Source organism: Apus apus, chromosome 17 (assembly GCF_020740795.1).
Source record: "Apus apus isolate bApuApu2 chromosome 17, bApuApu2.pri.cur, whole genome shotgun sequence".
NCBI lineage: Eukaryota > Metazoa > Chordata > Aves > Apodiformes > Apodidae > Apus > Apus apus.
Genome location: NC_067298.1, coordinates 1,219,021 through 1,505,253, shown reverse-complemented (window position 1 = coordinate 1,505,253; position 286,233 = coordinate 1,219,021). Strand labels below are relative to the sequence as shown.

Here is a 286,233-nt window from a genome sequence, read left to right as displayed (position 1 = left end):
TCATGTACCAGTACAGGTTGGGGGCTGAGCTGCTGGAGAGCAGTGTAGGTGAAAGGGACCTGGGGGTCCTGGTGGACAGGAGGATGACCATGAGCCAGCAATGTGCCCTTGTGGCCAAGAAGGCCAATGGCATCCTGGGGTGCATTAGAAAGGGTGTGGTTAGTAGGTCAAGAGAGGTTCTCCTGCCCCTCTATTCTGCCTTGGTGAGGCCACATCTGGAGTATTGTGTCCAGTTCTGGGCCCCTCAGTTCAGGAAGGACAGGGAACTGCTGGAAAGAGTCCAGCACAGAGCCACAGAGATGATGGAGGGAGTGGAACATCTCCCTTATGAGGAAAGGCTGAGGGAGCTGGGTCTCTTTAGTTTGGAGAAAAGGAGACTGAGGGGTGACCTCATCAGTGTTTACAAATACGTAAAGGGTGAGTGTCAGGGAGATGGAGTTAAGCTTTTTTCGGTGATGACCAGTGATAGGACAAGGAGTAATGGATACAAATTGGAGCATAGGAGGTTTAAGGTGAATATCAGAAAAAATTTTTTTACTGTGAGAGTGACAGAGCACTGGGACAGGCTGCCCAGGGAGGTTGTGGAGTCTCCTTCTCTGGAGACATTCCAACCCCCCTGGACACGTTCCTGTGTGATGTGCTCTGGGTGACCCTGCTCTGGCAGGGGGGTTGGACTAGATGATCTTTCGAGGTCCCTTCCAACCCCTAGGATTCTATGATTCTATGATTCCAAGGCTGCACAGGTCATTTGGAGCCTGTCTCTGCTCCATCTCCTGCTCCAGGGTGCCAGACTGAGCTGTGGACCTGCGTGCAGCCCTCAGCTGGGACAGCACGTCCCTGGATGCTGCAAAACCACCCTGGCAAGCTCATAGCTGAGAAGTTAATCTGTGCACACAGCCCAGGGCGAGAACGTGAAAGGCTCTGTAGGACTAGCTGGGCTTAATTAACCAAACACAGTGCCATCTAGGGAATCTCATTTTGTGTGTCAATCTGCAGTTGAGAACTGGCTGGACTGTTATTTACTTCTAACATCCAGCAGGGACATAGGGACCATGTCCTGCTTGCACATCCACATCCATCTCTACAGGAATGGCTGGAAGTTTTAACATGAGCCTTTTTGCAAAACTGCTCTGCCCATGGCCTTGCCTGCTGAAGGCAGCTGCAAGCAATGCACTGGTGGTGGAGCACCAGGATCAGTGGGCAGTGGACACGTGGCAGGGGTACAGGCTGGCCTTTGCCAGCCAGTGCCATGCCCTAAATATCACCCTTTATCCCTGGCACAGAGCTCACCAAGCCCACGAGAGCTGTGCCACCCCAAGCCAGTGTGTGCTGGAGCCCACCAGCTGTGGGGGCAGGACAAGGAAGTGTTTGTGCTTACCACTCCTGTGAGCTGAGATCCTCAAACACAGTTAATTCTGAGAGCAATTAAGCATTTAAATACCTCCTCTGTGCACACATGGGGTTTTTCTCCCAGGGGGCTTTGGCGGAGCAGAGGCTCTGCACAGAACTTCTCTCTCCACTGTCCTCTGGCTTGTCACAGGCAGGGCTTGAACATCCAAAACTGAGCATCAAAACAGCTGCTGGCTGAGCTAACAGGACTCCACCTCATGTAGCCCCAATCCTTTCACCAGCTACAAGGCTGCCTAGCAGGGTTGGTGGTAGTGGGCTTACCCCAGAGAAAGCACCTTCCTGCCTTCCCCAGGCCTGGTGCTGCCATATCCACAAACAACTGAGCCAGGTTTGGGTGCCCTGTGAGGTAAGATACTGAGTTTGGGAAATGGTTTGTGTTGTTCAGGAACACTTGGTGGGTGCTGATCCCAGCAGCCCTGAGCACTTGCTCAGTCCAAACAGACAAGTTGTGCTCCTGGTTTTAAGGAAACCCTTCAGGGCTGCTACACCAGGACTAGAATTCATAGAATGGTTTGAATTGGAAGGGACTTTAAAGATCATCCCGTTCCAACCCCCTGCATGGGCAGGGACACCTCCCACCAGCCCAGGCTGCTCCAAGCCCCATCCAACCTGCCCTTCAACACTGCCAGGGATGGGGCAGCCACAGCTTCCCTGGGCAGCCTGGGCCAGGGTCTCACCACCCTCACACTAAAGAATTTCTTCCTAATGTCCAACCTAAATCTTCCCTCTTCCAGTTTTAATCCATTACCCCTTGTTCTATTACTGTCACCTTGTTACTATTACTATCACCTTACCTGCAGCCCAAGGTAAGTTCTCCTCTACGTGTGGCGGAGCAGAGCAGAGGGGAAGAGCATCAGGTGCCTTTGCAGGCTCACAGTAATCAAGGATTTTAGCAGTGTCTACTTGACTCTGCTGAGAAGTAGGTGCTGACAGGGGACCCCTCTGCTGCCACCACTGGAATGGATCCCTTGCCCAGCAAATCTGTGCAGCAGAGGCAGTGCCGTGCTGAGCACCCCCCGCAGCCCCTCCTGAAGAGACATTGCCAAGAAGGGCTGCAGCCTCCACACCTCCAAGGAGAGCATGCCCTGGGGCTTGGCTGGCACAGCTGCTTTCAAGAGACACCAGCTCTTCTACCACAAAACCATTTCTGATGCCAAACCCTACCACAAAGAAACAAGCAGGAACTCATTCCGTGGCCTCTCTAGGGGTGTACACAGAGTTCAGGTGTGTTGGGCCATTCTGCTGCTACTTAGGTCTGGTCTGAGGGAAACTCCTGCTGTGTTTTCTGGAAAACCATCTCTCCCCTCTGCTCCACTCAGCACAGGGTACTGGTTGTACAAGGCAGGCCTGAGCAGCTGCTGCTCTAAGCACATCCAGCACACACACACACACTGTAAGGCACAGGGAACAAAGGGGATAAAACTCAAAGCCTTGTAATGCTGAACTTAAGCCCAGATAAATCAAACCACGTACACACCTACACTGTTTTCATCAATTAAGTATTGCCAGAAGTTTACAGTTCCAACATGACAGGAGGATATTGTTAATTGTTCCAAACCCAGGTATTAAATAAAACCAAAGCTTTAGACATAAGACAGCAGTTTAAACAGTCCAAAGAGAATAAAATGCAAAAAATATGTAATTAAATGTCCAGGCCACCTTAACTCTGGTCTCAAGTGATACCCCAAGCATGAGACAACAATGACTGAGGCATATTCCTCCCTATGGAGACCAACAGGTTGAATATTTAAACCATGGAGATTTTATTCTGAAAGAAGAAAACTTTGTCCTCCACTAGTACATCCAGTTTTCACATTGCCCTTTTTTTAAATGAATGATGGAGAAGTTTTATATTTTGCTTTTGGAAATAGCAAAACTTTGGAGATTCAAGTTTAAAGGATGAACACTTTCATTACATGCTTTGCTATATATATTTAAAAAAACATTTCCCAGATACACTCTTATCTACACATGATCTATGTCTATGTAGACAGACAGTGCTTCAAGCTGAAACCAGCTGCAGGATTTCCTGACCTGACAGTATTAGGGTTAAATGAAGTGGCCAAAAATATAAAGAATGTTTTTCTGTTATTGATCCAGATCTTTAACTATCAGAACGTTAATTAGCAACATCATCATGTAACTCAAAAAAGACCAAATAGGCCTGTGGAGCTGGTGTGAATTAGCTCAGAGAAGTCTTGAATGTCTCTTAAAGAAAACTCTCCAGGTTCAAGAAACAAGAGTGATGGTTTCCAGGTTCAAGGAACAGTAGTGGTTTCCACATCAACTGCTATGCTGTATCTGGGCTCCCAGCAGGATTCAGCTGCAGCTCCCAGCTCCTGAGAGGCAGAGAAGTCAAGGAGAAGGACAGCCATAAAAGAGAAAATAAGCAAGCATGTCCCATCAGGGAGGGCAGCCCAAACACCCAGGGCTGGGGATGTGTACATACCCAGGTGTGAGCATGCTGGAACTGCAAAGGCATTGAAGGCACTTGCATTCACTTGAAAATATTTTGGAAATAGCAAGTTTGGAAGATTTGCATAAGAAAAAAGTAGTTTTTGCAGACAGATCCTTGCAGTGTCCTGCCTCATGAGGAAAATACTGCAAAAACCACCGTGTATTTTCTAGGTTAAAGCCTCAGCACCACAATCTGAACTTTGTGAACTGCAGGCTCCCTCGGGGGCCCAGTCCCACACCCACCTTTCTGCCCCCCTTCCCTGCAGAGCAGCCCTTTGCAGAGCACCCAGCACATACCCCCAGCAAAAGCACCTTTTCCCTGGACAGTTTCACTGCGTGGCCAGGATCACCCACTGCACGTGGTGGGGATGGGGATGGGACTCAGCTTGGTCCCTCCACTGTGCCAGCTCTGGCCAGGCAGCCGCTGCACCTACACAGCCCAAACTGCTGCTTGTTTTTCCTCTCCTCAGAAGTAAAGGCAGCCCTGGGGGGTGGGGGGGGCTCATCTGGTGCAAAAACAAAGGACTGACCTTTCCTCTTTTCCCTTTTTTGTATGCACAAGTAGGAACCACAAATAGCCCTCTGAGAGCTCACAGCTACACAAGAGGGGTGCTGGTGTCATTAAACACTGGGACAAGCACTGCACTCCTGCTGCTGGGTTTGCTCGTGCCTGAAAAGGGCCAGGCCCCCCGAGTCCCCACCACAGCCAAGGGAGGAGCCCCTCCAAACCCCTGAACACAGGATCCCACCAGCGAGCTGTTCCCACAATTAACGTGTCATGCTCTTAATGAGTGAGTTATGTGGATAGGAAGGAAGACTGATGCCATAAATAATGCAGTCCTCCCAGTGGCACTGCTAAACACCACGGCACCACTCTCATTTGCAAGGAACATGCTAATTACCCTTCGCCAAGGAGACTCCCTCATCCCACCAGCCATGGTGCATCTTGATGGCATTAAGTACGTCTGTCTGCTGCTTTAATCAGCAGCAGCTCTGCTCTGTCACTAATGCTTCCAAGCCAAACAGTGAATAAATGTTGACAAAATACTCCCTGACACTGGCATTCAAAAGCTGTGAAGCTCCTCGTTTGTATCTTGGCTTGCAAGGGACAAGCCCTGGGAAGGCTGGCAGGGGTGACAGCAGCAGGACCCGGGCACCCACAGCAGGAGGGACAGGCTGTGGGGTTTGACAGCACAGTCTGGTGCAAAACCAGCAAATTTTTTCCTCCTCTTCCTCCCCAGGAGGAACAGAGCATCCAGCACATGGATTCGGGAGCCTGAGCTCACATCACCACTGTCACCAACCTTCCTCACGGTCCCAGCTGAGTCATTGTGCCTCGTGCACAAAAACTGCACCGTGCACAGGAGGGCTAAGGGGAGGCTTTGGAAGATGATTCCTGGTTTTGCCCAAGGAATGCTGCCACTTCAGGGAAAAGCTAAAATAATTGCCAGGCTCTGAATGATTCATCACTCCCAGGACCAAGCCCCATGTCCAGGATGAGGTGGCCTCTCCGGGAGGTCCCGTGCAGACATCTCTGCTCCTGTGATTACAGAGCCTAATTGCAGCCCACAGGCACGTCCAAGCCCACACTTTCAGGAGATGGGGGCCAATCTGTCCCCAGGGGAATGGCAGAGGAATTCCGTGTGGTTTTATTGGTGTGATGAGTAACCCAACATGCTGAGGAAGGAGCAGACGGGGTCAGACCGCGAGCCTGGCCGGGGGGTCAGGGTGAGCAGAGCTGACATGTCACCAACGGACCCGGCCCAAACCTCCTTCCCTCTGGCCACAGAGCTCCTCGTCAGGACAGGCAGTGGGATGTCCAAGGGGGTGTGCATCCCAGACCCTGAGCCCTCAGCATTTCTTTCACCAAACAGGACAGTTCCCCTGTTGCGGGACTGCTGCTGTCACCGCGCGGGGTGCTGCGCCTCAGGGAGAAAAGGACTGGACATTGGCCTGACTCTGCTTCCTTTCTGGTGAAAAACAGCTACCAGGTAAGCTGGAAGGTCACACTGAACATTGAAGATACTCTGCAGCAGTTGGGCCCAGACAGAGAGAAAAACAGAAAACTGATACAGAAAGAGACGCTGGTTTTGTGAGAGGAACCTGTTTTGCTAAGCGAGAAGGATCCCTGAGAAAGGAGTTTGGCTTAGTGCAAGTCAACCACTTGATTCTGTAAAATATTCTCTATTCTGGATCACAGGGGATTCTTAGTCACTTTCCCCATGAGGTGTGTTTGATATTTCCCCTCTGGAACAGGAATGACCCTTCAACAGTTTCAGAGGCTGAGAGAAGGGAGCTACCCTACTGTTGTCAGGTAGGGTAAGTAACATCACTCCCTATTTAATAATTAAGCTGGCTCTGAACTATTGCTTTAACATGTTGCTTTAAAATACAGAGCTAGCAAATGCCAATTAATAAATAAGCAGCTGCTATAGCATTAACATTGTCCACCGTGGTGCAGTAGATACTCTAACGTTCTGGTTTATTGCCCTTTAGGCCAATCATGTCATTATAATATCTCATAAAATGTTGCTTTGTGTGTACATACTCTTTGGTCTGCCCTCCTGCTCCTGTACAGGACACATACCCACCAGCATGCAGAAAAATCCCACCCATGCTCATTTTAAGAGGCAAAATCCCTAATCTCACCCTTACCTCTTGGGTGCCTTCACCTCCTTCAATACTGCAGGGAAGGACACTAATTAGTCAACACCAAAGCTACCTTAATTAGTGACTCATGAATTTTTTCAGTTCATTGGTTGAATGAGAAGGGAAAAAAAATATATAAGTTCATTTTGTAGGCATCACAACTTTGATTCACCTGAACTGCAGTGTTTCATTCTTAATTTGCACAGCTATTGTGAGATGACAGCTCCAACAGAAATGTCACTTCGAAACAAAATACTCTGCAAAAAGTTGAAATGAGGCTGACTTGTCTTAAATTTTTTCTCCCATGTGAAAGGGAATGGGCCAGGAGATGATTTGATGAATTTGACCTGAATGGAAGAACTAGCTCAGCTGAGCAAACATCAATGTTTTTGGGAAACGCATCCCAGTTGTTTACAATTTCTGCCATTGTTGCAAATGTACAATTAGTGCTCAAAGCTGTTGGGGAGAGACTGCAAATTGCTGTGAGGAATGAGCTGCTGTTCTCCATGCCAGTGTACACAGATTTGCTGGCACACACAGGCAGAGCTGGGGTGCACTACTGGCCCCATCTCACCTGCCGCCGTGGCAGCTGGAGCAGCTTTTGCCTCTGAAACAAGGGCCTGTGCTTTTCTGCAGCCAGAAAATTGCTCTGAGTGCTCCTGATGGCTGGGATTTGTTGAAATATTTACTCAAAGCTTAATCAGGCAGGTCTTTTTATGCTGCGACAAGCAGACAGGTTAAAAACCTGCTTCTTTTCTTTTTTTTTCCCCCCCAAAAAAAATGAATGCACAGGTCTGTGAAAGACTTCAGGCTGCTGCCTGACCCTGTCTGCAGACAGACCAAAACTGCAGGCAAATTCTAAGGAAAACCCCATTTTCCTGCTTCCCCCCCCACCAAGAAAAAAAACAAACAACCAAACAAAGAAATTTTAAAAAAAAGGTATCATTCAGAAAGCATTAATGACCAAACTGTCAAGCAGGGGAGGGGAAAACTGGAAGTTGAAGAGTGTCCTGCCCTTATTGCCAGGCCACATCTCTGAACTGGAGCGTGCTGGTGAGGTGCAGGCAGCCCAGTCTTTGCATTCACCTCCCACAACCCTCAGCTCAGGGGAATGCACAGTGCAAGAAAGGGATTATCACAACCTCCATTACTTTTAGTGGCCTGATTTCTCTTAAAAGCTCTTCCACCAGGCTTGTCTTCTCCTGTCACATCCTGCCACAAGCTCACACCATTTCTCCTGAGCAAGAAAAAGCCTCTTTGAGTTTAGTTCTGCCAGCAGGCTCCAGTGCAGGAGCAGATGTGCTGTATTCAGCCTAAAGTAGCCCTGCAAAAACTATCCCTCTGTAGCAAAAGTGTCAAGTGAAAGCCTGGGATCTGGTGGTTTAAGGCTTAGATTGGTTGGAAGTTTGCACTTAGAAGCACAGGGCATCTTCTGATGGTTGTAGTTGTTCCTACACACCAATTGAGGTGTCACTTGATCCATGATGGTCAAGAGCAAGTACATGGGGTTGTCTGAGACCACTCACAGGGGAGTCAAGGCTGATGGGTGACATTTCACTTATGTCACAACCACACTGAACAGTCATTCTTGGATATTTGGGTAAGACTAAGCCCTGGCTTGATTCTACAAGTCAACAAGTGCTTTTGGTGACCCTCTCCACACACTGTGAAATGAGCACAGTACAGCCAGTCCTGGATATTAATGACAATGTTTTGGTATTTGCTGCTTTTAAACCTCCAGATGCTGCATTCACCAAATTGCACAAGAGCATTATCTTACATAAAAGAGAATTATATGTTCCTGCCCCTCGTGGTTGAAAGGAAGAGCACCCACAGGAAACAAGCACATCATAAACACTCAGAAACCAAGTAGTAAATTAAAAGCCACAAACTTATTGTGTCTAAAAATACATTTTTTAATTTGAAAGCTGATCTCAGGAGTTTTCAGGCTGACTCAGGGCTCTCTTGCCTACCACCTTTCATGTTCCCAGGCTGGAGTACAGACAGTTATCTCCCTCTTTCTGAGAATTCCATTGAGGTTTTGCTGTTTCCAGTTACACTCTTAGTCCTGAAGAAGGGTGTGACAGAGCTGAGCTCTCCCCCCAACACACCCATGCAAAGCAGCCGTGCTCTGTGCACTTGCCATCATCAGTTCCCCTGTTCCCACAGCAGGGAGATCTACTGCCTTAGTTTCAGTCTCATTTCTTTTTACTCATTCTTCCTTATTTCACAGCCTGTATCAGCTTTCACCCTTGCAATAAATTTATCTCCAGTCCCATTTGTCAGTTCTATGGCAACGAGCTTCATCCCTTCCCAAGTCTGCTCCTTCGTGTCCCTTGTGATGCTCTCCTGAGCTTTTAGTCACTTGCACTCAAACCTTTAGTCCTAACTTTCTTTTTCTAAAGTGGTTTATGACTTCTTCAATTTCATAAGAAGTTACCAAATGGAGCTGGAGTTTGTCTTGTCAGCTTTGACAGCAAAGTTATAAATCTGCTTGTGAAATGTGAATCTGATGAGAGGTTTAAGGAGGAGCAGGCCTAGACTCCTAACAGGCTGCAGATGCCCATGCCTTTAGATCTCAAATGTGATCTATTTTAAATGTAATTTATTTTCTCTGGAATGTGTAACAGGTGGGGATGCTGTGGAGATTCTTCAAGGGCAAGGAGAGAGCTGTGACTGGAGGGGCAGTGCAGCCAGGACAGCCCCTGCTGAATTAGGTGGTACTCAAACCCATGCAACCTTAAATCCCATGATCTTATACACAGAAGGCACAGCCTCTGTCCAACAAAGGAACACAGTCCAGAGTGATCAAAGGGCATCCACGACTGGATTAATCCCATAAAACTGCACCATCCAACCTTCCACCCCTACCATGGAGGAAAGAAGGCAAAGCTTGCTGCAGAAGCCACAAGGACTGTCCCGTAGCAGGGAAGAGAAAATCAAGGTAGCTCTCCAACACATGGCAATGATCACCCAGGTTTTAGCCAGCATGTGCTGACAAGGTTACATTTCATCTACAGCTTCTTCATGGGCAGTTACATACTCCAGGTAGCAGCAGGATGAGGGGGCCCCAGACTGGAGTCTGCCCTTGCCACACACAAGATGCACCAGAAATCAGCCACAAATAGTTGCTCAGCACCCATTGTTCATGCTGGAAACCAGAGCTCTGCTACTGACCACATATATCCAGAGCTCAAGGTGAAAGCAGCAACATGCAACTGGTTTGTGGAGCTGAGCTGTGTTCTCAGTGCAGATTTATACCTGGAGCAAAAGGCAGTCTCCTCCACTTCCAGCACTGCTTCCCCAGCTGGATGCAGCCATATCCAGCAGTGGGGATTGCCATCACCCCCAGGGGACCTGCAGCATCACCCGCTGCCAGTGCCTTATCCAAACCCCAAATGACCCCCATCCCTGCACAGGGAGCCCAGCCTGCATCCCACACACCTCAGCACCTCTCACCAGAAAGTTAGGGGACTCAACACATTTTTTGTTCTCTCATACCTTTAAGACCCACAAATAAAGAACAGCCAAAGCCTGTACAGTGTACCCTTCCAGCAGCTATCAAACCTGGGATCTAATCACTATATTCTTCAGCCCCACCTACTGGCACCTTATCTATCAGCTCTTTGCATATGCAGCAGTAAAACATCTCCACCAGCACAGACACAGCCCTCCCAAAACCAGCACCCTGCACCCCAGCACTGCCCCAGAACACCACAGCTGGCCCAGGGCAACCTGCCAGGGGCTCTGAAAATCAACATTCACATCTCTCCCCATTAAAGAATGGGCAAAAGCCATGAGTTAGGCAGGCACATAAAGATAGCACAACCTTTGGACAAGCTTTTCCTGAAAATGCAGCATTTCCTCAGAACTGAGTCCAGTGGGGAGAGTTATTGTTGGAAGATTTACTTCCACTGGGACACCAGGCTCTTACTATTGTACCTTTAAATAATGCACATTTTAAAAGGTTATTTTACTGTGAGAAAAGATTAACTCTATTGCTAGTTCTCTCCTGCCTATCCTGGATCAAGTGCCTTATGACATCCACCAGCAGAAATAAATGTGGCCTTACCTGGCTCAGGCACAGCTGTGTCAGACAGTGGCAGTTCTCACAGGCCAGAAGGGCAACAACCACAATGTGCTGTCTTGCTGCAGAATTTTGTGGTGGGGAGGCCCTGGTTGATGAGGTCAGCTTGGCTGTTGGCTCTTCTGAATTGACCACGTCTCATCTTGCCTTGCACCCTACACCTGGGCAAGAGAAGTGCAAACTGCACATCAGCTGCTGCTGGTTAGGAGACATCAGTGGCCCCAGCCCACCTGCCTGCTGTCCCCTCCTCCTCTCCCAGCAGAGCTGCTGGGGGTTTGGACAGAGACCTGGAGAGGACACACCAGCTAAATGGCCTTGGATGTTCACACAGACCATGGTGCCTGTTGCTGCAGAATGCAAAATCTTTGATAAACTATTCTGTAAAGTCACAAGGGCTTCGTATTGACACCCAGCAAGTAACAGGTCATGAGCATGTGATGGGAAAGGTGCATGGCTCACTGCTTAGTGCCTGGACACAGCCTCAGGAGACTGCAGTGAACAGGTCACATCACATCCATTTCCTTGCCTTCCACTTTCCCAGCCACCTCACCCCATCACTTTGTTTTGTCACCCTCTGGTTTGAGTTTATTATCTGCTTGGTCACTAGTTCAGTTTGAGCTGCTGATAAGTCTGCATTAGCTCTGACTGTTATGTATTGAGGGCTATTAAAGCAGCTGGCAGGTGTATCCATCCATCAGCCATGTCCCTCCTCTCCCTCAAGCCCATTTGCCTGCTCCCTTGGCCCCAACACCAGGCAAAGGGAGGGAATGCAGTGGTGTGAGGCAGCCAGGGATGCCTCAGGGAAGGGAGTGCCATGGTCTGCAGGAACAAGAGCCTGACAGAGAGGAAATTACAGAATTTGGGTTCCCAGCCCTTCCTCTCCTGCTCTGAGCACTGAAGCAGGCAAAAGGCCCAGCAAGGGGAAAGACAAGCTGGCAGCATGGAGCTGGAACCACTATGCTCAAGAAATGCTGTGCTCTGATCCAGTCTCATTTTCCTGTACTGGTGCTTCTTTGAGCATCTCAGTTTAATTTTCCTCATTTTTCTTCTCTCTTCTAGAATGAATCAGGAAGCACTAAACCCTGTGTGCCCAGCTATCTGCTCACCTGGCAAACACAAGCTCAGGGAATGGGGTGAGCTTGCTGAGCAGGAGGGAGCAGAAGGGCAGGTCCCCCTCCCCAGCCAGGCACCCCCAGAGCCACTGCAACCAGCAGACACAGGGCATGAAGACTCACCTTGGAAGCTGCCAACCTTCAAGACAGCAAGTATGTGCTCAAGCAGCTCCTGAACATCCCACAGCATGAGATCAGCAGAGGAAGCCAGAGGGCAACCAGGCAAAGCTGCTGCAGCACCATGCACACCTGTAAGCAGTAACACCAGCAGAAGGACAACTATTAGGAGCCCAGCCTAGGAAGAGCTCTAAAGAAGTGTTACTTGTAACTTAACTACATTTCACCCAAGCACTAAAACACGATAGAGCCTAAAAAATAAAAATTAGAAGAGCTCAGAGCAGGTCTAAGGTAGCAACCCCAAAAATGAATTAAGGGCTCAAACTCAGCTTTAATAAACAAGGTGCCTCCCTGCCCCCAGCTGGGAGCCCTCAGCCCTAATGAGCCCTCTAGAAAAGTCCCCAGGGAGAGCCAAGGCTCTTTCTGCTCTAGAAACCTCAGGAGAAGCAGCAGTATGTTCTCCTACTCAGTAGTTGACTACATCTTGGCTCTAAGAAAATGTGTTTAGTTTCTATAGGTGTGTTTGTTATGTGTAATAGTTCCAATGCATGCACGGAGCTTGTGCTGAGGCAGTATCATCTGGTCAAGCTTTGTAGGAGATGTGACTAAGGTTGAAGGTATCCCTGTAAGGAACTACAAAGTGACCAGTCAGTCTCTGGGCCTTACTGCTGCTTGCACAGCACAGCTAGAGCTACAGGGCTGAAGGAGGATTTGAAACCTGGTTCTGGGATAACCAGCTCAGGAGGCTGCACTTGTGTTGGACAGTAGGAACTGAGATGGTGACTGGTGCTTGGAGAGAAGAAAGCTAAAACCAGAGGAGAAGCCTGGTAAACGTGCTGTTCCAAGAACCAGAGCAGGCAGGGAAACTGGATTTTGCTGCTCACTATAGGGTGAGGTGAGAAAAGGGACCTTTTGCCTTAGGAAAGCAAAACATTGGGTGAAAAAGGTGCTTTTCTGCCAGATGAAGTGTTGCTGGGTGAGCTAATCAAGACAAAATATTTTCTAACCTAGGTCTGTTGGTGGAAGGCACAGTGAGCTGCAGCATCATGAGGCCCAGGCAGGGCTGGGGCTAAAACCACCTCACCAGCTACCAAAGTCCATCCCTTGGTGCTCACAAATGCTGGACTCGGGGCTGGTGCCACCCCAATGGCTGTGTCACACAGGCAGCTGTGCAGCTGTGCATCCCTCTTTGTGCTGAGATGCTGTGATGTGCTGACTTGGCTCCACGGAAGACTCTGTTTGGCCAAGCCCTGCTGCATCTGCAGGTGGAGGACCATGGCTGTGCTCCAGGCTGGAGGACTGCAGGGAAGTCTGGAGGACTGTCTCGGGAGTGGGCTGCTGTAGTGTGAGCTATCTCAGCTCTTCTGCTAGTTAGCTAATGAGTCTCCTAACTAAATCATTAGCTCTGTCTGCTCCTTGTTAACCTTTTCTCCCAGTCTCATCAAAAGAGATGAGGAAACATGCATTATACAGAAGGGGAAGGTCTATCTTTTTATTCTTTGATTTACTGGTGTACTAACCTGCAACACTTCCTGGGATGAAGCTTTCCCCCCACTATAACCCTACTGTCTTTGGCAATATTACAGCTGGGAAAAATTTATCTCACTTAGTGGAGAAAGGTGGCCTAGGGAGGAAGGGAGGGAAGGACTTGCTGATTCTAGCCCTGGGATTAGGTCTCTCCAAGCAGGAGAAAGTGATAGATGGTGGATTTACAAGGGATCCACTGGGAGCTGTGTAGCCAGCTATGCAGTGTGGTTTGCAATCTGCAGTCCCAGCACATTCTGCAGCTCATGTGTGGTTTAACTCAATTTTAATTTACTTTAGTGGGAGCTTTTCTTTGCATTTGGGCTTGTATACGGTGGCATCAGCTATACCTGTAAGCACACAGCTGGTGAGCAGAGGGCAAGACTCTCTCTATTGAAAGGGGTGATTGGGAAGCATTACAGTAGCTGCTGCTTTGATTTTGTTTATCCAGGGACACAGGCCACTGTCCAGCCAGTGCTCTGTGTTGCTGTGGTGGTTTAGCTGATAAGGTCTGTTTGAAGTTGCAGTGACTTGGTTGTATTCCATGGCAAGTTTTCCCTCTGGGGTACCCGTGGGGAGGACAGAATTGCACCAAGCAGGGTCACACACAAGGCAGCAAAGCAGGGACCTGACTCCCCAAGGTGTCTGCTTGATAGTTCTGCAGCCTGATGGAGTGGGAAAGGACTCTCCTCTCTAGTAAATCTTTTAGGATTTTAGAGTTATTGTACAGACTCTGCTTGGATTTGCTTCAACTAACTTCCAAATGCTTTTCCTGCAGCGTATGTGCCCCACTCACACCATAGGGAGGAATATTTTTAAGATTGCCTGGTTCAGTAGTTAAGCTGTGGTCAGATACTCCAGGCAGGGTGAATCACTCACTGGCATAAAGCAGCACACCTTTCAAATAGAAACCTTGTTGAATTATATATTACTCTTATTTTGCCCTTTGCAAGCTGTGTGGCTCCAGCCTGGACCTGTGTTCATAACTCTAGTGTACAAAAAAAAAAAAAGATATATATTTTGCTGCATCTTTTACCTCACTTAAAAACACCTTGTAGCAATGGTCTGAGCAAATGTTTATGGAAAGGTATCCCTATACTTTCAGTTGTTGTCCAGGGTGTTGGTTCTTGCTTAGTTGAGCAGGTTCTGACCAGGTCTGGGGATGGTAAATTCTTTCTCTCCTTGCTCCATGGCAAGCAGCACTGGGGGGTGTGCATCCCTGAAACCAGCATTGCTCCATGTGGCTAGAACATCAGGGACTATTTGGTGGCACATGGGACCCTAAGCTGAGCCTTTAGGGGATGGCTCAGCCTAGCAAGTTCTGGTTGTCCAGGTATGCCCCAGTGCTGGGAACAGGGGTGAATGGCAGAGAGGAATTTGATCCAAGCTAACCCCACCAACAGAAGCACACAATCAGGCTGGAGGAAAGCCAAGCAGTGCAGGATCAGCTGCCCGTCACCTCAGCTTGCTGTGTGTACCTTATTCACATGAATGAGGTGTTCATGTTCCTCTCCCATAGTATGTGGCTTTTCTCCATCTGCTTGTCTGCCTGGGAGAGCACTGCCTTGCAGGGACAAGGTGGCAGGATGAGGCTGTAATGAGCAGAAGAGCGATGTAGTCAGGGCTGCCCAGTGATCCCAGGCTAATGGGATATATTGCCCCAGAGCAGCAGCAGGAGATGCTGTCCTTGCTCTGTGAATGCTTCCATGATTTTTAAAGTTTTCCTCAATTCTAGTGACACTAAACTGACAGCTTTTTCTAGAGAGCTAGAAAAATTCTGAATAACTTACCAGATAAGAGCTCCCAAGGGATTATCCAGGTTGTGCAATGAAGATGGATGGATAGATGTGTGCAGGTGCAGTGAGCCTGGGCTGCAGGGCCAGCATGACTGGCTGGGCTCAGCCTCAGAGCCAGCAGATTGTTAATACTGTGTTCAGTTGTCTGAAAATTAAACAGAGCATCTACTGAGAAGGGCTTGTATGACCTCAGCATCTTGTACAAAAGGATCCTGGTGGAACAGATGTGTAAGTCTTGTTACTCCTCCTGATAAAATTTTCCCACTGTTTAAATACAGAGAGAAACCCAACATTACCCAAGATGACTAATTTTGAGGACTAATTTCTAATTGATACTTCAGAAGGGAGAGCCACCCTCCAGGATGACCTAGACAGACTGGAGGAGTGGACTAGCTGGAACTTTCTGAAGTTCAGTGGGGAGAAGTGCAAGATCTTGCACCAGGGAACACAAGCCACGAGTACAGATCAGGCTGGGATCCACCTGGGTGGAGAGAAGCCCTGTGGAAAGGGACATGGGGGTCTTGGTGGATAACAGGCTCAGCATGAGTACATGGTGTGCTGCAGTGGCAAAGAAAGCCAGCAGGGTGCTGGGCTGCATCAACAAGGGCATCACCAACAGAGATAAAGAAGTCGTCATCCTGCTTTACTTGGTGCTTGTCAGACCACACCTGGAGTATTGTGTTCAGTTTTGGTCCCTGCTCTACAAAAAGGGTGGGGACAGGCTGGAGAGGGTCCAGAGAAGGGCCACAAGGATGACTAGAGGACCTGCCATATGAGGAGAGGCTGATAGAACTGTGTTTGTTCAGCCTTGAGAAGAGAAGGCTCAGGGGAGACCTTATTACCATGTTCCAGTACTTCAAGGGTGATCACCAAGAAGATGGAGACTCTCTATTTACAAGGAGTGCCATGGAAAAGACAAGGGGTCATGGGCACAAGTTGCTCCTGGGGAGATTCTGATTGGACACAAGAGGTAATATTTTCACCGTGAGGACAAGCAAACATTGGAATAGTCTCCCAAGGGTAGTGCTAGATTCACCCACATTGGACAGTTTAAAGTCTCAGCTTGACAGGGTGCTGAGCTATCTCATATAAACTTAGAAAGGTTGGACCAGATCATCCTTGAGGTCCCTTCCAACCTGGCATTCTATGATTCTATTCCAAGCCACTTTGGGGTCTGATAGTTGCAGAGAGCTATGCAGGCCTTTCTGGCCAGGGAGTCCTGCTCACCTCCTGCTAGTTGGCCTTCAGACATCTGTGTGATCCCAGATCACTCAAAGGAGGAAAAATCCAGACTTCTAACCATGTGAAGTTAAGACCTCTAAGAGCAGATGGAATACAATATACCTTCTGCAAGGAGATCTTCATTCAGTAGTCAAAAGGTTTTTCTGTCCCTGGTGAATAAGGTGCAATTTAGATTTCATAACATGGGTTTTTAGCAGCCTGAAGTTCTGAGTTCACTTTGTTTAAGGCCCTAGTTCCCTGGGGGCATGTAAGCATCTCTGCCTTTCCTAATTCTCCTAGCAGGAGAGGAAAGCTAAAAGGGATGCACAAGTGCACTGTTTGGAAGGAAATAACCTGCCCCCAAATTTGTGCTGACTTTGAAGTGTCAGTTTTTTCTTGGCCTGACTCTCAGGTCAGCAAAGTTGGGCAGAAGGTCTTCACCCACACTTACTGGAGTCAAGCTTTGGACTTGCACTTGAGGCAACCACCTGATTTATTGCTTGGTTAAAAAAATCTACCTACCACAGTGTCTGACAGGGCTGTGTGCTGAGGAGGTTAGCAAGTCAAATCAAGGATCTGGATTTGAAAGAAGTTGGTAAAGAATAAGATTCATAACTGTTGTAATTACAGAGACTAGCAATGGGATGATTAAGTTCTCCAGCGGGGAAACAGAGCTGACCTGTTAGTGTCCAGCCAGCCCTGAGAGAGCTGGGAGGCTGGTGATTTATTCTGTGGGCACTCACTTTTCTAATGGTTTTTGGAAAGCTGGTCCACCACCTGAAGTGGTTTGCAACTGTAGATCAGCCTGATGGGTTTGCTGTTTGTGGTGGCTTGTTATTCTTGTTCAGTTGCTCTGCTGAAAATGTGTTTGGGCTTTATCACCCTGACCTGGATGAGTGCAGAAGGAAAAGGGGGTATGAGAATACTCCAAGTGGCAGTATGGATGGAAACTGGGGCAAGTGTGAGGACAGCTCATGCAGCTCACAATGCAGACATGAGGACATGTCAACTGAGGGATGAATGGAATTCCAGCTAGCTGGGTAACTGCAACGACCAGCCATGCCTAGGGAAGCCTGGCATCTCCCTTTGCACTTTGCAAGATCTGCTGTCCCACGTGTAACCCTGTGTCTCTGCTGTCCCTTTGGCTGGGAATGGCTGGAGCCTTGCTGGCTGTAGTATTGCCTGACATAGTCTTGCAGCGTGGGCTGTAACGGTATTTGGAACAGCCACAACCTCCTGAAAAAGTGAACAAGGAAAGAAAATTAAGCTCATTTCTTAAATGCAGTTAGATTATCCACTGAAGACCAGAGCTTCGAGGCTGTATGTGCTTGGTGGAGGTGACTGGGGGTGCAGCGTAGGTGGATTTAGGGGAGCCAGGGAGGGAAGAGCCCCCTCCAAGGCTGCAGGACCCCTCTGGCTCTTTGTAGCCCTGCAAGGGCTGTAACCCAGTGAGATGGTGTCTGAAGCCCTCCCTCCATGTCTCTCATCCCACCAGCTCCTTCCAGCCCATGGAGCAGACCTGAGCATGGATGTTTCTTGTGCACACTCCTCACAAATGAGCTCAAGCTGGTGTAATCCTTTCTGTCCCCTGGAAGGAGAGGAGGAGAGCAGGGAGAGGGACAAGGGGCAGAAAGGTGGGAAAGAGGAGGTGATGCTTTTTTGAGGCCTTGCAGCAGCTCTCACAAGGGGTGAGCAACCAACTCCCATTGCCCCGCAGCACAGCGCTCTCAAGGGTAGAGCAGAAACCCTTCCAAAATTAGGCTTTGCTGAGGCCCAGAATCAAAGGCCACCCCTTCCAAGCTGCCCACCAGCAGGAGTGTAAGTGAGGACATCCCCAGGCTGTGTCCTCACACCCAGGGCAGTACCCAGGCAGCGTGGGGAGGCTTGTGCAGGGAGAGGAGCTGCTGCCAGCGCAGCCCAGCAGCTGCGGAGGTGTGAAATGCTGACACACCAGCTGCCAGCACCATTTACATCAGCAAGATTGGTCTCTTAGGACAATAATGGATGTAGGACAAATGATGATGGTGAGCTGAAAGTGCTATTACTCATTATTGAAACTTTGGATTACTCTCTGGCTGGTGCTAAAACTATAAAGCCAGCAGCCAGTGGACAAGCCCTTGGTAACCTCTGCCACTGAACTAAAAGCTTTTGGAGGGGGAACAGAAGTGCTATAAATCTTGTGGGTGACATTTAACATTTGTCAGAGAAACACTTTGGACTTATTTTAATCTCTTCGTTTTGGAGAGTTCATCATAACAAATAACCAGTGCCTCAAACCTGGGCAGTGAATCCCCCTCCCCGCGGGGCTGCAAATGGAAATCCAAAGTGGCCCCTTAATAGAAAGGGCAGCTCTGTGGATTGGTGCCTCTCATGCTCTGTGTGGTCTCCCAGCCCCTCCTAAATGGATACAGTCCTTGCAGTGTTTACACGTGCTGCCTGTTACTGCAGTGACACCAGGGCTGCAAATGTTTTAGCTTGATGCTTTTTTTTTTTTTAAAAAAAAAAAGTCCATTAATCTTCTTCAGGGCTTGGAAGGAAAGTAAATTATTTACGGTGCGGATGTTATAGGGGATTGTTCCTGTATTAACATTTCATTTGGGAGTGTTAAATCTGTCTCTCATGCTAAGTTAGGGATTGGGTTTGTCAGGTGACTTGTCCAGAGATGAATCCCATCCAAGCACTCATCCACCAGCACGTCTTCCCCTGTCCAGTTGCTTCCCTGCCATGGAAGGAGCGCCCTGTACTCCAAGTGAAACAAATGCAGGAGCCAAGGAGAATAACTTATGAAGTGTATTTTTAAGCTGTAAGTTTCTGTACTCACCTAAGTGAGAAGCAGTCTCAGCTAAAAACCAGGATTCTGTGCTATCTTCTCACATACGGTTCTGCCAATGCACTGTCATTAGCATTCCTGCTATTTTTGTCCTGGCTGCTTCAGACCATGCTGTTCTGCTTGATGAGAGACTGTTGCTGGTAGGTAAATCAGTCAGTAATGCATTGGATCAGGTTCTTTTAGAGTTGCTAAGCCTCATTTTAAATTAGTATGTCAGAAAAGAAGTCACCCTTTTATTGTCCCCACGGTATCCAAATGAAAGATGGATTTGGGTTCCCTGTGCTGGACTGTCCTTGTCACTGCTCCTCCCAGACCCCTTCCCTGGAGAGAAGGGAGCAGGCTGATGGGTGACCTGTTGGAAAGGGAACATTTTCCAGTTTTTAAAAGCTCAACTATGAGTTTTAGACACACAAGTAACCCCTATATTAAAAAAAAATATATTAAAAAAACACACATTGAAGTCCTACTGGAAGCAGCAGAGCTTTTAAACTGTTAGAGGGAAAACATACCCTGAGAAAAGGCACCTCCCTGAGCACAGTGTGTATCCCAGCAGCTGCTGCAGAGCTGCCATAGCTGGGAACACCCTGGCTCTTGGACAGCCCTGAACTTGTGTTGCCATATGCTGAGCATCAACATTTCCAGGCTGTCTTCTGGCCACCCTCAGCAACACTTGGGGCAATGACTTCCCCTCTCTCAGCCACCATGAACCTTCTGTCACTGTGATGACAGAGCAGGTTGAAAAGTGCTCTGAGAGCCTCTGCTGAAAAGGATTCGATAAACATACTGTAGAAACAGCATATCCTTAAACCTTGACTGCCACCCCTTCCCTGCTACATCTTAGTGTGTGTTTGGGGGAAGTGCCTTCACAAGGAAAAGCCAAACTGCAAGGCTGAGGTGCCTGCAGTGTGTTCTCTGGAGAAGAAATGTTTGAGGAGTGGCTTGGGAAGCAGAGGCTAGAAGCAGGTGGCTGGCAATGCCTGAGCTTGGGAGCCTGTAGTGGGTTTGACCAGGGAGGATGAGTCTGTTAATGGAAATATTGATTGTCTCGGAGGTTCAGTGCTGCCAACCAACCTGCACATATGGTACCAGTTTTATTGATATATGAATAAGATTAAACATGACACCTGTGTCAAGCGAATCCCTTGGCACCATTTAACTAACACTTAAAGCAGCTGCTTTTGAAAGATTACCTTCAGGCACAGGCCACCCAAGCAGAACAATATCATCACCTTAAGCACTTTCCCAGTTGCTGACAAATGGGAATTCTTGCCTTGAAGCAATATAATTAAACAATATTAGTGAAAGTCAAACAACAGGGCATTCAGAGCCTGAATGTGCTCTCTGGCTACGTGGTGGCTTCGCTGTCTTTGCCATTATCTCTGCACATGATCATGTCTCTGGGTGTTGGGCCTCCTCAAGCTGCTGGCTTGAGATTGGGTTGCTGGTTAGTAAGTAGGATTTACTGAGAATCCAAATGTTGGGCTACTCTGAAATCTAAATTATTGTTTAAAAAAAGTATTTTATTTCCATCCTTAATAGAATAGTCTTATTGGGACAGTAGGCTGGGAATTAATTTCAATTCTTACTCTCAGAGAGTGGATTAAGAGTGTGTCCCTGCTCAGTAATGAGCAAGTAATTGAGGGTTCTCATGTGTGCCTGCTAGAAACATCTTCCTGTATTGGAGATGATGTCAGTTTTCTTTTTTTTTTCAGATTTATCCTCAAACTTCATCCTAATTATTAGTCACATCAGAGGAAAGGCTGCCAGTCAGGAGAACCAGCAGAAAATGCAGGTTTCTGGATGCAAGGATACTTCTGTAACACATCTCTAGGAGAGGACAGTGTAGCTCCAGCCCTCACTGCTGGACATGGGTAAGGAAGGGTAGGGGACAGTGCTGTTTGGCCCACAGGTGACCAGCTGCATTGTCACACAGCTGTGTGGGGACAGTGGCTGGGAACTGCTCAGGTCACACCAAGAGATCTTGGTTTCCCCAGGTTAGAGCATCCCTGTTGCTGGAGCATGTGCAGGAGGAGGCAGGGGGGATTATCCAGCCACCTCTGTCCTCCAGAAGTGACATGCTAAATCAATAACAAGTTTTATCTCTCTACATCCACTGCCTATCCCTCCATCCAACCCCTCCACCTCTTTGCCAAGTAATCTTTCTGTTAGAACTGCAGTCTTCTTCCTAGAGAAAGGATACGGGGTGATGGGTGGTGAACTGAAAAGCAGAAAACAGATCACTTGGCTTTTAGTACTTTTGCCACTAATAGTCAAATATCCCTCTCCTGATATTACAGGCGTGATAGGAAATGTAAACTCCTTAAATTCCTTCTACATTAATCCCCTTCTCAATACCAATTTGGAGCTAATAGAAGACCGTTTATGTGATGTGAAGTCCTAGTGCCTTCTGAACCTCTGCATAACTTTTCAACATGGGTCTGACCAGCAGCTCAGGGCTTACCCTGCAGAAGATTACATGTGCCCAAGAGCTTTAGGAGCATAAGTCCTGCTGAGTGATAAGCACAAACTCCCCAAGGTGCCAATACCTCCAGCAGAACAGAGCAGCCTGCCTAGTGAATGCAGGCAGAGAGCTCATTTCGCAGGAGTGTGACCATAAATTCTCTGAATACTTTTAAAAATCTTTTCCAGAGTTGTTGAGCAGAAAAAACAGGTTTGTGGGCTGCAGAAAGCAGATGTATCCTGCACACACCTAAGATGTATGGGCTGCATCATGGCCTCATGAAATTGCTTGAGCTGGCAGCTTCCCCCACCTCCATTTCTGCCACGGCTGCAGCTTAATGATGCAATCTACCTTTGTTTAGATATTGGAGTAAAACACAGGATAAAGCCAAACATATATAACTTTGTAATTGCTTTGCCTGCCCCTTGGCTCCTCTGCAAACTCCTGTGTTTTATCCTCTGCCTGCTCCTGCCACACGCCAGGGCTGCTCCTGCCAGGTTTATGAAGCCATCACCTGCCAGTGGCAGAAGTGACACATCCCAACACAACCTAGAGCTTCCCAAGTCCTAAGCCTCTGCTGACTATATTTATAATCCAATCACACTGAAAAGCACAAACATAACTTCTGTCTGACCTTCTCTATTAAAACACGAGGACTTTTTTTCTCCAGGATTTCTAATACCTTGACAGAGGCAGCATTTTGGCTGGTGACATTTCCCCTGCTGCTTCTCATATTATTTACACGGCCAGACTATGTCTTGCAAAGCTGACAGCTTCAGGGAGGTGTATGAGCACCTTGCAAAGGTGTCTGCTGTAGTCCTTGTTGGGCCCAGTGTGGGAAGGGTAGGGGCAATGATTTGCAAGGAAAATGATGCCAGAGGCAGTCACTGCAGAGGTGTGAGTGACTGCTTTATGATAGGCTGTTTGGGCTGCAGGTAATGAGAAAAGCTCTCCCAGCTCCCACGCCTTTCACCCTCACAGTCTCTGGGCACCTCCAGAATATGACAGCAGTGTTATTACCCTGGTTTATAGGATACAGAGGTTAAAACATCTGCTCAAGGTCCTTCTGAGAGGTAATAAAAAGGCCAGGAATGGGACCCAGGTTTCATGATTACCCTTTAACCCCAGAAGACTAATTCCTACTCTTGTCTTTTGCTTTGTGAAATCGGGCACTTTGCACAGAACTCAGTTCTCTGTGGGGATGATGTTCAGTGCTGTCAGCAGAAACCTTTCAAAACTCCACTTGTACTGTCATGCAAAGGCCATGTCTTCTGACTGGGCCTGTCTGCACCCATGTAAATGACTGGATGTGGCACAGGGTGTTGGAGAGCCCACCCTGACTCTCCTCTTTCTTGCACTAAAGCAAAGGTACATTTGAAGACTCTGGCTGCTCTCTGTCACCTGTACCTGTATCATCTCTTGTGGACTTCTAGATAAAGACCCCTTAATGCTAGGCTTGTGTGTGTCAGACTAGATGATAGGCCCCTTCCAGGTACAGCTGCTGTCCACCCTCTAGGGTCCTGCATTGTGCCCACATGCAGTATTAATGAAAAAGCCCTTCACCTGATTTTCATTGAACTAGAAGAAATCTCAGCTTTAAAGTTTACCAGCTTTGTCCAGGCATCTAGGTCACATGAAGGCAGTGTCTCAGTCTCAGGGATTGCTTCTGGATTTGGGGATTCCCATCCTGCACTTGCCTGGCCAGTCTTGTATGAACCACGTTGTTTATTGTTTCTTGTAATTAGTCCCAGCTTTTGAAGTATTCAGCTTCCATTTGAATGTGTTCCCTCTCAGTTCAAACCAGACTGTTTTAGAACTATGCATAATTTATGGGCTGGTTATATCCACTTCCAAAGAATAAGTGAGTGAGTGGAATTCCTTTGTAAGCTGGGTCATAGTTGCACCTTTAGCAGAGTAGGAGGCATGAGACCTTCTAGTGATATAAACCACTGCATCAGAGTCAGGCTGAGAAGCTGTATTTGGTCCTACAGCTTCTGCTGCCTTATACTGGGCCTGCACAAGTTGGGTGGGTATTTGTGCCACCTTGTTTTCCTGTGTTTGAGTATATTCACCTACCACTCTACCTTACATATAAGCCTGGCCCAGATTGCTGATACTGTAGTGTCAGCCAAGAGCAGAGGAAAAAGCACATCCTACCCAGCATTGCTGTGCTGGCAGGGCTTCTAGTGCAGGAGAAAGGACATTAGCTCAGCTCTGGGCTGGTAACTCATGATTAGTGCATGCCTTGCCTGCTGCAGCAACAAGAAAATTGCATTTGCTCAAGCCCTTAATTCAACACTTAAATCCAGCTTTGGAGTTTTTGTTGCCTTGGCCTGTTTTGCTGAGGCTTGAGGTGGAGAGGGAGCATGTTCTTACAACTGGGGACTGCACTTGAGAGAAGTGACTTCTAAACCAGCCCAAACGGGTGGTTTCTGCCCCTCTGATGGTGCCATGTGCTAGTGCTGCTCCTCTGCCAGCAGACTGTGCTTTCCCACTGGAGAGCCATGGCTATACTGGGCAGGGCTTCCCCACAGCATCCCTTCCCTCACACTGCAGGCTGCTGGGGACAGGGATTGCCTTTTCATACAGAGCAACCTTCTGGAAAGCCCTTAGGAAAAAAGGGTCCTTCTCTGTGGTCCCACGGGTGGTGTCTACTGCCAAGAGGAAACAAAGCTATTTAGGAATTCACCCCCTCCAGGATCTCTACAGGCTCCTTTGACTTTAGAATAGCCACTGTCCTTGTTGGAGTCCATTCCAGGAGCCTTTCCCTGTGCTGGGCACCCGTGCCACAGCCTCTGCAGCTTCAGTGTCCCTCGTGCATTTAAAATGTCCTTTATGGCTGTTAGGAAAGAGAAAATTAAAGAGAATGGCACTTACAGGACATCAAGGATACAAAGGGCCTCTTCATCTAGGAGACATCTCTGCATTTGGGGCAGTATTTTACCTGTTCAAATGGCTTCTTCTAGAGCCCTTAAGTAGAGTGTTGTGCCAGCTAAGTATGGATTTTTAATTAAGCCCCCATTCCCCCTCCCTTCTTTTGCACATAACTGTAATTTTACAGGTTAAGAAATCCCCTTAATATCTAGCTAGAGGTTTAATGCTATGTGCTCTTTAAAGAGCCCCCCCCAACCACCATGCTGTATTAATAGCTCTGAGATGGTAATTTTTACAGTTTTGGAAGACTGATGTCTGCTGTTAACACTTTGCCATCGTGTCAAGGGTGTGGGGGGATGGGAGCTATACCTGTCAGCTGTTGTTATAACACGTGGCTTAAATCTTGTTGATTAACACAACTTTATGGTGCAAAAAAACCCCAAACAGGCAGTGTTCAATGTACAAGCCTTTCTACCAGGCAGGGAGGGGTGTGGATGCTTCTCATTTGCAGCAAAAGGAGCATCACTGGTCCCCACCAATACCCACTGCAGAGCCCTGGGTTTGACTGGGGCTGTGGAGGCCTGGAGATGCTGCTGTGGCAGACAAATGTGCAGAAGATGATGATTTAAAACCTTAGCTTTTTGCATAATTCATATTTCAAGTAAACATCTGAGTAAGGTTGCCATGGTATCGGGGATGTATATAATCTTTCCAACCCAAGCCCTTCTGTGCTTCTATGATCTTGGCCACGTGGGCATTTGGGAAAATAAAGGAAAACGTGCAAAGTGCCATGTTTTGACAAACATGACTGCAGATACAGTTCTGCTGTTGGGGTTGATGAGGCTTTGTGTTTAAGAGCACCACTGCTGGCTGTGGTTGGGTGGTAGTGGTTTCCTGCAGGGATTGGTGGTGGATGCTCAGGAAGAGGGCATGTGTGTGGTGCTGCTTCAGAAACAGTCTCCCACAAGGCTCACCTGCCCAAACCCAAGCCTGCTCTTGCATCTCTTCTCAGCCTTTTCTCTGGTACTCCAGAAGTCTGGTCTCTCTGCCTGCTGTGGCTCTGGAGTCAGTGAACAAGTCCTTGAATGGCTTGTGTGTGAGAAGTACTCCTGGACTGCCCCAGCCAGTGTAAAATCTCTGTCCCTTTCTACTGTCTCAGCCACCACTGTGGGGTTTGTGGCACCGTGCACTGGGTGGTGCTGGCAGAGCCCTGAGCACCCCCGTGTCCCGTGCTGGGTGCTGTGCAAACACACAGAGCTGGTTCCCTCCCCACGGTCCAGACGAAGACGGTGAACAAAACACATCTTAGTGCTGCAAGGCACCGGGGTGGGGGGGATGGATTTTACATCTTTCGTTTAACTGCTGGTGTACGAAGCCTTCGGGGACCGGGGATGCAGAGCCCTGTGCCTGCAGCAGCCCCTCTGGTTTTGCTGGTGCCCCCGGCAGCCCGAAGCGGGCTGGCTGCGCTGCCCCGGCCTGCAAACACCCCCAGGTCTGGCTTGTCCCAGCCCCGGGGTGCAGGACTGCCCTGCGGGCGGGCTGGCTGCAGCTGGGGCCCAGCCCAGCGTTGGGAAGCTCAGCTTGTGCTTCCCAAGCCCGGCTGGAAGAAGGGCCGGGCTGCTCAGCACCCCCAGCCCCGCTGCCCCCCGCCTGCAGGGAGCGTCCCAGCCTGTCGGGGCCGGGCGGGACGTGACTTCAGACCTCTCTGGTTTAGCAGATGCATTTGGTGGGCAAAGCTGCCTTTCGTTAAAACTGATACATGACACTTCTTTTTGTTTTTGAGATATTTACCGTTCAAAGCGCTCTGACCCAAGCGCTGGGAGTGAGGATGTTGCTGTGAGATAACGACTCCTTTCCTGGCACTGGCACCAGAGAGGAGCGTGCAATCCTCTCTCCCTTCCTATCCCCCGTGTCATTTGAAACATTTCTACACAGCTGATGCCTGTAGATGTATTTGCTGACTCTTAATGTCAGCAAACCCCACCATGTTTAGGCCTTGAGGTGACAAAACAAAACCTTGACTGTTACAAGCTTAGGTAACTCAGTGCTGAGATAAAACCTAAAAATAAACCCCAGTAGCCTTTTAATGGAACTGAGCACAGCACAAAATAAATTTTTATATGTTGTTATGTCCTCAAAGCAAAGGGGAGAACTATAAAATCCTGTTTGATGGGTTTTTTAATGGGAGTTGTTTCATTTAAAGGTTTTAGTGAAGCAGGTTACATGACAAAAGCAGAATAATAAACAGTGTGAAAATGCATTTACCCTGTGAAACAACCAAGATTAAACACTCAGCAGTAACTTGGTGCTATCAGCAGGACTGTACCAGGGGTGGGTTTTGCCTGCTCAGGTTTCCATCCCCAGCTTTCCAAAGAGGGCAGCTCTTATCCCTGGTCACCTAGTCCTGGTTCTGACTCACCCTTCCCCTTGGGTCACTATAAAATGCTTCCCTGCAAAATGCTTTTCCAAATCGAGCTGTCTCTGTGGGGTATTGCACTGTTCTGCTGCTGGCAGTCTTTCTTGTTTTGCTGACTCCAATGAGAGGGGCATGAGGTGCCTTCACCACCTTTGCCTTCCCAGTTCAGGCTTTGCTGTGGATTTGCTGGTGAAGTTCAAGTGTCTGCAAGAGCTAAGCTAGTAACACCTGTACAGTAGAGTTCCTCCCTCTGTGCATCCCTCACGTTCCCAAAGTTAGGGAGCCATGTGCCATGGAATGCATCCATGACTGATACACAAAGGTGAAACAGCCAAGGTAGAAACTTGCCTCTTGCAGCCCAAACCCACTCCAGCCAGAATTGAGGCTGGGGAAAGCACTGGACTTCGCTGAGCTCTCTGGCAAGCTGGTGACCAACAAGGAGTGCCTGGGACAGCTTGTGGGTGGGAGTCTCAGACACATGGTCTAGGCTTTTATTTTGCTCTCTGTTCAAGGAGTTGGTGTGGCAGGGACTGGCTTGCTCCTCTGGTACCATGTCAGGGAGAGGAGCACTTCTGCAGGTGGGGTTTGGAAATCAGTGTTCCTCTGCGTGTGAGCTGAAGCATCTTTTGTGTCTGGTTTGGGAGAGGAGATGATTCTGAGTGTGATCCTTGTCCCAGCAGAAGATTGCTATTGAACAGTTAATGAATAATGCTCTTTTACTGGGGCTTTGTTTAGAAGTGGGCTTAGCTTTGAAGCTAACAACACTGCAATACTGGCTATAAAAAGTGAGAAATGTCTGTGAATGTTTCCTTGAAATATTTGTAAGTCATACACTGGAAGTCCTACCCACCTTTCTAAACTGTCCCAGAGGTGCTGCAGGCAGGTTTGCCCTGGTGGTCACAGCCTGGCTGGTGTTGATGGACACCAGGGAAGGGTCTTGGTGCAAAAAACTTTCCTTATAATCATTAGGAACTTCCTTCAGCTTGATTATAAATGTTGGGTCTAAGCATTTTGACAGTATCCTTCTAATAGAAACCAACCGTCAGCTCCAGTCAAGTGACAATTTACTCTGGGTAGTTAATGCCATTGGAAATACTTTCTTCTTTTTCTTTGTCTGTTTTTGGGTGGTTTTTTTTTAAAGAAACAAACAAACAAAAAAGATAAGCTAATCCAGGCCTGCCTTTTCCATTGATCTCAGACCAGAGACACAAACAGCTGGGATTTTCCTGCCGCGTTTTACAGCGAGGTCATCAAACCAAACTTCTGAAATCAATATTTCTTCATAACTGACCTTTCCAGATTAATGATATATTGCTGCACTACTCCATAGGCAATCATTTCCAATAGAAAGACTAACCATTCAGATCACTTTAATTAATCTTCCTCCATTCCTTACTCACCCAATGAACTTTGAGTGAAGTTGGGCAACAGCCCAACTGTTGAAAGCCAACATGAAACTGGAGATCAGTGCTCAGTACAGGGGAGAAAATATCTCTCTAAACAATAGAGAATTGAAGTATATACACAAAAATATCTTCTGGAGTCTAGCATCTCCTTCTGTGCTGTCTCCCTCTTCTTCATCACCTGGCCACAGCCCCAGGATGTAATCATCTGCTGATGGTAAGCAAATAATTTCCATAGGAACAGACAATGATGGGACAAACAGCTTGGTGACCTCTTCAGCATTAGCATGGGGGCAAAACAGATGAGCTGTGCAAAAGAAATGGCATGTTTATGCAAGTTTATTTTTTAAAGCTGGCTATCCAGGGTGGTGAGCAGCTGGAAACATATTACCAGGATCATTACGATGTTTAAACACAATCCCTTAATATGGATAAACAGTAACATCACACTGAGATTTCAGCCAAGAAGCTCCATTAACTCTTTAGAAATTGCAGACAAACACAGTCCAGCCAAACAGCTCTTTGTCTTTTTTTGGGCTGGCAGTAAAGAAGTCACCAAACCTGGGGTGGGCCAGCTGGTCCTCAAAGGCAGCACTGATGCTTCACCCTGGTAATGCAGCTTTTGCATGACTATTGCATGTGTAATCTTTGGAAATGCATTTGAGCCCAGCAGTTTAGGTGCTGCTTGACTTTCCTCTGAGATCCCCAGTGCTGCTGTCAGAAGTGTCCTCTAGATAGTGCTTCTGTAGAAAAGTGAATTGAGACCACCACCCTGTTTTGACAAGCCACCCAATCACTGGGTTTCAGGGGGAGATCTAAAGACCACCACTGAAATTCTTCACTAGTCTTTCAGCTCATCGAGTACCTGTAGGTAAATATGTGCAAAGTTCCTGCAGTGCTGTGATTTCAGAGCAAAAGATCAAAGCTGACAGAAAAACCCCAGTGCAGACAGGGCTGGGGTAGAGGAATGTGCTGTGAAGAGCCCCAGGGGGTGTCTCTATTGATGGTTAGGGCTGACCTAGGATCACCCCTCCACTGATACCTGTCAGCTGTTTTATACAGTCAACCTCTCAGCTTGATGAAATTCAGAAGTCCATGAAATTACACCCTGAATTAATCTGGCCCATTGCCAGGAGGCTAAATAAGTCATAAGGCCCAAACTTTACGTCAGAAGCTTTTAATTTTTGGTATCATTTGGCGTCGTTCTCGGTGTCAGTCCAACCAAAGGGACCCAGACACAAACCTCTTTGACTGTAATTTCAAAAAAAGAAATATATCTGACAATAAATTAGTGTCATAACCAGCCAGGATGCCTCCCTAGGAGGGAAACTGAGGGCTTTGAACTGCTGCTTTTGTGTGGTGGTGTTGGTGTTCAGAGGGTCCTTCTTGACGCCGCAGCCTCTCATCTCCGAGTGAGGTGACAAGCAGCTTGTCACCTGCTGTGCCAGACGCTGCTGGGAGCAGTCACAGCACCATCCTCCACCTTTGGAAATGCCAATCATGGCTGTGTCCTGCCTGGGGACTTGTTTGTCACTCCCCTTCAAAGACACCCATCTCCCAGGCATTTATCCCTAGGGATAGCTCTTAGCACCCCTTGTTGTGGAGGATGGGAAGGTAGGAGCCCTTGAAGCTCCCAGGGAGAAGCATCCTGGCTGCTTCTCAGTGTTTTCTGGAGGCTTGGCCTTGTGCTTTGGCCCAGGTGAGGAAGCCTTGTGCAGCCACGGAAATGGCTCCTGGGGGAAGGCAGCAATACTAATGAGTTGTGGGATCATTGAGTTGGTTCTCAATGCATGGTCCTTCTCAGTTTTCTCTGAGAAGGTAAAGCAGGTCTCTGCTGAAATCAGTGACAACCCAGCACAGAACTGGAGCTGTTGGCTTTTCTGGAAAGGAAATGTCTTTTAAAGTGCCTAAAAAAAGCAGCCTGTTCCTTGCTTTTTCTCTAGCTGGGTTGTTCACATTTACACTCTTTGGGCATTGGTGCAGTTGTTCGTGCAGGGGTAATGCCTTGAGGTCCTGACTGGGATGATGGGTCCTGTTGTGCTCCATATCTGTGGGATTTTTGGCCCAAGCCAAAACCATTCTGGGGGGCTTGTGGTAAAAATTTCAGAGCACAGATGGCTGCATGCAGTGAGCAGATCCATGACCTTGTTCCTGGGTCCCTGGCCCTACTGGAGGGTGACCCCAACACACTTAGAGGGTACAAAAGCCATCACATACCAGCACCTCAAGAACACTGTGGTGTGAGCAGGAGGACAAAGCAGGGGAGGTGAAGTAGGAGATGTCCCACAGTGCAATACTGCTCAGGCAGCAGAGAGGTGACCAAAACTGGAGCATAACTTGGATCTCCTGTGACTCCATCCCATCGGCAACTATAAGTTCCCCTCTCTAGGCCAAGTACTGCCCTGCAAGTACAAGCAACCAAAGAAAGGTAGTTGTGGCTTAGCAAAATGTTTTGCATGGAGATGTCATTCCTTACTTTAAACATTTCACATGTAGGTCAAACAGGCATCCCAGTTAGTCAGAGTAAATAAGCTCTAAGCCAGTTTGCATCAGTGGAACTGAGTTGGGTTTATACCAGTGCAACTGAGATCAGGAGTAGCCTGTAACTTATGAGAGGTTTGAGAACTTAAACACAGGGGGTTTTAAGTTTTTCATTTCACCAGTAATGGGGTTTCTTTGCCCTTTGCAAAGTGACTAGAATGAGGTCACATTTTTGCAAGCTTCTGCCAACATTTAATAAGAATAATAATCTAATATTGTCCTTCTCAATCAAAACCCATTACCCATAGGTTCAGATGGAGAGCAAATCATGACCTGAGGGGGAATTAGCCATTTTGTGGTCCTGGCAGCCCTGATTTCATCATCAGGGATGATGAAGCTGGGGAGGCAGAGCCCTCCTGGGGTTTGCTCCACACCAACTCCTCACAAAGTGGTGTCAATGCATATGAGTTTTGTGAAACTTGGAGACATGATGTGCCACTTTCTCCAAACCTTTCCAGTGATGGGTTCATGGCTCTGACCATGGTCACACTGGTGGCAATCCAGAAGGACAGCCGTGAAGATGGTGCAGTTACCTATGGTTGAGGTTTGAGGAGCAGTTGAGCTCAAGTAACCTCGTCTGGCTGAGGTTTAACTCTTTTTCCACAGGGTTGTCCCCAGCCAAGGCAGATCCCCACCTCACTTGTCATGAAGAGGGAGATGGGCCCATGGCACCTCCTGAAAAGCAAGGATGTGTAACTGGGGGCTTTTTTTGTTCAAATGCTTTTCTCTCTGACAAATGGGTTGTGTTGTTTTAAATGCTTCACCAAACAGCCTCGGCTGTGTGTGCTGACAACTGGCCTAGGAAAACAAACTCCAAATTAGCAATTAGAGATTACCTGAACTCTGAGAAAAGATCCCTTGCTCTTGTGTGGTAGATAACTGCTCAGTGCAGAAAGCAGGGGATCCTGTGTCCCTTCCAAGCAGGCACATTGTGGTGTTCAAAGCTTGGTGCTCTGGATGCTCCTTGCAAAGGTGCAAGCTTTTATTAGAGCATGGTGAGGATGTGGCCTTGTTCTGGAGTCCTTAGGGCTCAGGTTTCCCATTCTGGCCTTTGAACACACTGGTGGTTGTGGAGGAGGAGGAGGCAGGGCAAATGGGGTGCAGGGCAGTGCTTTCAGGAGTGCTGGGGGACAAGGATGTCCCTGTCTGTTCAGACTAGGGATGAGGTGTGTGGGGGCTTGGGGAAGGGTGAGACAGAGGAGAAATTAGGGCATGGCAGAGCTGTGAGATGACTGCAGTCAACAGGTTTGAAGCACTGAGGCTCACACATACATTTGAAGAAGAAAGGCAAGACAAGTGGTGATTTGTGTGTAGGTCTGCTCTGGGTCCCAGCTTGGCTTGGAGCAAACAAAGCTGGAGGCTCAGGGAGGGCTGAGAGCTGCCACTTGGCATTTGCTGCCACTGGGTAATAACACCCTTTTCCTGGCAAAAAAAAATCCCTGTAGCAGGCAGAGAGCCTGGAGAAAACCAGACACAGCTTGTCTCCCAGGGCCAGGAGGTTACACACTGCTCCCAAAGGAAACAGTGGGTTCCTCTGGGGGCACCCACAGCACCCGGGTGGGTGCACAGTGAAGATGCTGCCAGGGCTAGTGCTGGAGCATGGAAATCACAGCAAATGTGAAGGAAAAGAAGAGAAACAGCCCGAGGCAACAAGACCAGAGCAGCATTGCAAAGCCCTTGCTGTGACACTGAGCTGGAAGATTCTATGGAAAGGCTAAAGGAATTGGAAATGTTTAAGAAGCTTGACTCAATGTCACTTTAGTAACTCATAATTTTGTAAAGCTGTGGTGTTTCAGTAGAAAAGAAATGAAAGACCATCAAAATATATTAATACATTGAGTACATACATTTTTTTCCAGCTATTTAGTCAAATCCCATCTCCTGGAGCCAAAGGCAGGTGTGAAGCTTTTGAGCCACGTTGCTGTTATTGCAGCAATAGTTACTGATGTGAAATCTTGGGTAGAGAGAAAAGCTTGGATTTTTTTTTTGGAGGGGGTAAGAAATCTCAAATTGAGGAAGAAATCTCAAATTTGGATTGGTTGGATCTAGATGATCTTTAAGGTCCCTTCTAATCCAAATCCATTCTATAATTCTATGAAATGTATTTTAGGTAAAAATGTCATGCTTTTTAAGGCAAACTTCATGTTTTGATTCTGGAGCACTGAGGATTAGCATAATTATGTTACTTTAACAAAATAATTGTACGTGCTGGAGTCAGTTGCAGAACAACACTTCCCTCCCTACCCTTGCATCAAATAAGTTCCCATTTTCCAGCTCAGTGGAAGTGCTTCGTGTAGACTAGATGAAATGATGGGCTTAGGCCTTGTAACGAACCTTAAAGGAGAGTAAAATATAATTTACTTGTGTTTAGCAGCAGCTGTTTTGACAGTGGGCATTAAAGTGATTGGCAAATATGGTAGCAATTTCCCCCAAGCAGTAACTGCAAGCTGCTATTTTAGGTTCATAAAAATGTAGTTACAAAATACCGTAACGTACCGAACGTAACTATTTTATGATCTCATAAAAATAGCAGGGCAGCCTTGTGTCCTGTGGAGTGTGGGCTCTGCCTGCTCGGCCAGGGCTGTCGTGTGGAGGCAGGAATCTGAGGGCAGCTCTGCCCTCAGTTGGAGCTCAGGACAAGCTGCCTCCCCCTAATTGCAGGACAGGTTACCTCTCATGTCCTGCCAGGGGACGATCTGCACATCCCGCGCTTGGGCTTCGTTACGTGCTGCACTTGGACAAGGGGGTTGGCTTCCCTAGGACCTGTGGAGACCTAAATTGGGACTGGGGATAGCTCTGGGCATGGAGCACAAAGGATGCATCTGGGCAAATTGCTGCCAAGGAACATTTTTCTCCTCTCTTTAAGTTAAAAATAAGTGGAGGGAAGTGTAACCCTTTGGGGATAGGTAGTGGCAGCAGCGGCAAGAGTCATGTTTGAAGGACTTGGGGCCCTCCTTAAAACTAACAAATACTTTGGCTTGAGCCTGACCTAGAATTTCAAAATATGCCCCCTTGGTGCTCCTGACTGGCCGTGTTTCCTCACAAGCAAAGGCAGAGTTTTTGTGCAGAGAAAGGGGAACTGTTAGAAAGGGAACTCAGCGCCAGCCCCAGTGTCACCAGCAGTCGCTGCTGCCCGGAGCCACCCCACCCTCTCATGGGCAGCAGGCTGAGCACCTCCTTGCTGAGACTCTGTCCAGTACACAAATGCCTTTTCTTCTTTTCCATACTCGATGTTTAATGTAGTCACAAAGCAAAGGCTCATTCTAGTCCTCCTAGGCTGGTGGCTTAATTGCATTTAGACCCAGATCTAAGCTGGGCAAACCTCATTAAAAATACTCCTGCCAGCCTGGGAACCTATAGCACTGAGAGGGCCTGTGTGCAGCTGGAATGGTAGGACACCTGGGCTGTTACCTTGCAGTTTTAGAAAGGGAGAAGGTTAAAACAAGCAGTTTTTTCACTGGAAGTGATGCAGATCAAGATAACTACTTTGAGGTGCAGTATTATTTTTTGCAGCTAAGCCTTCCCACACCTGCTCCCCACAGCCCCTGCTGTGTCCTGAAGATGCATATCTTGACCCAGAGAGGAGTGAGGTGGATGGAAGAGGTTTTGATTCAGCCACAGCAAGACCCTCTGGGGTTCTGGCCACATCAGAGATGCTCACACTTTTGGGCAGACCAGTATGGCCTTCTAGCATTGCATGCATGCACCCAACAGCTGCCATGCACGCATGGAGGAGCATCTCCTCCAGGAGAGGTTACACTTCTTGTTGTTAGGATGGCCCTTAGCATCTTTTTCTCTTACATGCTTCTCACTGAACAAGGGTGAAATCCACCAGGAAAAAGCAGCATTACCACCAGAGGTGTTTCATACAAGTTCCTATGGAATCTGGCCCAGCGTAAGATTAAACAGCACATTATTTCAGACAGTGCTAAGACTCAGCCTGGGGATTGCCTGAGTTTTAGGGGCTTCAAACAAGAAGATGAAGAGGTAAATATGTTGTTCAGAAACATTTCTGAGCCTTTGCTTTGTTGTTGTCTTGGTTCCTCAGAAAACCCACAAATCACCTCCTGTTTAAGGGGCATTACCCCCCACTGATGAGCCCTAAAGCATCAGGATTAATCTCAGCCTTAATTTTCAGTTGTCACTTGCAGGGAAGCATGGTCCCTGCATATTTCATAAATACAGGCTGTATTTTGAAAACCCTGAGAAATGAAAAGACTCTCAGCTTTTCAAAACAACCAGGAAAGGCTCAGGAGGAGCAGTAACTTCTCCAGCAGAAGGCAGGATGGCCTCCTTCACAGCTGCCCTGCAATCAGTTATCCAGGGAAAGCTGTCCCACAGGCAGGGAATAAATTGTGCAATCTGCTCTGTTTCTTGACATCCTAATTATAAAAATCTAATCAGTGTGAAAAGTGTAGATTATTGGGTCAACTGGTTCAACAAACCTCTTCCACCCTAATTGTACTGCAACACAGGCAAACTTTGGGGTTTGACTCAAGGAAGACTGAAGAGCTTTGGTATTTCCCTGTTTCTCTGCACGTTGTGGTTTGAGGCAAAATGAGGAGCAGGAGTGATGATGAGATTCTCTCTGCAGCATTTCCCACTGGACCAAGAAAACATACAGCCAGATCTGCTGCAGTGAGGCTGTTGCTTGTGAGATTGCCAGCTCATTTCTGCAAAGTATCTGAACAGCACCTGCCAATTACAGCTGTGGAGCCAGCTTTAAAATGTTCCAGGGTTCCAGGGTGTCAGGGACCAGGAATTTTAGGCCATGTCTATCTCCTGGTCCTGCAAAATCATCCCATGCCTTATGTTCCTCAAGGTTTGGATCCAACTTGGGAGTATAATGACTCCCAAGCTAGTAAGGAAGACAGACACTGTCCTTTTTAATGGGTGGTGGGGCTCAAATTAACATTCAGAGTATGAAAAGGAAGGACTCTTTCAAGAGCACCTCATTATTTCTGATGTCAAATGCTTTACAGGTAAATTCAAGATCAGAGCAGATTTGGGGGGAGTGGGTGTGAATTGTTTGGGAGTGAAATTTGGTCCTTCATCACACGGGGCTGTGCATGTGGATGTGATGAGCTGCACATGCACAGAGATCTATCTGGGCTTTGATTAATTTGTTAATGAGCTTATGACAGGCAACACTGTCTATCTAGCGTGTCAACCTGGTTATGTGCCATTTATCCCACAAGATTTAAAGTCGGGCACAGATGGATCTTAACGTTCCTTGGGACTTGGGAAAGCAGCTGTGGAAACAGTTAATGGCAGCTGATTTTTGCTTGGAAATTTTGGACGGATTCAAAGCTCAGAGCTGCTTCTTCCTTGACAGCCTGCCAAAAGGGACGTTGCTTGATCCCTTGTGTGAACCTCCCTGGTTTTCATTTGCAGCCACATCTTGAGTTTTGCTGCCCACGAGCGCAGCATCTAATTCCTATTTGCACCCAAAACAGAGACACGATACATTTGTGCCCTGATCCTGCAGACATTCATCATAGAATCATAGAATCATAGAATCCCAGGGGTTGGGAGGGACCTCGAAAGATCATCTAGTCCAACCCCCCTGCCAGAGCAGGGTCACCCAGAGCACATCACACAAGAACGCATCCAGGTGGGTTTTGAATGTCTCCAGTGAAGGAGACTCCCCAGCCTCCCTGGGCAGCCTGTCCCAGGGCTCTGTCACTCTCACAGTAAAAAAATTTTTTCGGATATTCACCTTGAACCTCCTGTGCTCCAATTTCCACCCATTACCCCTTGTCCTATCACTGGTCATCACTGAGAAAAGCCTAACTCCATCTCCCTGACACTCACTCCTTACGTATTTGTAACCATTGATGAGGTCTCCCCTCAGCCTCCTTTTCTCCAAGCTAAAGAGACCCAGCTCCCTCAGCCTTTCCTCATCAGGGAGATGTTCCACTCCCTTCATCATCTTTGTAGCTCTGTGCTGGACTCTTTCCAGCAGTTCCCTGTCCTTCCTGAACTGAGGGGCCCAGAACTGGACACAATACTCCAGATGCGGCCTCACCAGGGCAGAATAGAGGGGGAGGAGAACCTCTCTTGACCTACTAACCACCCCCTTTCTAATGCACCCATATCTCAACAACTTTGCTCGTGTGAATATTTCTGCCAATTTCAGCGAGACTAATAACCCAGTGTGGTGGCTGTGGTAGCATTTAAAGGATTGGGACCCTAAATTGCATCTCTAAAATACCTTATTTCCCCAGAGATTTCTGAAACTAAAGGATCAACTTTTCAAATGCTGCAAGCTTCGTCTAGATAGAGGCAGGAGCCCTCGTGTTCACAAAGGGATGTAATTTATGCAGACAAAAGCAATTTAAACTGAAATTGATCCAGCAGTACAAAAAGTGATTGGGTCAGTAGTTTGGCAAATAAGAAGGATGAGTTCACTCCACGGGCATTTACAGTGGATAATAAATTAGATCTGGATGAAATATTTTGACCAGACTTTTTTTTTCCCCCCCTATCACAACCAAAGCATTATGCAAAAATTCTGTATTTCAGAGCTTCAGAAGGACGAAACTCAGGTCCAGGTGATGTTTAGAAAAACTGTGTAGCTGGATAAGGAAAGAGGTTGTGCTGTGAGCTTATGGGTATAATTCTGGCTGAAGTTCAAAAACTTCTGGAAACTGCAGATTTTCTTTATATATACTCTACTGATCATGTAACACTCATAAACAACAGACGTAATTAGAAACATTTCAAGGCTTTGAAATTGCTTTGCTTCTGAAGGAAAATGAAACTGTTGTTGTGGTGTAATAGAGACTGAACCCCTGGGTCAGGACGTTGCCTGCATGACAAAGCAGGCAAAGAGGGGACTGGGACTTGAGGGGGGTTGTACTCTAAAAAAGAGCTCTGAAAGGCTCAGCCACGTGTTAGACACAACTTCTTGAGCCTTTTGGTTTCATTTTTGCATCTGAGTGAGAGCAGTTTGCAAAAGCTCCAATGGTTTCACAAGATGGAAAGGGGGGTTTCGGCTCAGCTGCAGATATTTTTACTGTCTGCGATATTAAGAAAAGCAGCAGATTGTGAAAATGTTGACAGGGAGAAAATATTTCTCATGGTTTAGCCTCTATCCATACTGGAAACTGCTTAAATACCTGTTACTTGTGGTTGAGGATTCCTGGGCCGTTAGCAGTGAATTGTAATACAAAACACAAAGCCAGGATTTCACAAGTAATGAATTTGTCTTGGTAGGAGCTATTCTAGGCTTGTTGCAAACAGTGCCTGAGAAATCAGATCTTATCATGAAATGGGGACTGGTTTTGTGAAGATATTTGAGGGAATAGAAAACAGAAAAAAAAAACCCCTTCTCTTTAGGGAACAATTTTATATCCTATCATAGAACGGTTTGGGTTGGAAGGGACCTTTAAGGTTATCTAGATCCAACCCCCCTGCACGGGGAGGGACATAGAATGTGTTCAGATTCCTACTGGAATCCTAAGAACTGTGGTGATGAGCCTCCAGCATTGGAATCATTTCAGCTGGACTCACCTTCATCACCTGTGTTGTGTTTTTGGTTTGGTTCTAGACGCTGCAGAGCAGCAAAGTGTAACTTGAAACGGTTGGTTAAAGATTCCCTTCAAAACTGGCACCTTCCAATTTTGTGAAAAGGTATTTTTCCTTTCACCTTTTTGTCCAATACCCCAAGAAATCATATCAGAATTCTGTCCATTTTAGTTTGAATCACAATTTGTCTTTTCCACCCCTTCGACTGCAGGCTCTGCTTTCAGAGAGAAGTTCAGAGAGTTCATGGAAAAAATCAGGGAAAAAAAGTGTTTTTCATGGAAGACAACTCCTGTTTTTCCACAGTCTCAGTAAAGATCTTGTGGCATCCTCCTCCAAATATGCAGGAGGACACATGTGCATTCAGAACGTGGATGTTTTCTGCTGTTGAGGCCCACATGTCATGAGTAATTCCCACTGCTCCTCTCTCTGAGCTGCAGCACTGAAAGCCTGACCATGCCAGCTCAGTGATATGGATCACTCTCTTAACCCTTTTACCCAAAGCTAGATTCAAACTGGAGGCTTTAAAGCCAACCAGGAATGTGATAACTAGTTAGACTGGGTGTATGTTTAAAGATGTATATCACAGCAACCAGCTTAAGGGCAAGTTTGGACTGTGTTGTCCACCTGCCTCATTATGCTGCACTGGGAGACCACTTTCCTGTGGTTTCTGCTGAGTTAGACTGGCTGCAATAATCAGCAGAGTTGGGTGGCTCCACTTCTAACCAGAGACAAGATGTAGACACCTGTGTGTCTCAAACTTTAGTGAAAGAAGAGATTTGAGTAATTTCTGTTTTCTTCTCTACTTCCTATATCCTGCTGCCCTGGCAGATGTAGAGACCACGATGCCACCTTCCATCACTCAGATCTTCAGCTGTTGAACTATTTATTAAGTTGCAAAGTCTTCACATAACACTTTCCTGCACTCCTCAGAACTTTGCTTTTGCTCTGATGCCTGGCAGGACTCCAATGAAAGGGCTGACTAAGAATAAGAGCAGCAGAATAAAGCTGGTTTTAGCTGCTGTGGTCCTTTGCAACGGGCAGATGTAGGGCCCCATCCTACTTCAGATCCTTGAACCTGAGCTATCATCAATTGCCAAGAGCAATAAACACCTGGTCATGCACAAAACTGAACACTAGATGTTCAGAGGTTGGCAGGCTTGAAAATTCAACGTAAGGAGTGGTGGTATCTCCAGAGTTAGGCAGCAGGTGAACAACAAGGCTTTTGGGGCTTTGCTAACCTAGGTCTGGCGTTTTCTCCACAGCTCCATCTCCACTTCTGGAGTCTCTGTGGTAGATTTGCAGTGGCACAGGATGAACAAACTGGTTGAAATTCTATGCAAACTATAACAGAACATGCTGGGTTTGAAGTAAAGGCCATGTTTTCAGGAGTGGATTAGCTCCTGCTGCAGAAGCTCCTCTCTACAGGAGGAAAAGGGGTCAGCAAGAGCCTTTTATCAATTACTCGACCTACATCAAGATTTTAGGTAATAATTTCAAGAAAAAGTGCCTTATAATCCTAAATCCCTGTTTGAAAAACAGGCTTGAGATCTTCTTGGACATCAGGCACCTAAGCAGTTAAAATTACTGCTTATCTTCTGAAAACCATCCTTGGTGTTACTGTTAAATTAATCTGATTTATTTCATCAGGAACCAGTTGGGTCAGAAACCATGTGTCAGCTAGCAAGGGTTTTGCTCTGATGGCTTCCTTGGATGATGGGCAGCAGTTAGGGTTGCAGCTGGGGTGTCAGCACAGGATCCCTTTCTCTCAGGCCCTGGCAAGGGAAAGGCAAAGGAAAAACAAAGGCTTCACTCAGAAGAGTTGTTCTGCCATGATGACTGCAGAGATTCACAGATGTTGGAGCCATGAGGTTATATGAGCTCCCAGCTCAAGGTCTTTTACATCATTTGTAGCATATAAACCCAGATGGTTTACACTGGCAGTCAGGCATGTCTGCAGCAGGCACTGACTCTCAGCATTTACTCTTAAAGACTAGAGAAAACCAGTCAATTAAATGCAGGGATAAGCTGAGTTTGAAGTCAAGAGATCCAAGGCTGACCATATGGGGTTTTGTGTGACCATCTCTCGTGTTCAGCAAACTGTTCAGCTTGAGTTCCCTTCCTTGCATCACTGCTTAACCTGTGAGTTCTAAGAACAAAATAGTTCAATAACAGAAAACCAGATAGCCTGGCAATAGGTAGCAAATGTGGATGGTTCCAGTCTGACACCCTCAGTAAGTGAATAAAACTTGGCAAATTTTTGTAACTGAAAACACTGCCCCAGAGGGTTTGCTTTGCAGAACTGGGTTATCTATAACCCATTGATTGGTTAGAGCTCCAGGAGTGGATATAACAGCTCCAGGGAGCATGCATTGCTGTCATCTCATAGAATGGTTTGGGTTTGGAAGGGGACTTAAAGATCATCCAGTTCCAACCCCCCTGCCACGGGCAGGGACACCTCCCACCAGACCAGGCTGCACAAGCCCCATCCAACCTGCCCTTCAACACCTCCAGGGAGGGGGCATCAACAACCTCCCTGGGCAACCTGTTGCAGCACCTTACTACCCTCATGGTGAAGAATTCCTTCCTGATGTCTAACATAAATCCCCTCTCTCAGTTTAAAACCATTACCCTGTGTCCTGTCACTGCCCTCTCTGGTGAAAAGTCCCTCCCCAGCTTTCCTGGAGCCCCTTCAGGCACTGGAAGGTGCTCTCAGGTCTCCCTGGAGCCTTCACTTCTCCAGGCTGAACACCCCAACTCTCCCAGCCTGTCTCCAGAGCAGAGCTGTTCTAGCCCTTGGATCATCTCTGTGGCCTCCTCTGGATTCTCTGCAAGAGCTAAATGTCCTTCCTGTGTTGAGGGCTCCAGAACTGGACACAGCACTCCAGGTGAGGCCTCAGGAGTGCAAAATCACCTCCCTCAACCTGCTGGCCATGCTTCTTTTGATGCAGCCCAGGACACAGTTGGCTTTCTGGGCTGCAAGTGCACATTGCCAGCTCATGTTGAGCTTTTCACTGACCAACACTCCATGGTCTTCTCCTCAAGGCAGTTGTCAATCCATTCTCTGCCCAACCTGTAATTGTGCTCGGGATTTCCCCAACTCAGGTGCAGGACCTTGCACTTGGCTTTGTTGAACTTCATGAGGTTGGCATGGGCCCTCTCAAGCCTGTTGTGCCATAATATGTGTGGATGCTCAGCTGGGTGAGGGGAGCAGCTTGAAAGGTCAGTGATATTGAAGGTGTGCTCTGCTCTCCCCTTTCTTACTCCCACCAGTTCTGGCCTGGAGAAGAGAAGGATCAAGCAGACCTCATAGCAGCCTTCCAGTACCTGAAGAGGCTGCAGGAATGCCTGGGAGGGACTTTTGTCAAGGGTTTGTAGTGAGAGGACAAGGGGGAATGGATCAAAACTGGAAGAGGGGAGATTTAGGTTGGACATTAGGAAGAAATTCATTAGTGTGAGGGTGGTGAGAGCCTGGCCCAGGTTGCCCAGGGAAGCTGTGGCTGCCCCATCCCTGGCAGTGCTGAAGGGCAGGTTGGATGGGGCTTGGAGCAACCTGGGCTGGTGGGAGGTGTCCCTGCCCATGCAGGGGGTTGGATCTAGATGATATTTAAGGTCCCTTCCAACCCAAACCATTTTATGATTCTATGTTGTTCCTCTGCAGGTCAATTCCCCTAACTCAGATCTGTGCTGTAGTGACAACAGGAGAACTACAAAACATCAGCATGGGGGGGAAGTCTCACCAGACACAGGTCTCTTTCATATGGTTGGATGTGTGTTGTGAAACATCTTTAGCTATAGTATGTGATCTGTAAACTTGGAACCTGACCTAGTGAAAATACTGAGATCAAAGGGAAGGCTGACTTTGATTTCAGCAGCCTTTGGAACAGACCATTAGCTGATACCAATCTATCTGGGAGTTTGTGTTTGGTTAGTGTCAAATCATTACTTCAGTAGTCAGGGTTTTATCCTTGGAGCTTTCTGTTTTCATTTTCTTAAATGTTTTTCACTGTCTTGGAGAGCTTGTGAGAAAGGCTGCCCTGGCAGCTCAGCCAGCAAGGGGATGATGTGAAGACTGTTTGTCTTGTTCAAAGAGTATCTTGTGTTAGGTGTGGATTCTTGATGCTCTGCTTGTTTCTGGGTGAGTTGCCATCTGGGCAAGGTGGACACCTGAAAGCTGAGCCCTTGGTGCTTCCATGCAGGTGACACATCCCAATGTAAAACCTTCTTGACCTGCCATTCTTGCAAAAATCTCTTCCTTTTTCCTGCACCATTAGTCTGTGCTTAGGATTAGCTAGAAAAATATTTGAATGGCCTTCCTGTTGGTTCTGGATGTCAAGTTCTGATGGAACTGGGCAGTTCAAGAGGGACATGTGTTTAAACCCAGAAGCCTGTAAAAGTAAATGTTGCTGGAAGTTTGCAAGCCTTGAAGAGTGAAGTCTGATTTGGAGAGAGTTTTGACAGAGATGTAGTTGAACTGGTTCTTGCCTGGACAAAAAACATTCCTGTGGTGCAGATTTTGTGTGGAAAGGGATGGATGTACCTGAGGGGCCTGGCCCCAGAGCAGCACTGGTTCCCACAGGGAGCTGAGTGTTACCTTGCTGCTCTTTGGCCAGGTCATATTCTAAAGTGGATATTTTTTTGCTTAAGAAGGATTTAAGCTCAAAATCACAGTCACAGATTGGTGGGGGTTGGAAGGGACCTCAGGAGATCATCCAGTCCAACCCCCCTGCCAGAGCAGGATCACCTGGGGCAGGTCACACAGGAACACATCCAGGTGGGGTTTGAATGTCTCCAGGGATGGAGACTCCCCAGCCCCCCTGGACAGCCTGTCCCAGGGCTCTGTCACCCTCACAGGAAAGAACTATTTTCTTGTATTTAGATAAAACCTCTTGTGTACCAGTTTGTGACCACTGCCCCTTGTTCTTGGCCCCATCCTCCTGACACCTCCTGTAGATATTTATAAGCCCAGATGAGATCTCCCCTTAGCCTCCTTTTCTCCAGCTGAACAGCCCCAGCTCTCTCAGCCTCTCCTGATAGGGTAGCTGCTCCAGTCCCTTCATCACCATAGTGCCCTGTGCTGGACTCTCCCCAGTAGCTCCTTGTCCTTCTTGAACTGGGCAGCCCAGACCTGCACCCAGTTCTTTATGTGAGGCCTCACCAGGGCAGAGTAGAGAGGCAGGAGAACCTCCCTGACCTGCTGCCCACACTCTTCTTAATGCCCCCCAGATGCCATTGGCTTCTTGGCTGTGAGGCCACCTTGCTGCCTCATGGTCAGCCTGTTGTCCACCAGGACTCCCAGGTCATTTTCTCCAGAGCTGCTTTCCAGCAGGTCAGCCCCCAACCTGTGCTGGTGTAGGGGTTGTTCTCCCCCAGGTGGAGTACCCTCCTTGCTGTTGTTGAACTTGGCTGAGAACTTGTGCCAGTTTTGGCAACAACTATCCCTGGCCAAGCCCAAAGAATTCAGAAAAGCCTCAATGTTCTGTTTGGAAGTGAAATATTCCAAATCCAAATGACAGAGACTTTAATTCATTCAATTTACTTCAGTTTGAAGTTCTTTTAAAAATAACATTTCAGGTTGGGCAAAATGACCCGTGTTGATTTTTCTTTCCAGATTTTTAATTTCAGAGAGGCTCAAATATAATTATCTGAGAAAGGATTTGTTTAATAGACTGAAACAGATCTCATATTCTCACAGCTGTCCTGTGTGTCCCAAGATGGGCCATAATAACCCTTCTTCCAGGTAAACATCTGCAATTCACATCAGCATTAACAAAGTCAGGATGTTCTTGCCATCTTTGACTAACCTGTCCATTTCTCAGTAATTTGTCCTGCCCCTAAAGGAGTTACCAGCCTCAAAGCTGCACTATTTTCTGTCTTCAGTTATTAGTAGGAACTTGATGGTTTTGGAGCAAAGAGCAGGCCTCAAGTATCTGAGGACAGTCTGAGATCTCCAGACATCTCCCTGAGGTCACAGGCATTTTGGTGGGATGCAGCAGTGAGCCCAAAGAATCACAGAATGATTTACATTGGAAGGGACCTTAAAGATCATCCAGTTCCAACCCCCTGCATGGGCAGGGACACCTCCCACCAGCCCAGGCTGCTCCAAGCCCCATCCAACCTGCCCTTCAACACTGCCAGGGATGGGGCAGCCACAGCTTCCCTGGGCAGCCTGGGCCAGGGTCTCCCCACCCTCACACACAAGAATTTCTTCCTAATATCCAACCTAAATCTCCCCTCTTCCAGTTTTAATCCATTCCCCCTTGTCCTCTCCCTCCCTGCCCTTGTCCCAAGCCCCTCCCCAGCTTTCCTGGAGCCCCTTCAGGCACTGGAAGGTGCTCTAAGGTCTCCCTGGAGCCTTCTCTTCTCCAGGCTGAACACCCCAACTCTCCCAGCCTGTCTCCAGAGCAGAGCTGCTCCAGTCCTCCCATCATCTCCGTGGCCTCCTCTGGACTCTCTCCAGGAGTTTGTGTCAAGTGAGTGGCATTTCAGTGGGCAGGTGGAGCTCAGGAATGCCTCTGAGTTTCCATTATTCATGGGTGCTACATTCACAAAAAGGACAGAAGAGTGTGTCAGGCTGTAAGACTCAACAGACCATTTCAACAATCTATTCTGACATTGTGAATGCAAACACCCTAGTCTTTCACCTGGGGAGCTGCCACCATGCTGAGCAACCTGCTGCTAACTCCAGTTTGGGGGGGTTTTTTAGCATCATCTTGGTCAAAATACTGCTTGTGCTCAGGGTTTCCCTGAGCTTTTTGGGTAATATTTCCTAGTTATCACTTAACTCTGAAAAATGTTACATTTTATTTCTCCTTTTGCAGTTTTCTGACAGCTGCTTCCCAGATGAGGGGGTGCAGTGATTTGTTGTCTCTCAGCCCTGCTGGTGTCTAACAGCATCTTTTGGCAGAGGTAACGAGGCTGCTGTTAGGAAGAACAAACAGCCCTGACATTTCAGCAGTTGTCATGGTTTGACTCAGGATCAGCATCTAAACCAGAGACAACAACGCCCTCGATCCCCTTCCCCTCCCACCCGGGTAGGGCAGGAGAGAGAGGATGAGAAGAGACTCTCTGGAGTGAAAGCTGAACTAGACAGCTTTAATTAAACAGTAATATTAAAAGAAAGTATGTACAATTGTACACAAATGTGTTCAGGAATGTGCAAAGCCCTCTTGCCTCCCCCCACCCCCAGCAGCTCCCCCAGCAGCTCCTGAGCTGTGAGAGCCCTGAAATGTCCCAGAGCTGCTGGAGAGAGGGCAGAGCAGCCAGGAGCTGAGGGGAGAGGGATGAGGGGCAGGGATGCACGGGCCTGGGGGTCAACGGGAAGGGAGGGATGGATAGATGGATGGATGGATGGATGGATGGATGGATGGATGGATGGATGGATGGATGGAGGGGTGGATGGATGGATGGAGGGGTGGATGGATGGATGGATGGAGGGATGGATGGATGGATGGAGGGATGGAGGGATGGATGGATGGGTGGGTGGATGGATGGGTGGATGGATGGATGGGTGGATGGATGGATGGGTGGATGGATGGATGGATGGATGGAGGGATGGATGGATGGATGGATGGATGGATGGATGGATGGATGGATGGAGGGGTGGATGGATGGATGGATGGATGGATGGATGGATGGATGGAGGGATGGATGGATGGATGGATGGATGGAGGGATGGATGGATGGATGGATGGATGGATGGATGGAGGGATGGATGGAGGGATGGATGGATGGAGTCCTCCCTGGGTGCTGGCTATGGACAGAAGGAAGAGGAAGAAGCAGGAAGGAAGTTGTCTTCTGTGATCTCTGACCTTCCTCTGAGCTTATATAGATCCATGGAATGGAACATCTCTGGCCAATTTTGCTGTCCATCTAGTTGGAGATACAATTCTTCTGCCTCAGTATCCTCTGTGGTGGCAGAGCAAAGAAGTGACCTTGGAGTCTCATCAGGAACATAAACATTCCAGTGTGGTCAGTTCTCTGGCTGGAACACTCACTGCTGGTTAAAAGAGAGATTACTGAAGGGGAAAAAAAAACAACAGTAAAAGGAAAATTGGCTTCATCCTGGCTCAAACCAGGACAGCAATCCATACTGCTCTCTCAGTATTGCATTAGGACACCTCTTGCCTTTGACTGGCAGCTCTCAAGGCACAAGCTCATCCCTTGCTGGATGCAGTTCCTTGGGGTCCCCTCCTGGAGCTGTGGTGGTGCACAGCAGGGCACTTCAGACTTTGGATTCACCAGTGGTCCTGCTAGTGGGAAAAATGGACTAATTTTGTTCCCAAAGCCACTCCCAAATGTCCAGCTGATGGATCCTAAACAGCATCACATGGGTCCCTGGGGCCTGAGGCTCTGGTTGGCCATGGAGCTGAACATGTCCTCCATGAGGACCTTCAGCACAGAGGGGCTGGAGCTTTTCTCTTGCAGTCATCAAAAAGACCAGAATCCCTGCTCTGTCCTGCCTTTGACAGGTCACTTAACTCCTGCCTCTATCAACAACATGAGGGCAAGGTTGCTTGTTCCTTGGTTAGCCAAGGCCATGGGTGGACACAGCCGAGATGCTCTCAGACACACTTCCACTGTCAGCTGGACCTGGCTTTGGGAGTCAGCCTAAAACAACTTTCCCATTGGCATTAGTAGCATTGGGTATCTATATTTTTATTAAAAACTGTTTGGTATGGAGGGGGAGGTGGGGAGCACTGGTTGCCTGGTCTTCTCCTTCCCTTCAGCGAGGGCAGAGGAGCTGCTCTCAGAGAGCCCTGGGCTCCCTGCAGAAATCCCCCATCGCTCCGTGGAATGACATGGTGCTTTGGGAAGTCACATCTGGAGTTTTGTTACATACTAAATCAAGGCAGTGGCAGGTGTGTAAAGCTGAGAATGCAGAGCTGTTAGGACAGCTAATGTATGTGGCAGTTGTTTATTCAATGGAGCAACCGCTGAAATGGGGTTTGGAATGATTTGGGTTGGATTTTAAATCCCTTTCTCTGAATTCCTGTGCTGTTTGTGCAGCTTCAGGGGAACAACTGAGCAGAATTTCCTGAGATGATTGTTGTTGTCCTGAGATGTGTTGCCCTGCTGCAGAAAAGCTGCTCTGCAAATTGCTCTCTGAAGGCAGGATCCAGAGGATAAACCCTCTGGGTTTCTCACCAAAGTCCTGTGCTGGGCCCCATCAGGGTGCTCCTCCATGCCCCCCCAGGCTGATTGTTCTGGTGTGGGTTGGTGGTTTTTTGGTAGTGGGGGAAGGGCCCCAGGAGGGCTCCAGTAAGAGGCTGAGAAGCTGCCCCTGCTCCAAAACCAGCCAAGGAGCCATTAGAGGGACAACAGATGAACCTCTGCCATGAACATAGGAAAGAATAAACATGAAGCACCTGAGCAGAGAAGCACTTAGGGGAGAAGAGCTGTGCTGGGGAAGGAGAGCAGTGCTGGGGCTGGTGAGGAAGGAGGGGAAGGAGGGGCCCAAGGAGAAGTTTCCCTGCCAACCATGGGGAGATGGCAGCTGTGCCCCTGCATCCATGGAGGAGCATGGTGGAACATTCCCTGAAGGGTCCCAGGAGGGGTGAGCTTGGTCACTGGACTTGGATTTTGTGGCCAGAGGATTTGCTGCCAGTGGACTCTGATTAAGCAGCTTTGGAAGCCCCCGGGCCAGGGGAGCTGTTCCCAAAGCCCCCGTCACTCTGTGGGAAGCCCAGGCTGGAGCAGCTCCAGACCTGGTGGGATGGACTCATGAAGGAGAGGTTCGTGGAGGACTCTTTCCCCTGGGGAAGCAGGGCAGGACTGTGAGGAATCCTTCTCCCTGAGGAGGAAGGGGCGGCAGGAACCACCAGCCTGTGCAGGGACTCAAACCCCATCCCCATCCCCCTGTGCCTGGGGGGAAGGAGGGAGAGAAATGGGGAACAAAGGGGTTTGGGGGTAAGAAGGGAGGGCTGGGGTAACACTGCTCTGTGTGTGTCTGTGTCCTGTGTGTGTGTGATTAGTGTGACATTAAATTACTTTTTTTTTCCCCAAGTCGAGTCTGTTTTGCCCGGGACCTTGATGGGTGAAGAACCCTCCTTGTCCTTTGTCTTGACCCAGGAGCTTTGTCCTCCCCATCCCAGAGTGTGTGAGAGGGGAGCTGAGTGAGCAGCCACGGGGATGTTCCTTTGTTGTCATGTTGGGCCCAAACCAGGACATTAATGGCAGGCCAGGCAGGAGAGGGACAAGGAATCACGACACTGACACAGGAAGGGGATGCAAAGGGACTGGGATATTTTGAGGAAGAATTCTGGTGATTAATTTCCTGCAGCAAAAGATGACACACTTGCTGTGTGAGCTAGCCACTTCTGGGCCAGACCTCAGCCACTCTCTGGTCTCCATTCCCTTATGCCATCCCAGTTATTCTGTGTGCTTCTGTAATGACAAGAGCACTTTTGTGGTTGCTTTAAAAACTGAGAATGCCAAGATAGAGTCCTAAAGGCCAAGCATCCTTTCTAAGAAGAGGCCTTCACTCATCTTGTTTGTGTTCAAGGAACATGAGTTGGCTCTGAGGGAGATTTTGGAGATTGTTCTAATGAGATTTCATATCTGAAGACTTGTCTGGCAGCTGCCTAAAGACATCTGCTTTTCTGGCAGACCATGGTGAATGGCATTTACTGTCCTCTCCTTTTAAGAAGAAATAACTGAGAGTGGCACAAACCAGCCACAATTCTGCTTTCCAGAGTCTGGCCCTGTGCTTGTGTCAACCACATTGCAGAAACCATGAGGAGCTTTTGGTTTCACCAGTATGGGCCTGAAAGGTCTGGTGAGTGACTGTCACTGCAAAGACAAGTGCAGCCTAGAAATCACAAGACAAGGTAGCAATAATGCAATGTAATGATCTTGGGTGCTCCTCTCCATCACCCCAACTTCTCTTTCCTTCCTTTTAACAGCAGCACCTGCTGCTCTAAGATTGCTTTGCTGTTTGTTCCCTCTGCTGCCTTAATGTGTAAAATCCACAGAATCCACAGACTGAAGAGGTCTGTGCTGCAAATGACCTGTGTGACCCCCCCTCACCAGTGATGTGTAGAAGAGAGGTGGGAGTGTGGGCATCTGGGTTAGGCTGCTCAGAGATGTCCTCTCTGTAAAAGCTTGTTTTCCTATGACATGCTTGGATCTCACTCTGTAGGTATTAACTAACAATGTTAATTGTTAGTTCCAGAGGATTTCAGCCATAAAAGTGAACTCATGTCCATATCTGCTAGTTCCAGATGGAGAAAGTCCCTGTCTTCGTGTTGGGGCTAGCCTCAGGAATACCATTCCCTGTGCAAACACGTGTGATTATTTCTGGGAAGAAAAGCTATTGAAGACTTGGTGCCAGGGTTGGCATCATTACAAATGCAGAAAGGAAACTGTCAAATAACTGCTTGTGTTTTCAGATGTACCACATGTGACTGGGGCCGCGTTAGAAAACATGATCCATCCCATGTAAATCATGAACTGCTGAACAAAAGACCTATTTCTAAATTTGAATATTGGCAGCCAGCTTTTGAAACTCTCCCTTTTGAAAATAGTTGTGTGGTGCCCTGAGCAAGCACAGAAACACAGGGGGACTCAGCCAGGCTCCTTGGGCCTTGCCAAGTTTCTCCTCAAGCCCTCTCAGCCTTCATAAACTAGGAGAAAAACCAGAGTGAGGACCCCCAAATATGGCTTGACACACAAATGAAGCAAAACTTGGCTCCAAAGAAATTAATTCCAAACTATAATTTGTCAGAGTGACCGTTTACTGGAATTCTACTGGTCACTTAATCACTTGGTTAATTATTCCTGTTGATGTGCCTGTCTTGAGAACAAGTTGCTTTCTCTCTCCACACTAGTGTTTGTGCAGGATGCACAGGACTCTTGAAAGGTGCTAATTTTAGATATATATATGCAAGACCACTTTATTCCTGCCTCCAAAAAGTCTAACTTTGGAGATTTTTATTGCCTGTAACATCTTAGATTTTTACTGAGAGGTATAAAATAAGTGGGCCTGTGTTTTTGGTTTAGAATGGTGGGGAACACAAAGAAAAGTGATAAAGGAAGAAGAAAAAAGAAAAAGGATGGAGCAGGAAGATTAAGCTGTTCACCCAGTACAATCAAAAGAAAACATGAATCCAGAAAGCAGCACAGCATGAACTTCAGCCATGAGTGGGTAGTTTCCAAAATGCTTCTAGTAGCACCCACAGGCTCCCAGTGACAGGGCTGGAAGAGACCAGTTTTCTCCAGTGTGTGTGCAGGACTAGGCTGAAACCCTGAGCAGCAGGGGATTTGACCTTCAGGCATTATTTATGTTGTTTCTCTGGGTTTGAGTTTATCTAGGACAGATTGGAGAGCTCTTTAGTAATTACAAATCAATCTTGACGTATCTTCAGTTGACTTGATGGGTTTTTTATTTACCTGCTTACACAGATCATCAAGTTCCCCACTATGAGTTTCTTACCCTTTGCTCTGGATTGTCTTGCTCTGGTCAAAGGCAGGGGGCAGGACTAGATGAACCCAGGATTTCTTCTTGCCTGGGTATGACTCCACCTCTCTACCTCCAGATAACAAAGTGTGTATTCATCTTATTTTAAAGCAATTCTTTTTATTGTCAGGCTTTGATTTTGCCAGGATAAATATTTCTTTCCTGATAAACCTGCCAAGACCTGGAGGCATGAGTGCTTTTATGGTTTTGTGCCTGTGCAATATGCAGTGAGGTGTGTTTGGATAATAAAGGTGGGTTATATTCTGCTACTGCAGTGAAAGTGGATATGATGGCACCAGCAAGCCAGCCAGAAGGCCACTTCTCACCCATTTCCAGTGCCAGCTCTCAGGTGGGTAAGGGTGAGCTAATACTATGAAGGCAGGGAGAAACCATCCCCAAGAACCCAACCTCATGAAGTTCAGCAAGGCCAAGTGCAGGGTCCTGCCCCTGGGTTGGTGCAACCCCAGGCACAAATCCAGGCTGAGGGGAGAATGGATTGTGAGCAGTCCTGAGGAGAAGGACCTGGGGGTGGGAGGAGATGAGAAGCTCAACATGAGCTGCCAGTGAGTGCTGGAGCCCAGAGGCCAATTGTGTCCTGGGCTGCACCAAGAGAAGTGTGGCCAGCAGGGCCAGGGAGGGGATTCTGCCCCTCTGCTCTGCTCTGGTGAGACCCCACCTGGAGTGCTGTGTCCAGCTCTGGAGCCCTCAGCACAGGAGAGACATGGAGCTGTTGGAGAGGGTCCAGAGAAGGACCATGGAGATGATCTGAGGGCTGGAGCAGCTCTGCTCTGGAGCCAGGCTGGGAGAGTTGGGGTGTTCAGCCTGGAGAAGAGAAGGCTCCAGGGAGACCTCAGAGCACCTTCCAGTGCCTGAAGGGGCTCCAGGAAAGCTGGGGAGGGGCTTTTCACCAGAGAGGGCAGTGACAGGACAAGGGGTAATGGTTTTAAACTGAGAGAGGGGAGATTTAGCTTAGATATTAGGAAGAAATTCTTCCCCATGAGGGCAGGAAGGCACTGGAACAGGTTACTTAGGGAAGCTGTGGCTGCCCCCTCCCTGGAGGTGTTCAGGACCAGGTTGGATGGGGCTTGTGCAGCCTGGTCTGGTGTGGGGTGTCCCTGCTCATGGCAGGGAGGTTGGGACCTGATGATCTCTTAGGTCATTTCCAACCTTCACCATTCCATGATTCAAAGAACACCCCACTACTCATTTTGAGATAAAGCCAAGTTGAGTAACTGAGCTTTTCATCTGGCATGGAAAGACCAGAAGCTACATTTGAGACAAAAGCAGAAGTTTAACAAGTTACATTGATCAAAGGGTTTTCAAAGGAACATTTAATTACATCTGCAACACTTAAATGGAAGGGTTGTTCTTTTATTTATTTTGTGATAAAGAGGGTTATTAGTTCTTGTTATCTCCCTTCCCTTTACTGCATTGGGCTGAAACCCTCAGCAAAAAAAAGCAGGCTTTGTGAACAACAAGTGACAAGGAAAAAAGGAAGATTAAAATTAGTTAGAAGATAAAAAAGAGTTTATACTTTACAGTCAAAATCTCCTGGGGTAAGCACCGAGGCATTCACATGAAGAGAACAGATCTTGATCACAACTCCACCCTGCTGCTCCCAGTGCCTGGCTGTGATCTTGCTGCAGAAAACTGAAGTGGCTTCAGAGCCCTGGATTTGGGAACAAAAAAGCAGGCCATGCAAAAAGAAATTACTGCTTCTGGATTCCTCACGTGCATCGGGTGAAAACCGAGAAGGCTGCACATGCTGGAACCAAATTGGCAGGGGAAAGTGGGAATTGCAGCCTTGGGAAGCTGGGATTTTGTTAGCAGGGGAAGATCCTGTCTCCAGATGCCAGGCTGTGGTTTAAGGTTACTGAGCAGTTGTGGGGAGAAGGCTTTCAAGTTTTACAGCCTTTGGTCATCATCCTTTTCCTGCCTCCAACCATATCTTTTTCCCTTGGACTCATCTTGTTAATCACTTTTTCTTACTCTTAGGGTCTGATGCAAAGCCCAGTGAAATCAATGGAAAAATTTCTGTTGACTTAGCTGATCTGTGGTTTGGGCCCCAATAAGCTTTTAGTCTTTGAGTTCCATGATGTTGGCATATTTTGCTGGCGAAACGTGGAAGAAACTTCTTCCTTAAATTGATGTATGAATTTTAAATTTCTGCTGAGATTTGTCTCCTTCCTTTGAAGCCTGAAGAGAAAAAGAGAAAAGAAATCCTCTTGCTCCAAAGCAGGAAGCTTATATTGTGCTTTGCAGACCCAAGTCTTTCATGCAACAGGGTTTATATCATTGTGACGTGATACGAGGGCTCGTAGCACCCCTGGCCTTTCTATCCCTCTTTTCTTTCCTGGAGGCTGAAATCCAGCCTGGAAATGACACCCCTGGGTGCTGCTCCTCTACCATTGCTGGAGTTGCAGAAGAATCCAAGATGTCAACAGAACCTCTCCTGCTGTATGGAACAAGGTGAGATGTCCCACAGGGTAAGAATTCTGGCTTGCTCTTATTTATGGTGCTTGAAGAGAAGAGCAGGTTCCTTGTGCTGAAGTGTTCCTCCAAAGTCTGACCACCTTCCATGGAGCACTCCCCATGCCACATGGTTGTCTCCCTGTGAGGAGGAGATTTATCCTCTGCAAGAGGATCAATAAGCTCTCGTGGCTTGGGCTGTCCTCTCATCTCCCTGGAGGCTGTGGCAGGTGGAACTATCACCCTTCAGATCGTGCATGTTAACAGCAAGGGGTCTGTTTTTGTCAGCAGGAGCCAGGGAGAAGCTGGCATTGAGGAAACAGGAATAATGGTTGTGTAACAGGGGAAAAGTGCTGCTCTCTGCAGTGATAGTTACACCTGATTTAGCTACAGAAAGAAGGAGAAGCCACGAAGACATTAAACCTCTTATCATCCTGACAGAGCGAAATTGGAAAAAAAAAACCCCAACCCATATTTATTTGGCAGCAAATGGGTTTATTAACTTCTAAAATGAGGTGTGTTTGAACGTGATAGGGAAAGCAGCGTTCGTCAGTGTTCCCTGCATCAAAAGACAAATTAATCCTTTGAAGAAACCTAGCTTTTCAACTTCTCCCCCACTAAACAACCTGTCAGGAGACAGGCTGGGCTGGGAGCTGGTCCCTGTTCTGCAGAAGGACCTGTGGGTGACACAAGTCCAGGTAGAGCTGCTCTCCTGGGTGAGGATGAGCTGCCTGAGCCTGACAGAACCACAGGAGGCCCTTTTGGGTTATTTGTTCCCTTCCAGCTCTGTCTTTATTCTTCCCTCCCCCCGTGGTACTCACAGGACTCATGGAGTAGAGTCTCGCTGAGGTGGCATGAGCAATTTCAGCAGCTTCCTCCTTCTAGCCCCACCACCCCCAGCATCATGCCATCATGGTCCCAGCAGGCTTCCCATGGCTCTGCTGCCCTCTCCCATCAGCAGCTGGTTGCCAATCACTGTTGGTGACTTTGTAAGTATTGTTGGAAAAACTTCAGGGAGCCACGTGTTGCAGAGAGAGCTCTCTTTACTGACAGGGCTCCATGAGAGGAATAGAATTGTTTGTCATGGAAACTGGTGCTCTGGTTTTCAGGTGTTTTTAGCTGGGATGCTCTGGTTTTGCAATCTGCTGCTTCCTGTGAGATGCCATCTCCCTTCTGGAGAGCTCCTCTGAAAGGCAGCCTGGGAGCTGCAGAGGCACTGCCCCACTTCCCACCACAGTGAAACACACCAGTGGTGTCTCTCCAGATGGGAAAGTAACATCATGGATTCTGGTAACAGGAACGATGCAGAAACAGGAGATTTTGGTATCTACTTTCTCTTGCCTCCTGGAGAGCACACAGATACTTCAGGCATCTTTCAGTGCACGTATTGAACTCCTCAGATGTCCCAACATCTGCATGTCATCTAATAGAGAGCACCAACAGGTAATGCTGAAATCTCAGCCTCAGGTTGAGCTCATGCAACAACTGCTTTGCTGGCAGGTTAACCAGGCACACATGTGAGGTACTGGGTGTCTCCAAAGCCTTTCAGATGTGCTGTGACTCCTGGTTGTTTCAGGTTCTTTCCCTTTTCTGTGCTGCTTTTCCCTTTTCTACACTTTGTTTAGACGGGTTTTAAGATGAGCTGAGCACTGACTCTGTTGTGCTGATTCATATCAACAGTGGGGGTGGTAAAAGTCGAGGCATGTAAATATTTGTTAGTTCTGTGCCAGTGTGTTCAGGCTTCTGGCTTTTCAGGGAAGCATTTGCTGCTTCTATGTGTTGGTACAACCTGTGGGACAGTGGGACCTGAGTGTGACAGGCACCTCTTGTGTCCCTCTAACAAGTAATATATCCAGGGGAAGCAAAGGAGCCCCAGGTGTGCTGCTTTTTACGAATATTTCACCCCTAGGAGTCAGATCATTGTAATTTAATAACCCCTTGGTGGAAGGGAAAGAAAAGTGGCATCCAGAGGAGCAGTGTTGGTCATGTTAAGATGTGTTGGTTGTGTGGCTGGGGACTGAGGGTGGGTCGAAAGGGGAAGAAGCAGTTGTGTCTCATCCAGACTGTCCCAAACACCTGCTGTGGCAGCAGGGGGGCTGTGCCACCTGGAGGCAGAAGGGAGGTGCTGAGGATGCTGCTGAGCCAGCTCAGCTCATGCATGAGTCCACATTTCCCAGACCCACCTCCACACTGACTCGTGTTCCTCTCCAGTCCAGAGCAAGCAGTTTGTTGGTCCAGGCAGGGATGTGCTCCAGCTCAGGTGCCACATGTGGAGCTCATGAAAATTGAAATAACCCCAAGGCTTGAAAGAGGAAACTTTTTCAGGTGATGGAGCAGAGGCAGCCAAAGGTATGGTGCAGCAGGATGGCACTGCTGGCTGCTGCTGCACAGCATGGCAGGTTGGGAGGGAATGCTCCAAAGCCTCTGGTGCTGCTGGGGTACCCCCTGAGACAATGCCTGTGCCCAAGGGGGTTGGGAGCAGCCTCCCTGCTGGGGACAGGGATGCTTGTCCTCTGCTCTTACAGCCTGGGGTGTCCTCACCCCTTATTCAGCTCTGCCTGGTATTTGTAATTAGCACTTGGGTTTCTGGTGAGGAATAAGCTGCTGCTTCTCCGAAGGGCCAGCAATGAGGACAAAGATACTTCTGGTTTGTTTTTCAATCCCAGCTCTAAAAGCTTGGCAGGGTGAAAATAAATATTCATAATTCAGCAGCCAGGCTTCCCCCTGGGCTGGGGGACAGGCAGTGCCTGCTATTCCCATTTTACAGATGTGTGGACAGGAGGCACAGGAGAGGGGAAGGGAGGAATTACATCCTGATCCTGTGAATTCCAGGCTTCAATTTCCAGACAGCTTTGCTGAGCATGGTTAACAGGATAAGACCACCCTTTTAGAAGAACTGCTGGGAGAAACAGATTTATCATTTTGTCTTAAGACTGCCAACGCATTAAATCAGTTTTCCTCCTTTTTTGGGGGGGAAGAGTTACAAAAAATGAGGACAAATCTGCAGCATGGCCCCTCACCTATCTCTCAATTACTGTGCATAAGGATCTCACAGGAATAAACCCCCAGAGTTAGCATCTCTAGCCTGAACAGCCTTGCAGGAAGCTCCAGCCCTGGCAGTGCCAGGTGAGATCAGGATGCCAAGTCCCTTCTGGACACACACACCCCTGCAGGCACTAGCAAAGTCTCTGGTTTCTGGGGTTTGAAAGATTTGTTTTCTCCTGCTGCCAAGGGAGGGAAGAAAACAGCCCTTTGAAGAGGCTCTGAAACCCAAGTCGAGAGAGCCAGGGAACGTTGACTTGGAAGTACAGTAATGTTTAGGTTACAGACCCTAATCCCCAAGCCCTGGCCCAGCAGGGTGTCCCAGGGAAAGGGGCTGTTGGAGCAGGGCTGGTTGCAAGTGTGACGCACATGAAGGGCTCCCAGGGAAATGCTCTCACATTTTTTCATACAAAGATATTTTAAAAAGCAAGAGAGAGATGGCCCGGGTGGGAAATACATCCTAGCAGATGTGTAATATCATTAAAGCTGACTCTAATATAATCTAAGCCGCAGTTTGGTGTATTAATGCTTTGTTTATCTTTAAGCACAGATGGATATTTTTATTAGCATTACTTTGTTGATGCAGCTCCTAGAAAGGTTAGTCCGGAGGGCAGATGTCTGTGTTATGAGAGAGTGTTCATGCTGGGGTGACTAATCAGAAAGGTGCAGCTTTTCCATGAATTTTCAATTAAAAAATTAAGCACAGGCAGTCAGGATCTGCTGCCTACTCCATGTGGCCAATTAGGATGAGTCACAGAAGTCCTTCCTTCCTGAACCCATCCCTCAGGTTGGGTGTCTTGGCCATCCTTGTGCCCTCCTGGCAATGTCTCTGTCTGTGCCAGTGGTGAGAGGGGGGCTGGTGAGCTGGGGAGGGCAGGGGATGCTGGCAGCAGGAGGGACGTCTGGTCTCTTGGCTGGTTTCCTTACTGGGAGTCATGATTTTAGGGATGAGCACAGCTCTGCCAGTAAAGTCAGCAGTGGCAGGGAGTGATGGGGCTGAGACTGCACAAGAACAAAGGGGCTTGGTTGAATGTTTGTGCTGAAAAGAGTTGAACTGCTCTTATATATAGGGCAAACTGGCCTTCTGCATCCAGTTGTCTCTCCCTGAAATAGACTTCAAACTAAAATGTGCTGAAGACACCTGCACTAGAGCCAGTCCCAGAATTCTGCTTGTGATAGAGACCAGTCCCATTATAGCCAATTGGAGGCTGGACATTCAATAACATCCTGAAGTGGGAGTCAGTACCAATTTCCTTAGAGTTTTTGTTGTCCCTTTGCCTGAAATGATAACACTTGCCCGGGCCAGGGCAGCTGTGAGATGCCCCCAGCTTGGGGATCCCATGTCTAATCCCCCAGGAAAGCTCCTTGTGCTGGTCCCACCCATTCCCCACATTGCCCCACAGAGCACTTGGGTGATGGAGGAGTTTGGGCCTGACTTCTGCTGCTCTTAGCTTGGCTTTCTCCTCTGCAGTGTCCCTGGGATCTGGGAAATGCTGCAATGCCAGGTCTGCCCATATAAACTGGGATGGGGGGGCAGCCACTCAATCCTAGGGGAGAGAAGTAGCCTGAGCTCTGGTTGTGCCATTCCACTGGCTGGAGGGAAGGGCAGAAATCTCCCATTCTCACAGGGTTTCTCATGTTTTCCATTTTCTTTTACTGAGCAGAGAGGAAATGCAGTGAGGTCTTGAGGCAGGACAGCTCCAAGGGGAACTCCTGCTTTCTTCAACCCGCTAAAGGGGATTGGAAATGTTCCCTACCTGAGGTGCTGCTTTAGCTCAGGAGGTGTCAGAGCAAGCCCACGTAGCTGAGGGGGAAGCCAGCTACAGCTTTTGGCCAGGTCCAAATCTCTCTGGCAGCCAAGGAGGGAAGGTGTCTCTGGGCTGAGCTAGAGAAGAAGACACAAACCCCATCAGCAAGCCAGCAGCTGAGCAAACCAGCAATGGTGTTTAACTTTCAAGAAGTTATTCCCCCCCCCCAAGCCCAGTGCAGCTGCATCCCAGCCTGCCCAGCTGACCAAGGCTCCCCAAATCAAGGTCAGGCACTTGCACCTCCTTGCTCCTGCCTTGAGTTGATGGCCCAATTTACCCTGCACCAGGGCCTGCTTTGGAAAAGCAACTTGAGACAAAATAATTGTAGGAGTGCAGCTGTGAGATCCATCATCCACAGATCTAAAAGGAGGAAGGGATAAAAGTGCCCTTTTTCTGGGGATTTTTCCCTTCTCCAGCTTTCCTCCAGGTCAGTGGTCAGTCATCCAACACTCCCACTGCGATTCCCAAGAAGCAAAATTTCAAATAAAGGGATGCTTGGCCACCCTCACTCCAGGGACAGTGACTTTCTGCTACAGCCCAGGGCACACCAGGGTGGGGGAACCAGGAATAGGTTGTGCCCTGGTCACTGCGCCCTGGGGAGCCTGGTTTACCCCCTCTTTGGCAGCAGAAATGGTGAGGAAAAGGGAAGAAAATGGTGAGGAAGAGGGAAGAAAATGCTGGGGTGTCTAGACAGGTGGAGGCCATAGAAGAAATCTCATATAAATTATTACAGAGGTACTGTTGGGACCTCATAGCTCAGTTAGTGTTTGACTTTGGGGATGAAATCATTTGATTGTTCATGGATGGGACTGTGCATCTCCATCAACTGCACAGCAGCCCTGGGGGGCTCAGAGCTGAGATTTGCAGTGAAGTCTGTTACTGAGTTAGTTAATGGAAAAGGCCTCTGAAAGACAAGGCTTGGCTGGCTCAGAATTCTAGATTTGCCTCCTGTCAGCAGGTTATTGCCCTGATCCAAAAACCACAGGAATACTGGAAAAAGTCAGCAGACAGTGGAGGTTTTGCAAAAGGAGAGAAAAACATGTGGAGGAGGAACCCATAGTCCTGTCCTGTCAGGACACCTTGTACAACTGGTTTGGCTGATTTGCAGACAACCTCATTTCAGAGGAGACAAGGAGTGAAGATCTAGATTTACCCCTCTCCCTTAAAATTTAATTCTAATCTGTTTTTTTACCTGGTCTATTAGGAGCATAGAGACTGTTTTTCAGGAATCACCCCATGAAAGGCAGAAGCAGGCTTGTTTTTTTTAATTCTCATTATTCTGAGCACATTTCCTCATAGCTTCTCCTATCTTTGTATGACTGGTAGAGGTGGAGTTTAGCACCTTTCCTTAGCAGGGTGGTGGGGTTTTTTCTTTCACTTTCACAGCTACCCCAAAGCAGGCTGGCTTGGTTTCTAAAGTCCCAGCTTCCTCCACTTCCCAAAATCCTCTGAAAAGTCTGGTGCTTTCATGGAGGTGGCTGTTGGGGTTATTTTCTTTCACCCCTGTGAATGTTCACAGCATCACAATCCCTTGCACAGAAAAACCAGAGCAATCCCAAGCACACACAGGAGCTGCAAACAACAGTACATTTCTACTTCCTTATGGTAACTTCCTCTTTCTTCACTGTTCATGCCCAAGTAAGACTGATTGTCAGTACGTGGTTCACAATCAGTGCCTGAAATCTCCAGTTGGACTAAAATAAAGAACGTGGCTCTCTAACCCTGGTGTTTCTGGCTAGGTATGAACCAGATAACAGTGGATGCAGAGCTGCTCACCCAGGCCTGGACCCACAGCTCAGAGGAAGTTAAATGCTTCATTCATTGCAATTCTGCAGCTGACAGAGCCATAGGATCACAGAACCACTCAGGTTGGAGAAGCCCCTTGGGATCACCCAGTCCAACCATCATCCCTGCTCTACAAAGTTCTCCCCTAAACCACATCCACCAACACCACATCCAAACCACCCTTCAACACCTCCAGGGATGGTGGCTCCACCACCTCCCTGGGCAGCCTGTGCCAGTGTCTGACCACTCTTGCTGTGAAAAAATTGTTCCTAATGTCCAGTCTAACCCTGTTCTGGTGCACCCTGAAGCCCTTCCCTCTTGTGCTGTCACTGATTACCTGGGAGAAGAGACCAGCACCAACCTCTCTACAATGGCCTTTCTGTTGTAGGTGATATTTTAAGGAATTTTACAGATGATCAGCATCAGTTTGATACGTTGCCAACTGAAAGTGCTTGTTGGTGGGTGCAGGGGAAGCTGCCATTGTGCTGAATGCACCAGAGGATCCTACCTTGACACATCAGCCCTGCAGCAAAGCTAATCCTCCTGTGTGTGCAGAGTATTGCTGTAACACGAGGGTGCACCCTTCCATTTGAAGGTAAAAGTGTTCATTTTGGGGTGCTTCCACCTCTCCCTCTGCTCATTTGCTACTGGGCAGCCTTTGCTGTGTCCCCAGAGCAGGCAGTTCCCAAGAGGGCACAGAACTGCCCCACCCCCCGTGTCTCCTGCCATTAACAGGTGGTGAAGGAAGCAGCTTAACTCCTATGTTTTGCATCACTTTGCATCATCTGCTACAAAGCTCTTACAAATGAATCTGTCGAGCTTAGCTGGCACCTTTCAGGATAAATTATGCAAATCAGGGGCTGTGTGAGGCTGCCTGTGCCCACAGCACCATCCGTGAGTGCCTGCAGCTCCAGGCACATCTCTGCAAACATCTGTTGTAGTTTGAGGAGAGATGGCAGGAGGAGGAGGGGGAAAAATCCCCAATAATGGATGGTCTTGAAGTTTTTGGAAGCTCAGTGGGAGAGAGGAAGTGAGGTGGGGAAAATCAGTGAAAGAGAGGGAGAATATTTTGCCTGGCAGCCACTCACCATTCAAGCCAGGTGATTATTAATTATCTCTAAGCATTGACACAATTTGCTAGTTTTCTGGGTAGGTGGGTCCTGCACTTAGTCATCTTGGCATCTTTAAAGACAAATGAAGGATTACCTGGGATGTAGAGCCAGGAGTGAGAAAGATAAATAACACCAAGGAGCTGATTGCTGCCCGTCTGTCATAAAATTTCATTAGTTCTGACAGCTTGTACAACATAAGCAGTGAATAAATGTTAACTGCACTTCCTCTCCATCTGCTTCCAGATGTCACTCCCATTGCTTAGCTCAGAGAAAGAGTTGGCCAGACAAGCCTTGAGGATGAAAGAAGGTGGTGGACCATTCACAGGATCAGGATGATACTTGGAACAGGAATCCTGAAGGGTTAAGTATAGCTGAGTTACTTTGCCAAGAGTGTTTTTCGCTGGACACAGCTGGAATGGACAGATGTTGACCTGTGCATGTGCCCAAGAGGATGGCTTTTCTCACAGTCCTGCAGGAGAGAGAAGGGGTCCAAGAAGACTGCTTGTCATCTCACAGCCACATCTTTTGCTGGGGTAACACTTCCTCCAGTTTGAAAACATTGGAACAATAAAGTCAGAGGGAAGGGGATCAGGACACCAACCATACCCAGGTTTCCTGCTGTTGTGTTTCTATCTCCTTGGTTGATACAAGAGCAGCTCTGAATCTCTGACCTGTATCCTCTGTGTTTCAGCTGGAAACTAACAACAGAGACCTCAAGACTTTATTGAAATATCCATCAGCCTCTGCCACAGGCTCCCTTAATTTTGGGGCAAGTAAGTAAATGAGACAAGAGATGGTTCTCGGCCCTGCAGCCATGCCCTGGAGCCCCTGCTGCCCCTTTAAACTTTAAGTCCTAGGTAATAAAAATAAATACCATGAGGTCTATAATAATGACATGGAATGGGATGTTTTGATAATATTAATTGCTCAGGCTGTTGCAATAGCAGATCACAAATCAATGTTTCCCCCATGGCTGGCTGAGTCTCCCTGTGCATGTTCAAACAGATGTGACCTTGATGAGCAGAGATACTGGGGGCTTGAGGCAAGAGAAATGAATGTGCCCCAGCAGATTTATGAGAAGTTGTTCCTCTTTGTAGAAAAGTCCATCTTCTTTCACCTAACTGCTCCTCCAAAGGTGAATTTTCCTGTGTACAAACCACGAGCCATCTGCAGAGCTAGTGACAATGTCAGGAGATCTTTAAGGAAAAACCCCTCCATGGGGCTGGAGCAAAGTGAAAACAGAGGTGTGAGTCGTTCAGAACAAGGTGTCCTCACTCATTTAGAGCAGTTTGCCCTGTATGTGAAAGATATCCTGCTTGGACAAGGTGGGCACTTTCATTTAAGTCCCTGCATCAGAAGAGATCTTGGAACTCTTCCTGCACAACTGAGACTTTAATTTAGTGTCACCTTCCATCATGCCAAGAAAACCCAGAGCAGCTGGTAGGGTTGAAAGGAGTGGCTGCAAACACATGGTTATTGAGTCATCACCTCCTGCAGCTGCCTGCTTCAGTCCTTCCTGGCCCCAGGCAGTAACATCAGGCTTTCACTAGTCCCTGATGGAATTAGGGACTACAAACCCAAATACTGTGTGTATGTGTGAGGGAGAGCAAGGTGGAGACAGGAGGTCCACTTGGAGTTAGGAAGAAGATGCTTTGCCTCTTCAACTTTCTGAGAAGAAAGAGCTGAAGTAAATCAGTAACCTGGTAATGACAGACAAAGCTAAGACTGCTAGGCTAGTTAGCATATCTCCAAACTCTAATTGGCATCACTGCTGCTGGCACGTGGGATGCCTGGAAACCCAGCTGGTCTCAAGGGTCTGTGGATACCCTCATCAGCTCATGAAGGCCCAAGTAATGAGGTGTTCTTGCTCTACATTTACCCTGAGTCCCTGCCTCTGGAAGCCTCCTGCAGCTGCATCTCACAGCTTCAGATTGCTACTTCTGGACTCAAACCTGGTATGACTTTGCACATCCTCCTCAAGGTCAGTGCTGATGTGGCCTCATAAACATTAAGAGATCATTATGATCATCTGCTCTCACATTCCTGGGCTATAGGACTTTTCTGGACTCATTCTCATTTGAGCCACCGCATGGAAAAGCATCCCATTCTGACCTTAAAACTTCCAGTGATGGAAAAATCTACTATAACTTTTGCAAATTCTTCCAATGTTTAATTATGGACACTGCTAGAAATCTTGGGTTTAGTCTACTTTCTTATTTTTTTTAGCTTCAGCTTTCAAACCACCTGAGGAGAGCACCTATAAATGGGTTATCTGTGGCTGAGTAGACCTTCTACTTGTACCAGGATGGAGAGGTTGAAACAAATACTAGTGGTCAGGTAAGCCCCACTTGAAAGGCCTAATTAATGTGATAGATGGGGTGATAATGTGATAGATGATAAAAGATGATAAAAGGTGAGGTCTCTGCAGGAGGAGGCAGCCCTCCTGGAGAGGGAAGTGCCTATTTCCTGGCTTGCAGGACTCTGACACACATCCTTGGCTGACTGAAGTGCAGCTCTCATGGAAGAAGGGGTGAGAAGCAGCCACCCTGGTGAAGGGACAGAGCGAGGACTTGTGCTCATGTGCTGCATGTTAGGGCAGAGAACAGGAGGAGACTGGGCTGGGATTCAGCAAATGGGGCTGCCTTCCCAAATGGCTGTGCTCCTCACACATAGTGAGTCCTGCCTGGCAGGGGCAGGAAGGTGTTTAGATCTCAGCAGGTATGTATGGCCAAGAAAAGCTGAAGGATCTGCTCTGCACCCCATCCCAGCTGGGGCCTCCCAGGGACACTGAGGGCTCCAAGCAGCACCAGAGAGGGATGCAAGGACAGAGGGAGGATCAGGCTGTGGTCAGGACTTTCAAATTCACCACACAGATGTGGAAAAGTCCCAAGGCTTATAGACTGGAAACAGGATTGGAACAAGAGCTGCACTGACCTTACAAGGCAGGGTGGGAGCTTCCCAGTGGACTCTCAGGACTCACAGTACCTGAGCACTTGCCTATGCTGGGCTGAGCCCAACCTCACTGTGTCAAGGTGCAGGGACACAGGCAAGAGCAGAAAGAGGCCTCTTTCACTCCATCTCTGCTGCAAAACAGCCCTGGTTCCTATGGAAATGCAAGCATGGCTTCTGTCTGAGATGGCTGCATCCAGGTGTTTCACAGCTGCAACTGGAGGGAAGATCTTCCTAATCACTTCTGGATTTTGTTGACATCTATGTTGCCACTGTAAGAAGCAATAACCCTTCTGAATCCTTCTTTTCCCTACTCTTTACTGTAGGTTCTCTGGATGATGCTTATTCACCCCACACTTGATTTGAATCCTGGGCATTTCATCCCCAGGATCTTGGGGAGCATGTGCTGATTCCTCCGTGCCACCCTCAGCCTGTGTAACAAAGAGCATCATTCTGACCACTGCACCAAGCAGCCCACTGAGGGTCAAAACAGGGTAGCACATTAGGTAGGGTTATTCAATGAATTCACTGTTTTTGTCTTTAAGCTGAAGATATTATAGTGAATAACCTTTGGGATTAACCTTTCTGCTCCTGCTGGATTCCCCAAGAGGCTGCAAAGTCATCAAATTAGGGGGGGTAGCACTTGCTCCTAGAGACAGAGCCCTTTCTTGCCATCCCTGTGCCTTGGATTTGTGAAAGTTTCATTATCAAAACAATCATTTGTCCAGTGCTGAAAAGCGGTGAGGAAAGAAAGAAAAGTCAATACATTTGGCCTCACTTCTGGGAGAGAAAACTCCTGGGAGTCTTTACAAGTCAACTGTGGAAAAATCAACACACTGATTTTAACAGATGAGTCTGAACCAAATTCTTTCCAAGAACCAACATTCTTCTGTCCTTCAACCTGCACCTGACTGAGCAGAGAAAAGAGGTCATGATCTTCAGCAGAAGTTCTCTGCTTCCCTGGGTATCTGAGAAGAGAGCAGGGGGAGAAGTGGAAACTAATTTATCAGAGATGAAGGGAAACGAAGTTGGTCGGGATTTCCTCGCCGTTTCAAAAGCAGCAGCAATACATTCAAATGTGTTTGGATGTGACACACTCATTTTTCTCACTTAGGCCGTGGTTCTGGAAAACATCTTGGAAAAGCACTTCAGTATGTGCTGACGCTTAAAGCTGGGTGTGAACCCCAGGCAGAGCAGCAGGACTCAAGCCCGTGCTTCCAGATAAGCGTGTAGACACTCAAGTGCCTGATCAGGGCATATGTTTAAGTGGCTCCTTAAGCTGCAGCCCCTGGCTTTGAACTCCTATTCTCTGTGTGTTATGCAGAAAGAACTAAATACTTGCTTGTTTTCTGTAGCACTGACCAGAACCACCTCAAGTGCCAGGGCAGCAGACATCAGCAGGAAAATTGACTCTGATCATCCCTGGGGTCATTTAGCTAAAACACACATTTCAGTCCAGCCAAGTGTTCACCAACGCTTTTCAACTCCCACGGTGTCAAAACAATTAGCAGATCCCAGCAGCACCAAGGCACTGGTGCTCCAGTAAAAGCATCTGGCCCACACATGGAAATGTAACAGGAGCACCGAGTCAGCTCCTCTGAGCACCATCCCCTCCTGGCAGGACAATTAGTTTGGATGGTTCTTTTACCCCTGGACAGGTTATGCAATTCAGCTTCACCTTCTGAAGAGAGAAGACTGCAAAATCCCACGGACGGGTTGATATAATTCCAACTGGAACCTGGCAGAGGCACACAAACACACTTTCACTGGATTACCTCTGTCAGAATTTATTAGCACCTCGTGGTTTTTTTTTCTAAATCCAAGACCTTCTGTCCATTTTAACCCTACCCCACCTTGGCAATTCCAGTAAGTGTAACTGGATGTTAAACCAATTAGCATGATGAAATCATGAAATCACAGCTGAGATTGGAAAGACACTTTGTGTACACAAGGTGATAACAAGCCTGATCATTTCAAAGGAGCAGTGAGTCTGGGTGGGTGAAAGTCAGTCACACATTTATGCATCCTACATTCTGATATGGAAACAGAAAAAAAAATGGAGGTGTGGAGGCTGCTTTTAGGCTCTTTTGTTAGGGAGGACTACACATTATTTGCTAACTTGAGTGGAGTGAGCCTCAACATGCAGGCTTTGCATCACCTGCTGGGTGACCTCACCTTCTTGTTCCCATCTCCAAAGGGGACAAAAGATTGCAAGTGGCCTCCAGCATCTTCTGCCAAGCAGGGCATGAAAAATGCCAATCAGATAGGCAGATTTTGTGGAAAATATCTTAAAAAGCTGAGCTGCAAATACTTGCCCAGCAAGAATAGGACACAGACGGATTGTCAGCTGATTATAAAAGTCCCATTCAGTCAGAAATGGATTTCATGAATCAAATGCATTTTTCACATCGTTTCAGACCTGGCTGAAAATGTTCCTTCTTATTTTATTATATGGCATTTATTAACAGAGCTATTAGCAATGTTAATGCAACCTCAGTGGTATTTTCATTGGCTCTGAACAGACACTTCTTGTGTACACCCCATAGCAAATGTGACCAGAAGGAATCTGACACAACCAGCCCTTCCTTTGCAATCAGTGCAAGATCCAAAACAAACCTCTGGCGCTTCCAGCGTCGCTGCCCAAGGAACCAGGCATCCTACAAATAAATACTGAATTGCAAATCTGTGGCAAGTTGAGAATAAATCTGCTTCACCTGAGAAAGAGGAGTTCAAGGCTGCTACTGAATCGGTGGCCAAATGCCAACAGCCTTTGCTTCAGGGCAGCATAAAATGATTTGTCTGAGGGGGTGACCCACTGGGCCAGGAAAATAAGGCCATACAGCTTTCTCCTCTAAGGCCCCCAGCAGCAGTCCCATGCCCTGCTGAATGGCATCCATCACCCTCCATGGGCTGTTCCCTCATGCTGAGCCAGTGCAGGACCTCAGCCACGCTCCCAAAGTGCTGTTCCTGCTGCATGTTGTTGGGAGGTTGTATTTCCACACCTCTTTCCAGCCTGCCTCCTGGGCCTAATTCATTTGCAGTCTGCAAACTTCCCCGCTGACCTTTCCCCATTTACATATTTTGCTTCACCCAAACTCTTTTCAGTCTGCTTGGGGTTTGTTTGGGGTTTTTTTGCTCTCTCCTCTTCCTGTGTGTGTGCAGCAGCACAGTGTGCCTGGCCCCAGCAGCAGCAGCTCATGAACAGCAAGTGAACTAGGTCATAAAATGTGGGTGGGAGGAAACTCATTACAAGATGACATGCCAAAACATTTCAGATCAGATACTATTTTTTTAAAAAAGCACACATGCAAGCACTGGAGTGCCCCATCTCTGCATGTCATTGTTTTTTCCCCCTTCCATTGTCTTTGTGGTAGAACATCTGATGTCTTACCCACTAAGTGTCCTTCCACAGCTTTGGTGTCTCTCAGCAGCCCCCTGCCCTGTGCTGATGGAGCAGTCTCTGGTGCTCTCTGTGATGCTTCAGTGCTCCCTGGGTTTGCCACTGATCACTGGGTTACCTCTTTCTGTCACATTTTGACATCTTTGACCCACTCATCATCAGTGCAGAGGTGATATCTTAGGGATGATTCATGGTCTTCTGGTAAAAACACTGACATTGCAATTGGGACACCTGCCTACATTTGTGTGCTGGCCCTGGCACCCACAGACCTGCAGACTGACAAATCATTTAATTTTTCCTTTCCCATAAATCTGTGAGCACAAGAACAAGTGTCCAGGAGCCAGCCCTGCTGTTTGGAGGAGCTGGTCCCCACAGGTGAGTGACAACTGAGCTGTGCCCTGGTGCTCCCACAGCTGCAGCTCCGTGGTGGCACCATCGTGGGTCCCTGCATGGGGGTGTCTGGGCACAGATCTCCCCCAGGCCTTCTGGGAGCTGCACTGGAACAAGGACCTTGCTGCCTTCCCTCTTCATGCCGTGGCTGATGCCCCATCACATTCCAGTGATGCTGGGAGAGCCTGTTCCTCTGCAGCTTCCAGGGCCTGCTGAGCTGATTGTGTCATTTTCCCTCTGAAATACCCTCCACATTTTGACCCTCTCACTCTACACCACAACTCCCTCGTGTTTCTGCCTTTACTGCAGAAGGTTTTGCTGTTTATTTTTTGTGGGCACCAGCTCAGATTTATCCCTAACAGAAGGTGACTGTTCCTGATCTGTCCTCAGGGCTCCTCTGTACCCTGCCTGGCTTCTGGGCTTTACTTTGCTGGTTTCCAAAAGTTCAGACGTCACTATGTTGGGTCAGACTGGGATCTGTCTTGCCCAGCATCCTGTCTGGCACTGGAGGCTGTGGAGTCACAAGAAACCCCAAATCTACATTCCTAGGCCAGCACCCCCTTCCCCAGCAATGAGGACACATTGGGTGCCTGTGTCCTGCTGCCTGGTTATTTTTGCTCTGCAGTTCACACTGCAACTAGTTAAATTTTCAATCCTAATCCTCGGATACTAAGGATGCAGTAGTTCTCTTTGAAAAGATTTACTACTAATCTCTCTGGTGTCTGTGACAAAAGACAGTATCTCAGCATTACCTCAAATGTTAAAATATTAATGAGGAGAGAGCTGGGTCTCTGGCACAGGCTGCCTTTGCTAGCACTGGAGATGGACTTAATGATCTCTGTGCCTTTGCTGCTGCAAAATGAACATCTTACACAGGAGGGATTAGACAGACCTGACACCTTTAATAAAATACAGCCTGTATTTCTATAGATGTATTTAAAGTCATTTAAACCCTTTAATGTTTTATGAAATAGCAAAGCTTTGTGTGAATCTATTTAGAAGAGTCTTTAAGTGCTGCAGTAGGTTTTATTTCGACCCAGCTCCCATTTGTAATGTGCTCACTCCTTATATCATGTTTATATATGTATAATTTTTTTTTTTCACCCAAATGACTTTTGAAATGAATAAAATGCTCATAAAAGGTGCATGGTTGATAGCACTGCAGACTGTAGCCAAGAGTTTCAAAACAAGCTGCCTAGGAAAATCTTAAATCTCCACTTACAGACTGAAATGAGCAGCCTGATTTTCCTCCACGCTGGGCACCAGTGATCCCACTGAGCCCCTTCTCTGCCAGGGTATCACCTTGAACCAGGGCACGGGCACAGAAGTCTTTGAAGAGAGACTGGCCACCACCAGGCAGCACTTGGTGGCCACTCTCAGCCTGAGTCAGTACCCAAAGTGGTACCCAGGAGAGCCTGGGGGTTTTGGCTGAGTCTTTTGGGACTTTGGGACTTTGGGAAGGGGACAAAGCTGCTGGTATTAAAAAGTCTGAACACTCTGTTTGGCCCCAGTGTTTACAGGGGAATGACAAGGCAAGGCAAACCCCTGGTTTCCTTCCAGCATCTCCCTGGCTTACCTGAAGTCTGGATGGCCCCTTCATGCTTTTGGTGGCACTGATTTCTGTGTCTGCTGCAGCACAGGAACCCAGTGAGGTGGCTCCCTGCCCCCTGGGGAACACCAGCCATTTTTGAACAAAATACCAACATTTCAGCTGCTTGAATAAAAAATTACAGCTCTAAATGTGTCCTGACATGCAAAGATGAGCCTGGAACAGAGAAACTGCAGAGAGCAGCAGGGGCAAGCTCGGCCACCTCTCCCTCCATGGGTCACCTCTCAACCCTGGGCTGCTGAGGTGGGAGAGCAGAGAGAGCCCCTGTGACAACGATGCTACCTGAGCTCTCTGAGCTTGCTGCACAGGGACAGCAGCTCTTCCATTCAAGGATTTTCTTCATTGCTGCAGGTGTTGGGGTCCTGGTACAATTTTCAGCCAGAGAAGTGGAAAGCCCTGTGCTTTGAGGCAGGGAACGGAAAAAACCCAACCCACCTACAAGAGCTGAGTGGCTTCAACTGTGTTCAAAGAACTCAAACAATTCTGCATTAGCAAAGGAATATCATGTGCCCTGAAAGCTGCAGGAAGGATGGGGAATCTCCCATTTCCCTCAGCAGATCAGGAACGTGGGAGGTCAAGTTCAGTTCCCATGACTGCCCAATTACAATTCAAACCCTTTTCTTCTGTAAAAGGGCTCCAACAAGATGACCATTAATGCATTCTCAGGCAAGCTCCATCCATCCTGCCAGTGGGACCAGTTCCACTTATTGCAAAGTATTTATCTAATTGCTGAGATGAGGGCCAAGAGGATGGAAGTGACCCCACAGCCTGTGCTAGGGACTGCCCTAGGAGGGGAGTTACAAGGTGCAGATCCCTCCAGCACATGGGAGACCTGAGGTTTAAGCCCTTGAGATGTTTCCCACACTCCTTTGTAGCTAGATTTGCATTTCATTGGCTTTTGTTGCACTGCCTAAAGTGAGCCTTTTTTTTTTTTTCCCCTCGAGGGAGCTGAACAAAGCAATGCCCAGCCACCCGTTTTTGGTGGGCTGGCTCTGAAGAGCAAGTTCTAGACTCAAGCTTTGGTTACCTCCAGCTAAGAGCTGGGTTTTGAGTGCTGAGAGCTGGAGCTGTGCCTGCCCAGAGCTGTACAGGCACGTGGAGCACCTGGTGCTAGAAAGAAGCCAGATTTCTTTTGGATGTGAATGGGTCAAACCTTCAATCTTTTCCCCAAAAAGGACAAGTGACATCTGACCTGCAACCACAAACAACTTGAATAAGAAACACAGCTCCTGCCAATAACACCACTCTTGTTCCTACATTTTGTTGCAACAGCTCAGGATAAAAATAAATACAGATATTTGCAGCTGAGCTTATAGAGACCTACTTTATGCAGGCCCAGCCTCTTCATTGGCCTCAGTCTTCCAGGCCAGTTATGGCACAGTCAGTGTGTTGTAAACACCAGTGGGGTGGGTTAGCAGCTCTCCCCATAAAACCAGCTCAAAGCCTTTCCCTGTTGCTGTGCATTAAATTTCCCCATTCAGAGGCTGGCGAGAGCAAAGCCGACCTGAGTATGGAAACTTTTAATTAAACTACTAATATAGAGTCGAGTCATTTCTGGTGGAGGTTTAAGTAGATGTGGGAGAAGTGCTGAGTTGTGGGAGAGGAAAGCAGCGTTTGTCTCCAGCCCTGGAATTTGTCCATTCATCAAACAGTCATCCCAGGAGTTGAAGCTGATCCAATTGCGTGTCAACAACATTGGCCATGCCTCATTAGAAATCAGTTGTAAAAAGTTTGTTAAAAGAGCATTAATTCATCTTGTTTCTTCCCCCCCCTCCACCCTTTGCTGTGGATTTTCATCACCCGTAGTGAGAATTTTAGGGGAAATTGTTTCTGAATGGCTATTTTCCAGGGCAGACGATTTCTTTCTTCTCTGCCTCTGGTAGAAATTCAGGCCAGTCTTTTTAAAAAATGAGTATCTGAAGTCAGGCTTCCAACCCCATAGCCTGATTTCCAAGTTGAGCAATGACAGGACATCAAAGCAGCTCAGCTAGGCTGAACATCACACGCTTCCCGAGGTGCACTGCCATGAACTCTGAAGGCCCCTGTTTTTATAGCTCCAGCCCAGTCTCCACGATGCAATAAACCATTGATAAATGGTCCCATCTAGATTTCCTGAATGTTCTGCACAACTCTGGCTACTGCAGAGAGAGAGTGTGGTGCTGTTTTGCTTGGGCAGGTATAGAAGGGTGCACCAACCCTAAGGCACTACAGGATGTCTGCAGGGCATTCCTTCATAACCCTTCTCACCTCTGTGCAAATGACAATGATGGGCTTCACACGAGTGTCTTTTCTCCACTGCAGCTTCACCGACCTCAGCAAAAGGGGCTTCTAATTTACACTATGGAGACCAGACCCAGCCCAAGGTCACTGGCATTTCACCCTCTCGTTAGTTGCTCCTGCTCACCCAGGGGGAAATGAGTGGTCAGAGAAGCACATCCTCCCCTTGCCATGTGAAGGGGCTGTGAGTGCCTGGAGGTGCCAGGGAGCTGCAGTTGTCTTTCTCAGCACTTTCTGAGGCTTCTGAATTTATGTTTCTTTCATACTGGGATGAATTGGAAGCTTTCCTAACACCCTGTATGGAAGTGGAATCCTCATCCCAGTCCACTCTAGAGTGGGGACAGCAGGGACCAGTCCCTCTCTGCCATGCAGCAGGCAGGTTTCCCAGCCAGCAGGCAGGAGGCCTTACCCATCTCCCTGTAGAAACCACACCAAGAAGAAATCTCTTCACAAAGACAGGAAAGAAATCAAATGTCACCAACAACAAACTGTCTCCCAGTCCTGGCTGTGGGCTGTCAGTGTTCACCCAGGGACATGAGCACTGCTGGGGCACTTCCCTACCCATGGGAGGTACTGATCCAGTCTTGACCATTCTTTGTTCCTGTTGAACTTCAAAAACCTAACTGCATTATTTATTTATTTATTTTTAAATGAATAGTTGCTGCTTCTTAAAGAAAATACTTAAGTTTCCATAGCAAGTGTGTGCTCCCAACACACCCAGCTCATCTGGTCACACCCCCACATGTTTGAACCCAGTTTTGCTCAGCTCAGAAACAAAGTCCTGTTCCTTCTGGAGCAGGTATTAATATTCTTCAGCCCCAGCTCACAGCTTATCTTCACAAAGCAAAGAGGAACTCGGTGACTATCAGTTCACGACTGGGATTTCTGAGCAAGCCATGAAGACACCTTGGCCTATCTTGGAGGCCACTGTGCTGAGAGGCAATTTGATGAGGAAGGGACAGAATAATTCGGCAGGATGGGGAGTGGATCTGAAAGAGAAATTGAAAGCTTCAGCCAACGGAGGCTTTCCTGGCATTTCTGAAATTCATGAAGCAGAAATGAAGGCCTGGATCTGGCACGGGAGCCGGGGCTGGCAGAGGTGGAGCAGGGGCAGCTCGTGCCGTGGCAGAGCCCTCCTGCCTGGCGCTGCCTGGCCCCTGTGAGACTCGCTGGAGGGGAGTAACAAAAGCAGCTCCTTCACCCAGGCTCTGGGGGAGCTCAGCCATTAGAGGGGATTTGGAACTGCCTCGCAAACCCCTTCTTGTTTCACTTCCCTTGGTACAACGGGGTGAAGATACTTCCCTCCTGGCCCCTCTGTGGAGCGTGGCTGCTTTGGGACGGGCTGTCACTCGCCGTGCCTGTGCCATTTGTAGCAGAACTGGGCCACCACCAGGTCCATAAGGACTGAACTCAATTACAGTCATGCTAATTAATACTAAATGACTGCAACTGTTACAATGCAGGCAAAGGAGAAGGAGATTTCAGGTAGTTCAGGGAGTCTGGTGAACACAGCGTGCTGGCAAGGACCATCTCTTCAGACAAAAGGGTGAGTGATGGTCCAGGAGAAAGTAGGACAGATGCCCAAATCCCTGGAGGGGAAGGAGCTGCAGGTGATGCTGCTCTAGCAGGGGTTGGACTAGATGATCTTCAGAGGTGCCTTCCAACCCCCACCACCCTGCGACTGAGCTCCACCACTTTGTGCCAGTATGCTCCCATCCCTAGGGGGGTTTTCACATGGAATGAGGGAAAAGCAGCGACTGAGGAGCAGCAAACAAGGCAGAAAAGGGAGTTGGTGGGAAGGTCAGAGCCAGCAGGAAGTTTTCTGGCAGGAAGGAGGAACAGCCACAGAAGCAAACACATGCCTTGCCAGGGAGGGGAGGATTTCAGGGAGACAACAAGGGCAGTGGAGTGAGTGACTGCTCCCGGAGGCACCGGGCAGGCTTCTAGAAATATATCATGGGGACACAAAAGGCAAGAGAGAAAGTAGCTCTATCAATAAATAAGGAGGAAGATTAAATTAATGGTGACTTTGGAATGGCTGAGCTGCTGAACTGCATTTTTAAAAATTGGTCGTTAACAAGAAAAATAAGGGAAAGAGGTGCTACTGTGAGGACAGTTTGTTAGGGGCTGCCCTTGGGGGAGTCTGGTGAGCTGTGGCACCTCGGGATCCTCCCTCTGCCCTCAGCCCCAGGGCACAGAGTGGCCGTGTCACCAGAAGGGTCCCCAAGCCTGGTGCTGCTCTCTGCTCAGCTCTTCTCTTTCTTCTCAGAGCCACGGAACACACCAAGAGAGCTGACTGGCAGCCAGGGGGAAAGTCTCCAAACCAGAGATCCAGGTGGGTAGGTCAAGAAGTGGTAGCTGTTTGGGGCCCTCCTGGAGCTATAAGCAGACACCTGTGCTGATGGAGAGGCTGTGCATGTCACACAGGGGTGCTGTGTGTCACACACCCCCACGGCAGTGCCTGGCAGGAGGAGGATGGACTGATGGCCACAGACCCCAGCACCAGTGGGGATGGGTGCCCAGATCAGTGGCACAACATACCACAAAAAGACAGAGTGAATGAACATCCTTACACCCATGGGCTTTGCAGAGCAGAAGAGGATAAGCAGAGGTGTCCCCTGGGGCTTTGCACAGGTAAATAAGCAGTTACTCCTGCACATACCACAGAGCTCTGCACGCCTGGCTGCCCAGACTTTAGTTGTAGCATCTAGAGCAGAGAAAGTATTACAAATATGTGTAAGGGTGAGGGGTGAAGAAATCAAAAGACAGAAGTGTTAAAACTCCTTTCAGGACAAGTCAGGAAGGTTTCTCCTCCCTGCCCAGCTGATTTGTTGTCCTTTCCTGATGTCCCTTTTTGAGCATGCTTTGCACCCACACAGGTAGTGCAGGATGCTGAAGCTGTTTGCACCCTCCAGCTGAGATGCACCCTGCCAAGGGTTTCCCTCCAAGACCCTCCTTCATGACAGGTACATTTGCTCTTACACCTTTTTTCTCCTTCAAGTTCTTTGGGGGGCCCACCTGGGTCTCCTCTTTCCCCCTGAAATGGCTACTGTTCCCTCATTATGGAGGCAATGGGCTGGCCTACCTTTAACTGGAATAAGGATTGTTTCATTTTCTTGGAGATGTAGATGCCTCAGACTGATGTCACCTCCTGGGTTGGTCCAGCTAATTAATCTCAACTCCTCATCTCAACAAACCCCATCTTTTGGGGCTCATGGGCATGTCTGTGGGTCTTACACTGGCCCTTGTACTCTGCATCCATCTCTGCACTAACACAGTTGACACAAATGTCTTACTGTGATCACAGAGTCACCAAGGCTGGACAAGACCTTTAAGATCATCCAGTCCAGCCTATGACCAACACCACCACATCTCCAGACCATGGCACCAAGTGCCAGCTCCAGCCTTTCCTTGAGCACCTCCAGGGATGGTTCTCCATGCAGCCCAAGATTATGATGACCAACCACCTGGAGGTTTCAGGAGGTTTGCTGGAGTGAGATGTTCTGCCACAGCCCCACAGTGACCCTGGCTGGGGTCTCCTCTCTCACACCTCCTCCTTCATTCTCCACACCCCTGGGCCTCACATTTGCCCTCTGACCAATGCAAACAGCCACTGCAGACAAGCCCACCAACGAGGGAGGAGATCTGTCCTCTGAGCTCAGGCCCCTACTTTTGGTGCCTGAAGTTAATTAGTCTGAATGCTCCTCTCCTTGTGTCCTTGCTCCCCATCTGTACAGCAGTGATAACAGCTCTTCCCTTGCTTTTATCTGCCTCTGTTTACTTATCTATGGCCTGGGCTGCATCTTCTACTGTATTTATATTGCACCTACTGCCATGGGATCTTGATCTTGGCTGGGACACATAGTGAGCTTCATTTGAGTAATATGTAGTGAGAATAAAAAGAAGTCCTGGCCAAAATCAGAACATCCCCTCACAGACACACTCCATAGCCACCAAACCTGGATTTGCAGTACATTTTATGAGTGTTTAATTGTATTTTAAAACACTGCCATGAAATAGAGTGAAGTAAGTTGAGAGGGTGTTTTTTTAAATTTATTTACAAATGGAAAGTTTATGAAAAAAAGCTGAATTTATCATGGAGTTCTGAAATGTTCTGAAATGTTCTGAAAAGAACATTTAGGAGGATTTTAAAATCTCAGAAAGCTTCCTTAATGCTGTAGTAATGAGGGTCTCCTAAGGGATTTAAACTATGCAGTAGCCAAATTCAGGTCAGACAAAGATGCAATTCCTTCAAGTTTCCCCATGTAACAAAAGCAAGCTTAAAATTCACTCATTTTCTGCAGAAATAAGAAAGATTTGGGTTGAAAATGCCAAAGACTAACTGCTTGGACTGTGTGGAAAATCACAAAGGTCTCCTGAAGGTGAGTATGTGAGTATGCTACCACCACATATAAATAAGTCATGGTGGCCTGTTTTGAAAACAAACAGTGCCTTGACCAGCCAAGGTAGGACTGGTTAATCGGTGATACTGGCCAGGCTGCTTTTACTCAGTCTTCATATTTGCTGCAGACAAGTGGAAAATAGTTTTTCCTTTGTAAAAACCTTCCTCTGTTGCTCCAGCAGGAAGCAGCTGGGTGCTGGGCTGCTGCGCAGGGTGGCCATCCCCTCCCTGTCTCTTTCTCAGCCTTCCAGATTGGGCAACTCTAATTATTAGTCCTTAAAGCCAGGGTAGTTCTATATATGGGGAATGGTCTAATGGACAGAGCACAGAGGGTTTTTTCATGGTGTTTTGGGTGAATCTGAGCTTCGTTTCCCTCTCTATATGACAGGCTTGATGACTCTGATCTTCTGAAAGCTCTGAGAGTCATGTGCAACCAGAGGTTGTTTTTTCTCATTCCACAATCCCCAATCTCTTCACACCACCCAGATACAACTCTCTGTTGTGGTCATACCCCAATTCAGCTCTGGTTTCAGCATCCTAGCTTTAATGGACACTAAAAGGCTCTGCATTCAACTGCGTTTTTCTCCAAATACTCTGCAAACCTGCCCAGTAAAACTCAGAAACTTTTCTTGTTTCCTTTTTTTCTTTCCTCTTTTTTCCTTTTATGCTTAGGAGATGTGGAGGATATTTTGGAGCTCCCTTGAGTAGCTTCCTGTGCTGCTGCGTTTTATGTTTTGTGTGGCTGGAAACCAATGGTAGGAAAACTTTGTGATCCATCAAGGTGGTGTCATAGGCTGCCTCAGCTCCCCCCTTCCAGCTTGTGGACAGGGGTTCACTTGGAGAAGACAACTTCTTCAGGCTCTTTATTCCAGTGGGATACAAAACTATCATGCCCTTGTGCAGATGGGTATTTGGCAAGACCCCTTCCACAGAACAAGGACTAGATGCCCAGTGTTGCTTGTCAGGGCACTCCTCACAGCTCTTTACACCTCAGATGAAGCTTTAAATGATGGACTGATAGAAGAGCCAGGGGAGAAACATTAACTTCTATCAGTGAATCAAAGCATTCAGCAGCAGTCAGTGCCTTACATTTCTTTCCACTGGGATGGGCCAAGCAAAGCCAATGCAAATCAGCTGAGAGAACTGCAAATGTTTTTAAATACTGTGGATTAGGGCAAGTCCCTGGTTTGGGCAGACATGAATTATTGTGTGTAGATATAAATAAATATTGTTCCCAGCTCAGCCTCTGGCTTATGTCCAACATGCCACAAATTCATCACAAAATGAATGGGTTAGTGTGTTAACAAGTGCCTGACAGACTATGAAAACTGCCCGGGGGGTGCACATGCTGTACTTGACCAGCTTGCCCTTCTGTGCCAAAATTAACCCTTGGAATCTGTCAGCCCTGAGCAGAGCCAGCCCAGGGAAACCAGGGCTGAGCTGGATTCGTGCTCAGGCTTGTGCCTCCTTCCAGGAGATGGAAGGTGGGTGTGAGTATTTTTCAGTATCTGTGTGAAAGCTGCCAGAGGGAAATCAAGAGCCCTAGGTGGAAGAGAGCTCTCACCCTGATCAGAACAGCCTACCTTGTTATCTGCAGAGCAGCAGGGACAGATCTGTGATAGCTAAAACTTGACTTTTAAAACCGGTGTTCTGAATTAGTGAGGATCTCAACATGGCTTATCTGTAGGCTGCCTCCTTCATCTCTTGCTATTTTTAATAGCCCATTATGAATCATTTTGATAGGTTCAGAAATGTTATCCCTTCTGCAAGTTCTTTGCTATGGTTGTCAACTGCTGAGGTTAATATGAACACAGTTAGTTGGTCTGGGATGTGACAGCTTCAAAAAATGACTGCTTGGCTCCATGATTTGTAATACCCATGCCCTCAAGATCCATAACTAAAGAGAATGTGTGTTCTGCTTTTCTATAATCAAGATATCTTCACTCTCCTTCCTTTCATTTGAGTCGAGAAGGTTGCTCTGGGCCTGGTCTGTCATTCAGGATGATGTGCACAAACATTCCTTCAGCTGAAACCAGCAGCACAGCAACACAGTGCTGCAGCCAGACCACAGACAGGCAGCCTCTGAATGACAGGACTTATCTGGCACATAAGCCCCCTCTTCTGTTGAGGGGTTTCTTCACACTCTGCCAACACCTCCATGACACATTCCTCCATATCAGGAGAGGCCTTCGCTGGCTTAAAAGGCATTTTGTTTAGACTTATGTGGGGAAGAAAAGAACAGTTTCCCACAGAGGCTCAAAGCCAATGGTGAAGGTGCCCAGCATTGCTCTGCTCCCACCTGCATCGTTGTAGCCTTCTCCCAGGGGTTATTCTGACCATGGGCTCTTCCTTTCCTGAGGACCTGCTGGGAGCAGTCTGCAGGCAGATGAACTGTCCTGACTATGACAGCCTTCTCCTGATATCAGCTTGCTTAGGGCCTTGGATCTGCAGCCTGCTGGTCCCAGACAGCTGGTGGAGTTTGCAGACAACAGGACACATATGGTATATCTCGAAAAAAGAGACCTGCTGTGTCTTGAATGTGCTTTGTGATGTAAAAAACAACTGGAAACACCAGCAAGACATTCATTTATTTTGGTCATCTAGCATCCCAAGCTGTAAGACACTGGGGAAGGACCAGTAATAGTGGTAGGGTTGAGGGGTCTGTCCAGCACCTCCTGTTGCCAACTCTGCTGTGTTTCTCTTACATGACATTTTTTCCTGAGAAGCTAAATTGATTCATGCACAAATCAGAATAATATAAAACATTCCTCCCTTCACAGTCAGGAGGAACCCTGGAGTTTCTCACTATTCTCCCACGAGGGACTAGTCCAGCTAAACACCCAGGAGAAGGAGGGAAACCAGACAGCCCTCCCACCTCCCAGCCAGGTGAGGTAGGTGTAAGGAGACTATTGTGAGGAAGTGCTAACTCCCTAGGGATCCAGAGCAGCAACTCACCAGGGAGGCTGGGAAGGCAGAAGGAGAGCAAGATGATGAGTGATTCTGACCTCAGTTACGTCCCACACCCGAAAGGCAAAGCCTCCTGCTCCCTGCCCCACACGGGGCTCAGCACCGACTCAGAGGGAAAAGTGCCAGTGACTGAGTCACCAGGACCAACTCTTGCAGCCCTACAGGTTTTCCTTAGGGATGAATCCAAGCAATAACATGACCAAATTTCACTTCGCTGGAGCGACGTGAGAAGATGGCAGCCCCAGGCAGGAGGAGGAGCTTGGCTGCCTGGTTGCTACTGCAGGGGAAGGCAGCAAGTGCAGAGGAGAAGCAGTGGAGATACAGGCTGAAAGACCTGGGGCTGCTCAGTCTGGAGAAGACTGAGAGGGGACCTTATTAACATTCACAAATATCTGCAGGGTGGGTGTCAAGAATGGGCCAGTCTCTTTACAGTGGTGCCTGTGACAGGACGAGGGGCAATGGATTCACACTCGAGCCCAGGAAGTTCCACCTCAACATGAGGAAGAACTTCTTTCCTGTGAGGGTGACAGAGCCCTGGGACAGGCTGCCCAGAGAGGTGGTGGAGTCTCCTTCTCTGGAGACTTTCAAGACCTGTCTGGATGCCTTTCTGAATGACCTGTCCTAGGGGATCTTGCTCTGGTAGGGGTTGAACTTGGTGATCTCCAGAGGTCCCTTCCAACCCTGACCATTCTGTGATTCTGTGATTTGCTGTGGTTGGTCTCAATGATCTCAAAGGTCTTTTCCAACCAGAATGACTCTGTGATTCTGAACCCTGAGCAGCCCTTGCCCACAGCAGACCCTGTCTCACCACTGCCACCATCCTCTCTTTCCATGAGCTGGTCAGTCTCATGCTGTTGGGAAGTTGCCAAGGACTACATGATTTATACCAGGATCTGCTCTCTTTGCACTCCCACTTTCTGGAGGTGAGGATGAGGCTGGCAGAGGAGCAGACAGAAGGCCAGCCAGCCAGCACAGCCAGGAGGCATCTGGGCTTGTTGAAAGAGCAAAGCTGCCCCCAGACCCACCAGCTCACAAAACAAAACAAGCATGGGAAGTGGGCATTAAAGCTCCCCCCAATCTGGGTGTTCACAGAACTGTTCAGAACTATAAAAAGAATAATTTATTAAATCCCTAGATCAATTATAGAACAGCAGCCCAGTGCATGACTGCAAAGCTCAGGAGTCAGGGACTGAGTCAGGCTCTGGCAGCCACGTGTTTGGTGCTGCTATGACAGCAGAAGGCATCTTGCTGAACCCAAAAAAACTCTGCTGCAGAACAAGGGTCCAAACAACCTGGTGTTAACAGGGCTTGTGATGCTTCTTACGTAAAGCCTTGAAATAGCACAGGGCAGGAAGAAGTAACATGGAAGAGGAAATTTGCTGGAAAGCTGTGAAGTCTGTGAGACAAATAAGGCGAGGTGCTGAGCAAGCTGAGCTGATGTTCCAGCACTGGAGCCACAGGAGAGGACATGTCTTGCACAAACCCAAGTGTGAGGGAGCACAAGGCTGCTTCACAGGTATTGGAGAGTGTCCAAAGAAGAGCCACGAGGATGGGGAAGGGTTTGGACGGGATGATTTATGAGGAGCGGCTGAGGTCACTGGGATTGCTCAGCCTGGAGAAGAGGAGGCTGAGGGGTGAGCTCACTGCAGTCTGTGGTTCCTCAGGAGGGGAAGAGATGGGGCAGGTCCTGAGCTCTTCACTCCTGTGACCAGGGACAGGACTGGGGGAAATGGCAGAAGCTGAAGCAGGGGAGGCTCAGGTTGGATATCAGGAAAAGGTTTTTCCCCCAGAGGGTGGCTGAGCACTGGAACCAGCTCCCCAGGGAAGCGGTCACAGCACCAACCTGCCTGAGTTCAGGAAGTGTTTGGATGATGCTCTCAGGCCCAGGGTGATTCTTGGGGTGCCCTACACAGGGACAGGAGCTGGACTCATGGTCCTGATGAGTCCCTTCCAACTCAGCATATTCTCTGATTCTGTGACTCTTTCACTGAGGTGGCTGAGGAGCTCTTCCCCCCTCACCTCAGTGATGAAGCAAACAGTTCATTAGGGATGTGTGAGCATTAGCAGTGGATCTGCTTCAACTTCTGTTTAAGTCAATTTATTGATGGGTTTCAGTAAGAGCTGGTTCAGGGCTTAAGCTTCAAGACAAAGGTAGAGATGAGCAGATACACGACCAGTTCTCTGAAGTTCAGCTGAATTATCTGAAAGTTCAGAATCTGCACATGACACATAATTCTAAATTATAATTTGCAAATACCTGGTTGTGCTGCTCTCTCACACAATGGGTTGGACAGCACAAATTGTCCCTCCCTGACTTGGGGCAGATGCCTGAAGGACGTGCACTGGTGGGAAGGCTTAGAGAGCAGGCCAAGGTACCTGAGGCCAACCATGGGCTTCCTCTGCTGGGTATGGAGGAGGTGCAGCCCACGCAGGCTCCAGTGGGTGCAGGGACAGGATTCACAGCCACTGTCACCTTGTGGAGCATTTCTCCAAACAGTGCTCCTCTTCTGGTGGCCATCTCCATTCCCAGCTCTCCAAGCTCACGAGATCACTGCACACCTTGTTGGGGTGGCAACAAATGAGGAGAAAAACTGCACCCAAGAAGTAGCAGGAAATCGGGTCTGCATTGAAAAATGGGACAAAATCCACTTGCTGCCTCTTCATGTCATTTTGGAGAAAGAGTAGGGAAAATACCCGGAGGAAGCTACGAAGATTTGTGAGAGATCTTCTCTGAAAGAAACCATAAGTGGAGAAGCTCCATGAGTGGAAGCAGAAGTGAAAGAGCAGTGTTGTGCCTGGACTTAGCCAGGGATAAGCAGGGAGGTGGTGGGTGAAGGTTAATGGAGGCTGGGGGAACTACTCAGTCTAAAATCTATGTTTAAGGAACAGAGGCAAAGGCATTTGAATGAGGACAGTAAAGAGTGAGAATTGCCCCCAGAAGCAGGAGCAACTGATTTAGGACTGGGCATGATTTGAAATGAGGAGGAAGCTGAAGCTGTTTCCTGGAGCTTGGCATGGGGGACTTGATCATGCTCAGTCAGCCCCTGCAGAGGGGTGGGAGACAGGCCTGAGCAGATGGGTGCTGCCTTGCCTGTCCTGTTGATCAGCCCTCGTGCTGCTGGGGCTGAGAACTGCCTGCCTGGGCAGAATCCCAGAATTATTGAGGCTGGAAAAGACCTTTAAGATCATAAAGTCCAGCCTGTGACCAACACCACCACATCTCCAGACCATGGCACCAAGTGCCACCTCCAGCCTTTCCTTGAGCACCTCCAGGGATGGTGCCTCCACCACTTCCCTGGGCAGCCCATCCCAATGTCTGATCACCCTTTCCATGAGGAAGTGCTTCCTGATACCCAACCTAAACCTCCCCTGGAGCAGCTTCAGGCCAGGCCCTCTTGTCCTGGCACTGGTTGCCTGGAAAAAGAGCCCAGACCCCCCTGACTAAACCTCCCTTCAGGGAGCTGAAGAGAGTGAGAAGGTCCCTCCTGAGTCTCCTCTTCTCCAGGCTGATCAACCCCAGCTCCCTCAGCCTCTCCTCATCAGACTTTCCCTCTGGTCCCCTCTCGTTGTCTCCCCTGGCCCTGCTCCAGCACCTCCAGGTCCTTCCTGCAGTGAGGGGCCCAGAGCTGCCCCCAGGACTGGAGGTGAGGCCCCAACAGTGCTGAGCAAGGGGAGAATCACCTCCCTGCTCCTGCTGCCCACACCATTCCTGACACAAGCCAGGATGCCCTTGGCCTTCGGGCCACCTGGGCACACTGCTGGCTCATGGCCAACCAGTTGTCACCCAGTGCTCCCAGTTCCCTCCCTGCTGGGCTGCTCTGCAGCCACTGCCCCAGCCTGTAGCACTGCAGGGGGTGGTTGTGGCCAAGGAGCAGGACCCTGCACTTGGTCTTGTTGAACACCACTGAGGGAGAAAGACCAGCCAGGTGTCCTGCCCAAACGTGTGCTGCTGGTGGGGCTTAAACCAGACCGAGGCAGGGAGGTGGGGGAGGTGATGGGCTGACAGGGGGCAGCAAGTCCTGGCCCTAGGGTGAGCAGAAGAGTGATGGGGCAGAGCGGGGAGAGGCAGAAAGAGCTCACAGCATGCATGTGTGGTGGGCAGAAGCAGAGAGATACTGGCTGTGCTGGGGGATACTGGGCTGTGGAGCTCGGGGAGTCCTGGTGCCTTGAGCTGCTTTGGGCACCGTGTTGCTTGGGGTCCCTCTGCCACTGCTGGGGGGTCTGCACCTCCCGAGCTAGAGGGGTTACTAGTGGGTTGGCCAGACACAGCTTTGCACCTGGTGCTGAGGAGCTGTGAGCAGGAGCACTGATGGGCTTTGTGCAACTAATGGTGGTACCTGAGGAGAAGACACACCCTGCAGCCCTGCTCGGAGAAGCACTTCCACAAAACGGTTAATGTGTGAGCACCCAGCACTTCCTGAGCAGTTGCTGAGGAGAAGAGATCAGTTATGCAAGCTGTTTCTTCAGTTTTAATCTGATTTCCTCCCTCTGCTCTTAATAAATCTTATTTTTATTAGATCTTTTGAGTCCTAGGCAGCTTGGGAATTTCACACAGATTTTCCAGGAAAAGAAAGACCTCTGAAAGGAGGTATGAAAAAATAAAACAGAAGGAGGCTCTGGAGATATTCAGGCAGCAATTCTCAGCTGAAAGGGCACAGGACACAGGTCCCTTTCTTCAGAGTGTCATTTTCAGGACAAAGGGCTGCTGGAAATAGCTGCAGTTGACTCTAGGTGAGAACTTGAAGGGATGAAACAAGCAGAACCAGCAGTGCCAGGGGGAGTTACAGGGATGGCTGATGTGATGGGGACCTGCAGTGGGTTGTGTAGCTCCTTTGTGAGCCTATGTGGCTGGTTGCTGCTGCCCCAAGGCAGGTCTGGGTGCTTGTTGGGGGTAATGCCCCCCACACCCCCCTCAGAACCAGCCATCCCCAGCCTCCTTGCCCTGTGCCTCCCACTGTTGGCACCAGATGTGACATCAGCTCCACATGTGATCACACCTGATTTTACACCAGGCACTCAGAAAAGCTACCTAAGGAAAAGCTGGAAGGTTTGTACTTGAAGTAAGGAATGATGGCTCCTGGTCCATTGCAGGTGGACAGCAGGCAACACAGGGCCTGCCAAAAGCTGGCACACCAGAGGGTCAGCAAAGGGCCACCTCTGACAGCTGGGAAGAGGCAGAGGTTTCCAGCTTCTGCTGATTTCCTCTGGTGTATTTGAACACTCCTTTGGGAAGGAAATCAGTCTGGCACACCACTTCAGAAAGGTTACTGAGATCTGATCTACCAGAACTACTATTTCACTTCTCCTTGGAGGCTTTAACCACTGTGTGACACCAGAATGGGGATGGTGGGAAGGGTTTGAGTTGGCTTTGTTTTGGTTTTTTTACCTGTTACCTTCCACTTGGAGTTACTTGCTGAGGGCAAGTTGTTAACAGCATGGAATTGAATTGTTTCAGCCTCTCACCTGGTACCAGTAGATTTTGCTCCTGGTTGTGGGGTTTCTGCATTTAAGAACAAAATATATCCATGCTTCAGCCTTGCATTGACCTCAAGCTTGTGCATTAGAAATGCTGATTTGTAGAACATCCCAGAAATGTCCAAAGCTACCACAAATAACTCAAGGAACTGCTCAATGTGTCATCAGGGTCATGGGACTTTCTCAGACACTGAAGCTGACTCTTCATCTCAGCAGGGACCTGTAGGGCTGAGCAGAGATTTTTTTGCTCAGTCTAGATCCCTTAAGAAGTCAGTCAACTTTCTATCTCTACAGCCTAGCCTTCAATACTGCCCTGGTTCTTCTTATCTGTTATTTCTGTGCTCCTGATGTGTCTGAGTGTCCTCCAATTTGGGCACCATTACTTCTGTTACATCCTATAACTGGATCCCCCAAAAATCAAACAGCAGTTGGGCTCCAGCTGACTGAGGTAGAATTGCATGAAGCCCCATCTTCCCCCACAGTGCATTTCTAAACCACACAGCAGCCTCAGTTCTGTGAAGGTCACCACAAGAGCAGCAGGATGCCATCTTATTTATTTTGCACTTGGCTTTCAGAGGTCCCTATCTGAAAGTACATCAAGCCTCTGTGGAGCTCTAACATCAACGCCACATGCTACGAAGCAAGGAAAATATAATATTTGTACAGTCAGACTTTTAATCATTTTCTGACAACAAATCAATCTTACAAGAAGCCTTGTTGGTGTTATGAGTGAGGGAAGGAGAGCTTTTTGAGATTAAAGTGTAATAATAGTCTGCTGCCTCCACAAATTTGCTCTTTGGTGTATCAAACCATGGCACTGTGGTGCTGAGATCTAATTAAGCCCCACCAATCAGATTTATGGCAGTGCTAACAGGAGAAAGGATCGTATAACACCGTTAATATGTGCTCCACAATTAACAGTAATGGGAGTCGTGTGGTGAAATGCCCCTTGCACCCCCTGAGCTCAGCCTGGTAGGTGCAGTGACTGTCCCTGCGGGGAAGCAGCCAGAGATAGGGAGCAAAGAAGCTGGGAGATGCTTCAGGAATCACCCAAAATGGTGCTTGGCCTTGGAGGCCCGTGCCAGATGGGTCTCCTGCAGCCCCCCGTGTGGTCTGGGACATCAGTACCAGGGCTTTTATCAACCTTTCTGGGGAGCTGAGCTTGAGGGTGGGGAGAGCTGCAGGGCTGCTGGTGACCCCTGCCAGCACCCGGGGCTCCCTGGAGCCACCAGCACTTGGTGGAGCCACCATGTGCAGACCCCAAACCTTTGGGAGCGAGACCCAAAGCCTGAGGAGCCATTTCAGGCTGAAACACAACTCTGAGCTTTGGGTACTTGTGCCTACCAATAACCCTAGGATGTTGGTTTCCGCCCCAGGAGCAGCCTCACAGTCAAAGCCAGCAGGGCACTTGTGTCCTAAATCACCATGGCTGTTTCAGGAGGAGCTGTGGCTCTGTCCTGAGGCCTCGGGGTAACATGCTCCCTAATTAGAAGAGCAGTGTTTTACCCCCTCTCCCCAGGGTGCAATTTACAGCTCAAGCAAAAGGCCACGAAAATCATGAAGCCTTAAATCCCAGCCCTGACACAGAACACTCAGCCACCTCAGCCTTCTCCTCCCAAGCTGCCCTAAAAACCCACCAGCCCTCTCTGGAACCACAGGGTGTTGTTTTTCCTTCCACGTGATGTTTTTCTTCTCTTTTTTTTTTTTTGCAGGTGTAAATTTGAGGCCAAACCCGCGGGAAGTGGCAGGAACTGGAGATGCAAACAGGCACTGCAAAGGGATATAAATATATACATAGACATGTAAGATACGTGCTGAGCAATGAGGACTCAAGGCATGAACTGAGACGCCAAGTGCTCATTCCTCCCCAAACAGACAGAGGGTGGAAAGAAACGCTTCCAAGCAGGATGTTGGTGAATGAGGGAGTGCTGTCACTCTGTCCCCCTGGCCACGATTTCAGGTGACTCCCGCAGGGATTTCAGCACCAGAGAGGGGCGAGAGGCTGAGAGGAAGATGGTTCTGAGCAAGATTTCTGTGTTACAAGTACCGGGGATGATGCTGGAAGGCATTTCAGTGACTTACAGGCTCCGGCTCCTGGGCTTGAGCTCCGAAGGAGGGCCCGGCGGGGCATGAGGGCCCGGCGGGGCGGGAGGCCCCGGGAGGCCCCGGGAGGCCCCGGGAGGCCCCGGGAGGCCCGTCCCCGCTCCCCGCCCGCTCCCGCCCCGCGGCCGCCGTACCGGAAGCCGCCACCCGGAAGCCGTTTGGAGGTCAAGGCGGGCAAGATGGCGGCGCCCAGGCGGTGAGGGGACAGGGCGGCGGGAGCGGCGCCATGAGCGCGGCCCGGGGCTGCGGGCCGGCCCGGGGCCTGGCAGGTAGCGCGGGGGGTGGGGAGGGCAGGGAGCCGGGCTGAGCCCCCTGGGGCTGTGGGGGGAGCCGGGGGCTGGGCTGTGAGGGGGTCCTGGGGCTGTGAGGGGGTCCTGGGGCTGTGAGGGGATGCACAGGGTGCTGGGGCTGTGAGGGGATGCACAGGGTGTTGGGCTGTGAGGGGATGCACAGGGTGCTGGGCTGTGAGGGGATGCACAGGGTGCTGGGGCTGTGAGGGGATGCACAGGGTGCTGGGGCTGTGAGGGGATGCACAGGGTGTTGGGCTGTGAGGGGATGCACAGGGTGCTGGGCTGTGAGGGGATGCACAGGGTGCTGGGGCTGCTCTGAGGGGATGCACAGAGCCTGTGTGTCTGTGTGTGTCCCTCTGTCTCGGGACATGGGTGTCCTATTGTACAGGGGTGTCCTCTTGGTGCCTTTGGCTTCAGGTGCTGCCCCGGGTCAGCTGCTTCCTTTCAGAGCTGCTGGGGCCCTTTCTCCAGGATCATGTTAATTAAGGCACGTGCCCCATCCCTGGCAGTGCTGAAGGGCAGGTTGGATGGGGCTTGGAGCAGCCTGGGCTGGTGGGAGGGGTCCCTGCCCATGCAGGGGGGTTGGATCTAGATGGTCTTTAAGGTCCCTTCCAACCCAAATGAGTCTGTGATTCTATGATGCAGAGGTAGTCATGGAACAATAAATTAAAAGTGCATCTCAGGGGACCTGGGAAACCAGGGGGAAAACCCCAATCCACTGGGACAAGCCTGCACCTTCAGTTCTTTCCCCCGGAACCTTCACACCTGGTTCTCCCCCAACCCCTGAGCAGCCCCGGTCCCCCTTTGCACTTTAGTGGGAGCTGGAAGCAAACTCAGTGGCAGAGAAGGAACTGGAGTCTAATGTTCTGTTGTTTTTTGTTTGAAAAGGATTGTTTCTCTGGCACCTGAGGAGCCCTGGCACACGGCAGATCCCGTGCCCGTTTCTGCACCTGTGCCACGTGGCCAATGACAGACTGTTTACATTTCAGTACTTTAACTTTCTCAAACGAATGGTAAGTCAGGAAATGTATTTACCCCGTGCTACTCATTCTTTTCTTTCCTCCTGTGTCATGCCTCCAAGTGTTGATTAGTTGATAAAAATAATTGTTTTCATATCTACCAAGTTCAGGCAATTCCAGGCACCTCCTTTGTTGATTGCACTGGGGGGGTCAGCACTTGGTTGCTAAAACATCTGAGGTTGGAGACATCCCAGTGTGACAAGGACAGTGGCTTCTGCCACAGGGTGTCCCCTGCCTGATGGTGGCTTTCTGTGCCCTTCAAGTGGAGAGCTTGTCTCATGCTGAGAAATGTGAAAGGAAATTATTTTCCAGGTTGTTATTTGTTAAAATGCCAAGAAGCAAACCAGAGTTTGGGCACCAGTCATGCAGGGTGGAACTCACTTGTGGAGGTAGCGTGGACAGTGTGTCCTCAGCAGGTTGCTGATGACAAGAAGCTGGGAGGATTGGCTGATCCACCTGAAGGCTGTGCAGCCATTCAGTGAGATCTTGACAGACTGGAGAGCTGGGCAAAGAACCTAATGAGGTTCAACAAGAACAAGTGTCGAGTCTTGCACCTGGGGAGGAGTGACACCAGGGCAGGTTAGGAGCTGACCTGCTAGAGAGCAGCTTCGTGGAGAAGGACCTTGGGGTCCTGGGGGACAAGAAGTTATCCGTGGGGCAGCAATGTGCCCTTGTGAGCAAGAAGGCCAGTGGTCTCCTGGGGTGCATTAAGAGGAGTGTCTCCAGAAGGTCAAGGGAGGTTCTTCTCCCCCTCTACTCTGCCCTAGTAAGACCAGATCTGGAGTCTTGTGACCAGTTCTGGGCTCCCTACTTCCAGAGGGACAGGGATCTACTTGAGAGAGTCCAACAAAGACTATGAGGATGATGAAGGGACTGGAACACCTTCCTTATGAGGAAAGGCTGAGAGACCTGGGGCTGTTCAATCTGGAGAAGACAGAGAGGGGACTTTATTAATATTCACAGATATCTGCAGGGTGGGTGTCAAGATGGAAGGGCCAGGCTCTGTTCAGTGGTGCCTGTGATAGGACGAGGGGCAAGGGGCACAAACAAACACAGGAAGTTCCAGCTCAACATGAGGAGAAACTTCTTTCCTGTGAGGGTGACAGAGCCCTGGGACAGGCTGCCCAGAGAGGCTGTGGAGTCTCCTTCTCTGCAGACATTTACACCTGCCTGGACACGTTCCTGTGTGATGTACTCTGGGTGATCCTGCTCTGGCAGGGGGGTTGGGCTGGGTGATCTTTCCAGGTCCCTTCCAACCCCTGGGATTCTGTGTGTTCTGAATTAACAGTTATCAGTTAATTTGAATAAAAACTCCTGAGCTCATTAACCTAATGGATTACATGCTATAGTGTGCTGTTAGTTTTAGGTGTTAACAGAGCTGTATTTATCATTGAAACCCTTGAAATTGCATCTTCTTTGAGCACTCGTGTTGCTTTTAAGAGGGTGGCAGCAAAAGCCATATTTTACTTTTGTTTCCTTGTTGATTTGAGCTGTGCTCACATCACTCATTCACAGCTGAAGTTTCAGATTCCTCTTCCTCATTATAATTATTAACGTGTAAATGACCCGTTAAAAGCTTAGTCTTTTTATGCCTGTCCCTGTGCTTGAAATATAAAGTATTTTAGGAAAGAAAATCTAATGACAGGAGAAGCCAAGTGCTTGTCTTCTTCGTCTGTGTTTTATTCTGTAAGAGTCCTAAAAGAGAAGAAGCAGCTGCCTCCTACCTTGCCTTTCAATAGATATTCTTTGGAACTGCTGCTGAAAATTGTGAAGTCTGGTAAATTAGCATGGACTTTGGGATAAATAGTAGTAGCCTAATGTGGGAGATGATTTTATATCATTGGAGGTAAATTTTGTTTGCTGAAATTTTCTGATATTTTTGGGCATATCTTAAAGATGCACAGAGTTTAGTGCTTAAAAAACATGATTAATGCAGTTGGGAAATGAAAAGCTGCCTTTGGGATCTCTCATTCAGCTTGGGAAATGTTTCAGCATGTGAATTTATAGAATCATAGAATGGTTTGGGTTGGAAAGGACCTTAAAGATCATCTAGATCCAACCCCCTGCATGGGCAGGGACACCTCCCACCAGCCCAGGTTGCTCCAAGCCCCATCCAACCTGCCCTTCAACACTGCCAGGGATGGGGCAGCCACAGCTTCCCTGGGCAGAGTTAAGTGTTTGAAATTCAGGCTAACTCAGTCATGTCATAATAGGGAAGAATTCTCCTAACAATAGGACTAATATTATAATGTAATTGATGTTGTTAATAACCTGAAATGGACAGAAATATCATCTTAACTATTCATCTCAACATTTCTCCTTCTATTTAGTATGTAACACAATGCAACAAAGACCTCAGCCAGCGAGTCAAACCCAAGTCAGATCCAGTTCCATCTCCTTTTCGTGAGCTTCAGCAGTTAGATCAAGAGAAAAAGGTTATACACAAGATCAGACCAATTTCACCTGTTCCTCAGCCTCTGTCTGAGCCATCAAGCAGAAATGGGTTGAGAGAAGCGGAGTCAGCTGCAGAAACTGAAGATTCAGCAGTAAGAGCAGAAGCCAAAGAGGACAGACAATGGAAAGAAATGAAGCTACAGCTGGATGATTTACCAGGAATTTTGGCACGATTGTCCAAAATTAAGCTGACAGGTACAGCTGGGCTTTCTTTACCCTTTTGTACATCCTCTTTATATCAGAGTTCCTCAGTGTGTTACTGGTATGTGTAGGTTTTTGTGGGTAATTCCCGCTCCCTGTGTCAATTCCATCCAATGTGAGCAGGGAAAATCGGGTTTTATGGAAGCATTTAATAGTTTTCCCTTGAAATTTGTTTAAAAACAGGGAGGAGGAGCTTGCATTGCATTGTCAGGGAGAGTTAGGGAACCCAAAGAAAGTGTGGTCACAAAAAAATGGGGTAGGAAGAGAATTGACAAATGTTGTGTCAAGTCGTTAAAGTTGTCTTGATTATGTTTGCCAATATTCTGGCTCATTTTCTTGCCTTTCACTTTCGTACTGCTTATTGTGAAATTGGTGGTAAAAGTACCAGTAAAGATAATTAAAGATAATTCAACTCATTTCCTGTCTTATAAAAGAAAATGTTGGAGTGAGCGTCTTCAACCCAGCAGTTTGTCTTGTAGCCTAACAGCATTCTTCCCTTACTCTGGGGGTAATACTTAACAACTATAAATAATTTCTTTGTCAGTGGGTAGTGCTTTCACACTTTTATATGTAATTAAACTCTAATGATCTGACAGAAGACTTGCATCTTGTCTGGGCCAGGGCCAAGAACAGAGGCAGAGTTTCCTAGGTCCCGACTGTGATGGTCTCTCCAGTGGGTGAAATTTAATCTTGGTCACAAAACTGTTCTTCATTGCCATAACAACTTACCATAAAAATCCTGAATTCAAGTTTACTTTTTGGAACTTTGTGTTGCAATATAGAAGTTTTCATTGGTTGTTTTCTCCATGGGAAAACTGTGCTGCCCACATGCAGTGTCCAGTGGTTATTGAGGTTTTTCTCTAATAAAAAGCCTTCAAGTTCTTAGTGTTGATGAGGCATCTCATGCTTTGGACTTGGCAAAACTGATCTTGCCTGTATCAGTTTTGTGTAGTTCTTGGATTTTATTATTTTTTTATTTTTTTCAAAAGAAACATAAATTCTCTAAGATCAGTTTTTAAGTTACAAGTGACACACAACTCAATTCCTTTCACCCATGAAGTTCTGATAGACCTCATATCCTGTGGGGGTTTTTTGGCAGCCTCTTTATTTATGCTTCTTAGAGTATGAAATAACAAAAAACCAAACTCTGCATTATGCTAAAATGGGACTTCCTTGTGCCCTTTCCTTTTCCTGCTGCTGAAGTAAAGAGAATGTTTGTATCTGAACTGTAATTCACCTTTGAAAGGAAATGAGTGGAGCTGTTCCTGTGCCCTCCTGCAAACTGCAGCTCTCGTGGCTCTGCTGTTAGAAGCTCTGCCTTCCCAACAGGACAAGATTTTTGTTTGTACTCTTTTGCCATAGAAAACAATAGGGGAACTTCTAATTACTTGTCTCATAACCTACCTTTTTGTGTTCAGTTTCCATCCTTTTCCTCCTCTGTGCTGTTCTCTGGCTGCTGTCTCCACACCTGGGTCTTACCGTCCAGGCACTGGACAAGCTAATGCATTTGTCTGATTAAGGTTTCAGAATTATAATTGTCTTTTTTTTTTTTTTTTTAACTAATATTCATGTGTTCTGAAAACAGGAGAGAGGGGAAGGTACGGGAATAGGAGGAAATCCAAACAATTTATAATGCATCCACATTAAGAATTTCAGGTTGTCTCATCTTAGGATCATGGAATGTTTTGGGTTGGAAGGGACCTTAAAGACCATCCAGTTCCAACCCCCTGCATGGGCAGGGACACCTCCCACCAGACCAGGTTGCTCCAAGCCCCATCCAACCTGCCCTTCAACACTGCCAGGGATGGGGCAGCCACAGCTTCCCTGGGCAACCTGGGCCAGGGTCTCACCACCCTTACAATGAAGAATTTCCTCCTGATCTCTAACCTAAATCTCTCCTCTTTCAGTTTAAGATCATTACCCCTTGTCCTCTCACTATAAACCCTTGTTAAAAGTCCCTCCCCAGCTTTCCTGTAGCCCCTTCAGGCACTGTGAAGGCTGCTAAGAGGTCCCTCTGGAGCCTTCTCTTCTCCAGGCTGAACAGCCCCAACTCCCTCAGCCCTCAGATCTTAAATTTATCTTCAAGTTCACACTTCAGTGATGTTTTACCCAGTAGTCACCGATGAAAATTAAGAGCTTTATTCAAAAACACAGGAAAATTAAACTTCAGTTTTTAATTTGGGGGAAGTGTGATGAAATGCTGAGTATTCTCATTAGAAATGTTCTGGTGGATGCTGGTGCAGTAAAGGATGCCTTGCATGTTAGTCCTCTGGTGGGGACAGCCAGCTAGATGTACAGCACCTTATGTGGCACCTAGGGACGTAGCAAACTTCACTGCTAATTTCTAAACAGCTGTAGAATTTTTAATCTAACTTCCCTTGAGGAGGGGACTGTGTCTTGGAACATATCTCTGTTTCTACTATGCCTGGAAGAGTCCTGACTCCAGGCTTCTGGAGCAGAGACCTCCTTCAGAAAGCCATACCAGAGCCCGTATGTTTCAAGTATTTATTTACCTTTCTTTTATCCTGTATTTTAATATACCACAATTAGCATTTTAATTTGTCTTCAGAAACTTGATAATTGCTTTCTGAAGATTCCTTTTCATTCACAGGTGTGTATTAACAGGTTGTTGTTTACCCAGGGATCATGTGCAAAACCCCAGTCTGTCCCTTGAGGTCTGTCTTTTAAGGCCTCATTGCAAAGCACTTCTACCTTCCAACTCTTCCAAGCTGTTTGAGACTTTTGCTACTCTTTTTTTCAAAGAATGTTTTAATAGTCAATGCATTAAAGCATGGTGAATATCTTTGTTTCTGTGCTGATTACTGGAGACTTGTTTCACATCTCACCAGAGCAAGTTCTGCACTTGGTATCTTGCTATGGTTCAGTGTGTGAAGTATCCATACATCAAATTGTATAGTGCATGTTATGGGCAGAATCACAAGACTAATATAACCAGTTCTTTGAGGCCCATACATTTGTTAGATACTTGTTTTTAAGGTGAAGATTTATATATCATTTTGATGGCCACCTGATCACTAGGAGCTCCTTCCACAGGTGGGAGGATGTGGGCATTCTCCAATCTTTAAAATTCTTTTGAAGACAGATTTGGGAGCATCTGTGCTTTAGTTTTAAAGTATTTTTGGAAATATGGGAATTTTTGCACAGAGCAAACATGTTTCATTAATTGAAACAGGAGATTCTGGCTTAACATAAGGAAAAAAAAAAGTTTGTCATGAGGACAGTCCAACTGTGGAGCAGGTTGCCCAGAGAGGATGTAAAAATTCCATCCTTGGAGATAACAAAGCCCTAAGGGGCCTGGCCTGAACTCAGGGTTAACCCTGCTTTGGGCAGAGGGTTGGACTTGGTGGTCACATGAGGTCCCTTCCAGTCTGATTTACTCTGTGTTGTTGCTGGACTATGTTAGAAAAATCCCAGGAGTAAAGGCTGCCAGCTACAAAACTGGGCATGGCTTCTGTGACAGGGACTCACTGACCACGTGTAACATTTGCAAGGTGGACAAATGTTAACTTATGAGCATTTTCAACCTTGGAGACTGAAGTAGGGCCTTTTTTTTTTTTTATTTCCCCATTTAATAAAATAATCCTGTTTTATTTTCTAGAAAACAGCTGGAATTTATGGGATATGAGTTTGTGACTGTGCATTAGTGTTGCTCTGGCATGAAATTGTTGAGCTGGAAATCAGAAGCCTGAGGCATTTGCTGCTGAATTGTGATGTAATCATGAATATCCTGCTTCATCTCTGTGTCTGTTCAGTGTTGGTAAAAGGCAGATGATGTGTCTCCTGCTTGGCACAAGGACTCTTGAGTGTCACCAAACCACTGCATAACGGAGCAACAATAACTAAACAAGGTGCCTACATTGTGTTCATAGGCCTAAAAATCTGGTAACAGCCTCTCCAGTAAAAAAAAAAAACAGACATGTCCTTCAGTGGAGATCCAGTACATTTCCATTTTATTCTGGAATAATGACATGTATTATGGCAGTTATGCTCTGAATGGGAGCTTTAATATAGCCCAGACCTTTGACAAAGATCTATTACTAGTCACTGTTTGGGTTATTACTAGTCTACATTTATTCTCAGTTCTAAATATATTTCATATACCTGTCAAAGTAGTTTTCATTTGGTAATTGCTAAACCAATAACTATTATCCTATCAAGGAAACAAAGCTCAGTAGTGGTAGCTTTCTGGCAGTTGCTACAAGGAAAACCAACCAAATAAAACCAAAGTGTTATTTGCAGATTTTTTTTCCAAGCATTTAAAAATTGTTTGATGGTAAAAAGAGACTTACCTGCTCTGTTCATGATGTTGCACTTGAGTGTTACAGGATGTGATGCAGGGACTTGTTTCAAAATATTGTCCCAAATTTAAGTTTGCTCCAGGAGTTTGGCCTTTAGTGTGCAGGTTATCATCTACAGCAAAGCTTAGATGTGTCTGCCCCAAACAAGTATAAGTTTAGAAAGTAAACATTGGTCAAACATGTAGCACTAGCTTTCCAGAAACTGATGTCTGAAGACTCTGGAAGGAAAATTCCATCAGCTCTTGGAATGCTGGTTTCCTTTAAGGAGTATATAAACATTTGTAGTAAAGCAGTGAAATTGTTTCTTCAAGTAGAAATGCATTTGCTTTTGTCCTATAGGTACTGACAGTTCTTCAGTACAGGGGTAGAAAGAAAATCTAAAGCTCAGCTGGTTTGCTTTTACCTTCTATGGTTTTGTTTTGGTTTGGGTTCATTTTAATAGGACATAAACAAAATATGGCCTGGTGATTGGCATGCTGAAAATACTGTCTTATGGGGACAGGCTGGGAGAGTTGGGGTGTTCAGCCTGCAGAAGAGAAGGCTCCAGGGAGACCTTAGAGCACCTTCCAGTGCCTGAAGGGGCTCCAGGAAAGCTGGGGAGGGACTTTTCTACAAGTTCTGGTAGTGAGAGGACAAGGGATTTTAAGCTGGAAGAGGGGAGATTTAGGTTAGATATTAGGAATAAATTCTTTAGTGTGAGGGTGAGACCCTGGCCCAGGTTGCCCAGGGAAGCTGTGGCTGCCCCATCCCTGGCAGTGTTGAAGGGCAGGTTGGATGGGGCTTGGAGCAGCCTGGGCTGGTGGGAGGTGTCCCTGCTCATGCAGGGGGGTTGGATCTAGATGATCTTTAAGGTCCCTTCCAACTCAAACCAGTCTGGGATTCTGTGATTCTATGAAATAACAGGAATTTATAAAGCTGAAGAGGAATATAAAGAATACTGTACACTACAGACTTTTTGAAGACTGTTTTAATGCTAGAAACATCATAATTCACTCTTTTTGTCACTGATCCATTAATTTCTTTTTCATTTACATTGAAATTGGAGACAAGTGTTCCTTGTTAATTGTTCTAAAAGCTAAAATTGTTTAAAAGACTGAAAATTATGTTTAGGCTGAGATCATAAGTTTTAATCCCAGCTTCTTTTGGAGAAGCTTATTTAATGCCAACTCTCATTAACAAATCTTGAAAGGATCAATTCCATCTATTATGCAATAAGGTGAAGTTAATTTGGCCCCTAAAGCACTAAACTAACAGGGATTAAAAACCAAACAGAGTCAATGACCTCACTCCCTTGATGTGATTTCAATTAAATATACTTTTCTTCCATGAGGGAAGTAGAAGAGTAAATTATTGCTTCCACAGTAAAAGAAAATAAACTTCCCAATCCAAAGGGAACATTTTCTTATTATTTACTCTTAACGTGTTGCACTTGAACTGCTGGTGATGAGAGAAGCAGGGGATGCCTCATGGTCACTGCCCAAACAGCTCAAATACCTGTTCCAGTGGGATAAGTGAGGGGATGTACTACAGGCTTTTTTTAATGAGATCCTGGTAAGTCACACTGAAATGTCTGGCTAAAATTAATCTGGAGAAATCAATGGAGATTTAATTAGCACTGTGGCTGTACAGTATTAGAATTTCTTTGAGGTCAGTGTAATGGTAATGTTACACTGACTGTTTGCCAATCTGCTCCACCTTCCTTCTTCAGCAAATGAGTTGGTGTTTTCCCATAATAAATTGGTGTAAAGTGCTCTCTAAGATAAGTTTTAATTAAATTCCTGTCTAGAAGTGCACGTGTGATTTATTATGCAAAAAAAAAAAATGCAATCACTCTTAGAAATGCAAACGCCACTGCTTTGCTGTCAGCTTTTCTGGGTGGTTTTTAACACTAGCATTTGTAAGACAATGCATTTGATATTTTCTTGTGGGCTCTACTAAGAAGGATCCAAGAGTATTGAAGTAATGAAGATGCCGTTCCTTTTATATAATAAATGGGGTCCAGACTTTCAGAAATGGTCAGCACCTGCCTGTGTGGGGCTGCAGAGTTTGTGGTTGCTTCACAGCTTCTCAGAGGAGTAAGGCCTCGTTGTGGCTTCACTGGATTTTAGAAGTATTATATATTATGCATAATATTATAATAATATTCAGTTGTCATTGGATTTGAATACTTAGAGCAAAGTTTTGATAAGCAGCAAGTATTCTTCACTGTCTTTTTAGGATTAAATCCTAAGGTTCTTATGCAAGCATAGTTCTTAACATTAGCACTTTGCCTGTGCCTCGTTGCTGGCCTGTCTCTGCCATGACATTCAATTTTTCATCTCAAGTAACACTGCTTAGTAGATAATCCAGGTATTTTCAGTCAGCAAAGGTTATTTATTTGTCATTTAACTTCAGACAAACAGGAGACTTTGTAGGAATCAGAAAGATAAGCACATTTAGATTCATTGATTTGGGCTAGCTGAGGTCTGGAACATGGAATTACATGCAAAATATTATTTAAATACTTTCTGTTTAATAACTGCTAATTTGAGATTGGAAGGTTCAAGCTCAAGACCAAGATATTCAGTAAATGTGCTGACTTTTATAGAATAAGAAATTTGTCATGTAATATTATTTCTTGCCAAAGGTTAGGTTTGTAAGATCTGTAATTTGGATGATTACAAATATTAGGAGTGAGACTTGGGTAACTTTGATTTTAAGGATGTGATTTGCAGAACTGTACTAAACTTACAATTTTGGATGACAAAACTGAAATTGATTTTTATTAATCCACTCAATTTTTGAGGCCTTTAAATGTTGCTAGTCCTCTGTGATGACATGATTGTACCTTCTGCCTGAAGTGGCTATATCAGGTGGGAACAGGGGTGTTACTGGCCCCACCAGCTGCAGCCTGCACACCCTGCACCTCTCTTTGACTTTCTGCACTATTGAAGTTCCTACTATAATTTGATATAATGGAAATCTCTTAGTTCAGGGTTGTTTTTACTGTTTTTCTTCCATGTTAGGTTTTGCAAGGGCATTAGAGTTGCTGGAACAAATGTATCTCATGTATGTGTTGCATGAGGCAGTTTGATCCTGCAGCAAATCCTTGAAATAGGGAATACAGACATAAGTTTTACTCTCACCTCTTGTAACGTGCTGATGCTTTTGGGTTTCTCATGTCCTCCCTGACAACTTTTCTTCTCAACTTTGCCTTCCTTCTGTAGAGCATTAGTGTTAATTGTACTCAGTTCATGAAGCTGCTTTGATCCATAAAAGTAGTCAAAAGTTAATCTGCACAGGAGTTCTTGTAGGTTTTAAAAGCCTTAACTCTAGTGGTGTGTAGAAAGGAGATTGTTTCTTGTTGGTGCCTTGAACTGTGCTCTCACTTGCCTTGCAGCTCTGGTGGTGAGCACTGCATCTGCTGGCTTTGCTATGGCCCCAGTCCCTTTTGACCTGACCTGTTTCCTGCTTGCCTCCCTTGGAACTGGACTGGCATCCTGTGCTGCCAACTCCATCAACCAGGTCAGTCCATCTCTTCATCTGTACCACAAACTGGTGGTGTCCTGGCTTCTGCAGTGGTGTCAGGGGGTGGCTTGGAGGGCTGTGCCATCAGCTGCCACACGAGCTCTGAGCCAGTGACACTGCCAAAGGAATGTATGTCAAGAATTGAAGTGTAGTTGCTAGGCAGTGTATTTATTCAGAACTGAGTTGATGAGGTTTTAAGCCTCCCAATAATAATGTTTATCTTGATAATACCAAGCCTGGGTCACTGAAATGGCAGAGGAAGAGCTGTGCCATTGGAGTATAAGAATAGCTATGGGGGCTCTAGCCTCAGGGGGCCTGGTTCCTGGGGGGCATCATTGCATGACCTTGTTCAGAGAGCAGCTCAGAGCACCTTTCTAAAGTGAGTGGGACTTGGGCAGGGTTTGTGCTTCTGTCCAGGCAGGAACTGGGGTATCTCCTGCACATCTGCAAAACGTACTGAAAATTCTCTCATGTGGTAGCTGTTTCATGCTGGAGATGTTCCAGGTGCTTGAACCTGAGCTTCCTTGCATGTGTGAACGTGCCCGTGGAGCTTGATGCTGATCTCTCAGCTCTCCTGCAATCCAGCTATGAAGCAAAGCTGCTGCCAGGCTCCTCCTGAGTCCCAGAGGAGAGCCTTACTAGTGAGCAGGTTGCAACACTTGTGGTGTTGAACAGAGTTACAAAGCATAGTAGTGGTCATGCTCATTCTCAGTTGTACATGTGGCCTGGATAAAGAAGTGGCTGTACCAGTGACAACTTCAATGGCAGTTTAGGGTTCCAGCAGTCACTTGAGAGGCAGGGGGTATGAGTCCTGGGACCCTGCTAGTGGGACAGGGCATGGAGGTTTCCTGTGATCTGTATCCAGGAGTCACCTTGATTGAGTGGAGCTCTTTGATATTTATACCTCAGAACACCCCAGGTGTCAGCACCCAATGTGCTTTTTGAGGTTGCATGTGTCTTGCTCAGAAGGAAGTACAGATTCTTCTCACTGAGCTTAACTTTGGGGCAGGCAGCTCACTTCCTGTCTGTTTTCTCTGCAAAATAGGAAGGATGCTGCATCATTTTTTGTTGCTTGGAAATATTTGGTAGCCTACCTTACTTGAAAACACTTACGTAGCCTTGAGAAATAATTTGAAGAAAGTCCCAGTGTGCTCTGGAATACACATTTGGTTATCATGTACATATTTTTCACGTAAAGTCTTGGTAGAAAAGCTGTCATAAATAAGGTGAAGCTTCCTTGCTTTTGATTCAATTTTAGAGTTGAGCTTTTTTTACCCCCTGCTACATTTATTCCTCCTTACTACATTTTAAAATTTTTAAAGCTTCATTTTGTGACTTATCAATCCTTAGGAATATTTACTGTCATTTACTTTTGCTCTTACTGTGGATACTGCTGGACTAAGGAGAATTAATTATTTCTTGTTCAGAGACTCCTGTGCAACTTGTCTTTTTTGAGATTTGGATAGATCTTTCTAGAGATGATATTCGCACACAAATAACTGGTTTTCTTTGTCTTCAGCTTCCATCTGTTGCTCAGTGTTCTGTTTTGTCTCAAAAGCAGCCACATTTTAAACTCTTGGAAGTCACTTTTAAAAATCTTGCTTTTAAAAATCTGGAGATGCTTGGGAGTACCAGAAATCCTGTACCATCACTTCAGAGTTGGACACTTTTGAGGCTTGCTGGGATGGGAAACACAAGTTAGGAGTGCAAGAACTTTGTGTTTGGGCTCATAATTCAGTATTTACTCATTGCTGTCTCACCAGAGGAACAGCTGTTAATATGCCTTTATATAGAGAAGCTTCATCCGGCCTCACGAGGTGGAAAATGCCTTTCACAATCTCAGCTGAATGGCTGAAGTTTGCACACTCACCCCTGTGAGCCATTAGCCTGTGCAGACAGCCCTTCATGGCAGCTGCTCTTGTTCAGGAAAAGAAAGCAGCAGAGTTGGTACCAAAGCAGAAGAGCAGAGCTGTGCTCTTGTGACCCTGTCTGTCAGTGGATCCTCTCAGTCGATGAGTGTCCTTTTCCTGGTGTTGCTGCTGGTGCAGTGTCAGAACTGGCTGGGAGTTTAATTTTCAATATATACTGTAATCTTGGGTATCTATCTCGACCTTTGGGAAGGAGCACATTTGACTTGGAACTTCCTTTATTGCTACTTTGCTCTGTCCAGTTCTCCCCATGCGCGTCCTCTCCTCTGGCAGCTCATGACTCATGTTTCCCTTGTTGCTCTTTGCTGTCCCTTAAGGACCTTTTTCTATGATAACCGTCCTTCCGCTTCCCATAGTGCCATAAATCTGGACATCTTTAAGGGCAACTCGTCTTTCCCACCCCTCATTTCCCTGATAAATCTTAGTTCACAATTTACAATCCTCAAATATGTCGTGGGAAGGTAAAGTGTTGATTGTGTAAGATTCCTCCCCATGATTTAGGACAGGATGTGAGGAGCCTGGTCCTGTGAAAGTGTAGTAGAGATTCCTTAATGTTCCTGGAAGTATTGATACGAATTTTGAACTGTTCAGAGTCTGTGGTTTGGGGTTTTTTGCCTTCTCTCAATCACTTCATTTAACAACGAACAAGCTGAAGCCAGTTTAATCCCACTGATTTAAGCTGAATTCACTATTTAAGTTGAATTAACTGGGGAAGGGAGCCAGGGCTGTGCTGAGTAACACAGAGAGACCAAGAAGTCATGTTTTGTTTCTTTTTTAATTATCACCTGCTCTATTGATTTCAGATGCCTGTGTGTTATTAGACTGAAAACATTCTTTCCTAACCTCAAGAGCTAGAAAGTTACAAAAGTTTGCCAGAGTGAAGTTTCATGCCCCACTTTCACTGTCCTTAACAAGAAAGCACTAATAAAATGATGAGATTTGGCAACATTGTATTTTCCCATTGTTGGCAGAAGTACAATCTGGTGGGTTTTCTTCCACCAAAGACATGTATTTACAAACAAGTTTCACAATACATAAATTCTAAATCCTAGCTGTACTTTCTGATGCAAGTAGAAAGAATGTATTTCTATGACAATTCTGAGAAATTGGATCATTCTTTTCATGAAGTGGTGAGGTTTTTGGTGTTGGCTTTTTTTCTGGTTTTGTGTTGGGTTTTTTTGTTTGTTTTTCTGAAATGCCAGTGAAAAGGTTGTGCTTGGAGATACCCTGGAAAATGCAGACAAAAAGAACCTCAGCATGGGCTTGCATCAGGGGAAACGTGGTGCCTGTTCTACAGCAAGGTCTTTCTAGAAACAATTGTTTAGAAGAAGTCAAGAGAAGTATCTTGGAATGATTTATGTTAGACAGTAGTTTGACAGAAACAGAATCTCTCAGGCTGGGGGAAAATGTTATGAATTCTGGGGATCTGGATAAATATTGGAGGGTCCTTGGGTTTTCCTGCAGAGTGTGTTGGGGCTGGGGGCTGTGAACTCCTGCTGGAAGGTGCCAAAGAAAAGATAGTGGTTTATTTCTCTGGTCTGTTACCAGCAGTTCTGCTTCTGCCTCACTCCTTCGTATCACAAGACTTCAGGGTTGTCCTTTGCACCTCATCCAGCATTTTCATGGCACAATAATCCTGTGGAGCCTGGGTCTCTTCCACATCATGCAACACTGTGTTACATCCTTCAGCCCTTCACTATTGTACTACAACATGTCACCACTTTTCACTCCCACCTGCTAAAACTGCTTTCCTCTTTTTTTTTTTTTTTTTTTTCTTCTTTTTCATTTTTTTCTAGTGGTTCTCTTTCTTTTTTCCATCATTGAAGTACTTAAAATTATTTTGGACAGGTGTTCTTTATTGGTGCTCTAGCTTTTCAAAGTAATCAGTATTTTACAGGTTTTTTTATTTGAAAAAAACAGAAATCACTTAATGCATTTACCAAGGCTGAGAAACATTTTTACTGTAGCAGTACTAAGCTAGCAAAAAACCCTGGAAAATCTGATTAGAAGAGATCAGACTTATTAATTGCAGTTAAGGTAAGGAAATGGAAATATGTTCTGGGGTTTCATCTTGTAAACACTGCATGTTAATCTTGAATAAAACAAATAATTATTCCTAGCATATCACTTTTTTTATACTGCCCACTTTCCTGCCTCTCTCAGTGTTGTCTATTGGTATGGATACACAAGAAGGTACTTTTACCTTAGTTTTGTTCCTTACAAATGACCAAAAAAAGAGCATTTTTAACCTTGGTTTTCTGATCGGTGAAGATCAATTTTGTAATGTATTTTTCCCCTACTGTACTCATGCTGTCATAGAAATGCAGTGGGAGAAAATGCTATTAAGTTAGTTGATAATATTCTGCTTTTTTACAGCTCTGGTTTTTGATGATTTTTGAAAGCTGACTCAAATTTCAAGGAGTAGTCTTACATTTATATTATGGAGAAGACATGTCGTTTTTGAGACTTCTAAGATAGCCTCTGATTTATGGAGAAGGAGATAAAACATGAAGAGATGTTTACAACACAATACACGGCATTAAAATGTTAAAGGAGTCACATGCACATTTTATATGTCAAGAACATTCTTCTGTAACTGCAGCATGGTTAAAAAGTGGGAGAGAGCTATAAAGATGAAAGCAGGATGTTTAAAATGGTTTGAATTTAATAAGCGAGAGATAAAATGATGTGGTTGGATTTGACTGATGGTACCTTGAAAAGGAAGCAGACTGGACTGAATGAATATCCTAGCTCAAGTTAATTGAAAATAAGAAACAGAGTAAATATGTGAAACTGAATGAGAGAACAAATGGAAGAACAGTCAACATCCATGTCCCTTCAGGGCCTGAGCTGATGGCTGTGGTTTGCTCTCCACATCATCCTCTCCTGACAGCGCTGATCCTTAGAAGCTGATCCTCAGCTGTGATGGGTGGGAAGGATTGGTTTGGTGTTCAAATAATGGGGTGAAATTCAGGATCTAAGCTCAGCTGGCAGCCCAGGGACCCTGTGTGGGATCCTTTTGTATTAGGACAAACTGTGGTGGTCATTTGGATATGCAGTGATGGGCCCCAGGTTAAAGTCAAAACAAAGCTGCCTCTCCTCCAATTTTTAATCCTCTTCCTATCTCTGTGCTGCCAGGAGGAGAGCTGGAGTCTTTTTACATTGTTTTGCTCTCCTTTAATTCCTTGATTGATTGACCAGTAGTCATGAGGCAACCTAAAAGTTCTTAAAAAAATTAATAATAAACATACTTAGGTAAGCAAATATTGCCCCATCCTCTAGAGAAAGGTCAGCTGAAGCTTAAAAACTTAATAGCATTTTGAAATCTTCATCCCGCCTCTCTTGCCTGCAAGTGAACCATAGAATCATGGAATGGTTTCGGTTGGACGGCACCTTAATGATCATCTAGATCCAACCCCCTGCATGAGCAGGGACACCTCCCACCAGCCCAGGCTGCTCCAAGCCCCATCCAACCTGCCCTTCAACACCTCCAGGGACGGGGCAGCCACAGCTTCCCTGGGCAACCTGGGCTGGTGTCTCACCACACTCACACTAAAGAATTTCTCCCTAATGTGTAACCTAAATCTTCCATCTTTCAGCTGAAAAACATTCCTTCTTATCCCATCACTCCCTGCCCTTGTCCCAAGTCCCTCCCCAGCTTTCCTGGAGCCCCTGCAGGCACTGGAAGGTGCTCTAAGGTCTCCCCAGAACCTTCTCTTCTCCAGGCTGAACAGCCCAGCTCTCAGCCTGTGAGGCTGTTATTTGCTGTAGTGATAATCTGAAGTTGACATTTTTACAGTTGTCCACGCAAATACGGGTTTATCAACAATACTTAGATTCAGACCAGTCTGTTCCTTTTTGAGGTACCATCATCAGTCTATTTACCATGGAGTCTTAAGTATTGCTACAGCATCAGCAGCTGAAGTCATGCTAATGTGTTTGGCTTCCTGGGCTCCATAACAATGAGTCAGTTTGTTGTGTAGTTGTAGTTTTCTGAACTGCCTCATGTTTAAGGTCACATAATGGGATGAAAGGAGTAGGAAAAGGTAAGTTTGAGGGGGTTCTGAGTTTTGAAGTAAACCTTGCAAAAGAATCTGTGGTGCTGATTGTCAGAAGTCCAACACCTTGTTCCTCTCTCAGGATATATTGGCTGTAACTTTTAGCTTGCTGGGCCAGGAAAAATTGTAATTCATTTTTCAAGGAGGAAAAATAACCCATGAGGAATCGGTTACGCTGAACACCTGCGTGTGGGGAGGGGGTGCCTGGGAGATGGAGCTTCCACGGAGGAGCAGAGTCTTCTTATCAGCTCCGTATTTTGTTTCAGGGTTGTCAGGCAGAAATGATGATGATTTTCTGTGAATGAGGTGCAGCATCTGAAATAGTTTTTAAGTATGAGCTGTTATTTTCCCCAGTTGCTCCCCACCCCATGAAGCAGTTTTTGTGAGTGAGAAGGAGCGCAGAAGGTTTGTGTGTGGCTGGGTCACACAGATTTTGTGAGCATCAAGTTTCTTTACTTTTTATCTTCTTGAGTTTCTGCAAATTTTATAAATATTCTGGTTTCAGCTTGATCTAAGGCCATGCAGTACTGCTTGTTGCTCAGTTTCCCCATCTCAGAGATGTTTAATTCAGGGCTTTTGATCATAGAAGTTAAAATGGTTCACATTGGACCCCAAGTCAACTGTTTGCTTTCTGTGGCTGTGAAAACTAATGTGAAGTGATGTGACATGAGTCGTTGTGTTCCTCTCAGAGAGAGCTGCTGTGGTTTCTGAGAAATACAGAGAAATCTGTTCTGAGGATTGAAGCAATAGCAAAAATAAAACAAGGTTTAAACTGATGTGCAAGTGGTGGTTAGTGGTAGATGCTTGGATTATTGAAGAAATGGAAAACAAAAAATAGCAGGAGTCTGACAGTCCCTCAGACCCCTTCTTTATTTTCCTATGAAGAAATTCAAACTAAAGAGGGAACAGCAGTAGCTCGTTTTGTATTCCCCCACACCAGGTGTTTTTTGATAGTATCTCATCCTGCCTAAACTTTTCCTACCAAATCTGTTTTGTGGAATGGCTGAAGGTTTAGAGTGGCAACTTGGAATTCTGACTCTAATGCTACTGATAAATGGCATTCAGACCCAACTGGGGGGAGATGACCTCTGTCAGATCATCCAGCCCACTCCCACTCAATGCAGGAGGTTTTTCCCAAATAATCTCCTCCAAGTTCTGTCTTGTCCACTTTTTGAAAGCTCCAAAACTGTATTTCTTTGCTTCTTCCCCTGGCAGGTCACTGTGCTGCCACGTTTGAATGGCAGAACTTGTTTTCAACACCGAAAAGACGTCCTCCATGCAGCATGCTTGAGAAACCAGACGAATGGTTAGTTTAAAGGGATTTAGAAAGGGCCTAGAGCGACTTTCCAAGGGTTTCCAAATGAAAACGTTTCCTGCCCAGCCCACAGCACCTCTGCCTTCCCACGTGCCTCCCGAGCCGCTTGTCCTTCAGCGGCTGGAAATGGAGCGAGTCAATCAGCCTGCACTCCTGCTTGCTCGGTGCAGATTAACACCTGATGCATCTCTGTCTCTCTCTGAAGTCCCCTTTGTTTTGACTGAGCAGATTGCCTGCAGCAGGCGGCCTTGCCTTTCATCTGCCCCCCCCAGCGATCAAAAGATTGTCAGGAGTGGTTATTAAAACCCGGTGTTTAACTCTGGAGCACAGGACTGTCAGTGGTGGAGGCAGCCTCTGATGGAATTTACAGTATATCATAAATATAAGAGAAGTGCAACACTGGAAGTCTATCTTATGCTCTAAAGTGTGCTGATATATGTTGCTTTTGGTATTTTAACTGTTAGGCAACCTTCATTAGTGGTCACTGACGATCATAACTTAGGGCTCTATCAGATGATTCTTAATTGTAGCAGTCAGATCAAGTTGGGGTGTAGGAATCCTTGATAGCGAGGAGGCTCAGCTTGGGAAGGTGTGTTTCATGAGCACTGATGAGAGCCAACCTCTGAAGGACTGGTACAAAGATAATCTTTGCAGAGCATAAATTATTTGGCCTACAATTGAAACTTGATAAAGGAAAAATATTAATGCAGATCATTATTGGAAGAAATCTTTCCTCACATGTGTGAGTGTGGCACAGGAAGGGTCTTTCAAAGAAAGTGGGTGGGTTCTGATAGAGGGGCACTTAGACCCCAGTCTAAGTGTGATGTTCAGTAAAGGCAATGAAAATAAATAAAAAAGCATCTGTTTTAACTACTTTGCCTCTGTGGCATTAATTATTAGCATAAAGATTGAGATTTCAGAGGAGTTTAACAAAAAATGTTTTGATTTGATTGTTATGTATTTCATATATATTACGAGCCAGCAAAAAAAAAAAACAAACATTAAGTGGAAAAAAATTTGTATTTCATGTTACTCCCTTTCTTTATGGATCATCATGCTTCCTGATTTAATAAAGAATTTTTTTTGTGCAGATGCACAAAATAAATATATCCCATTGTTTGTGAATTAGTGAACAGGGCAATCAGGGTAAGGGTTGGGTGGCACTTTTTCTCCCTGGTTGCGTTTGTTGATGAGCAGATTATGTCATAAAATCATAGAGTGGTTTGGGCTGGAAAGGACTTTCAGATCATCAAGTCCAACCATTGTCCCAGTGCTGCCAAGGCTCTAAATGAACTCCGGGGAGTGGGTAGGATGGTAAATGGGATTTTATGGAAAAGGTGTAACTGAGGGAACTGCAGCCTCCTCCGTGCCACGAGGACAGTGCAAGGGAAGCAGCCCTGCAGGGTCCTGGGCTTGCTATCTCCTCAGCTGAAACTGCTGAGCAGTATGGCTTGAGAGTGAATCCAGAGACAATTCCTGTTGTTATTCTGGAATACCACTCTGATGGACAGGAACTTTCGGGTGGTGACTGCAGAGACCCCTTAGCCCATGTGTGTACGTGAATCCTCGGGTCAGTGCATTTTGGTGCTGCAGGGAGTTTTGTCTCTTTGGAACCACACTGAAAGGGTCTCTGAAAATACTGCAGGCAAGCAAGGTAGGGGGAAAAGAAAGAAATAATTTACCAAATGATTAATTGTCAGGAATACTTTGGTGGTTTGGGGTTCCCTTTAGATCCAATGCCAGATTTCCCCTGGAAACCCTGATCACAGGCAGAACAAAGGAATTTCAAAGGACTGAAATGATGGAATGTGGAGAGAGCACCAGACAAAAGGGAAAACCTAGTACTTAATAAGATTTATCTGGCCTTTTGATCCATAGGGGTATTGCCTTTCTAAGCTCAGAAAAGGAAAAGTGAAAATAATTAGTTGATATTTCTTTGTCAGTCTTTAAGTACATGTTTTGATGTTTTCCAAATAACTGAGAATCTCTTCAGCAATGCAAGTATTACATTTTAACCTGGTTAGATAATTAGCAAAATGTAATTTTCTTTTTGTTATTTAAATGGTGTTATATCATCTTGCTTACTGCCTTGAGTTAGGCTCCCTGACAGTTTCAAAGCTGGCAATCCAGTACCTTGTGTGCTGTGCTGTATGAAAAATAACATGTATGCAGTGAAGTACACAACTCACAAGGGTTAAGGAAAATTCCTCGTTCCCTGAAACAGCCCAACCAACACCATTTCTGTAAGGAAGAACTCACTGAAACACAAATCCAGAGCATTCTGACAATCCCTTTCCGTTGGGATTGTTTTCAGGTTTTCTCTTCAAATTTCCATTGTTAAAAAAATACTGCATAAATGCCCTGAGTTCCACTGCTGCTTTGTCCTCATAATGTTGGGTAGGGTTTATGTGCAGTAAAATGTAGTAAAAGTCCTCTTTAATTTTTGAATGACTGTCACTGTTAATGCAAAGTTTCTCTGCTTTGTCTTTATTAAATGCTCTGGTTATCAACAACTGTTCCCACCAAGAGGGGAGCTGGGTAGCAGAGAGCTGCTGGTGCTTTGCAGCTAGCACTGGCAAAGACAAGTAGGGCTAGAGCAAGCACTCCTAAGTGTTCTTGTTTGTATGGGCTGCAGGACCTTAATTTGCCTTAGGTGGCTTTTGACTTGTTGGGTTTTTTTCAAAGCTGCAAGATTTTGCAGTAAAGCCCAATGCAAAGTTGGTTCTGCTGATCTGGTCTGCCAGAGCTCAGTAATGGGTTTGGGGCAGGCAGGTGCCCCTTGGGAATAATTTCTTTCTCTGTTGTAGCCAAGTAGGAAGAAGAGATACCTCTAGATTTGAGGAAAGGGATGAGGAAGGTGTTTGCACACCTTTTCCTAGGAAAGGGTGAAGGAGCAATTGCTATGGATGTTCCCCACTGAAAGTGAAAGGATCTTTCTTGTGCAGTAGCTCGGACTGCTGTGACTGTGAGGTTGAAGATATGCACTATTTTGTTGCCATTGAAACTCTTGTTTTGTAGGCACTTTTCATGTGGGGAAGCTCAAAGTAACTGTATTTCAGGTTTCAATGGGGGTCTGATGCAAAGAGAAGCATATGCAGTGCATATTTGGGTGAATGTCTCTGTAGCCTGTGCAATAATTGATACTGAGAGTCTGATGACAGCGTAGTATGAAGTGCTTAATTATTTCGATTCTTCTTTCCATGGTCTCCTTGATCCTCTTTTGTTATCGTTATATAGAATGTAACTGTCCTGGTAGTTTGGCACAGATACCACAGTGACATAATTCTTTTGATTTTTCCTTCAAATTCCGTGAGTAGTTTGTTGGAGAAGCACTTCTAGGATTGTCAGGGTAGCAGGTCCCTGAGAGCGTGATAAACTGCTCCCTGACAGAAGGGATGCACCAAGAGGTGTCTTTGGTGCCAGGTTTGAATACTTCCCAGTCGCCTGCTCCTGTGTCAGTGCTGTGGCATTTAAACATTACATTTTTAAAGGCACCATAACAGGCCTTTGAAGTTGAGTCTGTGGATCACAGCAGGTACAAGGTATAGAGAGAATCCTTCCCTTCATACGTGTGGCTCCGCATGGTGTTATTATTTAATATCGATATTGCAGTAATGTCTGGAGAGTCGAGTGGTTTTCCAGTGTAAGAAGGTAATAATGCTGTGTGTCCTGCAGAGTTTGCAATCTGGGAAGTGTGTGGGTTTGGCTTTAAAAACCAAAACAGTTCTCTGAGTCATATCAGTTTTTCAGGGGAGCATAGAGGCAAGATTGAAAAGCGAGTTGAGTAGCCTGCAGAAGTTAAAGAAGGTAGTTATTGTCATGAGAGGTGTAGTCCTGAATAGAAACAAGCTGCATTAAGTATGTAAAAACTCAAGGACTATCCATCTTCTTTCTGGACATGATTTAACTGAACCTTGAAAGTGTTGGAGGAAGTATTAAGATTTGTCAAAGCTTGTGTTTGTTGGTAAGGCCACTTACTAGTGTCAGCCTGGAGTTTACTAAAAATCAGTGCCCGTCAGATCCTCGGAGAAACAAGAAAGTCATTGTGAGTTGATTTATGGTGATTAAAATTCTTACTCATCAAATGCTTTTTATTTTTTCCCTGTATTCTGGTCACGGATTGGGTTGAATGTTGCTCTGGGCACTAGCAAGGTGTGTTGCTTGTTTCTTGGAAGCATGCCTGACCTATGCAGGAGGGTTCCTGTGTGTGATCTGCCTAATTTATGGTAGGATGAGCACACGTGGCATGTACAATATCAGTGTTGCCAACTCTTGAGAAAATTGTCTGTGGTCCTAAAAGATCTCCTCAGCTGCTGATTGTTGGATTTTTTTCTTTGAAAACCTTTCATGCTTTCAGTAGACATGCATCTGATGCATTCTTTGGGAAGATGTAGAAAATACATATATGTGTATGTGTGTGTGTATATATATATATAGGCTGCACAATTCCTTGGATTCTGGTGGGAAATGACTGCCCAAATTGTACCAAAAATTCTGCAGTATCCCCAGTGGGATTATGACACTGGTATGAATAGAAAGCTCCAGGAGATTCTTTTTTTTTTCCTTGTAGTGTCAAATAGCCATTTACCACTAAGTGACTTTTTAAGAGGATTCTAAGCATAAGCTGTTTAATGAAGGAGTAAACCACAGCCCTGGGCAGTAATCCACTTCTTCTGGTTTTTATGAGATCTGCATGGAAAACTGAAGGAGCAGGTTAGTTTTCAATACCAAAATCATTAGGTGCATCATCCAGATTAAAAAGCACAAGGCACGTTGGAAGTGTCATTAAAGAAAAGAAATGGGACACATGCTTGGAAATGCAAGAGTTATAGCAGCTCAATAGAATGTAAGCTTTGACTTTAAACCAAACATGTTTGCAAATTACTGAGGTTTGGTATTTTCAGGTCACTAAAGGCTAACTCTGTCTGGATCTGTATAGATTATGTAAATTTTTGAAGTAAACCAGACTTCTAGGAGAAGAAAATCTGTCCCTATAATCCTCCTTTTAAGACTTGTTTCTTATTACAGTTGAGATTTATGTTGATGCTCCTCACAGAGACGTGACAATCCGTTTTAACTTCAGAGAGTATCATAAAGGTGATGGCATTTGAAAGCAGGCTGAATAGTTCAGCCTCAACCTCATTTTTAAGTTCTGAAATTAGATACTTTTAAAAATAATAATCTTTTACAAGATGCATTAAGACTTAGAATGCCTCGTGTTTATTAAAAGGCAATAAAAGCAAAATACCATCTTTGAAGGGCATCCTTTCTAAAAATGTTTATCTGAAATGGCCTTAGCCAGGGAGCTGAGTTGGAAATAGAAAGGCATGTTGCAGTGGAGTGGAGGACTCTGCTGTGTTGAACTTGGTGCCTGTGCTGGTTCCAGCTGGATTCCTGAAGCCTTTCTACCATCCTCTTGGGCAGCTTCCCGACGGTGGGAGCGTGTGGGGCACAGCCAGCCCTGCTGCATCCAGGCTCTCTCTGCTCTGGTAAGTTTTTCTCACTCTGAGGAAAATTCTGGTTGGTTTGTGGAGAAGTAGCAGTGTCTGGAAAGGACAAATACATGGTATCACTTGGCAGAGTTTCAGTCATGAACTACATACAGTCTGTGTGTTGAGTTCACGTTCTTCATCCTTGATTAAAGTCTTCAGAGCAAGGACCACTCCTGGTGGAAACCATTCGTGCCTCCTCTGTAAGATGCTGGTTGATTTTAACTCCCTCCTGATCTGCATGTTTCTGAAGTTTCTTTTGAAGTGGGGCCAAGAGGTGATGCAGAGGCCTATGAGCAGGGCAGGTTTTGTAGGGAGAGTTTAAGTATTTTATAGAAGTCCTGCTAGAGTCAGAGAAAATGGATAACCTATAAAGCAAAAACTTTCTTCAAGTTGTCATGCAGACATGGTTCCATAGCTCTGGTCATATCTAGAGACTAGTTATCTTGGAGTCTAAGAGCTGTTTTTATGCCAGGATTGTGTAAGAATAAATCAAAGGTATGAATATATTGCCATAATTAGTTTCTGAATACATTCAGTAGGTGACAGTGAGGCATAGTGTGATGAAGGTGTGTAAAAGCACAACTGGCAGGGAGAAGGTGTTTAGGAAATGGTTATTTACTTCTCCTGAAAACAAGAATGAAAGCTTTTAGCAAAAGGCAAGTTAGAAATGAACAAAAGGAGTCTGTTCTTCATGCAGTGTGCAGTTACAGTGAGACTCCTTGCCGCAAGAGGTTTGGATGGTGCAGCTTTTGGTGATGGTGCCTGTCATCTTTTACATTGTTAGGGCTTCCTTTGTTTCTTTTTCAGTTCATTTTCGTTACTAACAAATTGACTGACATTGAGACAAACAACTGAACACAAGATTTAAAAAAACCCACACCACCACAACCCTCCTACCCCCCCCAAGAAGCTGCCACTTGAAAGCCAAGCAGCTGCACAGAAAAATGCTTTTCTATCAAAAAATCCACCCTATGAATTCACTTGACCCCCCAAAACTGCTTTGGTTCTCTGCTGTTACTACTAACCTTTTGTGCTTGGAAAGCTGTAACTTTTCTTTTTCAGATTTCACTGCAAGTGCTTGGATGTTGTGGGTTGTTTTTGTCTCTCTTTTGTTGCAGGTTGTGCAACTTCTGTGTTTTTTTAGTGTGGTTAAAAGCAGAGGTAGGGAAGGCTCATTTGAAGTATTTGTCCCAAAGAGAGAAATAAAAGAAACAGCCAAGTGTTTAGCTGCTTTGGAGTGAAACATACTTATCACAAATGGCTCTTTCCATTGCTAGAGGACATGAAGATGTAGTGCTTGGGGATGCTCTTAGAAGATCTGCCCTTTTCAGTGGGATCTGGAGCAGAACTAGTAGTAGTAATGGTTGGTTAAGTGAGAAAGTAGGCTTTCTCCTGCTTTTCTGTTTAACTCTCTGTCACTGATGAGAGTATCAGATTTAAACCATGCTTCAGGCAGCTACTGCAGAAGTTTTCCCCTTGCTGCTCTTTCCAAGAAGGCCTCTCCACAAGGGCCAAAATTGCAGAATGTTTCCTTTAACCACTCTCTCCACGGTCAGTGTCTGTTCTGGTGCTGCTTTGCTGAGATAAATTTCCATGCCCAGTTCTGACTGCCCATAACTTCCAAGGAAACCCCTCAAAGAAGTTATCCTGTGACCTAGTCACTGTATACATTTGCTGCCTTCAGATTTGCAGCCCCAGTGCAGAAGATGGTTTCTTCTGTGTCCCTAGAGCTGCTACACCAGGGCTATTTTTTTTTTAAGTGCCTGTGAGCTGTGTGAGTGGTTTCCTGCAGGCGACAGTCGTTGTGTTTCAGAGAGTGGCTTTAATTGTGATAATGCAGCGTACAGCCCCTCTTTGTGAAATTCAAGTCTTTTTAACATCACCACCTTCAAAGACAATAAAAATTCCAGTCTGCATTTATCTATTCCCATGTGAGGAGTTACTGCAGTGTATATTGTATCATTCCATGTGAAATTCTTCTGCTTAATAGTCTCATTTATACACAGTTGTCTGAGGTCAGTTTTCCATTTTGCAGTTGTCAAACAGCTGTCAAATTAAGAGACCAGATCCCAAAGTTCATTTACATTTTATGCCATTCTTTGGGTGCCTGTTTCATATCTTAATATAACTAATGATTTATCTACATATCTTAGTCTTCTTTCTGCACTTGTTTTTCACAGATGTTCACATCCTCTCGCTCTTCAAGAACAGCCCTTAAAATAAAACTTCTCTACGTTGTTTTTTTTTTGTGTTGAGGCTTTTCATTATCCAGCTGAAGAAGACTGTACTGTATCTTCAGTGCAGCGAATGTAAATCAAAACACTTTAAATCCTGCCTCATATTAAGCATAATTTGAATACTGAAGTGAAAAACAGAAGAGTGAAAAAAAGTTTTGCTAGAAATTACTAGAGAAAAATCTCAATTTCGTTCATTGTCAGTTTTGGTTAATAATTGGTCTGGCTATTGATTTCCCCCTTTAACTTTTGTTTTCTTGTTCTTCAGCAGGAAGCCAAAAAGAAAAAGGTCTTTGTTCACAAATCTTTCTATTAAAATGTATTCATTTTCCATCCTTGGGAATATTAAAGGCTATCACATGAGCAAGAACACAGAGAAAGTCAGATGCTGTTTGTGGTTTTTGTAGGATGGTGATTCTTACGTCGCTGCGTTCCAGGCGTAAATTTATATGCTGCAGATTTAGGGGTTGTTTTCTTATTTTTTTCCAATGGTGTAATGATCAAAGGAATATCTCTGTACATGCCATTGATGTCTTACTACAAAGTACTTAAATAGCCTGAGGTAGCCATCTACTTTATAAAAATTCCTTACAGACAGGTAGGACCCTTGGGTGTTAAATGTATACTTTTGAGCTCGGTGTGTTTTCAGGGGAGGAAGGCACGAGAGATACAGTTACAGGCCTCGGCAGTTCTCTGTAGCTGAGCTTTAAAAAGCTCTTTAAAAAGTAGCCTTAAATTATGGTCACTGGGGGAAGCTTGTCTGGGGTACTCTGTGCCAGAAAACGTTTCTGTGCCATTTCAACGTCATTTGCTCACTGGTTCAAGAAGTGTAACTTAATTAACCCTTTCCAGGTTTTAGGGGGAAATTACGGTTTATCTGTCTGGATTTGCTGCCTCTTGCATTTTGGAAGGAGACAGCTTAAAGGCTGTTGATGCTTCTCTGTGCCAGTTGCTTAAAGACCCTATGGTTTGTTGAGTAAAGGGAAACAATATCCTTGCTATTTGCTGCATTTCATCAGCAATTATTAGTCTTTTCGGTTGATGGGATCCGCATTGGGATTGTAATAAAACACAAGTCAATGTGAAATTGGATGCAGACTAGGAGAGCAGATAAAACCAAGTGAAAATTAATGACAGATGTAAAAGTTATTGGTAATAACATAGTCATCTTTTTTTACAGTCTTTTCCCAAACTATATTTTTATTTCAGCAGATGTCATTTGAAATCTTCAGAGTAAATCAGCTCTTTGATTTTGATTATGATCTTGAATACTGAAAGTAGCTTAGTTGTGATAGGTTCTGACTTATTTATGAATACTTTTTTTACATTGGAGGGCAGGCACACAGATCCCAGGCTGTGGAGTTGTTCAAAAGGGGTTGTTAGGGCAGGACGCAGAGCACCTCAGTAGACATCCCTAAGTTTGTTTTTATGGCCCGAGATGTCACCAGCATTAACTGCATGGTCCACAGAGCCTCCCAGAAGCTGAGGATTTGCCATCCCATCCCACAGGTGGGAGATGGGAAGCAGTGGAACTGGTTTGCTCAAAGTTCACTAAGAAAAATGTGGGAGTGTAACTTTTCAGTGCTTGTTCAGCACTAAGCACAAACAGCATTTCTATAAGCAACTGAAAAAAGCCTTCCCCTCTTGTTTCAAATCAAAAGCAAGCTTGATTTTCTTAGTTTCTCCCTAGTTTGTTAGTTTCTCCTTAGACAGCCAAAGGGTTGTCTGATACAAGGATTCTCTCTTCAGCAGGATTCAGCAGATCTCGAGCACTGGGGGCAGGTTTGGGCACCACAGGACAGGAAGGACATGGAGGTGCTGGAGAGGGGGCAGAGAAGGGCAACCAGGCTGATGAGGGGTCTGGAGAACAGGTCTGATGAAGAGAGGCTGAGGGAGCTGGGGCTGTTCAGCCTGGAGAGGAGGAGGCTGAGGGGAGACCTCACTGCTCTGTACAGCTCCCTGAGAGGAGGCTGTGGTGAGGTGGGTGTTGGGCTCTTCTCCCTGGTGACCAGCGACAGGACAAGAGGAAATGGGGTCAAGTTGTGCCAGGGGAGGTTCAGGCTGGATATTAGGAAAAATGCCTTCACAGAAAGAGTGGTGAGGCCTTGGAACAGGCTGCCCAGGGAGGTGGGGGAGGCACCATCTCTGGAGATATTAAAAAACAGGTGAACATGGTGTTTTGGGAGATGGTTTAGTGGTTAGGGTGTATAGGGCAGACAGTTGGACTTGATGATCTTGAAGGTCTTTTCCAACCTTGATGATTCTATGATTCCATTATTTGATGCCCTTTCTGTCTCGGACCCATGGGGTTGTGGGACCCTCCTTATTAACTTCTTCCTGCTCCTATTGCTGATCAGCAGCACTGGAAGGAGGATGCCTGACTTGGGGAGTTCCCGAACCCGAGACCTTCTTGTCCTCTGTGGAACAGAGCTGGGCAGCACCCACCAGCTCCATGGGCACTGCTGGAGAAGGCTGGTCAGTGGCTCCAGCTCTTCCCCATTTTTGCACCGCTGAGTTTTCCTCTCCTTTTCCTTGTCCATCGAGCTCTCCCTGCCACACTCTTTGGAGTAGAAATGGAAAAAGGCATTTTGCTTTGGTAGGTGAAATTTGTAACACAAGTATATGGTAGTAGATACTTAAAGTTAAGGTGAGCACATGCATGAAGGGTTAAGTCTCTAGAAGACTCTGCAGCAAGATTTGTGTCAGGGACTACTTGAAACAATGATGGTGTCTTTGATTCTGTGAAAACTTTCCTCTGTTAATTTGTCCAGTTTCCCTTTTTAGCATTAGGAGGGGCAGTGATCACTCATCTCCCCGGTGGTTTTTAATGCCATTTCTGATTTTATAGACATCTTGCATATTCTCCTTCACTTGCCATTTTCCAGGGTGAAGAAAACTGCTCCATTGTGGTTCTCCTGTATGGAAGCTGTTCTGTACCTGTGATCGCCTTTGGTTTGTGAGCTTCCCTTGAGAAAGGGGGACCCAAACTGCATCCCCTGAGAGTACAGACAGGGATGTAGGGGGGATTTATCCAGAGGCAAGGGATGTGCAGGGCAGCATCCCTCCCTCAACAGGAACATGTGTGTGTACAAACATACACACTCCCTGTTAGTGAGAAGAATCGAGAACAGCAAATTTGATTAATCAAGACTTTAACATAATTAAAGTTAAATGAGACCTCTTAGGAACAGTAATCAATCACAGCAATCAGCTGTCTCTGATACAGTGCCTCTAGCTTTTGTTTTTCTTTTCTTTTTTTTAGATTATTTCTGAATAGTGACTGACTTCCACAGACAGATCTATTCCTACCCTGTGGTGCCCTTCATAAGGGAAATAGCTCAGAGCTGATTGGTTTCTTTTCCACGGGTAACATAACATTTACAGTTACCAATATATACTGACCTCTGTCTCTCACTCAGTATCTGCTCATTTCAAGGTACTTCTCCAGTTCTTCACTATCAGCTTCCTTGAAAGGTTTGAAGAGCTTCATAGGAAAGCCAAGTGACATCTGAGCATGTCCTGTTCTTGGATAAGATTCTGAGATATTATTGTGAAGTACATTAGCCATCTTTTCCCAGGTGGAATTACCATGTTTAAAAGTGTTGAGCTGCAGTTAGAAAGGAAGGGCAAGCACCACTGCTTCCTGTTCATGCTAAGAAAAAAAAGTACCATCTTTTGGAAGAGGTGCCATATGTGTGTGTTGTCCAGGATGGGGCTGCTGACAGTGCCCATCAGGTGGTACTTGTGATCCAGTGAGACCCTGCAGTCCAGAAGAGAATGATCATCTCAGCAAGACCCCCATTTTCAGCGCTTCTTTTGATTTGATCATGTGAGTCTCAGCTAGACAGGTTGGGAATCCTATTTAGAAAGCCCTGAATTTCTTCTCTGTGGTGGAGGCAGTTAGGAAGGCTGTGCAAACCTGTAGGTTTTGCATTAGGAGCTGGGTACTTTAAAGTTAGAGATGAGTTTATACACTTGGATACCCTCCATCCTCTGTGTGGGGATGCCAGTAAGAGCTCTTATTTACACAGGTTAAGCATGTGCAGTTGGTGCTGAGCTTAAGCAGGGCCAGCAAGGAGGTGTGAGGCCAGGTCTGCTACAGGAGGCACAGATGGCTTTGAGCAGTCTTTCCTTAATGAGAGTGCTCCGTGCTTATGCTGCTCAAATTACTGAAGTGTGGGTTTTGACTCATGGCAATATTGATTTTTAAACCACTGTCACAAAGTCGGGAGCTGTTCAACTGCAGTGTGGATGGAGGGAGGCTCTGAAGACTCCAGTGTGGTATTTTCAAGGTTAACCCATCATCTAAGAGATCCAAAATTTGCTCCATGTGCCTGGCTAGAAGAATGCCTTCTGCTTCTGAAGCCAGACTTTCTCCCAAGTCATTGCAGCCTTTTCCTTTGTCGTTAGTGCCCATTCTGAAATATTTATCATTTGGATGGAGGAAACGCATCTATTTGATATCTTATTTTCCAGACTGCTACTGTGCTTGCCCCATCACTCTCACCCGTGAGTGACTTTGCTCAGGCTCAAACCAGAAGGTACCTCCTGCCTGCATCAGCTCAGCTGAGCTACTGCATCAGGCCTGGAGGATCACTGGAGGTCTGGTGTGCTCAGAAACTTGTCCCTTTCTTCTCTTCCCCCCAAAAATGTATCACTTGCTCCATTAAAGTGTTTTCAGTCTCCCAGCAAATCATGTGTGCTATTCTATAGAAGCCTAAAGGCAAAGAGAATTTTAGAAATGCATCATAGCTGCCTGTCTTCTGTACTGGTGTGCCCCCAATACATCATTTATCATCTTAATGTTCACAATTTATCTGTTTATTTTCTCAAAATGGGCAAACTGAAGGTGAACCAATGTTAGGCTAGTGTGTGAAACAAAGGACTAGCCTTTTTCTGGGCAGAAAAAAAAGCATGGACACTGTTGACCAGCTGTCAGAGCAAAAGTAATGCAAAAACCTTTATACATGTTAGATAGACTGGGTTTATTTGTTATGGTTAATTACTGAAATTAAAGCTATTAGGAGAGCAGAAACATTTTTCTCTCATGATTCCTATGGTTTGGCTCTGGAAAACGTGAAAATACCTAATAAAAACTCTATGTTGATAGATTATTTTTGCACAGATCATGAAATGAATACTTCAATTTATATAAAAAGTCTAAATTAGAGTATTTAAATGTTATTTTTGTGGTATACTACGTGGAATTATTTTAATGTAAATGGTTTATTTCAAGGAAACTGTGAAATTGATAAATAAATCTGCTCTGTTCCAGTGCTAAACATGTGAAATGGGATCTTCTTGAGTTTTACACCCAGAAGCCGGTGTCCTTGTGTTTGCAGTAGGATGTAGGTGCTACTAAATGTGTGTAACAGGTGCCTGTAATTTAACTGTAGAACTAGTCAAAATACCTTTAATCAGCTAATGTTAAGTCAAACCATATGGGTCCATGGCTGCTTTTCTCCTGCCCTCCAATCAGCTGCGCTTGGGGCTGTTGTGGATCAGGGTCCTGCAGGACCCAGCAGTAGGATGCAGAAAAGACCAGCTTGCTGAATTTGTAATCTTTCTACTCCGGAGTAACAGCTGCAGGTAGTGGAAATGCACAGCAGCCCATTTTTGTTTTTCAGCTTTTATATGTGGGTCAGTTTGGGAGATTGCAGGGCTGTGTGTGGTGCCCCAGAGAGCACAGACCTAGAGTAACGTGTTTATGGGGCTGAGGAGCCACTAAAGCACCTTCAGCATCAGCCTGGGTTAGAAATGTACCCAAGGCTTGAATGTGGAGGGAAAAGGGTGCTCGGCTGGTCGATAGCTTTCAACACTGACTCTTTTGTGATGTTTTAAAACAGATGCAGTGAAAACAAGGCATAAATATCATGGAGAGATGGAAATGCTCACCATGCAGGGTTTTCGTGCACTGGCTGATGCACAAAACATTTGGAAATGCGTAGCAACTAGAAAGCAACTTCACTGCTATCCAAGGCATTTCATGCCTATAAATGGCAAGTTCCTTTGTTGGCCTGCAGTATTAGTTTTGCCAAAGACCACTTGGACAGGAACAGATTTGTTGGTGGACTGGAGTAGCACGAGCATCAAACACCTCTGATACCATCTACTGAGCAGTAAGTGCGTTCTGTCTGTTGTCTCGCAGTCCGTGGATTTCTACTTTAAATTGTTGGCAAGTATTTAACTTTTCAGACGCTGTATTTGACATCTATGGACTCTGTTAGCTGACGCTGCTGGAGGAGGGATGTATTTCATGGGGTTGTTTTTCTGGGTGGTCCTCCCAAAGCTGTAATCAATGTACACAGGGTGTATCTTGTCAGCGCGGGGCTCAGCGCTGCAGATCTATCTTGTCAGATAGCACGGGCCGGAGCGTGCTGGCCAAGCGTCTGTTCAAGGGTCCCGTCTGCAGTGAACGCAACTAACTTCTGAAGGTGTCTTTTTGTTTCATTGTATTAAAAAAAAATTCAGAATCTCAGGCTTTCCCTTTGAAGTTTAATTTTCAAGTTTCTTGGCTATGCTGCTGGTCTGTGTCTCTGCAGATCACAGCTTCAAAAATCAGATGAGAAATTAACTCTTGAGAAATTTGTACAGTTTGTTTCCTTGAAAGCTAATCTTAAATAACATTCAGCTTCATCTCTAGTGTCTCTGTGGCAGTTGATTGCAAGGAAATGCACACAAATAAAAAGTTCCTTTGATGCCTATTTAAAATAGCCATGGTAGAAATTATACCATTAAATATCAAAATACTTTCCAAGGCAGATTTTGTACATTTTTTAACCTTCACGTGAATATCTTCAAGTTATTAATTTAATGACTTATTCTTTCTTCTGCCAATACAATATAAAAAACAAATGTTGACAACTGTTATTAAACTATCCTTAAGAGAACTAACTTGGGAAGGTAGAGAAAATGTACTAGATGGCACATGTAGGAGCTCGACAGAGTCTAAGAGACCTGTAACCGCAAAATATTTTTGATGTAAAAAATTGCAGGAAAATAGTTTGTGGTGGTGGTAATATAAAAAAAAACCACAACAAAACCAAAAAAAACCCCAAACAAAATGAAAGAACAAACCAAAACCCCTCAGAAAACTGACCAGCAAACAAGGCAGAGCTGTGCTGGTAGGGAGCATGTACAGGAGTATTGGCATTTCTTTCGTGCCACTTGTGGAGAGGTTTCAGCTTTATTCTCTGCCCTCTGAGAAGACTTCAACTCTAATGTTCTGGGGAGCGGAAGACATCCGCTGTACTTTCAGCTTTTAAAACACACGGCAGCACTTAAGTTGGGTAGACAGCAGCACTAATCATGTTAAGCACAGTCTCCAAACTCCCAGCAAATGCATAATTAATACATTGTTTTGGCGGGGCCGCGACTGCCGGGCCGGGACTCGCTGGACACGGGTGCTGCTGCTCCCAGGCACTGCTGCTCCCTCTGCTCCCTCAAACCCCTCGGTTACACCTCGAGCAGGAGCCAAACCATCGAGCAGCCTCCATCCAAGTGTCTGCCACGGGGAGCTCTCTTTGGGAGAGTAAATGCTAAGTCAGTGTCAGAAACATGCCCGTAACAGGGAGCTGCGATTTATAAGAGACCCTTCTGTTGATTCAGCGCTGTGGTGGCTTTTTCCTGCTCCCTGTATTTTGTGCATCTCTCACCACTTTGATTTGTATTTTAAGCAACCTGGGTGCATTTTATTATTTCATCTCCATTTTAGCTGTTACTCCAAAGTTCAATTTAAGTCAATATGCCTTTCCATCACCTTGTGCAGTAGATTGTTGAACACCTTCTGTTTAACCATTAAACTTCAGTATAATGCCTGTGTTTGAGCATTTATGATTGTGTTTTGAAATTAGAATTTAATATTATAGGATGGAATGTTAGAAATATGTGGCAAACTATGCTACCTAAACATATGCCTAGATTACTAATAAATTTACTGCCATCAAAAGAGAATCCTAGTTTAAACTTGCATTGCTACCGTAACTTTCCAAATGTGTAAAATGTATATTGCAGGTATGTGGAGCAGTCTGGATTTTGGTTTTTGGCTGTTGTTTTGGGGGGGTTTTTTTACATTCTTGTGAAAACATTGTTTCTCTGAGTTAGCCATGTGTTAACCTCAAAAATGTTAGTTTTATGGGTAGTGTTGCCCTCATAAAACAAAAATGAATGGGGAACACTTTAAAGAAGTCTGCAGAGGAAAAGGAGTTTGAAATAACATTCTGCTCTGACTTTCTTGACTAATTTAAACTACTGTTATATTTTTGGTTAAAGGTTAATGTTCCTTTAATTGGCCTTTTAATCGTACATCTGTGTTTGGTTGTTGGGGGTGTATCACATAGAGCAACATGCCCTCAGCCTTTGCATTTTTTGCTTGTAGTCTCAGGGGATCCCTAGGCCTTATTTGAAGCGCTGTATCTGAGCTAATTGCCTCCCTGCCTCGCACAGATTTCTGCCAACAAATATGATAAATATTTGAGGAATAACGTTAGGTAAATTCTAGCGATGATTTTTAGATATTCTGAATAGCTTTCAGATGCTCTTTTGAGTGGGAGGGGGAAGAAACTACTTTGATTAGCAAAATTACATTTTAATTAAAAAGTTAAAACTATGTATTTGATCATAGAATGTGAATGTTATGGGAAAATTATTGGTTTCTTGATGTTTGGAGTTTATTTATGCCTTGTGCAGGACTGTGCTCCATTCTCTTGCATGGGGTAGTGTGCTAGTTTATTGTATTCACATTTTCTTTAGTCAAAGGCTGCTTGGATAGAAATCAATGGCAGATTTTACGCTGTCTTTAACAGGAGCAGGATTTATCCTACAGAACTAAATATGAATATTGTTTTGTACTGCCAGAGAACAGGGGGGCAGTGACCCTCAAAAGGAGACATCTCATAGTGAAAGCATATTTAATTCATCCACCCATTGGCATCACTGCTAACATGGGAATGTCTTTGATTGTCTAATTGGAGTAATCAAAAGTGCTAGGAGACAGTCAACTTAATTTGATTTTTTTCCCTTTTTCTTTTTTTTTTTTAATCTCTGGATACTGATGTGCTTGGTCCGTAGCCAATTTCAGTTTCCTGTTGAGAGGCATGTAGCTGCATTTTCCATTTGATTGTGTAGGTCTTTCTTACGTTAGTAGGGGACAGAGAAATGTTGGTAAAGAAAGGAACCGTAGTAGCAGGGAGTCTCAGTAACTTTGTAATGCCTGAAACAAGTTCTGACTTAATGCTATTTATCTGTTACAGAATAATAATCTCTCTGTAACATAATTAGACCATGAATTAAATCATTGTCTGTCCAAGAAGATGGAAAACTTGAGAAAACTGAGTGGTAATTGCCAGAAATAGACCTTTTAATTACAAAAAAGTGTTTTGTGGTGCATGTATTTTTATGCCTAGTAAACACCAAGCACTTCCATGCTTTGAAAACCTGAGCAGTTCTGCTTTATCTCACAAATTTACGATTTGCTGTGTGCATATGCTCCCCATTTATGATCTGAATAACGATATATTTATTTTAGCAAATATGGGGTCCTGTAAAATAAACAGTTTTCTTTAGCGCAGTAAATAAGAATAGTAAGAAAGACGCAAATGAAAGACTCCCTTCTAAAAACTCTTACAGTTTTCATTCCCAAACACGTGGACATCTACGTCTGTGTGTGTCTGTCTGTGTGTTTATGCCCACAATGAAAAGTTCCCGTCGCACTCCGGAATGACACGGGACCGTGATTTCATTCTCCATATGTTTTCTGTCCCTGCCACCAAGTGCCTGACAGTGGCTGTAAGTCCCACCATAGGGTAGTTTATTACCAATCCACTACTGTGTAGTGTCTGATTTTCCTCCAGTGCCAAAACAGCCTCCAGGAAGCCACATGAAAGTTCAGTTCCCCTTCCCACGAGTGTTCTTAATTTATTCCAAAGTCGCGTTTCTAATAGTGGTCTGAGGCTCCGGCGCTGTGTGTGGTTTTTAAATTATAGCAGCAAACCACAAAGACACAAAGCCCCTAGCCCAGATTTTGCAGTTCCTAGATGTAAAGCTGACTGGCTTCCCTCCGTTTCTGCTATGGAGAACTTTGAAAGGATTCTGTCAAAATAGCTTAGGATCACAATCTAGGCTGTGGAGTGTGGTGGAGGGAGAAATGGTTTCTTGGGTAGTTTGGAAATCTCACTTAAATAAATGTCGTGAGATGCTGGTTTGGGGCTTTTTTCTTGGGTGTTGTTTTGTTTAGGTTTTGTGTTTTGTATTGCTCATAACATAGGTCTAGCAGACCTTTGCAGAAGCACAAACACATCCAGTGCTTGAGGGCTTGAGCTGCTCCCAACCTGGCATGGTTTTGTCAGTGCAAAAATGGGGGTGTGTTGTACTTGCAAAGGCTGGGTCAGAGCTGGTCCTGGTATGGAATCCAGAGAGGAAGTACTGGCTGAAATATTAAGAGAGTTAGTTTAGGTCACATTTTGACAGAAAAGCAGAAGATGACAGTTTTCACACTGTAACTCTGGCTCCTTTTTCTTAACAGAAGTCTGGGGAGGGAATTCATTTTAGGGCATGTAGTGAGAGGACAAGGGGTAATGGATTAAAATGGTTTGAAAGAGGAGACTTTTAGGTTAGACACTAGGAGGAAAATCTTCACTCTGAGGGTGGTGAGACCCTGGCCCAGGTTGCCCAGGGAAGCTGTGGCTGCCCCATCCCTGGCAGTGTTGAAGGGCAGGTTGGATGGGGCTTGGAGCAGCCTGGGCTGGTGGGAGGTGTCCCTGCCCATGCAGGGGGTTGGAACTGGATGGTCTTTAAGGTCCCTTCCAACCCAAACCACTCCAAAATTCTATGATTCTCTGGTGCTCACTCAGAGGTGCAGACCAATGAAGTGATTCCTATCACACACCAGAGCCGTGGGATGGCCCAAACACCCGTAGGACCAAGCTTGTGTGAGACAGTTGCTTTGTGTGCACCATAGATGTTTTGACCTGCAGAAAAGGGACCCTACTGCACCAAGGAGGAGATTTGGCCCCTTTTTGTGGAACACTGAGTGCTCTACTACATAGGGGTGCATTTACAAAAATCACAAATGTGATGCTCTGAAAAGCTCTGAAAATAATAACCTGCAGCTGAAGCAGTGGAAAGTTCTGGATGACTGTTTGGTGCCTGAAGTTGTTTGACATTTGCAGGGTGTAAACTGTGTTGTTCTTAGGCACCTACTCTGATCTTCAGAAGGGTAGAGAAGAGGGGCTTTTTTATCATTCAAGAGGAAAAGGGTTGTCTAAAATCCAGAGAAGCACGCTCACTAGTGTCTCACTAGCATCTGATCAGTTGGAAATTTGAGCCTGTAACTGCTATCAGGATACAACAGGGAAAAAAAATGGCATTTCAGAGCTACATTGGCAGCCTTGGTTTGCCAAAGCATGTTCTCCATTGCTGAAGTAAAGCACATCCATGCTTGAGCCTCCCTGTGGTTTTAGACACAGGCTGCTCTGCTGTTGTGCTGCAGTTACTGCCCTTGGAAGCTTCTGTTACTGGTCTGGAAAAGCGAGGGGGGTTTTATTATCTCCATTCCAGGGGTAATACATTGATGACATTAAATGGAGGTATTAGAGTAATTCAGCTATTCAGCAATATTTTTTAATCACTGAAATCTCAGTTTTTGCAATCAATCCTCTTATCCTTGCTTTCTGTTGGATTGATGTAGCTGTTACTTTGGGGACTGGAATCTCGGGAGTTATCTTTTGAGTAGACAAGTGATTGATTTGAGGCATTAGACATTCACCGAGACATTATAAACATTTGCCTTTTCCTCCTTCTACTTTGAAGTGACCTAAAGCCTTTGCCAAACAGGTTTGTTGCCTCAAAGAGTTACCCAAGACATCTTTATACGTTCTTTGACATAGTATTTTTAAAGGGGCAGTTTGTTGTGTGGAGTAACCTTTCCTCCTCGCCATATGCACACAACTCTCATTATACTTGTAGGAGAACTACATGTGCATTGAGGAGAAAAATAGGTCCTGTGTGTCAGAGCTGTCAGGAATTTTTTCTTCCACTGCATTGCTTTGCTTTCTTTCTACCTACAGGAACTTTGCAGTTTTTGCACCTTGTTATCCACTGCCTGTCAAATGTCACATTTTCTAATTCCTTATTCTCGGAGCTGCCGTGGAGCTGTGAAGGTTTTGGAAAGATTTCTCAGCGATGCTCTGAAAAACCTGCACTAGAGAAGTGCAGCTTTAATATCAGGGAGAGGAGAATTCAGTAAGATAAGCAAATACAATGTTGTTTTTATAATTTGGTCTCTTTCTTTCTGAAATTATACACCTTTCCGATGTCTAATTGCACAGCAGAGCTTCTCTCTCCTCTCCCCTTTGTTTAAAAATGTGACACACAAAAATCTAAGCTATAAATAAAAATCATCTCTCCTAGTACGTTTTAAAAGCTATTTAAAACATTAATATAAATAAAAACCAAGCTGGTGTTTGTTCAGCATCGTTGCCCTCATAAGAAGATTAGGGATCTTTTCCGATAGTGATGTTTATGTAGGGGAGCTGGAGATAACTTTCAAAAACATATTTGGCTTAGTCAGGATCTAGATTCAGTAGGAAAAATGAAGCTTGACAGAGGAGAAGTATGTCCCTGTGAGTAGAGGTTCAGTAAGTGCATTTTGTAGTGCACAATGGTTTTCATATTTTTTAAAGTAAATGTGGATTAGTTTGAGGCAAAGCTGTTCCTCTGTTGTTGGTTTTTTTCCATTTTGCTTAGAACTTCTATTGATCTGACAGAACTTTTCATGCGTTTCTTTATTTTTTGTTCTTTGCTTTCTCTTGCTTTTCTTTGGAAAGATAAAATAGGATTGGATAAAATAAATGCATGGTAGCTATAATTGTGAGTGTTGATCTAGTTGGTTCAATCACTTTTCTGGTACTCTTCCCACTCAGGTGACCTTGGTAGGCAAAAATGCAGTGGTTACTTTTCAAGTTTCTCTGTCCAGTTTTGCTGATTTGACTGAAGATTTTTGGGAACCAGGCAGTGGATGTGTGAGTTCCTTCTTTCTTCCAGCTGTAGCTGCAGTGGCCTATGGAGAGGGAAAACCACTGTATTTCAGGGAAATCCCTTCTGTGAATAGTGTAAGAATTGTTCTCTGTTGGGATGGCAGGTAGCAGGAAAAAATAATCCTTAATAGTGTTATCCAGTGTTTGGATACTGAATATTTCTGTATGGGGCATAAGCTGTTTATTAAATGCCTGCTATGTTTGGAGCACTGTATTATTATGACTTAATCTTGCTTTTTAGGTCTATTGTAATAACCAGCTTCTATACTCATGCTCCACAGTCCTTTCAAAAATGTGTCAATACTTTTGTTGAGGAGAGCAGTGAAGGTCCTGCCTTTGGTGGTGATACCTCCACGTAGCAGCAGAAATTAGACCTGCACATCTGGGCTCAGCTGGCAGTGATGATGCCCATTTTTAGTAATAAATTGTTGCTAGGTGAATGTATTAAGTTAACTTCTGAATTTTTGTGAATAATCGATGGCATTGGATAAAGAACCAGTTTTCCTGGAGAAGGTGAGGTTCCTTTGGCAGTAAGCAAAGTGAGTAGCAGAAAGTGTTTTCTAGGTGGTGAGATAGCAGAAGGGAAATCAAGCTAACAGAAAAATCAATACAATTTCTGGCCCTTAATCACTGTCTGCAAAGAGGAGAGGTCACCCCCTCTGTAATAGTGCTAATTGATGCAGAGAGAGGCTGCATTAACATTTTGCAAGTAAGCTTTATGTAAAGTGAAGTAAATCTAACAGGAGATTTTAGGAAACAGCAATTTCATAGATATAAACCCCATTTTTTACTTGGTTGGTATTTTTTTACAATACCTAGTACTTTAAGACAGCATTTTGACTGCTGGGTACTTGTCAGCCAGCTAGCAGGGAAGGGTAATCCTGCTGCCTAAAGAAAACAGCTTTGCTGTGAGTGAGCTCATCTGTGAGTGCCTGCAGGATCCAGCCTCCACGGATTTAGTGACTCCAATGCACTGCTAAGAGTCCACCCAGTTCTGGTGGTTTTTATCTAGACATTAGATATGTGTGTTCCACTCACACTTACGTGCTCTCCTCGATGAGATTTCCTTCCCAAAGAAGGGCTGTGTGGGGATGACAACGGCAGTCATGTCATTTACATCATCGTCTGCTTTAACTGGGTGGCCACAAATGAGCTGAGGAGGCTGTTGGGTGCAGAGCAGGGCTGCCCCAGCACTGCTCCCCATCAGCTGGAGCTAGTGAGGCCTTGTGGTTTTTACATCATCTTCACACACTGACTGTTCTACTACCTGTATTTTATTCTGACACTTGATGAACACCTAGAAAGCCCCAAGTTATTTCTTTTCTCAGGTTTGATGCCCAAAACTTGTATAAGAAACTAAATAATGAAAATAAAATAGCTTAAGGTACCTTCCCTGTCTGGCTAGTATGAAATTATTTCAGTTTTTACTAACATAAAAATTTAAAATTATAGTTTCTGTGTGGTAGAGGAAAAAAAGCCAGTGGTGGGACTTCAGCCATGCTTTTCCCTTCATCTGGTTTTCTGCTTTTTTATCAAGAAATGGCTTAAGAAATCCCAGGGAGAAAGCATGGAGGTGAGGGTGCACAAACATATTTGCCTACATCAGGGATATTTTAAAAACTTGTAATTTGAATTCACATTAGCAAATCTGAAAAAATCAATGCGATTCAACCCAGAAAAATTATCAGATTGCAGACAAAATAATCTCTTTTACTGGGGAAAAAATTACCCCCAGTCTCTTCTAAAGAGTGTTTAAAAACTGGGAGCAAAGTTTAATTTTAAGACTTAACCTTACAATGTACAAAGCTTCTTGAGATCAAGGCTGGAGTTTTTGTTCCCTGCAGTTGAATCATCCATCATGTAGCTTCTGATGAATTAAATCAACGTCCAAAATGCAGTGTCATTTCATTAGAATTGTAAATAATTTTGTCTAAATTATAATTAATTATCAGTGCATTAAAGTACGTGCATGTATGAAAAAAATTCTTTAGCTAAGGATTCTTTAACTAAACCAAACCCTGTCTGTTCAGAAAGAGCTCTGGGAATTCAATTAGCTAACAGGATAATTTTGTTCTGCATCTTCTCTGTCAGCAACTTCCAGCATTTCTCAAAAATATGTGAAAATCTACTGTTCCTGCTAACATCTGCCACTTAACGTTTCACATGTTCTGCTATGTTATAAATAATTTATTATATCTGTATATTTTTATTTCCCTGTAATGATTATGTGCAGGAGATTATACTGGACAGGTTCTACGTGGAGCAGAATTGGAGGGGGTTTTGTTTGCTAGGTTTTGTACTGGTGTGGTAGGGCATAAATCCCAAACCAAAAAGAGTCCATCATGATATTTTAATTTACTTCTGAAGTGATCTTTTAATTGACTCCTGTTAGCTTTGAATTCTTTTAGAGAAGATCGTATATTATTAATAACTTTTTGCTCCACATAATTCCACTGACAATCTGTAGCTGTTTCCCTGTTGACTGAAATAAAGAACGTCTTACTGTAGAAGCTGCTGTGGTTTTCAGCTGTTATTTATTGCAGTGATCAGTTTTTTCTTTGGGGTATTTCACATTTAAGCTAATTGCTTTTTAGTAGGAAACCAAGGTTTAAAAATACTGCAGTTCCTACATATGAAACATTTCATTCATCCTTTTCCCTTGCCTCAAAACTATTTAAGTAACCACAAAGAGTTGGCCAAGAACTCTGAAATGATAAAATTCATTGCAAGATAAAGAATTTATCCAAATCTACATGTTGATTTTTAATACTACTAAATTAGATCCATCTTTTTCTATTTACAATGAGAAATCTCCTTACCCACAATGCTGTAAATCAACTTTTCGTCCATCTGGCCAACACCTGATTGCACATGCTATCACCAAGAAGGTTTCAGCACTGTTCTTTATTATTTAATGATTGAAATACTTTTTTTTACCTGCTCCCAAGGGCCAAAAGATTTATAATCCTTCTGGGGGCTGGTGGAGCTGCAATATTTCCTTTCACAGTCGCTCCTACTCCAATTGCCAATGGTAGTTGCAGGGTAACTAATATTATTTCCTCCTCCTACACTTTCCTTTTCCTGAAGCCATCAGATAACCATTTGTTTGCTCTTGTGTGCTCCTGCAACGTGCTCTGCAACTCCAGCTTCTCAACTGACCAGCTTCTCTTTCAGTTTTCACATGCTTCTTGTTTGGGGGGAATGTCAGGGGGGAACTGGTTTAGAGATCGTGCTCCCTCTTGAAACCAGAATCTTTCTTTCCTGTGCCTTGCTCTCTTGCAGAGGGTCTGTAGGAGAAAACTGGCTGTGGTATGCTTAAAAAACTTAATGGAAATTTTAAAAAATCACTAGGAAATAGACTCTATAGGTGAGATTTTTTAACTGTTTTTTTTTTTTAGTATATTGCATGTGATACTGGAAATTTAAAAGGTTTCTTCACGGCAATTGAAAATTCGGAATCTGAGCACAATAACAATTGTATTTGATTATTGGCTTTGGTGTTATAGAGCTTTGCATTAAATAATCTTCAGCTTTTGAATCAAATAATAGTTAGTGCTTTTCTCTCTATATATATATAGATAGTTCCTGCAGATAATATACAATAAATATATACAGCAGTGGAATCCCTTACATCGCTTGGCTTCTGGACACAATCATCAAATATTTTAGCAACCCTCTGAAGACTCATGTTGCCTGAGATTATAAAATGCAAACAGCACATGAAGTCTTTCAAAATGAGAAAGTTAGAAGAAGAGAATGGAAAAAGTATTAATACAAACTTTGATTTTTAACTTTGAGATTACCTCTGGGTAATCTCTTGTAAAACCTCTGGAGATCAATACATAGATTCTTTGGCAGTTTACATCTTAGATGAAGCATTTTAGGGAAAAAAAAAAAAGTGCAAAAGAAATATTTGGTTTTTGCTGAACAATTGATGAGACTTTCTTTAAAATGTCTTTAAATATAATTTTAATGATTGAACACAGGAATACATTATCCTTAAGCTGAGATCACTTTGCATGCACACGAGTGCATGCAAGACTGGGTGGTACTTCATTTCAGAATATAGGATATCTTTTGTCTGTAATAAGGAAAAAAATTCAACATCATATTATGTGTTTTCATAAAGGAATGAACCTTCTCAAAAAATAATTGTGAATTCAGGCAGGTTTTCTCTTCTGCATCATTAAGAAACATTTTTATTAGAGTCTCAAATCTCCTGTATTTGTCTGATACCTTTTTACTTTCCATTTGAGTTAAATTTTCAAACTTGTGAGTGATAGTGCACATAATCCTCATTAACTTTTATTATTTTAAGACTCTAAAAATCTGTTCCTTTCTCCTGCTGCTCCACAAGCAGCTCTCCTTCCATCTACGCCGTGATGCTGATCCAACCAAACCCTCGCTCTTACAGTCCTTTTTAGTTGATACAGATTTGGAAAACTAGAGTCCTCAATATTGGTTTGGGTAATTGGATGACATAAAAAGCATAACTTATTAAAGAATTCCCTTTGCCTTCTTTTGTTACACTAATATATAGAACTTAATGTGTTTTTTCCTGTGGATTTTTTTTTTCCACCACTTATAAATTTAAGCATTAGTATGTGGTGCAGAGTCAATTTCCTCATAGCTTTTATGGATTTAATTACATTTGGGGGCTTAATTTGGTTTAAGAAATCCTGGTTTCCACACTTGTGGAAATTGAAGAAAATCAATTTTTCACAGTTTCTGCTCCTTGTCCAAACTACTGTGGTGCACAACTAGACTTTCTAAAATCCTGCTGAACCTTCACCCTGTTGCTTATTACAGTCTTCATTGTGCAAGAGAATAACCAGATACACAACAGTATAAAACCAGGCTAAGAGATGTGTGTTTGTGAGAGCAGCTTTGTGAAGTACAAGCAGAATCTGAAATGTTGCTTGAAGCAAGTATCTGGAATGTTGGATGGGAAAACCAGTGCCTAAATTTTTCAGATCTTGAGTTGTTTTCATTTGGGAATGGCAGGGAAAGAGCTGCTGCGACTCATACGAGGCTCTTGGGTAGTGAAGTGTAAATGCCTCCTTCCCCCTTGAAGAGCTAAATTCGATTTTGTTTGTTTGTTTTTTTTAATTTATTTTCCCCTACGAGTGCCTGAAACACTTTCTGTTGCTGTACAGACATTGCTGAGATCCTGAATGAGCTCAGGCAACGTCCAGCGTTTGTGGAAACTTGTGAGTTTTCAAAATTGTTTTGGATGTTGGTTTTCAAGCAGTAAGCTGTTTTCTACTGCTGATAATCCCGTTGGTTGTTTTAGGCAGTCTTCATATTTTAATTTTCAGACATGATGTTAAATTAAAGGTACATATATGCCTTATTCCCAAGCACTGAAAAGCTCAGCCTGTGGCCCCAGGATCTGACCCATCCGGGTGGCATCAGGACCAGCCGCCTCCCCTTGCTTTGGGCAGGTACAACTGCAACAGCCTTCCCCTGCCCTGCCCTCGTGGAAGGTGGCAACATACAAAAGGCTGTTTCAAAACACAGAATCTGTTCTGATACCACGTCACACGATTAATTTTTTTCCCCCTCTCTTTGAGAAGCAGGCAGCAAGTGGTACACAGGGATAACTGGGAAAATACTCAGCATCCTATCCATTATGCATGGCAAGTGTCCTTCATGCTGTGGGACACATCAGCAATTTCAGAGCTTTCAGCAGCTCCTCCTGTGGTCCCACTCCTGCCCGTCTGTCACACAGGCTGCCAAGGTTGCCCCATCTCTCTTTCATTTGATACGGGCTGAGAATGACAGGCAGGGGAGCGAGGGCGGCCGCAGCCGCCGGCGGGCGGGCGGTTGGGACGCCGAGTCCAGCTGCTGAAAGCTGTCAGGATCTTGCCAGGTCATCCCCTAAATGAAGATCTTCCATCATGGTCTTTCTCCATGGCTGGAGACTTTTCCAAATCCACCACGTGCTTTTCCAGAAGCCCTGAACAGAAGTCACTGTTTGGAGGGATGAAAAGCATGGCAGAGATTTTCCCTTCTGTGCCTTTGGCATTCAAAGGCATCTCTGTTTCGCCTCCTCCCCTTGCCCCCTTCCTATTGTTCCAAGCCTTCTTCATGTGTCCCTTTACATCGTGCTCTCACATTTTCCTTTTTTTTTTTTTTTTTAGTTCATTTATTGCATAACATCCCTTACATTCTGGAAAGCTTCCCCAGTCCCATGCGCCAGCCTTGCTCCCTCTCTTCCTCCCCCCACCCCAAATCCCTTTTCTTAAAGTGCAGTTCCAAGTGAGCTGTAAGCTTTTTCCCCACCACTTTTTCCCCATCCTGCTCCTATTTATATGCCATTTGTTACCTGGTTGGGCTAAGCCATCTTCTCCTTTCTAAGAAGTAGAGTGATGCCCATAATAAGACTTTCCATGTTCCCAAGAATTGTCATATTAGCTTATAAGCCACTCTGTCCCCCTCAAAAAAAAGGCAAAATTAAAAGCAGTTTGTGTTATTGTATTATTAGGGATGCAAGTTATTTTTGTGTCCATATTATATATATATATTATGTTATTTTATGCCCAAGGCAGCAGTAGCTGGCTACTACCTGTGTGCAGTTTCCTTCTAAAATTCTGATATAGCCACAAGACTTGTAATTGCATTTGAAAACAACAAAAAGCCACCCCAAAATACCCAACCTGTGGGCAAGGGCCTGTGTCCAGGTTTGAGCCAGGATGAAGCCAACTTTCCTTTTATGGATTTTTTTTTCCTTCAGTAATCTTTCTTTTAACTAGTAGCAGAGTGTTCCAACTAAGACTGATAACTGCCTCCCCTATTCACCCTGGAAAGTAAGCTACTATGTGAGTAGTCCTATTTTTAATAGGAACATTCATAAATAAATTAGCCTCAGGGGAGGCGGGGGAAGAGGTTACATTTGTGGTTATAGATGAAACAGGATTTCACGAGGACAGGATTATATTAGTTGCTCCTTGGTTATGTGTTTCTGCACATTGCTTTGCAAGGCACAGAAGTCCTGACCACTTCAGCATGGAGGGAGGCATGTTTTGCAGCTGGAAATCCTGATTTTAGAATACTGGCAGTACACAATTGTGCACTTTTTGCTGGAAAATAGGCACTTTGTAGAGTATTTTTCTTCCCTGTGTGCCCCAAGGAGGTAATGCATTTGCTGATGATAAACCCAACAGGTGCCAGGGCTGGTGGGTACTGCAGCCAGTTGGCTTTCTGCCGGCAGGCTCACAGTGGCTATATTGTGTCTCTAGGTTTTTGTGTGCTTCCATGTCCTTATGAGGGATGGTATAACCCAGTTGAAATACATACTTAAACTCCTGAGGGATTAAGTGTGTTTCCTTTGCTTTACAGTTCAGAATTTTACAGTTTCTTTGTTTGGAGGTTCTCAGATTGCTTAATGATTTTTTTTTTTTCCTCCGTTTTGCCCAGATGTGTATAATAGCAGTATTTGAACCTTACTAGGTTTGCCAATTTTATTACTCAACATATGGTATATCCTTTTATTTTTGTCTAGTATATCATTCTTCTGCTGAGAAATCCCTTGGTACATGCTTTTTTTCTTATTATTCGTCAATTGTTAGGTTTGTAACTCTTCTGTACTCTGAAATTCAGCTTCTCACTAGTGATTCTGGGAGACAAAATGTCAGATGTTTTCCTTCTATCTGAAAAGTATTGTTTAAGCAGTCGCCTATTGGAAGTGTTATGGTAGATTAATGTTAAAATAACTCCTTCCCCCACCTCCCCAGTAACCTACTGCTTTCTGATATAGGGGAAAAAGGACAGGAGAAGGTGCTAGATGAGGCAAGCATCAGTGCATCAGGTTGGGAGCATGGGATGAATCCCTCACCCACAAGTGGCTTCTCCACAGCTCCGGTGCTGGCCCAAACACCCCAGCAGGGAGCATGAGCCTGCAGGGATCTGCTCAGCTGATGCTGGTAGTCTTTTAGGGGGTACCTTCACCCCCAGCTGAGCTTCTCACAAAACTTCAGGCGATCACTGTTTTCTTCCACTTCTAAAGCATTCCCAAAGCCTGAACTCACTTCTTCTGTCCTCTAATCTTGGCTATATGCAAAGGTTGGAAATGCAGCTCACACAGGCAAGTTTGGTTTCCCTTAATACAAAGATGCAACCTTTGCTCTGAGCATTATATATGTGTTTTAAAGTTGTTTATGAGTACATAATATTCTATCCAAAACCTTGCACATGTGGCTCATCCTTGCATGTTTAATATGTATTTATAGTGACCAACATTTCCAGAGAATTTGAGCAGAGATTGTTTTCCTGGTAGGCTTGGGGCTGGATTCTTTTGAGGTTTACATCTCTATAGCTCAATTAAATGGCATTAGGATAGACTTACATCAGCTGAGTTCTCAGCCCAGAATCCAAATACAATTCTTCATAATGATGGTTTTACAAGTGATTTTTCTTTATAAAATTTTATTACTGTTTTCTTCTGAGTGGTTTCTTAAGCTTTTCTTGCTTTATGGTAAAGTCAGCCTGCAAGGGAGTTCAGACTAAGAATATTTTGTTTGAGAGTGAATCAGAGTCTCAGAATAATTTGTAGTCTGCTGAAACCATCCCCAATGTACTATTTGCATGATAACTCTTGTATAAGCTTCCCAATTCAGTGGTAAAGACACAAATCACTTGAATTCTGTAATTTGTTTCCCACGCAACGGGAATAACACATGTTGTTGGCAAATATTTTGCTAATGTTTGTATCTGGGTTTGGAAAGTATAAATTGCTGTCTGATGCTAATTGCTGTTAATAATAATCATAACAACCTCTCAGGTAATTTTCTATAACATGAGGAATAAAAACAGTTTCTTTAAAGCGTTGCTAATATTCACAATGGAATGTGGATGTTTGTCATGTTTTTAAATGCCTTGAGAAAGGGGATGAAATTTTGCAGAACAGCCAACATAAATGACAGTCACGGATCAGACAAGCAGACCCAGTTTAGAAGAAACCTTTTGAATTGGCAGAAGCTGTTGCCCACTCTGCTTTGCCATTAAAATCTGCATTATCCAAAACACATGTTATATACTTGCATTTTGCTTGCAGGGAGCAGAGCTGCTTAGCAGGGTGGTGTGAATCCATGGGTGTGGGTGCCTGTGTGTCCTCACATGCTCCTTCTGTCCCTTCACCCCCGAGGGACAGGGTTTGTGTGCTGCACCATGTAGTGTGTACTTAGGGGGAATCATTGCATGGCCTCCTAGCACTCAGAAGATTTATGTTTTTAAATAGCTGCCCAGAGGACCCGCAGGCAATAACCCTCCTGGAGCCCAGCTTGTCTACCTCACTGGGATGAACGGCTTAAACTGGCCCCACTGGAATTCGACCACGGACTTCCCAACAAATCCAGTTATTTCAGAGCTGATGCTCAAACCACTGAACTGTCATCCCCAGTGTAATTAATTCTTAACCTTTTCCCATAAATAGGCTGGCTAAGCTTGTGGCTGCTGTCCTTGGGTTATCCTATTGATTATACCTATCGGAGGGTTTTCCCAGCTCAGATCCTCAGGAGGGCTCACCTTCAGGTGCTGGTGCACATGCCAGAAAAACTTGGATAACACACAGCTCCTTCCTGGCTATTGCTAGGGAACATTTTTTTTAATTAACTTGGAAAAAAAGATCAATTAGTACTTAGAACAATAAAAAATAGCAATTAATTCTGTTTAATGTAACTGTACATCTTACACAGTTCTATTTTTAATCAGAAATGTTCGTGGCTACATTTGGTAGTTGACAAGTTGCACTTGTCTGAATTTAGGTATTTTCCATGTACACAAGTAATTTCCACAGCAGACACTCAGAGTTGTTTTCTTCCCAGCCTTTTCTTTCCTACAGACATTTAAATCAATAGCTCTGAATGAGTGGGGCTGGTTTGCTTACAAATACTCAGGATTAGAAGAGCCATAAAGACAAGTGGTGGGTAGCTGGATAACTGTGTTTTAGCAGCACTTCAGGCAAATACATTGTTGAGGCAGAGAACTTCAATCCAAAGTGTGTTTTAAACTAAAACAGGCCTTTCACAAAGGGACTGTGTTGTGGCAGTGCAGCAGCGTGACTGTGAAATGTGGGGTTTGTGGTAGTGATAAGTGAGAAGGACCAGGATCGGCCATTTCCTTAGCTCCAGTCAAACTCTCTGCGCTGAAATTTCTTGTCTTCTTAATCTTCTTTCTCAGCATTGCTGCTAGCCTGAGAAATTTCACTTTGCCTTGCATTTGTACAGACAGTACCTGGCATGGTGCTGCTGGAGCCCGAGCAGAGCTGCTGACACCTTGCTCTAGTCCCACGTATTAATTTGTCAGCTCATCTGGTGCATCCGAGCTGAGAATTGGATTGAACCTGCTGTTACAAAGCATTGCATGAGTATCACATAAGATACAAGATATTTTAGCACATATTCTGTGTTTAATGTGCCATTTGGAAGTTCTCCTGCCTAGCTTTGTGAATAGGGAGGGTTTTCCCAGCTCAGATCCTCAGGAGGGCTTTTCATCAGGTGCTGGTGCACATGCCAGCAAAAACTTGGATAACTCACAGCTCCTTCCTGGCTATTGCCAGGGAAGATGTTTTAATATTTACTTGAAGAAGAAATAATGATGTTTTGTACTTAGAACACAATAAATTCATAATTTATTATATTTAATATAACTGTACATCTTATACAGTTATATTTTTAATTAGAAACGTTAGTGGCTATGTTTGGTGGGGATCTAGTTTGGGTTGCACTTGTCTGAATTAAGGTTTGTTTGCTGTGTACATAAGTTGAACTTGTACAAGCAGAGGAAGAAATGCCCTCTGCTAGGAGATGCTACATTCCTGTCTGGGTATTGGTTGGTAGTAGGTAGTTTGTCTCAAATAAGCTTGATGGTGCCTAGGGTTCATGGGCCCTCATGGTCTGGAAGGACTGGTTTCCCTTGCTGAGTAGACTCCTAGATAAGAGGGTGGATTTTTTTCTAGTGCTTTGTTTTGTCAGATTTAACGTATTTTCTTGTGGGGATTCCTCACCCTAACTGCTGTTATGTAAAATTTATAGAAACTTCTGAAAAGATATCCAAGAAGATTCATCTTCTGTTCCCAATTTCATGTTTATGACAGGGGTGGCATGCTGGGAACCCGGAGTAACTCTATCCAGCACCATCCCCATCCGGGCTGGTTTTACAGCAGACATTGCAAATTGCCCAGTGAATTTATGTCTCCCCGAATCCAGCTTTTCTTCTCATTTTCAGTAAATTTCACACCCGCTGCAGTCTCCCCAAAGATTGCTCAGTAATGGATGTTTATGGGAACGTTCACAAAAATAACAGAAAACTTGCAAGTTCCTGGAAATGCCTCTAGACTTTGCCATGATTCACTGTGCCATTAGCAGCTGTCCTTTTATTTACTAGTACCACCCCATCTTACACATATGTGTGTGTATGAATTTATATAGGTGTGTGTTTCCAAATGATGGCAAACCAGGAAAATAATTGGGAGTTAGGCTGTTTCAGGAAACTTTCCAACCTGGGAGGCATGAAGATTTTTTCCAGCCACAGGCAGGATCCTTGTGAGGCACTGGGTTAATTTAGATTAAGAGATGTTCTCAACGAGTTCTGGATTTTAATAGGCATGTGTGGGAATGAGAAAAAGGAACATGAGGTGACTCCTTCAGGATCACTCTGTGGGCTATTAATACCTGACCTAGGTTGAGAGCCAGGTTTTTTGCTTTCTAGTTCACAGGATTATCTGCTCTTGGATCAACCCTGAAAGCTTCTCAGGCAGAAAGAACAACAAAAGAAAAAAATAAAAGATTTTTTCTACTTTTCTTAGAGCATGACTGTGCAGTAGTGTGAAAAAGGCAAGTGCAGGGGTGACTCTCAAGCAAGGCATTTCCATGGAGGTAGGGAACTATTAATGCCATTAGCAGATAGTCATCTGGAAAACTGTGCACATTCTGCTCTCCCATATGCAAGAAAAATTAATTCAAGCAGGAACAGGTGCTGAAAAGGACTTACTGGGATGTGGGAGGGAACAAGGAGCCAGACTTAAAAGAGATGGCTGAAAGGGCTTGGCTTGTGTGGCCTAGCAGGACAAAAGCTGATGTGGATGTGATTGCTCTATAATTACATCAAGGCCTAAGTACCCGGGAGGAAAAGGACCTGCTGAGGCTGTAGAGCAGCACTGGCAAAAAAACCCAAAGGGGCATAAATTGGCTATGTGTAAATTTAAGCTGGAAATTAGCTGTAGGTTTCCAACTATGGTAAACTTTTTAGCAATGTCTGAAATGGTAATCCCTTCCACATGTCATGGTCCTGTGTGTCGGGCAGCGTGGCCCTGCCAGCCTTAGCAAGGGGGGCTTTGCTCAGTGGGGGACTTGAGTGACTTGCTCAAGGTTTACACCCAGCTGTTTCAAACAAAAAGCCCTCATAAAAGCCTGGCCTGTTATCTTGCATTTTGATGAAGTTACCAAAAAGGTATGAATGTTGTTTAATAGATCCATTATTTGTCCGTTTATTTCCTTACTAAATACCCATTCCCATTGGAATTCCTGTGGTTTGGGTTTTTTCCCCATGTGTGAATTTAAAGTATATTTGCAATATGCAGAACAATAGCTACCCAAGCCAGCTAAATTCTGTCACCGTTCTTCATCCTGAGGAGTTGCTAGACCTGTCTTGACCCAAGTCTGTTAATCTTACAAAAAAGTGAGAGATTGGAGAGCCTGTTCTCGAGGCCCTTTCTGGTTGTGTTTGCACTTCCTTCTGATTTACACACCTACTAGATTTGAGGACCTTTAGACCCTGGCAAAATTCAGAGTAGAAATCCTTCTCTGAAGGTAACCCTGATGCCTTCTTAGCAGACACAGTGGTTGCTACTTGGAGAGACCCATGTGATTGATGCTGCCACCTCATTTAAAATTGCAATTGAAGCCTATTAGTCTGTGACCACTAATCAGAGTGAGAGTTGTTGTTTGTTGGCTTTTATTACTCATTCCACTTTGTCCATATTAGTTACAGGCATAATGTGATTGCTGTTCTGCTTTGCTGATACGTGGCATTCCCAAGGGCCCCTCTTCACTAAAATCTAAATTTCTCTTCACAGCTTGACAGGTCACTGTTACAGCCACAGAATGATTTTTAATACTCAATTCAAAGAAACTTTTTATTATTTTCATAGGTGGGAGTGACATAAATATTAAAGTGCCTCCTGTTACTTGATATTTAATTATGAAAGCATCCGCTGGAAAACCAGTATGAGCCTGGTGTAATCAGCACTGGAGCAGACCTGCTAATCTTTTCATTTGGTCTAGACATCAAGGATGCTTTGTACTAGTCTGGCTATTGCCTGATAATCTAAGACCTTCTGGACTAAAAGTTTCAGGACTCTTTGTGAAGGGAAAAACTCCTACATGAAACCCCTTAGGTTTGTGTGTTCCTCCTTCAGCTGATAAATGCCTCTTGGATTAGTTCATGGAAAAGGTATTTGGATGAACCTGACTGTGGAGGCAGCCTGGCTGTTCATCCCTGCCTTGGTGTCTGGGAGTGCAGCAGCCCCTCTGTGCTTGCAGTCAAAACAAGGGTGCTGGGCCTGGCTCTGTCCATCCTTTAAGCTGGGATAATTCTGCTTAAACAGCCTGTTCATTTTTCCTTTTACTTTATAAAATATTTTTTTAATTAGTTGCATTCGTAAAAAGATCCCCAGTCCCAGGCATTGGTTCCAAAGTGAAAAACACTTATCCTTGAGCTTTTTCCTTCTTTACTGTTCAATTGCAATAATCCTGCTTGCTATCTATTTTAAAACAATTTAAAACTTCTAAATCAACACTAAAATAATTGCCAGTGGTCTGTTTTCATGCATCACAGTCCACTTTCAACTGTAACGTGGTTTCTGTTAGATGTTGGAGTATTTAATTAAGGAGTGGGTGGGAGGGCAGCAGCAGGAGAGGGAGGGAATCCCCTTCACCTGTGAGATACATTGGGAGAGTCATTTGGGGTCAAAACAACGAAATCCTGTCTCTCAACAGTGGCCAAAACTGAATGCCTGAGGAGGAGTGTAAGAATATAAATGAGGTTTCATATATTTGATGAGCATTTTGCATGAAAAAAAAAAAAAACAACACATAGATTTTATCTACCCTGGAAGGATTCCAGTGCTGTCTAAAGAAAAATCAGTGTCTGAATAAAACCACTGTCTGGTCTGGCACAGCACTGGGAAGCGCTGGTGCGGCTCATCCTTCGGGAAGTCAAGCTGGCATGACTGCTGGGAGAGGTGAAGCCCCTGTTGCCTGAACTTGTCCTTGCTGGGGCCAGCCCAGGACAAGCTCCTGATGTGCCCACACTGCCTGCATTGACCTGCCCCAGCACGTTTCTGTGGAGATAAAACTCAGCCCTCTATAACCTTCTTGAAGGAGGCTGAGGGGGAAATCTCATCAGTGTTCACAAATTTCTACAGGGGGTGTCAGGAGGATGGGTCAGACTCCCTCAGGGGTGTCCAGTGACAGAACAAGGGGCAATGGGCACAAACTGGAACACAGGAGGTTTCACCTAAATATAAGAAAATGCTTCTTTACTCTGAGGGTGACAGAGCCCTGGGACAGGCTGCCCAGGGAGGCTGTGGAGTCTCCATCCCTGGAGACATTCCAAACCCACTGGATGTGTTCCTGTGTGACCTGCCCCAGGTGATCCTGCTCTAGCAGGGGTTGGACTAGAAGATCTCCAGAGGTCCCTTCCAACCCCCACCACTCTGTGACTCTCTGATAATCTCTGGTGTTACCTTATACCATGAGGTTAAGAAAATACGAAATGGGGGTGCACAGTGGAATTACGTTTTTTTCCCTGGATATGGAGGCAAGCCCTGGCTGGGATATTTCTGGAAACCATTTGCTGTGCACAGTGTGCCAAGCTGGGGGCTGAAACCCGAGGGGCTGAGATGGAGACATGGTGCTAACCTTGCTGGCTCTTACTGGTTTGATGTGGTCTGATGGGCTTTAGTACCACGGCTTGATGATGGCTGGAGTACCCTGCTCAGTGCTTCAGAGAAGGTGTGAAAAAACAGCTCCTGCCCTCCCAGATGCATTTACCTTTTTTCCTCCCCCAAAACGATATCTTTTGTAAAATGAAGATTATACAGCATCATAGTTATTGGAGGGAAGGAAAGGCAAGAGGTTATGGCAAAATAAAGCAACAGGGATTTTTCTTCTTTATCTTATATTAAGCAATTAAGCAGGAGACAATTCTGTAATATTGCGTCTGTAAACAACCCTTCTAAAATACATCTGTATTCAATATATTTATTTATTTATTCGTGGAGTAACATTTTCTTTCCTTTTTTTTTTTTTTTTTTTAAGAGAAGGCTTTGTTAGAACTGTGTGGTGCTGGGCAGCAGGCTGGTTGACTAAGAGGAGATTTTGCCTTGGTGGGACTGAAGTGCTCTGGAGTGAGATGAGAAGCATCCTAAGGAAAAGCTCAGGGCTTGCCTGGGTTTTCCTCTGCCTGCTCAGTGTTTGCAGGCTACCGTGCCTCTTCTAACTTATCAGGTCTCAGTGCCAGATTATCTCTCTGCCAGCTTTTAGAAGCTCGACTTAGTTGTCAGCAGCTTGTCTGCTAATAGGCACAACTGTTCTCCATCAAGGCTGTGTGAGCAAAGCATCTGGAATTGTGGAAATTCAGAGGAAATAATCGCTGGTGAAACCCAACAGAGAAAAACCCCATGCAGATTGGGAGAGAGAACTGCCAAACTCTACATATTTATACAATAAATGCATATGCTTGTGTGCAAATGAAGTGCTTATAAACCCTGTGAGCAATCCTCCAAACCTGTTTTGTGTACATTTGAGTGGAGAAAATATATTTTAAAACCTTTATTTATAGGAGTGTGTGTTGAGAGAGGAATTGCCAAGGTGCAGAAAGGAGCTGGATGCCCAGCTGCCTTTGGCTGAGCAAGACATGGGTGTGCAGAGTTTCTTTGCCTGGTTGTAGTTATTTTCTCCTTTTTCTTTTCTTATTTGTTTCTGGGGGAGCAGCATTTGTGATACTTTGCACTCATGTCATTTCATGCTGCCAAGGACAGCTGATTGTTTGCAAAATTGTTTTCTTTTCTGGTTTGTTGTGTTTTTTTTTTTTAATGTAGTGAAACTGGGAGTTACACCTGAACTTTTCACCACTCAGCTTAAACAAGTGCAGAAAAGCTGTATTTACTGAATAGCACAATTCTGCCAATTATTTTCATGGTGTGTTCAGTGTTTAAATAACTTGTAAAATGTAATTAGATTTCTTTCTAATTTTAATACTCCTATTATGTGGATTAAATAAGTAGGTGGGCTGAGCATTACCTTCTGCAGCAGAAGTGAGGTAAGGTGCCTGTGCCCAAATAAATGTTCAGTGGCTATTTTCCTGTCTCTGGTTTTTTTCCTCATGCAACATGCAGACATGGTAACCATGTGCTTTTTTTTTTTTTTGCTTTCTCTAAATCCTAGTTCATAAGAAGCATTACTGAATGTTGCAATTCATTTCACCACTTCATATTTAATGATTATCACATAAGAGCATCTTGGGACTTGTCTGCACAGGAACTGCAGCGTAATTAAATGGAGGTGCACATTTAAGGACTTGCCTGCCTAGGGAAATCCATTTGAATTTTAGTAGGATGTGAATTTTAAAGCAGAATTGTTTTCCTCAGGAATGTCTTTTATGAATACTTTTGTATTGGAATAAGAGCTGTTTGTTGCCAGCTTGTTTTTGGAATTGCAAAGTTAGCGTTTGTCAGGTATATGCACACACTTTCCTCACTGAAGATTTTGAAATCTGGCCCAAAAGCAGATATTTCAGCAGATTGTTTTTTGGTCATAGATATAATACAATGTTCATTTTAATTCTGTTCTTAATGATTTTTTAATTATTATTATTATTTTAAGAGTTTCCATGAGAGCTACTGATTGGATTTTGCAATCCTTTCTTGAAAGGATAGCTTTGTAATTTTAAATTTTGTTTTACAATTGTCCATAGATAAGCTGGGGTGGGTGGCATCATGTGCTGATCAGGGCTTTGGGACAGGCAAATTAAATGCTTTCTTTTATCTTATCCTTGCCAGCAGTGCTGCCCTGCTCTCATCAGTGGAACCTTGGCACTTGGACTTCCAGTCTCCTGTCTTCTCACAACATATTCCTACTTTCCCAAATAAAGACTATCTGGTTTTGAGCCAGTATTAGATACTGTAATGCACTTCCATTATCACAGAAATAATTTTCACCTTCCTGGATTTAGTTCCATGGAAAACTAACACAAGGTCAAAAACTCCCGTGACGCAGCGTCTGGCTTGAACCCCTTGCACAGGGACCCTCAGTCAGCTCTTCTGTTGAATCCAAATGATTTTTTTCTTTTTTGTGTGGTTGAATAAAACTCTAGTTCCAACTCTCCAGCTTTAGTCAAGTCTGCTTAGTCAAAGCTTCCAGATCCCTTTGCTGGCACAGACAGAAAGGAGTTTGAAATAGGTCCCCCAGCAGCTCTCAGATGGTGGCACCCAGGGGAAATAAGGGCACTGAGGTGCAGGGCTGATTATTTTTTTCCCCATAGATACTCAGAAAAACTTTATATTGGACTAGCACTTAGCAAACAAAGGTGACATTTGAGGCACCTGGAAGACAAATCTGACAAGAGTGGCATTTTCCCATCAATATTAAAAAGCTCCTGCAAATTCACTGCGGCGTAGAGATAATATCTATGGCAGGAGTTGGGCAGGAATGTTGAGCCCTTCAGATGGGCAGTGAGTCCCTGCTTTAGTGATTTGTTGCAGAAGGGTTGTGCAGGTTTGCACGCTGGCATTGCTCTGCCACTGACCTCCAGGAGTGCTGCCAGAGCTGCTGGCACTTGCAAGCAAGAAGCCACAGCTGGGTTGAAGGGAACAAAAGATGCTCCAGGCCTGGAGTGGAAAGCACTACTTTATTCCAGCATATTAATACTCATGCAGTGCTTAGAACAACTTTTGCTTATATATGATTATATTTATTCTTTTTTAAAGTTTATTTTATTTTAAGAAGGGTCTTTTAAAATGGAAGGAATCCTACTTTTCTGGCCATATCTTTGACCTCCTTTTGGCAAAAATGTTCTTATTGCCAGAAGCCAGGACTAAAATGATTGTTGTTTAATCTTCTAAAGCATTTGAAAGGATCACTGTCACAAAATAAATAAATCTAAGCAAGCAAGTAGGTCATTATACCTTAAAAGGGGGGTGGGTGGTAATGCTGATTTGGTGTCTTAATTGGTTTCCAAGCTAAAATTAATAGTGTGTGGAATCCCTCTTAGTAACATGACTCAGAACTATTTATTTTTCAACTCCTCTTTTAACTCTAGCTGAGATTGATGGGTGTGTTATCTTAGCATTTGAGAGATGCAAGCAGTACTGGAATGACAAACATTTCTTGACAGCTTTAGAAAGATAGATGATCTGATGCCCCTGCAACAGGTTTGGCTGTTTGTGCTTTCTAATGGGTCATCGTGAGACTCCTGCTTCACTTTCATTCTTAACCAAGGGGAAGGAAAGGTGAGATCTCATTATTAGTTGGAGATGTCTTTGTAACTTGACTTCTCAGTTTAGAGGTTTGTCGTCCAGCCCTTAGCAGAAGAGTGTAAGAGTGGCCACCCTCAGCTAATGATCCCACATTGTGCATTATGCCTTTAAAAAAGAAAAAAAATATAGATTGTTACTGGATTTTACCTGCCAAGCTGCTGCTAGGTGATTAAGCATACCTGGGATATCTGATATTGTATTGTACCTCACTATTGTATTTGGCAAATCTGCACAATCTGCATAAAAACTTGTTTTTATAAAGTGAGTGAAGTTACCAAAACTCACTCCCTATGGGGGAAATCTTTAGGCTTGCTCAGGAGCTTCATAGAGGTTTCTTGGGCATCTCTTCCATGTGTTTTGATCTGCAGAGCTGTGGGAGCTTTAGGAGGAGGAGCGAGTGCCCTGAAAACATCACAGATGAGGCCTGACACATCATGTGCTCAACTGGCTTCTCTTGAGTGTCTTTAACAAACCTTTACTGTGCAGTCTGAGGACCCTTGGTTAAAACCTGTTCACAGAACAGCAACTTCATCTTTAGCTATAGATTTTTTAACTTTTACATTCCTCAGCAGAGATGTGACTTTCCCTTGTGGCCTGTGACATTAACTAGGAAAAAAAAAATATGAATGGTATATTGATAGCCTTCTGTTAGGTTCTGCACGGATGGGAGAGAGTGATCTCTTTTTGTTGGCTTTATTGCCAAGATGGAAAAAGAAACAAAAAGCGTTGCCATACAAATGAAGTTACACTATTGCACTCATCAAGGTGCCTTTGATACTATCTCTTAACACAGAAAGCTCTGCAGAGTATTAGAAACCAGACTCCTTTTGGCACTGAGAGCACATGGTGGAGTGAAGCACTGAGGCTGTTCTGCCAGTGAAGTGTAAATCATGAAATCCCCCGCAGAGATTTCTTGCTCTCTTTCAGACATCTGAAGAAAAGGAAAAAGTTGTTTTGAAATTTTATTTTAAAGATACCTGTAAATTCTCTCCTGTAGACCCGGTAGATTCCCTGAATGTGCCACATGTAAAAATGTGACTTGAAACTCTTCCTGATATCAACTCTTTAAATACTTCAGAGGACTAACTCTTGAGGGGTGATTTTATTAATATTAAGAGGTTTGAGCTGTGGGTAAGTCTATTTCAAATCATGTCAGTAAACCCTGATGCCACTTTACACCCTTGTTCACATGTAGGCTTTTTTATTGGCTACATTAATGTTCCCAGATTTCATTCCTTGTGTTTTTTGGGTTTTTGGGTTTTTTTTCTTTTACATATTTTGGCCAGAAGGAGCTCTAGATTTTTTTTCTCCCCCAAATACAGATGGACTGAAGCACATAATTTTTCACAGGTGCCAGTAACTTCAAGTAAAAAAGTTAATTTCCAAAACTAAAAGATGTTTTGCATAAGTAATGTATGTGTATGCAACTACTTAAATAACCTTTCCCTAGGCAAAAGCAGGCAGGCCTGCTGCTTGATGTAGGGTGCTACTTTTGTCTGTCTTGTAAGAAAAAAAGCTTTGCTAACGGGACGTGTCAGCCACAAGCAGTTAAAGCCACCTGTGGTAGAACAGTTTATGGATTAATATTCAGGTGCCTGAGTGACAAATTATAAAAAGCTGATTAAAATGACCTGGATCCTGGACACATGGGTTGGAGCCAGGAGACGTGTGGAAGTTATTTAAATCTCACCTTCCTTGCTCTAATCTCCCGGGCAGGAGAACAGCAGCAGCCAGGCTGCTTTATTTTATGGCTCTCTCTAGCAGCCACAGGGGACTGAAAAGCAGCTGATACTGATAGACTGGAGGGCTGTCTTGTTACCTGTCCCTTTTACAAGTGCCCTGGCTAAAGCTAGAAGCTCAGCGTCCCTCTGAAGTTACTAGAGAGAAATAAAGGCTTTGCATCTCAATCAGACGAGCTGCTGCCTCTGTTTGCTCTCATTTGCCATCTGGAGGAGACACGTGGCTCCCGGTTGACTCTGGTTCTCCTGCTTGACTGAAGCACTTGCTTTGGGCAGCACAAATACTTCCCCAAGAGTTCCTGAGTAACAACTTTATTCCACCACAGGAATTTATCTAAGCCATCTTCAGTATCGGATTTTATCTGCAGTATTGCTCTAAGCAGCTGCACTGTGTCCAGAGGACCTGGCCTTGTGTATTTTAGGACATAGAGTAACTTAAACCAGATAGTGACCTTGTGCAATTCCTATCTTCAGCAAAGAAATTGTTATTTGAAGTTTTGTTTGTTTTTGAAATTATACCTTGCACTCATGGCGCGCTGGCATTGTGACAAATATGATTTAATGCAAAGGAATCTCCTCCAGAAAATGGCTTTGCAGCCTGGCTCAGAGTGTATTTTGGTAGGCATTAAGGTGTTTTTTTTCTTCAACTCTTAACAATTGTTCCTAAAATATATTGTACAAAAAATAGTTCCGGAAGAGCAGAAAGTATCTGCCTCTGCAACTGACATCTACTTGTAATTCATCATGAAAAACCTGCAAAAACCCAGCATGGGTGAGTGGCAGATGGTGTGATCAGAGTCCAGTTGTTGAAGAGTATGTGGGTAGGTTGTTTTCCCGTATTATTCCAGGACAACACACGGAGTAGAGATGAATGTTGCTTCATTTCCTTATCTCCATGAGCCTGAGTAGAGCGAACAGGCTGGCTCCTAAGTGGGAGACACCCTGTTGAGGTGCTGCTTCTGACTTGGGGTGTGTGATAGAGCAGCTCAGTGGTGGGAGCTGACTCACAGCTTCACCCTTTCCCTCTCCTGTCTTCATGTCCAGGGTGACCTGATCCAGTGACACAGATCAAAACATGGATAGATCCAGAGGAAAATTAGTAATGTTTTTCATAGAATCAGAGTATGGTTTGTATTGGAAGGGACCTTAAGATTATCTAGTTCCAACCTCCCTGCTATGAGCAGGGACACCTCCCACCAGACCAGGCTGCACAAGCCTCATCCAACCTGCCCTTGAACACCTCCAGGGAGAGGGCAGCCACAGCTTCCCTGGGCAACCTATTCCAGTGCCTTCCTACCCTCATGATGAGGAATTCCTTCCTGATGTCTAACCTAAATCTCCTCTCTTTTGGTTTAAAACCATCACCCCTAGTCCTATCACTGCCCTCTCTGGTGAAAAGTTTCTCCCCGTCTTTCCTGTGGAATCACAGAATGGTTTTGGTTGGAAGGGGCTTTAAAGATCAAATAGATCCAACTCCCCTGCATGGGCAGGGACACCTCCCACCAAACCAGATTGCTCAGAGCCCCATCCAACCTGGCCTTCCACAACTTCCCCAGGCAACCCGATGCAGTGTCTCACTACCCTCACACTGGGACACACAGGTGAAGGGAACAAGGACTTTATCTAACCGAGGGCTCAGCCCTGATACATATTTTTCATCAATTTTCATTTTAAGATTAAAAGGAAGAGCCCAAAGGTGACAAAGCCCATGTCCAAACGAAAAGGATGGGAAGGCCTTTTGGTCCAATACATCCTTCTCATTGGGTTCAAGGAGCCCAAACGTGTTGATGGACAAGTGCCCCCTTGGAAATGGGACTGGAGGAAGGAGCTTTGTTTGTGGATGCATTACTTGTGTGCTAAATAAAAAAGACTTGGTGGTAAATATTTAATATTATTAGAAGCCTTTGGCAGTTGGCCAGAAACCAGTATTTCTTGTGTTAACTTCTCCAAGGTGGGTCACATAAGGTGAAGGCCTTTCTGTGGTGTCCAGGCTGCATTTCCCCTGAAGCAGGGGCTGACCTGCCTGGGGCCTTGGGAATTTGGTATTGAAGTGGCTCACAATGTCAGCAGTTTACAAGGTTGAACAGCTTATAAATTAAGGGTCTGGCTTTATTTTTATTACTCCATTTTTGTTGCAGTATCTTCTTTGCAAAATGTGGTATTAGTGGGGCAATCAGGGCTCAGTGGTGGCCACCCAAAGAGTTTCTTTTTTACCTAAACAGGAAGTTCATGGCTTAATATCCCATTTCAAGTCTTGGACATCAAGTACATTGAAGAAAATGAGATTAAACAAGCATTTTTTAATATATTTTTAATACATTAGTGCTTTTTATGTTTGATGCTTTAATGTTTTAAAACATTAGTGCTTGATTCCAAGATGTAGACAAAAAAATGTTGTATGTGGGGGTAAACCAGCTAAATTAATTTGATGCAAATCTCCTCTTATTTCATTCAAAGTTGGTAATACACTGAAGAGTGCATGTAGTGCTCAATTATCCCACTTCATTAATTCCTTGCTTACTGCAGCATGCTCAGACACTCATGCACACGCAGGGTCTTTCCTTCAACCCTCAATGCTTTTACCCAGGTCAGTACCACAAGCACATCCCCACCTGCAGTGCCAGGGGTTTGTCCTGTTGTGCCTCAGCAGCTCCAGCTGGCTTGTTTCAGGATGTCCTTCATTGTCACCTCTGCCCCAGCCCCTCAGGGTCATGATGGGACCTGTGGATGGAGCAGCTGCTCTGGTATTTGGACCCTGTCACTGACAAGTGTTAACACAGTCACAGGCTCTTCAGGCTCCTTGTGACAGTACTTCTGATATCACCAGAGGACATTGTTTGCCTAAAGGGCTGACCAAGAGGCCACTAAGCTGCAGGAGGTTAATGACTGCTTCTTTGTTGGCCAGCCCCACTAAAAGGATTTGGACAAGCCTAAAACAAATACAGAGCAGTGTGCCAGGGCCTCTGGGCACTGCTGCCAGCTAAGTGCACTCAAGTGCAATGAAACACCTAAAAAAACCCACTGCCCCTTGTCCTGTCACTGGACATCACTGAACAAAGCCTGGCTCTGTCCTCCTGACACTCACCCTTTACATATTTGTAAACATTGATGAGGTTGCCCCTCGGTCTTCTCCAAGCTCAAGAGACCCAGCTCCCTCAGCCTTTCCTCATCAGGGAGATGTTCCACTCCCTTCAGCATCTCTGTGGCTCTGCCCGGGACTCTTTCCAGCAGTTCCTTGTCTTTCTTGAACTGAGGGGCCCAGAACTGGACACAATACTCCAGATGCGGCCTCACCAAGGCAGAACAGAGGGGGAGGAGAACCTCTCTTGACCTACTAACCACACCCTTTCTAACCCACCCCAGGATGCCATTGGCCTTCTTGGCCACAAGGGCACATGGCTGGTCATGGTCATCCTCCTGTCCACCAGGACCCCCAGGTCCCTTTCTCCTACCCTGCTCTCCAGCAGCTCAGCCCCCAACCTGTACTGGTACCTGGGGTTGTTCTTCCCCAGATGCAAAACTCTGCACTTGTCCTTGTTGAATTTCATCAAGTGTCTCCCTGCCCAACTCTCCAGCCTGTCCAGGTCTCCCTGAATGGCAGCACAGCCCTCTGGTGTGTCAGCAACTCCTCCCAGTTTGGTGTCATCAGCAAACCTGCTGAGGGCACACTCTGTTCCCTCATCCAGGTCCTTGATGAAAATATTGAACAGCACTGGTCCCTGAGGGACTCCACTAGTCACAGGCCTCCAACTAGATTCTGTCCTGTTGTCCACAGCTCTCTGACTTCATCCTTTCAACCAGTTCATGATCCACCTCACTACCTGACCATCAAGAACACACTTCCTCATTTTATCTACGAGGATGCTGTGGGAGACAGTGTCAAATGCTTTACTGAAATCAGGACCTACCCTCATCTATCCATCCTAGTTACTTCCTCATAGAAGGCTATGAGGTTAGTCAAACATGACTTTCCCTTGGGAAAACCATGTTGACTGCTCTTAATGACCCCCTCATCCTTGTTATGCCTAGAGATAGTGCCAAGGACAAGTTGTTCCGTCACCTTTCCAGGGATGGAGGTGATGCTGACCAGTCTATAGTTACCCAGGTCCTCATTCTTGCCCTTCCTGTAGACTGGAGTGACATTTGCTCTCCTCCAGTCCTCAGGCACCTCTCCTGTTGCCCACGACTGACCAAAGATGATGGAGAGTGGCCCAGCAATGACCTCCACCAGCTCCCTCAGCACCCATGGGTGTTTTCCATCTGGACCCATTGATTTATGGATGTCCAGGCTGCTTAACTTAACTGATCCCTAACACAATCCTCATCTACCAAAGCAAACTCCTCCTTCATCCTGACTTCTTCTGGGGCTTCTTCAATGTGTCTTTAGAGGAAGCTTTTTTTAAAAAAAATGAGAAATTGAATTGTGGCTGCTGCTTTACCTAGCAGACCTTTCTTGGGTTCCCTGGGACATGACAGTTGTAGGTTTAGCTGCCCTTCTCTATCTGTAAATAACATTGTTCAGGCTTGCATCCATTTTGTTTTTAATTAGAATTCTCTTTGAAATTGAAAATATTAAAGGAGATCTATAGCTACACTGGGAACTGCAGAGCCAGAGGGTTTTCAGATACTGCCTTAAAAAAAAAAAAAAAGTGAAAAAAAGGCATTTGTAATCCTTAAAATATTTGCCTTGCTTTATTTTCATATCTTGAAGACAAACAGGTGCTGTGTGCCCTTTATGATTCTCAAATATACAATCTCCAAGGCAGCAATCTCTAAAGCCTTCCCTTGTTTGTACAATTAGGGTGGGATTTTCAGAATCACTCAGTGTTGGTCTGTCCCTGCTCTCATTTAAGTCAAACTGCCACTGACTGCAGTGAGAATAGTGTTAGATCAGTACGAGTGCTTTTGAAAATCCTTCCCTTGGCTTCTTTTTTCAGGCACATCTGTGTACAATTGAATAAAAAGACCTTTGTAATATACTGTAATTATTCTGTGTTGTTTTCATACAAAAGTGATTGAAAGGAAACCAGAGGAAAACCTATAATAATAATATTGACTTTGATCTTATTTACTGTAAATTAGATGTTATGTTTTTCATCTCCTTTTATGTTATTATATATTACTTTATCACAATGTAAGATAAGTCACTGAAAACACAAGGAGTAGAAATAACTAGGTAATACGGAGGGGAAGAGCACTCGCTGAGGAAGGAACTTGACTCTTCATGGTCTGTTGAGTTTCCAGTGCTGCTAATGGCACCTGCCCTTTGAACACATGGGAAAATCAGGATACTTTACAGGAAAAGCTAATGCTAAAACCTCCTGAATTTAGAGGCCACATGGCCAGCTGTGAGGAATGGTTTTCTGGATGGCACCTTCCTAGGAAACCTCCAGTTCAGGTGTCTGGACTCTGTTCTGCCCCTGTGCTCTCCACGTGGCCATGGTCCACCTGCTCCTCCCTGATTCACGTGCCTGGTTGGTTTCCAGTGTGTGTTTCAATGACGTTTCTGCTCTGCTGCTGAAGAGCACATGGAAGCCTACTCAAATGCAGGGCTGGTTTTCAGCAGGAAGACCTCTGAGTTGCCTTGAATTAAATTGTCTTTTAATAGCAGGGCTCAGCTCCATCTTTAGTCTGATGGGATTATTGGTTCTAAAGTAAATTTGCATTTAGTTCTTCCCACCAAGTGTCACAGATCAGAGGTGCCAGGGGCCAGGCTGGTGCCAGAGCAGGGTGTGAGAGCCGTGTGCTAGCCCAGGTGTGGGTGATCAGCTGGATAAACTATATGGCATGTTGTTCCTCTTCAGGCACTCTTTTTATGTTCTTGTGTGAACAGCGGAAAAGGTGTCACAGCTCGGGAGCTGGAGTCTCTCCTGTGGGAATGCCCTGGAAGGCAAAGGCAGCACTTGCTCAGGGCTCCCCGTCTGCTCTGCTGCCTTGGGGAACTGCAAACAGGCCATGGTCTGTGAGAACTGCATGGATGGGGTGGGTGGTGATGGGTGATAACCAAAGAGCAAGAGGGTGTCCTGTAGAGGCATGGGGTGCCCTCCTGCTCTTTCATAGAATCATAGAATCATAGAATCATAGGGGTTGGAAGGGACCTCGAAAGATCATCTAGTCCAACCCCCCCTGCTAGAGCAGGGTCACCCAGAGCACATCACACAAGAACGCATCCAGGTGGGTTTTGAATGTCTCCAGTGAAGGAGACTCCACAACCTCTCTGGGCAGCCTGTCCCAGGGCTCTGTCACTCTCACAGTAAAAAAATTTTTTCGTATATTCACCTTGAACCTCCTATGCTCCAATTTCCACCCATTACCCCTTGTCCTATCACTGGTCATCACTGAGAAAAGCCTAACTCCATTTCCCTGACACTCACCCCTTACGTATTTGTAAACATTAATGAGGTCACCCCTCAGTCTCCTTTTCTCCAAGCTCCAGAGACCCAGCTCCCTCAGCCTCTCCTCATCAGGGAGATGTTCCACTCCCTTAATCATCTTTGTAGCTCTGGGCTGGACTCTCTCAAGCAGATCCCTGTCCTTCCTGAACTGTGGGGCCCAGAACTGGACACAATACTCCAGATGCGGCCTCACCAATGCATACAACGTTTTTCCTCGCCATGCCAGCCTAGTGGAATGCCAGCTGCAAGCTGATACCATGGGGATCTTGGCTTAGGCCAAAGGAAATTATTAATCTATGTGTCCCCCAGGAGATCTGAATGATTACCTACCCTCCGTGTTGCTTGCTGTTTCCAGGAGGTAGCTTGAAGAAATTAAACATCCTGTAACATTTCACTTAAAAATGAAATGGAAACCAATATAAGGAAGCTGAAGGAAAAAACCCCACGTGAGTGTACACAGCTATAAGGAGTAACGTGACAGCTAATCTAAGGATTGTTAGATGTTTAAGATATAATTACTGTATATTAACTAGATGAGATCTACACAAAGAGTCTGATGAGCCTGCCAGAGAAATAAACCACAAAGTGCTAGCTGGCCTGATTTATTTTTTTCCATCATCATGTTTTAAATGTTCATGCATACTGATTAATACTTAGGTTAGGGTCTTGAAAGCTGTTGCCAAGTTTTGTCACTCAGGGATTTTTAGATAGTGTAGATTTAACCCTCTGTCTGTCCTTTCCGTGGCTGGCTTCCCAAATACCTAGGGCAGATAATATTTTGCCTTGTCCAGCTGAACTGATGCATTCAGACTTCCTGAGGAAAAAGCCTCTTGAGTGCTTCTGAAATATTTATTTATCCAGGATTCATCTTACTGAATTTACTCTTTGCTAAAACAGGCCTAAAGTGCTGGCCTGGCATGAGGTAGTATGTTTGGGTTCACCCTTTCAGTCCTGTGGAATGATATTTGAGATGCACATTTTTTTCATTTTTTTCTGAATATCAGGGGAAAATATTTTGGAGGGAGAATTTTCCTGAACATCTGGGAGCAAAATGGGAAAAGTTTGATAAATGGCATCTTGCTGACATGTAAGAGCAACTAGCTCAGTGAAAGAATCTGGGGCACTGCAAATAAAAGGGTTTTTCTGCACCGTGGCTCATTTGGATGTGTAGTTTGTGTGTGTAGTTGAGGGTAGAAGATTATTCAGATTGTCGGATTTTAAAAAGGGAAAAAACTAAGTCTGAAGTCCTGCAGTAATCTGAATTTCAGGAGCAGCCATGTCTGTGTGTGACAGAGATGGACTTTTTTGACTACTCAGATCAACGGAGAAGTCTCTTGTTCAAAGTTTACTTTCTCTTCTGAGGTTAACTACAATATGAAATATCTGGAAATATTCCATACACTGATTTTGGTACTGTCAGGTTATACTGAGAAGTCAACTGCTTAGGTTTGAATTCGTTCAACAGTGTTTCATGTCCAACTGTGCTTCATTTCAGTCATTTTATGTTTGAAACACAGTGAGTTTAAAACCTGCACAGTATTTGAACTTCATCGATCATACACGAAGTGCCTTTATCTGTAAGCTTAAATACTCTCAAACGAGCCAGAATCTTCTCACGTGCACAAGTTTAAAATGGAAACAAGCTCATGGCAGAGTTTGCAAATAGAAATAAAGGGAAGATTGAGTGTTTAAAAAGAAAGCAAAACTGAGTATAGCCCAAAATAATTTCAGGATAAAAGGCTTCAGCTGTGTAGGATTTTTCCCTTGTATTGCTCTACCAGTCTGATGTCAAAGGAGATTTTTTCTTCATTTAACATAATCATCTCTGAAATGTAACAGTGAAACAAACCATTAGCAAAATGCTGAGCTGTCAGAAGCAATCACTGGTTTTGGATCCAAAAAAGGTCCTTTCCCTTCTCCCAAGGTTTCCTAGGGAGGTTCTTTGTGCAGCATCCAATGTTCCAGGGCAGTGTTGCAGCTGAGCAGCTCTGACCTGTCCCTCTGCATAGGCAGCCAGGGTCTGTGTGCAGGGGCATGTCACTGCCCCACAGACCCCTCAGGCACAGAATCATAAACTGGTTTGGTTTGGGTTGGAAGGGACCTTAAAGATGATCCAGTTCCAACCCCCTGCATGGGCAGGGACACCTCCCACCAGCCCAGGCTGCTCCAAGCCCCATCCAACCTGCCCTTCAACACTGCCAGGGATGGGGCAGCCACAGCTTCCCTGGGCAGCCTGGGCCAGTATCTCACCACCCTCAGAGTGAAGATTTTCCTCCTAGTGTCTAACCTAAATCTCCCCTTCTCTGGTTTTAATCCATCCCCCCTTCACAAGCCTTTGTCCAAAGCCCCTCCCCAGCTTTCCTGGAGCCCCTTCAGGCACTGGAAGGTGCTCTAAGGTCTCCCTGGAGCCTTCTCTTCTCCAGGCTGAACACCCCAGCTCTCCCAGCCTGTCTCCAGAGCAGAGCTGCTCCAGCCCAATTATCATCTTTGTGGCCTCCTCTGGACTCTCTCCACTGAGCTCACTGTCAGTCTGATGCTTTGATACTATGATTTGTTATGGTACTTTTCTTACATATTCACCAGAACTGGGATCCTACCCCAAAACCTCAGACATAAAGTCAGTATAAAATATTCGTCTAGAAATACATACTACTCTTTTTTATAAATAAATATACACTGATTCTTATTATTTTGCACGCATAAAACTAAATGACTTTACAGTTTGCTGTATGACAGAGTGCATTAGGCTTTTGCAGTGGAATTCTTTATAAAATGGATCATACAAAATTCCAAGCACGGAGATAGTGCTGCCTGGATTTTCCCATAGGTGACGTTTGAAGTCAAATTGGGTTGTGACATTAAATAGCACCATATGGTGTGTTCATTCCCTGCTGCTCCAACGAGATGCTCAGTGCAGTTCCAGTAGCGTTTTACAAGAGCTGATTGATTTTGGGGTGGGTTGAAGGTTCTCAGAAGCTAGATGTTCTTGGAAAAAAAAAAAAATACAGTGTTTGTCTTTTAAATGCCAGAAGCACATTTGCAAGGGCAGTTTGTGTTAATATAAAACTGGGGGCAGGGCTGTGTGTATGACTGTGTGTGTGTAGAAGCTGTGTCAGATCTGTTGAGAGCAGCACTTGGAACAAAACTCTACTTCAGATGATTAACTTTTGGGGACTTGCACAAACTATTTTTGTCCTCCAGGTGTTTTTCTTTCTAAGGGGATGCCAAAAAGCATTAATGCAAACTATCAAAGCTCAATAAAAGGAGTTTGCCATTTTTGTCATATTCCTGACCCTTGAAAACTAGAGATGAACACACCTGCAGATACAGACAGGACGTTCCGTGGATGTTTTCCAGCATCCTTTCATTTTGATTCTTCCTCTTTTTTTTTATTACAGTTCTTTGAGGTTCCATTCGACTCAAACATGAACAGGACAAAAAACAGACCACTGGTTCGAGGACAGATCAGGTAAGGCAGTGCACACCTGCTCCAGCTACAGAGAAATGAGGCTTCATGTTGCTTTTATCTGTCTCCAAGCTTCTCTCTCTCATCAGATGACGAAAAATAGCTATTTGAGACACAAGACAGCAAAGAAATGCACCTCTCTGTTCTTTGAGATTATAACTTTCATGTGGGGACTTTGGGTAATCAGATGTCTCATGACAGCAGAATTTCCACTCTTCTGGTGGATTTATTCATGTGTGACAACTCCCTGCACAAGGTGGTAGGATGCAGCTCCATTCCTCTGAACTTCTGCATTCGTTCATAACAACAAATCTTCACGTTTTCACATCTCAGAACAAACAACATTGTAAATTATTTTTAGTGTCCACATTTATCTGTTAGATCCCAGGCTTTCCCAGTTTAGATGGTTGAACTCAGTGATTTTAGAGGTCTTGTCCAACCCTTCCGTGATTCTGTGAGTTGAATCTCCTGGCAGAGATATTGGCAACTCATTTTGTTTTAGTGGTTTTTGTAAGGGACCATCTTGTCTTTGCCTTTGTGATATGTTTAGCAGAAAGATGGGGAGAAAACTCAAAATGGTGAAGCTAAAGTCAAAATTTGTTATCATTTAGTCTCTCATATGTATAAATATAATATATATATAGTATGAATATGTATAAATACATGAGGGCATCAAGAAGGCAGGGCAAGCTCTTGTCACTTGTGGCCTGTGACAGGACATGGGGCAATGGATTGAAACTGGAGCCCAGGAAGTTCCACCTCAACATGAGGAAGAACTTCTTTCCTATGAGGGTGACAGAGCCCTGGGACAGGCTGTCCAGAGAGGCTGTGGAGTCTCCTTCTCTGGAGACTTTCCAGACCTGTCTGGACACCTTTCTGGGTGATCTGCCCTAGCTCTTGGTCCTGCTCTGGCAGGGGGGTTGGACTCAATGATCTTCAGAGGTCCCTTCCAACCCCTGACTTTCTGTGATCATTTGATTCATCATCCTGTACAACTCCCTCACCAACACCAATAAAAGCACCCTGCATGAGCAAAGGGATTCCCTTAGAAAAAAATTCCCTCATTCACTCTGTTTTCTGGATTATACATCAGTTAAGTTTCTCAAAGGCTGGTTTCCAGCTAAAAAAGCAAAGTGAAAAAGAACATCAACAAGAAACTATAACTGATTTGCAAACTAAAACTGAAGGCCTGATTCATAAATGATTCAACAAACAATTTTAGTATTGCATTTCCATGATTCATGCCAAGGATTATTTATAACAAAATTATGTTCTCCCTTAGGCTTCTGTGAACAGTTGGTCCTATTTATTTCTGTGTTTTATCCATCACCTTTGGAGGACTGAAAAAAATGTGATGGATGAAATTACAATAAAATTGAGACAAAATACAAAAAGGAACCTTGGGGGTAAATTCACTCTCACTGTAAATAGTTAGAGTGCTTCAATTAACTTGTTCTGATTTGTTCTCGAAGATGGTGCTTATTACAGGGTTCCTGAGTTGAGTTAATTTTATTTAAAAACATATTTTAGGGACCACTGCAGAGAGGGCATCTGATACACATGCAGTAAGTCAGCCTTGAATGTGAAGTTCAGGGGAGCTGCACTTCTGCTGTGCTCCTTTAGCCCTGGAAGGAGGAACACTCATTAGGAAAAAAGTTCATCGGGGGGATTTTTGTTATTTTTCTTTTTATCATCATCTACTAGCATGGCTTGCAGTGTTTCTGGAGTCAGAACCATAGCTGGGAAACTTTCTGTCAGCTTTTGATTTAGAGAAAGGACTTTGTTTTATGAATTTCCAGTGTCCTTAGACGAACTTCCCTGTCATCTGAATGCACCACAGATTGGCAAAACCATATTTAACGGATTTTCTTACTCCCTTCCCTTCGTATTTGCTTTCACCACAAAATGGTAACGTTGGGGACTTCATGTAATCACTCATCAATCTATCTACCTGACTGTCAACAGCTAATTTAAAGTTCTTTAAAGTGTCACTTACCTTGAATAATGCTGGTCTCGTTCCCTGTAGGCTGTTGAACACGCAGACCTCGACTGGCTTGTTCCTTCTGCGGTGTGCCAGAGGAGAATAATCCAGTGCAAGTGATCTAACCTTGTTTTATTTTGCCACATATTCCCTCGTGTTCTTTGAACTCTCTCCTTCCTGGCTGATTAAGTAAAACCCTTAAATGGTTATGCTAAAACCAGTCAAAACCAGACGAGGGAGACGGAAAAATTGTATGTAAGAGACTGATGTCTTGGCTCTGGGAAGGAAGCCAGAGAGCTTGGGTTATGTACAAAGTTCTTGCCCAAAATTTGTCTGACATTTGAGTTTTGACGTTTTCTTCTTTTTAGCTGCTTCATATAAAGAAAGGTTTGGTGTTTTTTTAATTCTGCTATGTTACAACATCTGTGATAACTAGTGCGAACGAGGCATCATTTTACAATCTGCTTTCTTTTTCGCTGTATGTAAATACGTTGTGATCTTCCCTCTCCCTTCTCCCTTCTCCCTTTTCCTTTCTTTTCCTTTTCACATAGTCCTTGTTACAGAACTGGTGGTCAGCGTGGGAGTCCTACCAGTTTTTGTATGCTCCAGTCCTGAGCTTGAGATCCCTTGTGAAGAGTGAGAACGTCGTTAACTCTCAGTCATGTTGGCTCACATGGAAAAGCCTTGGAAAGGCTTTTAGTGGTGGCTTTGATGTGAGCTTTTGCTCACTGAGAAAGTGCACAAAGACCAGTGACAGTTTTTATAGAGGTTGTGGCATCCTGAAGACAGTTCTTAGATGCTTTGAACTTGAGCCAGAGTCAAACCGGTAACTCCCAGTGAGAGGTCCATGGTGTTACTGAGTCATCCAGACCCTGGATGAGCTGGTGTCTAGTTTAGATAAGCTAATTCATGAAGCTGGCTCATTAAGAAATGTTATGCTGTTGTAGAGAAATTATTCCCTTGTGTTTCACTTTGTGGCCTCCACTTGCAGCTTCAGCCCCATCTCTAGTTAGATTTAAGATCAGCTGTCAGTTCTGACTGACCTTGCTTCCAACATTCTATCCTTCCTGTCTTCCTGAAGTCTTTACTTGGAAAAGAACTCTCTCTCTTGACAACCCTTGGGGGTGCTCATTTCCCTGCACACACAATCAGGTGGTTCCCAGGTCCCCAGATCTGATCCTTTTCTGCAAGGTGCAGAAACTTGCAGTTTTCCTTTGGCATCAGTGAGGAACCTCAGTAGATTTCAAGGAAGAGCTCCATGGCTGGGGCTGCGCTATGGAGTGTGAGCATCACCACAGCCTCTGAGGTCTGGCAGGGGACAGAGGGCATCCTCACCTTGCTGGTGACACTCAAGAAGTGCTTCACTTTGGCAGCTTTAGCCTGATCGTTGCTCCAGGCAGCCCCCTGTGAACCAGGAACCAGTTCTGCAGAGACCTCTGGAAGGATGGGATTTGGGAAAGTAATTCTCCTCCATCCTTTTTGTGAAGCCATGTCCATATTGCATCACCTTTCTGGCTGACACAATCACCTAGAGGCTTGGTGTCCCTCTGCTGTGTATTTTATATCATTGGGCCTGGACCAAACGATCTGCAGGACTCTGCAGAGCTGGGGTCTGCTGGAGGTAGGACAGGAGAACATTTACCTGATGTGCCAGCCCCAAACCTGCTGCTGGTGCCCCCAGGGAATCTTCTGACACTATTGCTAGAGTGGTGACAAACAGCACCTGATAGTTCATTGACTGCTTGCTTTAAAATGTCCTATTTAATTTGCAAGGCTTGAAAATAATGTTCCCTTTGAGCAATGAGACATAACCATCCTTATTCTCTATTCAGAGAGTAATCAGAGACATCCTGTTGCAAAAATAACAAGAGTGGACCCAAACACAGCGTGCTGCTAAACACCATCCATCATTCCAGCCTGCCCACACGTCCTCCTCCCTCTTCTGACCCTTCAAGTCTTGTTTGGAAATCCAAACAGCTTGAGATGTTCTTCATACTTTGGCTGCAGTGTTAAACTCATTGAGTGCATTTGTGTTGTGCATTTTAACAGCAGCTGAGACTTTTTTTCCTGCTATGAATTGTTCTTTATGTCATTGACGAGGAAAAAAATCATGTGCTCACACAACCTTAGATGTGACTGAAATGGCAGCAGCTTTTCCTAGTTTCCTGTTGGGTATGATTTATTCCCTTGCTTTTTAAGGTAATGGATTTAATTTTCCTGCAGATTAATTTAAATAAATCTCTAGTATTAGCTGCAGTAGCTGAGTGAGCTTAGCTTTGAGGATGACAAGTGTCCTGCTCCATTATAATGTATGAAGTGACAGTTTTGATTGCCCTTCTCCACAGAACTGCACACACTCTTGTTAAAAAGTGGCTGTTTTTATGAACTTACAGTACTGCTGGATCTGCTGTGCTAAGCACTCATAAAAAACTTAAGTTGTACAGGAACAGTTTTTAATCTTTTAAAAAAAAAAAAAAGGCATCAAACAGCACGTTCTAAATATCTAATTCACGACCATGTAGACACCTTTCAGTTCTGCTCCCACAGTATTTTGTCCTTTGACTTTGGTCTGAGCAGGAGCTTCAGGGATCACCTTGGGAGTGGGGCTGGAATTTCTCCCTCACTTTGCCTCCAGGTTTTGTGTCACTCTGGCCAAGAAGCCTCGTCCTGGCAGCATCAGAGGATGGCTCAGGCTGGAAGGGACCTCAGGAGAGCTGTAGACCAACCTCCTGCTCACAACAGGGTCAGCTCTGAGGTCAGATCAGGTTGCTCAGGCTTTATCCAGTCTTGTCTCAAAAACCTTCAGCGTAGGAATAATATGCTATGGAATTTAATTAAATTCTCCTTAAGGAGAATATTTGCACTCTCAACTTGTTTTTCCTTGCACATTTAAGAAGTGTGAGTCTACTAACTTGGCAGAAAAGGATATTACACAGCTAATGCTGTGGATGCTTCATAAGAAATACATCTTCATGGTATTTGGTGAAAATTTTTTCCTCCTCACTTATTATTAACCTCCTCACAAGGAGCTGTGATGAGCTTCCCATTTCTTACTGCAACTGATGCAGAGTAAAGCTTCTCTTGTTGACATTCCTGAGTAGAGTGTTGCCTTTAGTTAGTTTAACTATAAGCCAAACTCTTGAGGAATCAGACCAAAAAGAGCTCCTAAGCTAGTCATGTTTCCCACTGATGGCTTCTAGTTATGAATTATAGCTCTAATTGCACACATGTAAGTTGGACATTCATAAACTGATATAAAATTGCAAACATATCAAACTTTCCCTATTTATTCAAAAGCACATTGCAGCTCAAAGCTAGTTCTGTGTAAAGCTGAGTTTTCCACTGAGTTGCCTGCAGCAAACCTACCAGTACACGGGTAGGAAAACCAGTCCATGCTGAAAACGTGTGTGTGCCTTCAAAAAACCAAGAATCCTCCTGTAATCGCTGCTGATAACTCAGTGTAATTAGCTTGATTCTTTGCTTGCTAGCACTAATGTAAATCAGGAATGTTTCTACTGATGTTAGTGGAGCTGCACTGGTGGAAGTGAGAGGAAATCCATGTCCTGGGCTTATCCTGAAACCTGCATTAAGTGTTTAGGCAGCCCTGGTCTCAGCCAGCAGTTTAAAACCTCCCCAAGGGTTTCAGTACGACTTCAGTTCCCATTTAAAGCTCAGACTCTACTTAGCTGACTGCTCTGCTCCCTTGGGTGGTCATTTCAGACAGGTTTCATTCTACTTAGGTTAAAACAAATAAAACAAAAACTCCATAAATCTAAAGTTCTTCAAGAATAATCATTTTTCAGAGATCAGATGCTCGTTCCCTGCAGGGAAACATTCCAATATTTTGTTTAGAAAATACCTCATTTTAAAGGGACTGCCCTGAGATCTTTTTGAATGATAAAAATGTTTCTTTTTTCAGTGGGAGGCTTTCCTCTTGTTTGAACAGCGCACAATTCAAAGCAGACACCACCACAGCAGCCTTTTCAAGCATTTTTTTATGCTGCTTGTATTCAGGCTTTATTATTTGAAAACAAGTAAATGCATTCCTTCCCCACCACCACCCTTCTGGCTTCCTTTTTTTTTTTTTTTTTCCCCACCCTGTGTTTTCCAGGAGCTGTCATTGATTGTGTTTGGTAAACAAGAAATTAAAAAGGCAGCTTTATATTTTTGACATGTACAATTGCTTGTAAAAATGTAGCCCTTGCCTTTTGAACAGCAGGGTATTTTTTATTTTCCTTTCTGACACAACCACATCATGGAGAGGTAGGGGGAGGGGGGCAAGAAACCTTGAGGCTAAAACATAGTTTAATGAGAATAAAACCCACATCAAAGGATGGACTAATGGAATGATATAATGCTTACTGTGTCACTTTCCCAAAGGGGATATGGATGACAGTACTTATATTTCAATTATCTATTCAGTGCCTGCATAGGATGTTGATTAAATGGTTCTAAGGTATTAGAGTCCTTTTGTAGAACTCACAGAAAAATGGTGATACTGCACATTATCCTCAGATCAAAATGTGTATTAGCAGGAAATTATATAGCTCTAACTACAGATATATTTTGTTTCTTAGGGCAATAAAGAGGGTTGTTTTAATAACTAACGTTACATTCAAATTCATTTCAGTTGAAACGAAGAGATGGCTGGGTAGCCAGCCCTAGTGCCTCAGCTCCTGCCACAGCTCAACAGGGACATTCCTGTGCAGGCAGCTCTGTTTGGTAAATATAAATCCTGCAGAAACACTTGACCCCTCATGCCTTGCTGCTTTTCAGTTCACCCGAGGGGCCTTTAGTGCCAAATTATTTCTCTGAATCTCTAATTGCACCTGGGACAGTTGATAAATCAGGAGTCCATTGTACGTCGCCCCACGTTAGGAAGCATCCCAGATGCTCATGCATAAACCAGAAGTCACGGTGCATTTGGCTAAATAGCTGCTCCATCTGCTTGTGGGGAACACTGTGAAGAGTGATACGGGCTCCTAATGGAGTTGTCTTATCCTCTCATGTCAGCTCCTCACCAGGGGGTAGAGCCCCATGAGCTGGAGGGAACCAAGCTATTGTACACTAATCCTTCCATCTTTGTGTCTGGTACCACTGGGCCTCCTGGACATGAGCTGCAACCACTGACTCTTTTATGTTTTAACTGACTAGTGATAAACCATTTTCTTCAAAGGTGATACTAAAGTGACTTTTCTTCCTTGCACTGCACAAACAAGCAAAATTAAAGCTCGAAGCTCAAGATCCTGTCCCCAGCTTTGCACTGTGTTCTCCTCCTGGCTCTTCTTCCCATGTCTGTCAAACATTTCAGGTCCATGTTTGTAAATTTTGACTTAATTCAGTCAAAATCCTCACACTTTGTTCCCTGTATTAGTATTGAACCTTATCTGGTTTAACCAGAACAGCATCATTATTCAATGTCTGCCAAGTGTTGTAGGAAATGTCACCACTCAACAAGTCCATTATGGACCTGCCTCTGATTAGAAGCTGCTCTACCCTGAGATCTGTTTACAGTGACTCATGTTAGAAGTGCATTTCTTTCTGAAAAGGACAGAGTTTATCATGTCTTAATACAAGTTATAACTTACACGTTATCAGCTTTGCAAGTCAGATATAAAAGAGGTTTTTCTTACACTTTAATTAGCTGCAGTAACACAGATGCTTGCTCTCCAGTCTTTATGACTAGAAAAGCTGCATTCCTAAAGTTGAGATATGTGGAAAACCTCTTTGATATGTTTAATTTAGTTTTATTTTTTTTTTGCTAGGGAGGTAGAATCACAAGGAATATTATAAATCATGCTGTAAAGAAGCATAAGCCACAGTGACTCATCTTGCTGCCAGTTTGTGACAATAATTATGTTGTATTTATGTACTGTGATGGTATATGCAGGGGATTTGGGGTTTTTTTCCACCAAACTTTTCTAAAATATAACTCCAGATGCTAACTGTACATAAACTACCAAATGTAATGCAAAAAGCCCAAAATAAAACCATCCTCATCATCTTCACCTCTCAGGTGAGACATAGCAACTAGCTAAGAGCACGCTCTGGAGTTTTAAAATCATATGATTATCAAATGCATCCTTGCAACATTGCAGAGGAATCTGCAGGTAGGCAAGGAAGGATCTGAATTAAATTGCAATTTGACAGGCTTATCTGTCTGATTTGTTTTCCACTTAATGGTGTCTAAAGCCTGAGACTGTTGCTTCTTGTCCTGATGTCTCTGGATGTAGCAAAGAACTTATTCCCTTCATTTTCGTTGCTCCTAGGGATGTATCCAGAGTCAGTGAACCTGTACCATGCATGTCTGGACTGTCTGTCCTCTTTTTTTGAAGAACAGGTGGATAAATACTTCAGTTTTCTCCATCTTAATGAGACTGAGAACGGGTTGGAGACTTTTTTCCCCACTGCTTTCCAGACACTGGCTGAGGGCTCAGCAGAAGCATGTGTTAGATTTAATCAGTCTAAATCACAGACAAATGTTTCTGGAGAGACCATATTATCCATCCTGTTTGTCAGCTGGTCTCTGGTTCTTAAATGAAGAGAGAACTGAGGTTTTGAAATAAAATGAATGGATCACTTCACTGCCAATGCTGTAAGGTTAGGTTTGTTAGGTTAGAGGAAGATTTAGTTTAAATATTAGGGGAGGCATTTTTCAAATGTACTGTAGGTTTGTCTTGTAAGCACTTTAAAAAAATATTTACATTTTCATGACTGCAGGGAAGCTGTGAATATTATTATTCACCCTTTCACTCCTACCTAACAAAGCCATATAACAAGCAGGCTCTGCAGGGTTGCTGCGGGTTGTTATGGTTAGTGTTCTGGTGTGTGTAGGCAGTGTAATAAGAGCATAAACATTTTGTAAGTGTGGGTCCTTTTCATTTTTAATTTTTTACTTCAAGTGAAGTGGCGGGGCCAAATTGGAGTTTCTGCTTAATAACAGAAGGCAGCATAGAAAGCTGGATTTCTGTCTGAACGTGGTATTTGTAAACTGCAAGTCTCCCCAGGGTTTGCTGAGCTATCTCATCCCAGAGCGGTGGTTGCTTTGGTCTCAGTCCTCCGGGCAGACTCTTGAACCTGGGAATACTGAAGGCCCAGATCCTGGCATTGTTTGCGTGGAGTTAAGACTAGTAAAAAATGAGAGGAGGGTATCTTGAGGAGAAAGCTCCATGCTGAGGGTGGGGTTCTCAATTTCTCCTTTTTTTGGTTGAGTTGAAGTTCCTCTCACCTCACGGCACGTCTTTGTGGAAACTTGCCACAAAATGGATTCAGCCAATTTTGATTTTCACAAGCATGAAGAGGAGAGATGTGCCCCTTTGGAGATGAAAAGATTCTTTTAAATTAGCCGTGTTTGTTTATGGTAGTTTGAAAGTCCCTTACTCTGGCAGGGGAGACCCAACATCTGCAGCTTGGATTCCCGAGGAGCGAGGGGAACTAATTGCCTCCAAGTTGGTGAATATACAGTGTTGATTATGCTTTTGTACAATAGCCATGCACAGCCATGACAGGGCAGCTTGGGCTCTATGCGTGGGTTGTTTCTTCATTGGGACAGAAATAAATGGATGCAGACATGGGATATTTTATCCTAGTCTGTATTTATTTACACTAAGCCCACTTCTGAACAAGTGGTTTAGATCGCAAAGCCAGAGCCCGGTTGCCAATTTAGAGCCAAAACTCAAGAAGGTGACTCCATGAGAAGAGCCAGCCAGCTAGATGTGTTTATCCATCGCTCAGCTCCAAATGTGCCAGCTTCTCACTGTGTGACATTCCTTGGGAGGTGCAGACACCACGCCTGGAATCCTGCTCACCTTCCCTACTGATGGTCCAGGTGTCATTCAAAACCACATCCAGGTTGGCGCTAATGGGCCTGGCTGAGCCCTGTGGACAAAGGGGAGGTATTAGGGGTGATTTCTTTCAAAGAGATTTGCATTCTAAAGGGGTTTATTTGAGATTCAGATCTGTAAACTCTCCACCTGGAGACACAATGCTGGAGTGTTGAACTCCTGATTTAAGTGTGCTTAAATGCTACCCATTAACCCAGCTCATTAAGCTTTTGGGGAGCACTTAGAAGTTTCATACCTGCTCTTAACACCTTTGCTCCTCAGCTCAGATTTTGTGTTACAAGTCACTTTTAGAACTTTTCCACTATTTTCCACACTGTGTTTTTCTTTTGGGGAAAAGCACTGTCCACTCTGAGGTTATCAACACCTTTGTCAAAGTTATTACCAGAAACCAAATCCCAAGCAGCCAGATGCAGAAATACAAGCAGGCAAAAAGTGTGTTCTGGCAATTTTAAAAACTGTGATAATTTTATACCCACTTAGGGGGAATTTGATGCAAAATTCCATTTTTGTAGTGCAGACAGAACCTGCTCTGCCATAGCAACACAATTTTGGGGATGAGGTACCAGATGCTGACAGGATGTAGATAATACTTTGTAACCTGCAAAGACGAATAGTTAATTCAGAAAAAAAGAAAAGACTTGAGAATGTTCCCCATTTGTTTGCAGCTCCTAACGGACCTCTTGTCAGTCTTCAGTGGTAAATAATAGACCAGTGTGCGTTCTGATGTTTGGAGTTGATTGGAAAAAAATTGAATTTCCAATTAGAAGTGTAATGTAATTTCACATCTTAGTTTTTAAATACATCATCCTTCACCACCTTGTCATGTTATGAACTTGCTCACATGATTTAAAGAGAATAAATGAATACCTATTAAGATCTTTCTCTGTGTTTTTCCCCCTAAAATAATACTAGTTTAGCTCATTGATATTGTTCAGTTTAATAGATTTCTGATACTTTGCAAGAGGAAGCATCAAGCAGCAGGTTCTTGGGCTTTTCATGGTGTTCAGGCACAATGTATCTGTGGAAGATGATCTCAAAAGTGAGAGCTTGGGTTGCTTGTGTTTACTGAAACTTCTCAGTGATGCAGAATCCAATCTAAATGAAAGAAAGAAAGAGATTGAGCAGTAAGTCCATTCTGCCACTGCTAAAGATATTTTTTCCCTTAAATTGGAAAAAAATATGTCCCAGAGACTAATCCAATCTGTAAGTGAAAGTTGTAGTTGCATAGAAAAATATTTTGTCAGTCATGCTTTTAGTCCTTTGAAAAAAAGGATATACTGCTTCAGAGCTTATACTAATTAGGGGTCATAATGTAAAATCTCAAATTTGGGTGTCTTCTGTCACGTACATCCCCAATCTGTCTGTAGGATTCTTCTGGAGTTCCTTCTAATTTCTTTTCAAAAATAATATTAGAATCACTTTAGAAAAGTCGTCAGCGATGAAGCTGCTGATCCAGGCCAGTGTTGTTCCAGTTTCAGTTTCCATTAGCGTGTTTGTTATTACTGTAGAACTTTTACAGCTGACAATGGTCACGAGTATGGTTTTTATTACTAAATATATAAATATACAGCCTGAAAGGATTTGTGTGGAAAGTTAAAATTTCATTTCACTGTTGGTAGATTGCCATCGTTCAGTTGTCTGCCACGAGTACTGATTGGTTTGGAATGCTCTGTTCCGTACTCTGAGCTTAGAATCCTGGAAGCTCCGGGAGTAATTTTTTTAACCTCCCATCAAAAATCATTTCAGGGAAGCTACTGTTGCTATTCGGGGGGCAAAACGGGCCTTTTGCAGCCTTTTGGCTCATTTTTCCCAGTCAGCTGACTCCGCGGCACTTGCGCCAGCAGACGACCCCGCTGCCGGTTGCAGGCATCTGTCCATCTGGGGAAGCAGAGCTGGAAATTACACAAATGCGATCCAGATGTGCTTGGAGGAGATGGGTTTGCTTCCCATTACCTAAGTCAGAGGAGCAGGAAGGCTTCTATAAAGTCATCTGTTGTTGGAGAGCGTAACGTCCTCAGCTCCTTCTGTCTCTTCCACGCGGGATGGGATTGCCTGGGGTAACTCCTGGGGCTGGTGTCTCCCCTTCATTTTCTTGGTGGATCTCTAAAAGCTGCTGAGGAGGGTTCTTGGGTGCTGATCTTTAAAAAAAGAAATAGTTGTGGGTTTTTTTAAGTCCTTTGACTGATCTTCCAGCTGAGGGAGGTGACCCAGTCCTAGCTCAGTACTATATGACAGTTCTGGTGATCACAGGCTCAGCTCCTCCCCTGGGACTGGTTTTCAGCAACTCTTACTGCTCCCTGGCTGCAGGAATTGAGCAGATGCCAGGAGATGAGCAAAACTGTAAATCAGCAGTTAGGGAGAGTGATGGTTTTCTGCATGGGGTTAGGTAGGTTTGTACTGGGGGTCACCATGGACACCCTCCTCTATTGACATGACCACAGGCTTTCACAGCCACAGAAACCCTCAAGGGGATGTGACTTGCTCTTCAGCTTGTGCAACCTCTCGTTGCTGGTGCAAAAATGTAAAAACATCAAGCTGATGCTTTTGTCTCAGTTTGTAAGTGGCTTCAGAAGCCTTAATAACTTACTGCTGACCTGGAAAAAATGAGGAAGGAGGGGGCTTCCTCCAGCAGCCTTGTACTGGCGAGTAGTCTGGGGACATTTTTAGTACCTCCAGATTCCAGAAATAATAAGCAACTTATGATGCCTACTCCCAAAATCTGATTTTAATTATGGCTTTGGAGCAGTGTTCGTGCCCTGGATTCACAGCACAGCCCATGATGGCAAAATGAGATGGCAGAGATGGGAATCACACTTGGAGTCTTAGTCTGCCAAATACCTTCTTCTGAGCTCCCGCTATTTTCAGCCCGTCTGTGCGTGAGGCTGGTTCAGGCTGCTCCTCTTCTTGCGATGACAAATTGTTTTGACACTCTATGCAGATGGAATTGGCTCCCAGAGCAGCAATATTGAGATGAATCCGAGTTGTCAAGTCTCCTCTGCCTTGTCTCGACACTGTTTACCTGCCACTGGGGAAGATGCTGGAGTCAGGGGTGATTCAGGACCGGTTCTGTGGGCAGCAGCAGCAACGAAGCGAGGGGAGGAAGCCTGGTGGTCTTGCTGGACTTGTGCCTTGAACAAAACAGAAAACTTGCCAGATAGAACCAGTTTTTGCCTCATCAAAAAAGAAGTAAAATTGCAATTAGAGGATGCAGTCTGGGCAGAATGTTTGCTATTATTAAAATCCCGTGCAGAGGGAAGTGAGGATGAGTATCTTGGCTTGATTGGGATGTGGAAGGGGCTCCTGAGTAAGTTTTTTCTCTTCCCACTTTCCCTCTCCACCCCAGCCCAGCCCTGGGTGTGGAGGTTGTGTTTGGGGGAGGTTCAGCCTGGCTGGAGGGGCTCCAAGGGCAGCAGCAGGGCTGTGCTCTGCCCTCTGCATCCCCCTTCCCCTCCACACTTTAGTCCTCACCATCCTTATGTGATACCAGCCCCATGCGATGGGCAGAACAGCTCCCTGGCCTGGGGCTCAAGGGACAGTTGTCAATAATAACAAGATCTAATCCAAAAACAATCAATCAGGAATTGAAATGTTTCGATCCATTAAGGTGTTCTGTGCCTGCTGCAGCAAAACAATAGCACATTGTTGGTTTGGGTGTGGGGGGTTTTTTAGTTGGCCCTTTTAGAAGTGAGTGATGTTTTTAAAAGGTTTTTGACAGACAGGGAGAGGGCAGAATTTGTTTTATTGCCTTTTGTATTAGGCTTTGAATCTCCTTTTTAAATATAAGCACTTAGGCTTCACCTGAAAAATATGCAGGTAGTCTTTAATGGACACTGACATTCAGGCTTAGACTTTTATGTAAATATGTTTTGTGTGCCCAATTGCCCATTAACACAAGGTCACACGTTCAGTTTCTTATGTATTTATGTAACATCTGAACATGAATTGCCCACAACTGCTGATTGCATGAATGCACCTGTGCAGGATTCCTGCAGGCTTTGTGTCTGCATTTGTGTGTGTGTGTCAATATGTTCACAGAGATAGGTCAAAACATTTGATGCCGATACAGGAGTTTTCCATATTTCTAAATACTGCTTGGGTTTAAGAGGGAATTTTGTCTTGCTCCTTGATTGTTCTTTCCAGACAACATCTCTTTAAACTTTTCCCCCTTTTAATACTGTTTTTTAAATTGTAGTTCTGGCTGTACTTTGGCAGGCATATTCACAAAATGTTTTGCCAAATCAGCATAGAAAAGCATGTGTAGTAGTGATGCTATTGATCTTTACAGACATTAAGCTTGCTAATGCTTCTGTGAAATAGGTAAAATAGTACATTAATTTTATAGATGGGCAGGTGCTTTCATTTGTTTTCCCTTCTCAGTTTTTCCCAGGAAGACTGTGAGTCAGTAAGTACTATTATCCATGACTCCGGAGCCTATTACATAAATGTATTTCATGTAGCATCATTATATACATTTAAGCAGAAATGTATATAACCAGGAACTAGAAACAGAAAATAGGCTGTTGCACATGAATTAAAATAAGCTGCTATGTTGCCCACAGTCTCTGTCAGCAATGCAGTGAGTGAGGGTCTGCAGGGATGCCTCGTGGCCTTGTGTGCAAGGGGTGCCTGGATATCACCATCCACGTGGGATTCCTCCTGCTCCCCATTCCCCCACAGCAGCTCGGGGCTGTCCTAGAGCAACCCTCCCCAGCCTGAGTGACAGCACCTCTCCTGACACCTGTGGCAGCACAAGCTTTGAGTAGAAGGAGAAGAAACCTGGGTCTCTTCTCCTCCTCTTGGATGCTCTCAGCAGAGTGTGACTGAGGAGGGTCTGCCAGTGAACTCTGTGGGAAAGAAGTGTCAGCACAACCAGGAAGGGTTTGATGATTCACTCTTCAAGTTGAAGTTCTCTGAGAAGTTTGCAGTTGAATGTGAATGTCTCTTAGCACTGTTATTAGGCAGATTTTGGCATGTGCATTCTTAATAAGGCAGAGAGGAGCGACAAGGCAGAACTACCAGCTTTTGGTTTTCCTTTAGGAGGTGTCCCATGTGGTGACATACTGGGTATTTAGAGTTGAAATTTGAAGACAACTCATTTGGCACTTGGAATATTTTTCCAGAGTCTGATTTTAATCAGCCAAATAACTGAAACCAACTCCTCCCAAGAATCCATCATAAAACCTAGTTTCTTACTCAATATGTTTGCTTTCTGAGCTAGCTCCTTGGCCAGTTTTCCAAAGGAAGATTGCCTTTTTTCCCATGGGAGCGATTCCCTTAGCACAAGTGATCGCCCAAGTGAAGTGAGACTTGTGTACCAGCCTCTGTCATCAGCCTGCACTTCCTACATGGAATGGTTTCAGGATGAAGGAAACCAGAAGAGACCCCACAGCCACTTCTGGCCACCATATAAGACTTCCCCGGGGTTGGGTTTCCCAAGGGAAGGGACCTTAAAGATCATCTAGATCCTTCCCCCCTGCATGGGCAGGGACACCTCCCACCAGCCCAGGTTGCTCCAAGCCCCATCCAACCTGCCCTTCAACACTGCCAGGGATGGGGCAGCCACAGCTTCCCTGGGCAGCCTGGGCCAGGGTCTCACCACCCTCACAGCAAAGAATTTCTTCCTCATGTCCAACCTGAATCTCCCCTCTTTAAGCTTCAGACCATTGCCCCTTGTCCTCTCACCACACACCCATGTAAAAAGCCCCACCCCAGCTTTCTCGTTGGCCCCCTTCAGATATTGGAAAGTTTCTATAAGGTCACCATGGAGCCTCCTCTTCTCTAGGCTGAACAACCCCAACTCCCTCAGCCTGTCTTCATAGGGGAGGTGCTCCAGCCCTCTGAGCATCTTTGTGGCCTCCTCTGGACACACTAGAGGAGCTCTGTGTCCTTCTTATGTTGGGGACTCCAGAGCTGGACACAGCACTCCAGGTGGGGTCTCACCAGAGCAGAGTGGAGGGGGAGAACCACCTCTCTCAATCAACTGGCCATGCTTCTTTTGATGGACTAGATGATACACTTCTTTTTTTGAGCACTTTTGATGACTTTTGGTCCAATGACCCAAGTCACTAGACTGGGTGACAGCATGAGGCTGTAGTGGGAGGAACTGCATGGATATTAAGTGATGGGGCACATCCTGGGATGACTTGGCATCATGGCCTTTCTCCTGCTCCAGAGGGGGTTCCTGATGTCCTGTGCTCCCTTGGTGAGATACAGGCAGCTCAGAATGTGCATCAAATCAATGAGCCTCACACCACATGCCTGAATTTTGACAGACCTTATGTGAGCATGGAGAACCATAATGGTCCCTAGAAAACCAGAAACTAGGAGAAATCAGAATACCCCTTTAACTGTTGTGATTTAAACCTAGAGTCAGTCTTCTTACAATCATGGGAGTCACTGAAGCAGAAAAAACTGGATCAATGACTGAAATCTCTACCTTTTACTCAAATATTCTCTTTCCCAATGAGGAGCTGCTTATATTTCTCCTAGACCTTATAAACATGGCATTACAAGAGAATGAGCTGAATTTTCCTCTTCCTCATGTCCCACCAAGAAAACAAGGTCCTAATTTGTGATTGCAGTGTCTTTGTAATGCCAAATAGCATTATAGGGGACAGAAATAACAAAGCTGAATCATCAGATCACAGAGTTTTTTATCTCTGTTGGAGTTTTAGGGGCAGGCACTTGTGAATTGGGCAGTTACTCTTCCAGAAGGGTTTTACAGTTCCTTGGTTGTTAAAGAAACACTGAGGAGAAGCAGAAAATGCCATACTTTTTAGGAAGTCTAAAAGTAATACAGTTCAACTGCTTAGGAACAGCAGCCATTATTGACTTGATGCCCTCCCCTGAGATCATTAGGACGACCACAGACACTAACCAAACTGCCTCCAGGAGCTTCCTTTGAAAGATGAAAAAAAGAAGGCACTGAGATACCAAGATGTGTTTGCATCCGACAGGATCAGAACAACTCTTTTGAAGGTCTCAGTCAGGTAACTTCACCAGCTTTTTTGATAAAGCCTGATTGTTTAAAGGTGTTTTGCAATCCCTCACTTGGAGGTGGGGGCAGCACCCAGCTGGTAGCAGGGCTGGCAGCTCAGGGCTGTGGCTGCTGCAGGGAAGTGAGGTGGAAGAGACATGAGGCTGGGTTCCACCATGGAGGAGGGCTTTGCAGCCCCAGCCTGTGCCTTCCCTTCTCCTAAGAGAGGCTTGAAGGGCTGGTGTCTGCTGCTTCATGACCAACTCGTGGTGTGGAGCATTCATTTGAATTGTAGACATGCAGATGAGTCTTCACTCTTGATTGGTGAGAATATTGCTCATTGCATGAGGTCAAACTGTGTCCTCATTAATGTCTGTGAGCCTGGCAGGAGCCAACATGGGTAGCCTGGCCTCATAGGGTCAGCTGGGCCTTTCTCACCTCAAGAGTGCGTGTCAGTCTGGTGTTTACCATCTGATGTATTTTCCTCAGGAATCAATCAAGATAAAGTTTGTTTCACCAAACCCATCAGGCTTTCCCTCAGGAGGGGCACCCTCTGCGGGGAGCAGCGTCGGCTGTAGGTGGTACAGGGTGTGTTTTGCTGCCTTGCTGCAGAGGAGCAGCAGTAGCTGCAAAACCAGAGGGCACAGCACCCTCTGGCTCCTTTCACAGTACACATTTTATAGATCTCGTTGTCAGTGGATGGCAGTGATGTCCCCTGCCTCTCTTCCTGGTAGGTTGGTAGCACCAAGACTGGTAATGCTGCAGCACAGACAGGCTCTGTGCGCCCTCTGTGACCCGGAGTCTGTTGATGGTCTTGAAAAGCTGGATAAAATAACTCAGTCAATTTAATTTAAATTGAAGGCAGATCTTTTGTGTGAGATTTGCTCATAGAATCATAGAATCAGAGGGTTGGTAGGGACCTCTGAAGGTCATCGAGTCCAACCCCCCTGCTGCAGCAGGAACATCCAGGGCAGGTCACACAGGAACGTGTCCAGATGGTTCCTGGAGTCCTGTAGATGGGTCTCCAGAGAAGGAGACTCCACAATCTCTCAGGGCAGCCTGTCCCAGGGCTCTGTCACCCTCACAGGAAAGAAGTTTCTCCTCATGCTGAGGTGGAACTTCCTGTGTTGTCACTTGGTGCTGTTTCCCCTCGTCCTGTCACTGGCACCACTGAACAGAGACTGGCCCATTGTTGACACCCACCCTGCAGATATTTACAGACATGAATAAGGTCCCCTCTTAGTCTTCTCTTCTCTAGACTGAGCAGCCCCAGGTCTCTCAGCCTTTCTTCATCAGACAGATGTTCCAGTCCCTTCATCATCCTTGTAGCCTCCACTGGACTCTCTCCAGCACATCCCTGTCCCTTTTGAACTGGGGAGCCCAGAACTGGACACAACACTCCAGATGTGGTCTAGGGCAGATTAGAAGGGGAGGAGAACCTCCCTTGACCTGCTGGCCACACTGTTCTTAATAAATCCCAGGATACTATTGGCTCTCTTGGCCACAAGGGCACATTGCTGCCCCATGGATAACTTGTTGTCCACCAGGACCTCAAAGTCCTTCTCCATGGGGCTGCTTTCTAGCAGGTCAAACCCTAATCTCCACTGGTGCATGGTGTTTTTTCTCCCCAGGTGCAGGACTCTACACTTATGCTTGTTTAAGTTCTTCCTGTTCTTTAGGCTCTCCATCCATATTGGCCCAACAAAGGTCTTAAAATTTTTTTGCTGATAAACCTCCCATAAAATCCATCCCCACCAGCAAATTTTACTTCTGGGGGTTGGAGCAGTGCTTGCAACACGTATTGCAGGGTTAAAGCTTGGCCAGAGGGCAGAGTCTCCATAGAATACAAAAGCTGCATAGTTCTCAATTAGACAAAAGGTGTAAAGCTGAACTTCATATGGAGACGTTTGCTGTAAGCCACAAATTTTCTGCTCTTATATGCATGACTGGAAGTGTGGATTTAGCCACGTGGGTTATTAAATGCAACTCAGTTAATGGCGTTTTCCTTCCTTCCAGAGGTCTCCCCCACCACATAATTTTTTAGTGGCATTTAGTTCTATGTTTCCAACCTCCCAAGCACCCTCGAGCCAGAACATGTGAAGAGATCTCCACACCTGCTGATCTGGTGCAAGGGAACACAAACAAAGCTTCCTTGGGGTTGCATCTCAGTGCTGCCTGGGAGGGGTGCTTTGGTAGCCAAACAAAAAACCCGTTTGTCTGAGCTGGATGGTTATTGTTATAGGATCATAGAATTGTTTTGGTTGGAAAAGACCTTTGAGATTGTCCAATCCAACTGTGAACCCAGCCCTGCCAAGGCCACCACTGCCCCATGTCCCTCAGCACCATCTCCAGGGCTTTGAAACCCCTCCAGGGATGGGGACTCCCCCCCTGCCCTGGGCAGCCTGGGCCAGGCCCTGACAACCCTTTTGGGGAAGGAATTGTTCCCAAGATCCAATCTAAACCTCCCCTGGCACAACTTGAGGACATTTCCTCTTCTCCTGTCACTTGTTCCATGGGAGAAGAGACCGACCCCCCTGGCTCCAGCCTCCTCTCAGGCAGTTGCAGAGCCAGCAGGTCTCCCCCTCAGCCTTTTCCAGGCTGGACACCTGCAGCTCCCTCAGCTGCTCCTCGTAAGGCTTGTGCTCCAGACCCAGGGGTTACAAAGCTTCAGCCACTTTCTCACACATTTTTAACAGGAATTTCCATCCTTCCCCAAGCTCTTAGCTGATGCACAGTAGAAATAATTTGCCTTGTTGTCATTTGCTGCTCTTGCCCAAACCTAAAATATCTTCACTTAATTCCAGGCTCACTTAAGAAATAATTAGGTTTAGTTTTGGTTCTCTTGCCAGAATTGCCTCGGTGTGCTAGCCCTGCTTAGCACAGTGCCTAAGCTAAATGGGAATGCAGAAAATTCAGCCTTTTTTCAGTAAAGCTAAAAAATACTTTATTCCTATTGATGTAGTTTCAAAATGATTGAACGTGCCTCTTTCCTCCTAAATGCTTCCTCATGTTGTGCCTAACCCCCTTGCATTTCAGTCAAAGGATCCCTTGGATAATTGCAATCAATTAAAAATCTGACAAGCTACAAGCATTCTCATTCACTCTAAACCCTGAGTGCTTTTTCCAGAGGTCAAAATTTACCAAGATTAAACTAAAAGAGAAAGAAGGGCTGTTGACCTGCTTAGGTTGAGTTTGTTTGCTGAGCAGAGTGAGCCCAGCAGTGAGGATCACCTGTAGTTGCAAATCTGCCCTCAGGGAGAGGTGGGGGGATCAAATGGGGAGATTTGGGCTGGTAAAAAAATAACAAAAATCCAATTTTAGGTTTTGGGAGGGGGCAAAAGGAGGGGGGCAGCAGTTGTTCTTTAAGGCAGGCTCTTCTGCTCAGTGTGTGTCTCCTGCTCTGCCCACAGCCCCCTGCTCGCCGTCTGCTTCGCTGCCTCCTGTGGAGTCCCAGGGATTGCCCTGCTGACACTGGGAGTAAACCCCCTCACCGGGGCCCTGGGAGCCTTCAACATTTTCTTGTACACGTGTTGTTACACCCCCATGAAGAGAATGAGCATTGCCAACACGTGGGTGGGAGCTGTGGTCGGTGCCATTCCCCCCGTCATGGGCTGGACGGCGGCTACTGGGAGTCTGGATGCTGGTGAGTAGAGACTGCAGAGCAGCCATCAGCACTGCCTTTGGGAGGGCTGGAAGGACCTACTCAAAAGACTCATAGAATCATTAAGGTTGGAAGGAACCTCAAAGACCATCTAGTTCCAACCCCCCTGCCATGAGCAGGGAACCACCAGACCAGGCTGCACAAACCCTCATCCCACCTGGCCTTAAAAACCTCCAGGGATGGGGCAGCCACAGCTTCCCTGGGCAACCCATCCCAGCTCCTCACCACCCTGATAGTGAAGAATTTCTTCCTAATATCTGACCTAAATCTCCCCTCTCTCAGTTTAAAACCATCACCCCTTGTCCTATCACTATCTTCTCTGATGAAAAGCCCCTCCCCAGCTTTCCTGGAGCCCCTTCAGGCACTGGAAGGTGCTCTAAGGTCTCCCTGGAGCCTTCTCTTCTCCAGGCTGAACACCCCAGCTCTCCCAGCCTGTCTCCAGAGCAGAGCTGCTCCAGCCCTTGGATCATCTTGGTGGCCCTTCTCTGGACCCTCTCCAACAGGTCTATATCTTTCTTGTGCTGAGGGCCCCAGAGCTGGACACAGTATTCCAGGTGAGGTCTCACCAGAGCAGAGCAGGCAGTAAAGCTCCTTCTTTATGCTTGTTGAGCTGGTACTGCTTCAAAAGTAGGTAGGTTCTGCTGGCTGCCCTGCCAGTCTGTTACAGTGTGGTGCCATGAGGACTGGAGAAGTAGACCTGATTGTATCATTCTCTTTATGAGGGCATTTCAGGGGCAAACAGGAGCTGATAAAAGATCATGTCCTGTTGAATCTGTGGTTAGGGCATCTTAAAAGAAAAGCTAGACACAAAACAGTGTCCTTAGGGTTCACGTGGAAGAAAATGTGATGTAATTTCAGGATTAAAACCATACCCACTTGCAAGTCAGGAGCTTTCAGCTGGAAAATTCCCAGATGTGTTTATTACTGTCTTTCCACAAGCCAGAAAATATCCTAGGAAGATTAATTTATTGCTGTATTTCTTAATTGCCCACTTCTAAACTCTAAGTTATAAATGTCCCTTCTTCCCCTCCTTGAAAAGCAAACGAAGACTTCTATTTTAGTAACTGTGAACCATTTTTACATCCCTCATAAAACACTGATCTCTTCAGCAGCTAAACTCTGACACAGTCAGGGCTTGTTTTTCCTGCCAGTTAGAAACTTAAGAATCCAAGTGGCTCCACATCTTCTCCATTCTGAAGAAACGAATGTAGTTCAATTAACAGGTCTGTTAAGAATTTTTTTGCACACACTCAACCCACAGTGGGGCATATTTAAGGCTGGAATAATACTTTAAACAACAAGGCTTTGAACCAGAAATTACCAGAATCTGTGCAAAATCCATAGCACGCCGTTCTTCATTTCTGCTGCACACTTCCCATAAAAGCCTGAGTTGGCTTTGAGGATGCATGTTCTGATACAGATCTAATCCAGAGCTAGGGTGAAGGGCTTTGTGGGGTTTTTTAAAACATGTGTAGTACTTCTATACAAACATTTACGTTTCTGAAAGCTTTTTTTTTTCTCTATGTTTAGAGCTGTAAATGATACGGATCTGTTTGTATAGGGTCTCAGTTTAAGGAGTGCATAGCAGACATCATTAGAAGCTCTGTGTTTCTAAAGGGAATGATTTAAAAACTCAAAATATGTCTTTTTCACTGTATCATTCTGGCTGCAGTTGCCTAGATCTTGGAACTTGCTGTTCAGGGGTGACTGTGTTGGTTTTGGCATCTCTTCTCAGAGCTGATGTCAGAAGATGACTCTCATGTGCCCGTGCTTCACCTGCAAAGTCCAGCCCGGAGCAGCTGGAGTGAAGAGCTCTGCCTCACCAAAAGCCCTTGCTCTAGTGGCTGTCACAGCTCAGATTTTCACCCCTGGCTTTCAACTGGCAGCTAAACTCTTGCAGCTGATGCCAAGCACATTTAAGTAAACTGGCACTGGTTTTGGTGATCCTTAATTTGTCAAGTTACAACTTGCCCTTCAAGACCTACTTGGCAAAGAGCTAAGCTGTCCCTATACTGCAGGCAGGGCAGGGGGCAGAGAGCACCATTTTTGTCCCAAGAAAGCTCTTCCTTTCTAATCTGCCACTGAGATGTGGTTGTGTGCCCCTCTGCCAGCTCTGCTGTGGAGGGGACAGTGTCTGGCAGTGATGCCAGCAGTGGAGGTTGATAACTTTAAACCACCTGAGCAGACTTTGCCCAGAAGATGATCATCTGCACTGGTGTGTAACCTGGTGTTGTTCTGCTTGTTCTGGGCAACTAAAACTTTCTCCAGTCACCTCCCAGTCTGTGCCAGGGAGGCCAGGAAGCTGGTTTAACAGTGAGAGAACTGTTACTGAGCTGATACTGATCTTTGCAATGAAGCACACCTGGGGACTCCTCCTCCTGAACATGGTGACCCGAATGTAATGTTTTTGTGCATCTCAGTATTAGAAAAAAAACCCAAAACAAAAAACATAGAAAAACCCTCCAACACCTTTAAAAAGGAAAGACAAATAGAAGAAAAGGATTGCACACTGTGATTTTGAGTGTTAAACGTTCTGCTGTTGCAAAGGAGGTTTCACACAAGCTGCAGACCTGCATCTCTTCTCTGACCAGCCTACCCACCGGTGTTGAACTCATTAATAATGTGTAATTAGCTCGGAGACTTAACCTAGTTTTTGGTAGAGGTGTGAGAATGCATTTGCACCTCGTTTAAAAAAAAAAAAAAGAAAAAAAAGATTGATCACTCCACTCAATAACAAAGAGGAATGTGAAGGAAGGGAGTTAGAAAACTAATGAGAAGGAAGGTTCTCACCATTTAACTGCTGGCTTTTTGAGTTTACATTTCCTTTGGAATTTTTTTTCTCCTTGTAATCTTCTCACAACAGCCACATTGTTGTACATGTTGCTGGTTGTAGGGAAAAGTGTAGACTTTTCATTACCACTTGAGGGGGGTAACCAAGTGTTCCAGGTCCTGTGTGGCACCCCAGGGCCCCTGTTTGCACCCCCCTGACATGGCAGGGGCTCCCTAACATCCCTGGCTGGGTCAGAGCTGATCCTGTGAGCTGCCCTTGCTTGTTTGAGAGAGTTGGAGATGATTCCTGATTCCAGAGATTGGAGCAGCAGCCTTGTTTTCATTTGTCTTTGTTTTATCTGTAACTTCAATTAAAAGGTTAATATCTTGACAGTTTCTTGCACAAGAAATAAATATTGCATAATTGCAGATAAAGAACTGGGACCCTTCTATTTCCAGTGAGGCAAAGAGTGGCTTTTATTTCTTATGCTGCACATCTTTTTCAGATCTTACACTGATTCCCAATGATGCTTGCATTCATTTCTGCCCCAATAGGTAACTTTAATTATATGCTCTAAAGCCTGATTGGAAATCCTGCCCCAACCCTGGATTTTGTGCCAGCATAATTTAGGGAAAACCTCACCTTTCAAAAGAGAAAGATAAGATTATCTCTGGGAAGATGTGGAATTATTTGTTGTGGGTTTGGGGGGTTTTGTGGTTGGGTTTTTTTTTAATGGCAGCTGTTTGAAACTGATGAAAGATCAGGAATGTTAACATTTCCTCACTGGGGGAGCCTAGTGCAGGTGAGATGGTCAAAGGTGTGTGATAAAAGTAATTTATCACATGGATATCACTACCACATATCTGGTGTATTTATGCAGAACTGAACTGCCAGTGATTTGCAGTAACACGTTTGCTTCCTTGAAAGCAGATTTCATTGCTCCTTTGTGGTACTATTTATTTCCAAAGGGATTTGTTTTCCTAGTAAATCTTGGCGCCTTCACATTATTTCTCCTGATTTTACAGAGGAAAGATGAACAGGAAAAGAATGACACTTACTTAAAGCCCAAAGTGGCAGCATAAAGACAGGAAAAAGAGGCAAAGCTCTGCAGAGTGTCCTGCTCTGTGCTGGATCCTCCTCTGGAGCAGGATCCACATGCAGGAAGCTCCTGGCCCTGCCACGCTGCTGCAGAGCCTGTGTACAGGCAACTTCAGGAAGGAGCAGAGCTATTTGTTTTGGCATGCAACAGGCACAACCTGTGCAGGCTTTAAATTACCCTCCTGTCGTTGGGCTTTGTCCCCAGACTAATTCCCCAGCTTGCTTGTTAGAAATGTTTGTTGTCAATTTAAACTTATTATTTCTAGTTAACAGCTGAAGCTGAGCTGGACATTTCCAAGTGCCACGGCCCATATTTTGCCTGACACGTTTTGTGCTTCTTCTGCCAACCCTCCTGTGCTTATGCCCTGAGGACTTGATCCCAGCCTGGGAGCAGTGGTGGTGTCTTGGAGCAGAGCAATCCAGCACCACCGTGTTCATAGAAACCACCCAGCTAGATGGAAGTGACAAGCAGGGGTCCTCAACATAATGTGCTTATCAGTTAAGGGGATTTATTCTGAGTAGGTGGCAGTGGCAGAGCAGATAACAGCCCTGACAGGATAGCAGACATTACAGACCCATGGTGGCCTGGAGCCATAGGTATTACTGCATCAAAGAATGTTTATCTCAAGAGACTATTTAGTTTATCTCAGATGCTCCACTTTTGGTCTCTTTCCTGAAAGACATCTTGTACTGATTTTCATTCATTTTCTGAAATTTAAATAATTCCCGGGGCTATGGAATTTATAGACTGAGTATCCATTGTAATCATGTGGAGGCTGATTTTTAAATTGCCTTGACTTTGTAATTCAAATTGTGTTGTATGGTAGACATTAATTATGTCAGCCAACATCTATTTACAAACGGGGATTTAAAACGGGCCGTTCTTATCAGCTGGTGACATTTGGCAGATGGATGGTTTCAGTAACAAAAAAAAAGAGAATAGGGGAAGGGGGGGGTTGTCCCCAACCTGTCAATGGCTGGAGTCTCTCATACCTTTCCTGATGTAGCACTTGTCTGCCAGGAGGAGGAAAAGCAAAGCAACAGCTTAATTGCATGCAAAATAAGCTTGGAGATTATTGTGTCCCTTCCCCTTAAGCACTTGGAGCTTTCAGGGCCCCTTGATGTGTGAGCAGGTCTGGGAGCCCACCCGAGCAGGGCAGCCCCAGGATCTGGGTACAAACTCCCTCTAGTAAACTCAGGTTTTTAGGGTTTCATTTCTCAGATGAAAGTTGAGAGAATCAGTGGTCTGGTCCAGAGGAAACAGAGATGTTCATGTCACTGACATGCAAGAGTTGGAAGTTGGGGGTCAAGAGGGTGTTTTGTGGGGGTAAAAACTGAGGTAGAAGGATAATACCAGTAAGCAGCTGGTCTGAATTTAGGACAAAAGCCAGTGGGCTATTTCCCCCACACACACACCCCGTCCATCTTCACAAGATACAAAAGACATGGCAGTTCCACCATTGGGGCACCTGAGGCTCTGACCCCAGAAATTCACAGGCAATGCACCCTTACCTTACCCAGTTCTCTACCCCAGCAGGGGTGGTGGGGCACCAGGAGGAGCTGGTGCAGCAGCCCCAGGTGGGAGACACAGCACCCCCAGGAGAAGGACAACCAGGGGGTCTACGGGAGAGATTCCCACCCTCACGCTAGGTGGGAGCCCTGGGGGGAGCCTGGAATATGCAGCTGATGAGGAGCCCCTGCCTGGCTCTGCAGGTTTGCAATCCTCTGCTGAGTCTGGTTCTTTGGCAGATACTTCCTAAACGTATTTGCACGTAAGGACTGATCTGTGCAAATGCAGAATTTTCATCTTACCCAACAGGGCCACTTTTTTTATGGCGTGTGTTGCTGGGGTTATTAGCTAAGAGGAATGATGTCTGGCGTTGTTGTTCTCAACCTTGCCTGTATAATGAAAGGTGTTTCCCTGTGAGGCTTTTGTCTGTAAGAAGCTGTTGTGTGTCATACAGAAAGTGTGCATGCCTATTTACCCACCAGCACCCAGCTTTTCTCTGCACGGCGAGTGTATCTGAGGACATCTGGTTTCTGCCTGGTGAAGGCAGTGGCCAGGAACACTCCTTCGAGGTGAAAGTCCCCACTGCCAACTTCATTTCCCATTCGTGGTGGACCCGAAGGATCGTCCTTTTGTTTTGCAGACAAGCCATAGACACAACCAACATCCCCTTCCCTTTATGTGCTGCAGCAGAGCAGTCTATCCAGCCCAGAGATGCTCCTGTTCCACAAGCCTTTTGTGCCACCTTTCAAAAGGAACAGCTATTGAAACCCATGACCATGAAGCTTTTGAGTCTTCCAGTGTTTTCCTCCTCGCCCTTGGTTTACATGACCTTGAAGCCACACAATTAGGGCCTTGCACTGACAGCCGGGACCATTGTTTGCAGCCCAGAGACCTTGTGCAAAGCTTTAGAAGCAAAACTTCTCCCTTTTTCCTTCCCAAGGCTGCTGAGCAGCTCACGTGGCGTCTGACACAAGCAGCAGCATCTGCTTTTGTTTTCCAGTGGAAGGGCTGGTTGTTGTCTTGCTGTGGTGCTAACGTAGGAAATGCCAGGGCAGTAAAACAGGGGGGAATTGCATCAGTTTGGTTAAGGTTTGTGACTAGATAATTCCCAAATGTCTGTGTTTGAGAAGGCTTCATAATCACAAATGAAGATGTAAATTCTGTAGAGCTAATCCCTTTTCTACTCCCAAAGGCAATGGGGAAAATTAAGTAGTAGGTAACATGTTTCCTCAGCAGTGATCGCATCAGGGCAGTATCTTGAACACTTGTAACATTTTCCATCACTAAAAGAAAACTGAAACAAAAGATAGTGCTGATTGCACCGTCCAGATCTCCTTCACAAACAGAGTGTGCCACCAGCAACTTCATAAACCAGCCTCTACATATCAGGACACTACAGCTGTGGGATGGACATGACTCTCCAAACCACTCTGAGTATTTTTACCAACTCCCCCAAATAATCTTTGAGTGTTTATTATTACCTTGAATCCACAGTGGGCAACAAGGCTTTGATAAGGCTTTGAAGTCTTTCTTTACCCCCAGAATTGCTGCAGATTTGGAAACCTCAGGGTGAGGCTACTGACTTAAGCACAAAAGAAAAGACAGAAAATAAAAGCTTTGGGGATGCACCCAGGACATTTCCTGTGAGCCTAACGCCCTGTGCAGGACCACAGTGAAGAGTTTTGGACTGGTTATGTTACATTTCCTGTGGAAAAGGTGAAAAATATGGTCTGAGACAGCTCTGCTGCTCACAAGCAGGTGGATACAGCTGCACCAAGTCAAGTCTCTGAGCTCTAATCTACCTTGTCTGGATTAAAGACGAGTAATTTGTTCAACATCTTTGCAGGGAGGAGAGCCAGTCGTGCGCTGCCGACTGAACGGTGTGTGGTTGTTTCCTGACTATGATCCATTAAAGGCTGAGCTTAGACTAGCAAAGCCTTCCCCTTCTGGCAGCAGCCAAACTCATACCAGTTTCCTAGAGACAAAAGGCCGGTGCTTTCCTCTAATAAGTCAGGGAGCTACCAAGACCAAGGTCTGGAAATAATTTAAAAATTCCTTCACATTATTCAAGGCAGAAGAATTACTAAAATTGTGCTTTAAGCAAAACAACATTCTTAGGTTGCCAAGGCAGTAAACACCAGCTTTGGGAAATGCAGTAAGATTTCAACATCTGTTTTGGAGCTGATATTTTAACCATTCCATGTTTATTTTAATGCCTGGTTGGCCAATTCCCAGCCATACATATGCAGCACCAAAGGGAAGACAGAAGGAGTGAATCCCTTCTGGAATTGATGCTACAGATCAGCTCCCCCTTTATTTTTATTTTCCTGTTATTGATTAGGTAAATGTGTGTTTGTCCTGCTAGAGCTTGCAAGTGATACCAGAGGTTTGCAGAACACTGTGTACAGGGGAGGCACTTGTGGAGATTCTGAAGAACAATGAGAAGGGTGAGAAGAAAGAAGCTGTTCATCTCCAGCGTGTTTTCAGGAACACAGTGTTGATACAGCAACCTCTGTAGATAACCTTGGACATGTTTGCCTCAACTTGTGCAGACAGGCCCATGTTCATCTGCCTCCCTGGGCTGGTAGGACTCCAGCTGGCCCTGCTCCACAGGCTGGGGCTCCCACTGACACGTGCTGTGCTCCAGCCTGGGCCATCTTGTAGCTCAAGTCCTTTTCTGCCCTGGAAGAACTCGCCTTCAGAAATGGGGTTTTTTGAGAGTTTCAATTGGATCGTCCCAAACTGTCGTGCCTGGTTTAAGGCAGACAGCTGTAATAATTCAGCTGCAGGTAAAATCATCACTACTGCTCCATGTGCCAACAGTACCTGTATGAAGCTCTTTGATGATAGGTATTGCCAGCATGAGAGAGGCATTTTTCAAACCAGTGCTTTGGAGATTTGCATCCTCAGCACGAGACAGCCAGGCAGGATCCAAACATGGCTTCTGACCTTTAGCAGGGGAGAAAATAGGTTTGCAGTCCTCAGGTTGCTTTACATAGATTAATTAGTTGTCTCAGAACAGTGTTTCCAGTATGATTTCTGTCAGCACCATCAGCTCAGCAGTGAATGTGCCCACTCATTCTTGAGTAGGTGATGTATGGACTTGAGCAGACTCTGGATCCTTCACGAGACATGAGTAGTCTGGGGGACTCATACTAGGGTCCTGAGCTTTTTGTCCCTGGGTCACTAATCCCAGCACAAGCCCAGGATGGACAGGACAAGGAGTTCTTGCTGCCTGCTCTGCTGTCATCTCCACACATTAACCAGTGGTCAGAGTTAAAGCCCCACAGGGTCTTACACCCTAAAACCCATCTTGCAGTTTCCTGCTCTTAGATGCTCTTCTTAGCAGAGAGGCCAAGGACTCCACAAACTCAGGCACTGACATTGTTCCTTTGCCTGAGATTTGGACCATCCAGCCAATAAGGTCATTATAAATTGCTTGAAAAGGAATAAAGTGTGAAATTTTAATCAAAGTTGAGGAGTCTGGCATGACCTTCTTGACACCATGAAGAGCATACCTTCAGAGAGGGATGCTTCTTGCTCTTGCAATTGCTCTTGCAATTCTGAAAATTAGAGTGCCAGCTACTGTGGTTTGCAAGCCTGAAATCACTAGTTCCCCTTGGAAGTCTCATCTCACAATTATTTCCAAGTCCTACCCAAATTTGTTGAGCCTTAAAACATCTTACCAAGCAGTTTCCAAGTGACTGTGGAATTTAATGTCCTGTTTGTTTTAGGAGAAGTGCAAGGTTCAGTGTTTTACTAGAGAAAAATATATTTGCAGAAAGAAGGAACCATTTTCTACCTTCTTCAACTCCAGCTGACATTTTGGCTTTATCTTAGATAATAAAATAAAAATCTCAGCTTGTTCTTGTTTATTAAAAAGGAGATATATTATTACTATTTAAACACTTCTAAAAGAATTTAAGAAATAATAGTTTAACCTTAGAATTCATGATGAATGGTAAAACCTGTTATTTATCTTTAACTCTGTGGATGCTGTAAGATTTACCTGGCTCCCTGCAGTCCTGTAGCTTTTCAGTTTATTTAAGTGAGCACAAATTGATTAAACAACAGTAACGCAACATGAAGACATTTTATACCTATGTTGCACACAGGAGTGAAAGGTTACTAGAGACCTGGGTCCTGTTTACCTCAGTAGACTTAATTTTTTCCCCAAAATCAGACAGGACTCATCTGCCAAGTTACCAGGATTTGGAAGTGTCTGCTCTCAGCTGTCCCAGGCTCTCACACCTTGGAGAGGTGAGGAGTCTGGAAGTGGTCAGGAGTGAGCTGAACCTGCAGCTATTGAAAATGTGGCCAAAAGGGTCAAAAAGTTTGGGACATCCAGGAGCCAGCTACTAGTGGTCTTGAAATTTATAAAGAAAAGGTTTTCCAGGTGCCACGGAGGAGCCCAAGGGCTGCAGGGTCCCTGGGTGCTGCCTGTCTCCCACTGCCACCCCATGGCTCTGCCCACGGCTGCCTTGGTTTTTGCAAACTCCCTGCCAGCTCCACGTGCTACAGCTGAGAACAACCTCATCTGCTCTTCACTTAATTACAAACTCTGTAGAGAAAAAGGAGATTTGCATTGATTAAACTGAGTTCCCAAACTGTTGGGAACAGCACGGAAGCAGCAGAGTAGGCTCCACTATTTTTAACCAAGTAATTCTCCAGAGTTAGTCTCGCTGTAATATTGCTTAAAAACACTGCTGACCTAATTATGACATAGCTGACATTCATCTAGTAATTAATGAGTATTACAATGTCTGCTCTGGGCTTGACAGGGTTCCTGCTGTGGGCTCATTTGATGCTGCACCATGTGCTGGGCTTTGCAAGGCATCAGCCTGACGTGACACGTAAAAGTCTCTTGGCAACCCGACAGGCTCAGCCTGGACAGAGATTACAGGATGGCCAAGGCCCATGGGGAACTAACACAAAGATTGGGTCAGTTCAAACCCTCGTAATGGCCTATTAAATTGTTTTACTGTTCAGCTTCTCTGTAAAATATCAATTATCTCAATGGTTGTAATGTAATCAAAGTAATTAAATTCCAAAGGCTTGCATGTAAAAACCAGAGCTTCGTAAATAGGAATCCAGCCTCGAGTAGTTTAGTTGGTCTGTTTGTGTTAAAAGTTTCTCCAGATGACTTTCTTCTTTCTTTTTAATGGTGCTATAGTTAGAGAACTTTTAAAGGTTTTGGTGTGTTTGAGGTTTAGGGTGTGTTTTGAGCTTGGCTGCACAGTTGAAGAAGCAAAGCCCATGATCCAGCTGCAGCGCGGGGACCCGGCGGCTCCGTGGGAAGCAGGAGCAGCCTCTGCCCCCCAGTCCTGCTCCCAGCTCCAGCTACTTACATCTCCTCAGCTGGTGGGTAATGGTAGCTTCACTCTCCCTGAATTATAAAAAACTGACAAGCTGCTGTCTCTAAAGCACTTCAGATGTGAAACTTGAAAAATATTCCTACCTTTGGTTTGTCTTGCCTCCGGTAACATGTTTTACAAGAGCAGGAAAGAGCTGAAGAATGACGTATGACAACAACATTTTCCCCATCGTTTCTCTGATGCAGGGAGAACTGCTCCTTGATTAAATGTTATTTCCCTTATTTCAGTGCAGCTGCTCCCTTAGGTTTTAGCAGAACTGAATCAAATCCTACTTTGTTAGGGCCAAATTTACTTTTGTTACCATGCTTTTCCGAAATTAATGGCAGTTTTGGGGCACACCATTTCGAGCCATCCTAAAAGTTTCCAATTTAGAAAAGATGCCAAACATCCCCACCCTGAAATTTGACTTCAGTAGGATCAAGTGGCAGGATTTGCAGAAGTTTTGGGCCATAGTCCAGGAAATCACTTGTGATTTGTCGCAGGCGATGTTGTTCTGGAAGCTGCACGCCCAGCACAGGAGCATCTATCTCCATCCTTCATGTAATTGACTTTCAGAGCTGTGTACTCACCTCATGGAGCATTTGTTACTCATTTGAAAAAGCAATGAGACACGTCTTTTATACTGTGACTGGACCTTACAGGTGACTGGAAGCCTGTATGAAGTGTAATGGGCTGTTCCTGCACTGGTTGGTAAGGTAGGGCCAAAAAAATGCTCTTTTACCAACTTAGATTATTACTTGCATGACAACACCAGTGTCAGACATGAAGTAGACCTGCACAGCCCTGAGGAACATCCAGCCAGAACAGATGGGAAGAAGGCACCAACCATGAAGAAGTTCCAAGGAGACAGAGACTTGGTCTTTGTTAGAGCCTGAACAGCCCCTAGGGATGAAGTGAGAGCTTGGGGAAGAATTTAAATACATTAATTAACCTGTGTGGAGATGAGTGTTGCTGTTTGTGTTTCTGTCAAGCCAGTAAGGAAACTATAGACTCTTGGGTCCAACTGAGAAGTAGTTTCCCTAGAGATGAGCTCGTGGAGGCAGGGAGATGCAAGGAAAGTGTTAATGCTGGAGAGGAGTGTTTGGGAGCTGGGGAAACAAAAGGAAAATCTAGGAATGCTCATAATGTGCAGCAGCCTTGGGGGATTTTTTTTTGTGTCTTCAGACAAAATTAGTGAAGGGTGTTTAGTCTGAGGGTCTCCTTGAAGCTCACTGAAATCAGCATGGAAGCTGCTTCTGCCTTGATAAGCCCTGTCCTGTGGCCCAAGGTTAGCTGTGAAAAATGTGCTGCTTCCATAGCTCCTTTTTAAATGGAGGAGTACCTAATTGGTGTGGACAGTTACTTGATCAACCTACTTCGAAGTTCCCGCAGTTGGTTGGAAGGAATAAAAAGTTCTCCATCTTCTGTCACCTCATTAGCAGCATCTGCCAGTTCTGCCACCTGCCCTGAGGCTTCTGTGCTGAGCAGTTCTCTCCCTTCACTCAAGGCCAAGCAGAAAACTCAGCCATGCTCCAGGTTTCCAGGGTGCTGGTGTTTTCCTGCTTGATCCTCCTTTTCTGCTGTCATTGAGCAGGACTCCCTGTTTCTGAGCAATGTGACACTACCCCCTGGCTTTTTTTCTTCTCTGCATGCACCAACTTGGGAACCTGGTAATGGAAGCAAGGGGCTCCCAGGGAAAGAGTCCCTTGGCCAACTTTTCCTCATTTCCATCAGACTTCCCTCAGGTAAAGACTGAATTGGTGCAGAAACCAATTAGTGATGGTTCATTAGGAGGAAGTGACTTGCTGAAATGCTTTTCAAATTAAGTCCTCCAAAACCAGAAGAACCACCGTGTGCAGCCCTCTGTAAACTCCATTAAAAGCAGAGCATGCCTTGTCTTCCAGAGCATGCCTTGTCTTCCAGAGCATGCCTTGACTTCTGCACAGCAGGGTGGAACAGGCTGGTAGTGCAGATACAGCCCCGCTCTGCTGAGGTGTTCATAGCATCATGGAATGGTTTGGGTTGGAAGGGACCCTAAAGCCCATCCAGTCCCACCCCTGCACAGGCAGGGACACCTCCCACCAGCCCAGGCTGCTCCAAGCCCCATCCAACCTGCCCTTCAACACTGCCAGGGCTGGGGCAGCCACAGCTTCCCTGGGCAACCTGTCCCAGGGTCTCACACACTCAAGACTTCCCTCCCCGCAGCGCCCTTCTCATGCCTGTTTCCTCCCCTCTCCTCCTGCAGGTGCGTTGCTGTTGGGAGGAATCCTCTACTCCTGGCAGTTCCCTCACTTCAACGCCCTGAGCTGGGCTCTGCGGGAAGATTACTCCCGAGGAGGGTACTGCATGATGTCTGTCACCCACCCGGGGCTGTGCCGGCGGGTGGCCCTGCGCCACTGCCTGGCCCTGCTGGGGCTCTGCACGCTGGCTCCTCTTCTTGACGTCACCACCTGGACTTTCCCCGTCGTTTCTCTCCCCATTAACCTCTACATCTCCTACCTCGCCTTCCGCTTCTACAGGGACGCAGACCGTGGCAGCTCCAGGAAGCTCTTCTTCTGCAGCCTGTGGCACCTGCCCCTGCTGCTGCTCGTCATGTTCACCTGCAAGAAGTCGTTCCTGGAGAAGGACGAGAAGGGCGATCTGCTCGGGGGAGGTCATGGGAGGGCTGTGGAGATGAGATTGCCTTAAATGTCAGTTACTTGTTGGCCTTGTGACACGCCAGGTAGTGTATTTTAGTTATTGCAAGGGGGAAGCCTGTGGGGATCTGTTGGGAAGAATCATTTGTGCCTACGACCACTTCATGGATAATTTTCTCTTTCCTTCTGGAAGGGAATAGTTGTCAGAGCTTCAAACCCTCACGGGCCTCAGGCCTGTTCACTCGGCACGGATTGTAACGTTGACTCAGCACGGATTATAATTTAGCCCGTGTCAGAAGCACACCACTTTGGGATGGCCTTCCAGAGCCCCCCTGAGCTCTGGTCTCGCCTGGTGGGAAGGCTGGAGTCAGCAAGTCACTCACGCACACTCCCTGAGCTGAGCCCTGCAGCCTGGGCCAAGCGTCAGGAAGCGACCGATGAATGATCAGTCACCCCTGCTCCCCAGGCATCCCCTCCCAGGTGAGGCACATGGTGGGCTGGGTGAACTCACCTTGACCCTTGTCCCCACTCTGACTCTACACAGAAGCCTCCAGTTTCTGAGGCTTCTCCTCAGTCAGTCACTTTTCCCAAGGTTCCCATTCACCCCAGTAGATGTTTAGCTCTCACACAGCTGGCACAGGGCAAAAGCAGGGAAGCAAACTGCCTTCCAGCACACTGCACATCAGCATTTCAACACCAAACACCCTTCAGATGAACAGCTCTTCTGCAGCAAATGCCTTGGACACACTGAGCCACCCTGCTCTGCATCCACACGGGGAATTGCTGACTCCCCTGTGCTTTGCCATCATGAGGGTTTGAGCCCCTGTGACAGGTCTTCAGCTGGTAAAAACTGCCACTGCTTTTTGTGTCAGTGAAGCTTTGAAAAGGTGTAGGAGGGAAGAAGCAGATCTCAGAGCTGGTAGTGTTAAGGCTTTCTATGCTCACGTGTGGTGTGCCAGCCCATCCAGGCTCAGTGTCCTCAGGCAAGCTCTGGGTTTGCATCAGGAGTTTGAACTGCATTTAATATCACACCGTGGTGGCCAGGAGAGAAGGCCTCGGTTTTGGGCTATGGATGCAATGAGGAAATGCATTTTACAGGAAATAAAGTTGGAGATCTTTATCTCACATTGTAATGTTCAAATTGCTGATGCAGCCAGTGTCTCTCAAAAAGCAAATATTGTGGATTGTCTCACTAGGAAAATGCATTATCTTTGTTAACTGATACACTGAAGAACATTTCTAGCCACAGCCAAGTGTGTTGTGATCCCACCACGGGGCTGTGGCCAACCCTTAGCCTGCCTGGGGCTGCATCCCACTGGGATGCTTCCAAACACAGGGTAGACAAAGACTCTGTTCCAGTTTCCTGTGGTAGGTAGTGCCTGGTATGACTGGATGCATTTTCACACCAGGATTTCTTTCCCATGTGGAGAGGGACTGGGCAGCACAGTTGGGCATCCATCCAAAGACACAGTAACACCTGGGATGGGAGATACTCTCTCTGGTCTGATCCTGAATAAAACCCTTCAGGAAATGTCACAAACCTGCCACCAGGTGTGTATCACCCTGACACCAAATCTTCACTGGCTGCTTTCACTGTACAAGCCCAACTTCTGGACTCAAGTTGCACTGGTGTAAATCAGGAGTGACACGGTTACCCCCTGTTCTGCAGGCAGAGGTGCTTGCAGCAGCAAAACCTGTTTTACACAGCTCTTAAATAACCAGTTGCAAGATTTTCTGACTCTCAAGCAATGACAGGATTGAGTTCCCTCTCACTGTTGGGCTGATCGACTCCTTTGTGCTGTGGGCAACTTCATAGAAGTGTCTGGAAACTGCAACTCTGGATTTGTTTTAAAAATGCATCCAGTCTTCTCTGCAATAAAGTACAAAACAAGACATGAATGCTCAAAATCTGTGTGAAAACAATTCACTTATGATTGAAACTGTGCTACAGTGCAGCTAATGGCAAAGGTATTGGATAGTTTTGTGGCTTTTCTCACAGCAACAATATTCTTCCTTGCAAGAGCAAGGACAGCTTGTGAAATACTGGTTTATTGTGCAAAAAGCACCCTGAAACTAAGGTGCATGTGAGTGGGAAGGGTTTGTGCAGAACCAATAATTTGGTCAACCTTTAGCTAAGAGAGGAACCTGAGAAGAGGAACCTGAAAAGACTCCTAAAACCCCCCAGCTTTTGCTCTCAAGAGGCAAAACGTGGTGTTGAAGCAGGAGGCGTGTGCCTCTCCCAAGTCATTCCAGAGCCAGGCTTCAGGAAGGCCTGCAAGTCCAGGGTGCTGTCCTGAAAAACTCAATTATGATTAAAGGGCCCAAGGAGATGCCTGTGGTTCAGTTTTGAAGAGCAATCCTGTGTTTCTTGGGCCAAGATGTGTAACAGTCACAGGGTTTGAGCCAGACAGGAGCTTTATAATCCTCAGTGAGTGTTTGCAACATGCAGGTCACCAAGTTACACCAACATCTCCACACCCAGTTGGTCTGGCCTGGAGAGAGAACATGGTTTTCCAGTGAGTGGGTCTGGGATTGAAAGGTAAGAAATACCTTTTATCCCATCTGAAAAAAAAAAAAACAACACACCAACAAAAAATTTAAAAAACCCCAACAAATCACAACCTTTTTTCCCCCTAGAAAATGTTCTCTGCTTTGCTCCAGAATGGCCATGGATCAGGTATGGATGAAGCCATCTCCTGTCATTTCACTGCCTTTAAGAATTTTTGCTGTTGCATGTGATTTGAAAATGAAAACATGGCCAGGCTGAAATCTCAGTTGCAGACAATACAGTAGATGCTCCCTGGTGGCCTTTCCAGTATTTCTGGTGCCACTATGGAAATTAAAAGAAACCCAACAAGTAAAAGAACTGTCTGCCCTCATCCAGAGGTGTCTGTGCCCCTACATGGAGAATCGTGCCAGCCATCCCTGCTGCTGCTGCTGCTGGAATTCTGTGGGAAAGGCAGCAGGTGAGGTGCATGAGATTGTCCTTCTGTGATGGCTTCTGCACAGCCAGGGCAGACCTGGGGCTTCAACTTGGGCTTCCTGCATCTCAGTCCCTTCAATCTGAAATGATGGTTCCTACACAGAATTGCAGGTTTTTTCTTTCTCTCATTTGGAGACTTTTGGTTGTTTTTCACCCCATTATCCTGGTGACTCAGAATCTCCCTAGGAATTTGCCCTCCTGGAGAATAAAATGCCCTTTATGTGGTAATGAAAGGCATCACAGCCATGTGCCATCTCCCTCCGAACCCCAAGCTAAGAGGGTCCCAGCAGGTGTTGCTGTGCAGCTTTGCAGCACCAGCAGCCTGTGCCCACAGAGGAACTGGGGCCGGGGACTCGAGAAGACCAAGCTGGGTTTAGTCCAGTTGGACTTTAAACCTTTTGTGTGGTTTTGTGGATAAAAAAAGGAGCCCAAAGGCTCAGGAGATCTTCAGTCTTCCCAGATCCCTGTTTACGAGCTGCAGTTGGTCAGTAGAGCAGGGGTGATGAGATCTTGCCTTGTTGGGTGAGCACACAGCTCGTGCTCTGGCCAGTCCCCCCATCACTCGGGGTGGCCTGATGCTCCTGTTCCCCCCCAGCCCTTCTTTGCTCTGACCTGCAGCAGATCCCTGGACAGCGTGGGGAGCTGAGCTACACCAGGGATCAGTGCTCCCAGCTTCTGCATCCACAGGGAGAACCCAGGTCCTGGGGCAGCCCTGGTGACAGCCCCTGGGTGACAGGCACCACCAGCTGGGGAGGCTCCTGCTTTGTTCCAGTGTGAGTGAGCAAACCCAATCCCTGCTCCCACAGCTCATTCCCTTCTCCTTTCTCCCACCGGGTGTTTTCTTCCTGCTCCCTGTATCAATCCCACACGACCAGCCCACAGTTACACCTTCAGGCAGCTCCAGCAGCATTTCCTGCCCAGCCAGGCCAGGCATTTCAAGGCTAACGCAAAACACACACACGTCCTCTTCAGTTCCAGCCATCCCAGGAGAGCAGGAATGGAAACAGAGTGATACTATTAGAAATCATGATGGTTACAGACAGCAAGCTGCAGTCCTGGTTGCTCTCCAGAGGTGATTAGATATTCCCCTTTCCTTGGAAACATGCACTGGCTACAGAGCACTTAGCTTTTAAAACACACCTGTCAGCACAGTTTTCCTACCAAGCGGCTCTGCTGGAGGTGGGAATACTAGAAGCTTCTTTGCAGTCTGTCCCCTGTGGCATTTCTAGATGTGGTATTTCCTAATCAGGCAAAGAGCTGGCCCTGGCAAGCCCTGAGGATGCCACCCATGCTAGTGGTGTGGCCTTGGGTCACCTGTTCACCTCTTGCTGCTGCTGTTTCTTCTCCCAGTCATGGAGAGGTCAGTCCTGCAGAGCAGGGCTTGTTTCCTGTAGGTGTGTCCAGCTCTTGGCCCTGCCAAAGACAAGTCAGAGTCTGGTCCCAATGTTCATCATCTCCCAAACAGCGTGTTGTTAATTTGGAGTCAAAGATGGACAACTGGGTTCAGAATGCCAAGACAACTGAGGTCAGAAACGTTGGTGAGGACCCTGCTCCATCACAGTCCCTCAGCCTGTGACTTGCTGGGTGGTTCCCATCAATGGTTTTTAGTCCCCTCTGCAATAAAAATACTACAGGCTTTTAGGGCTTTGACATGATGCTCAGCAAGCTGTGGAGCTGCCTTCCAAATCCTTCTGTCGACGGAGCCTGGGGTTTTTCCTGGGCACGAGACAGTTCCTGTGCTGTTGGAGCTTGCCTGGGCCTGGCTTGCCTGGCACAGGGACGGGTGCCTGCGCTGCTGAAGGGCAGTTGTCAGATCTCCCTGACAGAAAGGAGCACAGCATGTGCATGGTGTCCCAGAGCCATTCAGGCAGCCACCAGAAGTGCATGTGTTCAGGAGAGCTGGCAGGAACCTCTCTCCCCAGCCCTGCCTTGCACACTTTCCCTCACCTCTGCTTTGCTGTTTGCGCTGAAGATTTTCCAGCCTGGGTCAGTGCCTGGGGCTGGGGTTTAGTTTCCAGTGTCTCAAAAAAAAAAAAAAAAGAAAAAAAAGGAGCAGTTCAACTGTTTCACAGAACAGGGTTGGCAAAAGAAGCTGTTTTCCCACAATGTGGAGATGTTTTTCCTACTGCTCCTAACCAGTTCTGGCACCTCCAGGCCTTGGAGCGAGACTGGGGGAGTTGGCAGCTGCCTCGTGTGGGTTCAGGTTGGCACATTTATCCATTCTGGGAAGGTACTGCCTGTTTTCCCCCAGTCCCTGAAAGGTTCCTGCTCCCAAATCCTTGTTTGACCATTGCTGCTGAGACTCCCAAAGAGATGCCCTCAGCGTGGTAGGCTCAGACTGCACTGGGGAGCTGGTGTGTGGTGCTGCCAAAGGTCCTTGTGCTTTAGGGGAGCACAAGGACTAAAAAGAGGTGCCTGGAAAGGATGCTTCACTTTCCCCCCCCAGAGCTGGAAAAGTTGCCTTAAATACATTCCTGTATTTCCGTTTTGCTCAGAGCTTCAGTCCTGCCCCTCGAGCTGGGCAGTGAGATGCCCAAAGGGAGGTTTTCATGTCTCCCAGAAGCGTGTGTGGCCCCAGAGACTGGGGCACTTTGGTGGCACTGAGGTTTCTTCCCCCTGGTTTTGCTAGCAAAGACCTATGCCAAGGTCCTTCCTGTCCCCTCCTCCCCTTTTAAACACCTTCTACTGTAACTACAGCTTTGATACATTTTCTTCATGAAATATGTGCTATAAAATACATCTCTTGTACCCATCTAACTGAATAGAAACACAGACCATGGGCAGTTGTCCTGAGTGACTGGAATCAAGAAAGGCTCTGATCTCCCTGACTGATCAGACTGTCCCTGGCTGAGGCCAGTAGGGACATCTGGCCCATCTTCCTCCTCCAAAAAGCAAGAAGGTGGCTGAGGGAAAGGGGCAGTGGGGAAGGGATGGAGACCAGAGCGTGATGCCAGGGGAGACCAGCTTCCAGCTGGGCTCCACCTCCTCCCCTTGCATCCCGACTGGAGGGAACTGGCTGCTCAGGCTCTCCCTGACAAAGAAGTGGCTGGCAGAGGGGCTCACCTTTTGTCCTCTCAGCAAGGAGAAAGATGAAGATTTGTGCTGCTGAGAAAGGGCAGGAGATGTTTGGGATATTTCTTGATTTTTGGCCGTGGAGAGGAGGCACTGCATCAAATGAAACCTGAAAAAGAGATGCAAACGAGGTGATTAACGTATTTCTGCCGTGCTGGACAGCATCCAAGCCAGGGGAGGGAGCAGCCCGAGGTTATCAGCTGAACTCGGAGCTTCCTACCGGTGCTGGCGCCACGGAGCAGCCGAGGGGCTGAGGGACCCGTGAGCTGCCCCTCAGCCATCCCTGGGCCCACCCACTCCAGCTGATGCAGAAGGGAAACTGAGGCACGCCAAGGACCACAGTCATCCAGCAGCAGAGAGAGGAATATCATTTAGATCTCCTCTCCCACATCTGATGCCCCTGGCCTGCTGCCTGGGGCCACTGTCTGCTTGTTGTACACTTGGCTTTCAGCAGGAACAAGGACTGGCAGGAGGTGGTGGCATGTTGGGAGTTGGGGATGAGGCCGATTAACCCTCCTTGCTCCAAAAATGAGCAGTGGGAAGAGCTTTGTGGAAGCATCTGCAGGCAGCTGCAGTGGTGGCTCTCCCCTGTGTCCTCCCTGTGACACCACGTGGGGTGCAGGTCTGTCCTCACGCCATGGGAGCCCCAGGGACTCTGCCCAACCCAGGCACTGCCTCCAGGAATTGTCAAGAGAGGACAAATGTTTCCATTTGGGGTTGGGAAGGGATCTGTGTTCTGTGCTGCTGCTCTGCTGCCCGGCAGGTCTGGTCCCCAGGAGTCACCAGCATCTGCAGTGGCATCTGTGGTGCAGAGAGTCCAGAGTCCCAGACTGGTTTCGGTTGGAAAGGACCTTAAAGACCATCCAGTTCCAACCCCCTGCATGGGCAGGGACACCTCCCACCAGCCCAGGTTGCTCCAAGCCCCATCCAACCTGCCCTTCAACACTGCCAGGGATGGGGCAGCCACAGCTTCCCTGGGCAACCTGGGCCAGGCTCTCACCGCCCTCACAGCAAATTACTTCTTCCTAAAGTCCATCCTTTTCCAGTTGAAAGCCATCACCCCCTGCCCTACATGCCCTCACAGAAGCCCCTCCCATGCTCCTGCTGGGGCAGCCCCGCTGGGCTCTGCACGGACTGCCCGGGGGCTCCCGAGCTGCTGGTGCCGAGAGCAGCAGCCACCACAGCTGCCTGAGCTGGGGTCTCTCCTCCGAGCCCTGCCCTGTGCCAAAGACACCGTCTGGCTCCACCGCCGGGAGCCAAGGAGCCTTCTCCGGCACTTCGAGTGCTTTGCTGCTGGCAGGGGCTGCAGACGGACAGACGGACGGACAGACGGACGGACGGGCGGGCGGGCACGGAGCGGCCGGGCTGCCGCAGGGACCCGCAGCCTGTGTCTCTGCGTCTCGCTCGGCCTCGCTGGCACTGAACTCCCTCTGTTGACTTCTCCTGAAGTTGCACCTCTCAGTCCAGCGGTGGCCCTGGCAATAACTAGCCCCTCGGGTGGGTGTCTGCAGCCCCCCAGGAGCGCCAGAGCAGCCTTTGCAGGGCTGGGTTTATTTCTGCCTGCAGCCCGCGGGGCTGCGCGGTGGCTGTTGTTGGTTTGAATCCCTTGTCGGTCGGATGGTACATGAATAGCAGTATCTCTCGTGTTTCCTTTTTCAAAACCTTTACAAGCGTCGGGCCTCATAAAACCCGCGCTGGGTTCGGCTCCCTCCCGCAGGGAAGCCCAGCCCAGCCCCAAAACCTGCTCCTGACCCTCTGATTAAAAGGTGTTTGAGACCCCAGCAGGAGCGGGGCTGCTCGAAAGGCCCCGCACGGTTGGAGAGGTGTGAGTTTGTAATTGCCAACGTGTGGACTGTAGAAGTCAGTAACAACCCAAAATGTACTTTGCAGATGTTCGTTTGCACCTCGCGACTCTCCTGAATCCCAGATAGCCCGTTGTGCCTCATTTCATGGAGAGGAGGGACAATGAGGCCGGGTGTTCTGATGTTCTTGAGGTGAGAAGCCACCAGCTGGAAAGAGAAATAAAACCAGAGCTGCCCTAATAAAACCAGTCCTGCCCAAGCAGGAGGCTATCTCCAAGCTGGTGTCCATGGGGAGGAGTGAGGTGATGCTCTTTATTTTAGCCATTTACGGGGCGGGGGGGGGTGTTAGGGGGGGAGAGAAAAAGCAGCAAAATTTCTCTGGAGGCAGCTTGAATGAAAGATGGAACTAGCTGAGGCCACTGCCTTGAATTTCATTCAGAAGGGGGACTGTGAATGGACTCCTCACCCACTTCCAAAGGCCGTGGCAGCACGTCCGCTGTGGCGCGGGTCATTCATGGACACTACAGGAGATGTGAAAACATCTGCTAGGTCCATGCCTGCTCCTTTCAGTACAGTTACTCCCCTTGCTAATAATTGTCTGTGTTCTGTCATCTAGAAAGGGACTTTGTGTGCCTCCCAGGTATTCTAATGCTAATTTGTTTAGTTAAAAAGGAGAAGCGGCTAAACAGATGTGAGCCATTTGGTTAGGTTGTAGTTCATTTGTTAGGAAGTGCAAAGGATTCTTGGCAGGATATTAAATATTACCTTGGCTGCTCACAAACACTTCATATTTCAAGAGAGGAAGGGAGGTAGGGACTGCACTCCATAAATCAGCCTTTTCAAAGAGACAGAAAAAGGCAAACATTTGATAAATCTGTGTCATTATACTTAGAGATCAAAGGGGGTTTTACATATGTATTTATGCAACTGGCAGCCTAGGAGACAATAATAACAAACATAGATCTCTGACAGCTTTACAAAAATAAAAATTAGCCGGTTCTAATCTGTAATTATCTGGGAACTGTGAGAGGTAGGAGGTTGCTAGCAGTAGAGCTTGAAGTTGCTGATGTTGAGATGGTGAGTGAATATTAAGCCAGTCAGAAATACATGAGGAAGTTCCGTGGGCACGAGCTTGCGAAGGGCCCCGGGGTGGCCGGGCATGCCCACTGCCTGTGCAGGCCTGGCCTCATGCACCCAGCCCAAAACAGCCAGGCAGTAGCTATCAAATCCAAAAGGCACCAGTTTCGCCCTGTGCTTGTTGCCTTCATGATTCTCCAACAGATGGTTTACCAGGAATCTGCCTGAAGGATCCTGGAAGGTAGGAAGATTTCCATCCCTGGTCTCTCTCCTGCTTGCCAGGAAGTTACAGCTCCATGTCTGATGGCTTCTGTAGCCTGGCACACCTCTGTGGTGGCCTGCATGAGCCCTGCCATTATTCTCAAATTGGGCTGCCTCGCTTTGCACAGCTCCCTAACTACAGGCCTGGAGCTGAAGACTTAGGTAAGTCAGGGAAGAAGCTTGGAAAGACCCCAGAAGAAGTTTTCAGGCAGCAGGAATAACAGGAGAGCTAATGAGGGACTGCAGCAGGTAATGCTGTAACCCAGGGCAGCATTTAGTGGAGGAATTGAAACCTTTTCAGAAGCAGCAAGGGCCATCACATCAGTGAGAAAACAGGGAGAAATGCAATTGCATGAAAATAATCCCATGGACAAAGCAATGCAGGCACAGAAATTAGAGAAGGAGAAGTAGCCTGATGTCATCTCGCCTTTCCTTTTGGCCAGTCACTGGCCTGATTTCCTATTCTCTTGTGCTGCTTTAAAATGACTTCAGCAACTTGGTTTCTGCTTATTCCCATGGGAAACATCCGCAGTCTATAGATTTCACTGGTAGGAAACTCTTCTTGACAGTCAGACTATATTTTCCTTTACTCAATTCCATCACATCACTCCTACTTACGCCTCCTTGGAGCACCCTGAACGCTCTTCTCCATTGAAGTCTGTGGAGTTATGTGAGCAGTAAATTTGGCCTGTGGCACTTGGAGAAATAGATATTAAAACCCCAGGGACGAATTAGGGGGTGAAGGGAGGGAGGGCAGCGGGGGAAAGGAAATGGTTTCAGGTTGAGAGAAACAAGATCTCCTCTTACATCTGCACAGCGGCGCTGCCCCGCCGGGGACTCCGCAGCAAGACGCCGCGAGAGGCAACGATGTCCCTGGGGTGTCCCTGGGCACTGGTGTGATTGTGGAGCTACAGCTGAGGGCTCGAGAGCAGTAGGTGACACTTGGGGTTATGCACAGAAGGATTGCACAAAGCCCTGGGCACTTTCCTTGCCAGTGGCTGGCCTGATTTGAGTCCCGGTGCTGCTCTTCTAAGTCACCCCACTCCATTCCCCCCCGGGGTGGCCCAGCCCCATCTGGCTCTTTGTAGCTGGGATGGTCACTGGCTGCTGGTCCAGCAACCCTGACCCTCACAGCACTCACCACAGGCTGTGCCTCTGCAGGTTAATACCAGCATGTATTTTTCAGGACAAAATCCCACATGCCCCTGGCCCTTTCCCCCAGCTCACACCTCCCTGTTGTGACTTTAATACAAGTCCAGCAGACGTGTGTGGTACAAAAGGAGAGGAGGCTGCTGGCAGACACACAGGGGTCATACACGGGCCATCCTCAGCTCCCCTCTGCCCCCACACAGCTGCACTGCACCAGCCCACAGGGTGCTTGGTGAAGGACACACATGGCAGAGAGGGGACAGCACCGAGGACTTCTTAGGGTGGAGGAAGTGGAATAAGAATATACAGAGTTTCTCTTCCTGACACCTTGAAAGGGGGCAAGGACTGGGGCTATGGACACATGACTGAGGAACATCTCTGAGCACTGCAAAAGACAAATAAGGACAAGAAAACCCCCTTATAGTTACATACGTGTGGAAGAGGACACACCATAGCAAGCAGAAGCCCCAAACCCTACATCTTGGTGTGCTAGGTGCTGTGAGTGCCCAAACAGAAGTTGCTGGCCGGTCACCCCGTCTCTGGCCAGGTCTCTGCACAGCCCTGCACTCCAGGCATACACTCTCCAAAGTACCTTCTTTTCCCATGAACGTGCACTTGTTTGACATCATGAAATGGTACATTTCCCCAGCTTTCCTGGAAAAGAAAACTTTTCTCCAAACACAACAGGGACCACATCAGGAAAACAGCACCCTGCCTGGATTGGGACCTGGAGCACCTTTGCTTGCTTTTGGGTAATTGCTCCTCTTTGTTGCCCCAGCAGGGCTGGCTCCTGCAGATGTTTAAAGAGCTGTGTGTGCCCTGTCACTGACATACAAGGCTCATACTGCAGAAAAAAAGGAAGAAGGTGCCGAGCATTTCAGAACAGGCCCATCCAGTGTCAGGAAAACAACGTTTGCTAAAAGGTTATAGAGGTTTTCTCATTGGGAAGAGATGAACAACAAGGTCAAACCAGTATCAGGCCAACAGGATAGGGTCAGCATTGGGAGATGCTGCCTTGTGTAAGACCCCATGGAGGTGGTGGAAAGCACAACTGCAACCCTGGGAAAGTCATCCAGGGTGGATGGTGGTGAGGTGAGCCCACAGGCCTGGCCCCTTGTCTGTCCTTGCTGGGTGAGTTTGATCACCTTGGTTTGAAGATGTGCTGGGTTCTCTGAGTTCTGTCCTAACAAGTGCTTTTTGCAGAGCTCGACACCCTCAGCAGTGCTCCACTAGGTGCCACTGGGACCTCTTGTCAGGAGCTGCACCTTCCCAGTGCCAGCTGTGTAATAAATCACTCATCAAGAAACAGGACCCAGAGACCATCATGATGCAGCTCAATTAGTTTATTGATTAACTAGTCAGCGGGACCAGCTACTATTATGATTGAAGGGCCCTGCAGCAGCAGCACGGAGCAAACCCGGACCTGCATTTCTGGTTGTGCCCATTTCTTTCCATCTCCAGTTTCTCCATGATGGAGCTCGGGTTGCTCTGTTGCCCTCATCAATGGGGCACAACACACGTGCTGCTGCCACAGCTGCTGCACGTGGGAGGTTCAACAAATGGCAAGAGCAAGAGCAGGAGCCTTGCTGGAGCCCTGCTCCCCAGATGGCAGCAGGGACAGAGGAGCCCTGTGTCCTGCTGGGTCAGTCTGGAGGATGGAGCCACAACTTGTTCCCAACCCACTTGTCAAAACCTTCCCCCCCGATCCAGGAGGAGCTCAGCTCTCCTCCTGACCTTCCCTTGCTCTGATGCTGTTTCTGATCACCCGTTTGCCATTCCTAGGGAAAAAACTCCTGATGTCCGACTGTTGAAGATACAATTACAGTAAAACCTATCTTGGGGCTATTTTTCTTAAAAAGCCAGTCCAACTTTTACAAGCTACAGCTGACATATATTAAGAGCTTAAACCAAACTTTCTGTGACATTTTGTTGATGTTATCCTGGCTGGTGCTGTTGCACATAAGGAACAAGGAGAAATATCCCATCTGAAGGGTTTTCCTCTTACCTCATGGGTGCAGGAACGTGCAATGGAGCCCCCTCTGCTTGCTGCTAGGTTTGCTGCTTTGAACTGTGCAAAGCACTGAGTAAAGAGGTGAATAAACCTGGGTGCAGGAGGCCCAGGCTGTGCCACCTGTGGAGTGATCACTGTGATTCATGCGTTTCCACAAGTTCCCTTTTCAAGTCTCTTCCAATGGCCAGTCTGACCCAGCTGGCAGAGAAACACCAGCACACAGAGAGACACTAGGAATTGTGTTTTGGGGTTGTTTGCTGCTTGTAGCTGAAGCACAAAAGGTCTCCTTGCATCAGCCCCAAATCTGCTTTGCAAATACCTAGTCTCAGGAAAGATGGAGACCAGTGGCACTGGTACTGGTGGGGGCTTGGGTGGCCCAAGCACTTTTCTTAGCTTTTAGAGAAGTCCTACACCTCTCAGGGTCTTTTTTTTTTATTATTATTTTCCTCTCTCCAATCTGCCTGGTTTAAATAGTTTATAAACTCTAGTTTGAGGCAGGGATTATTTTACAAGGTGCTCACCCCACAGCCAGTGTGATCAGGACAATTCCCTTTTGCACTGCTCTTATCACGAATTGATTTAAAGCTGATATATAACAACATGCTATCACCTCTGAAAAATGAGAAAGTCCTTTGGTGGATAAAAGATTTGCCTTTTGTTTGGTTGCAGAAGTGAAAAATAAAAGGTAGAGGATCAAGGAAAACCTAGCTCTGCCCTTTGAGCAGGAGTGCTCTGAGAGGAGGCTGATTCAGTGCAATAATTTATGCATCTTTAATAAAATCGTGGTAGAAAAGCTGCACACGTGCATTGAAGCTGCTGTTGCTTTCTTGTCGGATGAATGCTGACTAAGGAGCTTCCACCAAGTGTGCAAAATCCCCATCAGCTCCTTGGAAAACACTGGCATGATCCGGTCCTGGAAAGGCGACTGTGTCGTGGGAAGAGTCTCCTTGGCCAAACCCTCTTCATTCAGCTTTCATAGAATCATAGAATCATTAAGGTTGGGAGGGACCCTAAAGATCACCAAGCTCCAACCCCCCTGCCAAGAGCAGGGAACCACCAGACCAGGCTGCACAAAACCTCATCCCACCTGGCCTTAAAAACCTCCAGGGATGGGGCATCAACAACCTCCCTGGGCAACCCATCCCAGCTCCTCACCACCCTTAGAGTGAAGAATTTCTTCCTAATATCTGACCTAAATCTCCCCTCTCTCAGTTTAAAACCATCACCCCTTGTCCTGTCACTGTCTTCTCTGGTGAAAAGCCCCATCCCAGCTTTCCTGGAGCCCCTTGCAAGTACTGGGAGTTGCTCTAAGGCCGTTGTGTTTGGTTTCTACATAATTCCTCCCAATGCTGTGGACTGAGACGTCTCGCCAGGGTTTTGTAGCAGCAGGGACTTCAGGCAGTGCAGCTCTGTGCAGGGTGGCTCATCAAAAACCCAACATGCCTCAAAAGAACAGGTAAATTCCAGCACTCTGGGGAAGAGGGAATGGCTGAGATGCCCCCAACACTGATATCCCAGTGCCTGAGCAGGTCCCTGGAGCCACGGGGGGAATGGGGAGTGGGAAATCGGGAGAGCACGTGGAGTTTCTCACTTCTCGAGGAAGGACGCAGCCATCGCCCGGGCCCTGGAGATCCAGCCTCTCCAGGCGGGAAGGCTGGGCTGCCTGAAGGAAACGGGGATCGACAGGTCTAATCCAAGGGCTGCAAATTGAAACCCTGGAAGGATTTCGGGCAAGGGAGCAGGGGAAGGGGCTGGAGCAGGAGTCCTGCAAGGAGCAGCTGAGGGAGCTGCGGGCTCAGCCTGGAGAGCAGGAGGCGAGGGGGGCTGGGGTGCTCTGCTCCCGGGGAACAGGGGACGGGAAAAGAGGGAAACGGCCTCAAGTCACCCAGGGGCAGCTTAGAGAGGCCAGAAGGAGCAATTTAATCCTGGAAACATTCGAAGCCAGGCGTGGTGAGGCTCTGAGCAGCCCGGTTAGAGGGGTCCCTGCGCGGGGCAGGGCTGCACTCGGCCAGCTCCGGAGCTCCCTGCCAGCCCGGAGGCGCAGCCCCCATCCCGGCAGGGGCTCCCAGGGCCGGGACACGGCGCTGCGGGCGCGGGGCAGGGCGCCCGGGCAGGGCTGCGCCTCAGGGCGCGGAGCTGCCTCCCGCCCGGGCGGGGCCGCCCTCCTCCGCCCGCCTGCGGGGGGCCCGGCGCGTTCCCGCCTCCCGCTCCTCAGCCAATCAGCGCCTCTCCTCTCCTCCTCCGCCCCGCCCCTTTCCTCTCCCCGCTCTTCCCATTGGCTGCTCCGCCCGGCTCATTATGCGGCGCCGCGCGGCTGCCATTGGCGGGAGGCGCTGTCAGTCAGGCCGCGCGGCCCGCCCCCTCGCTCCCCATCCCCGCTGCCTCTGCCCGGCGCCGCGGGCGGGAGCGGCGGGGCCGGGGCTGCGGGAGCCGGGGCTGCGCTGAGGCTCCGCGCTGCCCATGAAGCGCCGGGCAGAGCCGAGCCGAGCCGGGACAGCTCCAGCCATGTATCCCGGCGCGCCCGCGGGCACATGGGGCAGCGCTTGAACCGCTGCCTCGATGTCCCCGTCGCGCTGCCGCCGCTGAGGCGGAGGCTCCTGCTGCTCTTCATCATGTTCTTCCTCTGGCTCTACATGTTTTACTCCTGCGCCGGTTCCTGCGCGGGGCTGGCGGCCCGCGGCTCCCCCGCGCCTCCCCGCCTGCTCCCGCCGCTGCCGGCGGCTCCGGGGGACGCGGGCGAGGAGCTGAGCCCGGAGGAGCCGCGGGCAGCGCCCGACGGAGCCATCTCCAGCTTCCTCAACGGCTCCGGCAGCAAGCGGCTGCCGCAGGCCATCATCATCGGCGTGAAGAAAGGGGGGACGCGGGCGCTGCTGGAGTTCCTGCGGGTGCACCCGGACGTCCGCGCCGTCGGGGCCGAGCCCCACTTCTTCGACCGCAACTACGAGCGGGGACTCGCCTGGTACCGGTACGGGACGGGGGGCCCCGGGGGAGGGTCGGGGTGTCCTGCCCGGGCGGGGGGGGGGGGCTGCGCGGCCCCGGGGCCGTGCGGAGCGAACCGGGAATGTCCCGGGAATGTCCCGGGAATGCCCTTCCCAGCCCCCGCGGACCCCCCGGAGCCCCGCCGAGCCCTGCTGCTCTCCCCGCTCGCGGAGGCTGCGGCGTTGCCGGCGCTGCGGGCCGGACCCGGTTCCGTCTTTACACCGAGGTTGCATCTTAATTTCACCTACGTATTGACGCCGTGACTTCGTTAAGGTTCCGAGGCTTTTGCTGTTTGTTTCTGCCCGCGGCTCGGGGTGCCGGGCGTCTCCGGGATCACCTCCCAGCGCAGCTTTTTTTTTTGGGGCGATTTTCAGCGGTTTTGGGAGCGCAGCGGCAGCGCGGGGCTGGCAGGCGGCAGCTCCGCCTCGCAGATAAAACTTCCCCGAGCGCTTCCTACGCTCTTCTCCCCGTTAACTTTCTCCTAACCCCTGATAATCAGCTTTGTCGCCGATCAGTTGCTCCGGCTCGCGATTGCCGGCCCGGGGATAAGGTAGCGGTGGGTGCGCGGTGGTGGGACGGGGGCTTTGGGGACGGGGTGGAACTTTGTGGCCGGGGGAAAAGGCTAAATGAAGGGTTTGCATCCTGGAAGGGTGGCTGCGTGTGTGATTTTGCGAGGTGTCTGTGCGGGTGGGCTTGGAGGAGCAGGAGCCCGGTGCTCTCAGCCCTGGCGGGACGCGGGGCCGCGCTGCCCCGCGGTGCCTCTTCATCCCTCTATGGTCGAAATTCCTCTATCGAGAGTATTTTGAATATGTCTTTCTGCAGAGTGTTTACGGGAACACCGAAGCAGCAGAGATGGAGACTTTGAAGCTGGATGGGAGCTGTGAAGTTCTGAATTTCAAGCTCTTTGTAGACTTGAAACTCCCACCCTTCAAGTCCGGTTGGGTTTATGTCTCTTTTTTTTAAAGTTGCCATCCCTCAGCAGTCAGTGAAATGAAGGCAGGGTAAGATCTGGCAAGGAGGAAGTCGTTTTTGAGAGCCCTTGAGTTTTATGAAATTCTAGGATTTTGATGGGAGGACGCGGCGTCTCCTCCCTCGGCAACCGCGGTGAAGTCTTTATAAATTCAGTTGTTTTTAAAAAAAATATTAATAATCTCGCGTTTGGAAAGGGGAACTTGCATGTAACAGAGCAGGAGACCTGTCAGGATTTATTAGCAAAATGGTGTTGTACGTGTTGAACTCTGTTTTTAATTAGGCACCTAAATTAGACCGTAAAATGGTTGATTAATCTTTTACAAGTAAGAGGTGGGAGAAGGAGAGAATAATACTTTTGATTCCGTTGATGTGTTATCCCAGATGCAGTGGGCAAAAGTCAATACTTAAAACATACCCCCTGTTCTTAAATTTGGCGGAGCTGGAGTCGAAGTTGTGTGTAACTCCGTCAAGTTTCACGTTATCAGCTGCTTGATTTTAAGCAGCACGGACCCCATCCCTGCCGACCCCCTGCTGAGTAGTATTATCTTTGCAAAAGAGATGTTTTAACTGAAATAATAGTGAAACCGAAGGGTGAAGCTCCCGAGCAGTGAGTGTGAGGGAAGGAAGGTCTTGAAAACACTCGAGTTGATTCACCCCGAGGATCGGAGCGTGTCTGTGGGACTGGGACCTGAATCGATTTGGGGGGGGGAGGAAGGACTAAATCCTGCAAAATGTATGGGTGGAGGATGTATTTGCTCAAATAAACAGACAAGTCGTTTGGTAATTGTGCATTATTTCTTGCTTCAGTTGGAATTACATGCAGAAGTTTGTTCCTCTAAGTGTTGGTGTTAGAAATCAGATACTCCGTGGCTCAAAACTGCCCGCACTGAGTTTTGGCTTCTCGGGCACTCCTCGAGAGCGTGCTTGTTTCTCCCAGCCCTAATGAGGCTTTTATTTATTATCTTAAATGTCGATAAGGAGGTACATATCTATTTTCTTGTTAGTGGCCCAATAAAATCAGATTAAAACCGCTGCACAGCCCGGCGGTGCCAGCGGCCGCGCAGCGAGCTGGGCAGCCCTGCCTCTGCTTCTCGGATGCTTTTGCACGAACCGACTGAACTCTGGCACTGGGGAAGTTACGTGTGCCCTCAGCATCCCGTCCTTGCTGTTTAAATCTTAATTTTGTAGCTTTGAAAATACGAAGATGCAGTTTTTGACCCCTGTCTTGCTGAGAGTGTATTTTATTTGACGGGTTTCTAGGTCAAACTGGTCGTATCTGTGAGGAGGTTTTGGTTTCTTTGTTTGTTTAAGTTGTTTCTGCCATATAAACCAAGTGTTCTGATGTAATGTTTCCTCTTCTAAGAGGCAGAAGGCATCACAAATTTTCTTATTTAGCTTGATGAAGGCTTATATTTTGAGGTATTCGTGATTAATTGTGTTCATGTTTCTCTGCCTGAAGTTCTCATCTATAGAAAATAACTTTTGAAGGGGATTTTTGCTTCTTTTTTTTTTTTTTTTTGTCAAGTGAAATGAAATCAGTTTGTTGGCTTGTTTGGGTTTATTTTTTCCTTTGTGTGCAAGGCAAAACGGCACCAAGTGATGCTGACCCCTGTTCCTAAAAAGCAGAGGGAAGCAAGGGAAGAAATAAATCAATTGTTCGATAGTGAGATAGCCCGAAATCTAATGGAAATAACTTCTGGACACACATAATGGGGTTTTCCCCCCCGGTAATGAAAGCAGCATGCTAACTGCTTCACGTGGAAATATGTACCATGGCAGAGGAGAAACGGGATCCAGCCACTATTGCAGACTATTTTTTAAGTAGTACCAGGGATTTTTGGATAGTGAGGAAGTTTCCTCTCCACAGCAGCGAGGAGCTGGGCTCCGCAGCCCGCGCTTGTGTCCCTCTGTCCGGAGGGGCAGCCTGCTGGGAAGTTGTTGTCTTACAGGTTTCCTGTATATTTGTGGGGGGAAAAGTAATTCTTGCAAACCTCAAAAATCAGTTATTGAGATTGTTTTTCTCAATTATTTCATGCAACAATAACGCGTTTTTAAATATACTTGGGACTTGAAAGCCTTTTGTCCTATAATGACCGTAAGGTAAGAACGAAAGATCTTGTTATTAATGTGATGTGGGTTTTCGGGGTTTTTTTTTTTCATGTTTCGATCATTTCAGGCCCAGTGGGCTGTAGTACCCAATGCCTCCTGCTGTGGGCTGAGTGTTCCCAGCCCCACTCAACATCACTGATTTATATGACAAGTCTGTAGCCCTCTGCTAGGAAACCCCGTGTGGGCTATACCGGCCGCGGCGGTGCTAGCCCAAGCTCCCCTGCCTCTGCCAGCACAGAGGGGAGACCTCTTCTTGTTCCTTTCTGGTGTTTGTTTGTTTTGGTTTTTTGTCAGGGGAAGTTCTTAAAACACTGGGGCTTCATCTTCCTGCTGTTGCCAAACTGCCTAAATTCGTTGTCAGTGCTGAGGCTGTGGGTGGTTTGGGTCTGCAGGATCAGGCCCTATCATCCGGTGGTGCGCAATGAACAGCTTCAAACATCAGTTTCTTAGACTCCCCAGTCACTTAAATAAGCACTGGGGACCTTGGTGAATGAAGTGTTGCTTCATAGCAATTCCTAAATAGGGAGAAACTTCCTGATATTTCGGAAATGTATTTATTTTGCCCTAGGTGCCTCTTTTTTGCTCCGAGGAGCGTGTAGGGGTGCCAGCAGCGCAGTCCTGGTGCTTGCAATGGGCCAGGCTGGGAGCAGGGGAAGGAGAAGGCAGTAATGGCCAAAGGATGAGGGGTGAAAGCCCTGCTGAATCACGGGCAGGGCTTGAGCAAGGCAGGATTTTGTCCCTGCGTTTGGCCCTTCTCTCTAAATCCCGACTTCACAGTGGAGCTGGTAGCGCTTCAGTGCTGGCATGGACATGGCCGGCTGCTTGTAAAACTCAACATGTTGTTTCCATCAGGTGTCAAAAGGTTCATTAGCTCCAGGAAACTTGGGAATGGTCTTGGTTCTCCCAACTGGACTTTGGGTACAAACGACGGTATTTGAGCAAAGACTGATTCCTCCAGCATGTTCCCGTGAGCTGTTTGGTTGGAATGAGCGTATGCTAAAGAAAGGTTGTGTTCTCTGCAGTGGCTTTGCCAAGCTGCTTTCAGAGGTGTTTGTGAAAAGACAAAAAGATAATAAAAAATCAACTATTGACCTTGCATTGTGTTGTGCTTTAGTGAGCTGGGACTATTAATGGTCCCCTCGATGGCTGCAGTGCTCCTCTGGCCCTTCCAGCAGCTCCCCGTGACCTTGCCGAAGCCGCTGTGCGAAGTTTGAAAGAAAATGGCCCCAAAAAAGAAGAGCTGGGCTGCTACAATCAGTCAGCAAGGCCCTTGTGTTAGCATGGGATCATTCCTTTAGATCTGAGGAGGGTTGAGTTGTTCAAACAGATGGCAAAGATTATTCGTGTTGCTGGGGTTTCAGTGCACTGCTCCGTTTCAAGCATGTTGCCCGATATGACGCACGTGACAAGTTCTTCCCAGCACGACGCTGGGAGGGGGGGGACAACATTGTCTGCTGTGATCAGGTTTCATGGCCTCACCTGTTGAGCTGCTGAACTTTTCAAAGTTGACCATACATTGGGGGGGACTTATTTGGATGGTGGATCTGCCTGGCTAATCGTGTTAGCACAAGACCGCGTGGCGTGCCGGGGAACGTTGTGCTCCGTCTTGGCATGAAAATGTTGGGAATGAAAACCCATGGGCTTGACTCTGGGGTTGGGATTTATTTATTTTTTTCCTTTTCAAGTGGGCCATGGCAAATGTCTGTAACACACACCAAGCTTTGGATATCTCAAGGCGCTTTCAATGCAGGCTTTTGTTTTATAAAAGCATCCAGCAAGTCCTGGATGTAGCGGCTGTAAAAACTCGACCCAAACGGCCATTCCTTTGAGCTCTATTTCTAACCTGTCCCTGCCCTGGACTTGTCTTAACATCAAGCTTGCTAAACTATTAACCCATCCCAAGTAACAAGAAGTCTAATTTAGTCATCATTCAGTGTGAGCATTCGTGTCTTCTGCTGGTGTGGCCATGGATGATCAATGGGTTCAGGGGATAATGGATTGGCCAGGGCAGTGCGGAACGGTGAACATATGGGCTCAGAGAACAACAAATAGCAGGGCACATTATTTCAGCAGAGTAATTAGGGGTCAGGGGCTATCAGCTGCTACCTGTTGTCACCATGTGGTGCGTGAGGAGGGGCTGGAGGAGAGGCTGCTGCTCTGGCTGGTGAAGTGACTAAGTGCTATGCTGGGTCCTGACTTGCTCCTGATGACTGTACTGGGACTTGCCCATGCCATTGCAATTTCAGGTCTTTCAGCAGCTCGTTGTGATTCTTAATTAGCTCCCAAGAAATGCCTTGTGCTTTTTAGAGGAACTCAGCCCAGCAGTGGCAGCTGGGAGGCAACTGAGTAAATGGACCTTATCTTGACTTTCTTAATGGAAATGAGGGCTCCCATGATGACGTATTGATTATCAGCAGGCTCAGAGGGATGGTGGGGTTAACTCAGGGCAGGGGTTTACTGGTGCTGTCGTGTTGCCATTAGGAAGCTGCTCCTGGACTGGAGGTGTTAAAAGCAAGTCTGGAAGGGCATCACATCATGACAAGGGGAGGAAGCCCAGGTGGGGACTGCTCAGAGGTGATGTGCAGTAGACCTTAGTTCATCCATAAAGGTGATGGGAAGGAGAGAACCTCTCCTGGTGCCACACTGGCTTTAAGTGTTCCTCATGGTGGTTTTCGTCTTTGTCATAGCTGTGAAGAGGAGGAAGGTGGACTTGGTGATGGTGATTTTGTACATGGTGTCCTCGTACTGAGAAGGATGAGGAGGGGCATGTGGGAAGCTGTGGGCTGGCCACCTTGGCTGCTGACCTGCTGGACCTTGGATCCCAGCTCTGCCACCACATGTGCCCCTATCTCAGGAGTCACTCAAGAGAGGCTCAGGAACTTGGGTGGCTGGGGTTTTAAATGGTGCTGGTGGGACAATAAAAAGAGGAAAACAAGTGTAGAAGCACTGCTGGCAGAAGACCTCTGCACTGATTTCAAATAAATTATTAATTCGCTTTTGGATGTTTCTTCTTTTAAAGTAAGTGAGCAAGGCAGTGCCCTGTCACAGGGTGGGTAGCAGGGAAATAGTAAAACTTTATTTACAGAAAAATAACACCATGTTCTGTTAAATGCTTTACCACTGTGTTAACCTCCTCAGAAGCACCCTGGAATGAGCCTGATAGAAAATTTTCTTTTCTCCTCTCCCTACAGAAGAGGGATGGAAAGAGGACATCTCTACCCAGGGATGCTGTGACTTAGTGCTGGCTTCAGAGGAGTCATGAAACTTTATAGCAGCAGAGGATCTGGTCCAGAATTGAATTTGCAGCTGGCCTTGGATGCTGGGCCATGTGTGGCCAACCCTGTCCTCTGTGTGGCATTGGACGGCAGGTCTGAGGGGCTCAGCTCAGCCCTGGCTGGAGGGATATGTCCTCCCTCATAAGGACAGCCCCTTGCCTTCTTGTCACTCTTTGCTGCTAAAATTTGTGAGACCAGAGCTGTAATCTGGCCAGTACTGCTGGGGGCTTCTGCACATCCACCCAAGTGGCAAGTTGGAGTGAGTGATTGTCACCTCTCCTGTGACTTGGCACAGCCGCTCCCACCGGTGCGTGTTCCTGGCAGCAGCTCTTCCAGAGGAGAGCTGGTTCCCCATTCTCACTTTATATATGCTGGTGTAGAATATTATAGGTGGATGTATAGATTTTTATACATCCCTTGCTGAATGTGAGTGCAAAGCCAAATCCTTTGTTGCCACAGCCATGGTCCGGCAGCACTGAGTGTGGCTGGAGTGAAAATACCAATTCTCATTAAAAAAATGTACTTTTCACGTGGGAAGTTGGCTCTGATGAGGAGACAAGCCTTCAGTGGTGTGCTGATAGCCAGGGCTGGACCAGGTCCCCAAAGTTCCCTGTGTTTAGCACAGTCTGAAGCTCTGCCCAGGTGAGGGCTCCAGGATCAGACCCTCTGGGTGTGTGCTGGGTGTGTCCATGTGCTGTGAGTGCCCAGGATTCTTCCCCAGAAGCCAAAATCCACAACGGTGGATTAATTTTACAACGGTTCACTTCTGTAAAGCAGCTAGAAAAGCTTTAATGTGAAGCCCCAGCAGCCTGTCTCAGCTATCAAATGCAAACTTGTCTTAAAACTTGGGAGTTTGCAGAGTACAGGTGAGCAGGGTGTGGAGGTGTAGGAGATCTTTAGAAAACTGATTTGGTGAGTGATTCAACGCAGGAAAAGCAGAATCCCCTGGTGTTACACTGAGGTGAACTTGCATTAATTTGCATGTGGAGCAGGGTGGGTTGGACTGTGGGGGGCAGAGGAGCCCAGGGATGCAGGGACCTTCCTGTCACTAGGGGAAGGACAGAACCCCACTGTGTTATTAACAGAGTGCTTTGCTGCTTCATTGAGCTATTAAATATTTGTTTTAAAACTGGCAGGGCCTGCAGCTTTGGCATGCCTTTGGTTTCTTGGGGCTTTTTGGTTGTTTGGGGTTTTTTTGTTGTTTTTTGAAAAGCGTTCAAGAGCAGGTTGGATGGGGCTCTGAGCAACCTGATTTAATGGGAGGTGTCCCTGCCCATGCAGGGGGGTTGGAACTTTAACCTGATCTTTAAGGCCCTTTCCAACTCTTAACCATTTTATGATTCTATGATTTGACTTGGAATGGAAGCAGGAGGTGCTGGAGGAGACAGCAGGTGTGTCGCAGCCCTTGGGTCCCAGTGGGGCTGTGCATGGTCCTGAGCTGGTTCATCCATGAGGATGGGGACGTGGCTGCTCAGTGGGAATGGCAGAGGGACCCCATGGCTCTGCTCTGCCCTGTGTGTCAGGGAGAAGGGGATGCCTGATGCCAAGGTGCCATGCCTCTGTGCTCCCAACCCCCTGCACCTGCCTCTGGTGCCATATTTAGTGACTTGTGCCAGATCAGAGCTGGTCCCCACGAGCACCAGGACTGTCCCCATCTTCTTCAGGCAGGCTTGGGTAGGGGAAGCCCCTGAGGGTCTCACTCAGGAGCAGTAGGGTGATGGGCTTTAGGGGTGTCTGTAAACATCCCTGAGCATCTGGCCTGGTTTCACCACAGCTGGACTGAGCATTGGCCCTTCTCAGTCAACAGCTTAGAAAAGTCCCTCTCCTTCCCTCTTCCTCAGCACTGAACTTGTTGCAACTTAACACAAAGCTTCCAGCTTTTTCTTTTTTGTTTTGTTTTACTATTTAATTTCCCTCTCAAGCTGGTCTGGTAGCTAAGGAGCCCTGGGCTGTCTGCATGCTGTTTGGAAAAGCAGAGGGAATAGCTAATGGGGGGGTGTTGAGCAGCAAGTGAAGCCTTGGGAGGGAGATAGCAGCCTTGCCAAGGCAGAAGTGGAATAGCTGGTTATGTCTTTAGCCCAGGTTTGCTCCAAGCTGACAGGGGCTGGGAGCTGCTCTCTGCTCCCAAGGCTCTTGGGGACAGGCTGGCACTGCCTGGACAGCCAGACATGTGGGAAGGCCCTGGTGTCTCAGCACACACCAGCACCTTGGCTGGCTGCACCAGGCTCCACCAAAGACCATCTCAAGGTCACACTGCTAAATGTAGTGTAATAATTAATTAAGCTATATATAAACAGCAAGCTCATATGGTCCTAAAGCAGATTAATTTCCTCTCTGCCCAGGAGTTTCCTCTCACCTGCCTTCCTCCCCGTGGTCTTCTCCTTCCTGGGTTCCTTCCTGGGTGAGCCCTGAAGTTGTCACACACTCAGGCATCCCAGCAAGGCTTTACTGGTTGGGTTCAGCAGCTGCACAGCTGGGGCTGAGCCCAAAACTGGTAGAAATGGAGCAATGCCTGCTCCAGGGGACTCTCCAGGTCACCCAGTTCTCTCATCAAACCCAGTCCTCTTCTGGCTGCTGCTGGAGGAAAGGACACGTGCAGCACCTCTGCCCTCCCAGTGGGGATCACTTCACTTCCTAATGGTGCCTGGTGCTGGGAATAGTTTAGTGCTGGGAATAGCTGCCAGGGTTTTCCTTCACCAACAGGTGTTTCAAGACTCCTGTTGCTTCAAGGCTAGGTATAGCAATAGCTGAGCTGTGTCATTTTTTTAACCCCACTTTGGTGTGGGGTTAAAGCTCCACATAAAGCCTGTTCATGTGGGGTTTGCAGCTTTGAGGTGTTAGAATATGCTGGGCTGGATTTCCTGGAAGAGAAACTGTCTTGCATCTATCCAAAACTGGTCAAAACTCACCCACTGCCAATCCCAAAAGTAAAAAAAGTTAGGTATTTGGTTTAGTTTAAACTCCTGATTATTTTTAATGTAGCTGCAGAAGCACCCCAGGAAGATTAAAAATCACGTCTCTTGGAGATGTGAGGTGATGTGTGCTGTCAGAGGCTGAGGTACTTGGGAGAAGACCAGAGCAGCTTTCAGCACTTCTAGATCAGTCCAGGTTTTGCAGCTGGGGCATGTGCATGCCATGAATCCATCAGCGATGTGTGATCCTGGGCTTTGTGCAGCAAAATCCCAGACAGACTCCAGAGCTGGCTCCAGGAGGAGACAGGGAGTGTGTGTGTCTGCACTGCCTGTTTGCTACAAGGCCTCTTCTGCCTCCCAGGCCATCTCCTCATGCCTGTCCAGTTGTCTGAGGGCCACCAGCAGGGATGGGTGCTGGTGAGAAGAGGTGCTTGGGGTTGTTGGGCTCCATGCAAGAGGCTATGCTTGGTTGCCCATCTCCAGCTCTCTGGCTCTCCCGGGCAGAGCTGGCATGTCTGGCCATATCTACATCCAGGAGATGGAGACAGAGAGAAAAGGCTTTGTGAGGGCTCACAATGGCTCCCCAGTCAGTTCAGTCCCATTCGAAGGGGGTTGTGCTGTCTCTTTGGGAACCCAAGGGTGTGGAGATCAAAGGTGCGGGTGAGTCAATTACAATTCACATTTGGTTCATCTGTATGTTTGGGTATTTGAAAGGTTTCAATGGTAACCCATTTGATATCTCTTATGCCCATTGATTTGTTAATCTGACACTTGGTTTCATCTGAATAACAATAGCTCTCATTCAGACGCCTCAGTGTTCAGGGAAAAGTCATTTCACTTGGGTTGTGCTCCAAAGCCTCAGCAGACTGGCCCACTGTGCTCTTTATGTGCAAGGGCCTGAAGGGCTGCAGGTTCATTCAGCCCCTGTGGAAGGGAATGGGCTCCCCATGGAAGCAGGGTGGGATGCTGAAGGCTGGTGCTGTGATTTTGCTCCATGAGGGCCCTTCTGGTTGCCATCACAGCCATGGAGGTGCCATCACAGCCATGGAGGTGCCACCACAGCCTGTGGGTGGAACGAAGGGGGCAGGGTTATGAAGACAGAGAACCCAAGTAGTCAGAGGTGGAAAGCCAGCCTGGAGAGCCCTCTTAAATACAGCCTGGGTGAATGTGCTGGGCTAGATCAAATCATTGGGATGGCAATGTGTAGTCTCTAATTATGTGAATACCTTTTTAATTAGAAGCAGTGCTTTGCATCTGTTGTACTTGCAGCAGAGCATCTCCACCAGCTGAGTCTGCTCTTTAAAGAGCTCCCGACTGTATTTCGTTGACTGTTTATTGCCACGTCATGATCCCACGAAATGACTGGGGCAGGAGGGGAGTCTGCAGACAGACCTGCTCCTTCATGTTTCCCTAATTGGTGCCTGTCTCCCTCCTTCCCTGGGAGTTTCACTCCTTCCCAAGGCTGGTGTGGTTCCTTCTGCTCTACCCTGAGTCCTGCAGTGTTGGTGGGGACCTATCTTGGGACGTGGTGGCACCACAAACCTGGAGCTTGATTGCTTCAATGGGCATGGCTGTTTTTTTGTCCTGGAACTTAATTTTCTTTTCTCTCTCTGATGTTTGATGTGAGGGGTAAAAAGGATGGGGTGAGACTAGTAAGGGTCATACTGGCCTGATTGGAGTTGTTGGGGGAAAAAATCCTATTCTGGACCAACTTGTCTCACTCATTGCCCTGTCTGTTTACCATGGAGTAGTCTCAATTTCCAGTGCTACTCCTTTATGACTGTAAATCACAAATCCATTAACAAATGAGTTGAGGTGACAATCCCATTTGTGTTAAAATTTAGGGATCAGGACTGAGAGGATCACTGGTGCATTAATTTGTCAGGTCCTTTGTTCCCACGGGTGGCAAATGTAGCTCATCCCAATGGGGGACACGCAGGTTGTGGTCAGTGCTGCCCTTCCCTTGTTGGGAAGGAAGCAGAAGACCTTTGGAAATAAATCCAGGGGGTCACCTTGGAGTAAAGTCTAAACCAGTTTTAATTTCTTGACCCATTTGATGGGATCTTCAAGGTAATGAACAGCCAGCTGGCCACTATGGGACATGCTGGCTTGGTTGAGCACCTTCCCACATAGCTGGTCCTCTGATGAGCTTGTTCTTCACTGCCATTAATGGATACCAGGAAGGTGACCTGTGCTCTAATGGTCAAAGGGGACATCCCCTTGTCTTCAAGACACTTGAGGAGGAACCACAGTGCTGCATGCGTACATGGCTGATTTGGGTGTTGCCACAAGGCAAGTGGAGTCGTGCAGCTGGGGTTTGGCAGCAGCTCACTGGCATCACTTGGCCTGTGTTAGGAGCTTGCATGTGTTATCAAAAAAAGACAGAAGAAAATAGTAACTCTCTTTTTTCTGTAGTGAAATTAGAAGTCTGGGCACTTTCTGAGCTGCTGGTTTGAAGGGCTCTGCTGTTCGGGCAATACTGGATGCCCACAGGATCCCTTTAGGTGCAGAAGGTGGATTCCTGGAGATCCTGTATGGCTTTTTTGCAGACCTCTAGATGTATATATGCCTCAAGGCTTGTTTAAAGCCTGCCCTGACCCTGCCACCCCAAGAGCTCCCTTCCCACCTGTTGCAGAGGAGCTCACAGGCTGTGGCTCAGCCATCATGTGAAGATGCTCCAAGGGCTGTTGGTGCCTGGAGGAAAGTGCTGCTGGGCCAAGACAGCAGTTTCCCTGCTTTGCTATCCCCGTGGTGAGGAAGAGGAGCAGAGCCACATGGCTGCCACTGCACCAGTCCCTTCTGCGGCTCTGAACCCAGCAGAGTTATTTAAGCCCCCCTTTGGTGTCTCTTACTCAGAGGGCAGACTATTCCCTGGGGATGCTCCCCCTGCGTCCATCACAAACCCAGGGGTGTGAGCTGGGGCTTTGCTCAGGGCAGAAGGGGGTTCCAGGGCTTATTGAGCTGCATTTTCCTCTAGTTCTTGGCTGTTAAAGCCCCAGGGGAGGAACGTAGGGCTTGGTCAAGAGAAATGTGTGTCAAAGTGGCAACCTGGGCCCTCCCTCCCTTTGCAAACGCTGGGCTGCTCACAGCGAGGTTTAACAAAAGGTGACTTTATCAGTGGGACTTGTTACCTGCCTGTGCAGGCACTGGATTAGGGCATGAATTTCCGTGTTGGGGAAGACACAAAAGACCTCTCAGCAGGGCTGTGATTTATGAGCATGGCCATGGGGGAACGTGGTCCTGCCCTGAGCTTGCTGGGTCAGTTTTGTTCAGAGAATGTTGACTTGTGCATTTAGTTTGGGGTTGGCTCTTTGGTTTGTGGCTTGTGAGTATGTTGGGTTTTTTTTTTTTCCCCTTTCTCCTAGCAAAATCAGAGCAGGTAAAACGTGGTAGCTCAGCCCTGCCCCAGGGGAGAGGGACACTATGAGAAGGGGACTGAAATTCACCTCTTTGTCATCTTGTTCTGGGTGGAAACTTCTTAGGTGCTTCTGAACCTTCAGCCTTTGTGTACTGGGATTGACCACCCACATCCACCTGCTTTTGGTGGTGGAGGCTGCTGCAGTAGTCACTGCTGTGTGCTTACTTAGCCAGAAAGGTGAGTTATAAGTATGTGCCATAAAAATCCATGTCCATATAAACCTTACCCTGGAATGGACCCTGCCAGGGGTTGCTTCTCTTGAATCAAGCTCTTTTCTGGGAAACTTCTGCTGAGTTGCATCCTGGCTACAGGGACACTGCAGTGGTGCAGACAACTAGGGGCTACACAAAGTGATCATCTCCCCCTGCATTAGATGCAGAAGATGTGCCCTTTGGTCCCAACCAAGGTGTACTCTGCACACTGTGCTCCCCACAACCAGCACAGGGCATGACAGGTTCCTGCAGAAGGGCCTTAAAGAGCAAGCGAGGAAGAACTTTTCCTGTGGGGGTTACAGAGCACTGGAACAGGCTGCCCAGAGAGGTTGTGGAGTCTCCTTTTTTGGAGACTTTCCAGACCTGTCTGGATGCCTTTCTGAGTGATCTGCCCTAGCTCTTGGTCCTGCTCTGGCAGGGGGGTTGGACTCAATGATCTTCAGAGGTCCCTTCCAACCCCTGACATGCTGTGATTCTGTGAAGTGCTGTAGGGATGAGGCTGATGGGATAACCCCCATGGGTTACTTGGTTCAGGCCTCCTGGCTGGGAGCAGGAGCCAGGGATGCTCTGATGTGACAGATCATGGCTAATGGAGTGTCCCATGCAGGGTCCAGCCCCACAGTGCATCCCTTCCAGGGAGCCAGGAGGATGCTCTGCTCCATGTGCTGTAGTGGGTGGGTTTGGGTGAGTCATGATGCTACATGGTTTGGGCATCTAATTCTTGAAACACCTGGTGCTTCTGGAACACCAGCTGAAAGCCAACAAGCTGCACATGAGTTGCAGTGCTGCTGGGTCTGTGAACTTCTGTGGCCATATCTGCCTCCCCCACCTCCCACATCCCCACATCTGTAGGGTTAGCGGAGATTTCTCTTTTTGTTGCAAGGAAGCATTTTCCTAAGGCTAATGAGGAGGAAGGGTGTCTGCCTGTGGGATTTTAACTTCTTTGAGAGGATTAGTGCTGTTGCTACAAATTAAGAGAGCAAATTGGTGGGTGTGGGAGCAGTTTGGGGCTATGGACTCTGGGCTGGCGTTGCTGATAGGAAGAGCCTTGGGAAGAGGCTGTGATCTGAGCAGTGGGCACTGGAGCTGCTGCTGCTTGGTGGGTTTTTTGGTGGGAGTTATTGGGACTGCTTTGTTGGTCTCCTGCTGGAGCTGAAGCCAGACCCCTGAGATTGGGGTCTCTGGGTTTGGCAGAAGCCAAGTGACAGCTGTGTTAGCCCCAGGGGACATTTGTCTCACCTGTGTGTACCATAGCTGCGTTTCAGATGTCCCACCAGCTCTGATTTCTTTATCTGCTTTTAAGCTTCTTCCAAGCCAGGCTTCCTTTGCTCAAGCCTGCTCTGAGCTAGCCAAAGCCTTGCAACAGCCAGGGTTTGGGGTTTCCCGTTTTGCTTTCCACAGTGTAGCTGGTTACTCCAGACCTTGACTCTCTTGCTTTGCCTTTTTTTTTGTTTTGTTTTTTTGATGGGAACATCTCTGCTTGCACCTGCTAAGCCAGTCCAAGCTCAGCAGATACTGGTTCCAGCTTCCCATGGGGGCAGGGCTGGTGCTACTCAAGTAAACCTGAGTTCAAGAAAGAACACCTCTGGTAGAAGGTTATGTTAAACCAGCAGTTTCTGTAAGAGGCTCCAAAAGCAGAGCTTCATCTTGCAATGAATCTGTAAGTGGATTCTGCTTTGTGTAGCAGGAGCTTACTACTCAAAATGTTAATTTAAGGCTGTGGGTTTTTGAGGGAAGAGAAGTGGTTAGTCCTTCTGGTTGGGATGGAGTAAGAGGCAGAGGCAGCCTGGAGAGTTTATTTTTCTGCAGGAGCTGTCAGCACGGAAATCTCTGCAGATGCTTAAAATTTTTCCTCTTTCCTCCCTTTCGGGCTGGTGTCTGTTTAAATTGTACAGAAAAATGTTTCTACCACTTTGCAATAAGCTCTTGGACACGGTGGAAGTAATCTTGGCTTGTTCCAGACAGGCACTGGGGTAGCTGCTGAGCTACAGCCATGCTGGGGTGAGCACAGCCAAGCTACCTGCCTCTGGTGGAGATGGTGAGGACTTAACTGGTGACCCTCAGGTGCCTGAAGAGAGGGATGGAGATTACACTGGTGCAACTGGGGCATTCCTGCAGGGAAAAAAATCCAGTTAAACACTCCATTGGGGTGCACCCAGAGGTGACATGGTTCAAGAGTAACATACACAGCTTGTTGGAGACAGCTGGCCCTGGGATCTGCTGGAAAAGTCTGGAGTCCCAGTTTGCCAGATAGCTCAGTCATGTTTCCTGCTGGGTGTATGGCTTTTCCCCCCTTTAAATCATGAGTTTCATAGAACTGCCCCTCCCTGCTCTTCTTTTAAACAAAACCAGGCTTTTTTCTTTTTTTTTTTTTGTGGGGGGGAGATGGAGACAGATGAGCTGTCTCACATGACTTGACCAGTGGGCAATGAAGCTGGGAGACTTCTAAAGATATTCTAAAGAACTCACCCATAAACAGCAATTAGCTTGTACTGATGGTGCTGGTCCTGGCCCTGCACCCCCAGGACATCACTGGCTGCTCTTTGTGGGCTGGAGAGGAGCTGGGGTGGGACAGGGCAATGAAAGGGGACCTGGGGATCCAGAGGAGTAAGATGCTCATTTCAGCCCCACCCCCTTACTGCTCTCAAAAGCTCCTATTTTCAGAGCAAAACACTATTGAAGCTTTGGGACAATGGAGACCAAATCCTTCTGGGGGAGGGGAGGTGCTGAAAATTGCATCTTTTGTTGTCTTTACTTCTTTACTTGCCCATGGCCTCCTCCATCCCACCCTCCAAGAAATCCACATAGATGCTCACTAGATGATAATGCAATCACTTTCTTAGGACCTTGCTAATAGGATTATAATTATTACTGGAGATGAACTGGAGTGAATAGAATATTTACCACTTCATCTTCGATTATTGTAAATCCCTCCAAAGCAGCCCTTTGATATGTAAAGTGCTGCTCCTCTCCCCCCTAGTGAAGATGATTATTTAGTGGAAGTTCAGAGCTTTTAAGTGTCATGTGGGACAGAAAAGGCTTCAGTGTTTACGTAAAGAGGAGGGCCTATATAATGAACTGGTGGAGCTGTTTAATATCTTGCCTGGCCTCCAGCAGAGGAGGAGGTGAAGTTCTTGCTGAGCAGTTGGAACATCTTGGGCTGCTGTCAGGGGAAGAGGGAGGGAAACAATTGGAAACTTAGCCCTTCCTGGTCCAGAGAAAGCTCTGTATCTCTGAAGCCTGTGTTCATTTGGGACATGAGTCCACCTGGTGACAGCAGCAACATTTTGGGTTTGTTCTTTAGGGCTGGAGGAATTTCTGTTTGAGGAATGATGATATAGGCTGGAGAGTTGTCTCGGGGGAAGATGGGGTGCTCTACAAAGGCAGAGCTGGGCTGGAGGTAGAGGGATGGATTCATGTCACGGTGCAAGGACTGGGGCTTCGGCACGAGAGCAGGAGCTGGTACACAATGGGCAAAGCAGGGACCTGGGGTGGGCTGTGCTCATGGGGCATCTGCATGGGTTCAGGAGGAGCCTGGACAAGGGATGGGAAGATATCAGTTGAGGGTTGTTACACAGACAAACGGCATCAGGCCCAGGAAAGCCCCTGGGTTTGGGTGGAGGCTGGGCGAGCGGTGGGGGACAGGTGGTGCTGTTTGTCCTGTCCTTGCTCTGCCCTACTCCTCCTATGGCCAGCACTGGAGATCCCAGGGCTTTGGCCTGAAGGAGCAGGCTGCACCCTATGGGCACATCCATGTGAGCACCCACAAGCATTTCTCCCAAGCTTTCAAGATGGTCCTGTTCCCTTGATCCCTTCCTCCCAAAGGCTGTGGGCACAGAGCATCGGCTCTGGGCTGGGAAGGGGGATTGCTCCAGCCATCTCCAAGAGCAACTTCATGCCTTTGCATCCAGTGCCAATGATGGGCATGTCCTAGGAGTGAGGGCTGCATCACCCATTGGTCTCAAAGGAGTCTTTGTGTCCCTTTATTACACTCTCTGGTGAAAGCCCGTTCCCTGTCTGGTGCTTCTGCTGCTCTAAGTGCAGCAAAGTGCTATGCAGTGCACCAAATGTGGCAGCAGCCCTGTGAAGGAGAATGGGTCATTATCTTGGTTATGAGTCTGGGCTTCTAGTTAAACCACCTAAACCCATGAGGCAGGGGAGGCATCTGGGAGGGAGGTGGGTTTTGGTTGGTGCAAGGCACCCTTTGGGGCAGAGGCTGATTCTCCTCATTGCACCCATTGCTGCTCTCAGAGGCACAAACCCTCCAGGTTTAGTGCATGGATCAGGCTCTACTTTCTCCAGGTCAGGTGCTTGGGTGCTGCTGCAAACCATCTGCTCTGTGGTTTGGCTGGACAAAGCACCCCGTGTGCCTTGCCTGCAGTGTGGGGACCATCAAAGCTCTGTGGTGCCTCCTAGGTGTGAACTGAATGTGGTGACTTTGGGGGAGGTGGATAAAGTCTTTTACAAAAAAACCACAACCCAGTCCCTCATAACACACTTGCTTTGATTTCCTGAGGCCATTTGGTTTGACCTTCATGGAGTGGGGACCAAAGGACCATCTGCCAATGCCCCACATCTCCCTTCTCCCTCCCTGCCTTTGATGGGATTTTTTTTTTTTATCCCCATCAAAGGAACTTAGATCAGACTCCACTGCTGGGGCAGAGCCTGTTTCTGTGGGGTGTGGGGTGATGCCACCCATGGTCACCATCAAAGCCCTGGAGCAGATTCATGATGAGGAGCCTTCACAATCTGTTACCCTCCTCTGCCTCCTTTAATCCCCAAACTCCCCAACAGGTGAAGGACACCTAGCAGATTTGGGGGCAGGGAGCAAGGAGAGTGAGAAAAACATTACTTTCAGGCCCACAGCTTTCCACCCCCTGCTCCTTTACCTACCCCTTCCTCACCTTCTAAGTTCATTAATTCCCGTCATCTGGTTTGTGTAAACGTCGTGGCCAGGGCTGGACGGAGCAGGGTTGGGTTACACCCCTTTCAAAAAGACTGAGGCTGATTCCCAGCCCTTCCCTCTTAATGTTGTATCATTTGCCAACCCAAACAGCGGGCTCCTGCTCCAGACAAAGGGACACATGTTGTCCTCACTGCTGGTCATAAAAAGAGGCGAGGCTGCTACTGTACTGGTCCTTGGTGCCACAGCAGCCTGAGACAGGGAAACTGTGGTGAGAAAAATGTGATGTATCTAATAATAATAAATCAGCAAGTACTCCCAACCCCAAAGAGGAATTTGCTATTGCTTCTTCTCTCTTTCTTCCTCCTCCTTCATCTTCCTTCTTCCCCCATCCAGAGCTTTTGCCACCAGAAGGCAGAGTCAAAGTGGGTAATTGTGAAGCTGGTGGCAGACTCGGTGATGTAATTAAAACACTTCATTCCTTTAACAGTCTTTCCCTGAGCTTGTCAGGTTACTGATTTTAAAGAGTATTTCTGGGATCTGATGATTTTGTCATCAGTCCCAGGGAGAGGAGTGTCAGGTGGGATTGGGATGGATCCAGTGTGGTGGCTTCAGGAGCAGTGCTGGTGGTGCTCTGGGTTTTGCTTCCCAGAGCATTGCAGAGCTCTTGCTTGCTGTCACGTGCTGGTGCAGGGCTATGAGCGTGTGGTTTTAATCCAGCCCTGGTTGCTCTGATCACCACTGCACATTTTTCCTGCTTTCTGACAGCAACTCCTGCCTCGGAGTCTGGGAACAACTGGGTATCGCTGAGGCAGAGCTGGTGGGCTGGAAGGCAAAGCTGCCAGCAATGGAGATGCCACCCCCATCCTTTCCTGAGTGGCTACAGCTCTTTTCCAAGATACTCAATTTAGCTCACTTGGCCTAAATTTATTTTTTGGGGTGGGAGAGGGAAAGAAGAAACAGAGAAGCAGGAGGATTTAAAATGGGTATTGGCTGCAGGGTGGGAACGGCAGTGAAGCCCTTCTCAAAAGTGGGTTGGATTTAGGGCAGCAGACAGACAGACTGACTGACTGACTGACTACGGGTTGAAACAAGCCCTGTGGCTTGGTGGGATCCTGAGAAGAGCTGAAAGGACAGTGCTAGTGTGGGGACAGGGGACACAACAGGAGAGAGTTGCAGCAGGCTGGAGAGGATCAGCATGGGAAGGGATGAGGCTTCGGTCTGCCTCATCTTCTGCATTTGTTTCCTTTCAAGCTTTTCCGAGCTGGTAACAGCAGGTGTGTTTGCTTTCCAACCTGCAAATTAGAAACGCAGCAAAAATCACAACGAACCCATTACGTGCAGCAAACTGTACCATGTTCCAGGCTGTGCAGCCTGGGCTTGTTGTCACCTCAGCTTTTCAAACCCCATCATGACTGTGGAGACTAAAAATCTGTTTCTTCCCATGGTGGGAGAACTTTTGTGTCTACTGTTTCCATTTCTGTTCACCTTCTCACTAGAAGCTCTCGATCTAATCTGTGTGGTTTCTTAGTCTGTTGGGAGGATTTGGGGCTGTTACGTTGCCAAAATTTGGTTTTCTGGAAAGAAACCACTTTTTGTCTTGTCAGGAATTTGGGTAGAAACTGTCCAGAAATAGGTTTGTTGCTCTGCTTGTGCACTGCTGGGTGGCAAAGCAAATCGTTCTGGGTTACAGGCCTGAACTCAGCATGAATGTGGCTGATGTCCAGAATAGCTTGACTTGCTTTTTGTCCCCTTTCCCCTATTTTCCTTGCTTCTAGAGAACAGCTGTGGCGGGAAAGCCTAGAAATTCTGCACCAAAAGCAATTCTTGCTCTATCTGCTGTATCCGCATCTCGTGGCTGCATCCTGCTACTCCGGTGTTTGATCCTGACCATAACAACATGTCTCTTGTGCCCACAACACCCAACGCCCAGCTGCCCTTCTCCTCTAGAGGGGTTTGAAACTGAGGAAGCTCAGAGGATTGAGCCAGGGGAGTGATGGGGAGCAGAGGGGTTTACTGGAGGTTGCTGGTGCTGCAGCTCCGGGCACTGTGATTTTAGCACTTACCCCATGGGACTTCAGCTCTGGAGCACACGGGGGTGAAGGGCCCATCTCTGAAAGTGATGCTGGGTGACTCCAGGTGCTGGGTGGGAATAGAACCAGCACAAAACCCTCCCCAGGAGGGAGGTCTCCTCATCTGCTGGGCTCTGGAGCTCCTGTTGGGCAGTGGGAGCACACTCCCACGTCCTGACGGTGACCTCAGGCGGGCAGACAGCCAGGTCCACCTCAGCAGCCCCCCAGGCTGAGCCCCACTGTGGGGCTTCAGGCTCCGACAGACCCCGGAGGGGTTTATCCCAGCGGGTGTTTGGGAATGGCAGGAGGTGCGTGGGGGGATTGACAGGTATCTCTGAGGATAAAATCAGTCACGACTGCTGTGCTCTGCCCTGCGCACCAGTCTGTGCTACCTGTGGTGAGTAGCTCAGCAACAGGTTGTGGGGGGGTCCCCTCGCCCCCCTGGCCCTTCCTCCTTGAGCAGTGGCAGCAGATTAGCCCAGAGCCCCTCTGTGCAGACAGAAGCTGCCACAAAGGGCATTAGGCTGCAGGATTGGATTACCGTGTGGCCACCTGGCATCCCCACTTTGTAAATTTATCTTGCTCCGTCCAGTTTTCATGTTGGAGAATTTTACACTTTAAAAAAAAAGAGAAATACATAATTCCCCCCCAGTGCCTCTCCAAGCAGCCTGGCAGAGTTTGTTTTAGCATCCCTTCTTATTCCAGGCTTCAGACCTGCGTGGGGCTGGGGATTAGGGCTGTATGAATAAAGAGAGCCTTTATTACATTAGTCTGAGTGGTTAATAGGTAAAGTAGGCCAATCCATCTTTAGACTAAGCCTATCACTTCCCCTACAAAGGGTGCAGGCTTCACCGAGGAAATATTCATTAAAGCAAAAGCTTTTCCTCTGTCCCTCTTGACATGTTAATAGCTCAGGGTTAGGGGCTCTGCTCCCTGCCTGTGGAAAATTCATCGCTGGGCTCCGGCAGCAACTCCCGGCACTTGCCAGGACCCCGGCAGTTCCACTGCAGCCAGCAGAGTGGTGCTGAGCCCTGCCTGGGCTCTGCCACCTGGGCTCAGTGGCAAAAAGGGATGCTGGGAGTTTCCTGGTGCTCCTCATGCCTGCTTTTCCTCTCCTCATCCCCGCCGTTCCTCTCCCGTGCTTAGAAAGTAGGTGCCTTGTCCCTTCCCAAGCAGGGATGTAGGGTGAAGTGCTTCAGTGCTGGGATTCTCTGCTGTGGGCTGTTCTCAAGGCCAGAAGTATTTGTGGGACTGAAAGGATTAGACAGTTCATAGTCACTATGAAATGGGGTGATTTGGATGCAGATGCTGGCTCCAGAGGTCTTTGAAGTCCTGGTTGCCAGAGGCAGGAGGATAACAAGGCAGGAGGGACTCCTTGCTAAGCTTTTCATGCTATCCTTATTTCCCGCTCCAGTATCCACTGCAGCCCTCTGTGGTGTCTCCATTCTGCCCTGTCCCAACTGGTGCAGCAGCTTTTTTGCTAAGGGCTCAGCTGAGCTCCCATCTTCCCACAGCCTGACTCCCTTTTTCATCTCCCTTTCCTCTGCCATATGAACAGGGGTGGTAGCTGCACCTTGGTCGTTCCTCTCTTGCTCCGAACAGCACTGGCAGAAGCTGCCCAGGTCTCGTAATATACCTGTGGAGCTTCTGTGGACCTAGAGGACTCCACAGCTGTCATGAGCTGCCCCAGGGCTGAGCTGTGGAAGCACCACTGAGCTGAAAGTGGGCTTCTGCTTTTACTTTTGCCGAAAGAGGTTTCATTTTGCCAGGACACAGTAGCTACAGCTTTTCTGAGCGTTACAGCTCCTCGTTCCCCTCCTTCTGCAGCAGCTGTCATTTAGCACAGCCTTGGCTGTCCTGGTGCCCCAGCAGCAGATGAGTTCAGAGCTGGAATCTGGTCCTGCTTCCACCAACACATATGTGTTGCATTGAGCTGCAGTGGCCAAGCTGCCCTTCTCCAGTTGTGGTCTGAATGGGAATAAATGCTTCTTGGTGACTTTTCCACCTGTGTCAGTTCAGACCAGCCAACTTACCAGTTCCTCCTGTCCCTGAGGCTGTGTTGTCTCTGGCTGCCAGCATGACAATTGATGCCTCAGTGGAAGATTATGAAAATCATGGGAAAGCTCCTCAAAATGGACAGATCCGTGCAGTAAAACTTTGCTTTCCTCAAAGTGATGCTGTCAGAGGTTCAAACCACAGCCATGGACCACACTATTTGGCTTCACTTGCTGCTGTCTAGCTTTTATGCAGCCACTTTTTAAGCAAGGCAGCACCTGAGACAGTCTCAAGGATTTTACTTTTGGACTATACCTGGGATCCTTCTGGGTACAATGAAGGAGGAGAGTGCTGGAGCTAGGGCTGAAAGCTGGTTTGGATGGGTTCGGTTCTCCTTCTTGGGTTGAAGGCTCTATTTATATCTCTGCACATCTTAGTTTGCTCTGACCAAGCCAGGCAGCAGTAATAGTGTCATTGATGTGTGTTTTCTTGCTTTTGCTGTGATGGGTCACCAGTAAGATGTTCTGCAAATGCCAAGGCTTCAGGTCCTCTCAAAAACCCCCACAATTTTAGGAGGTCTAGACCTGCACAGAACTGACTGCTCTCAGCTCTGTTGGGATGAAGACACGTTGGTTGTCCTCAGCCACAAAGAAAGAGTGTGGGTTCAGGTGCTGACTGGTCTGCAAAGGAGCTGACACCGAGCTGGTGAGAACCTCTCAGACTAAGAGTTGCTCCTTGGTGTCTTCCACTTCTGTGGTGCACTCCTGTGTTTGTTGGAATGCTAATTAAGAGCCTGTATTTCCCAATCAGATCAACTGACTCAGCACTTCCACCTCCAGCAATTTCCTTCAGTCTTATGGCCCAGCCCTACCCAGTGCCTTTCTTATGCAAGGGGGAAAAAAATAAGCCTCGTGTCATTCCCAGGAGACTGATAAGTACTGACTGGAGTGGTCTTGGAGGAGAAGTCAGTCTTGAGGTGCAGGGCCCCACACAGCAATCTGATGGACCTGACCTGAAGCCGAAGGGCTCAAGTGCAGCACAGTCATCGTGAGCACCTCTTGGGAAGCAGACTCCTCTCTAGGCAGGTCCCAGGCCATTAAGGACTTTGTGGGTTGAAACCAACCTCTTAAATCAAGCTGGGAAGTGGTCGGTGGCCAGCACAGGATGTAGAACTTGGATTTAACGTGGCCATAAAAAGAGACGCTATTTAATGAGTCGACTGTCAAAATCCGTATCAGCCCACGATGGATTTAAGAGCTGCTCTCTGAGCATTATTGAGTGGCTCTGTTCTGCCTCAGCGTTACGGGTTTGCAGAGTTGGCCAGCAAGGCCAAGAATTAGTCAGAGTTTTATTTTGATTACTAGTTTTTGGCACGTGCTGGCTCCGGGCTTCCAGCAGCTCTCCCATCCCAGGTGTCTGCTAAACCAGCATGATTTTTGTCTGCGTGCAAAACTCCACTTGCCTGGCCTTGAAATTTTGGCTCTAGGGGTTGACCACCCTTGGGCATGGCTGGGGGTTTGCACAAGCTGATAGCTTCTTCCTCCACATTCCAGCTTGTCCATCACCACCTCTCCCAGTGATCTGGTATGGGGACCATCTCCCACCGTGGCTCTGTGGAGAAGGGGCTTTCTGGGCAGCCCCCGAACACACCTCACCTGCAGGGCAGAGGTGCAGTCATTGGGTGCCCCTTGCCACTGAGCACATTGCAGCAAGTTAATGCCAGAAGCTGATGAAGTAAAATGCCAGGTACAGCATGAACTAAATAGAAGTTGCATCAAGCAGCTACTGACCAACTTCTATATGCACATGGTGATTTTTGAGTCAATCAGAACTCTCCTTACTGGTCTTTCCTATTATTTGGTTTCACATCTGGGTCAGTTTTTTTCCCTTGGCTTCTTCATTAGGGCAACCATTGACTTGAGCACAAATGATCAGTGGCTTTTTTAATTGCAGGAGCCCATAGTAGTCTCTGCTGTAGAAACATAAAAGCAGTAAGGGAGGAGATGGCCATGGGGGAACAAATGGCCTCTGTGTGCAGAGACGTGTGTCTGAGGGAAATGCTGGTTGAGGCTTGAAGATCACACACTGGCTGGTTATTTTTCTGTGCTGGGTGGAGGCTTTGAAAACTTAATCAAGTTTTATAGCTTTAATTTTGTGGCAGACTCCCCTCTTGCCATGTTTTTTAACTGTCTTGCAACTCAGAGCAAATTAGTCCCATTGGGTTGTAAAAGGAAAGAATTGGCAAATGGTCTGAAATATTTAGGCTTGCCTGGTGAATTATAGGAAAAAATTACTCCTCCTGCTTCCTGCTGCTTCCATCATTTCTGCAAACCCTCTAGTTTTTCCCCACTTGGTTAATTAGTGGTATCCAGGGAATAGGGTGGAATTGCTGAAGGATTTAGGTTTCAAGGGTGTTTTGTGAGGGTAGGTCCTACCTGTGAGCTGAGGTTGCATTCTCCAAGGTTGTCTCCTGTGTCCTCACCTCTGTGGCAGTGGAGGGGAAGGGTTGTCCTTGTTGGCTGTTTGTCTGGGATGTGCTGAAGGTGCCACCAGCAGCTCCACCAGCAGCTCTTGATTCTCCTTTCAGTTTGTATTGGGGAAGAAGTCTGCACCATGATTGGGAATAGTAAAACAGTGGGTGAAGCTGGGTGCAAGAGGACCATGGAAGTTGGGTGAGGTCCTTGCACCCTCTTGCCTGAAATGAGAACAGTGTCATGTTTGGGATGCCTAGGGAAGCCAAGGTGGCCGTGCTCAGGTGAGCTGCTTTTCTGATGTACCATTCTTCTTGTTCCTCTGGGGAAAACAAGCCCTGGGCTGGGGCTGAGGTTTCTCTGCCATTGACCTGAGCCAGGCAAGGCACCTGGTGCAGCTCAGGGCTCAGCCTGGCTGGCTGGGAGCTGGTGTGGTACCTGGAGCCGCCCTCCAGGTGCCAAATGCAGCCCAGCTAATCCACCCATAGATAACTGGGAGATTACTCATCTGGAGTTCTGATAGTGGCCTTTGGCAATAATCCCCCCCCAATCCCTAAATCAATGGAAAATGGGTTTATCTGTGCAAGCTAAATGACCTGTGTAGGCATTTTAGGAAGGAAAATTCTTGTGTTATCTGTGACCAAAGATGTATATTTATGTATATGTGTATTTTGGTTTGTTACCTGCTGATCTGACCTGTGTGTGTTTTGCTGGCAGGGACCTGATGCCCAGGACCCTGGAGGGGCAGATCACCATGGAGAAGACCCCCAGCTACTTTGTCACCAAGGAGGCCCCCGCCCGCATCTCCGCCATGTCCAAGGGCACGAAGCTGATCGTGGTGGTGCGGGACCCCGTGACCAGAGCCATCTCAGACTACACCCAGACGCTCTCCAAGAGGCCCGACATCCCCACCTTTGAGAGCCTGACCTTCAAAAACAGGACTACGGGCCTGATCGACACCTCGTGGAGCGCCATCCAGATCGGCATCTACGCCAAGCACCTGGAGAACTGGCTCCTCCACTTCCCCATCGGGCAGATCCTCTTTGTCAGCGGGGAGAGGCTGATCAGCGACCCCGCGGGGGAGCTGGGCAGGGTGCAGGACTTCCTGGGCCTCAAGAGGATCATCACCGACAAACACTTCTACTTCAACAAAACCAAGGGGTTCCCGTGCCTGAAGAAGGCAGAGGGCAGCAGCAAACCCCACTGCCTGGGGAAGACAAAAGGCAGGACCCACCCTGACATAGACCAGGAGGTGGTGCAGAGGCTGCGGGACTTCTACCGGCCCTTCAACATGAAGTTCTACCAGATGACAGGGCAGGACTTCGGCTGGGACTGAGGCTGGCGTGGGAAAGTCCCCTGTAATTACCTGCCCGGCATGGTTTGCGTATCTAAAGAGATATATATGTATGTAAAATGTACAGAGATCTATTTTATAATAATTTATTTTTAATTCCTAAGCAATTAATTCACTAAGCTGCCTAACCGCACTGGCTAGAATGGTAGCCCGTAACCTGTTTAACATTCCACAGTGTTTAATTCTAATATGTCCCTCCTTTTTATTTCCCCCCCCCTCCTGTTTTCTCCTCCTATGGTTTGGTTTGTAACAGACGGTGCTTCCATTTTTTCCTAAACAGAATTTGTATTTTAAAAAGAAATCACAGAAAACGAGGGTGGCAGGGGAGGGGAGGGAGGGAAAGCACAGATTTATTTTTGTTACGGGTATCTGGCCTTTATAAACACTTGCTTTCCCTGTTCCCGTGTCCCAGTCTCTGCTCCAGTGTTGTGCTCCCTCCTCCCACAGCTTTCCAGTTGAGTCCTGGGGCCACAGGTGGGGGGTTTCTCTGGGGAGGGAGGCTGGGCATCTCCCTGAAGATTAGGGCACCCTGAGACATCCAGCTCCGCAGCCCAGGACTCTGCCAGGAGGGCAACGTGCTCCTCATCCAGCAGAGAAGCCACAGAGCCTGTAGCAAGGGCAGAGCTGTCTCCTCAGTGGACTTTCCCTCTTTGCCTTTTGTCCAGGAGGCTCCTTCCCACAGCCCCTTAAACCTTCACTGCAGGACAAAGGTACGAGCACACGTCCCCGGGTGTGACAGCCCAGCAGCTCCGGGCTGTGAGCAGTGTGGCTCCAGGAGTGCCCGGGCACAGACCACCCACCCCCGCTGGGGAGCAGCCCCCACCCACCAGAGGTCCTGGGAGAGGCACATGGAAAACCCTGGTCTCTGCTTGGAGCTCTTCCCAGCACGAGGCTGTCCCGGGGCAGGCACAGGCAGCGCGACCTGCAGCTCCCGCTTGGTGCGTGGGGCTGGGGAACATCCAGCCTGGTCCTCTTGACTCCTGGTGCTTTTTTGGTCCAACACCTTATCTGTGGCCTCTCCCAAAGAGCAGCATTTGCCTGGAGCCTGGAAGAAACGCTGCCTTGCCAACAAGGATGAATCTGGAGAAAGCCAGGGGCTGTCCTGGGCTGGGGTGTTGCCCTGATGCCACGGGCGAGTGCAGGGGTGGCCACCGGGCAGGACAGGAGGCCCCAAGCTCTTATGCGTCAGCCCAGGTACAGCAACCTAGAGATCCTTCATCTCTGGTGGAACCAAATGCTCCTTGGCAGGGTGCTCCTGAGAGCTCTGGCCATATTTTGTGTGCTCAGGATGATAAATCCTGTGTGTGTCTGATGCCTTAGTGTCACAGCCAGAGGTTCTGCTGACTCACCTGGAACATTCCCAGAGCAAGGTCACAGCAGAAGTGATTTGCTCCTTGATTTTTTAGCAGGAAGCTGAGCTGTCTTGTCTTTGGACAACAAACCTCCCTGAGACCTCACCTGCAAGCCCTGTGATGCCATGCTGGGGGCATTTCCCAAATGTTTTTGTCAAACTCACAGCCTCCTTGCTCTTGCCTGCCCCTTACAGCTCTCTGGTGTGGCTGTTTGGTGCTGAAAAGTCTCTTGGAAGTCTGGACTTCTCTCCCTGGATCTCGATCTGCTCCTGCTCAGGTGGATGCAGTGAAGAGCAGTCCCACCTCCAGGCCTGCTGGGGGTGTCTGCCCTTCAGTGCTTTGTGTGAACCTAAGGGCCCTGTGCTGGGCTTGGTGGTGTCACATCTCCAAAGGGATTTAGGGACTCACAGCCCCCTCGTTGCTGGCGGGTTGTGTGTGTGGGTTCACACATGGGGTGTCCTCTAGGAAAAGGAGCTGCTAGGCTAAGGTGCTAACCTGCTGTGAGCAGGATGCAAATCTGTCCTTGGGGTTTGCCTCTGAGCACGTCTGCCTACAAAAAGGGCAAGTTGGGTAAATCCTTTTTTTGCCCTGAGCCATTTCTAGCAACGAAGCCATGCTTTGGAGCAGGGCAGTCCTGCTTCCAGGGGTCCCTGCTGTGAGTGGGACCTGCTGGGCTGCCAGGTGGACAGAGCTCACACATGACCTTTTCCTGCAAACCTTAAGTGGTGGTTGGATCTATGCACACTTGGGGCCTTTGGCTTTTGCTCCACCAGGTCCCCAGCTCTGTCCCCTGCTGCCAGGAAGGTGCTGCATGCTCGAGCGTCTCTGCCTTATCACAAAGCCCCGACAGGGAAGGGGCTGCCAGGATGAGGGGTGGGGGGGAGAAGAAAATACTTCCCGGTGGAAAAGAGTGACTTTTGGTTCTCAAACCCCAGTCTTCCTGCTAACCAGCTTATGCAATGTGTGGAAAGAAGCTTGTCCTTTCCACTTGGCCTCTGGGCAGCTCCAGCTTCCCTGTGGGGTTTAGCTCTTCGTCTGTCTGGCCAGAGCCTGCAGGATCTGCTGCTTTGGCCTGGCTGCCTTTCCCTGTGGGTCCCTCAGGAGCACCCATGCTGTGCCTGCTTCCCAGTGCTGGAAGGTTCTGCATCCCCTACATCTTCCTTCTTGCTTTCTTGGAAACAACTTTTTAATAAACAACCTTCCTCAGCTCCACAGCAAAGCTTGGCCTTCATCTGTGTGATCAAGCCCTGCTGCAAACTGCTCTCATGAAGCAACATTGAGGAGCAGAAACACCAGGAGTGGTTAATAACTCTTCTGACCTTAAGCAAATTGTTAGTCCTGGCTCAACATCCTTTGTGATGAAGGCTGCACTGGGCTTTTCATGTGAAGGCCTTACCTGACAGATGAGACAGACAAGGTGAATTCCCCTGAATCTGGTTGCTAAGACTGGGATCAGTGCTATCACCATCATCATTTTTAAAAAAAACCACACCTTTTCCTTGATGTTAAGCTTGGAGGTATGGTTAGTTTTTTGGTTTGGTTTGGGTTTTTTTGTTTGGTTGTTTTTTTCCCCCCTTTTTTTTGTTTTTTTTTTTACATTCTAGCATTAATTTATGGCTGAGTTTCATTCAGTCCTGTATTCAGAGGTGCAGCACAGCTCTTAGTGATGTCTGTAACATGGTACTGTAGAGTAGCCCATTTGTAAAACAAAAAGAACAAAATGGAAAGAAAAAACAAACGAAGGAACCACACGTAACAGAAAACCTGGGGAAAAAAAAAAAGTAAATGGAGTATTTTGTGGTATGTACAACACAAATTAATTTTACACAAAGATGTTTCTAGGAAAATGAAATCCTGATAATTCATACGATTTGTATGACCAAATAAAAGCTTTATTTTACCAAGTGATGGACACAGATGTATTCATTCCAGGCTGTGGAGATGGAGCTGGTCTGCCCACCAGGGTTTGGTGCTGCTGCCCCCAGTACTTGCACATCCAGCCCAGTCATGTCTGTAACTGGTGGCCCCGGGGCAAAGCCCAGAAGCATGAGATGGAGCAGGATTTTCTCCCACCAAGGAACATCCACCCAGCCCGGGGCTGTTGTGGCTGGGGAGGGGCTGGTCTGGCCCATCAGATGCTTCTTTGCCATTTCAGGGAAGGAGACCTGGGGGATTTCCCTCAGCCCTGCTGAGGACGGATGGTCTCCGTGGTTGGTGAAACCAACCTCCTGCCTCAGGGATGCTGGAGGAGAAACCCAGTCCTCTCTAGCCGGGGGTGGGGAAACTTCCCAGTGCCAAGTTTCTTTTCCAAACTGTTGCACTTCCAGCAGTGCTGCTGAGCCAAACCTCTGGGGCAAGCAGTTGCTATTGTTCCCTACACACTCAGCACTTTAAGATATAAAAATTCATTATCATTAAATTCAGAGGAGTCCCAGGCCAGTGCTGTACAAAGCAGCACCTAAAGAGCACTACAGATTTATGTAATGTAGCAATTGCCACTTAACTAAACTGAATTAATTTCATCTTTCTTAGCAAGTCTTGAATCTGGTGCAGAGTAATTGATGGGAGCCTCTCCCATTGCCCATTTTTCAGAGACCTCCTAGAAAAGGAGACAAAAGCAAGCACAGGATTTAATATAGTGATTGGGAAGGAGTTCAACCAGGAAACCTCCAGCTTGTCAGGACTGTAATTAGCTGCTCCCAAACTCTGGCAGTGCTTAAGCTCCATGGATGCCTCATTTTTAAAATATATCTACAGAGGTTTTACTTTGAAATGCCCACCTGCCTCCTGAGGGGCACAGCTGGGTGTGCTGAGCATCGTTCTCACCTCACTTTGCCTTCAAAAGCAGCTGCTCCTCTGCTGCTGCCCCAGTAGCTCTTGGTCCAGCAGGCAGCCTTGGTCACAGTCCAGCCTGGCTTTGCAGCAGCTCAAGCAGTGCTGTCCCTCCTTGTATTTTGTGAGAAGTACTTGGTTCTGGGATGGGAAGAGTGTGGATCCTTCATGGAGAGACTGGTGCTGTGGAGGAAAGGGAAGTCCCTGTGGAATGGGGTTCAGCACTGTCTTCTGCATCTCTCTGTGGGCTATTCCCAGTTGCACCCTAGCTAGGACTTGGAAGATAAGAGTAAGAATTTATGGGATCATATCCCAAGTGCAAATTACTGTTTGTGCTGGAGAAGATGGCCTGAAGGGTCTTCATGTAGCTTAGGGGAGCTTCTGCCAAAGGAGGAAGCTCCTGAAGGAGATTGGTTTGATGAAGAGGTAGGTGAGGCAGAGGAAGCTGAAGAAGGGCTGCTGATAACTGAGGTGGATTTACTTTTTCTCTGGGCTGGTGGAAGGAAGGTGAGGAGCTACTGCTTTCATCTAAAAATCAAGCAGGTCTCCATGTTGTGCAAATAAATGCAGCATTTCTAGGGCAGGTGCTGGGGTAACATCCCATAGAGGTGACACCTTGCACAGAAGCAGGTATCAGGAATGAGGAAGCACAGAGCACAGAGGAGGAATTAATCTGAAAGAGTTGCTGTTATGAAGTCCTCCTGCTGGTATCTGGAGACTGTGGAGACCTCTTTGAGGAGGGTGAAGGAAGGTTAACACAAGGAAGGAAAGAGCTTGAGTAGTTTTCAAGTACTAGGAAAGATCTGGGCAGGATCTGTGAAGGCAAAAAAGTGCTGGTGAAGCTTGGAGTTGAGTCCATCCTAACAAAGCCATTGAAAAAGCTGGTGGGTTTTGTAGGGAGCTCCATGTTTTGGAGCAAAATGGTGCATTTAAAACAGCCTTGATGCTAGAGGAAGGTTTCACTGGGCCTGGTTTCAGGTAGAAGTCACTATTGTAGGGATGCTTTTTCCTTGGGCCTGATGTGCAGACGGCTGAGAGCTTGTGCTGCTGCAGCCCAGCTCCCTAACCATCACAGCACTGCAAGAGGAATTCCTTTGCTTCTCTTCCTGAGGTTTGTTGTTTTTCCTCCTGCAAAAAAACCCAAATCTTACTTAGCCACCAGATCTGCCAGTTAATGGCTTCAGTTAAAGCTAAACTTTATTGTCCTCCAATTTCTCTCTGTAGTTAAGAACAACGGTGTTACCTCTCTTCCTAATCCATATGTTTAAAGAGGAAATAATACTCACTAATTAGTTACAAAACAAACATTTCTGCACAAGGTAAATGCTGAGCACCCTGTTGAATGGCTTCTTTATTAGAGGAATTCCTGTGTCAAGTTAGTGTTGGTTCCATCAGCTGGGATAAAGCCTCATGGCCATTGTGAGTCTTGGGAGCTTCCCAGGATTTCAGTCAGGATTTCCCCCATTTGCAGATCATAACTTATTTAATTAAAACACCCATTCCAGATAATTGTAGGGCCCTACACCCTAATTCCCTGGGAGGGAGCAACTGGTACCAAAGATGTGGCAGGCTGGTTGATCACCGTTTCCAAACATTTCCCACTGAGCTGCTCCTCTATTTACTGCTGCTTTTCCCTTCTTTTTTTGGCAGGTCGTGATTCAATCCTGCAGGATCAAGATCCCAACTTCTGCCCTCACCATTTCCCCCACCCCCTTGAGAAGGGGCTTACAAGTAGGATTGCAAGAGTCAGCCACTGGCACTGGTACAATTTGGTGAAAACCTGAAAAGCATCCTCCAGAAATACTATTTGCAACTATTTATAGAGTCAGCTATAATTGTGAGGCTTAATTCATGCTTATTAAGTCCTCTGAGGTGCTTGATGAGGAGCACTGCAGCAGTGCTATGACTGGTTATTCCAGCTGCTTAGATCACCATTTGTCTTGGCTTGATCTTGTCCCATCCCAGCAGGAGCTGGGAGGGAGGACGTGGGTACCTGCTGTCCTCAGGAGCAGAGTCTGCTGAGTTGGGCTCTCAGCAGAAACCCTGTGCCATGCCCTGGTGGCAACCAAACCCTGAACAAAGGAGTGACATGTTAAAACAATAAGCTCAAATAATGGCTTGGCAGAGAAGAGGCAACTGGCTGCTTTGACATCTAGGTTATTTAGCAGGGAATTTATGTGTCAAAAGCTTAAAAGCTTCACCAAAGAAAATTTAAGAAAGCACCATGTTTCCAACTAATTAAGTAATGTCAGCCAAATATAATTTATTTCTCACTATCACTCATGTCTACAGCAGAATTATCTCATTTTTGATTTCTAATGACTCTCTCTCTCCCATTAATCAGGCTGTGAATTATTTTTATATAACTTTTTGGCAATGAAGCAGAGAAATATTTTTCCTTTTAATAAGACCAGCATCCCCAGATAATTCTGCATCACCCTTGAAAGGGGGTGGAAAGTCTAGCTGGGGTTTCATGGTGTGACTCTAGCCTCCCTCTCCAGGTGGTCTTCAGGACCTCAGCTTTTCCTTCCTCCCTGAGGCCTCCCACGTCCTTTCTCCTAGTACCAAGTTGGGGTTGCAGGGTCTGGGTTGGTCTTTTACTCTAGCAAAAGAAGAGGCTTTTTGCTGCAGCTCCTGGGGAACCTTGTCAAGTGCTTTTCACAGAACATCACTGGCTTTTCAGTTCCTCACAGCTTCCGTGGCTCTTCTCATGGATGCAGAGATGTTAAGATTGATTCCTCCACCTACCACCTGCAGCTCTGTCCCGGGCATGTGTGTCCTGCTCCATGGAAATGGGAGTTTTCCTGCTTTGCTGCTTTGGTTCGTGTCTTGTTTTTTACTAAGTTTGCTGCCTGAAGTTGAATTATTTTCCAGGGATGCTCCCATAGAGTTTTGGACCAGACATGTAGTTTGCAACCACTCTGCCATGGATATCTGATGGGATGGGTTAATCTTCAGTTCCTTGCTCTTGGAGCTTTCTTTTCTGCTGCTTCTAGGTGAAGAGATGGATCCATTACCTAGAGGTCCATGTTCTAGCAGTGCATCTGAGCCTTTCTCCACTCAAGGCAGGTCTTGAGCCTGCAGAGATGAGCAAATACCCCTTCTTAGGAAACTTCCAGTCCCAGCTGCAGATCAGAGTAACTCAGGTGATTTAGAAAGGCATCTGACTATGGAGTGTTTGACATAGATTGGCCTGACCCTCCAAGAAATGCCTTTGTTTCCAACCACTGCGGAAGCCGAACCTGCTGCCCATGGCCACCAAGATAATCCTGCTGCACCTCCCGTGGGAGGAACTGCTATTCCCAGCCAGGCCAGGGTGCTGCAAGGTAACCTGGTTGGCAGCTGAGCCAGGCAGGCAGCCTGAGCTGCCCCAACACCCTGGTGGGGAAAGCAGGAGGGAGCTCAGAGGCAGGGAAGGCAGCAGGGAAAGGCCAGGCGGGCAGGGGCTGAGCTGGGAGGCAGCCCCAGGCAGCACAGAGGTCCCAGAAGGGTGATATGGAAGGTGGGTGCAGTGGGACTGCCTGGAGATGCCTCAAATAGTGGCTTTCTGTGGCCTTTGCATGGGCTGGTGTTGCTCAGGGTGCTTGTTATGTAGGAGTGTTTCTGAAAGCCAGTGGGTCATGCCCAGGGTGACAATAGATGCGTCATGACAGCTGGGCTTGGCTGAGCAGCCCCAGCTCCTCAGGCTCTCCTCAGGAGAGGGATGGCACTTCTGGCTGGCCTGGGGTAAGAGAGGTCACCTACACCTCTGTGTCACTAATGCTTCACCAACAGCTTTCAAGGGGGGGTGTGGTTATAGCTGGCTTGGAATTACCATGGTCTTCCTCTCCCACCTGTGCCATCTTGGGATGTGACCTGCCAGGCTCCAGTGCTGAACTCCCAAAGCTCAGGGAGGGGTTGGGGCAGAGTGAGAAGCTGAATCACATTCATGTGGCTGCAGCCCATCAAGCTGGAGGACCCTGGTTAGTGCATGACATGTCACTGCTGAGGGCTGGGAAGGGCTCTGGCCATTCTGCCCTAGATCCCAAATCTCGGTGGGAACAGGAGAGGCCACGTTTGCAATCTGCTGTAGGAGGTGCAGAGCTGCTCTACCTCAGGTCTTAACTCTCCCATCCTCCCAAGGCAAAGCAAAGCTTGAAAACCAAAAAGCCTTAAAAGCAAAAATCCAAATGAGTTTTTTTTACTCATTTCTTCCTCCCTTAATTTTTATTATTTCCCATGGAAAATCCACTTCACCGGTGGCAAACTGCTCTGCAGGAACTTCCATGTAGTTAAAAACTAAGAAAACAACGTGTCTGTGCTATGAAGTGACACTGACACTTCTTTGCTGAGTCTGATCCAGGTGTGGCAGTGGGGAGCAGAGTAAGGACCAGCAGAGCTGGATGTGTCTCTGCAGCAGGAAGGGAGGTGCAAGCCCCGTGTCCCAGCTGAGCAGCAGTATCTGAGCAGACTTGCAGGTGAAGGTCTGTTGGGTAGATCTGGAGACACACTGGAGCCCTGGGGTTGCACTGGAACCCATGGTAGCTGCTGCTCAGTGATGGACTGGAACAGGATTGGGAGCCCAAGTGTCAGACCCTTGGGTCACAAGTAAAAAATAAACTTGAAGCCAAGTATGACACAGCTCTGCTGGAGGTAGCAGGTACCTACCCAGGAGCTGGAGCAGAGTCATGTGCAGCTGTAGGTGTGTTGGGTCTCCATCTGCAGGGAGGGCTGTGGGCCTATCAGGTGATCCTGAGCCACGGACAAGTCAGGATCATCACAGAATTAGATGGTGTTGATTTTTATTATTTTTTTTTCAGGGCTTTGCATCAAATCCCAGTGTGGAGGGGCAGCTCCTCCCTTTGGTGAGAACTGGCCTCACTTAGCACACTGCAGGTGAGGTTGTCCTGTCATGGAATCATCCCAGACTGGCTTGGGTTGGAAGAGACGTTCAAGATCACCCAGATCCCACGCCCTGCACGGGCAGGGACACCTCCCACCAGCCCAGGCTGCTCCAAGCCCCATCCAACCTGCCCTTCAGCACTTCCTGGGGGGAAGTCCAAGGCACTTCAGTGGATCTGCAAGGCTTATGGCATCCAGTGGGATCTGCTTCTGCAGAGCTCTGGGCTAAGTGCAAGTCCTCAAAAGGGAGCAGCCAACACCTGGGCAGTCTGGTGCTTTCCTCCTGCTCCATCCTGAGCAGCCTGGTGGTACTGGTGGAGATTGACTCTCATTCCTTCTCCCTTGACCTGCCCACAGATGCATGAAGTGATGGAGCTGTACAAGAAGTCCAGCTGGCTGTCAGTCCTAGTGAAGCTCGTGTGCCACGAGCTGGGCATTCCCTGGAGGGGGAGGAGTGCAGGGATCTCCCTGCTGTCCCTCTGTAGATGTTTGCTTTTCACTGCTCTGCTTGGGAGTGTGCTTGGCAGCTCAGCTCTGGCAGAGTTGGGCTGGTGTGTCAAGAGTGAGGAAGAGCATCCAGCCCACCAGGGATGTGATTCACACGGAGCTATGGGGGATGCAGAGTGAGGGGTCTTGCACAGGATATCTGTGAGTGAGGAGGTCAAGAGCTGGGCCTTGAGGCATGAGGACTGGGCTGCCTGTGGAAGGGGAGCACCTGAAGCATTTGCTGAGTGTCTGTGTTGTCAGCTGTGGCAGGGAAGGGTTTCAGCCCTTGAGCTCACATCTAGCTCTTTAAGGATGAAGCCAACAGTCCCTGTTTGGGTCTGCACAGAGGACCAGACCAGGAGATGCAGATGGAGAAGCCACATTCAGAAGTTCTGACTATTTCAGGGACTCCACTTTCTGCCCTTCTCAGTGAAGGTTTAATGGTGGGAGACGATCTCCTGGGGATTTCTGGGCATTTCACAGGCACTCTAGAAGATGTATAATGAGGTGCTTTTTCCAGTTCTGCACAACCTCAGTCTCAAAGCAACTTGGGCTCTTGGCATTAATTTTCCTATGGAAAGCTATATGGGAGTTCAGTTCCCGTGGCCTCTAGCTTCAAAAGGCCAAAGCAATTTGCCTGCACAGGCACTGCTGGCAGTTGGTGCCTGTGTGGCATCTAGGCTTAAGGACAAATTATTTCTGAAAATGTCACCTCAAGCATTCAAACCCCAGGTGCTTGGGCAGTGTCTTAAGTTCTTCACAGGTCCACAATCCTGACAGGAGGTTATCGAAGAAGCAGAACTGGGGGGGTGGGATCCTGCCTTTTAAGAGGCTTAATTTATTTTCCTGGATTGTTTGCACGGGGTGTTTTTGGCAAGCTCCTCACCCTGCCTGGTTGCCTCTGTTTTGTTTCCATCCTGCAAGCAGAGCTCCTGGTTCTGCATTAGCTTACCCTTGATGCTGGTGTTAATTCTGGTGCAGCACCTGGGTGCTTCCAGCTGGATGCATGTGTGTCTCCTCCTGTTCACCACCTTCATCCTCCTCTTTAAGGGCGTAAATAATTGTGTCCTGGGAATAAACAATAACTGTATCCTGGGAATAAGTTCAGGAAGAGCTCGTGTTAGAAAAGATTGACTAATTCTTGGCAGGGCCAAGTTGGCACAGCCATGTTGACTTCAAGGGAGCTGAATTGATTAATGTCAGCAATGTGGCTGGCCCTGTTCCTCCAGATGTTCTGGTGAATGCCTGCAGATAACACCGCCTGTCTGGACACCTGGAGAAATGTGTTCATATTTGTAGGATAAAGGTCATAGAATTGTTAAGGTTGGAAGGGACTTTAAAGATGATTCAGTTCCAACCCCCCTGCCATGAGCAGGGACCCTTGCCATTAGATCAGGTTGCACAAAACCTCATCCAACCTGGCCTTAAAAACCTCCAGGGATGGGGCATCAACAACTTCCCTGGACAACCCATTCCAGTTACCTGGACCCAGTAACCTGGGTCACTAGGACCAGCTCCAGGCATGGCTGGTGCAGGGCACTGAGCAGCCTCACTGTGTGTGCTGAGGCATCTGGTGCTGCCAGAGATCCTCAGTCAGATGTGGACAAAGCTGCTGCAGCCACTGCTGGAGGTGGGTTTACTGAGTGATGGCAGCTCTCTGCTTCTCCTTGCCTTTGTGTGACACTAAGCATCTATTATCTTCATTTGGGAAATTTCTCCATGGCTCACCTCAGGGCAGATACTTCTGAGAGCTCAATTACAGGCAGTTAGTTGCTTGACAACACTCCTGGCAGATGCAGGCAGAGTGCAGGAGCTGTGTCCTGTCAGCCAGCAGATCTCTGTTTATTAATGTGTCATCAAGCAGTGCCTGAAGCCACCTGGGAAGCTGCTGGGTTTCTCAATGGGATGGAAAGCTGTGTAGCCTTGAGCATGGGCCTCTTGTGGCTGTTGCAAGAGGTCCCAAGAGGCCTTCAGCCACCCAGAGCCCCGTTGGGATGGAAAAGCAACATCCTTGGGTGATGGCCAGACCTTGCCCCTGAGGATTGTGATGTTCAGACACAAGGTTCATCTCTGCTCTGCAAGTGCAAAGGGGTGAAGTGATTTATCCAAGGAGCCAGTGGCAGAGCTGCAGTCATAAAATCACAGTCTAGATTGGTTTGGGACTTTCAAAGCTCATCCAGTCCATCCCCTCTGCAGTGAACAGGGACATCTGCAACTAGATCAGGCTGCTCAGAGCCCTGACCATTAATGTTTCCAGGGGTGGGGCATCTACCACCTCTCTGGGCAAACTCTGCCAGTGTCTTACCGTAACAAATTTCTTATCTACATCTGTCTTAATCTTCCCTCTTTTAGATTAAGAACATCACCCCTTGTCCTACTGCTATAGACCCTTCCCAAAAGCTTGTCCTCTTCTTTCTTAGAAGCCCCCTTTAGGTACTGAAAGGCTGCAATAAGGTCTCCCTGAAGCCCTCTCTTCTTCAGGATGAACAACCCTGACTCTCTCAGCCTTTCCCTGTAGGAGAGGTTCTCCAGCTCTCAGATCATATTTTTTTCTGTAGGGCCGGGGGGGGGTCTCTCCAAAGTGGAGCAGAGGGGCAGAGTCCCCTTCCTTGACCTGCTGCTTTTCACAGAATCACTTTGGTTGGAAAATACCTTCAAGATGATTGAGTCCAACTATTAACCCCCCTCTCCCAAGTCCAGCACTAAGCCATGTCCCCAGGCACCACCTCTAGACAACTTCTAAATACTTCCAGGGATGGTGACTGAACCACCTCCCTGGGCAGCCTGTTCCAATGTTTGACAACCTTTTCAGTGGAAAAGTTCTTCCTCAGGTCTAGTCTAAACCTCCCCTGCTGCAGCTTGAGGCCATTTCCTCTTGTTCTATCACCAGTTACTTGTGAGAAGAGACCAGCACCCACCTCTTCACAACCTCCTCTCAGGCAGTTGCAGAGGGCAATGAGGTCTCCCCTCAGCCTCCCTTTCTTCAGACTAAACAGCCCCAGTTCCCTCAGCTCCTTCTCATAAGACTTGTTCTCAGGACTCTTCACCAGCTTTGTTGCCCCTTTTCAGACACACTCCAGCACCTCAATGTCCTTCCTGCACTGAGGGGCCCCAAACTGGACACAGGACTCCAGGTGTGGCCTCACCAGTGCCCAGTACAGAGGGACAATCACCTCCCTGCTCCTGCTGGCCACACTTTTGGACACAGGCCAAGATGCCATTGGCCTTCTTGGCCACCTGGCACACACTGGTTCATATTCAACTGTCCATCAACCAGCACCCCCAGGTCCCTTTCCACCAGACCCTTTCCAGCCACACTTCCCCAAGCCTGTAGAGTTGCCTGGGGTTGTTGTGGCTCAAGTGCAGGACCCAGCACTTGACCTTGCTGAACTTCATACAATTGACCTTGGCCCATTGATCCAGCCTGTCCAAGTCCTTCTACAGAGACTCCCTGCCCTCAGGCAGGTCAACATTCCCTCCCATCTTGATGTCTCTGCAAACTTACTGAGTGTGCATTCTACCTCCTCATCAAGATTGTTGATAAGGATGCTAAAAAGAACTGGTCCCAACACTGAGCCTTGAGGAACCCCACTTCTGACCACTTTTGGTGCAGCCCAGGACACAGTTGAATTCAACTGTGGATTCCTGACACTTGACATACAGTTTTTGTTTGCAGCATGAAGCAGGTAGGAGTCCTCTCTGAGGACTGCACCTCTGCCCTCCTGAGGGGCCAGAGAGTAGAAACTCTATTCCTGTTCTGGGTCCATCCTCTGCTGCCTAAGGGGATGGTCCCTGCTGCATCCTGACTGGTGGGTGACCATGATGAGGAAGGATCTCTGGAGGCTTCCAGCACCTTTTAGACAGCTCCCTGGCGACCTCCTGCTCTGCTGACTGACACCATGAAGGGGCCAAGAGTCTCCTGGTGATGACCTGGGATCTTTAAAAGTTTTATCTATTTAAAGAGACTTTTCTCCCCCTTCTAAAAGGCAGTGGCAGGGCTCTGTGTGACTCTGGCAGCTCCAGCCATCAATCAGTTCTTCCTAATGACCAAGATCCTGCGGTGAAGGGTCATGATCAATCACTTCCTGTTATTATGACATGATGAAATTGTCATTATGGGAGGGAAACGCTGCATTACCCTCTCACATCCCTCATCCCAAGCTGCACCAGGAGGTGACATCTTTTACTCGAGTGCAGCAAAGTGCTTAATGAAGGTCCAGGAGCCACCTCCTCCCACCCCCACCAACAGGCCCTCCTGCCTCCTGGACACAGGCAGGAACTGGGGCAGAACAAGGTGATATAAAAATGTGTGAAAGAGGTTATTGCACTAAAACTCTTCCAGTCAAATCCCTCAAGTGTCCTTATGAAGAAAGGCTGAGAGACCTGGGGCTCTTTAGTCAAGAGAAGACTAAGAGGAGACCTTATTAATGTCTACAAATACCTGCAGGGTGGGTGTCAAGAATGGGCCAGTCTCTGTTCAGTGGTGCCTGTGATAGGACAAGGGGCAAGGGGCACAAACTGGAACACAGGAAGTTCCACCTCAACATGAGGAGAAACTTCTTTCCTGTAAGGGTGACAGAGCCCTGGAACAGGCTGCCCTGAGAGGCTGTGGAGTCTCCTTCTCTGGAGACTTCCAAGACCCATCTGGACACGTTCCTGTGTGACCTGCCCTGGGTGTTCCTGCTGCTGCAGCAGGGGGGTTGGACTTGATGATCTTCAGAGGTCCCTCCCAACCCCTCTGATTCCCTGGTTCTGGCTTGTACTCCCTCTCCAACTTGTGTCCTTGGTCCTAAACAAATGGTTCTTGGGTCTGTGCAAATAAGGTGTTTTTTGGTGGCTACTCTATCCGAACCATTTTTAAAAATGAAAATAGCTTGAATTTATTAGCAGATCACAAAGCTTAGAAGCAAAAAATATAAAAGAACCCCTTGGAATTTTGGTTACCCCAAATGGAATGTTTTGCCAGAAACAATCTAGAAGTTCAGAAGTGCCTCTTTTAATCAAGTGTTAGTTTGATTCTGTTTCGAAAATATATGGGGGGAAAAAGTGCCTTTAGAGACTTTATGTGGGAGAGAGAAATGAATAAAGTATTCTGTAGTCAGCCAAAGAAAATATTTCTTTAAAATATTGGTCAGAAGCTTCCCTCTTAATTCAAAGGAGTCAAATATCTGTCAGAAAGGAGCCTTTTGTGGGGTGGTTGGATGGATTTAAATGACCTCAAGGTCCCTTCTAGACTATCTTTTGTGACCCTCTGACATTAATCTCTGTTCTAAAGGCCTGATCATCAATTATCACTGGATAAAGGAAAATGACACTGGATAACAACCCTCCTGGCTGCCTGTGCACAGGCTGCTCCCAAGCCCTCCTCCCTGCCAGGCAATGCAGGGAAGGGATCTGGGATGCACCTGCACTGAGCTTTGGTTTCCATTGAGAGTTGTTGGGAAGCTGCTACAAACTGTGTTGGGGCTGGAGAGGATCTTGTCCCCTGTGTTCCCTGGAGCACGGGGAGAATAAAATGCCCATCACATCCCCCAGCCTGGACCTCCCCACCAAACAGAATCACCAGGGGCCTTGCTCTGCTAGTAAGGAGGGCAGAGGGGGTCCAGGTCAATTATCTCCCTGAATTAGGGATCCCGTGGGATTGAGGTGAATCTGGACCAAAATAACCATGTGGCTGATCTCTAGTCCCAGGGCAGGTCTGATAAAGAGGAGAAGGAGGTTCTTTCATGCAGCAAAACAGCAGTACTTTGAGAGCTGCTCTGGCTGCATGTCCAGCAGTAACCATGGCTCTCTCCATCAGGAGACCACAGCCAAGGCCACACCTCTCTTTTCTGTTGTTTAAAATTTTTAAAAATATATATTTTTAGGAGCATTTACTCTCCAGCCCCACTTCTCCCCATGGAGGGGGCTCCCAACAATGGCAGAAGTTGTCCCTGCTCCCCTGGGGTGGCTTTTTTGTTTCCCTTTCTGCCTCCAGTTGCTTTTATGCTCATGTGATCAGCCTGTGCCCTGCCCTGTTGGGTGATTGTGTGATGTGAAAGGGTGCAATCTTTTTTTTTTTTCCTTATCTTTTCTTGATTGTTTTCTTCCACCTCCCTCAATTTCATTTGAAGAAAACTTGTTTGTGAAATTTTCAGCATAAAGGTGGCAGGTCCAGGTTAGAAATTGGTTTTCTGCTGCAAAACAGCCAGTGTCCCATGGCTGACTCCAAACAGAGCAACCATGGTACTTGGGCACTTGGTCTATTTGTTAACTTCTCTTTATCTTGAAGACTGGACTTCTGGCAAGCTCTGCCTTGCAGAGGATGCCATCAAGTTGAAGAAAGCCCTGAGCTGCTGGTCCAAAAAGCTTTTCAGGTGTTTCTTCCTGGAAGATGAGGAACTTTCCAAATGCAGAACAAAACAAGAGAGCCTGGGGGGAAGCATCACTGAGATGATCTTCCTCTTACAACAAACCACTGAGTTATCATGTCCCCTGGCAAGGAAGTGTCTCCATTTCTTAAGCAGTTATTCTTAGACCTTGTTTATAAAAAAATATTAGTACAGAGTTCACCGTAACAGAACCTTAATTGACCTCGAGTGTGTGTTAGATAAATAATAAATGGGAATAAAAGTATCAGTGAGCAGTGTCTATAGTAGACATCTGTTTTCTCACTGGCCTACAGCCATACCTCTCCAGGCTGGGATGTCCTCAGCCAAGTGAGGTCAGCCAAGCTCAGCTCTTGAATGGACATGAGCATGGGATGGGAGTTGTGTGCTGGTGGGTTTGCTGCTCACCCCTGCCTGCCCTGCCCCAAAGCAGAGGGACTTCCAGGCAGGTCAGCAACTTCCCAAGGATCACCTTGAAATTCTAGACAAAAATCAGTGGGGAAGTGTGTGCTGCAGCTGGATTAGCAAACACCTTCTGGCTAGAGATTGCTCCTGGAAGTAGTGATCTACTCTGCTGTTTTGATGCTGAATGGCAGGGAGGTGTCAGAGTTGCTTCTTAGCAAGTCAACAGCATAAACACCCAAATACGTGTCCATTGGTGTCACTCCTAACAAGGAGCCAAAGGTGTAGCAGGGCTTGGAAGGGTTTTAATAAAAAAGAAAGCAGGGGAAGGTGTGTTTTCAGAGGGATGAAGCAGTTTCAGGTGGAGCTGGTGTGTTAGTGGGGCTTTGGCAGGGTGAGAAGAGAACAGCCCCCAGGCTCTGAATCTGCCTGATCTACAGGAGCAGAGGTTTTGGGTGGGAGAACTAGATTCTCCTATCTAAAGCACAGACAGGAATAGATGCAAAGGCCTTCTTGAGATGAAGAACCATTTTTTATTTTGTTGTTTGTTTTTTTTTTTGTCAGTTTTAGCCCCTTATTCCTATAAGCAGACTCAGCTGTGCCTTCAGTGCCCTTAAAGCTGTGGACTTGCCCATGGATGGAGGCCCAGATCTGACAGCCCAGAGACTGTTCTGTGCAGGCTGTGAGCAGAGCTGAGTGCACTTTGCAGTGTGTGGAACAGCCCCTGGGTTGCAGCTGCAGGGAGAAACAAATGTTCTGTCCTCAACAAAATACCTTCCTTGGGCTGGAATTTCCCTTCCCTGGCGCTGCCCAGGGGCTGGGCAGAGCCCCTCCTGCCTGAGCTGCTCTCCCCTTCTGCAGCTGCCCTCCCTGGTGCCATCAGGCACTCAGAGCAAAATTTGTTTCCTGTTTCAGAAGGCTGCTGGGAAACAATAGCCAGAAGGGCAGCATTCCCTGGGCTCAGCCTAGAAACCCCTTTTCTCCTGCCTGCTTCTTTCTTCTTTCCAGTCCTTCGACTTGCCCCAGGCTGCGTGTTCCCTGCGTGATGCTCAGGTTTGGGGCACTGGATAAACCACCCAGCAGAACTGCACTCATCCAGCCTCTTTAGGGGAACTCCTCAGTTTTGTGAGGGTTGAGGTGGCCTTGTCCAGCCACGTTTGGACTCCTGGGCTGCCCCAGCACACAGGGAGGTGTGGGAGGTGGTGAGAGGTCCCTTTGTGCTTGGGGAGTTCCAGTGCTGCAGCCAGAGCCTTGTGCTGGGCACATCACTGGAGCTGAGTAATATCTGAAGTGTTTCTGAGTCTAGCTTTGCTGTTGGAGATGAGGGCACAGTGGCAGAGGGGGAAGGGGGGTTGGTTTGCTTTGAATCTGCCTCGACTTCTGAGCCCTCACTTACACTTGGGTCATGATTTCTAGTCCTTTTTCTTGTTTCTTGCAAGCAGTAATGCTAGAAATGGAGTTAAATTAGATAGTTGAGAGCTGTGTCTATAATAATGTGTGTCCCTGTGCTGGAGACTAAAGAGAAATGCCAAATATAATGGATTTCTTTATGAAAACTGCAGAAAATGGTGGTTCTTTGTGTTGGCAGCTCCTGGAGTGGAGCAGAAGTTGTTGATGTTATCATCTCCTTAACGAGCTGTTTTGAGCCTGAAAGTCCAAACTGTCATTGGCTGCATGTAGGTTTCAGGGAGGGTTCATAAATAGTATCTGGCCTCTGGAAAAGGCCAATTAGTCTAAATGACACTTCAGCCAAAGTGACAGAACAGGAGGGATTGCCTGGGAGGTGCGTTGCTAATGGATGGCTTTCAGCTGGTATCTGTCTGCTTAAAAGCTGTCAGAAATCTTTTGTTCAGACAAGCACTTTCTTGTTTCTGCTTCCTTGGTGTATTGAGGGGAAAAGGCTGCTCCTCTTCTGGATGTTCCAGAAGGTGCAGATGTGTACCTGCCCTCAGGGTGGAAATGGAGCCAGAGCCCTTTGCCTGCTGTGAAGGGTCAGGGCAAGCTCCAAAGGGCTGAGCAGAGGGACACCCAAAGCTCCCTCAACCCCGATATTGTCATGATGAAGTACCTTCCCCTTCTTCTCCATGGTTTTGCACCTCCACTCAGCTCCCCAGAGCCCGGGTTGTCCCTCCTCTGCAGCCCCTTTGGCAGTCAGCACCCAGGAGCCTGCACCCAGAGAGCAGCACCGAGGCATCAAAAGCTTCCTCAGGCATTTATCTGCTGGTTTCTCACTGGAAGAGGCCAAAATGAGGTGCTTTCATACCCTGGGAGATCTGGGTTGGAGCCCACCAGTGGCAGTCCCATCTCCCAAGACTGGGAGAGGCTTGGAAGAGCTGGTGTCTCCTGGCTGCTGAGACGTGTGGCTCTGGAATAACGAGTCCTGGTATGGAGATCTGAGGAGAAGGCAGAGTCATGAAGATGATGGAGTGGAACATCTCCCTGATGAGGAAGGGCTGAGGGAGCTGGGTCTCTTTAGTTTGGAGAAGAGGAGACTGAGGGGTGACCTCATCAGTGTTTACAAATATGTAAAGGGTGAGTGTCAAGAAGATGGAGTTAAGCTTTTTTCAGTGATGACCAGTGATAGGACAAGGAGTAATGAGTGCAAACTGGAGCATAGGAGGTTCAAGGTGAATATCAGGAAAAATTTTTTGACTGTGAGAGTGACAGAGCCCTGGGACAGGCTGCCCAGAGAGGCTGTGGAGTCTCCTTCTCTGGAGACATTCAAACCCACCTGGACACATTTCTGTGTGATGTGACCCTGCTCTGGCAGGTGGGTTGGACTAGATGATCTTTCCAGGTCCCTTCCAACCCCTGTGATTCTGTGATTCTGTGATTTGTTTCTCCAGACTGATGAGAGAAGGAGCAGGGCAGCTCCAGGTGCTCCATCTCCACTGTCCATGGGGGTGAATCTTGCTAAGTGCTGTACCCATGCTAGACTGAACTCAAAGTAAACCTATGGAGATCCACCAGTCTATGAAGGAACGTGAATGCTCTTTCAGAGTGCTCCCCCACAGTGTGGTCACTGCTTTTGGAGGAAAGCTGCCACATGCTGCACACCTTGATGGGGAACAGCAACCCAGCAGGACCCAGCACTGGGGAGTCCTCTGCAAGACCCATTCTTCAGACCCTGCAGAAGGGGAAATGAGCAGGAACTCAGGGCTGGTTCCCCCTCTTGAGGCTGATAAAACTCCACGGAGGTGCTAACCCAGCACTGAAGCCTGGGGGAGCAGCACAGCAGGAACTAACCCAGCTCAGGTGGGTCCTTCACCTTCTGTGCCACTGTGCTGAACCCCATAACCTCCCACTTCTCCAGAGACTTGTATTCAGGCCTAATCTTCCTTAGAGCACCTTCCAGCACTTCCAGGGGGCCTACAGGAAAGCTGGGATGGGGCTTTTCACCAGAGGAGATAGTGGCAGGACAAGGGGTGATGGTTTTAAACTGAGAGAGAGGAGATTTAGGTCAGATATTAGGAAGAAATTTTTCATTATAAGGGTGGTGACATACTGGAACAGGCTGCCCAGGGAGGTTGTTGATGCCCCCCTCACTGGATGTGTCCAAGGGCAGGTTGGATGGGGCTTGTGCAGCCTGGGCTGGTGGGAGGTGTCCCTGCCCATGCAGGGGGTTTGGAACATGATGATCTTTAAGGCCCCTTCCAGCCTTAACAATTCTGTCATTCTGTCTTATTTATTAAAGCAACACCTCTCACAAAGCATGTGAGCTCAGAGTAGGGGAAGAGATGAGGAAAAGGTTTTTGGAGACATTTGAAGTCCCCACTGTATTTCCTATTTCTAGTACTGAAGCATTTAAATGAACAGAAAGGCTGTTCAGGGCCCCGAGTCATCAGCTGATGATTGAACTGGAGGTACCGTGTGCCTAAGGGTTAGGGATTGCTTGGTGCATGGAAGTGCCCTTCCTGTGCTTCTCTCTCCAGAGACACCTTCAGAAAGCCTCCATGGCTTCATCTGCTGGGGCCACACCACAGTGTTCATGCCACCTCCTGACCCGTGGGTTGGCAAGTCCATGTGCACATCCCAAGGTGGGCTGGGGGTCCCTGGGGACACATTTTAGCCTCAGGTGTGCCCCTGGCCTCGTGGAATGGCTCACCCTTCCTGGCCCTGCAGGTGAGAGCTGGTTTTAGGCTCTCACCTCTGACTAGTGGGGAAGAGCCCGGAGTGTCAGGCTGGACAGCACAACCAGAGAGGAACTGTACCTCCAGAAGGTCAAGGATTGAGCCAGAAGCCATTTGATGCAGCTGTGAGGTCCTAAATCCATGCTTAGGCTCCCTCAGCAGTCAGAAGAAAACTGGGGCTGCTTCCAGGCTGTGGCTGAGGCTCAGTGGCTGTGGCAGCCCAGACCCAGGCGTTGGCTTTGACACATCTAGGGCAAAGCTAATGATCTCAAAAAGACTAACTCTGTTGGGTGCAAGCAACATACCTTTTGGCTTGCATTTACACGTTGCCTGCAATAATTTGTCAACAATCTTCTGTAATTAGATCTTGATTTAGGCTAATCATTATATGCCTTGTTAACTCAAAGTGTGTATTTAAATCCCCATTGAATGTAATAGGACACAAGCACGTGCTGAAGAAATGTGAAACACTTTTAGCAGCTTTGCTAAAATACTGAACTGAAACAGGCTTTTTGCTGTTTCAACCATTCTTTCCACTGGCAAAAAAAATAAAACAAACCCAAAAAGGCATTAATCAAACATCATGAGCTGTCTCCAATTATTTCGCCAAGCTGGGGAATCAGGGAATATGCCACTGTGGGAATGTGAAAGGAAAATGTGCCAGTAAATGAAAGTGTTTGAAAGCCACTCCTGAAAAAGTGGTGACATGGTGGCTTCGTTCCAGTTTTCTATCTTGGTGTTGAGGTGTTTTGTTGTTTGTTTGTTGTTTTTTTAACCTTTTGTCCCTACAGAAATTCCAGCATCGAGTCAATTTTGCAAAAGTCACTTCAGTTCCACCAGGACTGAATTTGCAGCCTTGCTAATGTAATTAACATCTATTAAGTGAGGGTGCACCCTGAGCAGCTTAATAGGAAAATCTAATGATGTTTCCTATTGGAATGTTCCCTGTTAAATTGTCCAAGTGCTTTGGTGTCTGTTTTCTGTAGGCAGCCTTGTTTAATGGAAATGGTACACAAATTAGGATTAGGCCCTTGGTGAAGTGGGATCTTTAATTTAATTTGCTTTTACAGCCAGGATACAGAATGATGGCTGCTTTGGCCTCACCAGCATGCAGCCAGGCAGGATTAGGGTTTTCTGGGATCACCTTTGGAATGACTCCTCCATAGGTCTTGCCTCCAGAGCGGCAGGTTCCGTTATTAGCTGGGCTGTAAATGGCATTAATAACCTCCTTGTGGAGCAACAGCCAGGCAGGATGGGCTCCATAAAAATAAGAAGCCTGTGGCTGACCAGTGTTTTGTTTTATTTTGTTTTAAGGTGGGTAATAAAAGAAGAAAATGGAAAGCTTGTGGCTTTGTTTTTGCTTGGCCTGACGGGCGATGGGAGCCAAGGTGCTGATGTTGGGATAAAGCCCCTCTTGTTCGGGGCTGAGCTGCCCACCCTGAGCTCTGCTGAAGATCCTGTTGGGTTTGCTCAGGGCTGGACACTGGGGGTTCTTGGAGGAGGGGCAGTGCCAGAGCTCCCTGGGGACCCTTGTGCCCACATACAGGTGATGTCTTTATTGTTTTACCCCCAGGGAGGAGTGTGATGTTCCCATCCCCCCCAACCTGAGCGAGTGGTGGAATCCCAAAGAAAAGGAGCTGCCTCTCCTTCCTGTAACTACCCAGTTTCCTTGGGCAGGAAGTCATCTGCCTTACAGGGAAGGATGCCAGGGCTAGTAAATGCCCAAATTTAGTCTCTTCCCCACAAAATCAGAGTAGCAAATGCTCCTGCTGCAGGAGGGAGATGCTGGGATTGGCTCAGGCTGGGGTGGTGCAGCTCCAAGAGTTCACTCGTGGCAAAATATTCAAGGTTTCCTTTTTGGTTATTTCTCCTCTGGAGAGAGGAAGGGCAGTTTTGTTTTTGTTGTTGTTGTTTTTTTCCCCGTGTATATGAAAGCAGTTTTCAGAAGGTGTCTGGGCTCAGCTCCACTTTAAACTAGGGAAACTGGTGGGAAAACGAGGCTCTATCCTGCCCAGAAATCTTAAATGAAGAGCAGGAAGAGTTTGGGGTAGAACCCAGTTTTTTTCTTGCTTCAAGCAGGGACTGGAGTGAGCACAACCAGTGCTGTCCTGGAAGCACAGGTCAGGATTGTTCCCCTCTCCTGTGAGCCAAGCTGTCTTCTAGCACCAGGGCCACGTGCCCACCCTGAGCATTGAACTGCTGATTGGTCCCTTTGCTGGAAGGGCTGACACAGGCAGGCCTGGCAATAAGGTTGCTGGATAAAATCCTTCCATTTTCTGGATTTGGTAATGGATGTTAGCAGTTGGGAGAGTGTTCCCATCCTGTCAGCACGTGACAATGATTAATGAGATGTTGAGTTCTCGGCAGGAGCAGGAGCAAGAGAAGAAGCTGCAGTTCTCTTGAAGTATTTTGCTCTTATTTGCTGCCTGCAAATGCAGTCATGCTGGGATTTCCCTGGCCTTCAAACCACTTGGTTTAGGAGGAGCATGGAGAAGAACCTTGTCTCATGCCTGTGGTGTTGCTGTCTTGTGTCCTCACCCACATACACAGAACCACCAAGACTGGAAAGACCTTTCAAGTCCAGCCTATGACCAACACCCCCACATCTCCAGACCATGGCACCAAGTGCCACCTCCAGCCTTTCCTTGAGCACCTCCAGGGATGGTGCCTCCACCACTTCCCTGGGCAGCCCATCCCAATGTCTGATCACCCTTTCCATGAGGAAGTGCTTCCTGATACCCAACCTAAACCTCCCCTGGAGCAGCTTCAGGCCAGGCCCTCTTGTCCTGGCACTGGTTGCCTGGGAGAAGAGCCCAGACCCCCCTGACTAAACCTCCCTTCAGGGAGCTGAAGAGAGTGAGAAGGTCCCTCCTGAGACTCCTCTTCTCCAGGCTGATCAACCCCAGCTCCCTCAGCCTCTCCTCATCAGACTTTCCCTCTGGTCCCTTCTCGTTGTCTCCCCTGGCCCTGCTCCAGCACCTCCAGGTCCTTCCTGCAGTGAGGGGCCCAGAGCTGCCCCCAGGACTGGAGGTGAGGCCCCAACAGTGCTGAGCACGGGGAGAATCACCTCCCTGCTCCTGCTGCCCACACCATTCCTGACACAAGCCAGGATGCCCTTGGCCTTCGGGCCACCTGGGCACACTGCTGGCTCATGGCCAACCAGTCATTACACTTTTTGTGGTTGAACATCACCCCCCAACCATTCTGTGATTCTATGAGTCTTCCCGTGATCTGGGGCAGTGAAGCCAGAGGTAGAGGAGTGAGAAAAGAGGATGAAAGGTGGAAGAAACAAAGTGGAGTCTTGTGCTACCTTTTATCTGTGGCAAACCCCAAGTCTGTGTGTGCTGTTTGATTTTGTCAGAGATGCTCTTATCACAAAGACCTTTTTCTGCAGGGACATTATCTGGGTGATGCTGATATGAGCAGGAGCTTTGGATTCGTGATGGGCTACCTGGTTTGAATCACAGAAAGATCCACTCAGCATCCCTGCCAAAAACACAAACAAAGCCTGCAGCACGTTAACAAGATGGGAAAGTCTGGCCAATTCATTTAATCTGTTCCAGGTTCCTCTTGGCTTCCAGGTGTTCATCTTGGATCAGGAGCCAAAACATCCTGGGAGAGGCTCTTGCTGCTGCATTTCCAGCCCATCTGACAAGGCTTGTGCCTCCAAGCTGGCATCTTGCTGTGATTCCTGCTCTGCCTTGGCCAGGAATGGCAGGTTTGGGCTTCGAGGCCAGATCCAAGCTGCAAATGTAAAAATAGAGGTTGTGTCAACCTCAGCAAGTGTCAGACATTGGACCTCACAGCTCTCCTTTGGGACATGTGCTTTGTTTCATAGAAAAGCAACTAGTTTTCTTGTCCAAAGTCATATCAAATCCTCGTGGCAGTTTCTCCACTTAAAAGGATGTAGGAAGCTGTGCAAGCAAGTGAGCAACCCCATCTACACACCAGTCAGTGCCAAGAGAGGTCCAAGTTCACCTCTGTCCCCAGAGAAGTCTCCATGATGGCCCATATGCCAACCAGTTGACAAACCATGGTAGGAGTTTTCAGGTATATCCAGGCTCTCAGGTGGACAAAGAAGCAGTGATGTGCTGCTGTGGGAAGTGTTTGGGGGCTGGTGGTGGTTGTGCTCTCCTTGTTGAAGCATATCTGCTATGGTCATGTCCCTTGCAGCAGAGCAAGAAGCACTGAACTTGGACTTCCCTGTTCTTCCTTGGCTCCCTGAGCTCTGACTTGCTTTGGAGACAACAGAAGACTTGGTGGTGGGGCTCAAGCAGCCCATGCTGGGAGGAGGAAGCCTCCTGAGCTCCCCAGGGGCAACCTCCTCTAAGGAGCCTGGTGAGGTGATGAGGAAGGAGAGACAACTCATTCCTGGTGATCTTGAGGACTTGATGAACGTTGGACTATTCCAGACAAGGCTAAAACTCAACCCAAGGGACTTGTCTTTGCTACAAAAGCCTGGCATTTCTCACAGCTAAACTACAGATTCTTCAGACTGGCTTTTCAGTGTTTCTCCAAGTTATCTGTGTTCTCCTACCAACACTACAAGTACTTGCATTTTTTTTCCTCCAAAGAGCTGAATCCAGTCACTTTTTTCCTCTAAGCTTCAGAGGAAAGGGAAAGGTACTTAACTCATGTTTTATTCATTGCAGTCACTATCTCTTGTTAATTTACTTACATTATTTACAGAATTTTAAAGTATTTTGTGTGTCAGGCAGCAACCCAGGCTCTATAAAATGCTAATTTTCAAATGGTATCAGAGGCAAACATCTTTCCTGGGCCTCTAGGTAGACAAAGGGTCATCCCCATTCTTAATTTATTTTTCATGTTTCTCTATAGAAATGCAATAAAACCTGCTGGAATGGAAGATCTCAGGCAACCCACTTCTCCATGTGGTTAAATTTTATGAAGATCCATTGTGGCCGTGTTACTGGTACAATAAATTTAATTTTTGATCTAGTGCCTTTAATTACTAAGGATGACTGAACCTGGTTTAAATACAGGAATAACTACCTTGGAGCTTTGCCCTAAATGGGAGTGAAACACAAGGGTCAGAAAGTTCAAGTAACTTTCTGAAAAGAAGCTGTTTTATTTTCCCAGTTGCTTCTTTGCACTTCCTGGTTCCAGTGAGAGAGGAAGTGGGGAGGAAACCCAAACCCCAGAAGGCTCTTAATGCTTTAGGTTTTAATCTTGCTTCTGTGAGCTCTTGGCAAACTGGTCCTGTTCTTAGCCTTGGGGTGTTTGGATCTTTCAAACTGCTGGGACAGCTGACACCATAAAATTGGGCAATACTTGAAGATTTAGGGACATTTTAAGGTAGTCTAAATCATTGTGACATGCCTGAACTCTGTGTTTCCTGCTGGTCAGTGTTCTCTCAAGGTTTAAGGCCCATCAATAGCAAGCACTTGACACCAGGTTTCAGCAGTGATTGGCCTGGCAGAGTATGGCCAGAGGTGGGCAGGCACCACAGCACGTCCTACCAGCCCCTTTGTCTCTTGCTGACAGGAGTTATTGCCACTGGTGTTTGCTGTGCTTCTCCCAGGTGTCCCTTAGGTGCCTCAGAGCTCCTCTCCCCAGGAGCACATGGGTGGTCTCTCTGCTAACGGGTTTATTCAGACCTCTGCTCATGGCTCTGGAGAAGTCTTAGGGGAAAACGAGATATTTTGCTGTGAAACATTGCAGACCTGCCTGCTGGACGTGGAAGCAAAGAACCCTGGAGTTGCTTCAGGAGAAGGGAGGTGGTGGCTGGGGAGGCAGAGTGGTGCTGATGGTGCAAGGGCCAGGCGTGTAGCTGGGAGAGACCGGGGCTGGATTCAGCAGGAGGTGCCAGGGCACTGCAGCAGCAGCAAGTTCTTCTTTGCAGACTGAGCCCTGGGCTCCTGCTGTTGTTTCCAAGGCAGAACGTTTCTCCTCTGCTCCTCTGCTCCTCAGCTACCTGAACATGGAGGCCTCTGCTCCATCTGTTCTGGTGCTGGTGAGTCAAGGCTCTACAGGTGTCACATCAGGGAGAGGTCAGATTGTGATAAATAAAGTGACTTAATCTCAAAATTAATTTAAAGGTGACATGAGGAGGAAATTCTTTGCTGTGAGGGTGGTGAGACCCTGGCCCAGGTTGCCCAGGGAAGCTGTGGCTGCCCCATCCCTGGCAGTGTTGAAGGGCAGGTTGGATGGGGCTTGGAGCAGCCTGGGCTGGTGGGAGGTGTCCCTGCCCATGCAGGGGGTTGGAACTGGATGATCTCTAAGGTTCCTTCCAACCCAAACCATTCTATGAGTCCATTACAGTTTTAAGACATTTCTTCAGCAAATGCCCCATGTATGTGAAGTGCACCAGGCCTGGGAGATGCCTCCTCAATTCAAAGCCAAGTACAGGACTTAACTGGGGAGGAGACCTTGCCTGAGGCAGAGCAATGCAACCTGGGCACAGGTAGCCTGTGGGTCACCTTCCAACCCGTGCTCCTTGGAGGCTAAAGCCAGGTTCCCAGCACCTCAGGATGCAGATATTTATCTCTTGCTACACACAGAATAGTTGAAGTCCAACGACACGAGCAGGCTCCTGAGCCAGAGTGTCCTGGTGTCAGCAGAGGGACACCTGGCCCTGCATCTGCAATAGTGTGGTGTGGAAGTGGGTGGCTCAGCCCCAAGATAGCACTGGGGTGTCCTGTGGTGTGTGAGCAGCTACTCCTGGAGTTCCCAAGAGCACAGCTCTGCCAGCAGCCAGGCAGTGGTGGCTGTCACTGGGGCAGAGTAGACCAGGACAGCACCTTCAAGGCCTGGCTTCTTCCCTCCACATCACCTTTGCCATTCCTGGGGTAGTTATGGGTGTAACTGGTAAAGTTCTGGGGAGGCTGGTTAAAGTTCCAACGTGTTTTTGGAGGGAGCAGCTGTGGTTTTTCCAACTGTGATGATATTTTTTTTTGGAAAAAGGACAGGTACTTTTTTTGGAAATGACTGGGAAACCTCAGAGGTTTCCTACTCCTGGAAGCCAGGGAGGTCTTTTGGTGGGACTGCTGCATCCTTCCAGCTCTCACTTTGGAAACAAATGCCTGCAGGACAATCCAGCCCAGCTGATATTGTGGTCCTGACCACAGTCTCCAAAAGTGCACAGCTAAAATCCTTTTGCCACTTTGGAGTCAGACACTGTGGTCCCATGGAGGTGTCCAGCTCTGACAAATGGTTCCACTCTGCCCAACTCTAAGAATTGCTGAGTGAGGTGTAAGGCTGAGGAGACTGTTAAGAACAACAGGGTCAGGTCTGAGGGTTCTGACCGTGATGTTAGATTTGCTTTTGGGGGGATTTCTTTCCCAAGCTCTTGCATAAGGCATCACTCTGTTCTCCCCTGTGCACTGTTAGCTGGAAGGAATATGCTCAACGCACAGAAGCTGTCATTCTGCTAGGGAAATAAATCCTATTTACAAGCTGATTTGAAAGATTTCCTCCTCCCCTTTCATCTTAAACAACAGAATGACATGTTAATAAGTGCATGCCCCAGGAATCTGAGTGCTGCTCAGACACTTGTCAGTGGGTTTCCCTGCAGCCAGAGGGAGCCTCCCTGGGAGCCTGGGCCAGGGAGCTCTCCCCACTCCAGAGCTGGCTCTGCCCACCTCCACCCAAGTCAGTGACCCAGTCCTGGCTTAGAATGTGTTAGATTTATCTGCAAAGCAGCACTGAGCACAGGAACCCTGATAATTTTACAAGTCATTCTGCCTGGAGTCGTTAGGAAATGGGGAAAGGCATCAAAAGTTGTCCAGTGTCACTGTCTTCCTCTTCCAGCCACAGTCTTGTCCATACCTTGGTGCCATGTTCCAGTGGACCCATGGATCTCCATCACCACCACATCAGGCCTTCTTTTCACCATATGTAAGACCATGATCATCTCCAAGCATTCACTTCAAGCTGACTTGACAAGGTGTCACCAAATGTTCTCCCTTTTCCCCAACCCCAGTTTGTCTTCTATTCCACTGTGAGGTAAGAAACTCCTTCCTGAGGGTTTGGCAAATACACACCCCATGGGGTTTGCCCAATTTGGTTAAATCTGGATAAATAAACCCATCTGTTCCTCAAAGGAACCTGCTCATTCTGTGATGTCACAGCCTGGCATGGGTGACACTGGCTAATCATCACAGGAATGACTGTAACACCCCAGGCAGTTACTGGCTATAGCAGATGGGAGTTAGTTGCTGAATGGAGGAAGAAAAGGATTCACTTCAGATAAGAGCATGGGAAAAGAAATAATGGAAGTTGCATGATAGGTTAAAGGAGCTTTTTCTGTGCAGAATGTAAGATTTCCCTGTCTCTGGCAGAGATAAATTCTTTTTTGCAAGGTAAAGAACCACCAAGGAATTACACACTAAACAAGCTGATGGATCCAGATACAATAGCAAGAGATTGCTTCTTTAAACAGACTATAATTATAAACTCATGTACCTGGAGATAAGTGAAAGGGAGGGCACTGGGTCTTTGAGGGCTATACTGGAATGTTTCTGGATCCCAGAAACCTGCTTTATACACCCCAAAGCTAATGTATTCCAAGCTGGATCTCCCATCTGATCATTTCCATCACACTTGCTGAAGTGTATTATGCTTCCAGGATGTAATTTACTTTAGTGAAATTGTCATTTTTATTCCTAAATAGCTAGCAACCACTGGGCTAAAGACAGCTCTCTGGAAAGTGACCTTGAAGATCACACACCATTACTGAGGCCTTGTTTAAATTGCAGAGAAATGCTGGTGCTGCATAATAAGATGTTGATTGTCAGGCTGAGCAAGGGAGCTGAGATGAAGAAGATTTTGGGCACTACTGCTTTGCCATCTTTGCCTGGACTATTCAAATTCTGTTCTTGATTCTCTGCTCATGCTCTGTCTCTCCTCTGCAAACTTCCTGGAGATATTTCAGCTCTTCTGGGGTAAATATTGTTCAGAGTCAATAGGGAGGCAGAGGAAAAGTGTTTGTTTTATACCTTGGTAGGGTGATAAAAAAAAATGTCTCTGGGTAGGCTGGAGCCCCTGGATGATTGTTCCTTTGTGTTTGTGGTAGGAACAGTTTGTGCTGCATTGATGTCTTGTGCAATGAAATGTTAACTAATGTGTAGCAACAATGGAAGATGTTTCCTTTTCTTGCTTGTGAGTTTTCTGAGCCCAGAGGATTTTTTTTAACCTTTCTTCTCCAAACCTCTGGGTGGAAATCCAGTGAGGTTCGTGGGAAAATTTAGTGCAACAATTATCTGCCTGTTCAGCTGGCTTGTCCCTCCAGATGGGGGTTGTAGCATCTGTGTCATTCAGCCTGCCTGAGGTGTCTGAAAATAACAATTAAATAGCCACAAAACTTTGGACACAAGGCAGTATTGAAATAAAGCTGTTACCTTTTTTTCCTTTAAAAATCCTTACTGTTTCAAAATTAATTAACAAATATTTTCTTCATGGGGGGGGGAGGGGGGGAAGGTGGGCAGCTCCTTGACAAATTATATACTCATTCCTGCCTTATTCTTGGGGTTTTTTACCATGCAAAACATTGCAATGCCCTGCAAGCTGAGGGAGCTGCTGCTGACACATCCTGGGAGCAAAGCTGGGAACCACATGGGGGTTTGTGGAGACAGGCTGGGAGAGTTGGGGTGTCCAGCCTGGAGAGGAGAAGGCTCCAGGGAGACCTGAGAGCACCTTCCAGTGCCTGAAGGGGCTCCAGGAAAGCTGGGGAGGGACTTGGGACAAGGTCAGGGAGGGAGAGGACAAGGGGGGATGGATTAAAACTGGAAGAGGGGAGATTTAGGTTGGACATTGGGAAGAAATTCCTTAGTGTGAGGGTGGTGAGAGCCTGGCCCAGGTTGCCCGGGGAAGCTGTGGCTGCCCCATCCCTGGCAGTGTTGAAGGGCAGGTTGCATGGGGCTTGGAGCAGCCTGGGCTGGTGGGAGGTGTCCCTGCCCAGGCAGGGGGTTGGAACTGGATGGTCTTTAAGGTCCCTTCTAACCCAACCCATTCCATGATTCTATGATTTAGAGGTACCAGCAGTTGTGGGGGAGAATACCTGAAGCTTGCTTTGCTGTTTCCATCTCCTAACAGGGACAAGGCCAGTAAGCCAGGGAACTCAATGGGGATCAGCCCCTCCTGGTGTCTGCCAAATGCTGGGTTCTACGTGGCAGATTTTGTCCACACCTCAGTAAATGCATCTAACCCATGTACTGGTTACTCAGCTCAAAGCTGCCAGCTCTGCTTGCACAGCCTGTGCCATCCAACTCTGCTTCTCCTTAATGACCTCCCTGCACCGTAGGGCTGTTTGCAGGGTTATCCAGGTGCACTGCTCAGGAAGTACAAGCTCCCAACAAGCTCTCCCTCCTGTAGTTTACAGCTCTCACTGTTCTGGCAGGGAACAAAAGGATCTGACCTTCCTCAGGGCGAGCAGGGAAGTTACTAAATAACCAAGTTCTCCCTTCCCCAACAGGCTGTAAATTGTGCTGAAATCGTGGTTTCAAGACAGGCCAGATGAGAAGCTGTTGCAGGCCACTGTGTGATTTTTAATTGGACATGAACCCAGGAAATGCTTTACCCTGGAAAACTCCCCCCTGCCCTGCCGCGCGGAGCTGCCTGCTCCCCGCGCTGGCAGCGCCTGTGCCCGGGAGGGTCTTGGCCCATCTCCTTCCCCCAAGGCAGAGAAGTCCCATCCAGCTTCCATGTTGCTCTTAGCCTCTCCTTGGGAAGCTCAGGGACAGCTCAAGGGCTTTGAAGTTGCTGGGGTCAAGGCTGGCATTGCTGGAAAGCCCACAGCCTCTTTTGGACTGGGGGGGGGGTTGGTTTGGGGGACAGGTTCTATGAGCTAGAGAGATGAGGACAAGCCAAGGAAACCACTCTGCTCCTTTGAGAACTTCAGCAATGGCAGCAAAACAAGGCCCCAAAGCCAGCAGGTTAATGAGCTGGTTCTGTGCCCCCTGTCCTTCAGCTGCAGCTTGTGATCGTGTCCTTGCCTTTCTGTGAAGGCAGGACAACAAACACCGCCCCAGACTTCCCTTTTTGGTCTGTGTAACTTTCATTAAACACCATGAAAAGCTCCCCTTCTTTGGGATGAAGTCCTTCCAAAAGGGCTCTTACACATTTTCTCCTCCTTTTTTGGTTATTTTTTCCATGCTTTGACATCATTACAAGGGACATTACCAAGCTCCTAACTGTGGAGGAAATGGTTCTGAGCCAAAATTTACTGCTGGGGAAAAAAAAATAATATATATATGCATATTTTCCATGGCTCCATTTAAATGCAGCCAACTTGATTTTCTGTAGCTGCAGTTTTATAGGAGAGATTTCTCAACTCCTACCCTGAGGTCACCAGCTTGTGGGAAAGTAACACGTGGTTGATCAGACTTGTGATTTCTCCCTCCCCAGCCAATAAGTATCAGTGCTACTTTTCACACCGTTGGGGAATGACCCTAATTAGGCTTTAAATTGAAGTTAGTGCTCTGTTAATTGTGCGGCCACGATCGTACAAACACCTCTGCACATGTACAAAGGTTCTTAATGTTAAGAGGGTTCCTGCTGAAGCCAAGGAGGCTGGATCCGTGCTGGAAGTGGAACGTGTTCATTAGGGCTGGTGAGAACAAGGCCTGCACCCAGAGTTACCCACAGTGTGGCCCAAGAGAGGGCTCTCTGCTCACTGCTGTGGTGTTTAGGTATATTGTCTGGAGATGGAAGGGTTTTGTATAAAGCAAGAGTTGAACCAATCATTTACTCAATGACAGCACAATCCCCAGATTATTTTCTCTTCCTTTGAAGGAGAAGATGAGTTCAATGTATTTTTCTGCCACGCTGCTGTGGCTGAGCACTCCATGGTGTCCTCCGAGCTCACTGCCAGACGCTGCCACTGCTGCGCCAGTTGCAGGTTCCTCACGCATCTCAGCTGCAGAAGGGTGACATTCCCCACTCCCTGCTCTGCAGCACAGGCAGGAGCAGCTCCCGGGGCACCGGGCAGAGCAGCTGAGCTGTGGGAAGGCTGGCTCGTGTCTCACACAGCTTCACCATCCAGAGATGCTGTTCCTGCCCATTCTGCTACAGTGGAAGTAAGCTGTAAGTGCAAGAGATGACAAGGGGCTTGAAGCTGTGCCAAGCCTGCATCCACCTGACCTGTAAATGATGTTGTCCTTGCAGCTTCCAGGCTGGCATCTGTCTTGGCCTGAGCCCAGATGTCCCCTGGGGACTGACAGTAGCCTGTCTCTCAACCTGCTCCCAGTCCTTTCATGCTTCAGTAAGACAAAGCACTTCATGAAACTTCTGAGTCTTCTGCTTGTCAGGTCTCTGATGCTGGGCTGTGATCTCCAGGAAAGAAAATATTTCTTTGTTTTTCCACTAATTGGAGCCTCAGGAAGGAGATGTGCACTGTGGGCACGGGTGTGCTGCAGGTTTGGTTCCCTGTAGCGTGGCCTGTTGAGAACCTCCCAAGCCTCACAGCTGCCATGGCTCACTGTGTATTTTCTCCTCTGGGCTATGGTTCATTAATTCATGAAATAAACTTATTGCTTCTTTAGACAGAGGCTGACAGCATCCCTTTGAGTTTCGTTACAGTTCTTGGTTTTGGTGATTCTGAGTTATTCAGAAGCTGCTTTTGAATGTGTTGGAATAGATGGAAAACGTTCAATTGATTTTGGGGGGGAAATCTTCTTTAGGTCATTCATGAAGAAGGGACACCATGTGAAGATGTTCCTTGAAAGTGCTTTTCCACTGCTTTCACAAGAGCTGAAGAGGTGGACAGTCTCATTATGCAGACCAGCCACCACAGGACAAGGAAAGTCCTCAGCCCTTGTCTGGAACCAGTAGGCAGCTGATTCCAAAGAGTGGCTGCTATCACAAATGCAAAGCTGCCATTTGCTGTGGAGGTCTCTAATGAGCCAGGAAGGCTGGAACTTGTCCAACACGTCGCCCTGTTGGCTGCCCTCCCGTTTGGTCATGCTAAACCAGTAGGTAAATAGGCCTTTTCATGAAATCTAACACCCGCCCCACCTAATCCCCCCTGCCTTCCAACTGTGGGGCTAATCAGTTGTTTTGACATAACTGGGATCCAAATTCTATGAGGAACATGGCCAAGAAAAGTTCAAACCCAAGACCAAGATTAATGAGAACTTCAAAGAAATTTACCACCAAATGTTACTAATTTAGTCCACCCTGTGTTTGAAACCAATGACCTAATTGGAAACTATGTTCTTTAAAAGCCATTATGTCCCAGCTCTTTAGCATTCGGGAGGTGGCTTCTGAGATCAGAGGAGGTTTATGTCACTCGGTAGGATGGGATGGTGGGTTTCCACACCCACTTCCCTAAAACTGGGATAAAATATCCTGCTGTCGACTGCTTTAGGTGATTGCACTTTTAATGTGCAATAAATAACAGATTCATAATCAGACAAACAGTTTCCTTCTGCTCTCCAGTAAGTGAGTATAACATTACAAATCCTTTAAAGCTGGTTAGAGAACTGAAAGGTCTGATTAACTTTACTGTCATGTTGCCAAAAAAGCAGCACATTAAGAGAAAAGTACTTAGCATAAAAATGTACATTGCTTCATGAGGCTGCTGTTGGTACATCTGCTTTCCTGGGGTTGCATCAAGGTCTAACTGAGGACGCCAGGAGTTGGTCCTGCACTTGGCTATGGATTTGGGTCAACCTGGGCAGAAAAGCTGGGGAATAAATCAGATCACCAATCCCTTTAATAAAGGCCCATCCACCTGCTCTGGAGGCCAGGCATGTTGTGGTTTGCTTGGGCACATCTCTGTGACTTACCTTCTTCCTAGACATAGAAAGGGTTCCACACTTTCCTGAAAGGGTCCTGCTGTCACCTGTAACAAGGCTGCTTGTCCTGCATTAGACCACGCTGCTCCTCACCCAGAGAGCCAGGATGGAGACACTGATGTTGGAGAGCCTGCAGCTTTTCCCAGAAGGTGGGCTCAGATAGGGTAAGGCCAAGGTGGGACTCATCTCTCCTGCTGGTATAAGTCTCTCTAGATGTAGACCCTAAATCTCTGCTTTCTCTATATAAGGGAAGAAGAAATTCTTCTGTCTTGGACATCTACTTTAGAGTGAACTGTACCATGTTCTGGCAGTGGCTGTTTCTCTGCTCTGACTGCAGGGAGGCTGTGGTGACAGCTCAGACTTGCATCTGCACCTCCTCATCAGTGAGGATGCCCAAGAAGCTCCCCGTGCTCAGCAATGTGCCCCGGTCACGGAGCTGGGCTGTGAAGGAGCCATCCCTGCCTTGCTGGACACAAGGTTAGACCACCCACCTTTGTGACTGATACCAAGCCCCCCCTTCTCACCAGCCTGCCTTTCTGCAGCCCCAGCAAAGCTGCTGTCAGTGCCAGACAACAGGGAGAAGCAGCTTCCTCAAGCCTGGGTGATGTTTCAGCTGCAGGGATGGCTCCAAAAAGCAGGTACCAGGTTCAGCCACATCCTGCAGAGCTTGGCACAGATCAGCTCCTGCAGGAATGCACGTGTGTGTGTGTGTGCTGGGTGTCCACCACACACTACCTGATGTCTCTGTGGTTTGTCCACGGGGAAATGGTGGCTGTTGCATGGTGAGGCTGTGCCAGACAGCAGAGATGGAGGCTTTTATGGTGAGAAGTTCTTGGGTTCAAAAGCTGTGAGACTTTTTGAAATGCGTGTGGGTTTATTTAAAGCAATGAGAATTTATTTCTGGCTGTTGAGGCTACTGGTGCCTGAGCAGCAGCTGTGGAGTAAAGTCTTCTCAAAAAAATCTTGATTGAGCATTCTGGGCAAAATAACAGCTCTGGAAGGGCCTGTAGAGAAAACTTTGGTCCCTGCACCTGGGTTGTTAATGATCTGGGATGCCCTGCAGACCCTTTCAGACACTGTGAAGGATCTGGGATCCCTTCTTTGCCAACACTGCATCTCCCATGCAGCTCATACTCCCTTGCTAAGGTGGCAAACAGAAGAAATGTAGTTTTTCCACATAAAACCAGGCTGTGAGCTGCTTATCTGCAGCTGCAGGGAGGAGTGAGGAGCTCCTCTGGAGCTTGGGGACCCAACCTTCAGCCCTGCCAATCCCCAGAGATTTTCTTGTAATTCAGAAAGAAAAGTTCATTTCTGATGGAGGTTACATGACATCTCGGGCTAATAGCTGAAGTTTTCCTTTCCAAAATCAAAGTGGAATCTCCTCTTTCTGCCTGATTTAAATGCAGAGAGCAGTTATCAGGCAAAAAAAAAAAAAGAAGAAATAAAGGAAGAGCAAAAAAGAAAAGAGGTCTTGACTGGGCTGGAGCAGTATGGGTACATTCAACCTTTCAGAAAGATTCCTTGTTTTCACATCAGTGAAATTTTGCCAGTAAGTGCTTGGCTAACATCAAGGAAGGTTTTTCTTGGATCATTTTCAGATAAGAGTTAAAAAACAAAAAATGAAAAAAGAAAAAAAAAAACAACAAAAAAAAAAAAAAAAAAAAAAAAAACAAAAAAGGAGGAAGAAGAAGGAGGAGGAAGAGAAAGAGCAGGAGGAGGAGAAGGAGAAATAGAAGGAGAAGGGGGAGGAGGAGGATGAGGAGGAGGAAGAAGAGTAGAAGGAGGAGAAGAAGAAGAAGGAGAAGGAGGAGGAGAAGGAAAAAGAGGAGAAGAAGGAGAAGAAGGAGGAGGAGGAGGAAGAGATGGAGGAGGAGGAGGAAGAGATGGAGAAGGAGGAGGAGTGGTGGCAGTCAGGGAGGTTTGAACTTGTTCATTTGCCCCTATGGAGTGTGTTTCTATGCATATCCAGCGTCACCAGCCTCATTATTGAGACATTTCTTAATTTCTGCTCAACACTGACCCTTTCCTACCCCGTCCAAGGCAGTGCCAAGGCCACACTGTGGTCAGGACACTGCCAGCAATCCCGTGGCTGTTGAGGGGGCTGGATATTCCAGTGATTTCCTCTTCAGGACCTTACAAGCCTTGTGAGGTTCGTGCCACCTCAGAAGCCTGGGCAGAGCTTGAAAGGTTTAAGTGCAGGAGAGACCATATTTCCCAGAAAAGGGAAATTTGTATTTTATAAACCCCACAGCACCCATTTTGCTCACATCCATTTTATTGTTATAATTACTTCCATTACTTTTATTTTAGATGGAGGAAAACAATAATGAAAGGGTAAAGAAATGAAAAAGCTCAGAGAAAGGAGGAAAACACTGTGGTTTCTGTTCAGAATTTTTAACCCTTCAGCAAGAGGAAAGGCTGGATCTCTTGAGGTGGCAGGAAAGGCTGGTTTGTAGCAACGTACAGACCACTAGGATTTCAGTCTGCTCTTTTCAATGGAGCATTCATTCCTGCTCTTACAGGAAGGTGAATCTCACGTGTCTTCTCTGGGCTTAAATGAGTTGTGAGTCTCCAGATGTCTACAACAAAATTGGGCATTATAAATGCATAGATACAATACATATTTTATATATACACACAAAACCCCCATATATATTTATGTATAAGGCAGTTTAAGGGAGTCTAGAGGGCAGGTCCAAGCTCCAGAAGGTCCCTGCTGTGGGCGTCTCTCAGTGAGGGGCATCACAGAGCCCAAAGACTCACCCGTGGGTGCATCTCTGCTGCCAGCTCTTTTGTCAGGGGTGAGTTCCTGAGGTTCAGAGCCGGTTTGTCACTGCTGGGAATTTCCAGAAGACTTTGTCAAATGCGGGGGTTTTGAGGACAGAAACTGACAGGATTTCCTGCCAACAGGAAGTCTGATTCCCACGGGAACGGCTCCTGCAGAGACTCCCTCTCCCTCCACCCTCCCGGGTGCACCGGGGGGAAGATTGCAGAGCTCAGCCCCGGGAGGGTGGGGGTGAGAAGGGCACAGGGTGCTGCAGCATCTCACCTCTGCTGATTAATGTTCCCTGCTCCAGCAATGGAGCAGCTGCCCTCTTGGCCCAGCTTGTCTCACCCCCTTGCAGCCAGCCCTGGCTGATGCTCTCTGCACATAGAGCAGCACCTGATGCTGAGGCCCTCCCTGGGCTCCCTGATGGGCTCTGACTCTGATCAAAGGTTTACAGCCTCAACAGAGTCACTGGTTTTATGTGAGTTAGATCAACAATTAAGATCACCATCGGCCTGAGGGTGTTGCTGGCAGGCCTAGGTCCTGTTTCAGGTGCATAGTCCAGCCCCAAGGTGCAGCTTTGGCTGCTCTCAGTGGTGATGCTGCACTCATGCAGGTACAGAGGAGGAATTGCAAAAGTCCTTGGTGCCTTTGACCTTCTCCAGAGAGGCAAATAGAGATTTTAATCCTGGAAATGCCTTTGAGGGTGGTAATTGCTAAAAGAGAAATCTCAAAGCAAGGACTGGTGGGGACTGGAAACACTGTATCTTCATAAACACCCCTCAATCCCTTTTCCAGCTCTCACTGCAGTGCTGGAAGCTGCCTTTCTGGCTTTGTACACATAAAAACTCACAGAGGACACAAAACTTGTTCTTTTCAGGAGTTGCCACTGCACTGGGCTATGCCTGCGTGTTTGTCATGCTCAGAGCACCAGAAGCACTGCCTGGCTTGGGTTTGCTACATTTTATTGACCTTTGCTGGGTGTTTCATCCCCAAAAAAAGGACACAGCATCTGTTTCTGGATCACTCCTGAGCCCCAAGAAGCAAAAGCCTCGACGTGGATGGCAAGCTCCTAGGAAAGCAGGCAGATGTATTGGTCTCTGTGCAGTGGCAATCAGGAAAGGAATTAAAATTATTATATGTTGCCATGGTAATGAAGTCCCAGGATTTGACTAGGAGGAAAAGTGAGGTTGTAGCTAGTTGCTCATGAATTCCTCAGCAGGCTTTTCAATACCCTGTTTCCTTTAAATGAAACTGGAGAAAGACTTGCCGTTCGTAGTAGGGATAAAAATTTTATGAAGCTAAATCTAGGCAGTGTTTTAGTGTCAGTCAGCATTAACCCACAGCATGAACACATCAATAATTGAAATTTCAAATACCCCAGTGCTCTGTCTCAGAGCAGCAGCAGCACTCGAGGGCTGCTGCTCCAAGGGCAGCCCTGGGCAGCCCAGGAGGTCACAAACCTCCTTCCCAAGCAGCCTGGACTGGATTAAAACACCTTCCCTGCCTCCTCCTGCTTCCCCACCTCCTTACAGGCTTCCTTTTAGCCAGGATAAACCAAGACAAATCTGTCAGGTTTCCTCTGGTTAGGAGCAGGTGAATTGAGCTGCTTAGGGAGGTGTTTGCAGCTCTCTCTTGAAGACCAGTTTTCTGCTCATCCATAGGAATGTGGCTGGGGTTGGCAGGATGAGAATGGAGTTCATGTCTGGGAGATCAACCCTGCCCCTGCCAGGAGCCCAAATCAAGAGCATCCTCAAAGAGGTGAGCAGAAAAATAAATGCAGTTAATAAAAAAAAGGAGAGATGTGGCAGAGTGAAAAGGCTGCCAAGCACTGCTTGCTTGTGAGAGTGAGAATTAGTTTTGAAAATGGATATTTAATGGGGACGTCAAAGAAAAAATCCCCAACACATTCTCTTTTTTGGTGCCCTCACATAGACTTGCTGGTCCTCACTGAGATGCCCAGCTGTCTCAAGGGCTTTTTTGCCTTCCCCACTTCTAGTCCTCCACCTCCTACTCTGGGGTGGATTTACAGTGGTCTTTTTCTTTCTGAAAAACAAGCTGCACTGTGTCCTGGAGCTGACTCTGGGAGCCTGCAGACCCCTTGAAGTGCCCACCTTCCATATCAGTCCAAGGCAGGTGTATTGTGGGCCCTTTACAAGAGGGAGAACCAGCACCTCGTGGCAGCTGTGGAGGTGAGAACGAAGCCTGGTGGTCCAGTGGAGGTTTGGTGCTGGAGGAGATCGGGGTGGGGCTGTTTCTTTGGGTGAGACCCAGATTTGCACCAAAGCCCACCTCAGGGTGAGGGTGGAGCATTTTGAGCAGTGACAGTGACATCAGGTATAATGGCTGTTGTATGTTATTTGCCTTCCCTCTGTGCAGAGCAGGCAGAGGGTGATACCCCAAGGGGGGACTGGAGGGGCACAGGGTCTCTGTGGGACTGTGCTGTGTGGTCTGACTGTGTCTGACCGGTGCAGATGAACCATTTTTCACTCCTGGATGGTGAGTGGTAGTCAAAGGAACCTTCTCTTCTGCTCAGGCCCCTTAGGTGTCTTCCATGGAGCTGTTAAGGGAGTAGAAAGCCTCTGCAGACCTCCAAAAAGCTCTGTATCTGAATAGGAACCTTTGTAGTCCCCACAGGACCAGATGGCATGCCAGGGCATCTGATGATGAGTCTGGTTTTGGGTGGAAACAGGCCATTGTGAAAGGCACCTCCACTGCATGGGATGCCATGCTTCCCTCTAGAGCCACGGAGGTCAGAAAGAGGTGACCAAGCACTGGTGTCCTCAGGCGCAGTGATGGGGGGTTTCAGCTGGGAATCTACACAAGGCTTTTCCACACCAGGGAAAACTTGAGACCTCCTGAACATCAAACCTCGGAGCCTTCCTGGCAGCCCTGCTGGTGTGCCCTGGGGTGCTCCCTGGCAGGGACAGAAAAGAAACCCAAGGAATTGCTCCTGGCTCTTGCTCTCTGGTGCAACACTTGGGCTAGATCCACCGTGGCATGTGGATGAAGTGTCTGGTTGGCTGCTGCTGGATCTGGAGGCTGAGTTGGGTTTTTTGGGGTCTTTTTGTTTGGTTGGTTTAATTTTTTTAATTTATTTTTTTCTGGTGGTTGTTGTTGTTTTGTTTGGTTGGTTGTGGGTTTTTTTAGGCTATGAAAAAATAAAAGTACCAAAGGCAGGTACTGTGGCCAGCAGGTCAAGGCAGGTTCTCCTCTCCATCTACTCTGCCCTAGTAAGAGCCCAGTTCCAGAGGGATGTGCTGGAAAGAGTCCAATGGAGGCTACAAGGATGATGAAGGGACTGGAACATCTGTCTGATGAGGAAGGGCTGAGAGACCTGGGGCTGTTCAGTCTGGAGAAGAGAAGACTGAGAGGGGACCTTATTCATGTCTGTAAATATCTGCAGGGGGGGGTCAAGAATGGGCCAGTCTCTGTTCAGTGGTGCCAGTGACAGGACGAGGGGAAACAGCACCAAGTGACAACACAGGAAGTTCCACCTCAACATGAGGAGAAACTTCTTTCCTGTGAGGGTGACAGAGCCCTGGGACAGGCTGCCCAGGGAGGCTGTGGAGGCTCCCTCTCTGGAGACATTCAAACCCTCCTGAACACGTTCCTGTGTGACCTGCCCTGGGTGTTCCTGCTGCAGCAGGGGGGATGGACTCGATGATCTTCAGAGGTCCCTTCCAACCCCTCTGATTCTATGATTCTATGAAAGACTTTTTCCCTCCCTACTGTGCTATGTCAAGTCAGACTCCTGTCACTGCTCACTCAGCCCAGGAAGCAACAGACTCTGGATGCCCTGGGATGCAGAGCTGGGCAAGTGTGCTTATTTTAAACAACTTTTCTTTTTATTGCAAGGTTTGACTTCTAGAGCTGGTTAGAAGCAAAAAATCACTGTGAGGTGTCTCTGTGGTGTGGAATCTCTTGTGTCAATTATTTAACTTCTGTACAGCTCCAAACTAGACTTATTTTAATTAAAAAAAAATCAGAAATACACCCAAGAAGCTGTTTTTCCTTCTATTTTTTTAACTTCATTTTAAAATAAAATTTCTCAAGAACTGCTTGGATGCACTTTCCACTTTCAATGCAGACAAAGTTGTGATAGGAAAATTTGCAAGGCAGTGATCCTGAACAGAGAATTTTGCTGACAACTCTTTGGTTTAAAAGGTTCCTCTCTCAAATGGCAGCTAAGTCAAAACCAACAATCACAAGTCTCTGGTAGCACGTTCAAGAAAGGGCTGTTAATATATCTGAGGCTGGGACTGACTCAAATTTCCTGCTAGGGACCGTGGTGCAGAATGTAAATAAAGAAGAAGTTCAATCTGAGCAGGACTACAGTGTTATTTAAGAGCAATTCTTAATTAGACAAAAGTTTCTCCAACTCTTCTAATGGTCTTTTCTGGTGAAGGCTCCCGTTTGGGTAAGTTTCTCTGATTTTTTTTTAAGAGTAAAATTAAACTGTTAAAGCCCCAGAGGTAACAACCTGCTGCTTCAGCCAAAACATCTAAAATTCCCACTTAAAAAAATGAAAAAACCCTGTATTTTACTGCAAGAATGAAAACTACCAAGGGAAGTATGAACTGCTTCTCAGGAAGGGCGGAGAATGGGAAGATTCCCCGCTCACTGAACACGTTCTTCCAGCAAAAGCCCCCTGAAGACAAAGTCCCATCTCCCACTGGAAACATGTAGGTCTCCTGTGAGCTGAAAACCACCGTATTTTGGCATGAAAAATAATCACTGACATTTCTTGAGCAGGAGGTGGGAAGGGAAACCTCCCTGGGGTGTGTGTTGCCTCCCGCTTGCAACCGTTCCCAGTGTCCAAAGACATCTGAGCAGGGATGGCAGGTCCACCTTGCCTGGCTTAATGAGGCAAATCATGACATGACTCAGGTGTCTGATGGCAAGTGCTGGATGTGCTGGGTCTCTGTTACAGTCTTCTCTGGGGTGTCTGTTTCCATCAATGGCTGGATGGTCAGACTGGGGCTGTTTGCTCTCTCTTGTGAATTCCGGTGGGATCCAGCATTAACGAAGGTCTAATTTGATAGTTGTTATTGTTAAGGAAGGTCAAACAAGCCTGGGAATACTGGCAAGGAAATAAACTTCTGAGGTCCATGCCAGTAGCTAGCTCTCTGAACTGGCTCTGGTAAATGAGTAGATCAAACAGAACTTTGACTTTCAGCTCAAATGGAGCCACCACCCATTTTGCAGATTTCCATTAAGTGCTCCCCAATGCTTTGTAATTATGTTTCTGTTCTTCCCATCTCTCTGGTGAGAGAAACTGGCTGCAGGGAAAGACCACGGTTCCTCCTGGTACCATCAGTGCCAGTTAGGCCTGGGTAGCACTGGAGACTTCAAAATGCTGGAGCTCCAGCCAGAAGACTGGCATGACCTCCACTTCAGAGCCTTGCTTTTGGCTCTGCTCTTTGGAGCACCCTTTGCTTTCCCCTTGGCAGGGCTTTGCAGAGGGGTGATGGCTCTTCTGGCTTCTGTTTTGCCAGGGACCTGTTTTTGTGAAGGTGTAGAGATAGTGTAAACCTTCACTGGTGACAGAAATGGATTCAGGTCAGTGTAATCCTAATGGAGACCACTGGGGTCCCCATGAGGGTTCACAAGCCAGACCTCTGTGCTGGTGCTTGCAGTCACAGCAGTGTGACACATCAGCTCAAGTGTGCTGACCACCACGTGTTGTGAGATAAAGCTTCTGGAGGCCAAAATCAGAGCTGGAAGGTTGTTTTGTGCTGTACCTATCTAAAGGACGTTTTTAAGGGCAAAGTAACTTCTCAGCTCCTGGTAGATGGCCCTTTGGCTGAGCCTGGAGCTGTTTGTTTCTCACTGTCCCCACGTCATCCAACTGCTGCTCTGACTGAACTCAGTTATCTGGGACAACTGTCAGCTGGCTCCAGAGAGGGACAGCATGAGGGTGGTTACAACCACATTTCTGGTTTGCCTCCTACATGCTCTTTGGCCAGAAGTGAGAGAATCTGAGCCAATAACTAAAAATACAGTCTCATAGCCTTGGAGAAAGGTAAATTTGCCAGCAGGAGCTTCTCTGCAGGAGTCCTTGCATCCGTTCTAGCACAAAATCACATGATGTGCAGGAAAGTTGGTGTCCCACTGTTCCTACCTCCTGCCAAGGTGCCTTTGTTGTGGTGGATGCTGAGCCATGGCTGGCTGCAGCTGGAGATGCGTGGGCTCCTCTCCTAGTCAGAGCCCCATCTCACCAGGGGCCCTGCCACAGAATTAATAAGAGGAAAACCTTTTTGCAGCAGGTCTTGCAAAGGCCTTCTGGTGGGTGGCTGAATTGGTCGAGGCAGTAGAAGACAACACTCATGATAGGTGGGGACCTAGACTGGGTGGACATTCAGGATAGATGGTGGTAGGTCCCGGGGTCTACTGGTGCTGGGCATGGTGGTTGCCAGCAGTAAGTCTGCTTTCTGTGGTGGGGAGCCAGCACTGATTTAGAATAGGCTTGGTCAATGCCCTCTGCAAAGGTTCTTTGTCCTGTGCTCGCATCTCTTTGTTTTCTCCTCAAGACTGTCCTCAGTGCACGAGGAGAGGCTGAGGTGAATCCAGGCATTCCCTCCTGAACGTCCCGTTGCTTCAGGCCCCGGCGTGTGTTTGACTTGGCTCATGTTTCTTCCTCAAGATCGATGAGTGCCCATCCTGTTTGCCTTTCTCTGAAGATAAAATAACCTCCCTCCCCAGCCCTCCTGGGATTGGATTCCAGGTCTGGGCAGCCCAGCTGTGCCAAAGGACAGGTGTGGGTCTGCAGGCAGGTCGGGGTGCTGGGGCATCCCCCTGCCTCGCGGCCGCTGCTCTGCCCGGGAGAACCATCTCCATGACCATTCCAATTAGCAGGAGCTCTTGCTCCCCACCCTGCTCAGCAGGCTGAGGGAGTGTGGGGAGAAAAATGAGAGAAGGGAATTGGAAGACATTAGTGTCTGCGGGAAGTGTAGTGGAGAGAGAGTACTAGATGTGAGGAAGGAGGAAAAAAACAACCCAACAAAGTATTCAAAGATCTGGGTTAAGACAAATTCATTACATGCACCATATCCCCAGCCCTGTTTAGGCAGGCTGTGTGTCTGCTCTTGGCTGTGTGCTTGTTTCTCTTAACTCTCTTCTTTCTTGCTCTTGGTTGGGTCTGGTCCTGTGCCTCTTGGGAATGATCCTTCTCTGGAAGAGCCAAGCACAAACCCACCAGGGCAGCTTGGGCTGGCAGAGTTACAGCCACAGAGCAACAGGCAGCAAAGACAACTGTGACCAGAGCCTCCCTCCATCAGCAGTTCAAGCCTTCTTTAAACATGGACAGGGCTCTGGGTGGGTGCAGCAGCTCAGCAATGGACAGGGCTTGGTCTTTAACAGGAAGGTCTGTGCTCAAAGAAACAGTGGGACAAGAGGTGTTGGTTTCCGAAGTGAAGCTTAGATGGTGAAGCCAAAGTGGGTCCCAGGTTGTAGGACTGGAAAAAGGGACAGTGGTTCAGGTAAACCACAGGCTCTGGGGATTTCTTGGGGCACAGTGGCAACTGAGGACCCTGCCATAGGTTGGGGTATCACTGTGCTGGTACCAGTCGCCCACACTGCAGGTGGGAATTGTTTTCCACTGAAGAGCTTCTGCCTGCTTCACAGGAGGCACAACTGGTTTTATCCTTCCCTCTGGGTTCTGAAGCATTTAGTGACTACTGGGGATTAATCTTGCCCCAGGCCCTGCTCTGGCCTTCAGCTGGACATGCTGGTGCTGCAGGCACAGCCTGGTGCCTGATGTCTTTGCTCTCCTGCTCTCCCAGGCAGTGACAAATCCCAGCACTGCTTGTTATAGGCTGGGGAGCATCCCAGAGCTGAACTGGGACCAGTTCTTGTGGCTCTGTGGACCAGGACACTCACTTGCACTCCAGCTATAAAATAAAGCCTCTTTACCCAGGTCAGAGCAGACAATCCTGCCACAGCACTGAGCACAATTCCCCACTGAAAGCTGTTGGGAATATAGATGTGACTTAGTTTTTCTGCACTGCTGTTTATTTTCAATGAGACAGTAGATGTCCCTGCTGTGAGTAACACCAGCAACTCTGTGTAGACAAGGGCTTAAAAAAAAAACAACCCTAAAAAATTCAAATTCCTGTGACCAGTTATGCTTGGGGGAAGCAGGGAAAGCAGAGAGAAACTGCAGAACTTAACCTGGGTTAACTAAACAGACTCTTAAACTCTGTTTCGACATAAAACTTCTAACGTTACCTGCTTGGCATGTCCTAGCCAGGGCCAGGAGCCACCACACAGTGCACAGTTAATCACAGAGCCAGCTGCCACCAGACACCCTGGGACATAAAGCTTGTCAGGGAGAGCTCTTCCTCTGACATCGTGACACGAGGGGAAAAATGAATAAAGGATGGGAAGTCTCAGATGACAGGGCAGACATCAGCCGCTAAATGGGGCTGAAGTGCAAATTCTTCTGCAGAGTGACTTATGCCATAAGGTCCCCTCTTGGTCGGGTTTTCCTTTCCCTTGACTTCTATAAAAGTGAAAAGGGTAGCAGTGACTTCAGTTCTTTTGATTCTGCCCGAGTCAGGTCCCACTGATTTATTTTTTTTAATATATTGGCATTTCTGGGCCCTGTGGAACTAAACCAGACATCTCCTCTCTACCCTTGTGCAGTCTTTGACACGCCCAAAGCAGATCAGTTTAGGCTGTTGCATCTTCCCCTCCTGCCCTCAGTTCCTACCTGATTTTTCTTGTCCTTACTGCTTGGAGAGTGAACCTGTCACCATGGCTTGCCATTTTTCTCTGCTGGCACGGGCAGGGAGGGGCAGCCCTGGGGCTGGACCAGCCTTGCCTGATGTCCTCTGAGGTTCGTGTGTCCTTTTAGTAGTTGAGACCAGACCTAGGACTTTTGGTCGCAGCCTTTGGACTTAGCTTTGGTACAACTTCTGTGCTTCCACCTTGTCCCCTTTCAGATGTTCCTCTTCAAAATAAAGCATCTTTGAAAGTCTGCAATGGTTTCTTAGTGCTCCCTTTTCTGGGCATCTTTGCAGGGACCTGAATGAAACACAGGAGGAAAGAGAGGGTTTTTTTGAACACCTTCATGGTTAAAGATGCTTGACAGAGACTTGAGCTTGTTCTTTCCACAGCTCTGTGTCACTGACCTCCAGCAAACCATTTTATCTTCCTGTTTGCTATCTGTGACAATGATAGAAATGTTCCCTTTCTTTCTCCCTTTGTCTGTCTTATCTATTTTTATTTTAAGGTCTTTGGGGCAAGGACTGTCTCTTGACTGTACAAAGGCTGACAGACAAAGGCATTGACCTTTTTTTGGATCTCTTAAGTGTTGATGTGATAACAGTACCAGAAGGTGGATCAGGGCAAAATAGCAACACAGACTATTTTGGAACAGAAAACCAAGCATTTTTCCTTCCTTGTAAAACCTTTTGGGATGCAACAATTAAGGCACCAAACAAAAAGCACGTAGAACTAAGTGAAAAACTGCATGTTCTAAAAAACACTCTGAAGGAACCTGTTTTGTCAAAATTGAGATTATCTTCCTAGAGTTTCCAGGTTTTGGTGAGTTTTTTTGGGTGTTTTTTTAGCTTGTTTGGTTCTGTTGGGTTTTTTTTTACTTAAAACAGAAGCCAACTCCTGAGAAGGGGAGGGCACTGGGACATACAATATTTGTAGCTGCCCAAAGCTTTTAAGTCACTTGGGGTGTTGAGGACCCAGGTAACAGCAGCTTTGCCAGGAGCAGCTGGTCCATGACTCCTTGTGGGGCTGTTACCTGGCACTAGAGAAATGACCAGGACTATTTTCAACCATATCAAAATGTTTTGGTCCAGTTGTGTCTCCTAGAAGAGCTTTAGCTTTCATTGCAGCACAGAAGGAAAACTTGCAAGTCTTGCTAGAAAGCTGTGTTCTTCCTCAGGAGAAGGGGAATGTCCTCTCATCTCTGCAGGCGATTTGCCTTTTCACACAAGCAGGGGAACAGTGTTAATCTGTTGTTTATTTGGAATCTAAAACTTCTGCTGTCCTCTCCTGCATCCTAATCTAAGCTCATTTCACCTCTTCCTGACACAGAGATTGAAATAAAAATAAAAATGTTGGTAAACTCAGCAGGAAAGTCTGCTGCCTGCTTTCTCTTCTTCAGCAGTGTATTTGGTTTTGACTTCCCAAGATGCGACTTTTTGTGTTCATTTACTGCTAAATTCCCGTTAGATTGAGCCCAATCTGAAGGCACAACAGGAGGATGGCAGAGGAGGGGAATCCAAGCAGCACTTCATGTCATCTTTACTCGTGTTTCCTGCTGAAAGATCAGCTCGGGTGGTGAATGATTCATGCTGCACTCTGGCACAACACGGGCTGCCGGGATGTGGAACGTCCATGGTGAGGGCAGGATATTGGATCCTGTTGGGGCAAACAGGCATGTTTCCATGTTTGGAAGTTCACAGTGGGAGAATTCAAATCAACCTCTGAAGCTGGCTGCAGATTAAACTCCTCCATTTTTAATTAGTTGTTGCACAGAGGACCTTATGGCAGGAAAAAGTAACACTAAACCCATGGAAACATCCATAATAATTGTCCTACAGATTCAGTCGGTGATGGGGTAAAACATTAACATCCTTTTATCATGCTGAAGCATTTGCTTGGTTTGGGTTTTTTTTTTTTCTGCAGACGAACAACTTTAAAGCCTAATGAGTTAAGAATTGCCTGGGGATGATAATGGGGCTGCTAAAACTCTTTAATGATTGGCATGGCTCACGAAGGGGAGAAAGAAAAGGGAAGGAGACTCCCTGGGGAAGGGTGGGAGGCCACAAAGGGTTGAGTGGGCAAGGTGGAGAAAGGGACTGTTGCTTTCACACAGTTAGGTGTTTAAAGGAAGACAAACCCTGGCCACAGCCGACTAATTTTGGCTAATTGGAACCTGCATGGGTCAAGGCCTGGAGGCCTCGCTGCTGTTAGGTCAGGGCAGCATCCATCACCAGCCTCTCCTCTGAGCTGCAGCCCATCCACAGCCTGAGACAATGGATACAAGGTAGAAATTTGACATGAAAATATTCCTTGCAGAAGATCACATTGCACCCACGTGTCTTGGTCCCTATAGCTGGGGTGGATGATCAAGTGCAGAGTGGAGCAATCTCACGGGATGTCCTTGCTTTTCCTCCTGCTTCAGGGCCAGTTTATCACTTTGGAGCCTTGTCTCTTTCCCTTCTCTCCTGACAGGTCAGCTGCTCCTCAGCCATTGCCCATCTCTGAGCTGAAATCTTAGTGTAAAACTTCCAGCCAATGCTGGTGGGTGCGTGGGCTTTGATCCTAAGCAGGGGTGTCTGCTGAGGATCAAAGGGGATCGAGGGGAGACCTTCTCATTCTCTACAACTCCCTGAAAGGAGGCTGGAGTGAGGGGGGTCTGTCTCTTTTCCCAAGTGACAGAACAAGAGGAAATGGCCCCAAGTGGCACCAGAGGAGGTTTAGATTGGATATCAGACTGAAAGGGTTATCCAACACTGGCCCAGGCTGCCCAGGGAGGTGGTTGAATCACCGTCCCTGGAGGTGTTTAAAAGATGTGTAGACGTGGTGCTGAGGGACGTGGTTTAAGCACTGGGCCTGGTAGAGTTGGGTTAAGGGTTAGTAGAGTTAGGTTATAGCTGGACTCAATGATCTTAAAGCTCTTTTCCAACTAGAATGATTCTCTGATTCTGCCTCTGGTGGGGGGTTTCACTGTGGGAGCAGGGAGTGCAGGTGAGTAATTCCAGTTGTCTGGTTTTTGGTTCCTAATCCATGGATAAGAGTCTTTGTTGTGCAGCAAGACTTCAAGAAATGCAGAATCCTCTTACAAAAGGATGGAGGCCTCTGTAGTGGGTGCATGGATGTGTGGGGTCAGCTGTGGGGAGAGGTGAGGGCTGATACCACCTGCTGCCACGTGCAGGGCTGGGCTGGTTTTAGGCAATACTTTGTCACTTTAATGTATTGATGCTAAAATTCATCAGGCAAAAGTATGATTTTGGGAACCTCTTCACTCCAAAAACCTCCCTGTGCTGCACACTTGTTTGATACACTTATTGTTCCTGGTAAACACCAGGCATTGTTTAGGACACAATGGATCCTTAATGCCTATTACATGGTTTTTAAATTAATAATAATATTTTGAACGAAGTGCAGGATAGGGGAGAAAAGATTGTTCAAGTGTTCCCAATGTAAATCCCAGAGTAACTTGAGAATTATGGTTAATAAAGAGCTTCAGTCTGTCTTTTTTTAGTACTATTGCAGTAGTAGTTGTTGTTGGTAGGGTCTTTTTGTTTGTTTTGCTTTTTAAAAAGAAATACCAGATGGACTTGTGAATCTCTCTGATTGAGTTGAACAAAACTCATCTTTCTGCTCCATTTATTGTACAACTCTAGAGAAGGGGGAGGCTGCCTGATGTGCTGGGGTTCCAAAAATGAGGGGCATCTAGACCTAGTCATTTCCACCAGCAACTGGCTGCTGTTCAGTGGGATTGGGCAGTGATGATAAATTAGAACTTTTCTTAAAAATAAACACAAATATGACATAAATCTAGAAGAATTTGGATATGGGATGTAAAACCTTTCTGAGATGATTGGTGCCTGCTGTTCCCTTTTTCTACACTTGGTTTCTGCTATGATGTTGTTGCCCTTTGACATTCACTAAAACCAGCAAGTGGAGGAAATGAGACTGTGGCATTTATTAACCTACAGCATGGATGTTAAACAGGTTTCCCTGAGAGAGGGACAGAGCTGCTCCATGAGAAACAGCCCTTTGGAGTTTACCTGTGTGGAAAGCACCATAAATCAGGGCTGCAGTGCAGTTGTCATTACAACAGGTTGCAGTTGGTCTTCAGCCATAGAAGTCCTGGGTGCTCTGCAAGGCTTGGCCAGCTTCATGCCTGTGGCTTTTAGTTATCAAGCTTCCTTACAGCTCAAAGCTGGTGAGGGTTGTGGCTTCCAGCACTGACCCTGGCACATGTCCTCTGATGTCTTTGGAACAGGATGGTCAATGGACACTTGGACAGAGGTACTGCTTCCCCTCCAGTTGGGCTGTACTTGGTGCTCCCCTTTAGATCTTACTTTAATAATAGGTTTCAGCTAAGATGAAGTGGCAAAAGTGAAGGGAAACATGATTCTGGCTGGAGTTATGCTTTTTAAAAGGAGACAAAATCCTTATACACCTTTTGGGAGCCGAGTCAATGGGCTCATTACAAACAAAGGAGATGCTTGCAGCGTCTGGTGTACTGGCTCTTTGGATGTCTAAGACAAAAGAGCATCAAGGTGGACCTGTTCCTCTAGTTCCCCTCTTCAAGGAGGACAGAGATAAATAGGTTCCCATGGGATGAGCTACGGAAGAGGGCCAGGGTGGAGAAATACATTCATGTCTCTTTCTCATCCTCCAGGCAGTGAGGTCCCATCCCATGGAAAACACACTTATGTCTGAGCACCTTCTGGGCAGCCTTTAGGCTGTGGAACTGAGATCTGTCAGTTGTGTTCTCTCATTCCCCTCCAAGTGTGAGACTTCGAGACTTTGAAACAATTGCTGTCTTCACCTGTACTGAGAAAAGTCAAAGAAATGCACCTTATGCTTGGAGGTACAAGGGCTCCAGGAAGTTCTGCTCAGCCAGGACAGAATCCCCTTAGTGTAAGGGCAGGGATAACCTGGACAAGTTAGAGAGGTTTTACATATGAAAGAGATGCATGTGCTCCTCTGGTCTCACCCACCCAGCATGCTGAAACCCTGCAGAGATGCTGATGGAGAAGGCAACAGGAGGAGGAGCAGTTTCCTTCAGGGTGTTGCTGTTAAAAGATCTCTTCCTCCTGCAGAAACGTTCTCTCTGCTGACAGCTCCCCAGTGACTTGCCCAGGGCTGGCCCTGCTCCTGTGCTGCTGCCCAGACTGAAGGGAATTTGAAATCCCAGCAGGTTTCTTGAAAAACATCAGCAGTTCCTGTGGGCTTCACAACTGAATGTCTGTGCAGCCTCGTGAGCTGAGCTGCTTAACAAAGGTGTGAGAGTGGCCCTTTCACCAAGTGTGGAGGCCAGTCCAACAGCACATGGCAGGACTGGAAGGCTCAGCTCTCCAGAAATACAGGGTAGGGGCCTCCCCCTTTTCCAGGCCAAAACATTATTTTTTTGTTTGCAGTTTGGTCTCTTCATTCCCTTTCTCCTCCTCTGAGGTAGATTTTTTTCCTTTTCCAAGCTGCTTTCATGCTGGGCATTTAATGAAGCTTTATGGGTGGTTTTTTTCTGTGAAACCTACTTTTTTCCTGATCAGTAGTGTTGTGTCTGTGTCAGTGGAACACAAAATATTTCACAGTTCTTGGGTGTGTAGTCTCTTATGGAATACATACATGTCACCCACTGCCTAAGACATCGATGCATGTGAGCTGTAGGAATGGGGAGTGATCAATTAAAAAGAAATTTGAACCAAGCTTCATCTTCCCTCCAGGTTCAAAAAAACGTCAGTCAGCTTTAAAGCTGCCTGTTCATGTCACTGCACCTTTCCTCTCTTTGAGGGGAGAAGAACTAGATGCTCCAGCATCCATGGTGGGCATGTCCACCTCGTGCAGTGCAGCACAGGGCTGGGACCAACGAGTGGGACCAAAAGTGTCTCTGGGGTTGGAGGTAGAGGGAGGTTTTCTTGTGTCTGGAGGACTTCATGGTGCTGGGAAAATGGGCTCCTTCACGTGCATGAGCAATGCTGGGCTGAGGAAACTACTGGATTTGATACTTGACTTTGTTTGATATCCTTGCTCTCTGCACTGAGGCTGCACCAGCACAGCTCTCTTGGTGCTTCGTCTTGGTTCCTGATGCACAGGAATCTGTGCAGCAAACTTGCTCTAACTGCACTTTGATCTGGCTCAGTCATTAGATCTAGTCCTGTAGTGAAGTCAGACTAATCCTGTGGAGACCCTGGTATAGCTGGGGAACACACTGCACTAAACTGGGGGTGGAAAATCTGCCTTCTGTGGCCATTACCCTTCAGCCTGGAGATGAGAAAGCTGAGGTGCAGGAAGGGAGAGGTTTGCAAAATGACCAGGGAGGTGAGTCAGCAGGTTCAAAGGGGAATTTAAAACATGCACAGCACTTTAATAAAGGGACAGTAAAATGACAGGGCAGGCATGTGACTCCAGTATCCCACATTCCACAGCTGTGGATGCTTGATGTGTACAAAGGGAAGGAGCTGCAGAAAGTGGCCAAGCTCATGTGCTCTCTCTAAATAGCATCTCCTGCTGCCACTGTCAGAGGCAGGTGACCATCTAGGGCAGGACAGTTTGAGCGGGTAGAGTGGTTTTATGTGTTACAAAGCAGCTTAAGAAGTTGCAGAGAAGCAAAACAGGTCTGTGCTAAGGACACGTGTGAGGGACAAAGACCTTGTGGGCAAATCTAGTTTAGCTGGTCCAAACTCCCTGGCAGGAAGATTTCTTTTCCATATGGAGAGCTGTAGGGAAAGGGCAGATGTCATGCTGGTGTCAAGTGCTTTGCACATTTGGGAACATTTGGGGCTTATATTGAAACAGAACTTTAATTGGCTGGGTTTTAATCATGCTGAGCACTTGGGAAAATTCAACTTTTTATTAAATTAGCTTTTGTAATTGCTGGGCCCTCATTGAGGCAAGGGAACCTGCAGCATCACTTTGGTCTTTCAAATCCACTGGCTCTTCTTGCACAGCCAGAAAATCTGTGTTGTGTATTTGCTGATTTAGGAGCTGAAGTAGCTAGAAGAGGAAAAAGAAAGAAGAGCCTTGAGGTTCATTGTTTGTCCCACGAGATGCACATTGATCTGCCCACGAGAAGTAGCAGCATTGTAAAAGGCTCTAAGCATGAAATGATTAATCAACCAGAAACAAAAGGGTGTTCCAGAGAGTTTGCAAGGCACAGTTGAGGAACTATGCTATCTGTCCCATTGAAATGCAAATACCCCAAAACACAATCCCTTCAAAAGCCCAGCATCATTTGTTTCTGGGGATCCTTGTTATATGCTTATTACCTTTTTTCCTATGATCACCAGCTCCATGGGCAGAGCTGCCTAAGCATGGCAGCCAGAGAACGAAATTAGTGTCACACAACCGAAGACTCTGTGGCTCAATTTACAAACAATTTGCCTCCTTATCGTTCAGGGGTTTTATGGTATGTCTCTTTCTGCAGACTCAGCCTTCTGACACCAAAGTGGCAAAATCTGTGTCAGCTGTGACAGCTCGAAAGAGCCTGGAGGCAAAATAATTTCATTTCCTAGACACATTCAAACAAAACAAAACAAACCACAACAAACTGTACTTGCAATTCACTTAGATTCCCCCTCCTTGAGCACCCTTTCTGCAGGGATCTGCTGAGGGCTGGGAGATGTTTTCCCTTTTCCTGCTGGCTCAAGTGGTTTGCAGGACCCACAGTGGCTTTCAGGGAAGCCCAGCTGTTAGCACATCTGCAGGCCCTTCCACAGCTTGGAGCTCTGGAGGTGTAAAAGCAGGGTGGGTGGTCAACATCAGGGCTAGTGGCCCAGGAAGCCTTTTAGGATAAATGTCAGTGGTTGTGGTAATGGCAGCAGGAGGAAGTCAGCTCAGAGTGAAATCTTGGGGTGCCCCAAAACCTGAGGGCCAGAGGTGGTTTGGACCATGTGCTGCAAGAGGGAAGGAATCGGGGCTTTGCTGCCCATGTAGGGCCCTGGGAAGGAAGAAATGGGGTTTGAAGGGATCTTAGCTGAGTCCCCTTGTACACACCAGATCTGATCCCAAGGTCTGTCAGTGGAGGGGGAGCTGGGGAGCTCCTGTGGGATTCTGGTGGAAATGGGATGTTGCAGAGCCTTGCACCCATCACACCCCTGCCCTGCCCCCTCGTCTCCCCAGGGTTTTTTTTTTAGTGGGACTTGCTAAACTTGGATCAGATGGATCTGAAATCTTTTGGGCATGGAAAGAGGGAAATGAAGGCAATGGGGCTGATTTTGGTTTTTTTTGTTTTGACCATCTGGTCCTGAGTCAGTCAGAAAATATTCTGTTGGCTTCAAGTTTTTAATTCTTTTGAATTCTTGCTAGAAATGAAGCTCATTCTCACTTTAAAATTAAGGACATTGTTTCAAAGTAAAACTGAAGTATTTTCCTCTGAAAACACCAATATTTTTCTTTTATGGTTTGGGCTGTTTGGGGTTGTGTTGGTGTTTTTTTTTTCCTTTTGCAACCAAGATGTATTTCAAATTTGAACAATTTGACTTTGCAGAGAAGTGTGAGTTTTGATGGATAAGGCGTTCATTTGAAATGCCTGCCCAGCTCCAGATGGCAAATAACACCTCTGGGAGGTAGTTGTGATGATCTACCTTGAAATCACCCACAGAGCTGGCTGGGGAGAGCAGGGGCACAGTCAGGGCAAGAGCTTGGGCTCACCCAAGCCCCGTGAGCCAGCACTGAGAGTCAACATATGGGCAGGAGAGCTCAGGGATGCAGGGACATGTAATTTACTGCTTTGCCTGGGGAGATGGGCCCAACGGGGACTGTGGTTGTACAGCAGGGGCCAAATGAAAAGCTTTTGTGATGAGAAGTCTGAATTTGATGCGAGGCAGCAGCAGTTCTCCATTTTTGCCTCTGGCTCTGAGCTGCCTTTTTTCTTTTCTCTCCTGGTTGAAGCCTGTAGCCTGTCCATGTGTGGGTAGGCTTTAGTCCTGAGCAGGCTTTTATTTCTTTGGGTAAAAGGCCAAAATTAATAGAATTTTGTAATAATTTACAGTGACCCAGGGAGGTCTATCATGCCAAAGGCAACAGCATTCACCCACTAAC

General features: G+C 46.9%; 2 protein-coding genes across 2 annotated transcripts; both read left to right on the top strand.

The window, feature by feature from the left end:
- The first annotated feature begins 86,840 nt into the window (after positions 1–86,840).
- Positions 86,841–192,397, top strand: LOC127391711 (protoheme IX farnesyltransferase, mitochondrial). Its single transcript, XM_051634783.1, has 7 exons — positions 86,841–86,939; positions 87,849–87,973; positions 90,310–90,628; positions 98,333–98,457; positions 156,592–156,662; positions 176,871–177,103; positions 190,099–192,397. The coding sequence occupies exons 1-7, from the start codon at positions 86,897–86,899 to the stop codon at positions 190,539–190,541; spliced, it is 1,359 nt and encodes a 452-aa protein (XP_051490743.1). The 5' UTR covers positions 86,841–86,896; the 3' UTR covers positions 190,542–192,397.
- Positions 192,398–205,209: 12,812 nt separating this feature from the next.
- On the top strand, positions 205,210–234,772 carry LOC127391712 (heparan sulfate glucosamine 3-O-sulfotransferase 3B1-like). Its single transcript, XM_051634784.1, has 2 exons — positions 205,210–205,809; positions 230,880–234,772. The coding sequence occupies exons 1-2, from the start codon at positions 205,376–205,378 to the stop codon at positions 231,496–231,498; spliced, it is 1,053 nt and encodes a 350-aa protein (XP_051490744.1). The 5' UTR covers positions 205,210–205,375; the 3' UTR covers positions 231,499–234,772.
- The last annotated feature ends 51,461 nt before the right edge of the window (positions 234,773–286,233 follow it).

Bases quoted from the DNA above. Each gene is read 5' to 3' on its own strand.
- LOC127391711 (XM_051634783.1), top strand. From the start codon at position 86,897: ATGAGCGCGGCCCGGGGCTGCGGGCCGGCCCGGGGCCTGGCAG. The intron at 90,629-98,332 runs GTACAGCTGGGC...CTTGCCTTGCAG, and splicing joins GTCCAAAATTAAGCTGACAG to CTCTGGTGGTGAGCACTGCA. The intron at 177,104-190,098 runs GTGAGTAGAGAC...CTCCTCCTGCAG, and splicing joins TACTGGGAGTCTGGATGCTG to GTGCGTTGCTGTTGGGAGGA.
- LOC127391712 (XM_051634784.1), top strand. From the start codon at position 205,376: ATGGGGCAGCGCTTGAACCGCTGCCTCGATGTCCCCGTCGCGCTGCCG. The intron at 205,810-230,879 runs GTACGGGACGGG...TTTTGCTGGCAG, and splicing joins CGGGGACTCGCCTGGTACCG to GGACCTGATGCCCAGGACCC.